At 31.9% G+C, this 288,358-nt stretch overlaps 4 protein-coding genes across 9 annotated transcripts; 3 read left to right on the top strand and 1 right to left on the bottom strand.

Annotated features, from left to right (window-relative positions):
• The first annotated feature begins 3,055 nt into the window (after window positions 1–3,055).
• LOC143063292 (low-density lipoprotein receptor-related protein 2-like) lies at window positions 3,056–72,610 on the top strand. 3 transcript variants are annotated; one of them, XM_076235351.1, is made up of 24 exons: window positions 3,057–3,195; window positions 39,487–39,958; window positions 48,382–48,652; window positions 49,050–49,197; window positions 49,494–49,607; window positions 52,123–52,383; window positions 52,865–53,015; window positions 53,550–53,690; window positions 54,056–54,161; window positions 54,836–54,983; window positions 55,774–55,893; window positions 56,237–56,467; window positions 57,427–57,604; window positions 57,940–58,079; window positions 58,462–58,618; window positions 59,111–59,223; window positions 60,065–60,190; window positions 61,581–61,751; window positions 62,067–62,249; window positions 63,834–64,016; window positions 64,747–64,932; window positions 65,842–66,018; window positions 68,364–68,499; window positions 69,811–72,610. In XM_076235351.1, the coding sequence occupies exons 1-24, from the start codon at window positions 3,141–3,143 to the stop codon at window positions 70,088–70,090; spliced, it is 4,248 nt and encodes a 1,415-aa protein (XP_076091466.1). In that variant the 5' UTR covers window positions 3,057–3,140; the 3' UTR covers window positions 70,091–72,610. The 3 variants fall into 3 exon arrangements, with proteins under 3 accessions (XP_076091468.1, XP_076091466.1, XP_076091467.1); XM_076235352.1 differs by lacking the exon at window positions 65,842–66,018; XM_076235353.1 differs by lacking the exons at window positions 63,834–64,016; window positions 64,747–64,932; window positions 65,842–66,018; window positions 68,364–68,499; window positions 69,811–72,610 and adding an exon at window positions 62,615–62,784 and having other exon boundaries at window positions 3,056–3,195.
• Window positions 72,611–85,857: 13,247 nt separating this feature from the next.
• On the top strand, window positions 85,858–143,833 carry LOC143063291 (uncharacterized). 3 transcript variants are annotated; one of them, XM_076235349.1, is made up of 26 exons: window positions 85,858–85,934; window positions 94,702–94,784; window positions 95,130–95,177; window positions 96,742–96,868; window positions 99,415–99,458; window positions 101,316–101,375; window positions 105,960–106,044; window positions 110,363–110,427; window positions 112,230–112,310; window positions 115,075–115,174; window positions 121,615–121,653; window positions 121,997–122,137; window positions 123,692–123,796; window positions 124,819–124,874; window positions 125,630–125,689; window positions 127,198–127,279; window positions 128,048–128,137; window positions 131,178–131,215; window positions 131,792–131,851; window positions 132,799–132,880; window positions 135,421–135,657; window positions 136,585–136,622; window positions 138,519–138,575; window positions 140,376–140,469; window positions 142,246–142,380; window positions 143,656–143,833. In XM_076235349.1, the coding sequence occupies exons 1-26, from the start codon at window positions 85,898–85,900 to the stop codon at window positions 143,790–143,792; spliced, it is 2,181 nt and encodes a 726-aa protein (XP_076091464.1). In that variant the 5' UTR covers window positions 85,858–85,897; the 3' UTR covers window positions 143,793–143,833. The 3 variants fall into 3 exon arrangements, with proteins under 3 accessions (XP_076091464.1, XP_076091463.1, XP_076091465.1); XM_076235348.1 differs by having other exon boundaries at window positions 123,656–123,796; XM_076235350.1 differs by lacking the exon at window positions 121,615–121,653 and having other exon boundaries at window positions 123,656–123,796.
• Window positions 143,834–150,415: 6,582 nt separating this feature from the next.
• Window positions 150,416–188,318, bottom strand: LOC143063288 (uncharacterized). 2 transcript variants are annotated; one of them, XM_076235344.1, is made up of 18 exons: window positions 188,206–188,318; window positions 185,508–185,605; window positions 178,750–178,836; window positions 177,528–177,603; window positions 172,101–172,165; window positions 171,255–171,314; window positions 168,774–168,864; window positions 164,411–164,461; window positions 163,150–163,199; window positions 161,986–162,045; window positions 161,281–161,365; window positions 160,836–160,877; window positions 159,636–159,676; window positions 158,214–158,273; window positions 156,483–156,564; window positions 153,642–153,668; window positions 153,084–153,266; window positions 150,416–150,592 (listed from the first exon to the last, which is right to left on the bottom strand). In XM_076235344.1, the coding sequence occupies exons 1-18, from the start codon at window positions 188,237–188,239 to the stop codon at window positions 150,456–150,458; spliced, it is 1,329 nt and encodes a 442-aa protein (XP_076091459.1). In that variant the 5' UTR covers window positions 188,240–188,318; the 3' UTR covers window positions 150,416–150,455. The 2 variants fall into 2 exon arrangements, with proteins under 2 accessions (XP_076091459.1, XP_076091460.1); XM_076235345.1 differs by lacking the exons at window positions 177,528–177,603; window positions 178,750–178,836; window positions 185,508–185,605; window positions 188,206–188,318 and adding an exon at window positions 174,041–174,059.
• Window positions 188,319–199,251: 10,933 nt separating this feature from the next.
• Window positions 199,252–255,670, top strand: LOC143063290 (uncharacterized). Its single transcript, XM_076235347.1, has 18 exons — window positions 199,252–199,357; window positions 209,065–209,166; window positions 216,825–216,923; window positions 217,988–218,063; window positions 218,791–218,834; window positions 225,284–225,346; window positions 226,055–226,142; window positions 229,435–229,472; window positions 237,971–238,021; window positions 240,125–240,233; window positions 241,162–241,212; window positions 242,582–242,631; window positions 243,517–243,576; window positions 246,389–246,473; window positions 248,683–248,724; window positions 249,583–249,609; window positions 250,671–250,830; window positions 255,451–255,670. The coding sequence occupies exons 5-18, from the start codon at window positions 218,796–218,798 to the stop codon at window positions 255,632–255,634; spliced, it is 1,047 nt and encodes a 348-aa protein (XP_076091462.1). The 5' UTR covers window positions 199,252–199,357; window positions 209,065–209,166; window positions 216,825–216,923; window positions 217,988–218,063; window positions 218,791–218,795; the 3' UTR covers window positions 255,635–255,670.
• Window positions 255,671–288,358: the final 32,688 nt, after the last annotated feature.

Raw genomic sequence — 288,358 nt, 5'->3', positions numbered from 1 at the left:
ATCACAAAATTGAAGTTTTCATAAAACAAGTCTGTATCACATAGTTTTGCAAGACAAAAATTGTTTTGTTATGACAGAAACCACAAGAGTCCCATTCTGAGGAGCCCAAAATTTCTAGAATTAAACTTTTTTTCTTAACCTGACTTTTGGGTTTATATGACTGTAAATGAACGAATGAATTTTATTTGTCATAAACTACAAATTACATAGTTATATTTAGAGAAATAATTGGTGAAGAAAAAAATCATATAGTAGTGCACTTCCTTTTTTGCTACGACCCTTTGAAAATGCGCAATTTTGATGATTTTTCCATTTTTCATCAATTTTTACCTATTTTGGGGCTAATAAAAATCACAGTTCCACAATTAAACTTTTTTTCATACTTTCAATAAAGATGTAGTGGACCAATCTGAATAAATCTAACTAAAAAAACTATAGGTAGGTGTTAATATAAGACAGTTTTATCATATGTTGATGCTTTTTTGTGTCAAATTTACCATGCTGTCAATTTTGTAAATTTGTGATTTTTCTCATTTTTTAGAAAAAAAGTGCATATTATTTCAGCTTTTTTGCTATAAATGATTAAAATTACATATTTAAGAAATTTGAAAAGACAAAAATGATATGGGATGTACATGATTCTTGTAAAACCATTTGTTGTACCCCTCACCCCTTTTCTCAAAATTTTGCCTAAAAAGACTGACTTGAATGGTCGAAAAATTTTAAAGCTGGATTACTCAAAAACTATACATTGTAAATACACAATTCTTTCACAGATCTATATTTGATTATAATATTTTAAAAATTCATTGATATTTTCCACTTTTATCACATGTTTTGGAAATGATTTCAGAACGTGATTTCAAAGAGACTAAAACGTCAGAAGAATACATCCTTAAGAGTTAGACATATGATTTTTATTATTACCCTGGAATTAAATATCTTACTTTGAGCTTACATGATAACTTATATAGACTATGTATGAATTTAACACCTTATTCGCCATTGTCATCAAAATGATAGTTTTTATCCTTAATAGCGTTAATCCCCGTTATCAATACCTGGTTACATAACAGTATTTAATATCAAATATATTTTAATTCTTCTATTCAATATTACATATTATTACATAATAATATCAATACCTGGTTGTAATTACATGATTGTATAACACAATGTATAACATTGAATGAGAAAACGGCTTATTTGACAATACAAAAGCTAGTTAACTAGGGACAAATACAAACAGTTATACTCAAGGGTGAACATTCCTGTACCGCTTCGCTGATTTCAGATACAACATTTTGATAACAAAGACAAAATTGAACAAAAGTCAAAATCAAAATTACACGAAAAGTACTAAAGATATATGTGTGTATAATTTAAGAAGATAAATTAAAGTTCTTGAAGTTTTTTAAAACTTTTTAAAATAAATAAATAAATCAGCAGCCAAGTATAATTCAAAAATTGTTCGAGACCACGGTCAATTTCGTATTTAGAGACTTCACTGCAACGCATACATGCTTCTGATAAGCCGTAATCTTCATTTATAGGTGTTGAACCTCCATTAATACTTTGAAAAGAAAATTCATCATGCGAAAACTAAAAAAAAAAAAAAACCCACCGCATTTCCATTTGCATTTCGTCTCGAAACATTCTTTAGTGTATCTTAAGGTGCACGTGAGTCAATATAAGTTCTCAGCACACCCTATTAGTTTGAATTATTCTCTGATTATGACCACATCGATGAGAAAAAGATATATCATTTCTCTGTATTTATTAAAAATGATGATGAGTTGGTGAACATAAAAGCAATGCTCTTTTTCTGTTGTTAACTCGTCAAGAATCAGTTTTGCTTATTTTGATTTATTTGTCCATTTATATAAAAAGCGCAACAGTGACCAATTACAAGGATTTGAAAATAAGAAATAAATAATTAAACCGTCTCCATTAACTTGTCATGGATTGAAACGTATCGATTAAAACTCAGGCTTTTTAACAGCATTGTCCTAGGAGTTCTTTACGTTTCATTTTGTCTGGTTTTATGCAGGGGATTTTTATTTCTTTCTTTCAAACAAACACAAACCTTCATTCCCTAATCATACAAGAGGCTTAAGAAAATACGTTTCTAACGTGTATTTTTTTTTTATATGTGATGGCAAACATATTTAAAGCAAATGATGTGGTATAATTGCCAATTTGATTATTTCCCGCCAAAGACCAAATGATGCCATATGGTGAAGAGCCGTGGTGCAGTGGTTAGTGTATCTAACTACTAACACAAAGGTACTTGGTCCGGGGAGAACATTTTAGCGACTGAATATTTGGCTCTCCCTTGACACCATTTGCGAGTATGGTCTTGAGAAACGATGAAAGTCTGTCGGAAGGGGACGATAAATGGCTGACCCGTGTTTTAAGATAGAGCCATATCTCTTGCACGTAAAAGACACCCTAAGGCTTGTAGATTTCGAAAAAGGGCAGAATAATGCCGCTACAAGGCAGCACTTGAACCCGCACCAGCAAAGTTGAAAGGGGTAAGTATAAGTTGCAATAACTTGTTTCCCAAACTACTATACATAAATATGTTTAAGCTAATAATGAGAAATACCCATATCGCATAGCTAGCAAACATCAAGGACGTATAACTAACATCTAATATACGTCCTTGCAAACATATAGCAATTCATTTAGTGAAAATAATCCAATTTTAAAGATTAATTTTGATTGGAAATTAAAGATAGTTATGGCAAGTCAGTGTGCCCGAGTAGGTGAGTTGAATTCTCTTGAAAGGTTTCACAGTTTACATCCGATCTGCTCTATAAATACTTATAAGGTCAATCGTCTAATATAGGCGAATTAGCAGTTTGCATGTTTTCTGATCATATATATCTTTTTAAGTATGCATCAATATGCTCCACTAAATTCTATCAACCGATCTCTACTCCTTCAAGCAGAATATTTGTCTTATAACACTGGTCAAGTGCATTATAGAACGCTAACTTCTGTTATACAGGTAAACTTGGGTCACGTGACACCAATGAATTGTGAAAAGCCTAAAGAACATATATACCCGGTATACACACTAGTTTAATTAGTATTGATATGAACATCAAAGTATAAGTTTCTTAAAAAGGAAAAAAATGGCAGGTGCACGCTGCTGGACCCTACTATATTGTCTTATTTACGTTTCTCAAGGTAAGTGCTGTTATGTTATATATACACCTGCTTATTGTTATTACAAATTATTGATCTTTTAATCCTGAGATCATAACAATGAAATAGTGATTTACTCATGTTTCATATGCATTTAAATTCACATTCAAAAGATTTTCCACTGCTGTATACAAGGATAAAAAAGAGGTCAAACAGTTAGCTATTTAAGGAGACTACTATTCTTCGACTTTATATTTTTTTTCTAAAATGGCACCTTTCGACAAAGACTTCTGATATCTTCGATCTTTATTATAACATTTCAACACAAGTTAATTTATAAAAAAAACCCATAACATTCATTGTCGAAGAGACTCTTTAAATTTTGCAACAATTAAAATAGTTTCAAGTGTGTAATCAAATCACATGCACCTTATAATTAATTGTATTGATCTGGTAATTATTATGTAAGCTAACTTATTGACGTTACACAATGTATGTATGTACTTTTGTAACGAATAAACAATAATATGATTTTCTGATTGTATGTTTGTCTACTTCTGCTTAATTTTGACTGAGACTACTCTCATTTGTTGACAAGTTAACGTTGGTCGATACGATGTTGATGCATGGATGTACTTTTTGTATTACTGTATGCATTGTTTTGATACCTTTTCTCCCCGAATGCGCTGAATATAAATATAATATATAATTTTTATTATATTCCTTAAAGATATTGGATGTGAGAAGTTCAACCTCTTTATAATATAAAATATTAAATATTAAAAGCTATGTGTCATCGCTTTCACAAATGACGTTAACAAAACATTTAAAACAATCTATGACAAATGGTTTCTGGCTATGAAGATTTTAAAAGATATACAGATAAAATACCAAATTTATTTTGATTACTTTGCGATTTCATGTAAAACATGTAAAACATGAAATTTATTTTGTCGTGAGGGACAGACCATTAGTAAGTTATTATGAAATGAACAGTGACTAAATAACCTTAGATAACAACCAATTGCAAAATTGTATATATATCTTTAAGTTCGACTGTTCTCGTAAAGCCATCGACCACACTTCAACTGCCGACGGCATTTCGTGTGTCTTTAAAGTAATACACAATTGTACTAGTTTTCGCTCTGTCTCACCATTTCAGATCAGATCGAAAGTAGTTTGGTTTTACGGACACTGCACCATGCATGATGCAGATTAAGTATAAATGTTCACGTCTTTTAATTTTTCATAAAAAAAAAATCAAGATGCTCTTATGCGTATTGTATGACATAAATCTTGATATTCCTTACGTACAAGTAATATAAATACCTGCACATCACGAAAAACAACTAAGAGAACGCCACTATATTGAAGCGCACAATATGCTACCACATCATGCCATGATTGAGGGGTTTGTTGCAAGTTGAAACCTTGCTACGAACCTCTCAATTATACCTTAAAGTGATAGCAGATTCGTGTCTTTTAAGATGTGCGCTTCGTTTTGTATAATCTGTGAATATGCAATCAAATTCCAGACAGACGAATCTATACAAAAAATGCTGTATAAATATTTTTTTTTGAAAAAGTCAACATTTAAAGAATACTGCTACGAAACAGTGATAAAAAAGTATACAAAACCGAACATCCACGAATGTATGACTTAACAGCTGATTTGAAGAACTTAAAATGTGTTAATTTTTTTGTTGGAAAGGGGGGGGAACTAATCTGATTCAACCAGTCAACTAATGGATAACTTTCGACAAAATATAAAACTCAAAACAGTCTCAATATTTGAAAAGCTTAACAATAGCATAAAAAATATCGTAATTTACCCCATACTAAACCTTTACGTAATCCTACCCTGGTCAGGGGGATTGTTATATACTTAAATACATTTTGTAGTTTGTTGATAAGTACATTGTTTGCCTCGGGAAACACAATGTACCCTTTAATACAAATGTGTTAATTCATTTGTGACATGAGGAAATTTTATTGAGTTCTGTAGAATTGGCGAAAACAATTTTTATAGTCCAGTTTATTAACATCACGAGTATGTGCTTGTAAAGACGTTATTGTGTTTTAAAATATTTTCCATTTATAAAGAACAATCGAATTGAATAGTAAGAATTAAAAGAAAAGTTATAAGTACTCTAAGATTTCTTTTAATAGTATTTATCAACAGATTGATTGCTTGTTGGTATCTTAACGTCGGGTGGCACATATTTCATGCATGTTCACTACGACATGTATCACCAAAATCATTCTACGAGTAGTAGAAAAAAAAACACATCTTAATTTGACAGTATTCATTTAATATGTTTTTTCGTTTTATTTGGGTTGCTGATTCTTTTCTTCATTTCGTTTATTAGTACTGAGTAATTGTTCGATAACAAGAGTTTACTGGCTCTTCGGTTAATGTATCTCTCCGTTTATATATATAACCATAAAATTCTCATTATTTAAAACAATTTAAGACTAGATATCAAAATAAGCCCCCTTTGGCTATTTTTAAATTTACAATGTGATACGGACGACTGGTAACTGTTGGAAACCATATACTGTGACCTTGACACGTTGAGTTTTTGAAGATTCCTACGTCGTTTATAACTAATGCACATAGTATATATCTGATTTAGACATTCAAATGAGAAATGAAAGACCGAGCTAAACATTATTTAACATAAATTCATGTACAATTATAGTGTTACATTCCAATAGTTTTGACAATAAACGCTGTATCCTTTGATCTTGTAAAAGGTACAGCAAGTTCCCTTAGATATAGACGAACTGAAAAAGAGATGTTCAATCTATATAAGAACCACCACATCTATTGTACGCTTTATAAAATAGAAATCAGAATATGTTATCTAGCTCAAAAACTTGACACGTATTTCAATATTTCTGAAAGTTTTTAATTTTGTATACTAGGTCAACACCACCACTAAGTATGTGGTCAAAGCCAAGATTTAAATTCATAAAGATATGTAGCTCTTAACCAATACAGAGCCAAACAAATATAATCCATCTTAACCAAATTCTAATAAAATGTCAAAAGCACGAGAAGGATGGACGCACACATTACGTAAAATAACTTTTCAGTAATACCAGTATTTAAAAAAAAAAAAACAAAAAAAAAAAAAAACACAAAAAAACAACAACAATTACATCTATAGAAAAACAAAACAAGACTGTTTCAAACAATACTTTCACTTATCGTTCGAAGGAACTTATTTCAAAGATATAATCTGCTAACTTCGGAAGTTTCCGTCCAAGCATTTAAACACACATATTCCCGTTCTACATAGATATAGGAAGATGTGGTATGAGTGTCAAAGAGACAACTCTCTATCCAAATAACACTTTATAAAAGTAAACCATTAAAGGTCAAGGTACGGCCTCCAACACGGAGCCTTGGCTCACACCGAACAACAAGCTATATAGGGCCCCAAAATTACTCGTGTAAAACCATTCAAACGGGAAAATTAACGGTCTAATCTATATAAAAAAACTGTCATATTTACGCATGATTTTTTAAAAATAGACCCTCCGCCTTAAACAAAAATTGTTTTTTTGTTGGTTCAACCGGTGCAGTTGGATAAGGTGCTCGATATATGAGCTGATTCTTGACAATTTTCTACATGAAGAGATGATTTGTATGCATGTTTTATTCTCACGTACGTATCACTGTTATTATTGTAATTTACCATGTGAGGTAAAAAACAAAAACCGGAAATAAAACGGCATGGGGCTACGTCAATCTCCTATACAGACAGAGTTATTATGGACGATAACTCTGTCTGTATGGGAGATCAGGAGGAAAGGACGATAACTCTGTCTGTATGGGAGATTGGGGCTACGTATCACTGTTATTATTGTAATTTACCATATGAGGTAAATAAAAAAAAACGGAAATAAAACGGCATGGGGCTTACATTATATAATACTCTGTTTTATAACCGTCGTACTATGTATTATGTCATCTTAAGAAACAAACAAAATAGAATTGCCCGTTTCGAAATATCGATCTTTTTAAATGTGTATAATGGATACCGCCAGATGTATGTCTATAGCATGCATGAATAAATTATGAAATACATTTCATATTGTGTGGTTATTACTATGATTTTGTAATGTAATTGAAAGGGATTAGTGTCTTATATGTCTGACACTTTATATAAGTGTTACTTTACTCACTCATTTTAAGTACACATTTTTAGTCCAGTCTTAAAATGATATCTGTAATGGCATATTTAGGTATTTCAATGTTTAATAGAGGGAAATTTGTCTTGATGGAAGTTATCCTTTTATAATAAAAATATACAGTGTTCTAAACGTTCAGTTGCATTAATTTAAAACAGAACTTTAATGTCTTGACTGGCCTTTACATAAGCAGAAATAAAAGATTATGACTATCTACTGGGACTATTATACTAGTCCCAGCTATCCACAACTTAAACTACAAGTGCATCCGTCATGAAACTATGATAAAAGAATCTTGAAGCTTATGCATTTGGATAATTTAATAAGTAAAGAATCAACAAATAAGACAGGTATAGTTGTTATTGAAACATTAACCTAGCTGCAACATACAATTAAAGGATCAAGATAACAGTGCCTTTATTAACCATAAGCTGGTATAGATTTTGTGTGATATAGGTTTGTTCATTGTTGAGCTTACTTTACGGTATGGGATTTGCTTATTGTTGTAGCTTACTGTACGGTATGGGTTTTGTATATTGTTGACGCTAACTATACGGTATGGGTTTTGTTCATTGTTGTAGCTTACTATAGAGTATTGGTTTTGTATAAAGTTGAAGCTTACTATACGGTATGAGTTTGCTCATCGTCGTAGCTTACTTTTCGGTATGGCTTTTTTCATTTTTGCAGCTTACTATTCGATATGGGTTTTGCTTATTGTTATAGCTTACTATTCGATATGGTTTTTGCTTATTGTTATAGCTTACTATTCGATATGGGTTTTGCTTATTGTTATAGCTTACTATACGGTAAGGGTTTTGTAAATTGTTGAAGCTTCCTTACTGTATGGGTTTTGTTCATTATTTAAGCTTACTATGCTGTATGGGCTTTGTTCATTGTTGCAGCTTACTATACGGTCATGGTTTTGTTCATTCTTATAGCTAACTATACAGTATGTGTTTCTGTATATTGATAAAGCTACTAGTTTTGCTTATTGCTGAAGATTTCTATACGGTATGGGGTTTACTCGTTGATTTAGCCTACTATAAGGTATGGGGTTTACTAATTGATTTAGCCTCTTATACCTACCTACCTAGTCCTTATTATGCCCGGGGGCACATAGGGCAAGGACTAGTTCTTTCCACTCATCTCTGTTCTGTGCTTTCTTTTCTATTACACCCCAGCTGATTCCATGTTCTTTCATTTCAGCTTCAACTGTTCTTCTCCAAGTTGTTTTGGGGCGTCCTTTCTTCCTTTTCCCCTCAGGTGTCCATCTTAGGGCTACTCTGGTCAAGTCCTCTGCTGGTCTTCTAAGAACATGGCCAATCCATCTCCATCTTTTCTGCTTCAATAAAGTCTCCATGTTGTTGGATCCTGTTGTTTCATGGAGGTCTTTGTTTGTGATTTTACGCGGCCAGAATATCCTTAATATCTTTCTAAGGCAACCGTTGTGAAAACTGGAGAGCTTGTTGATGTCTTTTTCTGTCATTCTCCAGCATTCCGCCCCATATAGTAGCACTGCTAGTACAAAAAAGCCTCTTATACGGTATGGTATTTACTAATTGATTTATCCTACTATACGGTATGGGGTTTACTAATTGATTTAGCCTACTATACGGTATGGGGTTTACTAATTGGTTTAGCCTACTATACGGTATGGGGTTTACTCGTTGATTTAGCCTACTATACGGTATGGGGTTTACTAATTGATTTAGCCTACTATACGGTATGGGGTTTACTAATTGATTTAGCCTACTATACGGTATGGGGTTTACTAATTAATTTAATTCTTTATTTATTTAAAGAGGATTGCCAACAGCCAGAGGCTACGCGTGGATCTCCTCAACATAGATATATACAGATTCATAATTATCAAAGTTTTGAATACAAACATGTTAAACACAAGACAAGACAATATGTACAGGACAAGACATACAAATACTACACACCCATCCAATCACTCGCTCATTTTTACTCACATGCACACGAATTAACAAACATGTATGATTCAGTAATATAAAATAGTGATTATGGAAAGACAATTTTGAGCACAATCAGGTCAAAAAAAGTTTTTAAGCTATCGAGAAAATCTGTTCGAAGATTTAATAAATCGAAACACACACTCAAACATCTCTAAATTAGTATCATCAGACAAATCATCACTACCTTCTATTAATATTTTGCTCAGATAGTTGGGACATAGATCCCGCAACATTGCTATATTTATATCTGGACAAAGCAGATTCTTAATTCCAAGTAGAAGAGTAATCCGATAGTTCGTGTAACGGGCGCAATGAATTAAATAGTGCTCAGTGTTTTCAATGCAGTTCCTTGGGCAGAAATCGCAAAACCTATTTAATGTTAGATTATAGTTATACAAGTGGTCATTAAAAGCACTAAGCGCTAAGCGTAATCTAGTATGAATCTTTTTCTCATAACCATGTCCTCGTGAATATATTTTTTTACTACACAAATTGAGATTCTTCTTTAACAACCTTTTGAAACTTGCCAAAGATGTTGCTGTAATTAGTTCAGCTGACAAACTATTCCAGTCTCTAATCGTAGCTAGAAGAAAAGAGTTATAGTATGCTACTGTTCTTGACCTGATGGGTATCAGGTTAGCATGTCGTCTTAAGTTATAGTTTTCAGTATTATGATGGAACAATGGATGAAAATTACAAAGATAATCTGGGACAAGATGATTTTTAATTTTGTACAAGTATGTAAGTCTATGAACTTGACGGCGTGTTTTGAGAAGCTCAAGACCAACCTCTTTCAATAAAGTGACATGTTTTGTGACCCTGATTGCCCCAGTAGATATAATGCAGGCACGTCTCTGTACATGATCAATGTTTGCAGAATCGGCGCTATTGCAGTCATCATAGATGACATCTGCATAATCTAGCAATGAACGAACAAATGTTTTATATAATTTTTCAATGCATAATCTAGGTAATATATGTCGCATCCTCAAGATAGTGTTCAGTTTATTATGACATTTCTTATAAATATCAGCAATATGATCGGTCCAAGAAAGTTTATCATTCAAGATAAGACCTAAATGTTTATGGCATGTAACTCTCTTTATATTTACATTATTTAAGATCAATGGAGGGTAGTGTGGTATTTGCTTCTTCTTAGAAATAATAAGATACTCCGTTTTTTCTGCATTGAATGTTACACACCATTGCTGGGCCCATGTGTTCAACGTGACGAGGTCACTGTTCAGAGTTTGGAAACAATCAGAGATGTCATCAATTTGTTTGACAAGGGACGTATCATAAGCAAACAGTTTGATATTGCTGACAATTCCATCTTTAATATCATTCACATATATAAGAAAAAGCAAAGGACCGAGTATAGAGCCCTTGGGTACACCAGCATAGGTGTTTTGACTCGATGATGTCTGACCATTAATAACGACTCTTTGAGTACGACCTGAGAGGTAATTCTCTACAAGAGACAAAAGTGAGCCACATATGCCAAATTGTTTAAGTTTGAAAATCAGGCCTTTGTGCCAAACCTTATCAAAGGCCTTTGAAACATCTAAAAAGATTGTACATACATCTTTACCGCTATCTAATGACTTGTAAATTTCATGAGTAATAGTAATTAGTTGATTCATTGTTGAATCGTTTTTCTTAAAGCCCGAATTTTCACTGATGAGTAAGTCATTAAATTCACAGAACTCATAGATAGCCTTGTAGATGTCTTTTTCAAGGATCTTGGACACAGATGATAGTAGAGCAATTGGTCGATAATTAGACATGATATTTTTACTAATTGATTTAGCCTACTATACGGTATGGGGTTTACTATTTGATTTAGCCTACTATACGGTATGGGGTTTTACTAATTGATTTAGCCTACTATACGGTATGGGGTTTACTCGTTGATTTAGCCTACTATACGGTATGGGGTTTACTAATTGATTTAGCCTACTATACGGTATGGGGTTTAGTAATTGATTTAGCCTACTATACGGTATGGGGTTTACTAATTGATTTAGCCTACTATACGGTATGGGGTTTACTAATTGATTTAGCCTACTATACGGTATGGGGTTTACTAATTGATTTAGCCTACTATACGGTATGGGGTTTTACTAATTGATTTAGCCTACTATACGGTATGGGGTTTACTCGTTGATTTAGCCTACTATACGTTATGGGGTTTACTAATTGATTTAGCCTACTATACGGTATGGGGTTTACTCGTTGATTTAGCCTACTATACGTTATGGGGTTTACTAATTGATTTAGTCTACTATACGGTATGGGGTTTACTCGTTGATTTAGCCTACTATATGGTATGGGGTTTACTCGTTGATTTAGCCTACTATACGGTATGGGATTTACTCGTTGATTTAGCCTACTATACGATATGAGGTTTACTCGTTGATTTAGCCTACTATACGGTATGAGGTTTACTCGTTGTTGTAACTTGTTATACGGTATGGGTTTACTCATACTTTGAGGGCGCATTTGACTTATGGTTGTTATCTCTGTGGCATTTTGGAGGAAATGATGAGGTGTAATGGAATCTTAAACTCTTAATGCTCAAATCTTAATATATATCTGGCCTTCAAACGTTTCAATGTCAAGAGAAAACGTAGGGAACATTTGAAATTGAGCAAAGGTACATTTGCGGTCTAGTTAGGCTTTTATAGTAAACATATATTAATATAAATGCTCAGTTTTTTAACCATCAATAATATTGTTTATATATATCTATCAATATACATACCCTACATTTAATGACCTTCTTATAGAAGCGTCAATAAACCTTCAAATACATTGACACTGAATACTCTCTTGTTTGAAACATCTATAACACAATATTTAAATGTTTATCTGGATACGGTTTGTTATTTAACTTAGGTCGAACGCAGACTCAAGTAAGAAATTCGTTTTATAATAAGCGAAATAAAACAATTTTTGTTTTGTTTCGTGATTACGTGTTTCTATTTAATGCTTATCAAAAATTAAGACGGAACTTGACGTTTGAAAAGAATAACAATAATTGATTTGTCGGTTCTTTCGATTTATTCAAACGTCTACAAAAATACACCAATTACTAAAGAATGAATGGTTCCATTGAATTTGTTCAGTCAGTTTGAAAAATCAAGAAGGTCAATAAATGGTACGTAACTAGTACAACAGAATCTGAACAACTGTTTATAGACGTTTAAATTAAAACCACAAAACTAGGCCTGGCCAGGAAACTGGTACACAATATTCGTTGTAGAATGAATTATATATTTCATATTCGTTAGAAATTCATACCACCAAGATCGTTTCCTCATGCGCAGAACACGTGACAGTTGACAACGTTTTAATAATAAGTACTGGTTGGTGACAGTTACTTAGGGTTATTGGCCTTGAATTCTTTTAAAATTAATAACCTGGTAGATTATTTTTAAATTTAGCAAAACAATCTCACTGAAAGGCTGTAATATGTTGGACAAAAGACAAGTTCATCTCTGATTTCATACATAGTTACTGAATGGGATGATGTATGTCTAGAGAAGTATTGTACAAAATGTACTTTTAATGTGTCTTGTTGGATCGAGAAGTTATATAAAGCTAGATACCATCATTTTTATAATTTGAAGATTGATAAATCAAATCATAACTGAGAAATTTATACAGTTTAAAAGGAATAATGTAATTATACAACATTTTGTTGTTTGAAACGGGCGAATAACCTTGAAATGTCAATGAATGTCACAAAATGTCTGAACGAAATTTAAAACAAAATGCATTTCAGTACTATACAATTGTTTATCACTAGTCTATATCAATTTCCTGATTTTAGCTCGCGATTTACTCGAAAAAAAATAAATAATCTGAGTTTCTTGTTGACGTTTTCCTCTTATTAGATGTCGTCTGTCTTTTTGTGTTGTTGATGTTGTCCTCTAGTTGTCGTCTGGTTATTTGTGTTGTTAATGTTGTCCTCGAGATTTCGTCTTGTTATTTGTGTTGTTGATGTTGCTCTCTAGAAGTCGTCTGGTTAATTTTGATGTTGATGTTGCTCTTTAGATGTCTCGTTATACATGTCCTCTAGATGTCGTCTGGTTATTTGTGTTTTTGGTATTGGCCTTAAGATATCGTCTGGTTATTTGTGTTGTTGGTATTGTCCTTCTAGATTTCGTAGAGTGATTTTTTTTGTTGGTTTTGCTCTGTAGATGTCGTATGGTTATTTGTGGTCTTGATTTTTCCCGCTAATTGTCGTCTGGTTATTTGTGAATTGTTTGGTATTGCCCTTTAGATTTGGTTGTTGGTATTGCCCTTTAGATGTCGTCTTGTTATTTGTGTTGTTGGTATTGCCCTTTAGATGTCGTTGTGTTATTTGTGTTATTTGTGTTGTTGGTATTGCCCTTTAGGTGTCGTTTTGTTATTTGTGTTGTTGGTATTGCCCTTTAGGTGTCGTTTTGTTATTTGTGTTGTTGGTATTGCCCTTTAGGTGTCATTTTGTTATTTGTGTTGTTGGTATTGCCCTTTAGATGTCGTCTTGTTATTTGTGTTGTTGGTATTGCCCTTTAGGTGTCGTTTTGTTATTTGTATTGTTGGTATTGTCCTTTAGATGTCGTTTTGTTATTTGTGTTGTTGGTATTGTCCTTTAGATGTCGTCTTGTTATTTGTGTTGTTGGTATTGCCCTTTAGGTGTCGTCTTGTTATTTGTGTTGTTGGTATTGCCCTTTAGATGTCGTCTTGTTATTTGTGTTGTTGGTATTGCCCTTTAGATGTCGTCTTGTTATTTGTGTTGTTGGTATTGCCCTTTAGATGTCGTCTTGTTATTTGTGTTGTTGGTATTGCCCTTTAGATGTCGTCTTGTTATTTGTGTTGTTGGTATTGCCTTTAGGTGTCGTCTTGTTATTTGTGTTGTTAGTATTGCCCTTTAGATGTCGTCTTGTTATTTGTGTTGTTGGTATTGTCCTTTAGATGTCGTCTTGTTATTTGTGTAGTTGGTATTTCCCTTTAGGTGTCGTTTTGTTATTTGGGTTGTTGGTATTGTCCTTTAGATGTCGTTTTATTATTTGTGTTGTTGGTATTTCCCTTTAGGTGTCGTTTTGTTATTTGGGTTGTTGGTATTGCCCTTTAGGTGTCGTTTTGTTATTTGTGTTATTTGTGTTGTTGGTATTGTCCTTTAGATGTCGTCTTGTTATTTGTGTTGTTAGTATTGCCCTTTAGATGTCGTCTTGTTATTTGTGTTGTTGGTATTGTCCTTTAGATGTCGTCTTGTTATTTGTGTTGTTGGTATTGTCCTTTAGGTGTCGTTTTGTTATTTGTGTTGTTGGTATTGCCCTTTAGGTGTCGTTTTGTTATTTGGGTTGTTGGTATTGCCCTTTAGGTGTCGTTTTGTTATTTGGGTTGTTGGTATTGTCCTTTAGATGTCGTCTTGTTATTTGTGTTGTTGGTATTGTCCTTTAGATGTCGTCTTGTTATTTGGGTGGTTGGTATTGCCCTTTAGCTGTCGTCTTGTTATTAGTGGTGTTGGTATTGCCCTTTAGCTGTCGTCTTGTTATTTGGGTTGTTGGTATTGTCCTTTAGATGTCGTCTTGTTATTTGTGTTGTTGGTATTGCCCTTAAGGTGTCGTTTTGTTATTTGTGTTCTTGATATTGTCCTTTAGACGTCGTCTTGTTATTTGTGTTGTTGGTATTGCCCTTTAGATGTCGTCTTGTTATTTGTGTTGTTGGTATTGCCCTTTAGATGTCGTCTTGTTATTTGTGTTGTTGGTATTGCCCTTTAGATGTCGTCTTGTTATTTGTGTTGTTGGTATTGCCCTTTAGGTGTCGTCTTGTTATTTGTGTTGTTAGTATTGCCCTTTAGATGTCGTCTTGTTATTTGTGTTGTTGGTATTGTCCTTTAGATGTCGTCTTGTTATTTGAGTTGTTGGTATTGCCCTTTAGATGTTGTCTTGTTATTTGTGTTGTTGGTATTGTCCTTTAGATGTCGTTTTGTTATTTGTGTTGTTAGTATTGCCCTTTAGATGTCGTCTTGTTATTTGTGTTGTTGGTATTGTTCTTTAGATGTCGTCTTGTTATTTGTGTTGTTGGTATTTTCCTTTAGGTGTCGTTTTGTTATTTGGGTTGTTGGTATTGTCCTTTAGATGTCATCTTGTTATTTGGGTTGTTGGTATTGTCCTTTAGATGTCGTCTTGTTATTTGTGTTGTTGGTATTGTCCTTTAGATGTCGTCTTGTTATTTGGGTTGTTGGTATTGTCCTTTAGATGTCGTCTTGTTATTTGTGTTGTTGGTATTTCCCTTTAGATGTTGTCTTGTTATTTGTGTTTTTTTGGTATTGTCCTTTAGATGTCGTCTTGTTATTTGGGTTGTTGGTATTGTCCTTTAGATGTCGTCTTGTTATTTGTGTTGTTGGTATTGCCCTTTAGCTGTCGTCTTGTTATTTGTGTTGTTGGTATTGCCCTTTAGCTGTCGTCTTGTTATTTGTGTTGTTGGTATTGCCCTTTAGCTGTCGTCTTGGTATTTGTGTTGAATGGACTACTCAGTAGTACTGTGTGTCAGGGAAGTATACCCAGCATATCTTATTATTGAAGTTCAATAAGTTTGTCTCGAAGGTCCGTCATACTTCAAAAGAGTCGAATATCTTCAGTAGTCAGTATATGTTTACACTTAAAATTTAGTAAACAACTGAAAATGGCATTTACGCAATATTGAGAAGTAACTTGAAACGCTTTCCATCATACTTGTTTGGATGGTGTTTATTGTGAATAGTGAAAAATATTTATGTTTACCTATCGTCTATGAATTTTATCATTAAATTGAAACCGGCTGGCCTGTTTTCCTTTAACTGATGGTATATTATAAGACCTCGTTTAACTATCCATGAAGCTGATCGAATCTAAAAAATATAATTTCATATACTTGAAAAACATTGCGACCTAGAAGTACTATTAAAACTAGAAATTACTTATGGGATAAACATAATAGATAAAATGATGAACGAGGGATACATTGGAAATGAAAACTTATTTTATGGATCAAGAAACCCAAAACATTCTAATTTTCTCAGCGGTTAATGGCAAAACATGAGTATATTGTGCACGATATTTCACGATATCGACATAGCTGTCAGTTAAAATAGTAAAATAACTCCCGCCATTTTCAAAGATATTATTTTGTGGCCCGAAAAGTTCTAGAAGATATAAACGTAAATTTTAGTATCAACCAGTTTCCGGATCATACTCCAAATATCTAACATTGCCTCTTAGCAAATTGAAAAGGGATTGATTGTTAGGACACACACGCTTTAAATAGACATACAATGGTTCTAAGAACATGCAATGGGAACATCATCTTTTTTTTTAATTTGATAGACTGTACTGGTTTGTGTGTGTCCATGGTCATTTGTGTGTGTCCATGCTCATTTGTGTGTGTCCACGCTCATGTGGGTGTTCTATTTCTTTGGTTTCAATGTTATTCCTGGAAAATATGCAATGCGTTAAAGAAATAGGTATCGTATGTTATTAGCAAGCCTGGGAAATAGGAGGATGACTAGGTACATCATATTACTTGCTTTAGTACAAGTTTATATTATTGAATAAAATTGAAAATGGAAATGGGGAATGTGTCAAAGAGACAACAACCCGACCAAATAAAAAACAACAGCAGAGGGTCACCAACAGGTCTTCAATGTAGCGAGAAATTCCCGCACCCGGAGGCGTCCTTCAGCTGGCCCCTAAACAAATTATACTAGTCCAGTGATAATGAACGCCATACTAATTTCCAAATTGTACACAAGAAATTGAAATACAGTTTTATTCAGCTTAAGGGTTTATATAATGTAAAAATGTGTATCACTTCATCTAGCCTTTTGCCTTTTTATGCAATTGATGCATACCTTTAGTTATAGTTTTCACCTATATAGGTATTCAACTTTTAAGTAAAACATTAGCATGTTCTAACTATTCACAATATGAGTGTCAAGTTTGTTTTGTAGAGATTTAGATTGCGACTATATATACCATTTACGTTTGGCAAATCGCTTAGGCTATATATTTTTTTCCGATTTTGTGTATAATTGTTAGTTGTAGAGTTGTTTATTTCACCAGGAACTCACTAAAGCTTCCAAAGAAGCGTTAAAAGTTACAATCTCTGTAAAAGTACACTATAACCGACGGAATTAGATTAAAACCCTGCAGTATTTATTTGTTCTGTGGTCAAATATTTGTGATGAACACCATGTACGATACATAAAAAGTAAAAACAAAGGTCGATAAGTAATGGCTTTCTTTATTTTTTAGTATAAAAACAAGTGCAATTTTCGATGATTTCCGAGGTTAGAAGTTACTCCGTACTAACAGCCTAAAGCAATAGTTAAAACTAACAAACAGGATGCTTTCGTTCAGATGCACACCGATTAAAACATTGTAACAGTCAGACAACAAATGTTGTGACTAACCTTGTATTAGTCAGTTTTGGAAGCGTACAAAACAATAAAAGCTGTTATTTTATAGTCTTAATATCAAGAAAAGGATCTAAACAAAACGGATAATTTCCTAGCAATCATTGTTGTATGTGTACGATTGGTGACAGAAGTAAACATGAAGAATTACATATTTGTTTTTGTTTGTTCTGAGCCCATTATATCTTGCTATGCAGTATGAGGTTGCATATTTTGGCGTGCAATGACCCTGCTGGAGAGTTGTCTCATTTAAAAATCTTATTTTATATTTAGTTTACATAATTCTTTTTTCTGATGTTACATATAAATGTCCGCCCATCGATCATTTTATTGCGCCAGCAAGCAGATTTCTCAAGTATAACAATTTACTGTTATATTCTTTATAATTGCTTAAAATCATATTTCGACTTGTGTCTTTACATGCATTAGAAAAGGTTCAAATAAGTGTTAAGATTTTCCCGCTAAAGTCAGAAATCACATACATTTGTAAAGATGCACAGTTTATCAACCAAAGTTACATCATGGCAAAAAGCTATATTTTGGATACGAATCACTCTTTTAACACACTCCAACATATATCATACACCATGCTTATTTAAGTTAACGAATTATTTAACATTTCTCGTTATAAAATGTTGCATTGAACTCTTCATATATAGTTTGAAATGGAACAAATGCAATTTCCTAAGTTTTTTTGTGCCTTTGAATGTAGTGCTGAAATGTGAATTTTGTTCTGAAAAGTTAATTTGATTTCATAGTAAAAATACTGTATGAGGTGTGAACTATGAAGTTGTTTCGGTTTTGTGACATTTGTTGTCCATTCGTTTGGTCTGTTTGAGCTTTTGATTTTGTCATTTGATTTGTGACTTTCCGTTTTGAGTTCAGTATTTATGTCACCCGATCGACAAAAATTTCAAAATGCTCCAAATTTTTTGAAACTTCATAGTAACGATGAGCAACATTGGTAGATGCGTAATTTGGCGTTGGAATTTCCAAAATGTCTGCCGTTACCATGGAAACAGTGCATAAGTGTCAAAATGCTCTAAAAACCTCAGGGTTTGGTGAATAATTTTGGTATGCTTGAACTTGAAATCATCAAATTTTTACACAATATAGTTGTCCACTATATACAGGTTTTGAATGATTTTGACAATCATTGGAACCACTCTGTTACCATGGATACAGGACCAAATATGTCAAAAATTTCAAAATGCTCCAAAATTGATCAAACTTAAAATGATTGTTGACTGGCAAGTCTGGATGAGACTTTTGACTTTGGAATTTCCAAAATGGCCACCGTTGCCATGGAAACATCAAAAAAGTCAAAAATTCTCTAAATGCTTTGAACTTGATGAAACTTGATATTATTGTTAACTGGCAAGTAAGACTCTTGAAATGTGAAATTTTTTAAAATGCTCTGAACATACTGAAAATTTACAGAAAAGGGGATGTATTGCCATGCATACATGTGCATTCACTGTTCAACAATTTTGAAATGGCTGCCGCTTAGTGGCAATTTGGGAAGGGTGACATTCGCTAATGCTTGCAATGGCAATTCTAGTTTTGTTTGCTTTTACTTTTTGAGAGACACTATAGACTGACATGTGGTCCTCAGTGTCATATATATATTTTTGAGAGACACTATAGACTGACATGTGGTCCTCAGTGTCATATATATATATATATATTTGAGAGACACTATAGACTGACATGTGGTCCTCAGTGTCATATATATATTTTTGAGAGACACTATAGACTGACATGTGGTCCTCAGTGTCATATATATATTTTTTTATATAAGAGATTTCATCATCAAAACTGACAGTTTTGTTTACACATAGGCGAACGTAACTTCCATATAATTTGCAAAGCACAGAAAAGAGTACGATCCTTTTCTTGCCAAGAAAGATATCAAGGTTTTTTGTTCATCATGTCTTGAGATAAAAACCGATCATAACCAAAGATGACTTTTCAGGAGACGAATCTTTTTTTCTTCAAACCACTCGTTTTGATGGATAGAACGTTAACTTACTCCTATGTTTTTCAAATGTAATTTCATTCGTATTCGGTACTCGGTATTAATGTATAATGTTTATGCATTACTTTCAGTGACCTGTAATAAGTGTCAACAGTTTTAAATTTAAAATTTGTATAGGCAATGCCAAAAATAACATATTCGGCCTAGCCAAGATCAGATGTGCATTTTGTGTTTCACATGAAGTCAAAAATGAGTATCACCTCAGGGAAAAACTCTTTTGATATTTTGGTTCAAAAATGGTTTAAATTATGAAAAATTGCTATCGTTAGGCTAACACTGGAAGCATTTATATAATTACATGCAGTTTTTGGAAGAAATTTTTAATATTTTTATTAAATAAATGGTGTTTAAAAACTGTATAATTTTCTTTAATGGTTGGCTTCAAGACATGGTCACCAGTGTCAGATTTTTGGTCAAGGACAAAGACAACAAAATATGTTTAGAATTATTGAATATCAAACATTTTAATTGAAAAAAAAAAATGACAAGAACATGTTTATCTCACAGTTATTTCAAACAACAGTAGCTTTCTTTGATCATTAATCTTATCTGATAAAACTGTATCTAAAATTATCTATAAATAACAAAACTTCCAAAAAAACCCTTTCTTTTGGTGTATAGAACATTAAAATAACTTGATGCCTATTCTTACAATAAACAATCAAACTTAGCAATACAATTTATATGTTTTGTCTACGGACAAGACATTGTATTCATATTTAATGAAATGCATTATTAAAACCTAATTTTGATACAGCTGAAAGTGTTCTCTTAAAAAAAAAAAAATACATTTTATCAGGTTTATCTATCAAATGATGCTTAACTTCGAGGAAAATGGAAACAAATACATGTTGATAATGTCTACGGACAAGACATTTTATTGATATTCAATTAAATGCTTTCAAAGATGATTGTTAAAGTTAAGATTAAAAGTTACTATTTAAATTTTAAGCTGTGTTTTTTAAATTTTGGAAAATACAAAAATGTACCCATAATTCATTACATATCTCAATAATTTATTGATTAAGCCAAACTGAAGACACATTCTTTTAACTGAAATACATATATCTGACTGTTTAAAACAATCAAACTATTATTAAAACTCAATTTTGACATAGTTGAATGTGTTCTCTTAAAAGAATAACATACATTTTACCTATCAAATTAGGCTGAAATCAAGGAAATTGGATACAAATATATTGTGGTAATGTCTACAGACAAGACAATTTCAGTTGAAAAAAAAATCTGTTAGAATTAATTGTGACTATATTCATGTTGAAAATACTGAGTTTTAATTTGAATAGATAACTTTCATCACCTATAAATAAGATTTAAGTTCCATAGCAGACAAATAATTGAATTTAATACTTGTTATGTACAAGTGTCTTGTCCGTAGACACTTCCTCATCTGCTGTTAATACTGAAATGCAAAAGATAAAGTTAGAGAGAGAGAAATACTTTTTCTTCATTTGATTTAGTTAATCTTTTAAGGTATGCATCAACTGGAATAAACAATATTGAAGTAAAATAAGGTATGCTTTTTATGACTGATAATCTGACACTTTTTAAAATCCACTCCCGTAAAGTCATTTTACAAAAATTGAGAACACTTAAATTACCATTCATTTATTAAAAATAAGATATTTCTAAGTTTAAACAACACATAGGACTAATTAAGACCCATAAAGCCAAGCAATATTGATAAAAAGACATGTCTACGGACAAGACATGTGTCTACGGACAAGACATTCTGACATATTTTTGAATTTTTTCCTCTATTAATAGATGGTAGAAAAAATGTTAGTAGTGTTTTCATATCTACAAAAGAACAGGAACTTAGCAATGCAACATAAATGTAATTATGCTTCCAGTTTACTAGGGAATGCATGTCTACGGACAAGACATTTTTTCACTTTATTTGTATATCCAACTTTGATGGCATATATCTCCAGCTAGGGTACTGCAATTTTGATAAATGAGGTAGTTTCTGATAATGTATATACTAGAAGAGAAAATAAAAGACGTAATAGCATAAATTTAATTTATTTTTCTCTTTTATCACTACACTGAGCAAGCTAAAAACAAAAGTACAAAATTGCATAACGAGCGCATAGTATTCAACTTTTTATCATAACTTTGTAACCACTGAAGATTTTTTGTTGCAACAACCAGTAAAAGAAAGAAGAATAAATTGTCTATAACAGTGAACCAATAATGTAGTTCAAATTAAGTTCAATTATTAACTATCAATTGATAAAAAAAGGTAAATTTTAAATGAAACAACATAACGTGTAATTTTGCCCATTTTCAGCGTGTATTTTAGTGTTTTTTTTCAAAACGGTAACACCTATACATGATATTTGATATTCATTGTGAAACCCTACATCCTCTTCTTCAGTTCAAAGATGTATTACTTATGTAAAGTTTATCTTCTTGTCTTTACAAGCCTATAACATAGACCCAATATGAAATGCACATCTGATCTTGGCTAGGCCGTTTGTTTGATATGTGTCTTATTAAATGTGTGACCTAAGGTTTCATTTCAAATAGTATGTGATATTTTTTTTACAGACTGTATCATATTTCTGTTTAAATCTCCGATCATTTACAAGGATATGTTTACCTCTTTTTAAACTATTTACAGTTTTCAAACTCAAGAGTGGTGACACAAGAATTAAACCTATAACAAACATACAGTTAAAGTTCATGTGGACTACTGATATTCTAAGTGCTACTGTTTCTTAATGTATTAGGTTCTCAAAGTAATCGACTGCTTCATTGGCAGAAAAATAGCCAAAAATTAAACGCGTTGGTATGCCATCAATTTTAATATCATATTTTGTATGCCCCAACCACGATAGTAGAGGGGCATTATTTTTTTGGTCTGTGCGTCCGTTCGTTCGTCCGTCCGTCATTTGTACCGTTCGTTCGTTCGTTCGTTTTGACCCCCCAATTTCACGTTTCACTGAACATGGAAAATGATAGTGCAAATTTCAAGTAAAAGTTTTTGGTCAAGTTAGTTTTTGATGAAGTTGAAATTCAATCAACTTGAAACTTAGTATACATGTTCCCTATGATATGATCTTTCTAATTTAAATGCCAAATTAGAGTTTTTACCCCAATTTCACAGTCCACTAAACATAGAAAATGATAGTTCAAGTGGGGCATCCGTGTACTATGGACAAATTCTTGTTTTCAATTGAGATTAAGTAAAAGTATGTATAAATTGACACAAAACAATTATGACACATTCATTTTTTTCTAACGCCATTCTCTCCATGAAAATTAATGCAACAAAAAAAAACCAACATTGCATTTATGCAACAAAACAGAACTTTAATTTGGAACCAGGTTTATTTTTATAACAAAGGTTTTAGGACGAAGACGTAGAATATTCTAGTAATTTGCTTCTGTTTATAGTTGTTGATAGATTGGTGGCTCTGAGTGTCATGCCCAGCCACAGAGAAGTTAAATTTACTTTTGTTAGCATGACTGTTCTCCTTTGTACAGCTTAAAACAAACCACAAAAAAGGGTTCGCTATACAAAAGATCTTCGTCAAACCTCAGACAGTCTCTTTGTAAAGGCACTATTTTGGGTATACATTCTGCTGTGATATTGTATACAGAATTTGAATACATGCATTTTCAAAGTGTGGATTTTTATTATATAATTTACATTTGTGATATCGTTGAAAATAACTATTTTAAAGTTATCAATCATTTCGTTTGTTAATAGAAACCAAGAATCTCCATATATTTGCTCATTTTATGTACCCCCCAAAAAACCTTGTCAGTAACTAATCAGATCAGAAAAAAGTATCAAAAGGTTGTAATCTATAAATATCTTATAGGTTATGTAATTTAGAAATAATCTTAAAACCTTTAGCCAAATATAACATAAAATTAGTTGTAATTGAATGAAAAAAACGTTTGATACATTGTTATATCATACTAAAGTCTTTCATATTAATTGATAAGATGCCAGCAAAAAAAAAAAACAAAAAAAAAAAAACGGAGCAGCTAACTATGTTTTTTAATTTAAAACCACTATTTGCAGAAATTGCATAGTTACTTAAAACTTATGACTGTTGAAAACCATTATAAAGAGTCAGTTTGAACTTTTATTCGAAATGAACATAAAGGTACAATATCTTTCAAGATAATGTACAATAATAAGGTAATATTATATAATAACTTTAAAATCAAATACAGTATTAACAATAGTAGGTTCGACATTTGTATTCTTATATCCATTATCAGAAATCAACATGTAATGTCATTTCTTCATATGGTCTCATATAACCTCCTTGGTATGGTTAAGAAATCGATAAATATACATAAAAGATAGAAAGAGTTACTGTCAGAAACCTTTTATTCAAAAGAATATTGTCATTTTTTGGTCCGAATATTTCACCCATACCAATAAATACAGTACTGAACATGAATTACACAAAAGAAGAAAGAAAAGAAAGCATTGATAAGATCGAACCTGTTGCTTTTATTATACATAATACTCTGTTAGTAATGATTTTTTTAATTTAGCAAATGACGTTCATTTCCATAGATATACGAAGATGTTGTGTGAGTGCCAATGAGACAACTCTCCATCCAAATAACAATTTATAAAAGTAAACCATTATAGGTCAATGTCCATGTCTTGTTAAGTATCTTATCGTCATAATTTAGAGATTTTTAAAATACAATTAAAATAAATAACTATCATAAATGTTAAGTAAAACCTTAAAACACCAAACTAGGGCAAACATTTTCGCGAGGTGAATTCTGTATCTCCCCCCAGGGAAGTCAATTAGACGTCATATATATTATTATACATTAGTAACTGAAATTTGCATAATGTGTATGTCGATGTTCAAAGTAGATACAAACTCATAAAATATTTATAAAATTTCAAGATTATTGTTCATGTATACCGTCACTGTATGTTTCACTCGTCAGCGTGTAAAACGTGTGTTCAATGAATTCGTCAACTAACAAGGGCATATACTTTATGTTTTAAAACATTTTATTTTTCATTGCATTGTTTTAAAATCTATATGTGAATACAAATGAACACTCAGTCGTAATGTCGCTCTAACTCACAAACAATACATGTATATCTGTTACAACTTCAGCGTCTAACTGAGCTTGTTTATTCAAATCATTCTAGCTTTGAAAAATATCAAATAATAAACCAAGCACGTTTTCTGTGAACTTTCCACGTTCAAAGACAGATATTTATTTTATTTTAAGATATATTTTTATAATGATAAAGTACGATTTGTTCTGCTCGATTTAAGTCAATTCATAATATACATATGCCATTTACATATAGACGATATTTTGACAGTGTGTTACTTTAATAAAAGTTTTACGTTTTCAGATTGCATACTGGGTCGCATTAACCATAATTTGTCTAAAAGATATTTCGTTTTCGTGTAAACCCATTAAAAATAAGATTAGTTGTTTTGTATTTTCAGCCGTTTTAACAAATTATGCAGTTAAATTCAATTGCTTCACTAGCATAAGTTCATATTTTATTACTGTATATATCAAAGTAATTTCAATTAAATGAGTATATTTTACGTAGGGCCAATTTTTTGGCTTCAATTTTGACAAACAAGTCATTGTTGATCTTGATTTGATTACTAACCTATCTATGAGTTCCTATCTTTATTCATAAATGATGATGCTTCAAAAGAAGCTCTGTAAAGATGAAAGGAAAAAGAGATATTTTGAAAGAATTTACAATTAAAAAAAATAAATGTTGTTTCATGAACTTGAAATAAATGTTGATGCCTTTTAATGTAAAGTTCAAGCACATGTATGTTACTTTTTACTTTAATCGGTTTATTTGTACATTTATAATTATTGCTTGGATGACTTGATTAGATTTAATGCTTGACCCTTATACACTTGATTCGTCGTTGCGTATACACATATATAAATATATCATTACACCAAACCAAAATAACTACAACTCTTCTTAGCTCAGAGACATACACGAAGAAATGGTTGAACGTTGAATACATATACTGCTTTTATGCTTCTTAGATCTGAACTGTTTTCATGAAGAAAGCAAACATGTATTTCTAAAGACTGAAAGAATAAGCCAACACATACTGGCGTATCATTTTTTGTTTGATAATAATTTCAGAGAGTTCGGATATCACTAAGTTATGACTGCCTCTTGTTGTCTCCATGATTGTAGTTTTTCATGCCGCGTTTACAGCATGATATTGTAACATTTTAGTTGATTTTTATTCACTATCTTAAATGTGCATTAACATCATATACTTGTTGTTTTCTTGACAAAACTCTTGTTATGTTTGAAATTTTATCTTCAATCTTTTACATAGCCTAAAATGTAACATTTTCACTATGTTAATGTCTTGAAAGTAACTTAATTAGACAATTAGAAAGACATTAGGTTGAAATACGACTTAAAGAGAGATTTTATTGGGGGCAGTCAACCATAGTTGTTATTCTTTTAAATTTTCCGATTTCCAAAACTTCACAAGGATACTGGTTGTTCATTTTGTATATTAATTACAATTTTAAGGATGCAGTTTTATGTATATGATATACCTGGACGTTGTGGACGTGACCTATTGCCAATGGTTATCTGATGTGAAATGTCACGTGTGTAGTACCGTCTCTGTAATGACTGAATGTCGTTATCAGATTACCTGCCGGTAACAGTGTCAATGTTGTACAAGTTGTTCACATCTATAGTTTTATGTATGTGTCTGTTCACATTGCAACAGTGCGTAGCTCGACGTACATTATATATATATATATATATATACAGTTAATGATCATTTTAGCAGCACTAATACAAAATTAGTCATTCCCCAAGCTTGTCATTTATCTAGGACGATGATAAGCAGCACATATCATTGTGTAAGTAATCGTTTATGATGGTGTAATGCAAAGGTTCGTCATAAACACGTTTTTTGCCTGGAATTTTACATTTTGATTTAGCTTTAACTGCCAGTGATTGTCCGTTAGTACAATTAAATCAGAACGTTGCCTCTTTCTTATCAGTTATCGGTTGTTGTGCTTACATTTGTAGTACAAATTTCATTAGCCAAGGTTAATATTGTTTTTGTAAATGTTTGCACCTGTCCTAAGTCAGGAATCTGATATACAGTAGTTGTCGTTTGTTTATGTAATTTATACGTGTTTCTCGTTTCTCGTTTTTTGTATAGATTAGACTGTTGGTTTTTCCGTTTAAATGATTTTACACTAGAAATTTTGGGGCCCTTTATAGCTTTGTGTTCGGTGTGAGCCAAGGTTCCGTGTTGAAGGTCGTACATTGACCTATAATGGTTTACTTTTATAAATTTTTACTTGGATGGAGAGTTGTCTCATTAGCACTCAGTCTCAGTTTAGACGGTCTCAGTTTAGATAACCAGGAAACATGTTAAACCGACACACATTTTGTATATGATATGTCCTATAGGTTGCATTTCTGTAAATATTGACAATGCAATTTCCCATATGAACTCCTTTTACGGCTAAAACTGTACCACTTTTACTATGAAGTTTTGAAAAAAATCTTATCCTAGAATTGAAAGTTCATATGCACCACAATTTTTTTCAAAGGTCAAAATATAGGGCTGTGCGGCATATTTTCAACGTTTATATGCCCTGAACTTCTCAGAGTTTAAACTTAAACTAATTTTCTTAACTACCCCTACCTCGAATGAAAAGTTACCACAGATTTCAATGTAAACAATATGCACGTGTTTATTTACTGGTAACATTCCCAAGTTCTGTCTCTGTGATATGGAACACAGAGAGTATAACTGGGAACCAGTATGTAAACAAAATCAATTTTCTATGAATATTCAATTACTCCCCAAAAGAGGCGTGTTTTGAGAAACAGCTGTATTTACAAAGTGCAACCTATAGCCAGGACACTGTACATTTAAGCCAGTGGTTGACGGTGTGTGTCATATCTATTTTTGATTATCCATTTTGAAAGTGATTTCACACTTTGTCACCTAAGGGCCCTTTTGCTTTCTATGTGTATACACTTATTAAAGTCCGTATAATGACCTGTAATTGTGTAAACATTCATCCTTTGGTCCTGTATGGATAATTGTCTCAATGGCCATGATACAACATCTTATTTTCAAATCAAAGATATGATCAAATACATAACATCTTACCAGTTTATTGACCTTTGTATTAAAATTTATATAAGGTGTCTTATGCAAGTGTCTTCGACCTTGTAATTTATTTGCCGTATCGACATTTATTTTTTCTCTCTTTATGAACTTAAGTTATTGTAGAAGTATGCAGCCTCTTGAGTTGCGGTTAAAACCACATGCAGAAATTGTCTGAATTTGTTCTGTTTTCATCTGCTGATCATTCGACTAAGAAAGAAGAAAAAAGCAAAATCTCCTACCCATACATACCGTTATAATAGTATTTAATTGTTGGCTATATTGTTTAATACCTCGAACTTATATGTTCTTGTATATGCGAACTTCATCAAAACACATTAAACTCAACACAAAAAGGGGCCAAGGCATGTAACAGAAATACAATAAAACCGTACACGTTGGAAACATTTATTTGATTTTCTTGAAGTTTTGTTTATGTTAATAGCGGTCCCAAAAAGTATAAGTACGTGATATATTTTGTGACATTAATACAAGAATAGGAAGATGTGGTATAAGTGAAAATTTAAAGTATATATATGTTATCAATTATATAATAAATCTGTCCGAATTCTATGTCCTTAAACATGGCAGATAACAGACTACTTATAGGCATAGTTACTTTTGTTCTGTGTCACAAGCTATGACAGAGTAAGCTAGGGAGAAACATATTTTAAAAGTACCCTTTTCATTATCAATAAGAAATATGTAGCAGGATTATTAGAAGAACCCAGTGTATTAATTATGCTATTTTAAGATACTAGTAACGAAAAGTTGCAATTATCCTCTAACATTGTTGACCATGAATGATTTGACGGCTCCACTTTTCAGTGTATTTCCATGTATTTCTGATTATAAAATGATCTGAACTTTTCGTTCATTCATCAAGTTGTCAATTATCTCATACTTTTCAATTTGAAAGTTTTTATTAGCCAATAGTATTTTTAATCAGACGTTTTTACATTAAGTACTTTAAAGTCCATTTGTCTTTTTCTTTTGTCGACATACTTAACTATATGTTCACTTTCATGTGTTGTTGTATAATGTTATATATATATAATATTAGGTAACCCAAAGCGAGGTCGCAGGTGAAATAGTTTGTAGTCCGACAAGATAAGATTCGATTGTCGAATTTATGTATACAGAAACCCATGTAATGGTCACATTTTTATGCTAGACCTATAGTTGTTCACTTATATGTCATTTCGGACTCGGGTTGCGAGATGATTGTCTCATTTTCAATCATTCTACATCAGATCTTCTTATTTTTATATTGTCCATGTGTCCACGCTCAGTTGCGTGTTCTATTTCTTTGGTTTTAATGTTATTCCTGGAAAATATGCAATGCATTAAAGAATTATATCGTATGTTGTTAGCAAGCCTGGGAAACACATTTCGCCTATCCTTATAACAATAGCAGGATGACTATAGGTACATTATATTACTTGCTTTAGTACAAGTTTATATTATTGAAATACAGTTTTATTCAGCTTAAGGGTTTATCTAATGTAAAAATGTGTATCACTTCACCTAGCCTTTTGTTTTTACTTATGCAATTGATGCTTACCTTTAGTTAGTTTTCATCTATATAGGTATTCAACTTTTAAGTAAAACATTAGCATGTTTTAACTCTTCACAATACGAGGGTCGAGTTTTTTTTGTAGAGATTTAGATTGCGACTTTATACCATTTACCAAACGCAAATCGCATAGGCTATATATTTTTTTCCGATTTTGTGTACAATTGTTAGGAGTTGTGGAGTTAAATTTGTTTATTTCACTAGGAACTCACTTAAGCTTCCAAAGAAGCGATAAAAGTTACAATCTCTGTAAAAGTTCACTATAACCGACCGAATTAAATTAAAACCCTGCAGTATTTGTTCTGTGGTCAAATATGTTTGATGAATACCATAAATGATACATAAAAAGTAAAAAGTAATGGCTTTCTTTTTTTAAGTTTAGAAAAACAAGTGCAATTTTTCGATGGTTTTCTCAGTACTAACAACCTAAAGCAATAGTTAAACTAATAAACAGGATGCCCTCGTTCAGATGCACACCGATAAAAAACATTGTAACAGTCAGACAACTAATGTTGTGACTATCCTTGTATTAGTCAGTTTTGGATGCGTACAAAATTATAAAAGCTTTTATTTTTATACAAGTAGTCTTAATATAAACAAAAACAGTCTAGATAAACAAGACAACTGTTGTTGTATGTGTATGTTTGGTAAAAAAAAGTAAGCATGCCGAATTACATATTTGTTTTTTTATTTGTTTATTGGCCGTAATTTCCCCTTTTGAATATTTTGCATTTGTGATTTGTCTGTCTATTATATCTGACTTTGCAGTATGTATAGATTTTGATATTTTGCGGTGCAATGACCTATAATTGCGTAACCCTCTATGTCATTTGTTCTCTGCTGGAGAGTTGTCTTATTAATATATTTAGTTTACATAATTCTTTTCCCGATGTTACATATAAATGTCCGCCCATCGATCAGTTTACTGCATCAGCAAGCAGATTTCTCAAGTATAACAAATTACTGTTATATATTCCTTATAATTGGTTAAAATCATATTTCGACTTGTGTCTTTACATGCATTAGAAAAGATTCAAATCAGTGTTAAGATTTTTCCGCTACAGTCAAAACAGAAATCCCATAAAGATGCACAGTTCATCAAACAGAGTTACATCATGGCAAAAAGCTATATTTTGGATGCGAAGCATTCTTTTAACACACTCCAACATATATCATACACCATGTTTATTAAAGTCTAAAAATTGTTAAACATTTCTCGTTATAAAATTTTGCATTAAACTCTTCATATAGTTTGAAATAGAACAAATGATTGCATATATATAGTACAAATACTGTCTGGGTGTGAACCTTAATATTGGTTTGGTTTTGTGACAGTTGCTGTCCATTCGAGATTAATGTGTTTGAGCTCTCCATCCAAATAACAATTTATAAAAGTAAACCATTATAGGTCAATGTCCATGTCTTGTTAAGTATCATATTGTCACTTGCTTTCATTTTGTATGAATTTCCTAAAAACACAAAATTTATTTCTAATATTTGGAGATTTTGAAAATACAATTAAAATAATTAAATATTATAAATGTTAAGTAAAACCTTAAAACAACAAACTAGAGCAAACATTTTCGCGAGGTGAATTCTGTATCTCCCCCAGGGAAGTCAAATAAACGTCATATATATTATTATACATAAGTAACTGAAATTTGCATAATATGTATGTCGATGTTCAAAGTAGATACAAACTCATAAAATATTTATAAAATTTCAATGATTATTGTTCATGTATACCGTCACCATATTTTTCACACATCAGCGTGTAACATTAAAACGTGTGTTCAATGAATTCATCTGCTTACAAAACTCCATATCGGCATAGATTTCATATTTTTAAACATTTTATTTTCCATTGCGTCGTTTAAAATTCAATGTGTAAATACGCTCAGTCGTAACATAGCTCTACCACACAAACACATCATGTAAATCTGGTACAACTTTCAGCGTCTGACTGATCTTGTTTATCCAAAACATTCCAGCATTGGAAAAAATATCAAATAATAAACCAGAACTTGGTGTATAAATAACTATGTTTTCTGTGATCTTTCCACGTTCCAAGACAGATAGTTATTTCAATTTGAGATATTTTCATTATTATAATGTTCGATTTGTTTTGCACGATTTAAGTCGATTCATAATATATGTTTGACATTTACATATAGACGATATTTTGACAGCGTGGTACTCTAATAAACGTATTTACGTTTTCCGATTGCATACTGGGTCGCATTAACCTTAATTTGTGAAAAAGATATTTCGTTTTCGTGTAAACCTATTAAAAATAAGATTAGTTGTTTTGTATATTCAAACGTTTTTACAAATTATGCAGTTAAATTTGACTACTTCACTAACATAAGTTTATATTTTATTACGGTATATATCAAAGTAATTACAATTTAATGAGTTTATGTTACGTAGGGCCATTTTTTTGCTTCAATTTTGACAAACAAGCCATTGTAGATCTTGATTTGATTACTTACCTATCTATGAGTTCTTATCTTTACTCATAAATGATGATGCTTCAAAAGAAGCTCTGTAAAGATGAAAGGAAGGAAAAAAAGATGTTTTTAAAGAGAATACCATTTAAAAAGATAAATGTTGTTTCATGAGTTTGAAATAAATGTTGATGCCTTCTAATGTAAAGTTCATGCACATGTATGTTACTTTTTACTTTATTCGGTTATTTATTGTATATTTATAACTCTTGCTAGGATGACTTGATTAGATTTAATGCTTGACCCTTCTAGACTTGATTCGTCTTTGCGTATACGCATATTTAAAAGTATCATTACACCAAAGTAAAAAAACTACAACTCTTCTTTGCTCAGAGACATAAATGAAGACATACAGGTTGAACGTTGAATACATAGTATACTGCTTTTATGCTTCTTAGATCCGAAATATTTTCACGAAGAAAGCAAACATGTATTTCTAAAGACTGAAAGAATAAGCCAACACATACTGGCGTATCATTTTTTTTTAATAATAATTTCAGAGAGTTCGGATATCACTAAGTTTTGAGTGCCTCTGGTTGTCTCCATGATTTGAGCTGTTCATGCCGCGTTTGCTGCATGATATTGAAACATTTTAGTTTATTTCTATTCACTATTTTAAATGTGCATTAACATCATATACTTGTTGTTTCTCTTGTCAAAACTCTTGTTATGTTTGAAATTTTATCTTCAATCTTTTACATAGCCTTAAATCTGTAGCTAATATAACATATTCACTATGTTAATGTCTTGAAAGTAACTTAATTAGACAATTAGACAGACATTAGGTTGAAATACGACTTAAAGAGAGATTTTATTGGGGGCAGTCAACCATAGTTGTTATTCTTTTAAATTTTCCGATTTCCAAAACTTCACAAGGATACTGGTTGTTCATTTTGTATATTAATTACAATTTTAAGGATGCAGTTTTATGTATATGATATACCTGAACCTTGTGGACGTGACCTATTGCCAATGGTTATCTGATGTGAAATGTCACGTGTGTAGTACCGTCTCTGTAATGACTGAATGCCGTTATCAGATTACCTGCCGGTAACAGTGTAAATGTTGTACAAGTTGTTCACATCTATAGTTTTATGTATGTGTCTGTTCACATTGCAACAGTGCGTAACTTGACGTACATAAATTGTTTATACATGTACAGTTACTCATCATTTTAGCAGCACTAATACAAAATTAGTCATTCCCCAAACTTGTCATAATGTGGAGAACTTTTACTTTCAATGATATTTTGCTGTTTACTGTTAGGTATAAACATATGGACTGATCTGTCAGTCATTTATCTAGGACGATGATGAGCAGCACATATAATTGTGTAAGTAATCGTTTATGATGGTGTAAGCAAAGGTTCGTCATAAACACGTTTTTTGCCTGGAATTTTACATTTTGATTTAGCTTTAACTGTAACAGTTAGTGATTGTCCGTTAGTACAATTAAATCAGAACGTTGCCTCTTTCTTATCAGTTATCGGTTGTTGTGCTTACATTTGTAGTACAAATTTCATTAGCCAAGGTTAATATCGTTTTTGTAACTGTTTGCACAGTCCTAAGTCAGGAATCTGATATTTAGTAGTTTATGTAATTTATACGTGTTTCTCGTTTCTCGTTTTTTGTATAGATTAGACCGTTGGTTTTCCCGTTTAAATGGTTTTACACTAGTCATTTTGGGGCCATTTATAGCTTTTTGTTCGGTGTGAGCCAAGGTTTCGTGTTGAAGGTCGTACATTGACCTATAATGGTTTACTTTTATAAATTGTTAGTTGGATGGAGAGTTGTCTCATTGGCACTCACACCACATCTTCCTATATCTATTTACACGACTGTCTCAGTTTAGATAACCAGGAAACATGTTAAACCGACACACATTTTGTATATGCGTTGTCCTTCAGGACACTGTACATTTAAGCTAGTGGTTGACGGTGTGTGTCATATTTATTTTTGATTATCCATTTTGAAATTGAGTTCACACCTAAGGGCCTTTTTGCTTTCTATGTGTATACAAAATGGGTTTTGTTCATTATTAAAGTCCGTATAATGACCTGTAATTGTGTAAACATTCATCCTTTCGTCCTGTATGGATAATTGTCTCAATGGCCATGATACAACATCTTATTTTCAAATCAAAGATATGATCAAATACATAACATCTTACCAGTTTATTGACCTTTGTATTCAAATTTATATAAGGTGTCTTATGCAAGTGTCTTCGACCTTGTAATTTATTTGCCGTATCGTCATTTATTTTTTCTCTCTTTATGAACTTTAGTTATTGTAGAAGTATGCAACGTTATGAGTGGCAGTTAAAACCACATGCAGAAATTGTCTGAATTTGTTCTGTTTTCATCTGCTGATCATTCGACTAAAAAAGAAGAAAAAAAAAGAAAAATCTCCTACCTATACATACCCTTATAATAGTATTTAATTGTTGGCTATTTTGTTTAATACCTCGAACTTAAAGTATGATATGTTCTTATATATTCGAACTTCATCAAAACACATTAAACTCAACACACAAAGGGGCCAAGGTATGTAACAGAAATACAATAAAACCGTACACGTTGGAAACATTTATTTGATTGTTTATGTTAATAGCGGTCCCAAAAAGTACAAGTACGTGATATATTTTGTGACATTTATACAAGAATAGGAAGATGTGGTATAATTGAAAATTTAAAGTATATATATTATCAATTCTATAATAAATCTGTCCAAATTCTTTGTCCTTAAACATGGCAGGTAATAGGCTTCTTATAATCATACTTTTGTTCTGTGCCACAAGCTAGGACCGAGCAAACTTGGGAGAAAAATATTAAAAGTACCGTGGCCACTCCTAATAAGAAACATATTGTACGGTAGTCAATGATATGGTAGTAGCAGGATTATAAGAAGAACCCAGTGTGTTAATTGTGCTATCTAAAGATAACAATAGTTGGAATAGCCTCTAACATTGTTGACCATGGATGATTTGACTGCTCCATTTTTCAGTGTAAAAAAAGCGATTGGAAAAAGATAAGATATCAGAAAATTAATTTCCATGTATTTCTGCTTTTAAAATGATCTGAACTGTTCGTTCCTCCATCAAATAGTCATTTATCTCATACTTTTCAATTTGAAAGTTTTTATTAGACAATAGTATTTTTAATCAGACGTATTTACATTAAGTACTTTCAAGTCCGTTTGTCTTTTGTCGACATACTTAAACTATCTATTCATTTTAATGTATTGTTCTATATACATGTATAATATTAGGTAATCCAAAGCTAGGTCGCAGGTGAAATAGTTTGTAATTCGACAAGATAAGATTCAGTTGTCGGATTTGTATGTATACGTTAACCCATGTAATGGTCACATTTTTATGCTAGACCTATAGTTGTTCACTTCTATGTCATTTTGGACTCGAGTTGCGAGATGATTGTCTCATATTCAATCATTCTACATCAGATCTTCTTATTTTTATATTGTCCATGTATTTTGATGGCTAGTAATGTTTGATTCTGTTTTTTTCACGTTACTGTGGATAATTGTAAACTGAATTAAAATGACACTTAGATTTATTATTGTATTGAATAAGACTTGGTTTTTTTTCCTGAAATATTCACTATAGCAGGACCGCCCCATGTCCAGTTTTAGGTATCACACATCATGAGCATACTGAAGGCAGTATCAGTTGTTCTTTATTTTATATAGTATTTCAGTCAATGTTTGCGACATTTTCTAATTTAGTTCTGATGGGTAAACTGCCCTATGTGAACATGACCGGACTAGAACAGGGCGTCCCCGTCTTCTAATCGTGTCATTTGTTAGCAATATTATTATTTATAATCTTAAGTCACGAGTTATAAATAGCCGTCATCTTCTTTGAAAATAAATAGTGCATACAATAACAACTATTAAAAATATATTTCCAAAGGAAACATGTAAGATGAACACGCAGTTTTTTAATATTGAAACCTGAGCTTTTCAAAATGATGTTATAGTAGACAAGTTCTTTGACATACTGCGGTGCTACGAACCATCATACCCGTACTTATTACCCATTTAGGATATCTTCTACCAAAAATATATAAAATGTTATTTTATGACTAAAAATAAGTAATGATATAACGCAATTATCAAACCCCAAGGTCACAACTGTTTCTAATGTAATTGTATTTAGAGCGGGAATTGTACGAAGAACAGAGATTTTAATTAATGTTCTGAGTTTAGTTGAAACATGTATCAAATTACTCAAGGAAAAGTGTATTCTATAAAGTATAACATATGAATTACGTATTCCTCCTCGTGTTACAATATATAACAAACTGACACTGTTAAAATGCGCATGCATAGCTACTTTGTGAAATTATTTCGTGCCAAGTGAAAAAGGCGAACAAATAAAAAATTGTAATGATGATGATGTAATTGGACTGAAGGTTGGCTAGTAATATTATGTCACTAAATATTTCAAACTTTTTAGTCAATTCAAGTACAGGTTTGAATTCTGCACGTTGTGTTTTTTCGAGTGAGTAACTCGATTCGCTTTAATGTTCTATAAATACTTCTGAATATGATCCAAGCAAATGTGTTTTCAGACTAAAAGAGATATACAAAACTACCATGTGCCTACAAATTTAAGAAATATAGAGTATATGTCAAATAATATTGACGATTTAATCCCAAAGATATCCAACTGTATTCATTCTTTTCATATTTAATTAGTACCATATAAACAAGTCAGAGTAAAAAAAAATGCAAAACCGACTTAGAACAAATGAAACTTAGGGTTAAGATAAATAAAAACACACAACAAAAACAAAAGCCCAACAACTTAAACACCTACAATGAATATCAATGATGTTGCCTGACTCATGTAAGACAATTGTTAACAACTCAAAGCTGTTTGTTTCGCTCATCAAAAGGCTTCACATATTGTGACTTGCAGCTGAAATATTACAATATCAATATATAAACTAGAGGCTCGAAAGAGCCTAAGTCGCTCACCTTGGTCTATGTGCATATTAAACAAAGGACACCGACGGATTCATGACAAAATTGTGTTTTGGTGTTGGTGATGTGTTTGTAGATCTTACTTTATTGAACAATCTTGCTGCTTACAATTACCTTTATCTATAATGAAATTGGCCCAGAAGTGACAGTGGAAAATATTTTGTAAAAATTTACAAAAATTTACTAAATTTATGAAAATTGATAAACATTTACTATAAAGGACAATAACTCATTAAGGGGTAAATTGAACACTTTGGTCAAGATGACTTGTTTGTAGCTCTTACTTTGCTGTAAATTATTGCAATTTATAGTTTATCTCTATCTATAATAATATTCAAGATAACAACCAAAACGCTAAATTTTCTTGAAATTACCAATTCAGGGACAGCAGCCCAATAACAAGTTGCCCGATTTGTCTGAAAATTTCAGGGCAGATACATCTTGACCTAATTAACAATTTTATCCACAGCAGATTTTCTCTAAATGCTTTGGTTTCAGAGATATGATCCAAAAACTGCATTTTACCCTATTAATATTTTTTAGCCATGTCGGCCATCTTGGTTCAGGGGCAGGGTCATCGGACATATTTTTTAAACTACATACCCTAATGATGATTGTGGATAAGTTTGGGTAAATTTGTCTTAGTAGCTTCAGAGGAGAAGATTTTTGTAAAAGATTACAAAATTTTACAAAAAATTGTTAAAAATTTACTATAAAGGGCAAACACTCCTTCAGGGGTCAGCTGACCATTTTGGTCATGTTAACTTATTTATAGATCTTACTTTGTTAAACATTATTGATGTTTACAGTTTATCTCTATCTATAATAATATTCAAGATAATAACCAACTAGAGGCTCTAAAGAGCCTGTGTCGCTCACATTGGTCTATGTGAATGTTAAACAATGGACACAGATGGATTCATGACAAAATTGTGTTTTTTGGTGATGGTGATGTGTTTGTAGATCTTACTTTACTAAACATTCTTGCTGCTTACAATTATCTCTATCTATAACAGTACTTTCTGTGGAAAATGTTATTGAAAATCTTCAAATTTTAAGAAAATTGTTAAAAATTGACTATGAAGGGCAATAACTCCTTAGGGGGTCAATTGACTATTTTGGTCACACTGAAATATTTTTAGTTCTTACTTTGCTGTACATTATTGCTGTTTACAGTTTATCTCTATCTATAATAATATTCAAGATAATAACAAAAAAACAGCAAAATTTCCTCAAAATTACCAATTCAGGGGCAGCAACCTAACAACCGATTATCCGCTTCATCTGAAAATTCCAGGGCATATAGATCGTGACCTGATAAACAATTTTACTTCCTGTCAGATTTGCTCTTAATGCTTTGGTTTTTGAGTTATAAGCCAAAAACTGCATTTTAGCCCCATGTTCAATTTTTAGCCATGGCGGCCATCTTGGTTTGTCGGCCGAGTTACCGGACACATTTTTTTAACTAGATACCCCAATGGTGATTATGGCTAAGTTTGGTTAAATTTGGCCAAGTCGTTTCAGAGGAGAAGATTTTTCTAAAAGATTAATAAGATTTACGAAAAATGGTTAAAAATTTACTATAAAGGGCAATAACTCCTAAAGTGGTCAACTGACCATTTTGTTTTTTGTAGATCTTACTTTGCTGAACATTAATGCTGTTTACAGTTTATCTCTATCTATAATAATATTCAAGATAATAACCAAAAACAGCAAAATTTCCTTAAAATTACCATTTCAGGGGCAGCAACCCAACAACGAAATGTCGGATTCATCTGAAAATTTCAGGGCAGATAGATCTTGACCTGATAAACAATATGTCAGATTTGCTCAATGCTTTGGTTTTTGAGTTATAAGCCAAAAACTGCATTTTACCCCTATGTTCTATTTTTAGCCATGGCGGCCATCTTGGTTGGTTGGGCGGGGCACGGGACACATTTTTAAACTAGATACCCCAATTATGATTGTGGAGAAGTTTGGTTAAATTTGGCCAAGTAGTTTCAGAGGAGAAGAATTTTGTAAAAGTTAACGCAGGACGACGACGACGGACGCCGGACGCCAGACGCCAAGTGATGGGAAAAACTCATTTGGCCTTTCGGCCAGGTGAGCTAAAAACGGCAAAATTTCCTTAAAATTACCAATTTAGGGGCAGCAACCCAACAACGGGTTCTCCGATTCATCTGAAAATTTCAGGGCAGATAGATCTTGACCTGATTAACATTTTAGCCAATGTCAGATTTGCTCTAAATGCTTTGGTTTCAGAGTTATAAGCCAAAATCTACATTTTTGGGCCAGGTGAGCTAAAAAGTGCACTTGAGCAGAGTCAGATATATTATGAAATCGAATCGAAAAAAACCTTCCCAATTATACTTTCCATTAATTTTAACATTAATCCTTTTATTTTTATTTTCAGTTTCATCAAACGAGAAAGGATTAATTGTATCAACGTTTCCAAATTGGATGCATTATGGACAACTAAATGTTTACCATGGCGACCCGTCGTCGTTTGTCACTGAACAAACTGTAGGCCTTTCAAGACATGATATCGACTATGATGCACAAGTGACGTCAATTGCGGCTAATACAGAACACGATTCCGTTCTTTTTGTAGATGCAAAAACAAATACACTTTATAATTTTGACAATTTTAATCTTTATATGAACCAAACTAGTCAACAGTTTACTGCTATGCATACCGGTATATCAGCAACAACCAGTCAGATTGCGTATGATTGGTTGAGTAAAAACGTATATTGGACTGATGGATTCTATAAATGGATTGCTACACATCCAGTCATGAAAAAAGAAGATATGAGCTTGTATAAAGTGTTAGTAACAAAGCATTTAACGAAACCTGAGGGTATAGCAGTGGATCCTTATAAAAGGTATGTTTATTATATAGCGTTTGTTTGACTGTCTATTAGATTGCGATTTTCTGACTGTCTATTAGATTGCGTTATTCTGACTGTCTATTAGATTGCGTTATTCTGATTGTTTATTAGATTGTGTTATTCTGACTGTCTATTAGATTGCGTTATTCTGACTGTCTTTTATCTTGCGTTTGTCTCACTGTGTATTAGATTGCGTTTGTCTAACTGTCTATTAGATTGCGTTTTTCTGACTGTCTATTACATTGCGTTTATTTGACTGTTTATTAGATGGCGTTTTCTGGCTGTCTATTAGATTGCGTTTGTCTGACTGTTTATTAAATTGCGTTAGTGTGACTGTCTATTAGATTGCGTTTGTCTGACTGTCTATCAGATTGCGTTAGTCTGACTGTCTATTAGATTGCGTTAGTCTGACTGTCTATTAGATTGCGTTAGTCTAACTGTCTATCAGATTGCGTTAGTCTGACTGTCTATTAGATTGCGATAGTCTGAAGTAAAGATTGCGTTTGTCAGACTGTCTATCAGATTGCATTTGTCTGACTGTCTATCAGATTGCGTTTGACTGACTGTCTATTAGATTGCGTTTGTCTGTCTATTAGATTACGTTAGTCTGATTGTCTACCAGATTGCGTTTGTCTGACTGTCTATTAGATTGTGTTTGTCTGACTGTCTATTAGATTACGTTTGTCTTACTGTCTATTAGATTGCGTTTGTCTGACTGTTTATTAGATTACGTTAGTCTGACTATCTTGAACATTTTGGATATAGTTTCTAAAACTGTTCGTAAAAAACGTTCTCACGGTCGTAGAACAAATCGCAATCAAAGAAAATTTCGGGCCAATCATACCAATATTTCGGACCTAATTTCTATTTCAAAAAACAACGGCAGACATTATCTGTTAACAAAACTCTGTTCGTTACCGGTTAATAAGTTAAATAAAATTTTGGAGGATTGCAACACAATTTCATATAGCAGTCCAAAATATGAAATTGTTCAAATTATTATGGCATATTGTTATTCTAAATTATTTCCCAAAATTGATCGCCCTGAAGATCATAAAAAACATTTTATTAAAATTAAGTATGTCAATAAAGGCTTTGATTTTGTAAATATTGCCGGTATATTTAACGACCATTCTGTTAAAGAACAAATTCCTGGATATTTTGACAATACTGAGCTACCTCTTATTTGTTATATTTACAAGAAATCTACCCGGAAATTTGTGTTTAATTATAGTCAATTGTGTAAAGATGTTAATATCAGTGAAAATATACCTACTTCATGTAATTGAAGTAATTCCGAATATATTTATGGACCCATTTCCCATGTTATAACAGGAGATCTTAACATCGTTCAAGACCGAGAGTTAAAATCATTCCTCAGTAAAGGACCTAAATATCGTCCCCCGTCAATTATTAATTGGAATGAGTGTCGTAATATCATCCACGACTCACTCCATACTTACTGTATGAAATGGATAAAACGGGAAAAAAGAACAAATTCCTGGATATTTTGACAATACTGAGCTACCTCTTATTTGTTATATTTACAAGAAATCTACCCGGAAATTTGTGTTTAATTATAGTCAATTGTGTAAAGATGTTAATATCAGTGAAAATATACCTACTTCATGTAATTGCAGTAATTCCAAATATATTTATGGACCCATTTCCCATGTTATAACAGGAGATCTTAACATCGTTCAAGACCGAGAGTTAAAATCATTCCTCAGTAAAGGACCTAAATATCGTCCCCCGTCAATTATAAGAATGAGTGTCGTAATATCATCCACGACTCACTCCATACTTACTGTATGAAATGGATAAAACGGGAAAAAAGAACAAATTCCTGGATATTTTGACAATACTGAGCTACCTCTTATTTGTTATATTTACAAGAAATCTACCCGGAAATTTGTGTTTAATTATAGTCAATTGTGTAAAGATGTTAATATCAGTGAAAATATACCTACTTCATGTAATTGCAGTAATTCCGAATATATTTATGGACCCATTTCCCATGTTATAACAGGAGATCTTAACATCGTTCAAGACCGAGAGTTAAAATCATTCCTCAGTAAAGGACCTAAATATCGTCCCCCGTCAATTATTAATTGGAATGAGTGTCGTAATATCATCCACGACTCACTCCATACTTACTGTATGAAATAGATAAAACGGGAAAAAGCTGACATAAATTCTTTGGACTCTTTTTTTAATTCAGTAATGAAGATAGTTGATATACGTATTCAACATTTTAAAGAACATTTTACTATTAACAATAACCACAATAAACCTATTTCTCGTATCAAACATTAACTAAAAGAACTAGCCAAGGAATTTGTGTTTGTCCCGGCCGATAAAGCTGCTAATAATATTATTATTGTTTGACGTAAATTTTACATTGAGGTTCTGAAAAAGGAAATCACCAATTCACCAACATTCCAACTGACTCCATTTTCAGAAAACGAAATCTGTAACAAACATTAACTTTTGGCCACCGCTTTACAAGCAGAGCCAAATACAATGAAAGTCCCAACTATGTATTGGCTTCCGAAGCTACACAAAACCCCTTACAAATATAGATTTATTTTGTCTTCAAGCCATTGTTCAACTACTAAATTGTCTATTCTTCTCACCAGCACACTTGGTACAATAAAAAGCCTGATAATGAATTGTTCAAATAAGGCCTTCGAAAATAGTGGAATAAATTACTTTTGGAGTGTCAAGAACTCGTTGGAAGTAATTGATAAATTGCATGCTTATATTGGTGATTTTGAATCTGTTCAAAGTTTTGATTTTTCTACCCTGTATACCACATTGCCTCACATTCTCATTAAGAAAAAATTCACACACCTAATTAAATGGGCATTCAAAAAATCAGAATGTGAATATATATGTTCAAACTCTTTTAGGTCATTTTTTAGTAGCAATAAACAAAAAAACTATGTTAATTGGACATGCTTTGATACTATATATGCCCTTGAATTTTTACTAGATAACATTTTTGTTCGCTTTGGGGATTCCGTATATCGTCAGATTATCGGAATTCCAATGGGGACTAACTGTGCACCACTTATTGCGGATCTGTTTTTGTATTGTTATGAGTTACAATTTATGACAAAAATAAGCAATAACCCACCGAAACAACATCTGATAAACAAATTTAATAATACTTTTAGATATTTGGATGATATTTTGGCTCTCAATAATGACGACTTCAGTATGTATATTAATGAAATTTATCCTGTTGAACTTACTTTAAATAAAGCTAATACTAACAATCACCACTGCCCTTTTCTCGATCTTGATATTTATATCACTAATGGAAAGCTGAATACTAAAATTTATGATAAAAGGGATGATTTTTCATTTCCTATCGTTAATTATCCGTTTTTAGATGGTGACGTTCCCTTGTCACCATCTTACGGTGTTTATATATCTCAACTTGTACGATTCGCTCGTGTATGTAACAATGTTTTAGATTTTAACGAAAGAAATTTATGTATTACTGAAAAATTATTACACCAGAGTTTTCGATATCACAAACTAGTCAAAACATTTACCAAATTTTAATATCGGTATAAAGACATCATTCGTAAATATAGCTCAACATCTAATACGTTCAGGTATTTCACATCCAATTTTTTATGGAAATATTCTTTATAAAGCACAAAGGTGTCAGTATTCACCTCAGAAACTTACAAAACCTTTGAATAGACTTATTAAGAAGGGATATAATTACGATACTGTTGTCAAGTCATTAAAGATTGCATATTTTGGCGTTAATATTGAGTCACTGATAAGGTCTTTGCATCGGAACTAAACACATTTATTCTAAAAACAGTTGTTGGCATGACACGGGTTATGTTCTTCTCATATATGTTATGATGGTATGATACTAAACCCCTAACGGGAAGGATTGTGCCTGATGTTCATATGATGAAATCATAATCTTTCAGTCAGTTTAATTGAAGTCTGGAGCTGGCATGTCAGTTAACTGCTAGTAGTCTGTTGTTATTTATGTATTATTGTCATTTTGTTTATTTTCTTTGGTTACATCTTCTGACATCAGACTCGGACTTCTCTTGAACTGAATTTTAATGTGCGTATTGTTATGCGTTTACTTTTCTACATTGGTTAGAGGTATAGGGGGAGGGTTGAGATCTCACAAACATGTTTACCCCCGCCGCATTTTTGCGCCTGTCCCAAGTCAGGAGCCTCTGGCCTTTGTTAGTCTTGTATTATTTTAATTTTAGTTTCTTGTGTACAATTTGGAAATTAGTATGGCGTTCATTATCACTGGACTAGTATATATTTGTTTAGGGGCCAGCTGAAGGACGCCTCCGGGTGCGAGAATTTCTCGCTACATTGAAGACCTGTTGGTGACCCTCTGCGGTTGTTTTTTATTTGGTCGGGTTGTTGTCTCTTTGACACATTCCCCATTTGCATTCTCAATTTTATCTATCAGATTGCGTTTGTCTGACTGTCTATTAGATTGCGTTAGTCTGAAGTAAAGATTGCGCTTGTCTGACTATCTTTTATATTGCGTTTGTCGTACTATCTTTCATATTACGTTTGTTTGACTGTCTTAATTACTTTTGTTTTGTTTTCCTGACTGTATATACACTTGTGTTTGTCCGTCTGTTTGTTTAATTTCGTTTCCCTAACTATTCATGACATTGTGTCTGCTGATAACCACCTATTTACTTGTGATTGTCTGACTGCCTGTTAGATTGGCTTGTCTGACTGTCGTTTATTTAGTTGCGTTTGTTTGACTACCTATCTACTTGTGATTGTCTGACTGCCTGTTAGATTGGCTTGTCTGACTGTCGTTTATTTAGTTGCGTTTGTTTGACTACCTATCTACTTGTGATTGTCTAATTCATTTTACATGCGTTCATTAGACTGATTGTGTATTTGCTTGCGTTTGAATGACTGTGTATCTACTGGCGTATCATATTTATCTTATTGCGTTTCTCTGACATCTATTTAATTTCATTTGTCTGGCTGTTTATTTACTTTCGATTGTTAGACTGTATTTTTCTTGCAGATGTCTAATTGTCTCTGCTATTGTCTATTTGTTTTACATATGTGTCTATTTTCCTGTATTTGCCTGTGTTTGTCTGACTTTCTATTTCATCTTTGTTATGATTATCGATAAAACCAGGTATACTTTGACATCTCATTCAGATCAATGGTTAACTCCAGAGAGGTAAGAGCTATTGAACTCTTACATGCTATAAGGCTATTATCTATTCGGATATGATATCATTGAATCCAAGGGCAATATCATATTTTCATCAATATTTTAAAGATGTTTCTATGGAAATACTAAGAGTGTCATGTTAAAGTATTAGAAAGATATACAAATAACCTTCACATTTAGTGATACATATTGTATATCAAATAAGTACGGATAGCAATACCTTATTAGTTAGAGAACCAAAACGTAATTGTAATTCTTAAATTACTCATTATACAATAAAATATTAAGGTTATAGTAAATGTATTATTAAAGAATTTGACATTTTCAGGAACGTACGAAACCATTCCATCTCCTTTCTTGAGTTTGTTTATTTTTCGAAATGCAACACGTTGACCGTTGAACATTTTGTCAGAACGACTTCTAACTCAAAATTGTACCGATTCAACTATTATGTAATTATATATAAAACTATATAAAAGAAGCATGACAAAGTTACCAACGATTGCACTTACTGTCATGCTATGATGTTACGTTTCATTGGGAAATTAAACATTACTTTAAAACACCACATAATTGCTTTCTGCAAATCTTAAAATGAAATCATTTTAAAACAAATAATGATGCGAACACCAAACTCACAATTTAATTTAAGTTACAGATATTAATGTTAAGTTTGACAATGCATTGCATCGGTGTTTCAACATCAGTACACTCCAACAACCGCATTCAAACCTTGTAGATTTGTTCATTAACTGTTCTGTTTCGTTAGCAAACACCGGTTATACATACTGTTACAGTATGTGTTATTTTAGCCCTCACTATCGCTGGGGCAAAAATAATCACGGATATAATGCTTACCCATGTTAAAACTACAATAAAGTATAGCTTGCATCAATTATTTCTTAATTCGTGAGTGTTATTGTCAGTTTATTAAATGGTGATTTAGGTCATGTATGAATATGGTATATGAAGCTTTGGTTTGAATATATATTAACATATTTAATTAAATTGCATCAAAAGACCCCGTTATCTTTAATGTTTACAAACATCTATTTTAATTAAGTTTAAAATTTGGGATAAACATATTTATATTACTTTAATTATATAGTAAAACATATGTACGAATAAATTGATGAGGTGATATACCGTACCATCTTCGTTTTATTGCCTAAGATAAGTATAAATCAATTCGGAGTAAGTCACAAGATTGTATGATGGGTATCTATATAGAAAATAGTTTTTAAAATCACATTAAAAAAAGTCTATTAGCGTAAACAGTCATTAGAGTGAATAGAGGCATGTACCACAGAATTTCACTTTTATAGGAGTTTCATCCGTTTAAACCGGTGTGTAGTCTATTGATGCTGTCTTAATTACAGCTGACAAGAAACATATCCTTAAGCGCTAAATGATGTTGACTGAAAGGTCTAGACATGTACCATTGTGGCCCCATGAGTTTGCAGTTATGCTGGGCGAGTACTCATTCTGCTCTTGTGGTGTGTGCTTGTTCTTATTACTCGTGTGTCTATTAACTAACGAATCGGCATCGTTGCATGAATTCAATTGTGATATATGCTAATTAAGGTGGTTATGGGTGTCTTCCTCCATCTTGGATTGTAAAAAACAGAGAATCAAAGGTCCAGATTTTCCATCAAGTTAGCAAAATTTGATGCAGGAATGCAGATGTTTAATGTACATTTTCATTTAAAAGTACCAATTTATAAGAATATAACTTCTAAATATTGATATTTTTGCAAATGTTAATTATTTTTGGTTGGTTGGTTTTTTTTTTTTAGAATTGGCATTTTAAGGGGAGGTTACTCTAAAAAAGTGCATTTTCTGAAGGATTCTGTATGGAATTTTTCTATTTTGTATTTTAGCCGGAAAAAACGTACGGTTACCCTATCTTTTCTTTTGATATTCTCAAAGCAGTGCCTGAAAGCTATCTTTTCCTGAAGTATTTAACAATTCTATCATTTTGTTTAGTTTCTAATCACAAAATGGTGTTTTTTCCTGTATAATCCATACAAAATGTGTCATTTTGTCCCGTCCTGTAGCTTGAGAAAATGCGCGATGACCTATCATTTTTATTATATTTTTCAACATGTATCAATAGATACAACGATTTGGCAAAGTATGAACAAATTCTATCATTTTTATTTTAGACTCCCATACCACCTTAAACTGAAACAATTTACACTACGTACTAGTTTTATAGTTTTTCTTGAAAAAATCGGTAGTTGTATGGATTTTTTTCAAGAGTTTAGTATTCCGTTTTAAAAAATGTAAAATCGTTTTTTCCCATGTTTATTTCTACTTGCTTTAAATCCTTTTTGAACCTAGTGTCTTTTAAAAAAGTTCAGTTAAAACTTGTTGACTAAAAGTGTTTTTAAATAAGTGTTTACCTATTTATCCAACAATATAGTTGATTTTGTTTTAATTCAAATATTATTAAGAAAGGTCTTTTCTATATGTGTTACATGTACCATAAAGACTGAATCATTATCTAGATCGTGTTTGTCATTCGATTTTCCTAGTTGCTGATTTCTACACAGGAATAAATTTATTATTATAAATGTCTGTAATCAGAAATAAATGGATACGTTTTATAAAGACTGTTTTGTCTATAGTGTGACTATTTATTGTTGATTCTTGTCTGTACAAATCTGTAAACAACCAACAACGGGGATAAGAGGTTGAATCGTTTGAAGATACGGATTCAATTGAAAATGCGACAACGATCTACAAATTTTCTAATAATCACATATTGTACGCATCACTGCCATCGTCTTCGAAGACTTCAGACAAATCACAAAGAGCAAGAAATCGCTTCTTCTTATATACCACAATGGTAGCCGTACTAATATTGCAGGAGGGGTGTTCTTTCAAAGTGCCTTATTACTTGAATTAAAGAGTTTCCACTGGACCACCCTTTGACATTTGACCAGACTCAAGGTGTACTCGCCAAATACATTGTATCTGATTTTTTTTATATGTTTATAGTTTACAGAAATTTATAAACATGATAAACTAAGGCTTCTACCGAAATGTAAATAAGGTGAACTATCTAACCTAAAACACAAAATCATCACACATACAAAACAAAACAAAACAAAAGCTAACCATAATGAGAATACTACTACTATTTATAATTATTTTGATCATCATAATCTACAAAGAGTGAATATTTATAGTTTCAATTGTTTTCCAGATACTTATTTTGGTCCGATGTCATAGGTGTTACATCAAAAATAGAAAGATCAAACTTAGCCGGGGATGAAGACAGTCGAGTAGTGATAGTACAGAGTGACAGTCCAATATGGATATCATCTCTAGCAGTAGACACTGCAACACAGACATTATACTGGGCAGACATTGGTCGGCAGACGATTGAAACTATTGACTATGATGGAACTAAGACCAGCAGGAAAGTTCTAGCAAAACTTTTAGGATCTGCATTCATAGCAATATCTTTAGCTAAGGTAAACATATTTAAAAGTACAAGAAGTTTTAGTATTAATGTAAATTGTAAATATGCTCTCCTTGAAAAAACTGAAATGTGATGCTTTACCAATTGATAACTTATATAAGTATATTTTTATCCCTCTTTTTATTTACCACCTGTAGATGAATGGGGAAACAATGTCAGTAATATTCTCAGTGAAATGTCATTTACAATGTGTACAATTTCCTGAGGTAATAAAACCATGTTTTTAATAACTCACATTAAACTGTATAGCATGCAAAGAAACCTTCACCTGCTTGATGTACGTAGTGTGAAGTAGCAAAATGGAGAAAACTTCATAAACTTGCTATACATAAAATGGAGAAAACTTTCTTAATTGTTATATATTGATATCTTATTTTTTCTGGTTTTAGGATGTTATATGTGGAAGTAACTATAAAGATCTCAGTGTTAGGTGCTATGATAAAATAACGGGAAATAACACGTGGTTCACTACTTATTACTACAAAGAACCATGGGCAGTGGCTGTATATGACAAAGATATGCAAACCAAAGCAACTCGTATGTATATTTACAACAGTAGCATCTTGCATTATTTAACATACTTTTTATATATATAATTATACTTAAATAAACTTTTAAATAAAGATTCTTAAGCAAATGCAAAAAAAAAATAAATTTTGACATAATTACACGATAATCAACTTTTTTAAAGCAATTTTAATCATGTTGTTTGAGTCAAAAATATATTTTAACGGTACTAAAGTTGATTTAAATGTTGATAATTTAACATGTTTAATTCAAGTGTCAAGCTGCTATTAAAATGATGTTTTAAGGGTTGACAAATAACATTGTAGATCCATGCCAGAACAAAAAATGTGCCCACATATGTATCAACATTGACCAATCAAATGCCAAATGTATGTGCAAGGAAGGATTCAAGTTGAAATCTGACGGATTGTCGTGTGAGAGTAAGTAATTACATTAGACTTTGTAAATTCCTAGCGTCACTGATGAGTCTTATGTAGACGAAACGCGCGTCTGGCGTACTAAAGTATAATCCTGGTACCTTTGATAACTATTTACACCACGGGGTCAATGCCACTGCTGGTGGACGTTTCTTCCCCGAGGATATCACCAGCCCAGTAGTCAGCACTTCGGTGTTGACATGAATATCAATTATGTGGTAATTTTTATAAATTTCCTGTTTACAAAACTTTGATTTTTTTTAAAAGCTAGGGATTTTTGTATCCCAGGCATAGATTATCTAAGCCGTTTTTGGCACAATTTTTGGGAATTTTGGATTCTCAAAGCTTTTCAACTTTTACTTATTTGGCTTTATAACCATTTGATTTGAGCGTCACTGATGAGTCTTATGTAGACGAAACGCGCGTCTGGCGTGTTAAATTATAATCCTGGTACTTTTGATAACCATTTAGGATTATTTGATATGTATTATATTACATAACCGGAGGTTTGACATATTGATACAAAAAACAGCAACACACCAACATCAATGTACATACACCAGTATGATTATCTCGACTTCATCGAATTGGTCGTTTTTCTGAAAACATAAATGTGCCTTGTATAAACTTTATGTACATATAGTTGTATTAAAACATAACAGGGCCGTAACTAGCCTCTTTTAATAGTGAGGCAAAATATATTTTGGGCAAGGGGTCTGGGAAAAATAACGCAAAATCGTGCATTCTGAGCGTTTCCCAGACTCTTTCTTGCATTGAAACGGCTTAATTAATTTTTAACAGATATTTTTTTCGACAATCAGGTCCCAAAGCAAAACAAAGATTCATTGTAATTTAAGACTTTTAGGTATTAGAGACAACATTAAAAGACCAATATGTAGGATAAAGCAAAAATCGTAATTCTCATAATTATTAATACCGTATCTGTCTGTCTGTCTGTCTGTTCTTGTCCCCATACTCTTTTATTATCTGTTAAAGAGTCTCCACACGACTTAATGCAAGTTTAATCTTTCAATGTAAAAGGTCATATACATGTATGTCAATACCTTGTTTTTTTTTCTTCATTTTTTTTGATACCGGGAAACATGTTACCTTACTTTAATTCAAACCATGTCAGCTATCTAGTTTTATTTACAATAAAACAAACTATTATGTATTCTTTGATATCAATTTCAATTATCCATGCAGAAAGGACATTTTTTGTGTGTCCACTGAGTAGCATCGCATGTTCTTAAAATATATTTCTGGCACAAATGTGGACATCGGTGGACATGCAACATTGCAAAACCACGTTTAAAAATGAAAATCAACGCTCAAACTATAGTCATAAAGTAGGACAATAAATGAACAAATGAAAAATCGGAACACAGAAGTACAAACAACTCTGAAAACTAAAAGGAAAATAGAAACATGGATAACGAAAAACAACCAGGGGATATACCAGAGAGTGAAAAGAACTTTCTTCTTGCAAGACACTTTCCGTGAAAACAATTTGATATGAAAACTTCTTTTGTTTCATTTTTTTAAAATTTTTTTTTACATGAGGCATTTGCCTCAATGTAGTTACGGCCCTGCATAACATACTTCCTATTAATTAAAGGAAACACAACTGCACACCACAAAGCTTTCAGACAAACAGGCAGTCATGGCATATAGGAACATAAAAACAATACAATAGGGAAAATAGTTATATCGAATTCTTATTAACAAAATTCCATCTGAAAACTCAATCATGTATTCAACATTTTTTTGTGAATTACAATATCTCCATTTATACATACTAGTATCATGTATATATATTTTCGATTTTACACCTGGATGGCTTAAGGCGCAATATAAACTCGTCTGCATCTTTACCTGTATCATAAATTTATTGAAATAATACATTTGATTTATTATTTCTTATTTTATTAAAAAAAAATCAATACATTTATCGTCTGATTATCTACCATTTTACATAAGATATACATGACAGTTACAGTAAAAATGATTTTTCATGATCCTCACTTTGTTTAAAATGGACCTGGGGTGTTTTGTTAAATGATTTGAATTAGCAAATTCACGAAAAACCTGTTAATTTATGCTAATGACAATGGTGTCAATGCATTAAAGTTTGTGAGCTTGTCGTCCAAACCTGCAGATTTGAAATAGGATATTTTATCTATAAATTATTTTACACCGAAAAATAAGCTTTAAGGATTCCTAGGCCTTATTTAACCACCATTGGATAATCTTTGAATGTAGGAACTTAAATAGATATGTTATTCGCAGTGGTTTTTTTTCACCTATGAATATGCCTCATTCATACCCCTGACATAGTTGTTGCATATGTTCTTTAACGGAGAGAGAGCGATCAACTTTTCCTACATGAAGCATGTGATAAAACGTCCATATTCCGACCGTCTTTTCACTCGCATAAACCCATTCTACATCGAGAATAGTAAAGTATATAGCATAATGTAAATTCGACTATGTTACAATGTTTTGATTTTTCTTTCAGGTGAACATGGATTTTTGTTTGGAAAAGCAATCATAATGGCTAATTCCACTGATGCTTGTATGTACGATGCTCACATCAGCACAAATGCTAAGCCTACCTCTGATTGCTTTCTAACAAATATGTCAGGCTTAATGTATTTTGCTGTTGACAGTCATGAGCGCCAGTTTTACTACATCGACGAGGTATCCATGTCGGTAAAACAAGTTGATATGATTAGTAATATCGAGAAGGTGATATATACAGGATCCACGGCATTCTCAGGTATCTTAAAAGTAAAATAACAAAAAATACCGAGTTCCGATGAAAATTCAAAACGTAATCCACAAGTATACCACACGTTTTATATAATTTAAAAATACTCGGTGGACATATAATATGCTTGCATACAATGTAACTTTTATTTACAAATGATAAATATTATATAACATTTTGAATAAAATCAAGTGAGCTTAGTTGCAATAAGTTAGCAAGAAAAACAAATTCACGAAACAAAACATTTTTTGTTAATATAATGAATAGAATACATGTAGTAGATATTTTTAAACGTTCTAGTGACACCTTTTTCCATATTTCTAATGAAAACAATAAAACAAAACAACGTTTGCATATGTAATGTAACGACCATGCAAATCCATAACAACATAACTTCTTTACGTTTTCAGTGGTATACTTTTCAACATTTTAAATCGTATTTTTGAAATTTTGAAATGAATAAGTACATTTTGTTTCGTTTTCGTTTTAGGATTTGCATTTGACTGGACAACGAAAAATTTATTCTGGACTGACTACCGAGGAGGCAAGATTATTGTTCATTCCGTGTTGACATCTGCAACGGCAGATTTAGTAACTTTGTTAGATAGTCCAAGTTACATCACCGTAGACCCTCACATGAAGTAAGTAAATTAAATGGTTTAGGGGATGTGTACTGTTTGTTTTCGTTTCTCCTTGTTTGTATCATCAACATTACCATGTGACCTTATTTCTGATTTTGTCTTGTATTGGGCATTTTGCTTTACAGTACATCATATCAAACCAGATAATGTGTTTTACCTACTATATAACGACAATAATCATAGCTGGGTTCATTTGTATTTCATGCAAATTTGTTATCGTATTATCCATACAATAAGGAATTTCGAAGTAATATCCATATCAGTAGTATTTCCTCTAATGTTACGGTTGTATCCAGACCAGTTGTATTTGTTTGCAATGTTTCGATAATACCCTTGTTGATGCTGTTTAGTTTAAGACCTGACTGTTTGTAACAATAATTATTTGGTTTATTGGTTTATAATTCATTACACTGCAGTTTCTGCATATATAACTTATCTATTGTTGTAAGAATAAGGATTTTTAGCTATCGGCGCCTTAGGAACAACGGCACATATGTTAATGTTTGTATTTTCATTTTTTAATTGCTTTTTCAGAAAAATGTATTGGATCACAGGCTATGGATATACAGCTACTCTCGAAGAAGGGAATTTAGATGGTTCTGGATTAAAAACAGTTTTGGCTAAAGGAGAAATAAGTTATCCAGAATCATTGTTTTGGGATGTAGCGGCACAAAAGTATGGACTTTTTCTATTCCCTAGAATATAATAAGTTTTAATTTTATCGATCAAACCAGCTTTCAAATATTTGATGAGCAATAGTATTCCGTTATTCATATATATGAAAAGTGTCTAACATCATGGGTCCTTTCAGAAAATTTAAAAGTTAAGGTCAAACTGCAGAAATGTCAAACGATAGCCTCATTTCGAGATCTTTGAAATTATATTTTTTACATAACCGACTGCTTTTTCGAAAAAATACTGTCTTATACAATATAACTGATATTTCTAGTGTCTTCAAAGAAAAGAAATGTGTAGTCTCATTCAACAGAGATCCTTAACCTCATAACCTATATTTTAATCTTCTTCCCATATTTCTATAGATTATATTGGATAAACAATGGTGACCTAGTCAGTATGAAACCCGATGGATCTGAGCCTAAATATCATGCATATGTAGGTTATGCAACTCATATAGCAATATATCAGGTAAATGTGGATATTTTATGTTAGACCTTATAGATTAAAAGAAGTTCTAAATATATTGTAAAGTAGGATAATTTTATTGATAGTAGATACATAATGTTTTATATTAAGTGAAAATCCAACCAAGTCACACTTGCATATTATTTACTATATTTCAAAGTTTGTAGAAATGTGATTTGAAAATGTTCGATTCTAAATAAATATACAGCGGCAGTACAGTCTATAGCATTGACATATCAAATGAAACTAGAAAATACATATTAGATCTACAGTTATCATTCAGTTTTGACATTGTGTGTACAAATGATATATCAAAGATTTGAATAGTTTTCAATACAGCATAAAAATTGAGTAAATGCATTATTTAGTTTGTTATAGACATGTGAAGCAGTTCATGATGATTATAAAATCGATTATTACCAAATAAAAAGTTTGATAATAATTACAGTTGTTATTGCGAATCCAATGATAGTTTTCAATAGTTTCATCTGCAACTTACCTGTCGATTTAAACTTTTGTAAGTTCAATTGTCCCATCTAACAAATACAATTGCTATTGTTTTCTGAGTAGTTTATTCACTGGGACCTTTAAATTTCTTCTGGGATTCGCAATAAATTTTAATGATAAATGAAAGACAAACCATATGTGGTGATATCTGTTATTTTAAATCTAAATAGGATTACACACTTTGGACCACTGGTGACGACACTCTGGAAATAGCCCATTTAGATTCGTATTATCCAGATACTACAGTCTATGCTGAAGATTTAAGTATGATCAAAGGATTAGGAGTCTACGATGTAGACATGCAGCCAATGGAAATCAGTAAGTTTAGGATATATGACTTTTGAACAGCAGTTTGCTTCTGTTGCCATTATTTACACAATAGTTAATTTTACGATGAAGACCTGTAGCCGGAGATCAATAAGTTTAAAGCTTAGATGTCCTGAATGTAATAACAATTTAGTTACAAGTATGAGGCGAGTGCAATGCTTTTAAAATCAGTTTTAGCAAGTGATGAACAAACTATCTGTTTATGGCTTCCAGGACGTGGAGTTTGCTCAAAATGTACTTTTTATGCCCTATTTATGGGCATTATGTTTTCTGGTCTGTGCGTCCGTCCGTCAGTTCGTCTGTTCGTCCGTCTGTCCCGTTTCATGTTAAAGTTTTGGATAAAGTTTTTGGTCGAGGTAGTTTTTGATGGAGTTGAAGTCCGATCAACTTTAAACTTAATAAACATGTTCCCTATGATATGATCTTTCTAATTTAATGCCAAATTAGAGATTTTATCCCATTTTCACGGTCCACTGAATATAGAAAATGATAGTGCGGATGGGCCATTCGTGTACTAGGGACACATTCGTGTTTATACAGTTTTGGAATGAGTTATGTTTTATATAGTGAGTAAAAGATAATTTTTTTAAAGCACAAGTCTATAGATTTTAAAGAAAATTTCCAATATCATTATTTATCTTTGAATCCGTCATGTAATTTTATCCCTTTATTAGTATTATCCAATTTAGCTTTTTTTTTATACTTACCACATCCAACCTCATCATTAAGTAAATTGTTTGAATCAGGCGTATGTCTATGTTTTATTATTTTTTATTATCAGATAACTGCTCAAACTACAACGGAGGATGTCAACATATTTGTCAGCCAACAGCAACTGGAATGCAATGCTATTGTAATTTTGGATATCAATTACAAGCTGATGGAAAGACCTGTTCCAGTAGTAAGCATGTCGATTATTTTTAGAAGATAAGATTTTACATGAAAAAGGGATAAAACCATGATTTATATTCTTTTAAATGTGTCCGACAATACGGATAAAATACAATACAGTATTAAAGCAGAAAAAGATCGAGAGAAAATATAATGCATATACTAAAGTTAATGCAATATATCAGAGTTGTGTTATTTTGTTTAATTTTGTTTAGAAAAGTTTGCATTCATTTTCCTGTATGTTTTTCAGTACATCTTTGACATGAAAAATGTTTATTTTTGAATATAATTGAATCATTTATCAAACCTTTATTATATTGATACTTATACCTACCTTATTTGTATACTTTTAGCTCCTTTTGAAGATTCATTTGCACTCTTACCCGATGTTACACATGACAAAATATACCAAGTATCCTTGTCCAATGGGGAGCTGCGAGCACTTGATATTCCAGACATCGACGTTCCAGTATCTATTATATATGATAAACCAACGAAGAAACTGTACTGGACAAATGCTATTAAGACAGAAATCCGAAGCTCTCCTCTGAAGGCAGCCGTATCAGAAATACTTTATGATACCTGTAAGTTCTAGAGTATACAGTTGTATCAAACATTTCAATAACAGCTAATGATGTCCGATTAAAGAATTTAGAATGACCTTTCGAATATCATATGACTTGAAACGCAAACTTTAATGTCATTTACACGAATGTGAAACTACCATAAACGTTTTCTAGATATTAAAATTACCGTTGCTTTATTTGGCAAGATCTTTCACAATGTTTGGGCCTCAGTGCTGTTCAACTTCGTTCTGTATTTGGGCTTTTTAACTTTTTTTATCGAGTTAACTTTTGGGACTTTGAAAGACGTAACGTGCGTCTGGTGTTCACCGTTTTAATTTTGTTATCCATGATGAGTTTATTTACAACCATTTGATTGATGCCACTGCTAGTTGAGGTTTACTCCCCAAGGTCATCCAGCAAAGTAGTCAGTGTTGACATTGATTATCATTGGTATAGTCATTATCATTAATATACTGTTAACATAACGATAACTACTAAGGACTTTCTACCTTTTAGAATGTTTGGTCCTCAATGCACTTCAACGTGGTATTGTATTTTGCCTATTTAACTTGGTACTTGTTTGATTCGAGCGTCACTGATGGGTCTTTTGTAGACGGAACGCATGTCTGACATGTCTGGCATACACAATTTTAATCCTGATATCTATGACGAGTTCATTATTTGTTCATTTCTTTTGTATTTAAAAATAGCTGCGGATACCCGGGATTTGATAGTTGACATATCTTTCCTTCCGCAACGCAACGTGTACAAAACTTTATTTTTGAGCATAATGGTGCAACTATAGGGTATTATTTTTCTATTTTTTTATGAAGAAAAGATGTTTGACCAGAGAGTTCTAGTTCAATCAATTTATGATAAAGTCCTCAACTTAAATTAAATGTATTGTTTTCGATTCTTTTGTAATGTTGAATAATGATTTTATTTTAATTAATAACCATAATGTATTTTCATTACAGGGTCGACATTACCAGTTGGTTTGGCATTTGATTATTCGTCGGGATTGTTATATTTCACTACAGAGTATTACTGGGATCCCAGTTTTATAGGATGTATTCATCCACATGTTGGAAAAGTGCACAAGATTATTTCAAATTTAGATTTACCAAAGAACATTGCCTTGTATCCATCGAAAGGGTAAGAATTCCAAATGAAATGTTGAAAAAATTTCGTGTATTCGAAGGCCTAGTGTTTAACATACATACTTGTAGTTTGAAAGACTCTTAATATTCGAAAAGCCTATTAAAAAAAAAGAGAGAACACTATTAGGGCAATCAATTTGCATAATGGTTGAGTTGATCAAAATTGCATTACTCAAAATACTCTTAATTCTAAACAGCAAATAAACATGTAATAGATTTAAATGCTAATGAAAAAGAACAAAACAACATACACACAACTACAAAAATGATAATTAGAATTCCAAATTGCCTTCCAATAATAATAGAAATAATATCTACTTTTCTCCATAGAATACTGTTCTGGACTGATATTTCAACAGACCCTACAAGAAATTCATATATTGGATCTGCATTTATGGATGGTACCGGGATGAAGAAAATTGTTGATACAAATGTCAACTCGCCTAATGGAATCGTTATTGATTATACAGGTAATTTTAGACACATACAGACAGATGAATATATCATAATTTGAATTCAGTTGAAATGCCTTGATACAGAATTAAACCTTAATTATAGTAATACTAGCATTGCCTGATACTAGTTATTCGTGTTTATTCAAAATTGTTCACATGAAGAACATGTTTCCTTTATTAGTTAAACAGATGCATAAAATTGTATAATTGTGAGAAACAGTCAACCTGCAGGTGCATTTTCATTTTCATTTTCATTTTTCACTTTCTGTTTTGCATAATTGTTAAGACAATCCTCTAGATGGTATTCCCCTTTTGACATGTACAATAAGTTCTTCCGTAGTATTAACATTTGACGAATTTGTTTGATATTACTAAGACAATAGTTTTGTTATTGCAGCTGATAGAGTGTATTGGGCAGATGCTGATCTTAGTACAATCTCAAGTTGTAGACTCGATGGTACAGATAGGAAATTAGTTATAGAGGAACGCGGAGCAATGCTGGTTGGAGTTGATATATCTCCACCATATCTTTATTATGTTGGACGAAACAAACAGTAAGTTATTGTTTGATGGTTAAATCATATAAATAATATTATCATGATTATGTTTCAAAAATTTACTAATAAACGATACTTGGTATAAGTCTTGTAATTCATTTTGTTCTTCTTCTCAAGCAATTTGTCTGGTTGAAATATAATAACAAAACAATGAAAATAAATTTGTAATGAAAATGTTACTTGTTCAGGATGTGAAGAGAAATCTATTTGATATATAGATACAAGTTTAAGGGTAAAAATGAGCCAATCAGAAATATCAAATTGGATAAACGAAGTACAGGCATATGATATAAATAATTGAGAACAATATTGACCTAACGGATGCATCTTTTATTATAGTGTAAGGTTATTCTATTTTAGGCCTTACTTTTCCTGGTTTTTGTTCCCGTATCCATTGGGGTTTTGTTAATTTGATATTTGAATTTGATATATGGAACTTCAAAATATATGGTGTCTAGCATCACTGGTGATTATATTGTTCATTCGCAGGTCAATCTCAAAATTTGATGTGAAGTTGAACACTAAGATCCAATTCATGAATGATATACATGCTCTTGGAAGAATAGAATCAGTCCGAGTATACCCAGAACAAGCACAACCAGGTCAGTACAAATAAAGAAAGCCAACAGTAGTATACCACTCAACATTGCTATATCAAAATTTGTTGGATGGTTAAAAATAATTTGAGCTATATCAATTTTCAGGACAAACATTTGGTTTATGTAGTAAGCTTAGGTTTTTAAATATATTATAAAAAAGAGTTTGTTAACGAGAGTTGATTTAACTTTTATTTTGAAATCATTCTTATTTTGGGTTCTCGATGCTCTTCATTTTTATATTTGTTTGGCTATCTAACTATATTGATCTGAGAGTCACTCATGAGTCTTATGTAGACGAAACGCGCCTCTGTGGTATCAAATTTTAAGCCTGGTACCTTTGATAAGTATATTCAAATGTAATAAATATAGATAATCATTTTACTCCAATAAGGCACATATCATTAACTTGTCAATATCAGATTATCTGTAAGGTTTGCAATCATAAAATTCTCGAATTATTATCAACACATTTGGGGTTGCTTTTCCTATGACATATGGTGACTCCTCTTAATCTGGACACAGGTTCGAATGTATAAATTCACGTTTTTTTAATGTTTTGTCACTGCTGTTTTGATTTGTTTATGAAATGGACTTGTTCGAATGCAAATGATAAGTTTTATTTAAACAATGGATGTTTTTGTTTTGAAATGACTTTATCTAATAACAACACATTTTAGACCATCAGAAAACTAGAGCATATAAATCAAATAAAAAGTAAAGATTATAGCAATCAAATCTATTTACACACAAAACAACGCCATGAACGGTTTGTTTTGAGTTCTTTATATATATAAATATTACAAAAGTACATAAAAACCTTTTCATTCCATCGTTTACCTTGCAGAAAATGCTCAGTGTAAGAATGAGAATGGTGAATGTGCTTTATTTTGCCTGCCAACAGCAACAGGAAGAACATGTGCTTGTGAAGACGGCCAAACACTCAATGCAGATGGCAAAACATGCACAGGACGTAAGTTAGAGATAACAAAAATCATTTATACGTTATTTATATTTCATTAGCGTTTTCGTCTTTATATAGCATAATAAACTTTCATTTGAACAATTACGTTTTGCAAACTTTGGTTCATTTCAGGTCAAGTAACAGTAAATGGGCTATGTCACAGATTTTTCCTAAATTTTGCTATAACTATATAGTTTAACGAGCAAAAGTTACATGCAAAATGTTAGAAAATGACATATTGCCATTTACTGTAGCTTGATCTTAAGAAAATGGTAGAAAGGAGATTGAAATCAAGATTTCAAGATTTATTTAAGGTAGCACAATACAAAGATTTTTCATCCCCAATCAGACATCTTTAAACTGATGTAATTCCACTCATCTTTCTTTAAATTTTATAAATGAGGTACAAAAAGAAAGAAGAAGTTTTAATCTTTCAAATTGTGATAATTTCATTATGACATAAGTATTACATAATTAATTGTTATGTAATTAGTTTCTATATTGTGATGTCCATACTTGAATGAATTTAGCTTCTTTGTCATTCATAGCATTCCAAAATATTTTATAGATTCTTGCACAACACAGTTTGACCTCCAAAACCGTGTCTCAGATTTTTCCTATTGTATTGCATTCTTTCATAAATCTTCAATGAAGTTTGCAACATCAATTCATAAGAGACCACTAAATTCAATTGGGTATAATATGTGTTCTATTGATGTTTTTGGAAATCTGAGACACGGTTTTGGAGGCTGTGTTGTACAAGAATCTATAAAATATTTTGGGATGCTATGAAGAACAAAGATGCTAAATTCATTCAAGTGTGGACATCACAATATAGCACCTAATTACATAATGATTAATTATGTCATAATGAAATTATCACGATTTGAAAGATTAATTTTTCTTCTTTCTTTTGGTACCTCATTTATAAAATATAAAGAAGGATGAAATGAATTACATCAGTTTAAAGTTGTCTGATTGGGAGTGAAAAAATCTTTGTATTGTGCTACCTTGAATTTGTTCTTTTTAAAAAAACCAGTGCTAATACATAGGATAATGGGCGGGTGGTTCCCACGATATCATGAAAATAAGTACTAATTCACAGAATAGCTAACCTAGGGTTAGAAATAGACACCTGATAGAGTGCTTTACCAATTAACAATGTCTTATCATAGGTAACACTAGTCATTTTGGGGCTCTTTATAGCTTTATGTTTGATATGAGCCAAGGCATCGAGTTGATGTTCTTACTTTGAACTATAATTGTTAACTTTTTTTTGTGATTTTGATGAAGAGTAGTCTCATTACCACTGATACAATATCTTCTTATTTATATTTAACCGAGTAACTTACATATTCAAATTTCCATCTGTGATACTTTAATTTTTGTATTATTACAGATATCACCTGTACTTTGAAAGTTCCAAATGCCATCCTTGAAGATAGATGTATAGGACATGCAACTGGTAGTTGTAATTTCACATGTGCAGCTGGATACGAAAAAACTGTAGAGACATTAGATTGCGATGAAAAAGGAAACTGGAATCATCACATCAATACTGCTTGTCAAAGTAAACCTTACATATTTTTTATAACTACAGTTGGGTGCTGTCATAACCTGTATTCTAAGATCTGACATTTTATCAGGTTAAAGTTATCGTGTGACCTATTTTCTACCCTGACTGGTTATAATCATTAAAAGCAAAATTGATCTTTCTTCTATTTTTATGACTGCCTAAAAAACTGTTGACAGGTCCGCTTCTGATGTTAAAATGGGTGCATGTTTTCTGTTCAAGTTGTTAAACTGCCTGTGCACATTCATTTCTGAATCGATCTAATTGATTGTATAAACGTATAGGTGTTTAATCATTTCGTGTATCTAATAGGTCTAACTGGTACATGCAGAGCTTTTATTCCTTATGGACATGTCACTCCATCTTGTAATAAGAAGATCGGAACAACATGCTCATATGTATGTAATGCAGGATATGTGCCGAAAGATAAAGATCTGACTATATTATGTACAGCAAGTGGAGCATGGGATAAACCTTTAGGGGACCTCTGTGTTGGTAAGTTATCCTTTTGATGAATTGATTGGTTGTTGCTTGCTTAGAAAATATTTATTTTGTATCTATTTGCTATATACCATACTTATCAATGCTTTTGTATAAAAGAAGTGAAATTTTATAATTCAAGTTTGCTGATTTCAACGTAATTAAGTAAAGAGTTTACTAACTGTACAAATATTATGAGAATATGGGATACTTTTACGTAGAAATATCAAAACATGTAAATAACAGATATATTATCATTGAAATGTGTTGTTTTTTATGTTTCACTATATGTGTCACTTTCTATTTTTTGTCGTTGCTTTCAATGTTTATCATTTATGAAGTATAATTTGAATTAAGCAAGTTTCTTTTTTTTTCTCCAGAACAAGGTAAGAAAGTTTTAACCCAATTCCCATTTGCCTTTTTGTTGTTAAAGATTTTATCAGTTTCATTTGTGTTGTTCGTATATATGTTGCTATTTGACAGTTTCATTTTATTTCAACTAAAAAAAATAATATGTCACAATGTGACAATATAGAATTTGATTTAAACAAGAATACATATCTAAATGGGTAAAGCAATTCATTTACTAGGTCTAGCTCAAATTTTGGCTAAATGATGTGAACATATTACATCATCTAAAATTGAAAGGGAAAACACAAGATGAACCAAGAGGTGCAATTTTGTTTCTATTTGTTTTGAATTTATTAAATAGACACAAACAAGCTGATTTATCAGATATGCTTTTTTGCTGTTACAGAGTGATAATATAAAACAAATAATCTTGAGATATCCATATGATTAAAAATAACCTTCAAGAAACACACATTCAGGAAACTGATTGAACTTTGATAACTTGGTTTAATATTTCCATTCTTAATGTTGTCTTTTAACCTGCATTTTCTTTCATTTCAATTTCTTCCTTAAACCTGACGAATTTAGATAAAAAGACACTAATATGAAGACCTACTATGTTTGAAAAGGTTCTATACAAACATAAACTGGTCATATTCCAAATTTAATTTAAGAACGGACACCGAACATGACCATTAGTAAATTTGTTTGTTTCTTTCTGTCAGTTTAAGCATGCATGAGGTGTATGGATGAGTAGATTTATTTTCAAACTTTGAATATTTTGAATTAGTTTAAACAAAATATATATTTCAGAACAGGTGATTAATTGTATTCATGTTCCCATTTGAATTCGATAAACTGTTTCAATTGGTGGTTTTATTTATCATTAGTAGTATTGTTAATCAAAACGAAACATAAACATCGTAACACCACCTTTTAAACCCAAGGTAAAGAAAAAATGACACAGTGTTTATGCTGTAATTTAAAATGGATTTCCTCTTTAATATTGGTTTAATTTTAATGAAAATCTGCAACGACATTCTGCAATTATTCGCAATCCAATGTGATGAGAGATTCCAACACTTCAATCTCAAGCTTGCAGCCAATTTGGAATCGTAATGTTTATTGACTCCTATCTTATATCAGAGTTAAAATTACGGAAAATAAATCAGTTTTTCATTCTGTTTTAGTATACTCAACTTATATTTGAAGGAACTTTTTTTGTAACATTGAAATTTTATTCTTTAGCTTCCGCCACTTATTGTCCGAATATTATTAGGAATGGTCTGCTTGATTCGGCGTGTCCACGCTCATCAGGAAGTCAATGTGATTTCACATGTAATCAGGGCTACACGAAAAATGCCGATATAACTGCTTTAGTTTGTCTTGGAAGTGGACAATGGAATATTCAGGGAGAGTTATGTAAGCCAGGTATGTATTTGATAAATATCTTCATTATGGTTGACGGGCAGATTGTACCTGAATAGCCAGTTTGACATCTATTTGGGTTGTCCTATAGAGTTGAATCTAGTTATTCCTACGTGATATTTTATCTTGGAGTTCGGTACTTTTGTTTTACTTTTTAACCATTTCTCAGCAGTAGCATACCTCTACGTTTTTGAAAATGGCATGCAATTGTGAGGGTAGTATTGCTTTCTTTCACAACAAATCCCTCAAAATATTTGTAAAGAAACTTCATACGCATCATCGAACCATGTATGCTCACGAATTGGTTTTATCAATACGACATGTGTGTGGCTCCATTCAAAAGCGACATGTTTCCGCCATTATTTGCAGTTTCAGATCTTCAAACTCTAAAATATAAGTAGTCGACGAATCTTTACATAAAGCGACTGTGTACCTATCCAGATTTACTGAGTATGGATACGCATACTGAATGATCAATTTATCATGTCATCGTACGGGGTCCTGCTCCTTTTGGGGACCATGAGATTCCTCCTTTGTTGTCTGTAACCTTGATTCGTCTTCTCCGTTGATTTACGAGATTTAAACTTGAAACAATATTTTGATGTTATGGAAATACTGTTAATAAAAACCCATTTCACAATATATCGGTCTGAAGATAACGGGAAGCCTATTATTTTGTAATATTGCTGCGCAAAAGTAACGTCAGTTTTCTATATCTTTTTTTATTTATTAGAATCAACAGTTCGATGTCCATCAACTATACAAAATGGTGCTTTTGCCAATCCATGTTCCTTCAGAGTAAAGACCTCATGTCCTTATGTTTGTGATACTGGATTTGACAAAAACCCACTAGTAGATCGAGTAATGTGTATGGATACTGGCAGTTGGAATTTCAATTTGATCTCTTTATGTAAAGCAGGTAAGAACTGTGTTATGATAATATAATATTCTGTTTTGGTAGTTTTACTCGCTTTGAATAAAATTAATGTGATTTTAAAGAGACAGACTGCATAACCGAAAATGACACAACCTGAACTATAATTATAAAAACAAACGCTAGTCACTTAAAGTAAATAAAGTACAAACGAAGAATCACTATGAATTACCAGTACTATATAAGTTAGAGAACAACCAAAGTCAATATTGATATACATAGGAATACCTAAAAAAGCATATCTGCCTTTTAATTTATAACATTATTGGAGATGTTCGTTATAGTTTGTGTATCAAACAAATAGAAGTTTTGTATTCTTCAAGATTCAATTTTAAGGTTGATTTCAATTGTGATGCTCTGTTCACTCATCTGAGGAATAAATTAAAAGATGATCTGGTCTTTGAAAACAATTGCAATATGTACGACATTCTTTGCAATGCTTAGTGTATAACTTGGTAGGCCATACCTGAGTTTTGTGTACATATGACCCATCACTGGCGCTTGAACAAAAACCAGTTAGAAGTCCAAATCAATACAAATTTAACAGCATTAAAAAACAACACATACCAGACAGTTTTGCAAAGATACGGCTAAATATTTCTTCACCTGAAGTAGAAAAGATGTGTGCCTTATATTTTTATAGGAATGCTTTTGGATAAATTTATAACTTAAGCAAAGACTACTAAGTGAACTGTTTGAAAGGATAAATAATATCCCACCTATATAACATAGGGTTTAACAAACCTTTATTACTTTCTTATATCCTTTAATTCCTTCTTTCCTTTATCTCTCACATTTCTTAATTCTACCCTGACAAACTCCTCACTGAATGCATCTAACATGTTATCTATTGTAATGAGTGTGAGTTATTACTTCATGCATGTTCCTTTTTAGCAATGGGTTCATGTGAGAAAACGTTCATGCACGGACACTTTCTGGAACCTTGTTCTGGAAAACATGATTCCAAATGTGGCTTTGTTTGTGATAATGGATACATCCAACAACCAATTGTCCAACATGTCATCTGTAATGATGGTAAATGGGCGGTAGATAGAAATTCGTTGTGCATTGGTAGGTATACTTACCTTCAATGAAATAAAGTTTGATAAGGGAAATAAGATATTTCTGGTAAAAATGCACACAAAGTTGAAATGCAGTGTTGCTATTTCAGTGTAAAATTCATACGAGATTGCTTTATTATAAAAATATAGAGAATCATTTAAACATAACTTTTATTTTATTAAGGGGCCTTTTTTTTTTCTTTCTGTTTAGACTTTTATATTGTACAGCTGTTTATTTGTATTGAAAGTTTTTTGTGCTTAGGTGATAACAATCTGCAGGATTGATAGAAGTCATGGATGCAACTCTTGCATAGGGATTGGCACATCTCATTGCTATGGCTATTATCAAACCCTGCCCCTCGAACATTAACAACTTTGTGGTTAAATCATTTTAAGGAAGACAACTTACAGTCAGCAAATGGTATGATGCATACAGCTGTATTAGAATATGAACATCTTGTATCGATAAAGATTACTTGACCCGGTACCTCAGTCATTTAGCAATGAATTTGAAAGTTGTGCATAGCTAACATTGTAAAGTGTTACAAAAAGAGCAAATATCGGGAATGGTTTGGTTGAATTGACATACACCACATGTATCGCTACAATTTTTTGTTATATCCGTGGATGGGTAAAAATGAAACACACTGTCTTTGAAAACATTTAAATGGCCGAATTTCGAGGTCTTTATTGCATTTAAATAGACAAGAGTTAAAAATAATACAGGAGTGTTGGTGATGTTGAACCAACACTTTATTATTGAAATGCATTGATATCAGCTTGCATAACAAATATAAACCAGGTATTCTTAATACAAGTTTGGAAAACAAAAATCATCAAAATAGTATGAACTAGAGAACTCCGATAGTTTTCGCTAGTAGACCAAAATCATACTCACCCGTTGAACACATTATTTTATCCCTCTTAATTATGAATTTCATGTAAAAGAGGGACGAAAGATACCAAAGGGACAGTCAAACTCATAAATCTTAAACAAACTGACAACTCCATGGCTAAAAATGAAAAAGACAAACAGAAAAACAATAGTACACATGACACAACATAGACAACTAAACAATAAACAACACGAACCCCACCAAAAACTAGGGGTGATCTCAGGTGCTCCGGAAGGGTAAGCAGATTCTGCTCCACATGTGGCACCCGTCGTGTTGCTTATGTGATTACAAATCCGGTAAATAGTCTAATTCGGTAGGTCACATTCATGACAGGGAAGGGGATTGTAGTTACGACGTAAGGAACATATCCGATATCATTTGTTAAACGATTATTCTATAACGGTCAACCAACTCGTGATGGCGTCCGTAAAATTTACGAAGGGATGATTTCAACTTCACCATTTGGAACTCTTGGTTTAATAGCTTCCTTATGAGCAGTAACCCTCTTTCAAGAAAATCAGGATAGGAAATGCAAGCACGGGAATATCGTATCAATTGGGAGATATATAACATAATCTGTTACAAGAGTGAGGTTTAGCTAGCTATAAAACAAGGTTCAATCTACCATTTTCTACATAAGAAAAAAGAAAAAAAATGCCTGCACCAAGTCAGGGATATGACAGTTGTTAACAATTCGTTTGACGTTTGAGCTTTTGATAATGCCATTTGATTAGGGACTCTCCGTTTTAAATTTTCCACGGAGTTCTGTTTTTTTTTTGGTGATTTTACTTTTTATTGTCATGATTATTTATGTATTTATAGTATTAAGCTTGCGGTTTTTTTTTTATTGGCTCCTTGATATCTCCGCCCTCTTTTTATGATTTTTTTTTAATCTATGTATATTGATATACATTTTTTTCTATTTTGATAGCGATAAAGAATGGGAAATGTATTTATCGTGTGTTTGCATTTAATTATCAGTAGCAAATTGAAACAAGGTACATCTATTTTGACAATAAATGTACCCCGTATCACTGATTGAATAAAATGGTTGCTAGCCGAAGGTAGACGGGGGACAAATTACCTTTATAAACATCTAGAGAACACAAATGTCTCGGTTCGATATTGGCTACTATTTGTAAGTTTCATGTTCCGCAATAAGGTTGTCAAGAATAAATGTAAAAAAAAACAGTCCAAGGTATAAGAAGACAAAAAAAAACGCGGTTTACTTTCGGGAATAAATACATAAAAGAATAAATTACGTTAATGTGAAAGAGTCAATTTAATTCTCTTCGTCTCTTTAACAGCATCAATGACAAGGTTGTCTTCAAATATCTTATCTATTTATCTAAAACAGCGTATCAACACCCAATTGATATCTGTAAGTATATACAACAACACATCTATGTAATGAAAATTGAAGAATATTTATAAACTGTTCGATAACATCTATTTTCAGAACAAACCGGAAATGTGATATCTCCACAGAAACAAGTTTCAGAAGGTGCCTCTTCGGGTGCTGTTGTTGGTGCAGTCATTGCTGCGGTTGTTGTAACTGTGATAGTAGTACTTGTCATCGTCTTTTTCATATTCAAGTGAGTATTGGCAGAAAAGATGAATATTTTAGTAAATATAATTCAAATAACAAAAAATATATATACAAAGCTATATAATAAGTTCATAAAATTCGGTAGAATTATATCTAATGTTCTACCTCGAATCGGTTGTTGCGTTTTATTTTAAAAAGTTATCAATGGTATTATTTGGAAAGTTACAAATGGGTGTAAAAAAATAATTATACTGGCCAAAAAGCCAAATATTAGCTAGGCGCCATCGCATTTATTCATCACTGGTTGTTTGTTGATCCATCAACCGTCCGTTACTTAGTTTACGCTGTAATCCTGTTCTTCGTAATGTCTGATTATTTTCCTTAACGTCAGATGTTAATACGATAATGTGGTATGAGTGCCAATGAGACCACTCTCCATCTAAGACACAACGTACAGGGAAAACGGTAGTATTTAATTTTCCCAGCATTAGGTTGGCCTTTTGTGTACCCAAGGCAGGTGAAGGAAGTCAAATTAGGAGCGCTGTGATTGGATGTAAGGGTACAATATATTTTTTTTATTTATCTATGAATAACTGCAGTGTGTATATTTACAATATAAATTTTAAAACCTATTGAAATATTTTCTAGAGAATTATTCGAAAAGACTTGCAAAATTTCATAAATTCGGTGCAAAATGACGGTGTGCATGGATAACATAAACAAGCTCCGTTGGAAGTTGGTCATGATACTATTTGGCTTTAATTTTTAAAACAGAGTAATAAAGTACTAACACAACATATAACTGTTTTATCCAGGTTTTTATCTTAAAAAGTGGTAAATTTAGAAAATGTTAACATTGTCGCCTATGGCAGAATAAATAGAACCGTTTTCCCTACAGAAAGTTAACAATAATAGATAATAAAAACAAATACGGCTTTCAACACGGAGCCTTGGCTCACAGCGCACAACAAGCTTTAAAGGGTCAAAAAAAGACGAGTGTCACTTTTGATTGGCTTTACTTGATCAAAAGACATTTAAACATACACTGAACGAAGAAGTTTCATGTATGACATATTATCGTTTAATGCCATGACATTGTCAGTTCGTTTCAACTTGTATGTCTGAATGTCCAGTATGTTTTGTCTCTTTTTTGTCCTTCCCTTAATACAGCAACACTTACAACATTATATAATTTGAAACTTTTTTTTGGTATTTTAAGGACGAAGCTTTTTTGTCAGCCAATCTTTTGACAAGACAGACTTATTATCAAATATGGACAATAGTTTCGTTCCATAAAAAATTGAGTTATTTTAAATTGGTTATTTAAGTCCAAAAAATATACTTTGTTTAATTTTAGGAAAAGGACACCTGCAGGACAATATGTTTCGAATAATACCAACTTAAAATTTAAACGATTCGATGACACTAATGTACCAGTCGAACAAGGAGGAATAACTGGGTTTTCAAACCCTATAGCAAACCAGCCGGACTATGGTAATTTTAGTCATCTCCGTGATGAAGGCTATGTTACCACAGAAATTAACCCAACATATGAAGGAGCAGATCCAAAAGATGTTAATTTAGACGTTGCAAAATCATCGTCAGCAAATGGTGTTCGTACGAACAGCGAAGCATAATATGATTATTGGTTTGTTGTTTAATAAAAAAAATCACAGTTTAAAATATATACATGGTGGTGCATTGTTTACATGCGACATTCATTACAAAGTACTACACAAACGTAGAATTTTTGCAAGAAATCATATGCTTGTCAGTCCTGTCGGTGAATACATGATATCTTTTAATACAAACCGAAGAGTTTTAATGGAAACAATGTGTAAAAATGTATTACAAAGAACATAGTTATTGATTCAATCGTGTGATTCATTTGATTAAGTGGCCTCATTCCTATTTATGCAGTGTTTTTTTTTTATAAACTTATGTACATTCAAAAATACTTACACTTTTTATGAAGATAAGAGAAACAATATGTTCAGAATTATTGTAAATCGCTCTGTTGTTACAAATACAGATTATATAGTATTTCTCCGTTGTTCTTAGGAGAGACATTCAAAGCGTTGATGTGAAATATTGTTTTGTATTATATTTTTTAGTGGACCAAGTTTAAAATTTCATAGCATATACCGTCCAAGCACATTTTTCAAATGTAACTATGTTTATGTTTTATTACTATAAGAAGATGTGGCATGATTGAAAAATTTGTCGAATATCCACCAATGACTAATGCGGATTACTAAACAACTGAGGGTCATAGTATGATAAGTTGTAAAAGGAAACCTCTCAACAGAGAAAACAAACAACATTCCTTAAAGTAAAATTAGTAAACGAACTAAAAACATGGCATATATTTGACAGATGTCGTTCAATCAACAGTTACCCGACCTTGATTATGTTTATTTATGAATTATTTTCGGACAGTTTCATTTGTCTAGGACTTTTACTTCACATCTTTATCAGTCTGAGGCTCTTTATGTTCTAAAATATCTGGCAAAGTGGGAAATGCAACATGACAATTTGTTTAATGATTTTGTTATAATGATCTTTTTGTAATATTTATTATTTCTAAAGAATTATGTCCTCTTGTTTACATAATATCAAAATACTCCAAGCTTTTTATCTTTTTCTATCTTGATTATTGTTGAAATATTCAATAAAAGCTGCATGCAATGAGCTACGCTATATTGATTAGTATTGCCTAGTTTTAGTTTTTTTTCTCTCGCGAAATGGCATGCTGGGATGTACAGAATATGCTCTCAATATAAGTGGATTCCGCTCTCTGATCAAGTTGTTGTCTCTTTGATACATTCCTAATTTCCAATCTAAATTTCACTGGCATTTCAGTAGGTATGACATTTCAGTGACGTAGAATTTTCTCTAACATTTATACAACAATTGAGCAATGTTGTATTTCAAAATAATTTGAGGAATGTTATCAAATTTGATTTCAAGGCTTTCACTTACTTTTAGTTTTGTTATATATTTTTACATTTGTTCATTTACTGTATATAATATCACGTGTGACATAAATATTTTTTTTTGTAAAATATTAAGTTTTAAATATTCCATATACTTATACAATATATACAAGAAATCCATTTGATTTAATGTAAATAGTGATCAACAAATGACTGTATTCTAATTATATATGTGTATTGAATCATACTTTTTTTTTCATTATTATCAGGGCATTTTATTTGCAAGTGTAAATTCTTAGATTTCATTTAATGCCAAAAAGACATTGGGCTGGTCCCATATTTTACAAATGTTACAATGTAATAAAGAAGAATGAATACAGATTATTTCCATTTTAAGATAAGCATATTGATATTAAAGTTTGACTTTTTGTATATTAATTCAGATGTTTTATTAAAGTAAACAATTTACTTTCAAGTGGGGTTTTGATATAATTGGACAGAATGTCCTCTTTCATATATCATGGTATCAAACATTACTCAGAATAGTCTTAATTTAGCAACAGCACCGAATATTTTCCTAAATATATTGGAATTTTTGTTTGGGGGAGGGGTTTTTGTGTGAGGGGAAATGATCTGAGATGTAAGCAAAACAAATGACATTGTTTGTAATAATACTTATGGATGTGCAATATAATGTTAAATAGTGAAGTTGTGCCTAACTAGATCATTTTTGTCTTTTTGTTGCTTTTTTATACAAAAAGTAAGTTAAATATTGAGGTTCTGAGTATGAAACATAACCTTTATCTCAACATCAATTAAATTTAAACATGACAATTTAAATATTAACAACTATTTCATAAACATATTTGAATAAAATAGTATGTACTACAGAAGACAACTTGATATGATGTTATCTCTAAAAGACAAATTTTGTTAACTGACTTTTTGTAAAACATTAAACTGTGTTAAACTGCAATGCCAACGCCAAAAGGCAACAACAACAAAGACATCAATGCATTAAATAACTATTTAGTATTTTAAATTCTTTTCCATAATCAGAAATATATTACATGCCTGAGTACATAAAGGTCAGTTGATATGTATGTGAATCTTGTATTATTAAGAGATATTAAGACGTGAAATCGAAAAATGGTGTGAAGAGAGATTATCATTATTTTATGTTATTGAATTGTATTTTTCTAAATAAAGAAAAAGACGAATAATCTAGTTTAATCCTTATTAAATAGAGTCTATATCAGTAGCGCTTACCAATTATAACATAAGTCAGATCCGAACTTGGTCAAACATAAAGATTCGTTTTTTGAACAATCCATGAAAAGAAAAACAATAATAACAAATAATATTAAAGAAACCACACCAAACGTTAGCAATCCTCTTTTAAGAAAAAATAATGAAGGTACCAAAAAACCCGATAAACTATGGTCCAGGTTGTCCAACTTGGTGCCGGCACAAGAAATGGTATGGTGAATAACAACTGTTAAAAGAAGTCATAAGAATAAGTAAACCAGTTTACATGCGCACAGACCTATATTTTAAGCTGTATACACCTTATGTCGTATAATAGCACAATAAATAAAATCACATTCCAGCCTTCGACAAAACGATTGCTCACTTTAAGAAAAGAAACTTATAGTCTGAACACGGTCCGTGTATATCTGCGTCCATTCGTTTTTCGTTTTGAAATATCAAAAACAAAAAACAAAAAACGAAAGTGTTTTCATTTTTCATTTTTGATTTCATAAAAATCATAAAAACCAAAATGAAAAACGAAAGTGTTTTCATTTTTCAATTTTGATTTCTCAAAAACTAAAATCGAAAAATGAAAGTGTTTTCATTTTTCATTTTTGATTTCACAAAAACAAAAAACGAAAAACGAAAGTGTATTTATATTACCTTTCCAACACAGTTTAATTGTCATTCAAAAAATGACAATGTTGTCATTTGTCATTCATTTAAAGGTCGTTAAAGCCTCGGTCACACCTTACCGGATAGCTCGAACGGACGCCTAACGGATAACTTTTTTTCAATCCGTTAGACGTCCGTCCATATCCGTTGCATGTCCGTTAAGCGTCCGTTTTATCCGTTGCATGTCCGTTAAGCGTCCGTTTTATCCGTCGACGTCCGTTCTGTCCGGTGGAAAATTTTGAGCATGTTCAAAACTTTGAACGGACGTCTAACGGATAAAATGTCCGTTGAACGTCCGTTAGACGTCCGTTAGGCGTCCGTTTTGTACGGTACTCGTCCGTTTCGTTTCCGTTTTGTATCCGTTACGTGTCCGTTATACATCCGTCGGAGGTCTGGCAGATAAATTCACCAACGGACTTCTAACGGACGTCTAACGGATAAAACGGATGAGAAACGGACTTCTAACGGACGTATAACGGACATAACGGATGATGAACGGATCTGAAACGGATAAAATTGATGCCAATTGAAAATTTCTCGTCAGAAATGCCAAAAATATTTCTTAAGGTTCATGAATTCTTATTATTCATAATCGATCTTAGAGTAAGGGCACATCTTCACAATCAATCAGCTGTTAAACTTATTCAGGTCAGACACTACCCTTTAGCGGCATTTTGAAGAACAAACAAAAACCAGTTACACAGAACTTTGACAAATAGATTTGCTTTCATTATATTGCATGTTTTTTCAGTTTTGTTTGGTAGGATTTGCATGATTTTTTATGTGATAGTCGGTTAAAAAGTTCATCAGAGCTCATGTTTTGTCTGTTATTATGTATATATATGCCGACTCGAAATAAAATCAACTTACTTAATTACTTAACTAGAACATTTTCAATATTAATGCGATTGACATGTATTATTATTGTCGCCTTTAATTTTTTCGTATATCTTGTTTATCCGTTTTATCCGGTACGCTTCCGTTAGGTGTCCGTTTTATGCGGTACTCGTCCGTTGGATGTACGTTCGACATCCGTTCTGTCCGTTACGTCTCCGTTTCTCGTCCGTTGCATATCCGTTGCATGTCCGTTATGCATTCGTTAGGCGTCCGTTTTAGTTGGTCAGTACATCAACGGACGCCCAACGGATAACAATTTTGTCAACGGACAACTTTTATTTTCATCCGTTAGGCGTCCGTTCGTCTTATCCGGTAAGGTGTGACCGAGGCTTAAAGTATACATGCACAGGGGTTGTCAGATCAATACTACTTTAATCGAAGATAATGTCGACGGATGCAAAAGTCTTTAGCAATCGGAACAATATGGATGCGTGAACTTTATTACTTTTAAGTTTAGAAAGGTCGATCCAAGATTATTAGAATTGATGACCAAGATCCATCTGCCAGTATTTTACGAACTACGAGGACGATAATGTATTTTGCTTGATTTAATTTTCAAAATTTCCGCACTTTCACAATTCAAACTGGGATATTAAATTGGTTTGTCATTAGAAGCCTATAAGGTATTAATTTTGCTTATTTGTGAAGACTATAAGGTGACATTAACTTAAGGTCGTTGATGGGGGGTTATGGAATTGAGAATAGTGGACAAAAAAATATAAATAATAGAGACAATGGACCAAGAAATAAATAAAATAGCTAGAATAATGGCGTTAAAATGTAATGATAAGAGAATAATTGTCAAAAAGTATAAAGAATAGAGAAATATGGCATAAAATATCAAAGAATACAGAAATTAAGAACCCCGAATCCAGACCATCATACTAGTTGCCTTAATTAACGTTAGTTTGTCTCTGGGAGATTGCTATTGGTTATCATATGGTTTCTCTTTATTTCTATGTCTATTAATTCAGAAGCATGGTTTCATTATTTACCAACATTTTACATATCACATTATAAAAAAAAGACTATTATTTTGTAAACTACCATAGATTTCCGGTAATTGTTCTGCATAGACCACACCACATTGGAGTTCCTGTAATTTTTTTTCAAGTGGACCGCAGTTACCAACCCTACCCCATCATTACATAAAAGTTAATAAACAAATGTCTACGGAAATACTTCTGTCCGAACAATGTGTAAAGGGGAGCTTGGTAGCTGATGTCTACTGGAGAAAAAAATCAAGGTTGCTGTTTAGCTTATTTTTTTTCAAAGATAGGTCTAAAGTTGGGGTCGAACACCGAACCCCATCCTTACCGAAAATGTAATAAAAATTGTCCTCACTAGGTGCAAAGGGAAGCTGGGTAGCTCGGGTCTACAGTAGAAAAATCCAGGGTGTTGTTCTGCTTAGTTTTTTTTTCTAAAGTAGGTCTAAAGTTGAGGTCGTACACCCTACAAAAACCCTTACCAAACAGTTAATAAAAAAATTCTGCGGCAATACTTTTATCTGCTCTAGGTGAGAACGTAAGCTAGAGATCTAGGGCCTACTTGATCAAAATTACAAGTTAATGTATAGCACGGATCAATCTTTTTTAAGCTAATAAATAATTTACTTGCCCACCATAATTTGAATAAAAAAAAAAAAAAACTTTTGTCCAGTCATATTTAAGCGAAATCCACTAGTTCAGAGGTAGAATGTTTTGTAAAAACAGTTTTGTGTGGCAAAAAAAAAGTTAAAGCACGAGTGCAACTTTCTTTTCTTTTAATGCAGAATTATTATTACTTTTCATGAACTATTTGACAGGATGCCGATAATAAGGAAAGCTATTACACCCAATAGTGCAATTTTGCCATCATTAAAAAAAATCATAATTATTTACGATTCTATAAACACTCAACAAGTGTTGACTATTTAAAATGTAAAGCGGGCAGTACGCTGTGTACTATATCGAAAGCGATTGATTTTGGCTTTATATAACTAATAAATGTTCATAATACTTTTTCTGAAATTCTCCAGTCATTAAATCTTTTACAAAATTCATTGATTACATAAAAAAAGAAGATGTGGTATGATTGCCATGTTAAGACAACTCTCCACAAGAGACCAAAATGACACAGATATTAACAACTATAGGTCAACGTACGTAAGCCCTACCGCATACTCAGCTTCAAAAGGCCCGAAATGACAATGTAAAACAATGCAAACGAGAAAACTAGCGGCCTTATTTATGTACAAAAAATGAACGAAAAACAAATATGTAACACATAAACAAACGACAACCACTGAATTAAAGGCTCCTACTTAAATAAATGTTCAACGACAACCACTGAATTACAGGCTCCTTACTTAAATAAATGTTCATAACATACTAAATGTATGTTCATATTGAAATTGATAGAAAACCAAAAATTGGGAACTTTGGAAATAAAGCTGGAGGGAAAAAAAAAACATTTTCCTGTCTCCAATAACCTATGACTTATGATACTTTTGCTGAAATTCTCCAGTCATTCTGTATTTTACAAAATTCTTCCAACAACACTTTACATACTTTAAACTACGCTCTGAATGCCCGCGATTTCGCGGGTGTGTTCTAGTATAACTAATAATAACATAAGATGTATGTTTCATTATAATTCGTTATTCTGATTGGCTAACTGCACATCTCATGTTACATTACACAACGAAAATCATTATTCATGATGACACGAGGTCCCACAATAAAGTGCAAAGGTGAATTTAATAAAAACTTGATAAAAATCGTGTTTTCATGATCCTAGCTAAAACATGTAATTATAAATATTGAATGCTTCTTTTTGTAACTTCATAGGGTTGTAAAAGCGTTGACCGTGCGTACATTTTCAGAATGAAGCGCTTCCGCTTTTCATACAAAATGCATTTCGGTCATCGCTTTACACCTCAATGAAGTAACAAAAAGCATTCAATTCTTAAATAAACCAGAAATGAAATTTTAAAATTCATTGAAAAGTGTCTTTGACCGCTTAATTATATTTTAAAAACTGATGATATAGTGGTTATATATTAATAAAAACATTTTAAGTACGTTTGAGTCTTATGCAATATTTGTTTTTATATATTTGAAAACTGACTGCTACCGACTGCTACAAACCTTTTGTCCAGTCATGTTTAAGCGAAATCCACTAGTTCAGAGGTAGAATGTTTTGTAAAAAAAAACAGTTTTGTGTGGCAAAAAAAAAGTTAAAGCACGAGTGCAACTTTCTTTTCTTTTAATGCAGAATTATTATTACTTTTCATGAACTATTTGACAGGATGCCGATAATAAGGAAAGCTATTTCACCCAATAGTGCAATTTTGTCATCATTAAAAAAAATCATAATTATTTACGATTCCATAAACACTCCAATTGTTGACTATTTAAAATGTAAAGCGGGCATGCTGTGTAATATATCAAAAGCGATTGATTTTGGCTTTATCTATACTATTAAACGAGAAGACCTCATTTTTGGTGTCGCTTCTCTTCTTTCCAGAATAAAGTAATCAACACGCCTCTATGTCCTATAGGTACAGTTCATAGTCGCATTTGTCATCCATTCATATGATTATTCAGATTGAGTTATTTTAGGAGAAAAACGAGAAAAAAGGCATCCGGATATTGTCCCGTCATTGTACGAAATTTTAAGTCAGACTAGACTTCCGGTTTGCGTTTTTCTGTATACTTTGAACATACATATACTACGAATAAAGTGTTTTTTCAGAATTTTATCTGCTATCATTTTCAATTTTACTATCCACGGCGGTCACAGAGTTTATTAAATAGAGAGGGTCTGTATACTATATCAATGATCACCATGGATCGATTAGTAAACTTAGAATTGAAAGTAAATACGCTTTATTTATATAGTAATGAATGTTCATAATATACAGATAAGCGCTAAAATTATTCATGTGAACTTTTGATACTTTTTCTGAAATTCTCCAGTCATTAAATCTTTTACAAAATTCATTGATTACATAAAAAAAGAAGATGTGGTATGATTGCCATGTTAAGACAACTCTCCACAAGAGACCAAAATGACACAGATATTAACAACTATAGGTCAACGTTCGTAAGCCCTACCGCATACTCAGCTTCAAAAGGCCCGAAATGACAATGTAAAACAATGCAAACGAGAAAACTAGCGGCCTTATTTATGTACAAAAAATGAACGAAAAACAAATATGTAACACATAAACAAACGACAACCACTGAATTGAAGGCTCCTACTTAAATAAATGTTCAACGACAACCACTGAATTACAGGCTCCTTACTTAAATAAATGTTCATAACATACTAAATGTATGTTCATATTGAAATTGATAGAAAACCAAAAATTGGGAACTTTGGAAATAAAGCTGGAGGGAAAAAAAACATTTTCCTGTCTCCAATAACCTATGACTTATGATACTTTTGCTGAAATTCTCCAGTCATTCTGTATTTTACAAAATTCTTCCAACAACACTTTACATACTTTAAACTACGCTCTGAATGCCCGCGATTTCGCGGGTGTGTTCTAGTATAACTAATAATAACATAAGATGTATGTTTCATTATAATTCGTTATTCTGATTGGCTAACTGCAAATCTCATGTTACATTACACAACGAAAATCATTATTCATGATGACACGAGGTCCCACAATAAAGTGCAAAGGTGAATTTAATAAAAACTTGATAAAAATCGTGTTTTCATGATCCTAGCTAAAACATGTAATTATAAATATTGAATGCTTCTTTTTGTAACTTCATAGGGTTGTAAAAGCGTTGACCGTGCGTACATTTTCAGAATGAAGCGCTTCCGCTTTTCATACAAACTGTATTTCGGTCATCGCTTTACACCTCAATGAAGTAACAAAAAAAAGCATTCAATTCTTAAATAAACCAGAAATGAAATTTTAAAATTCATTGAAAAGTGTCTTTGACCGCTTAATTATATTTTAAAAACTGATGATATAGTGGTTATATATCAATAAAAACATTTTAAGTACGTTTGAGTCTTATGCAATATTTGTTTTTATATATTTGAAAACTGACTGCTACCGACTGGTTGCTTGAGCCTGGTCTCACAAACTCCGCATTTTCATTACAGCCGATTACATTGAGTGTGTAGACAAAGGTAATATCTTTTGATCGCTTGTTTGTTAGCTGAACTATGAAGTAACTAGGTAAGGTATACCACCCTCATGTAGAAGGAGCCTAGTCCTACAGACAGATTGATTGGTTATTTGTCGAATTAGTCTACTCTTAAAGGAGGGTAGTTTACCTAACCTAATAATACAAGCAAGCTAACCAAGGAAAGGCTACCTTTGCCTACACACTCAGTGCAATCGGCTGTAACTTTTTTACATTACAGATTGCAACACCTTGCCAAATCATTAGGTTCCAATAAACGTTTGGAAAATTTAGTTAATGTGCTTTCCCATAGGGTTTTATGCAGAACAATTACCGGAAATCTATTATGGAAACTTGCAAAAACAATATCAAAATCGAAATCTAACCGTGAACAATGAAGTTACTCACATTAAAAAAGTTTGAGACATTGAAGGCCAAATATTTTTTTTTATTCTTGCGTGTCTTATTATAATCAGACGGTAATTTTAGAGTTTACAAAGAAATTTAATATTAAGACAAACATTAATGTCGAGTTTCATTGGTGAAATTAACACTACAATACAAATAAAGGATTTTCAAATGATCATGACTTTGGCTTGTAGTAAAATGATCAATGAATCAATGAATCAACCAATCAATCAATCAATCCATCAATCAATCAATCAATCAATTGATCAATCAATAAAATTGAGAATGGAAATAAAAAATGTGTCAACAGTCAGCCTAACCAAAGAGCACAGCCGAAGGCCACTAATGGGTCTTCAACACAACGAGAAAATCCGGGCTTCAGCTGGTCTCTAAATAAAAATATATACTAGTAATGTGAAAATGGACGTCACACTTAACTTAGACAAAAAAAAAACTAAAAAAACTAACAAAGATCAGAGTCTGCTGTCTTGGGACAGGCGCAAAAATACGGCGGGGCTAAACATGCTTTGTTAGATCTCAACCCTCCCGCTATACAATTACATCTAGCTCATGTAGAATAAACAAACACACAACAATATGCACAGAGAAACTCAGTTTAAAAGAAATTCGAGTCCGATGACAAAATAGTAAACAAAAGAAACTACACAAAAAGAATATGATTCATAAATTAACAAAGAACTACTAGCAGTAACTGACATGCCAGCTCCAGACCCCAATCAAAAATATCGAAAGAATATATATAGATATAAGAAGATGTGCATGGTATGAGTGCCAATGAGACAACTCTCCATCCAAGTCACAGTGTGTAGAAGGAAACTATCATAGGTTAAAGTACCCTCTTCAACACGAATCCTTGGCTCACACCGAATAGCAAGTTATACGGATCCTCCAAAATGACTAGTTTAAAACCATTCAAACGGGAAAACCAAACTCTATATATAACTAAAGGCTCTGAAGAGCCTGTGTCGCTCACCTTGGTCTATGTGTTTTTGGTGATGGTGATGTGTTCGTAGATCTTACTCTACAAAACATTGTTGATGCTTATAATTATCTCTATCTATAATGAACTTAGCCTAGTAGTTTCAGTGGAAAACATTTTGTAAAAATGTACAAATTTATGAAAATTGTTAAAAATTGACTATAAAGGGCAATTACTCCTTAAGGGGTCAATTGACCATTTTCGTCATGCTGACTTATTTGTAGGTCTTACTTTGCTGTACAATATTGATGTTTACAGTTTATCTCTATCTATAATAATATTCAAGAAAATAACGAAAAGCTGCAAAATTTTCTTAAAATTACCAATTCAGGGGCAGCAACATAACAACAGGTTGTCTGATTCAACTGAAAATTTCAGGGCAGATAGATAATGACCTAATAAACAATTTTATCCATGTCAGATTTGCTCTTAATGCTTTGATTTCTGAAATATAAGCCAAAATCTTCATTTTACTCCTATGTTCGATTTTTATCCATGGCGACCATCTTGGTTAGTCGATAAGGTCACCGGACACATTTGTTATACTAGATATCCCAATGATGATGGTGGCTAAGTTTGGTTGAATTTGGTTCAGTAGTTTCAGAGGAGAAGATTTTTGTAAAAGTTACGACGACAGACGACGGACGCCAAGATATAAGAAAAGCACACTTCTGGCCAGGTGAGCTAAAAAACGAGAAGCGAGAACGACATCAACAAACGACAACTACTTTTTTTGTGTGATTTTTTTATTACTAGACCAAATATTTCATGATTTTTTATTATCTAGGACTGTATTTTTTATTAACAATTGATAACTAAGTTTAATAAAAATCATATGTGTGTATAGCAAACATATTAACTTTGGCTTGAAAGACGTCTATTTAATTGTTTTCGACTCGCTCTGCTCGGTCGGAAAAATTGACAAGAATAAAATCCTAAGATTGAACGCGTTCGTTCAACAATCTTATTAAAATTAATATATATATTAATTTTCTCATACACATAAGTATTACGAAATAAGAGATATACAGTTTGATTAGATTAGTTCCTCTAATTTACAAATGTAGTGTTATCTGTAGTAAATTTACTGACTTCTTTAATAAAGAATTTGAATAAGAATGTGTCCATACCACATAAATGCCCCACTCGCACTATCATTTTCCATGTCTAGTGGACCGTGGAATTGAGGGTCAGAACTCTATATTTGGCATTGAAATTAAAAAGATCATATGATATAAAATATGTGTACTGAGTTTCAAAAAAAATATATCTGTACATTAACTTCAGATACAAGTATAGAGATGTGATTTTTTTTCTGAGACAAGTGCTTGTGACAATCCAAAAGAACTTGCAGTCATTCGATGTTCAGTACTTCAGTACTTTGATTGTTTGAAAACGAGGTAAAAATACCCTGCCACATTCGGTATGTGTTTTTGTTAGACCCTTTTTCCCTTCTGTTTTGTATCGATCTCATATGTTAAGCCCTTTTCCTCTGATTTGTATAGTTTGTTCTTATGCTGTGCTGTAACAAAACTGTCCCGGCTGTTTACAAGCCCGTTAAACGCCACAATATATTGTATGTGCCTGCTCCAACTCAGGAGCATGTAGTTCAATGGTTTTCGTTTGTTGATGTCTTTTATATGTGTTTTTCGTAATTCATGTTGTTTTAAAATAGGCTGTTATTTTTCTCAATTGAACTGTTTCATATTTTTCAATTCATGGACTATTGTAGCCGACAATACCGTATGTTTTTTCTCATTGTTGAAGATTATATGGTTGCCTATATATAATTGCTTACATTTGAACTTTGTTGGATAGTTGACTCATTTGCATTAATACCAACTCTCCTTATTAAAAGTTGAGGGGTGTGTGTGTTTCTTTGGAAAATTTCAATGTTTTTCTCCCAGGTCACCCAGTTTGAATAGAATATTTTGACATTTTGCTGTGCTCTTGGATTTGAGTTAAGAGCCAACCAAAGCTCACGGCCTGTTGGTGGGTAGTTGATGACTATATGGTAAGCTCTGGGTGTCTTTTTGAGTATTGCATACGGTGATTTGGTGATGTCTTCATGCCATGCATTGTCCCATTACTTTATATAGACAGCTTATCAGTCAACCTGATCTATCATGTAGCTCTCCTCGCCTTTTGTATAGTCAGACGAAAAACAAGATATAAACTGACTTAGCTTGGTATATACATGTTTATTTAATATACTCATATAAATATAAAAAAGAAGATGTGGTATGATTGTCAATGAGAAAACTCTCCACAAGAGACCAACATAACACAGAAATTATCAACTATAGGTCATCGTACGGCCTTCAACAATGAGCAAAGCCCATACCGCATAGTCAGATATAAAAGGCCCCGAAATGACAATGTAAAACAATTCAAACAAGAAAACTAACTTATATATAAAAATTGAACGAAAAACAAAAATGTAACACATAAACAAACGACAACCACTGAATTACAGGCTCCTGACTTGGGACAGGCACATACATTTTGAATGTGGCGGGGTTAAACATGTTAGCGGGATCCCAAATTCAAGTCAAATTGATATTTTAAAACAACATAAAAGTTAAAAAGTGTAAATAAAAAATTATTTTACTAAATGTTGAAAATATTATTGTGTTTGTGAGTGGAAAACTACTTAAAATTGTAGAAATATTCAAAAGTAGCTCTCGCGTTTTTGTTCTGCGGCTACGTTAACGGAACATCAATTAAGTAATCGATCTTCATGACTATGGCTTCAATATTTAATGGTATAAAATAGCATATTCTGCTTGTCGTAGACTCAAAAAGACTTCACGTTGGAATAGATCTACGAAGACTAAAGAACGTTCATGTGTGGTTTAGCATTTGTACATGCCCACGAAACCGACGTCCAGATATTGTTCGGAAGATGTTTTGAGAAGTTCCGATGCGACCGGACAAGTAAAATTAAACTGTTATAGTATATTACAGAACACAAAACTGGCTATCTTTGCTGTAAATAAAAGTTAAAAACCTGACATGGTTTACATTAAAGCTAAAAATCCCAATCCCACGGCATCAAATAATTTAAAAAAAAACATATGACCTTTAACATTGGAGGTCTAAACTAGCATTGAGCCGTGTCCAGGTCCGAAATAGAAAATAAAGAGATGTGGAGTAAATGTACACGGGACAAAATCGCACACAATATATAGAAAAAATACAAATTATTAATGAACAGGGCTTTTATGCCTGTTCTTTATCTTGAAAGGAGCTGGAGGGTCTTCAACGAGGAACTAGACCATTGATCCTCATTATACAAAAGTAACATAGGTTAGTGCATCGGACTATACAAAAACATAAGTTCCTGGTTCGATCACCGTTCCGGTGAGAAAATTTCCAATCCACTATTAATGAATATGTTTAAACTAACAATAGCCACACACTTGACTTTGTGGATTACATTATTTTTTTCATCATCCTACATATGTCTTTTGATATTGTTCATACATGTAAATACTAAAAGTCTTACACTGTATCTATATATTTTGCTCCGGGATCCGAGACCAAAACATAATAAAATAGATAAATTAAAACTTGCGCTTTAGATTAAGAAAGGGTGTGAAAGATTTTGTATCATTTTTTCCAGTTCTTCTGGAGTCCTTGAGCCCTTCCCTCGCCAACAATATATAGTTTGCTTTATTTGTAAAAGAGGCTAGTTACGCTACTGTAACAATATTATCATCTTAGATTAACCTCTCCAAACTTAAAAGTAAAGATCACGCACCCTTATTGTTTAGATTGATAAAGACTTTTGCATCCGTCGACATTATCTTCGATTAAAGTAGTATTGATCTGACAACCGCTGTGCATGTATACTTTAACGGCCTTTAAATGAATGACAAATGACAACATTGTCATTTTTTGAAATGACAATTAAACTGTGTTGGAAAGATAACATAAATACACTTTCGTTTTTCGTTTTTTGTTTTTGTGAAATCAAAAATGAAAAATGAAAACACTTTCATTTTTCGATTTTAGTTTTTGAGAAATCAAAATTGAAAAATGAAAATACTTTTGTTTTCCGTTTTTTGTTTGTGAAATCAAAAACGAAAAATGAAAACACTTTTGTTTTTCATTTTGGTTTTTAAGAAATCAAAAACGAAAAATGAAAACACTTTCGTTTTTCGATTTGGTTTTTAAGAAATTAAAAACGGAAAATGAAAACACTTTCGTTTTTCATTTTGGTGTTTATGAAATCAAAAATGAAATATGAAAACACTTTCGTTTTTTGTTTTTTGTTTTTGATATTTCAAAACGAAAAACGAATGGACGCAGATATACACCGACCGAACACAACTATTGTTGAGCTATATAAAAAGAAAGAGTTGTGGTATAATTGCAAATGAGACAACTGTTCAACAAAGTTTAAATGAAGTGGACGACCTCATGTCCCGTAACAACGAGAAAACCCAATACTGTATGATCGGCTATGAAAAGCTTCGAAATGAAACATAGGATTTGTTTTTTTTTACAAAATTTACTTCGGGATACTATTTTATGATCACAAACAAGCTTCTATCGTTTGGTAGAAATCCAAGTTAGTTTAAGAAAGTTATTAGAATTTCAAAATCTATAACCACAGAGTAAATTTTGTGGAAGCCGCCGACGACGACGACGACGGAACGTAGGATCGCTATGTCTCGCTTTTGAGAATAAAATTCGCAGACTCTTCAAAAATCATGTATCCACTACTAACATATCAATCAGTACACATCCAACAACCAATTGATTTAGATTAAAAACGTCATTAACAGTCAGAAAAAAACATGACCTTGTGCAATGCCAAACTATAGGTATCAAAAGATTATAGTATGGTGAAACTGCATATGTGTTATATAAAGTCTAACAGTCTAAATATTGACAAAGACAAGCTGTGCACACCAAAAACTTGTACTGAAGACTAAAACGAATGTCAGTGTACCGCATATTAACAAGACTGATAACAATATTCATATGTATCTTTTCTGGTGGCATTTGACATTCGGTGACAAACTTTGGACTTTCTTCGCGATATAAATGTTTATATATTTATATATTATATCATTCTATATATACTTAACCTTTACATGTACTAAAAGTAACCATCATTTGACAAGATAAGCTCAGACTATGGACACGATCATGGACATGGCTCTGTTAATTATAGGTATGTTATGACTTCTTCTGTGACTATTTGGTATATTATTACATGTATTACAAATAGGTTAATTATACATTTGGTTTACTGTTAATATATTGTATTCCAATTGACCCTAGTCTCCATACATGTTTTTTTTCTTCGGAACTTTTCCTCTCTGCTATGGTCTCAATATACAGGCAGCCAAATGTGTCATTTAAACATACAAGCAAACAAACATACATCCATTCAAATAGAAAAATATGACTATATCGATCTTGTTTCATAAGAGACTGACAAAAGTCAGTTTTACAACACATGCTACAAAAAAGAGAAAGCTATTCAAAATTGGAATAATAAAAACGATTACAAAGACAAGATACAGTGTAAAACATTGATGTGAATGCATGTTAGCAGAGTTATAGTTAAATGATTATTTAATTTTATATACACATTTATTGATTGAGAATAAACTGTCAAATAAACGTTAACAGATTCGACTTATATTCTCATATGTGAATTATAACATAAAAAAGGATATCAAATTGCAAAAGTTCCCGAAATAATTCATTAACGGCTTATAATGCATGATCCATTATAGTGTATTTTAGACAAGACGCCACCTAAAACCATCAAGATAACATCCTAAGACTTTTGGTACCTATATGACTCGATAAATAAATATATTTGATAAAATACACAGTCAAACATATAAACTTATAATGAACATTTGTTGTCGGTCTATTTCCTTTCATGTAAAAGATTTAAAACTATGCCAATCGTCTTTCATATCTGTAAAAGTGTTGTAGACAAATCAGCGAAAATAAATGCTTTTCCAGTTGATTCCTTGTTTCAATTTCAATATAGATATTCTTTTCTTGGAACATGCTTGACACATGTGCGATCAATCTCTAGCTAAAGATATAGAATTACATGAGGTTGAATGATTGACTTGCGAGCACATAATATATGAGCGATAATTTTATAATTGAACTAAAACTGATACTTCAAGATTCCGCCGTTAAACATTTTGAAAACAAAACAACACTATGAACATCCAATAATAGTTTTTCTCGATATCGTAGCTAAATTCTTACACTTAATCTATAAATTTCCAAAACGCATGTCCTGGTGGAAACTTAAGTGCACTATTTTTTTTAATTTGGCAAGTGATGTTTATAGCTATCAAGGATACCAGGATTATAATTTAATACGCCAGACGCGCGTTTCGTCTACCTAAGACGCATCGGTGACACTTAGATCAAAATAGTTATTAAACCAAACAAATACAAAGTTGAAGAGCAGTAAGGACACAAAGTTTACCTTTTTCAGATATGCCCAACACCGATTTGGTAAAATATACTCATCAATAATTGTCCTGTTGTGGTTCCAGAATTGAACAGGCTCTTTAATGTAATTGAAATTTAATTGCTTGTAATCGTTTGTATTGCAATATAAGCTGGTTAACCACAAATGGATTTTTAGAAAGATACTCAATGCAGATAATAGACAAATTCAACGGCCGAATAATTATTATGGACAAATTAATCAAAGGAAAAATATGAAATATGTTTGAACTGCAATTTGCAATTGAATGATACTAAATGTTGGTAATAATGTTATCGATATAGACCTAAAACAATTCACATACATTCAATTCAATTCTTTATTAACCAACTGTTTTACAACATATAGGTATAATTTATATATTCTCAATATAGATTACAAAAACAGAAGAAAATAACAAAGTAGACAAAAGTAGTAATACATAAGTCAATGCTTCTTTTTGTAAATATATTTGGGTGTAAAAGCGTTGACCGCACTCTATACAAAATCTACCTTGGTCAACTTTGTGAAAGGACATTCGTTTGCTAGAATCATGAAAACACGATTTATTTCAAGTTTTTCTTTTATTATTCCGTTCACTTTATTGTGGAATCTCTTGTCATCATGAATGTTACATTTCATTTTGTAATGAATGTTAAATTCAAAATGACGAGAGATTGTTGTAGGCCGATTAAAATAGATTTTTATAATGAAACATAAATGTAGTATAATTATATACACATGAAAATAAATAAAAAAAAAAACCATATAAATAAAATAGCAAATATCAAATAAGTGTAACACATTTTGTATAAATTTACAAAAAGAACCCAGTCATTTCTGAGTTTCAGTGCTCAAAATATATATTTTCCTAAGCATAACCATGATTAAAAATTATAAAAAAAAATAAACAGGTGACCTCCATGACAAATATGTTGTTGTCCCCGCAGATAAAGACCCAAATAACATCGTTTTTGTGTGTAAAAGTCACTACATCAACTGCTTGATAAACGAATTAGGTATTGACAATTCACTTGGAAACTCAACATATACCCTCACGACATTGCTGGGTCTTCCAAGTGCTCCACGAAACCTCTTTCTAAATTATTAACATCTATTTTATCAGCAATCAAAGACGGGCTTCAAAGTTATTGTGAAACTACCTATTCTAGAGGTGGCGTGAATCAGATGTGGATACTTAAAAATTCAAAAGATCTTTTAGAGTACATACAATCTAACTCTCTTTCATCTTGTAACAGTATTAAAACATTTGACTTTTCTACTCTGTACACAAGAATTCCACATTCCAAACTAAAAGACAAATTAAAAGAGTTGGTATTACTTTGCTTCATAAAAAAGAATGGCCAACGTAGATACAAGTATCTTGTCTTAGGGAGGGATAAATCCTACTTTGTAAAGAATCACTCTGATTCAAACAAAAAATTCTCTGAAACTGATATTATCAAGATGCTTGATTTCTTGATTGACAACATATTTGTTACGTTCGGAGGACGTGTTTTTCAACAGATTGTCGGCATTCCAATGGGAACAAACTGTGCCTCTCTACTCGCCGACTTGTTTTTTTATTATTATGAGGCTGACTTCATGCAGGAACTTCTTAGGAAGAAAGACAAGAAGTTAGCAATATCCTTTAACTCTACTTTCCGCTATATAGATGATGTTCTTTCACTAAACAATTCAAAATTTGGTGACTATGTGGAACGCATCTATCCAATCGAACTAGAGATAAAGGATACTACAGATACAATTAAGTCGGCTTCATATCTTGACTTACATCTAGAAATTGACAATGAGGGTCGGTTGAAAACAAAACTTTACGACAAAAGAGATGATTTCAGCTTTCCAATTGTGAACTTTCCATTTCTAAGTAGCAACATTCCAGCAGCACCTGCATACGGGGTATATATCTCCCAATTGATACGATATTCCCGTGCTTGCATTTCCTATCATGATTTTCTTGATAGAGGTTTGCTGCTCACAAGGAAGCTATTAAACCAAGAGTTCCAAATAGTGAAGTTGAAATCATCCCTTCGTAAATTTTACGGACGCCATCACGAGTTGGTTGATCGTTATGGAATAACCGTTTCACAAATGATATCGGATATGTTCCTTACGTCGTAACTACAATCCCCTTCCCTTTCATGAATATGACCTACCGAATCAGACTATTTACCGGATTTGTAATCACATAAGCAACACGACGGGTGCCACATGTGGAGCAGGATCTGCTTACCCTTCCGGAGCACCTGAGATCACCCCTAGTTTTTGGTGGGGTTCGTGTTGTTTATTCTTTAGTTTTCTATGTTGTGTCGTGTGTACTATTGTTTTTCTGTTTGTCTTTTTCATTTTTAGCCATGGAGTTGTCAGTTTGTTTTAGATTTATGAGTTTGACTGTCCCTTTGGTATCTTTCGTCCCTCTTTTATTACCACTGGGTCGATGTCTCTGCTGGTGGACATTTTGTCCCCGAGGACATCATCCGCCCAGTAGCAAAACTACATTGCATGAACTTACGAAGATCAAACAGGAAACTGGCTCGGACGTCGCCCAGTATAAAAAGGTCCGAAACAGACGTCACCATGGACACGGTGTCGTCTGATACGGCAGGTGTCCCCTCATCACCAGACATGACAAATATCTCAAACACGACTCATTCAGATCATCGTCCTAGTGACAATAACAATATTACACATATACAGCCATGTTCAGTTCTCCTTAAAGACATTTTGGTGTTTGATGACACAGTACAACACTGTCGCATTTCAAAATGTGAGACCAAAGGCTGCAAAACTTGTGCTATTTTAATTACAGATGCTGAATTCACTAGCAATTTGACCAAGAAGTCATATTTTACCAGAAGTTACGATGATCTGAATTGTAAATCGATAAATGTCGTCTACGGATTAGAGTGCAACCTTTGCGGATTGGTATACGTCGGTGAAACGAAAGGAAGGCTTAACAAACGTATGTGCGGTCATAGATCAGACATTAACCTTAATGCTAACGACATTCTATACCAGCATTTCAATCAGCCCGATCATTCCATCGTTTCTATGACAGTTCGCATCATCGAAAAGATAAACCATAGCTCTAACAATCCTAATCTTTCAACGACTCTCCGTAGACAAAAAGAAGACTACTGGATTAGACAATTGGGAACTGCAACACCTTATGGCTGCAATGACAAAATTGATGGTATAGGTATTATATCTAGTCCTTCGTGTAACTCGGTGAATGTGATGAATATTTTCAACTCGACTCCTCGACGTAGACGCAGTCATGGTAATCGTCATTATACATCACCTTCTCTGCATGATGTCTCTATTAATGACTTGCTGCCATTCATACAAAAGCCGTTAGGTATTCATCACATTCGCACGAAACTTTATTCATTACCCCTTTCAAAACTTCATTCTCTGTTCAATTTATGTTTGGAATCCACTGTTACAAACCCTCATTCAAACCAATACAAACTTGAAGCTATAATTTCGGATATTGCAAGTCACAGACTTTTCAAGCCAGTTCGCATTGGAAAAGATGAAAAAGAGAAAAGATTTTTTCTTAATCTTTCCTTTGCCAACAAAGGTCTCGATGGCGTCAACCTAGGCAATATCCTTCATCATAAATTAGTACAATCGAAAATACCTCCTTATTTCAAAGACCAGTCTGTACCAATAATTTCTTATACCTATACCAAACCTATTACAACTAAAATTTTCAATTACAAACGCGTTTTGCAGGATCTCGATATTGACGACTTCAAGTCTAAACCTCCTGATTGCACTTGTGCTAGTTCCAAATTCACATATAATCCTGCTGGCCACGTTATTACCGGTGACCTTAACATTGTTAATAACACTTCTCTACGAAATGTGTTATCGAAAGGTCCCAAATATCGTGAGCCTAAATCCATCAATTGGAAATACAACTTTAAAATTTTGATGGATTCAGTCGAGGATTATGCCAGGCAATGGGCTAAGCGCGAGAAGGAAGACGTAGACACTCTTTCCGAATGGATTAAGGCAGTGAGTTCGTTGATACAAATCAGAATTAAGAAACTGAATGGGTCCATCAATGCCCATGCTACGTCAATCTTTAAAGACCCAAATGTTGCAAAACACCTATCCGACCTCCATGACAAATATGTTGTTGTCCCCGCAGATAAAGCCCCAAATAACATCGTTTTTGTGTGTAAAAGTCACTACATCAACTGCTTGATAAACGAATTAGGTATTGACAATTCACTTGGCAACTCAACATATACCCTCACGACACTTACCAAAGAGGAAATCCTGGATAATCATAGGTCTGTTCTATGTTCTTTTGGAATTTCAACCAAAGATGAAGAACTGGATCTTCCATCACTGTATTGGATACCTAAACTACATAAGTGTCCTTACAAACAACGGTATATTGCTGGGTCTTCCAAGTGCTCCACGAAACCTCTTTCTAAATTATTAACATCTATTTTATCAGCAATCAAAGACGGGCTTCAAAGTTATTGTGAAACTGCCTATTCTAGAGGTGGCGTGAATCAGATATGGATACATTTGTACTTAAAAATTCAAAAGATCTTTTAGAGTACATACCATCTAACTCTCTTTCATCTTGTAACAGTATTAAAACATTTGACTTTTCTACTCTGTACACAAGAATTCCACATTCCAAACTAAAAGACAAATTGAAAGAGTTGGTATTACTTTGCTTCATAAAAAATAATGGCCAACGTAGATACAAGTATCTTGTCTTAGGGAGGGATAAATCCTACTTTGTAAAGAATCACTCTGATTCAAACAAAAAATTCTCTGAAACTGATATTATCAAGATGCTTGATTTCTTGATTGACAACATATTTGTTACGTTCGGAGGACGTGTTTTTCAACAGACTGTCGGCATTCCAATGGGAACAAACTGTGCCCCTCTACTCGCCGACTTGTTTCTTTATTATTATGAGGCTGACTTAATGCAGGAACTTCTTAGGAAGAAAGACAAGAAGTTAGCAATATCCTTTAACTCTACTTTCCGCTATATAGATGATGTTCTTTCACTAAACAATTCAAAATTTGGTGACTATGTGGAACGCATCTATCCAATCGAACTAGAGATAAAGGATACTACAGATACAATTAAGTCGGCTTCATATCTTGACTTACATCTAGAAATTGACAATGAGGGTCGGTTGAAAACAAAACTTTACGACAAAAGAGATGATTTCAGCTTTCCAATTGTGAACTTTCCATTTCTAAGTAGCAACATTCCAGCAGCACCTGCATACGGGGTATATATCTCCCAATTGATACGATATTCCCGTGCTTGCATTTCCTATCATGATTTTCTTGATAGAGGTTTGCTGCTCACAAGGAAGCTATTAAACCAAGAGTTCCAAATAGTGAAGTTGAAATCATCCCTTCGTAAATTTTACGGACGCCATCACGAGTTGGTTGACCGTTATGGAATAACCGTTTCACAAATGATATCGGATATGTTCCTTACGTCGTAACTACAATCCCCTTCCCTTTCATGAATATGACCTACCGAATCAGACTATTTACCGGATTTGTAATCACATAAGCAACACGACGGGTGCCACATGTGGAGCAGGATCTGCTTACCCTTCCGGAGCACCTGAGATCACCCCTAGTTTTTGGTGGGGTTCGTGTTGTTTATTCTTTAGTTTTCTATGTTGTGTCGTGTGTACTATTGTTTTTCTGTTTGTCTTTTTCATTTTTAGCCATGGAGTTGTCAGTTTGTTTTAGATTTATGAGTTTGACTGTCCCTTTGGTATCTTTCGTCCCTCTTTTAAAAGGTTAAATCTTGGTACTTTGTAATTATTTTCGATCGAAATGATCGGAAGTTTGAAAGTAAGCATGAACACAATAAACTATTTCAAGAATTGTTAATGCCGGCGTCACACATTGACATGTAGACCGACGTGCACCAAACGTACAGAGAAAATTGACAAAGTTGGTATACGTTAGTTGAAATCCAGAGGAACGCTTAGCAATCATTAAACGCGCGTTGCATAAGTTTGAAGTACGTCGAAATACAAAGGTATATGCTTGGTGAACGCTACAAGCAGCATAACAATTTTCATCCAGCTCAATGAATGTATACCTATACGCTACACGCACGGTATGCATATGCTACAAGCGCGTTTAGCGCGGTACAGATAAGTTTCAGACCCGTTTAGGGCACGTTGTATACGCTTCGAGATCGTTCGACTTGAACTTAAACGTATGCGGTATGTTTGTTACAAACACCCCATAATAGAACGTCCAAGATACGACCGGGACGCGTCTCAAATACGTTCAAGAAACTTTTTTCCTTCGTAGCGTGCATTCAATCTACGTAAGACAAACGCCAGGCATACGCAATCATACGTTTCTTGAACGCCCGACAAACACTTAGGTACGCTTCTCGTACATCCAATACACGCTCAAAGCTCGTTGTGCACACGTTACAGATATGATTTACAGGTTGAATGCATCCAAAATTACGAGCGTATTGATAGCGTACATGATTTTGTAACACGCACAACGTACGTCGGAGCTATATCCTGATGTGTGACGCCGGTATAATAATTGGTCTAAATTCAAATCGATCATTTTTTAAATAATATGCAAAAAGGAGTAAATATTAAAAAAAAAAAAAATTCAATGATAGAATTTTACGATAAAATACGAGAATATAACACTCATAATGTGCTTTCAGAAAATAGATAGAAACATTGGGATATTTTCTTTAAAAAAAAAGAGGCAAATTCAAAACACATTCCTTTTTCAAAGTAACATTATCTGAAATTTGGAAACTAAAATCAACCAACAAAACATATTTTGTTGTAGTAGGAAACAGTCGTAAACGTATGATGAAGCACTATCTTTTTATCAATTGAAAAGTTTTGCGATGAATTAGTCCTTTTCTAGAAATTTACCACTTTCATGAAAGATTTAGACTGATAGTGTTCTGCTGATGAAGAACTTAAGTGTTTCTGTTGTTCTGTTGTTTGCCGTTTATATTTGATGTGTATGTCTCGGTTTTAGTTTGTAAGTTAGAATTTGTTTCTCTCAATCGACTTTTGAACACCGGCTTAATACTGTAGCCTTTATTTAGACCCCAAAAGTAACGAAAGACACCAGATCTACCTTATTTATTGATAGCTATTTTCGGAGTGGTATTTAATAGAAAACAAATACAATGAAACGGAAGAGACAATGTCGTTACAGAAAACCGACAAATTGGGCATCATTTGGTATTCAATACTTAGTTCTTCAAAATAAAACAGGAGTTTTCGAGTACTCTTCAACATTCCTATTTGAACATTTGACTGTACACTGAAAGACGTTCCCAATTGAATATATGTTCATTTGCTTTGCACTTTCGACATATTATTTGACCTTGTCCGTATGTTAGAGGCATACACATCAAACTATATGTGAATGAAATGTTTTACAGGCATTGCTTGTTTCCTGCCAAATGTGATCTTTATTCAAGCAACAGTAACCACTTGTGGGACACGTCATTGTGCAGCTCACATGGTAAATTATTATTGATTAAAAGTTCATTGGACTTAATTAGTTGATTTCTTAACTTTGTTGTTGTTGGTATGCGGGATAACTGCAGCCTTGTAAGTACGAACCATGTTAAAGGCAAATGATATTAGTTTAACCATACGACAGTTGTCATGGTGAGGTGAACTATAGTTGTTATATACATTTCATCTTTAACATCGGAATTATTTTCTTTTCAAATTTATTTTTTCATCGTGGTATTTGTAAATGTTGAATAAATTATTTTTCACAATAATTTGTATTTTTTTGTTAGGATGTTTTTCATACTTAAACATGTACTTGCCTTATAATTTAAACACACGTTTATTTCAGTACTGTGAACTATTGGTAAACAGTGGTGGTTTACAAGGACAATGTCAGGTATACAATTAATCATACATGATAAAAAATCTTAATATATTACTTTGAGACTGTCATACGAGTGAAATGTTAAGCTACCTATTAAAATAACAGGTAACAAAAAATACAGGGCTTGTAATAACTATCATAATGAGACAACTATCCAAAAAAGACCAAAATGACACAGAACTTAACATCTATAGGTCACCGTACGGCCTTCAACAATGAGCAAAGCCCATACCACATCATGATATTCTTGTAAGAGAGTTGTAGTTTACAATGTGGTAAAGTTGATACCATCTCTTCGTAAAATTTATGAACGGACGCCATCAAGAGTTTAATGACGTTATGAAGTAATCATATTACAGATGACAACGAAGGCGTGCCAATTGTCGTTACTTTTCCCAAAATTTGAATTACCGATTCAGACTAATCACTAGGTTTTTTAACATCAAGCGGTTGTTTGCAAGTTCCTTGAACACAACACCTTTCACCAAGATGATATAAGAAGTGACATAAAGATTCAGTTTCAAGTATTAAACTATTTAAAAGACGCACAAAATATTATAAATTTCATTTGCTTATACTTTCTGAATACAACGGCTTGCAATCTGTTTGTTATCAAGAAAGCTCAGAGGTGAGTGCTTCGGTAAAGACAAATTTAACGACTGTTTTTCTTATTTTTTTCCAGTGAATCTTGCATTATCAAATTACTTCCAACCGTTCCAGAGATTGATAACGTTTAATATTGTCCGTTTTTTTAAACCCCCTTTTCTTATTTAACTTAGAATGCGATATTGTTTTTTTTTTAAAATTAGTCTCGTTTGTATTTGCTTCGCACCGATCTATTTATCTAAGTCATTTGCAACTATTTTTCCCGGTTTTTTCGTATGTTGTGCCACTACACTACTGTCCCAGGTTATGGTAAAGGTTTAGCGCCCAAAACATGTTTTCCGACCACCGCATGATGTCGCTTGTTCATGTCTGTCATACCTGTCATATTTGGTTTTCGTAAATTGTATGGTATGAATAAGGCAGTTAATTTTTTCTTTTGAATTGTTTCTCGTTTTTTCTTTCGAGGCCTCTTATAGCTGACTATACGGTATGTGTTTTTCTCATTGATGAAAGCAATACGGTGAACTATAACCACTTCTATTTTTGTCATTACAAATGTACAACGCAACAGTCAAATTTTAATTATTTAAAAAAGCTCGGCAGGGTCGCACTTTCAATATCAAAAATTACCCTTGTTGTATTGGTTGAACCTATATATGTCTTAAATTTCCTGATAATGAATAAATGAAATACGTAAAAAGTATATAGCTACTCCATCTGGCAAAATTAACCTCCTGTAAAATTGCCTTTTCTTTTTAAATCCTTTTTGTTTATATATCTCCTACCAAAATAGATATCATAGGTTTTGGGGTTTATTCTCTCTGTAAATGGTAATGATTTCAGGTCTTATTTACAGTTGACATTCAAACATTTGAGGTTTTCAGCATACCAGATTGAGTTAAATCAAGACACTGTTATGATATATGTGAAACAAAATCTTTTCTTATATATTCTATCTAAATAAACGCAGACTTCTACATGGTTAGTCGGACATATGCATACTACAACACTTCAGTCTTGTACAGCAACAGGAGCTGATAAAAATCATTGCTACTGCGTTTCTCAGGCCTGTGTGACAAGTGCCAAGGAATATTATGGTATGTATTGTTAATACAATAAACATGTTCTAATACAGTACAAACAAAGTAAAATCACAAAAATACTGAACTCTGAGGAAAAATTCAAAACGGAAAGTCCACAATCAAATGGCAAAATCAAAAGCATAAACACATCAAACGAATGGATAACAAATGTTATAATCCTGACTTAATATTTTTGTGTGTGTAGAAATTGTGCATTATGCCTGGTTTTTAAACTATTTAAACCTCACACTGGTATGACAGTCGCATTAAATTCCATGATATTGACAACAATGATTGAACAAAACAGACAGTCTAAATAGGTAAATTGTCAAAAATAGGGTACATCAGTAAAAATTGTGTTATAATCTTTATAACTATAAAACAATAAAATATGTAACAAAGAAACACAAAGAGACATATAGACAAAGCACATTAGCAAAACTGAAAGATAAGAATACACAAATGTATCATAACACAATAACAATTTAAACGAATGTAGAGGTACAAAGCTGTGTGAGGTCATTATTTTCCTTGATAAAAAATGCAATCTATAATCTACTTCAAAATCATATTCGTCTGATAGTTTTTCGTTGCCGATTTGAGAATTTACTTTTTAAAGTTCAATCAATGATAGGTGTAATAAAAATGTCATTGTCCAAATTTTAAAACAAAAAACGTGAAGTTTTGTTAATTTATCGCTCCAATATAGAGACATTCTCACATATTAGATATAGAACTTTAATGTAAACTATCAAAGAATAAAGCCAGATTTAACATAACAAAATCTTATTGAGTCACACTGCATAGGTTGATTGATTATTGGTTGCTTAACGTCCAGTGGCAAATATGTTATGCATGTTCAGGACGATACACACTGAATAAGAAATCATGATGTGACCTATATGTGTTTATATTTGTCTTCGTGTCAGTTCTTAACTTTTGTAATTCATGTACACCTTTTACTCTATCAAATTATCAACTAATATAAGGGGTGGGTGAGGAGGGTAAATAATTATATCCTGATTATCTGTTAAAACAATGTATTGCTTTGCTAAATACAATCTTTCTAAATATTTCATTCGATTCAATTAAAATTGTTGAAAAAATAACCACTTTTCCGCGATATAAATGTCATTACAAGAAGAAAAAAAACATAGCCCCCCCCCCTCTTTTCCATAAATTATTTTGGTACAATAAATTACTTACAATGTGTTTTGTATTTGTCATACATCGTTATCGAAAGGTAACAACTTATTTGTGTCTTTCTTCATGCAGTTACAGTAATACTTGTATTGTATATGGATGGTAATTTTAAAGGTTTATATCTAGACTAGATTAATAAGTCAGTTTTATTTCATATTTTAAATGAGATATAGGGCGAATTAAAACCTGAAAGAATTAGAAAGGAATATCCCACTTTATTGTGGTCGGTAAAATAGGATGCTAAATTTTGCAAATTTTTATAAAAAAATGATATTTTTTAACGTTATATAAGTCAGATAATGCATATTTTAAGGTTTTTCTTGTCGTAGAACACACCTCGGGGTGTCAGGTTTGCCCAAAAAAGACCTCCCTACGGTCGGTCTTTCATTTGAACAATCCTGACACCCCTCGGTGTGTTCTGCGACAAGAAAAATCTAAAAATATGCATTATCTATAACATATGTATCATAGAAATACAAAAAGAAAACCATATGGACAAAGGACATTACCAAAAACTAAAGACAATAATACAAAACACTCATAGAACAAGAAGAAAAAGACTGGATGCGTGAGTACAGAGTCACGCCAAATAGATAAAAACAGTGAAAGTGATATTTACAAAGAAAAAACAAAAGAATACTTGAACACGTTGCACTGATGAGTCTTTTGTAGTTGAAGCGAGCATCTTGCGTAAACATTTTAATATTGGTTTCAATGATATGTAAATAGTTGTCTGAATTGTAATTTAATCTTTGTCGATTTTGATAATTTGACTATTGTGGATATGTTTGTCACGTGATGTATGCCTATTATTAAAAGCCTAACCTGTTGACGTAATCGGACTTGCTCGGACTTACTCGGAGTTCATGCAATTCCAAGAGCTTTCGTTTGTTTTCTTGATTCCTCTCTTCTTGATCGCATACATTACGAGATTTGAATATTCGAAAACTGCTGTCGCTTTAATTCATAGGATCGACTGTTAATGATAAACGAAGAAAATGAAATATGTAACATTTGGTTTTATTGTTTTATTAGATCAGAGTAGGCCAATTAAAATGGTGACTTAGATCCCATATAGATTTTAGAACACGGACATGGGACATAGGCGGTACACTGAACATCGCTAGTAAACATGCACATTCTTTTTGTAATGGCGTACCGAGTCTCTTTCGATATACTTCGATTGATAAATTTATATTATCGTTTGGGATCCTCATAGGAGTAGCCGTTTAAAGATTTTTCATGTTTTGTTTCGTTGTATCACACGCGTTAATTTTCATTTTCATGCAATGACTATAAATAACATAGAAAACAATATACTTTATGAATTTTGAACAGATCGCTTTTACAATTTATAGCTCTTCATCATCAAAATCTCCACTGTGGAAGCCATTCATGTGACGTAAGCCATATTTATTTTCTTATTTTTTTTAATTTTTTTTTTGTTTTGATAATATTATGAAACATCATTATTCAGTGGTTTTGGGTTAACACAATAACAACGACTAAAACAGTATACAAAATTGTAGTTTGGATTCTTCTCCCACAAACTGATCAACATATATTTTCAAAAATAAAGACCTCTGTAATCCCTGTAATAGTAGTTGAGCTATGCTCCAAAACCTACCTTATTTAAAACGCTTAATATAACAATATGCGTCGTCACTGACACTAACTATCGCATCTTTTAACCAGCATTGTTAGCATAATAAAAAAAGAAATCTGGGTGGATTACACATGAGACATTTATCAACCAAACTGACGACCTTGCAGTTGCCATATGTATTTTATGGGGAGTAATGTTATCATCATTTTTCATGCAATGACATTTTATTGTATAGCAAAACTGTTTGAAACATAGTGTTGTCTCTTTTAACGATGGTTAGTATGTGTATATGATGTGACCAACAGTTCTTGTTTTGTCTTATTCTTTGTTTGGAATACTTATCTGCAGTAAAAGACAAAAGACATCCGATTTACAATGTTGCACATCTGATGTGCATTTTTATCAACGGAAAAGACACGTACAAATGTTATTGAATGTCAACACTGAATTACTGACTACTTGAATAGTCCTCTCGAGCTCAGGAAAAAAACTTCCACTAGCAGTATTATCGTCACTGTTGCTTTGAATCTGATCAAATATACTAGGCTTATAATTTCATGCATTTGTAAGCTTTTCGTCTACAAAAGACTTGGTAGCACTCGAATAAAATAGTTGGAAGGCAAACACCAAACACGAAGTAGAAGAGCATTTGAACCGAAAATTTGAAAAGCTGTGTGAAATATTTTTTAAGCAAAATATGCTTGAATGTAATGTTAGTGTAAAAAGGTGATGCTTACCATTCATGAGCACTAGGGATCACCCCAGTTTTTAATGGTGTGTGCACGGTTATTGATGGAGAATGTTTTCACTTGATTAGTTTGAATGTTTCTTTGGTATGTTACACCTGCCTTTAAAGGAAAACGAATATATCAAATACATCTTATGTATAACCGGTCTGAAGAAAGCATTGAGAACAAAATCTCCAGCTGCCTTGTAATCGACCAAGTGAGTTCAAAAAACCCATCATAGAACATTGTCTCACAATTTATTGTATGCGACTGTCATACAATTGAGAGGTTTAGCTAGCTATTTAACCAGGTTTTTTCCCCAATATTTTCTACATAGGAAAACTCCTGTACGAAGTCAGGAATATGAAGCCTGTTATCCATTCGATTGGTGTGTTTGAACTTTTTATTTTGCCATTTGCTTTTAGAATTTTATTCGGAGTTCCGTATTTCTGTTATTTTACTGATAAGTACGAAACCATCTTTCTTTTTGAAGAGGTTCAGTTCATAAAGACTACGTATGTCGTGTATAAAACTAGTCTGATAGGAGTAATAAATAAGACCATTCTTGACCAAGGATCAAAGAAAGAAGACGAAATCATCAACCCGTCACTATATATAATCCTTCACAATGACCCAAACCCATACCATTAAATAAGCAATACTTAAAGTTAGAACTATTGTCTTATTTCATCGTGACCATGTCGGATATATTATCAGTATGTAATATGTATTTTTTTGTCAATATACACACAGCCGAAGCCAGAAATATTGTACGTTAGGTTATCATAATCGAAGAAGCCCATTACATAATAATAGATAATCTTCACATGTATCATCCTTGAACGTCTTTTGTCGTGGGGATTAGGTTTGAAAAAAGCATTATTTTACCATTCTGTATAATAGTATGCTTATTTTTGATTTTCAGGATTATTGTTTGATATCCGATCATGGAAGAACGCTTCGCTGTGCAAATAATAACTTACATGTAAGTTAAAACAAATATAAAAAACAAATTTCTATTAGGCAAGTCAAAAACTCTGTAGAAGTGCAATTTAAGGTTGCCAACAATTATGAAATGTTCCAATAGGTGTTGATTAAGGGTCACACTTGGGTGCAATATTTTTAATCTGCAGATCAATCCGACTGTATTACAACTAAATGATCAATAATTACCAGTTTTACAATCCTAAAAATGGTATTATTTTCATCAATGTAGCAAACAGGTGGATGCAGTCATCATGAGTCCAAAATACGCTCAAATTTTCATATTATTCTAAAAAAAACTTACGAATGATATATATATGTTACAGTAAATAGGTGAAATTAGGAATTACATGTAATTACTAAAATTTAGGAATTACATGTAATTCCCGATGCACTTAGTAAATACAAGTAATTCCTAGAACTGCCCAGTAATTACTGATTTTAGAATGAATTTTTACACCTATTTACTAACTGTTAAAACAATGTTGTAATATGGTCAACTGACCAAAAGTTATGGTAATACTAATAAGAAAATCAGTGAGTATTCAGCTATCAAAATTTTAAGGGTTTTGCAGAACCCATTGTCTCACCTACTTTTGCTGTGAGTCGCTGGCCCAACAAAAATAGGAAAAAAAATATTTATAATTTTCCTCTAGATACTATCTTTTGACTAGTTCTGTCTATCAAAATTTGTTAAAATTCAGAATGGTTTATGAAATCTAAACTTTAACTGCAGAGTGTATGTTATGTTAACTGGAAAAAAATCGTCCGTTTAAATAAGTAATATACGAAAAAGCATAGTTATTTTTACAAACTTTATTTCTAGATATTATCTTATGATCATAAACAAGCTTCTGTCCAATTTTGGTAGAAATCCAGGATATTTTGAGAAAGTTATTAAAATTTGAAAAAAATTAACCACAGTGTGAATGTAATGTTAACTGGCATAAAAACTAAGTCCCCTTATAAGTAAAATACGGAAAAACTTGATTTTATTTTTACAAAATTTACTTCTTGAAATTTATCTTTGATCATAAACAACTGAAGCTTCTGTTCAAGTTTGGTAGAAATCCAGGATAATTTGAGAAACTTATCAAAATTTTAAAAATATAACCACAGAGCGAAGAATGGAGTATTTTTTAATCAACAGCATTGTCTATGGCAAGCCGTTCTCGTCAAAACTATGTTTAAACTATTTTTCGAAAAATTTACACACTGAGAATTACAACAAAGGACACTGAGATTTAAAAACTTCAAAACTCACACTGAGAATTGAAAATTACACACTGAGAATTGAAAATTACACACTGAGAATTAAAAATTACACACTGAGATTTCATAAAGACGCACTGAGATTACAAAAATGAAAAACGCACACTGAGAATTGAAAATTACACACTGAGAATTGAAAATTACACACTGAGATTTCAAAAAGACACACTGAGAATAAATAAACTGAAAACACACACTGAGAATTTGAAATTACACATTGAGAATTTAAAATTACACACTGAGAATTTAAAATTACACACTGAGATTTGTGCGCACTTTTTATGCGCACATATCTAATTAGCATACTTAATCTGAATCTATTACAAGCTTAAAACAACAAGGGGACAGAACTCGTTAGTCTTTCGATTTAGTTCCAAATTATTAATAAAAAAACTTTAGAAATACAAGAACAAGAAAAATACCCACTTACTCTTATTACAAAATATAACCAAATGGTGAAAAACTTTATTAAAATTATAAGAAAACATTGGAACAATCTGCAAAAAAATGCAGTGGAATTGTTACTCAAGTGTCTATTATAGCATATAAACGTAACAAAAATATAAAAGATTAACTAGCAAAATCAGGGAAACAGTTGGAAGACTTTTGAAAAGGGACACATGTTTAATTACTGGTAGTAATGATCTGAATTATAGGCAACAAACTTATGAATATGAGCTATGTTAAGTCTTGAAATTTATTACGAATGTTGGTTGAAGGAATCGCATTTCATTATAATGACAAGAGTTCTTGAGATCAAGATATTAATCTGTTGAATTATTCATCTCATGAATATTCATTAGTAATTTACATATTAATCTCAGTGTGTATTTTTGAAATCTCAGTGTGTAATTAACAATTCTCAGTGTGTGTTTTTCAATTTATTTCATCTCAGTGTGTAATTTTGAATTCTCAGTGTGTGTTTTTTATTTTTTTAAATCTCAGTGTGTAATTTCGATTTCTCAGTGTGTTATTTTAGGTTTTTAAATCTCATTGTGTATTTTTTTCGAAAAAAGGGTTTAAACATAGTTTTGACGAGAACGGCTTGCCATAATTGTCCTATATTAGTTATCTTAGAAAGTCTTGCTGATTGCTGAATAAAACTACAATAGGGAACAATTTGACAATGATTGAATTTAGTAGTGTCAGTCCTTTGATTATGACCCGTGTATATAGCAAAATCCTAAATACACCGTTTGGTGGTGTGCCTGTCAAATGCGGAACGTACAGATAAGGTAATAGCTGAATATACTATTTGTATCGGTATCGGATTCGACCCGGAACTTGTTAATGATTGGCAATATTAATTATGCTGAAAACAAAAGGGTCTGGAGTGGTGTAATTTTTAATCTACACCATTGTCCTATATTAGTTATATATAGAGTTGAATTCTTTGATTTGTCGTTTTTACCAGATGACGGCTGACAAATTGGACCTCGTAATTTTAGTATTATAGATTAACCATTTTCCAGTTTCAATTCACAAACACTGAAGAGTATGCACTTTTAATGTGCCTTATAATCCTTGATACTTAAGGATGTACTTAGGTGAGGTTAGGTGAAAATTAATAAATTAAGAAGTTAAAATTGATACCATAAGCTGGTAGAACATTAATTAAGGATAAAAATAAGCAAAAAAAAATTGATAGGTCATGGACCTCCTTTTTGAGATATTTGAGATTTAAAATATGGCGGGAAAAGGCTGACTCAGACTTTTACCTTATATTTGCATTGGTATTATAAGGTCTTAAAACAAAAGAACGAAAATTAAGAATCTTCTAAAATTGTGGTAATTGACCTTTCATGGGCTATTAAGTCTTATAGGAAAAAATAAATGGGTGTTATGGGGCAAAATATTTTACATTGTATTGTATGGAAAAACACCAAGGAGTCCGAACATTTGACACAAATTCCAAAACTTCACTTAAGTACATCCTTAAGTAAGCCCTAAAAATCCCTACCCCTTAAAATTTTGATATCTTGAATTATGTCTTTAATTTTTAAACAAATATATCAAGTTAGTAAATAGCTGTAAAAATGACAAAAAAAAATCAGTAAATACCTGTAATCACTGAAACAACTAGTAAATACATGTAATTACTAAATTGACTAGTGATTACAGGTATTTACTGAAATGTTTAGTAATTACGTGTAATTCCTAATTTCACCTATTTACTGTAACATATATATTCTATATCTAGTATCAACATTGTGTAATCCGTTATGGATAATTCGGATAAATGAGGCGTATTTTTGTCTCGGTGATAAAAAAAAAAGACTTATTCATAACGTATATGTGACGTAATCAACAAGAAAACTCGAAACTGATAAAGTCACACATAATGGATCTAGAATGCATTATCCACGTGGTTGCCTTAAAAAAAACCCACATGATCGATATGAATTTGGTTGCAGCAGTTTTGAATGTTTCGAGATAGGAAGAGATTTATGACTGAGAATATTAATGTTTTCCTTGACAAACGTAGCGAAAAATGTCTTGCAACTCAATCCTTATTTTTAGTAACCTTAAAACGACCTAGATTCAGATTGGTATAATAATTGTAATGTAGCAAAAAAAATCACTGACGATATACTAGAAGTGAAACAACAAGATTATTAATTATTTTTAAGCAGAATTCCTCAGTAGAATCAGGAAATGGGGAATATGTCAAAAAGACAACAAACCGACCAAAGTGCAACAGCGAAGACAACCAGTGGGTCTTCAATGAAAAAGAGAAAATCCTGCACCCGGAGGTCGGCCTCAGCTGAGTGAATCAATATTAATACCAAAACATACGTCATTCTTAATGACATGACAGCCGTATTATAACTAAATTCCGACTTTACTGAGAGGGATTGTTGCAAATGAAACCTGTTTAAACAAAAAACAAAAACAAAAAAAGGAATGAATTCATCTAAAACTGATTCAGGTCACTTTAGGAACGATTTCTGAAATTTAAAACTGCCATTCGAAGGAAGTGAACACTAATTCGTGATTAACCCACTACCAGACATGTATTTAGGACTTTACCAACGACCCGAATCTTCATCAGAAAGTCATAATAGATATTGTTCAGTATGGCAACAAATCGACCAGCCGTACCATTAATCAACTTGTTTTTACGCATACTTCGCACATGCTATAGTAAATGAAATTTCAAATTTCGAAAAAAATTCATACTACTATTAAAATGCCAATGTTTTGTTATGAAAAAAGCATTTCCTAGAACAATTGTTGTGATCTAGAACAAGTAAAACTTATTTTAAGCTTACCGTATTATGGTGACATTTAAACTTTATGTTTTTCATTATAGAAATCTGGCTGTTCTCCTTCGCATGATGCTAATACAGTCTGTTATTGCAGTACACAGAAATGTATTGATAGTTATCTTTCTATAGGTGAATTTATAGCTGATTATCAAGTCTTAGTATCCATACAATCACTTTAATATCTCACATCATAATTCGTCTGCTTATAGGAGGTCTTGCGCGCCTTTGAACGAGAACTAAAACCTGATATATTTGGTGATATTTTAAACTTTTATGTCGATATTAATGCTGGTTGACGTTTCCTCCTCGATGTTATTAGTAGTCAAGAAGTCATTAGTCATACATTCATTTTCTTATCAACTGTGTTCGGTGCGTTATTTTTTAGAATTTTTGGTTTGAGAATTTGGCATACGAAATTATTACCCTGGTATGTTGTTAGACTGTTAGTACTTTTTTGCAACATGACCGAAACTATAACAGATAGGGAAAATCGTATCTTAGTCAATAAAGGCAACAGTAGTATACCGCTTATCGAAAGTCATAAACCGATTGAGAGCAAACAATCCGCGTTACAAACTAAAACTGAGACAAACACATCAAATATAAGAGATAAAAACAACCAACACTTAAGAGCAACAAAAATCCAAACGACAATGCAACACACACAGAAACGAACTATAAGATAACAATTGACACTTTCTTGACTTAGTACAGGACGATAGGCAGAATAATCTACAAAAACATGTAAATAACCGAAATCTCAGTCTGATTGATTACAGGATAATTGTTCTTTTGACCTTTTGACTACCAAATTCATCTTAAATACATCAAACAAACTAGGTTTGTACATTGTATGATAGATATCATCATCAACTAGTAAACGTCCCATGCAGACGAGGTTTTATTTCTTTATTTTTATTGATTCATATGCCCGGCCACGTCCACTTAATTTTGTCCATCTGACGAGTTAAGCCTTTTTCAACTGATTTTATAATTCGTTCTTATGTTGTACTGTTATACCACTGTCCAAGATTAGGTGGAGGATTGGGATCCCGCTAACATGTTTGACCACGCCACATTCTGTATACATGTATGTGCCTGTCCCAAGTCAGGAGCCTGTAATTCAGTGGTTGTCGTTTGTTTATGTGCTACATATTTGTTTTTCGTTATTTTTTTTTTGTTATATAAATGAGGCCGTTAGTTTTCTCATTTGAATTCTTTGACATTTTCATATCGAGGCCTTTTATAGCTGACTATGCGGTATGGGTTTTGCTCATTGTTCATTGTTGAAGGCTGTACGGTGACCCATTGTTGTAAAAGTCTGTGTTATTTTGTCTCTTGTGGACAGTTGTCTCATTTGCAATCATACTACATCTTCTTTTTTTTTTTTATATCCTTAATAGACTTCTTTCCATTTATGTTCATTTTAAAAAAAGTAAGACGTGTACGATTTAGAAAAAAAAAGTCCATTTCTGTTCATTTTAAAAAAGTAAGACGTGTATGATTTAGAAAAAAAAATTATAACATCAATCTCGCATATATGCATGTTTTTAGATTCATTTGCCTTATCATACCTTTTGTATTCTGAAAATGTGACACAGTTTCGTATTAAAACTATTATAGGAAACATGATACAACTGTTTGTTAGTATTTTATTTCAAAATTTAATTATCTTGAGTATATGTACCATTAATCCGTAATTAGATATTAGCAGCATGTCAGATAACGTTATGCACATATGACATATATCTTACAGCACCAGTATATTTACTCTTAACAGAAACAAGCTATGTTCTGTAATATTGCTTTATAAGCATACCTAAAGTCGATAAGTTATTTTTTTTTAAATTAGTATACGCCAAGTAATCATATAACACTACAAGTATTTGTTCAATTATTAGGGCTTTCCTCTATTCTATGGAAAGACCTATTGTATTTGTTCTGATTGTTGTTTCTTTCGTCTTCCGCCAAATTGGTTGCGTACCCTGGTTTATGGTTTTGGAAGATGTCGCTTAGATTTTGTACATTTGATATCGAACACTTATTGTGTTATTGAGACTGACCCTGTTTAGTGGAAGACTTTTTGTTATAAGAGTTATCTCTCCAAACACTGTTTTCTATGTGGTGAGATCTCCTCCTTAACCATAAAAGAAAGCGATAAATTTATTTTAACAAATTGCTTGCTATATCCTCAGGATTTTTGTCCAATTTTGATGGAAGTGATACGAAGAGCCCATATAATAGTTACTTCCCCTAATGCATTTGATAAGATATATGCATATGTAACTGGTAAACCATAAATCTTAGATACATAGTGTCTGTTGATTTGAGGTCCTTAGTCTAAAGAATAGAAATCAATGTTAAAGTCAAAGGTCAAGTTCAAATTCTAAATTTTTAGTTTTCCTTGTTACTTTATCTCATCGGTCACTATTAAAGATATACATATAAGGAACAAGTGCAAAATGTTTGGCTTATTGTGATTAATTATAAGACATGAACATTTGGTCCGAAACAATCAAATGACATTTTATAAGAGTTATTGGACCTGAAATGATTCAATTTAAGGTTAAGGAAGATTCATGATATATCGCCATCTTTGATTGTACAATTGGAGTACAAAATGGGTCTAGCTATTTGCCCAAATCTGCAAATTTGGAGACAGATATGCAATTGAATGGTTAGACAGTTTATTTCTAGAAAAAAAACTTGGTGATTTATTGTAAATTCAAAGTATTTTAACTAATATAAAATTTTGTGTTTTTTAAATCATTTTTTTTTTTTAAATAAGCCATTCAAGGAGAGACCACTCTTTTAATTAAAAATATGTGCTGGACTGATAATGAATATCTTTATTATTACTTGTAGCAAGAAAACAAGTTCGGTGACACCATTTTTTTTCTTAAAACATATTATAAAACCTATCTTCTCACAATTTATTTCAAACTTCTATAGCATAGAAATTTTTGTATGCACACAAATGTGTTTTTTTTTATGAAAAATCTAACCAAGTTTAGGCATAGCTTGGAAAATAGCACGGTGACCCACAATTTTTACTATATTTTTGAAAAAAGCGTAGTAAAATCTTCAGTGTGACAAAGTAAACGAAAATTCTATCTCAAAAAGTGTTTACTTATGATCTACCTTAAGTGATTATTACTACAACTTGGAACATGATAAAGCCAAAGGGTCTCTTGCAAACTGTTGGTTAACATGTGACCTTGAAAAATTTCAACCGAAAGTGACCTTGAATAAACAGGAAGTAGCTATTTTAGCACTTTTTCATTGAAAAGTACATATAAACTAAATGCTTTTTTAAATATCCATACATAAACCTATCATTTGAGACCGTAAGTGAATTTCAGTCAATCGGATGTACCTAATATTTCCAATATTACAGGCAAAAGTATATAGAAACCATATATTTTTGGAATCAGTGTAAATAAAACGTGAGACCCGACGTGACATTTTTTTAAACTGTTGACAATTGTCTCCCTTATTTCAGGCAAAAATATATAGACACATTTATTTATTGAATTAGTATGAAGAAACCTATGCTTGAATGCCAAAAGTACCTTTGAGTAAACCGAATATAGCTTCTCGTAAATAATTCATAAAAATTGATGTGGAAAGACCTAGAATTGTTCTCGGTTTTTTTATGATCTCTATATTAGGTCAAATCAGGAATGTGTCTCCTTTCCAAGCGTCTGTATGTAAATGAAATGTGCGACTAGCTTGCACATTTATGGTCTGGCATCTCTTGACTTCGTAAAAAATATTGGAGCTTTAATTACTTTCATTTAGCAAAATCTATTCACATTGTGTTGTTGGACATAGCCAAATCAACTGAAACCAGATTGTTTTCTTTATTGTTCTAGTTTTATATCGATCAGTTAAATAATATTTTGATACAGTATGAAAGCCTGGTAGAAAGTAGAAAATTCTGTCCCTGGTCGACAAACAAATGGAAGCCAAATATGACAAAACAAGATTTCTCGCAGGAAAAAAAAAAAAACACGAGGTCGAGCTGCCAATATCCAATCTACATATACAGTAAAATATTTAACTCCGCCACATTCTGTATATATGTGCCTATCCCAAGTCAGGAGCATGTTATTCGGTGGTTGTCGTTTGTCGATGTGTTACATATTTGTTTTTAGTCAAAATTTTGTGCATAAATTAGCCGTTAGTTTTCATGTTTGAATTGTTTACATTTGTCATTTCGGGGCCTTTTATGACTGACTATGCGGTATCGGCTTTTCTCATTGTTGAAGACCGTACGTTGACCTATAGTTGTTAATTTCTGTGTCAATTTGTCTCTTGTGAGAGTTATCTCATTGGCAATCATACAACATCTTCTTTTTCTATTGACAGCTAAAAGAGGACTTAAGTATATAATATTATTCCATTTATTTCCATTACCTTCTTGAAAATAATGAATATCTTTTAGTAAAGGAACACACGGACAGGCATGTCACATGTGGAAATCATACTTGTCATGTTCATAGTGGTGACGTGAGTATATGTAACTTTTTATATTCAACAGCTAGATGTTGAAACATTCTTATATACACCAAGTACGCTTACGAAGCAGTGGATCCTCGAAAACCACAAATCGGTTCTAATCTCCTATTGCAGGTTCTTCCAAGTGTTCCACTAAACCCCTTTCTAAAGTTTTTACTGCCATACTAACTGCAGTTAAAGAAGGACTTCAGAAATATTCCGAAACGGCATATCCAAGAAGTGGTATTAATCAGATGTTGAAACTGAAAAATTCAAAAGAGTTATTGATGAATTTATAATCTCATTCATTAAAACATTGTACCAACATAAAAACCTTTGATTTTTCAACTCTTTACACCACTATTCCACATACTAAACTTAAAGCTCGACTGAAAGAACTCGTCAGTTTATAAAAAGGATACAGAGTCGAGCAAAAATTACACCGAAGAGGATATCACTGCCATGCTGGACTTTATAATTGACAACATATTTGTTGAATGTGGAGGTTTGGTCTTCCAACAGACTATTGGAATCCCAATATGTACCAAATACGCTCCTCTACTTCTAGATTTGTTTTTGTATACCTATGAAGCATAATATATCCAAGGGCTTGTACAGAAAGGAGAAACGAAATTAGCCCAGTCTTTTGATTTCACCTTTCGGTATATTGATGATGTACTTTCTCTTAATAATAATAGATTCAGTGATCACATGCATTTAATATATCCAAGTGAACTTGCAATTAAAGATAATGCCGACACAGATAAATCTGCTTCATATTTAGACCTTTTTCGAAATGACTACTGATGGTAGGTTAAATACCAAAATTTATGACAAACGCGATGATTTTAATTTTCCTATAGTCAACTTTCCATTTCTGTGTAGCAACATCCCAGCGACACCAGCATATGGAGTACATGTGCCTCAATGGATACATTACTCCAGAGCTAGCTCAAAGTATGTTGATTTTGTTGAACGAGGAATACTGCTTTCTCAAAAGTTGCTAAGACAGGGCTATGAATCAATCAAATTGAGGTCATCACTCAAGAAATATTACGGTCATGAGCTGATTGGCCATTTTGACAAAAGTGTGTCAGAAATCATATCTGATATTCTTTTTCAGTCACAATAACCTTCCATCATTACCGGAATGGACAAAGAAATAATACGACGAGTGCCGTATACGGTGCAGGAAATGCTTACCCTTCCGGAGCACCTGATTTCACTCCCGGTTTTTAGTGGAGTTCGTGTTGTTTCTAATTTATTATTTATAACTGTTGATGTAAATGTCTTTTGGTTTTACGAGTCTTTGTTTACTCCCTGGATTTGATTGTTATTGTCTCCTTAGTGTAACAAAGCCTTGCATTTGAGATAAGGAAATTTCCCATTTATGAATATGCAATATATGGTTAACACGAAAAAGATATTAGAGAACTTCAGACTTTAATAAGTTGTCGATTATCGTTATAATATCCATTCATATATGATAAGATGTTCTAGCGAATATGTAACACATTTTTATATCTTTCTGTCATTTCTATTTGTATAAATCATGTTGTGCAATTTACTAATTTAAAGGTAACCAAATGTCTTATAGTAACACACTGTCAGTTTACAATGTGACTGATTGCTTAAAATAGAGTGAAGAAAAGACCATTGATAGATTTATATGGAAAAGTAAACGCTATTCAACAGTCACTTTTAACATAATATTTGCTTACAACATTTTCAATAATAATTAAAACAAAATGTTTTAGGGCAAATGTTCAAGACAAAATAGTAAGACGATAAATCTAAATTTGCTTTGATTTCAGGTATGTGTATTGACGAATGATGGTCACCCACATAATTACCATGGACACGTGTCTAGTATTAACCTAAGCTGCCAAAAAGAGGTAAGATATGTGAGCGCTTCCTCTGAAACAAAGTCAATGGTATAAACTGTAAGGAAAACACCAGAATAACTTAAAGAGTAATTCACGTATCAGTTCAAACTAGTTTACTCTAAAATCATCTGATTTCTATGGAATTAAATAAAGAGAACGAATTAACATCCATGGTTTCTAATGATTATCACTAGAAAAAAAACTATTTCTCGAAACTCTCATTTCTAAAATTATTTTGCTACAACAGCAGTAAAAAAATTAAACAAATTATTTATAATTTGATGTAATGAATGTTCTGAACAAAATATACTACTGTGAAAATGATTGGTGTTTCATGTTAGAATGTCACAAGTCCTGTCAGGGAAATGATTTGTGTTTCACGTTAGGATGTACAAATCCTGTAAAGAAAATGATTTGTGTTTCATGCTAGGATGTACAAGTCCTTTCAGGGAAATGATTTGTGTTTCACGTTAGGATGTACAAATCCTGTAAGGGAAAATGATTTGTGTTTCACGTAAGGATGTACCAGTCCTTTCAGGGAAATGATTTGTGTTTCATGTTAGGATGTACAAGTCCTGTAATGCGGGGTTCACACATTGCCGATTATTGCTCCCGTTTGAGATAAGACAGCGATACGACACGAAAAGTGAAAAAGTCGGATTAGTATCCTCAATTATCTGGAATGTCCTATTATTGTCTGAACGCAGTCGTTTTAGTTCGTAACAGATTCCTACTGGTCGGGAAGGGTCCGAATAGTTCGGCAAAGCACCCCGACAGTTAGGTGCGTCCCGTAACATTCGGGGAAACCCAGCCGATTTTGTCTAGTCGGATTACAATTGTGCCTATGTCGTGACAGATTCTGCTGTATCGGATCGAATTCCTAACAATGTTCTGTGTATTCGGGACGGTGTCCTGTGGAACGGGAATGATCTGGAGAAGTCCCGACAATAACAGAATACAATACGACTGAGACCAGACAAAGCCGTTTGCAATGCGATAGAGCCGACCGTGATAGGATTACGTTCCGACAGTACCCGATCATCCCGATTATGCCGACAGTTTTCGAACGGATAACTTCCGTCAGCGTCGGTTCACTGTCTTGTCACTATCTGATCTCTGTCGGATTACATTCGGTAGAATCGGGACGCAGTCGTGACAGACTCGGTCGAATTTTACCTGGCGAAAGATACAAATCGAATTTCCATCCACGATTCACAGGATCTTGATCAGACTTTTGACAAATTTTAATCGGGAATGGTCCTGTCAAGGACGGCAGTACAAATCGTGAATGTGTGACCCCAGCTTAAGGTAAAATGATTTGTGTTTCATGCTACGATGTACAAATCCTTTCAAGGAAATGATTTGTGTTTCATGCTAGAATGTACAAGTCCTGTAAGGGAAAATGATTTGTGTTTCATGCTAGGATGTACAAGTCCTTTAATGGAAATAATTTGTGTTTCATGCTAGGATGTACAAGTCCTTTCATGGAAATGATTTGTGCTTCATGCTAGGATGTACAAGTCATTTCAGGGAAATGATTTGTGTTTCACGTTAGGATGTACAAATCCTAAAAGGAAAATGATTTGTGTTTCATGCTAGGATGTACAAGTCCTTTCAGGGAAATGATTTGTGTTTTTTACGTAAGAATGTAAAAGTCTTGTAAGGGAAAATGATTTGTGTTTCACGTAAGGATGTACCAGTCCTTTCAGGGAAATGATTTGTGTTTCATGTTAGGATGTACAAGTCCTGTAAGGGAAAATGATTTGTGTTTCATGCTACGATGTACAAATCCTTTCAGAGAAATGATTTGTGCTTCATGCTAGGATGTACAAGTCCTGTAAGGGAAAATGATTTGTGTTTTACGTTAGGATGTACAAGTCCTGTAAGGGAAAATGATTTGTGTTTTACTTTAGGATGTACAAGTCCTGTAAGGAAAATGATTTGTGTTTCATGCTAGGATGTACAAGTCCTTTAATGGAAATAATTTGTGTTTCATGCTAGGATGTAAGAGTCCTTTCAGGGAAATGATTTGTGTTTCACGTAAGGATGTACCAGTCCTTTCAGGGAAATGATTTGTGTTTCATGTTAGGATGTACAAGTCCTGTAAGGGAAAATGATTTGTGTTTCATGCTACGATGTACAAATCCTTTCAGAGAAATGATTTGTGTTTCATGCTAGGATGTACAAGTCCTGTAAGGGAAAATGATTTGTGTTTTACGTTAGGATGTACAAGTCCTGTAAGGGAAAATGATTTGTGTTTTACGTTAGGATGTACAAGTCCTGTAAGGAAAATGATTTGTGTTTCATGCTAGGATGTACAAGTCCTTTAATGGAAATAATTTGTGTTTCATGCTAGGATGTAAGAGTCCTTTCAGGGAAATGATTTGTGCTTCATGCTAGGATGTACAAGTCCTTTCGGGAAAATGATTTGTGTTTCATGTTAGGATGTACAAATCCTGTAAGGAAAATTATTTGTGATTCATGCTAGGATGTACCAGTCCTTTCAGGGAAATGATTTGTGTTTCACGTTAGGATGTACAAGTCATGTAAGGGAAAATTATTTGTGTTTTACGTTAGGATGTACAAGTCCTGTAAGGAAAATGATTTGTGTTTCACGTTAGGATGTACAAGTCCGGTAAGGGAAAATGATTTGTGTTTCATGCTAGGATATACAAGTCCTTTCAGGGAAAGAAACTCATAACTGTTGTCAATTTAAAAAGAATGAAAATGATCCATCTCGTAAAATAACAATTTATGAATTGATATTTTAAAGGGAACTCATCTACACAGCAGTCAAAGATGTGTAGCTCCTCCACACCATCGCCGGTCATGTTCCTGTGTCAATCAACCTTGTATTGAATCTTTCTCAGCAGGTATGGAGTACCTCTATGTGTTACATTGTACAATATTACAAGACTCAGATTTATGACCAATTGCTAGCACCCAATTAAAGCTAAAACCCCTTATTAATACCCCATTTGTTTTTCTAAGTACATTTGTTCATGTTAATAAAATTAAGAATGGAAATGGGATTACACTACGAAGAGACAGCAACCTGACCAAAGAGCAGACAACAATCGAAGGCCACCAATGGGTCTTCAACGCAGCGAGAAAATCCTGCACCCGGAGGTGGTGCTCATAAATAGTGTACTAGTTTAGTGAACATGGACGTAACACTAAACGCCAAAATATACGAATGAACTTAAATTAAAAAAACAAACCTTACATGACTAACAGAGGCTAGATGCTCCTGACTTTGGACAGGCGCAAAAATGCGACAGCATTTATAGTAATCACGTGTTATCCCTATACGTTATGCTGATTTGTGCTGGTAAAAAAATTGATAAAGCTGTAAAGCGCACTATTGTCCGGAAGTTTGACAATACACAACCACAATTAATTTCTCTCTTTGTTATTTATTACGTATAAATATAATGAAAAAATATGAACCTTGCCATTCAGTTCCATCTTTTGTATGTGTAATATACAATACAAGTCTAAAACATATTCAACATTCAGAAACATATAATTTCGAATATTCAATATCCTAATCAATTAAAATACAACATCACATATTTGTTTCAACTCTCTTCTTTCGTTTCCACCCTGTGAAACTAATACCCCAGTCCCACTAGGCCACGATCGCACTACGATCTGTGAAAAAAATGCAAATTTTGATGATCGTAGTGTGATCGTGTAGATCGCAGTAAGGTCGTATAACGGTCGTGGTGAGGTCTTCAAGATCGTGAAGAGCGTGGCCAACTTTGAAAATGTTCAAAACAATCGTGATGCGGTCGTGGCGAAATCAGGTCGTAGTAGAAGCGTAGTAAGAGCACACTAAGATCGTAGTAAGATCGCAAAGGTCGCTGTACAATCGTAGCGAGAGCGTAGCGAACGCGTGATTCTATTCGGAGAGACTGCACTACGATCGCACAGCGACGTTATCACGACCTAACTACGACCATCACGTTCTCATTGCGACCCAACTACGCTTCCACTACGACTATACCACGCTGTTCACGACCATAGTACGATTTAAGGCGAAGTGTACGTAATTAAACTACACAATGGATTCTTTTTAAATTTTACATGTAGATTCTGCTTGTAAAAATAAATCGGAAAATAAAATAAAAAAAGGGGGTAACCGTTTTCGTTTTTGAGATACGAGCTGTTGAAGTTACCAGCATCATACACCAAAATTACAAAGGATATATAGGGAAAATCGTGAAATTCGGCAGGAATTGTTACATTTCCAAGATTTTCTATCATATTAGACAATCGATTTTTTTTTAAATTTATGAGACGATTCTAAAATGTCTGAGGAATCGATTGGTGCAAAGAAAGTCCTTAGCAACCGTGCTACTTTTCAAGCTATACCCTGTTAAAGTTGAATCTTGAGTGTAAAAAAACAAAAAACAACGACAACGTTATTGACGTCGCCGCAACAGTTACGACGCTTCATATAGTTCTATACTTGTATGAAATATATATATACTGTTTTGTTGGAGTTCGTGTTGCTCGGTCTTTAGTTCTTTATGCTACGTTTTGTGTACTATTGTATTGTATTTGTCTATTATATTCGGGTGCGTGCGGAGATCGCCAAGCTAGAAAACGGTTGACATTTTCTTCATTATGAACTAGAACTAGTTTCGACTTTGGTGCCTTATTTTTTGTTAAAATCTAAACACTGCAACGTGTTTTCAAAATCTTTGTTCCCATAAAACTTCATTTCGTCAAGGTCTCTTCTCAGAATATCAGCCATCTGTCTGGCACAGGATAACAAATCAATATTTAAGTAAATTTAAGTTGTGTGGTAATTCTTAGTACATTTGGGTAAATTAATCTAATCTTTGTGCCGCACAAGCATTTCTATAATTCAACACATCCCTGAGCCACGACATTATATATTTTATGCATTGCATGCGCTTCTTTTTATCACAATCCAAACCGGCTAGTAACCGTTGTATAACTTTACACGTCTGAAGACAAATATTTGCGTGAAACATTTTTGTATGATTTTTATTTCTAGAAATCAACCTGAAATCTACAACAGTCCATTCCGAAAGTCGGACTGGACCTTTACTTTTATGTGCATTCGGGATCTACACAAATTGTAACCCGAATAATTCAGTCGTTTTATTCAGCTGATGTACGAATGCTACATTTCTCGTGTGGGAGAAAATCGGACATGGAAAGGGCTTGAATTATTCGAGTTACTCAAATTGAAACTCGGGAATATATTTCTAGCTGTTCGGAATTCGTGGAAACAAATGATTGTTTTTCGGCATTACGATATTGAATCAATAGAGATACCAATTATTTCTTTTAACAAATTGGAATACCAGTCAGTTTATAGGTCTTCAGTTAGAAATAGGGGCGGCAATCCATTCATTTTATCCAATCAATTGGAAGAGGGGATCAACATTGATAGTCAAAAAGCCTTGAAATATTCGATAAAAACGTTGAATGTAAATTATATGAACTCCAAAGTCTCATATTATAAGACTAGTAAACCACAGGCTTCTCAATTCTTGTATGATCATGAACTAGGTGAAAACCTAGAGATGACCGAGTGCGAGATCCTCATGGATAATCATCGAGGTCGTTAAACACCCCTTGCAGTAAACTTTGGTTTAATTTTTAAAAAAAAATCGAAATGTAATAGTCTGAACACATTTCACCTCTCATTCCACTAAATATTAAATTGCAGTTACAAGTATCACAAAACTTCCCTGACCTTTTTTCTTTAACCATAATAGAGGGAGGAGGGAAGGAAGGATCCAGATCCCGAAATCCCGGGCTTAAAAACACGAAATCCGACGAGGTCCCGAATTAAAAAAAAATTTAAATCCCAACTACCCGAAATTCGGAAATAGAATTCCCGGATCCCGAAAGGGTCAATCCCGAAATCCCGAGCTTAAAAACACCCGATCCCGGAGTTCCGATAAAGATCATACCCCCCCCCCCCCCCCCCCCACCGTAATTCTATATTTTATTCATTCATAATCTTGGATTGAGACTTGATACTTCAAAATTACATTCTCTAATTTTGAATGATGCACACAGGCACAATAAAAGAAAACAGATTTCGCTATATATCTCTTCGAAATTGGAATTTGTGAAAGAAGAAATGAACATGTTATATTTTATCTTACATGTGTACTTTCAATTTCAATATGGTTCTAAATTTAGATTTAGTTTTCCCATAAATTGCGGACGGAATAGAAGACACCTGTTTATTTTCTGCACATGTAGAAAAGTTGAAAACTGGGAGTTGAATGACATAATTTTTACTTATTTTAAGATAAATGTTAGAGTAAGAAAATTTTTAAGTTAATGAGTAATTTTTGGGGCATAATTTGTTTATTTTTTGTTTGTTTTCCGTCTTTGTTCTTCCGACTGGTAAGTTTTGCACAAGTGGTCAAATTATTCTCTTGGTATCGTCTGATTTCTTATATGAATATAAATCCTGTCCTTAAATTTTCAATTGCACAAAATACGAACATTTCAACGTCTTTTTAATTAAACAATTAAATTCACACGTCTTTCATTAATTATGTGTAACCTATTATAAAACTTTACGTTGAGTACTGTGTTTTTCGTTCAAGACTACGGCTTTTTAAAACGATATTGTTGGGTCAATTCAGGTTTCATTTCAATTAATTTGATATCAATAGAAGAAAAATTGTTACATGTTTATTTGTTTATTTGTTTATAATTTTGTTGTGAGGCGTTTTTTCTTTCTGTTGATATCATAAACACGAAATGCCTTCTCCTACGCGTCTAAAACTATGTTTTTAAGTCAGGCTGCACACAGAACAACGTACAGAATGCTGTGATTTCTAATTGGAGTTATTTAGATAATTTCTATGAGGTTAAAGACAGCACAGGCGTGCTTGTTGGATTCATTATAGACCGAAGAAAGTAGTTTCTCTTTCGTGTGTCCTTTCTTGGAGTAAGGGAGATAACTTGCGTAACTAACGACGAACGTTTTTAATCCCGTATTCCGCTAGAGGCGTGCAATTACGTACACTTCGCCTTAAGCACGCCCTTGCCGTCCTCATCACGCTCTTCTTACGACCTGACTACGTTCACACTACGACCATCATTCTTATTGTCATTTTCACATAAAATATATAAAAAAGCTCCCTAAATTTTGTTTGTTTGAATGTAATTATCCTTTTCCTCTAACGGCTCAACCATGCTTCTCGTTTTTATATAGATTAGACCGTTTGTTTTCCCGTTTAAATGGTTTAACACTAGTAATATTTTGGGTCCTTTGTAGTGTGCTGATTGAATTGAGCCAAGGCTCCGTGTTGAAGGCCGTACCTTGGCCTATAATGGTTTACTTTTATAAATTGTTACTTGGATGGAGAGTTGTCTCATTGGCACTCATACCACATCTTCCTATATATATTGATACATCTATGTCATCTCTGCTATCGTTCACTAAAATATCGTCATTGAGCTTTATGGACCAGCAATAGGTTGTAATTTAGGTTGGATTGGTCGGTCCGACATCTCTGCTTGATCAGGATTCGTTACTTTGCTCCCTCTGCCTCTATATAAACTCATACCACCATGTCCACGTGTTCTGGAAGATTTTGGTGGCATGACTGTATTGTTTCCGAGAAATCTACGATTTTAATCAGACATAGAAGGAATTGAACTGTATTGATACAGAATACGATATTGACGTTATTGCTGAGAACGTAGTAAGATCGCGCTATGAACGTAGTATAATCGTGGTAAGAACGTGTTATAATCGCAGTAAGATCGTGTTGCAATCGGATAACTCGTGGTATGGTCGTAGTGAGAACGTGAAGAGCGTAGAAAGATCTTAATAAGCGTAGTGAGGTCGCAGAATAAGCGCGGTGAGAACATGGTATAATCGCAGCGGGATCTTTGTAGAAGCGTAGAGAGAACGTAGTAGCATCGTGAAAGCAACGAACATTTACATTTTCATGCCTCTCATACCGCGACCTCACCACGATCTAAATTTATTTTAGATCGCGGTGAGCGTGGTGCGATCGTGGTCTAGTGAGAGTGGGGCTTAATAAAGATGAACGAGAAACAAACGAAAAGAAAAAAATAGAAAAATGATAAGCTGTTTATAAGGGATTTATATTAATAAAAGAGTCGTTAATTGTGGTCTTGGGTCTTCTGATTTGGTCAACAGGCGAAATAATCCCTCCTCATAAAATTTTATAATTTATCATTTTTTGTTTTATATATGTTACATGTAATTGCTTAAAGTTAGAATTTACGTGTAATTTCAAATGCACTTCTTATTACAAGTAATTCCTGAAACTTCCAAGCCATTGCCAGTAATTGTTTAGTTGTTACAGGTATTTTCGGAATTGTTTAGTAACTACATGTTATTCCTTATTTCACCTAATTACTGTAACATAGATAAATCAACAGACCATTTTCAACAAGGGATCCAAAGTGATCACACTCTTTAATTGTAAACCTTAACTACCCAAATATTCAAATTATTCATAAAATTAGAATACGTGCATAAGCATAGGAACTGTTTAATGAGAATTATGCACTACTTTCATTTATGTTTTTTTCTGAATTGTCCTGAATAAGCGGTTCTATAGATATTTTGAACTACAGAAGTTTTGAAGGGTATTCCAACAATAACAAATAACAAATAAACAAATAAACAAATGAAAAAACAAATAAACATTTATAAGTAACTACGCATGCCGTATAATTGAAGAAGATTTCGTTTAAAAAGTTTCTTCAAAGAATAAAAAAAAAAGATTCCTATCACATAAATGCTGCCGTCTAACACAAATGATCAGCAACTAATCAAATTGACGTTCTTTCTGAGATTGTCAGTTATGATGTACCCATTATGTTTAGGGAGTACCTCTTTGTTTCATCCACCTCTGTGATCTGGTTGCAGTGTGTTCGTCTTGATAGCGGTAGCTCGAGGGTTATGTATCCGACTCTGTCGAACAAAATAAAACTTAGCCAGCGACGTTTTGAAGAAAGAGCTAGTTGTCTTTGAGTCCAAAGGATTTGTAGGTGTAGGATGACGTGTCTTCTTGTGGTCTGCTCTTACCTTGAACTTACAGTTACAATTTTAGTTCACCACATCAATGTAGTACAAAAAGGGTTCTTAATCATGTCTCATTAATATGTTGTCGTTCCAACGTTGATGTTATATTTTACACTAGACGTTAATCTGCAGTATTATATTTGAATGGAGTTTGAGTGTAACGTTTTTACCAGCATAAGAATTGTCATTCAAAATTACACAATGCACCATTTATATTTTGATACTACTCACATTTTGTAGATTTGATACCAACAACTACCGTGTCAACTCGGAGCCCAGGTATATATATATATATATATATATATGATTGAAGATAATATTTTTTTTAATTGAATAAAGACATGTGTATAATATTACAAAGGAATCAAGGAAATGAAATAAAGTAACTTTTTTAATTTATTCTTTTGTCGTTAAATTGTTGGATGGATTTTTAAATACATTCATCCTCTTTTGATAAAAAGTTCTTGTATAAGTTATATAACATATATGGTTCTAATCCATATGCATGTTTTTATTTAAACAATTCATTAAATATATGAGCAACTTCAAAATTTAAATCAACATTGCATATCATAAATATATCTGTTTTGAAATGTCAACCATTTTTACTGCATTTTTGCAGATTCTTGCAGTGATATACCAGCAAAAACAATACATAGGTGTGCAGGTTACCAATCACAGTTGCACATGTGTGAAAGCACTAACGCAGTTGTACATAGTATTGCAGCTGGTGATTGTAAAACATTTTGCTTACTGTGCAGAGGTAAGTATTTTTTTTAAATTTTCACCATATGCACTTATTAGTATATAACTTTCGTATATATAAGAGCATCGGTGGCAACTGGTCTTAATAGTTCAACTACTGTTACCACTAGCCAGTCTACATTGAGGTTATTAGTTCTTAATTGACTAGGAGTGTCAGTTTTTCTATCGAAGGTCGGTGGTTTTCTCTTAGATTTCCGGCATCCTTAACCAGTAAAAACTGTCCGCTCCGAAATAGCTCAATGATTGCGTTAAAACACCAAGAATCAATCATTGGCTTATAATCAAATATCCGTTTAGACGATTTCTTAATCTTTATATATATAAACTTATTTATACTACCTCCGCTGGCTATTGACATTTGTTTGCGGTTCTAGCAAGACATTTTTCGTGCATCTGTATTTGTGTCGTTTATATTTTAGTACTTCACTTCAAAATTTAACTTTTCTACCAAATTCATTTTTAAGTCCCTTTTACACTTGTCTGTCTGTATCTCTATGTACCAGAACGTACGTACCAAAATAGGTTTATGTTCTGAAACTTTGTTTTGCTTCATACTCATTTTATGGAACATTATATACAAAATGCTAATAGACACAGCAATCAGATTAAAATTGAATTTGGGTTGTGTCACTTATACTGTTAAGTGATTATGTCTCTTTTTAACGTTATATGCAAACAGGGACATCATCTATGTTCCATTGATACACTGGCCCGAGACCACAATTAATTCCTCTATCATTTCTTTATAACGTTTTTTCGCATTAAAAAAGTTTTGCCTATTCTTTTTGTCTAATTTTTTGTGTGTGTAATGTACAGTACAAGTCCAAAAATATATGCAATTTTCAGAAAAATTGCATGTTTACATCATACAAATTTGGCCAATACACATCTATACCCCTATAGGCAAGTCAAGAGATGATCCGAAAAGTGTAAATATTACCTTTTTGCACCTGGCCTAATCACTCTTTCCTTATTAAAATCAGTTAAAATAAAACATCTAAAAGTTTATTTCAGCTCTCTTCTTTCATTTCCACCCCAGAAAAGCTAAGAAATGAATGAGAAAGGGAAAGAAAAAAAATGAAGAAAAAATACACTATAATTAAAGAAAACTATATTCGTGAACAACGAAAAGTGGGGTCTTGGGCCTATTACTCCTTGTTCATTTTGTAAGCTGTAATGATGAAATGACATTATTCGATAGAAATTAGGGAAAACTACTCATGTATAATGTACGACTTCTAAATTATTCTGCTGTAATAAAAATTATACTGAACCGGACGTAGAAATTATAATTATAAAAATGAGACATACGTGGACAGGTTAGTGTTTATAAAACTATATGAATCCACCAAACACCAAAGTCAACTGCAAAAGAATGTAACAATGTTCTGTATTTCTGTTATATTTGTCATATATGTATATACCTTGTTTTTTTGCTCAAGCAATGTTGTTGATAATGTATTAAAGGTTCATGCTTCCTTTCAAACAGTAACATAATCTGAACTCTTTTCTATAGCAACAACTACAACAGCACCAACAACAACAACAGCAGCAACAACTACAACAGCACCAACAACAACAACAGCAGCAACAACAGTACCAGTCACGACGATCAAGACGACTACTGTCACAACTCAACAAACCACAACATTACCTAGTAAATAATATTAACAAAACAACTAAATAAGTTCAATGAGGCCAGTAAGCTACAGATTTATCCTTACTCATAAAAGGCAGTAGATCATGTTAACAAAACAGCAGTATACAATTGAATGTACACAAAGGTGTTAGAAAATACCGTTCTTATAAATCAAAACAACAAAATTACCAAACATTATATTTAATCAAAAATAAGAATCTTTCAATACATGAATATCTTTCAATGGGAATATATATGTATTTATTAAACAGGTTTAAACAGATTGGTATATATATATTATTCAAAATGTGGTCATTGTTTTGTAATTATTGAGAAGAAATGGGTTTGAAACAGTTCCGATAGACTACAGCTATCTACTACGACTGAAAGACAGTCATCTAAATTTTGGGAGTCACATAAAAAATATGTATAGGTATAAAAGGTTTATGGTCGCTACCAACCAATCATTCAGGACAATATTGTTGTAATACATCATAAGAACAAACTTTAAATCCAGCAAAAAAACAAAAAACGGGACTGTCTAGAAGCATAAGATCATTTAATGATATTAAACCCAAAATTGAATAACCAATTGATTAAATTACAATTTTTGTAAGTATCTGATTAAATTAATGATTACATTTGCAAAGTAATCATGATTAAATCTGATTACAATGAATAAAAAAAAAACATTTTGAATGAGGTTAATGGATAAACATATTTGATATAAATAGAGTATTTTTTAAAGTATTTTATTTGATATATCATAAAATGATAACTTAAAATTTCATCTATTTAATAAATCTCAAAAGATTACTACATACCCTGACATATATAGTTACAATAATACAATTTATTGTAAATTATTCATAATCTGTCTAAGGAAAACACGACTAAGTGCGTTACAAAAACATAAGTATCATCAGGGAAAGTCGCATATGATTACATCCTCCAAAATATATTTCTATATTTTGCATTGTTATTTTAAATAGTGATTATAATTTATCAACTAATAAAGATTATTTTTGTTTATATTTTAGCAACAACGGTTGTGTATCCAGCATGTGTACAAACAAACTGCGCTCATTTATATCTGGTAAGTAGTTTCTTAAAATTCTTAAAAGAAAGTCCATAAGCCAATGTCAAAAGCTCAAACATATCAAACGAATAGATAACAGCTGTAATGTTCTTAACTTGGTACAGACATTTTCTTTGATAGAAATGATGTATAACACCTGGTTATATAGCTGGCTAAACCGCTTACTGTATGACAGTCGCATACAATTTTATTATATTGACAACGATTTGTTGAGACGTAAAAGGTAAAAATGTCATTCACTGGGGTACACCAGTCAGCATTGTGTTATAATCTAAATCCCTATAAAATTAAACAAATAACTAAACAAAGAATAACAAAGAGACATACTGACCGAGCACCTCATCAAAACCGAAAATCAAGAACACAAAATATACTTCAGAACAACAACTCAATGACGGGATGTACAAGTACCAAGTCATTGCTATCATTTAAGGTGCCTAGCATTTATCTTTTCTCGAAAGTGAATTATTGTTTTTGATAAATTGCATGAATCAAAATATCTTGTCCTAGGCTATGGCTGTAATATTGTTTTTGTTCGCTTATCAAATGCATTTGGTAGAACAACGGATAAAACAAGAACAATATGACATTATTAAAACTGTTATCATTATTATATTATCAGAATTTTTCAAATATAGAGTATGCATAGTCAACCTTTATATATGCATTTATCAATAGTAGTTGCGATGTGAGATTTAATTTATATTACAGTTCATGACCTTTTGTATATATCATATTTTTCTCCTCCGTAGCGTTATTGTCATCTTTACCAAACTAACAATGTAATCGAAGGCAGGTGCATGCCGTTCCAAGTAAGCAACAGTAATGTAAAGAAATGTTTCAAAAGAACTCTCGACATAAGTCTAAGTGTTCCTTTCATGTAAATTCATTATAAATAAAGTAAAAGGTCCAGGAGAATGTGGTGCGATAGTAAGCTGCAAATTTCATAGAACTAGCTTTTGCAGAAACTGCTAGATCTTTTACAATTGCCATTTTTTTGTTTTTTGTTATAACTTATCATGTAGATCAGTATCAGTTTAATTACAGTGGGAGAAATCTGTTTGAGTCGGTCTTTCTATAAACCAACAATTGATAAACTGCTGAAGAGCATCGCCAATACACATTGTCCTACAAACAAATAACAAGGAGTCTGTTTCTCGGTGGCTGTCATTGATTGCTGTTATTCATTTCTGTTGTTTTTTAATTGCTTTGTTTGATAGGTCTCAAATTTTTTCATGGTGCGACTTTTTATAACTTACTTTAAGCCTTTCCATGATATATAGTTGATTAAATCTTCAACATTGACAAACATTGAGAACGGAAATGGAGTTTATTTTCAAGAAAAAAACAATCTGACCAAAGAGCAGACAAACAGCAGAAGACAACCACAATGGGTCTTCAACGAGGGGGAGAAAGTCCTGCACCCAGGAGTGGTCCTCAGCAGGTCCCCAAATAAAAGTGTTGACTTATTCTTGAAAAGTGATGTCACAATAAACTCCAAAACATAAAAATGAACTAAAATTAAAATAAAAAAACAAGACTAACAAAGGTCAGAGACTCCTGACTTTAGACAGGCGCAAAATTGCCATGGGATCATTCATTAAAAGATTTAAAAAATGCAGCGGGGTTGATTGATCAGAATATTTGTCACATGCATTCATACTACATCTACTCATTCATATTAAACATATTCTACGATGTAAAATGTTGATATATTTTTTGGCAAGACCGATAACCAGAAGTCTTTCAATTAATTCGCGAGTGTTTGAATCTAAACGTCACGTGTCGTAGTCAATGGAATTACCACATCGTTATAGGTTGAATAGCAATAGACAGATTATCAATGTTCATCTTAACTTGATTGTTTTTCATACATTTGAAGTACCGGATCAGCAGGAAAAAAATCTCATTGAGATAACCAAATATAATCTCTAAGTATCTGCCGTTATCGATCCTGCAAGATCATTCTTCAAAAATTTAATAAAGAAAATATGAGAAACGAACTTTTAGATAAGATACAGCAATAGACACAAAAGAAACGCATCTAATAAATTTAAAAAAAACCCTCATTAACTAACAAGTACATTGTTTTTCCCTTTCAAGTCATTTGGTCTCAGATGGAGGGTTGGTTCAATTGAAAACTTTTTCACACACACTTTTTCCATAATCAATAACTTGCTTGTTTAAACGATGTACACAGTATAGCTACTTTCAAAGTTCATGCGAATCGTTATAGTTTGTGTAATGTGAAATATTTGGCTGTAATTTAACAATATTTTGAAAAGGGTGAACATGAATAATCAATATAAATTTAACATAGGTTGGAGCTGTATGTAGTAATTACACAGAAATACAAGACAATGGATGCACATGTGAAACAACAGAATGTGCTATAAACATACGTAAGTACAATTGTTATCAACATACCAGTTTACATCAATTATATCTTTACGTTTAGTGTGTAAGCAGGCATATACCCAGAAATTGAAGAAAATAAATAGAACTATTTGTTAGAGAAGGCAAAAATGGCAAATTGGTATATTTGAATTTATCACTTCTGTTTCCGTGGACTTTAAAAATTTAATAAAGGTGCATGATTTAGGAATTTGATTCAGTGTTTTGATTTAAATTAAAGTATGGAGCTTCGAGATATTTGTGAAAAAACGTTTTGAATTATAGATTTTCTTATAAAGCAGTCGATTGTGGTAAAATTGAAATAAACAAAAACAATATAAAAAACTACGTAAAACAACAACAAAATAAAACAAAACAAAACAAAACAAACAAAGCAAATAAAACAAACAAAGCAAACAAAGCAAAACAAAACAAAAAGATTCTACAATGATAAAAAAGATATTGTAGGTGCCATCAGATTAAGAATAAACACACTACAAATTATCAAGAGGGTAAACACAAAAAATGAAAACATAGAATGAACATGTTTTTGATAGACCGCATTCATATGATAATATTGCATATATTATATAGTCATTGCTTAATAAACCAATCTAAATGTTTGAGATCATAAAACTCAATATCAATTACATAAAACAATCAAACGTTGCAACTTGTAAGTCGTTTTGTATGTTTAAATATTTCTGATAAAGCAATTTCACGTGATATTTTGTTACAAATTATATTATTGACATTCCAATATTTCATGTATGAAGTGGCAGAGTATTCTCATCACATGGGTCCAATTTCAACAACAATGCTTCCTCCAGATACAACTATGAAGAGCATCTCAACGACTGTTGATGGTTTGTATATTACAGTTAAATGCAATACAGCGCAGTACTTGTTTCTATTCATTGCAACAATAATGATATAACATAATGGTAAACAAATCATAAAAAAAGAAATTGGAATAGGTTTGGAATTATTTCAAAACCGAAGATCGATAACAACTTATCGAAGTTGATTGTTCATAAAAATATAAGTCTAAGAGAGAGACAAAAAGGGAAGAACAAAAATACGACGAGGAGACAAAGAATACCCTACAAAACAATAATGTCTGTAAAACCTACATTGGAATCCCTCAAACACCACAAAGAACTGGGGTGATATCAAGTTCTCATGTCGAGTAAACAGATTCTGTTTTTTCTTGTGGTTCTTATCTTATTGTTCATGATAGAGTATAGTTCCGCGATTAGCCTATATCAATCACACGTTGGGAAATGAAGACAGAATCGTGTGTGTTGGACAATGCTTGCATACCAATGTTCATCCATGACACTGACATTTCACAATGTTCAACCAGATAATGATGGCGTCGGAAAACATTAAAAGTGTTCACTTCAAGGTTCCCACTATACAAGCATTGATTCAAAATTCTTCTTTGGAAAACACAACTCTTTATCGAGGAAATCATGACAGAAACAAAAGTACTAGAACATCGTATCAAGTAAGAAATATAAACAACCAAAGCATGCCCTACTTCCACACTGGCATGAAAATTGTATTATTAAAATCTGATGTTACAAAAATTTGATTTTTTTTTCAAAATAAGTCATTTATTTCCTCCATAAAAGCCCTGATTACTTTCTCTGCGTTGGTTAGACATTTTGTCAATTTTTGTTTATAAGCTCTTAACCCATTTCTCTGACGTCAGTCTATTCTTCTAACAGTGGATTATTTTTTAAGAGTCCACTGACCACCATGTTAACTTAATATAACTAATGTCGTAACTTTAAGCTTTTAACTTACGAAATGTAATCCTCTCAAAAACGAGTGACAGATGAAAGGTTCGAACCTGCGCGCATATTCGTCAGTGAAGTTTGTAGTCTATGCATGATACCACTAGACCATGAGCGCTTATATAAAAGAATGATTTAATATCACTCTTAAAGCGTATATTTGTCAATAAACTGTATTTCTGTCTTTTTTTTATATATAATAGAATAAATTACACCATACAATCAAGGAATTGTAAATATGACTTTTTAGTTCAGTTCCTTTATAAAAGAAACACCCATGTACACATTACACTTATCACTTCTAACGTACAAGGCCTTCCCCTTTTCATCATAACAAATTCTTTCTTTTGGAATTAGTATTGTTATGCTATCATACCATCAGTTTTTGTTTGTTTGATTATAAATGGTCCAAATATACATCAACATTTAACTGTCTCTAATATGAACCAGTTTACACAATATTTATATATTATTGTTCAATTAAGACCAATCATTGTTTTCATTTTGTCATCAACTAGAATCTTGTGAGTTCGTTTTATTGTGGCATTTATAAGTAAGCTTAGTCCGTTTGAATATAGGTTGTATATCCAATCTATCTAAAACAAAAGATTTTTTTTTATCTTTCTTACAAAAGAATTCAATCATATTTACACTATTGACATGCTCATTTGGTTGCTAAATACTTTATATGTAAATATTCAAGGTTTTCAAATGTTGGTAACTATTTTATTTTAACTTTCCAAAGAAGATTACAAAAACATCCGTATAATAATAATATATTTTTTTGAATAAATCATGAATACGAAAACCTAATCAAGATAAAAAATTTGTAATGATTAAACATTGAATGAAATAATTATTTACAAGTATACAATCTGGAATTAATAAGGGTAGATAACAACCAATTTAAGTTAAATTAAACTTATATTAAGTTAAATATAAATGTGAACCGTGTGGATCTAACCATTTCCAGATATTAGAGAATAAAAAAGACAAAATACGAAATTATTTTCATGAAATTTCGTTGATTCATTGTCAGATCATAAAACAGATAGTCGTTTTCCTAGAAATGGGTTAAGTTAGAGAAATGATAAGAAGTAGTGGATTCGAAAACGATAATCAACTCGCGACTAAAGTCGCTCGTTGATTATCGTTTACGAATCCACTACTTTTTATCAATTCTCCAATACTTCATTGTTTTTTAAATAGATTTTGGTTTTCTATCATTTTATTAGCTGACATAAATTGTCATTGATATGGTTATATTTATAAATTTACTGTTTATAAATTTTTGATTTTTTTTTAAATACTAAGGTTTTTCTATCTCAGGTATAGATTACCTTAGCTGTATTTGGCAAAACTTTTAGGAATGCTCTTCAACTTTGTACTTTATTTGGCCTTTTTAACTTTTTTGTATTCGAGCGTCACTGATGAGTCTTTTGTAGATGAAACGCGCGTCTGGTGTATATACTAAATTTAGTCCTGGTATCTGTGATGAGTTTATTTACAACCCCTGGGTCGAGGATACTGCTGGTGGAGATTTATTTCCCCAAGGGGGTATCACAAGCCCAGTAGTTAGCACTTTTTGTGCTGACATGAATTGTCATTTATATTGTTAAATTTATAAATTTACTGTTTAAAAATTTATGAATTTTTTCCAACACTAAGGTTTTTCTTTCCTCAGGCGAGATTTCCTTAGCTGTCATTGATGAGTCTTTTGTAGACGAAACGCAAATTTAGTCCTACTATCTATATATGATGAGTTTATTTGACCTCAATGCAAGCATCACTAAAGAATAGATATTCATTGTCGAAATGCCCTCCTTGTACATAAAAATTGATAACGTTAATGCTGTTTGAAGAAAAACTACAAAATTACTAATGTTGAAATCATGTCAATACCTGGACATTATTTTCAGTAATGGAACCGACCTAGTGTAAAATTGAACTCAAACGTTTTTAAGATACAATCGAATCTTTAATTTGACAATTTTGTCTTTTGTAAATTGATTATATATGTAACTGAAGAAGGTTGAATCATTTTAATTTAAATATGTCTCTAAGTAAGCACCTACACCTGAATTTTCGTTCGTTTCCATTATAGGATATGAATGTTTCGGTCGAATATGTTCTTCCACTAACGTAAGTATCATTAAAATGATCAATACAGTCTTACAGTTAAGCTTAGAAATGTGGTTGGAGAACCAAACATAATCTGCCAGTCAGTAGCTTAGTGTAATAATGGTGTTCATAAACAAACTATTAACTTGACATTTCTGAACGAACAACATATATTACTAATATCACATGACCAAAAAATAAAGAACATTATTTATATTAACCAAATAGGTGTTTTGTGAGAGTAACAATGAAAAATGAGTCCAATTAATGTACTTAACAACAGGATAGCCTTTCTTTGTCAACGCCACTGTTCTTTGTTTTTAGTTCAGACTAATTTCATCAGTTTTTGTGTTTCTTTTGATTCGAATAACGAGACATCTGCCAATTATTCCAATAACTTTTGTGAATCTTATTTATACCAAAAGTGCTATCTTTATCATCTGTAGTTATATAATGCCGTATGAAGCACTTTTATGTCTTTATTAGAAAATTTAAGTCTTGTTTTTTTTAAGAGTAGTAGAATGACGTCGAAAACTGAAAGGGAACCTTTTTGGAATCAGTTTTGTTATAGAATCGTATTTTCATTCTTATTTTCAGTCATATTGTCACGTGTATGAATATTTAGACCACTTGGATGCAAGATGTATGCCATTCAATGTAAGTATTAGATTGATTTATTAATAGAAATATATCCCTTTGTTAGTATAGTCTTAAAAGCTTAAAGAGCACCTGAGATCACTGCCAATATTTTGTGGTGCTCGTTTTGCAAAGTCTTTATTTTTTTGTGTCGTGATATATATACTGTCGTTTCTTTTCGTCCTCATCAGTTTTTGCCATGACGTTGTCAGTTTATTTTCGACTGGAATTTGAATGACCCCGATATATTTTGTCCCTCTATTAGAAGCAATCCAATATATATCTCTTTTAAGGCGTATTTTGCGCAATAATAGTTTTTTTTTTATTAAACAAAGAACAAGAAAATTTAACCTCCTTATATAAATTGTACTGCATATGTTGTTAACAACGATAGTCTCCGCTGTTTCATAATTAAGATAGTGTTCAAACACAACTTTAAAAATTACAATTGAATTATTTATATATTGCATTATTCCAAAAATGTCCAAATATCTTATGAACAAATCAAATAATTAACGAGTTCAATGATTGTAGAAATATTTCAAAATTTCACACTTGAATTGATTTTTAAAACTTATAAATTGTAAGGTTTGAAAATCAGCAGATGTCGTATATAAACTGCCCTGTTGTTTAATACTTTCAATGGCTTAGTTTTCGAGAACATTTTTATTCAATAAAACAATTGTAAGCATTTTGTGAAATGCATTTAGTGAATACATGAAATGCCCGAATCGTACCCTCATTTTAGAAGATGCCTCACGTTTTTGAGCATTTTACAAACTACTTAAAGTTAGAAAACACATATACAGTCAAGTGATTTTATATTTAACAACTCATCAGTTCAATGTAATATATATATATATATATATATATATGATATTTTTCTTGTCGGAATTCATATAATGGGAGGAATGTGTTAGACATGATATCGTCTCTTTTTTATAATAGTTTTAATATTTTAACTGTAGACATGGAGTGAATGTAAAGTATATACAGACCTTCATGGAAGTGGATGTTCTTGCACTTCCAAGACGTGTTCAGAATCTGTAGGTTAGTTTGAAAAGAATAAGCTAATTTGCAATAAAATAGTTAGTTGTTCTTGGAAAACACAAGTATTGTTCGTACTTGTCGTTTACAGAATTTCTTTCAAAAATGTGTAATTTTAACCAATGTATTTTCAATAATTATGAATTTAACATACCTTACTTAACATGGGTTTTCGTGTTGTATTTGTTTATTTTTGTTGTATGTTTCAAAAGAATTGGCTGTATGTGGTGAAATTATCCAGTTTGTACGATATTAGAAGTAAAATTTTAGAGGTGGACGCGCGATAGCGTTTGATCATGATTTATACATGTTTCTGTGCTGAGTGATAGGAGGTCATATTTTATGACCCTTATATAATTAGTAGATTTTAAACGAAATCACATGCTTTTGAAGCATTTTTGATATTTCAGCGTTGACCTAAAAGCATCATTGTATTTATAAATTTGATTAAATATGAAATATGTTATAAAATATGTGCTAAAAATTGCCAGGGTCCGTCTTTCTACATGCTATTTCAAAATGTGACATTATACAGTTTTGTAACATTAGCATACATCGTTCTTTTATGTATAATAATACTCATCGTAAATTGTAGCACTGACTCGAAGTACGATAAATAACTTAATGATATCACGTGTACAGTGAAAGTTTCATTGTTCATTAAAGGATTTCTAAAAAAATGCATCTAATGTGGTTTGCTGTCACTTTTTGTCCTTCAATTATCCTCAAACTATTTTAAGTTTACTGATCATACAAAAGTGACAAAAGATAGCGAATCCCTGTTTTAAATGCGAATGACCGTTAACAAAACACAACATTGAACGAACTTAACAATAATTTGTTTTTTAATATGCGTATCTTTAGTCATGCGATTTCATTTGCGACAGATGGGCGAATTCTGGTTAATCTTTGAAAAAGGAGAGGCGAAAGATATTCCAATGAACAGAAGAACGACATCGACTTAACGACAAAATTAAGTTTTAAATTGGAATAATATCCATATTCTGTCTTTACTATTATAAAACGTTTAAACATTTGCATTACACATTTGAAAATGAGGGTCATTTGAAAATAAACATTACGACAAAATATATCATTTCGGCTTCCCAATTTTGAACCATCCATTTCTATGTAGCAACATTTCAGCAGCGCCTGCATAAGGAGTGTATATCTCCCAGATCAAACAATATTCGAGCGGTTGTATTTGCAATCATATTTTTATTGATAGAGGGTTCCTGCTAACATTGGAAATATTTAACCAAGACTTTCAAGTGATGAAAAAGAAGTCACCCCTTCGTTAGTTTTACGGGCGGCAATTCGATTTTGTTGACAGTTATGGTTTTCAAGGCTGATAACAGATATGTTCCTAATGTCGTTATTACAATCTCGTACCATTTTTAGCTCACCTGGCCCGAAGGGCCAAGTGAGATTTTCCCATCACTTTGTATCCGTCGTCCGTCGTCCGTCGTCGTCCGTCGTCGTTGTTAACTTTTACAAAAATCTTCTCCTCTGAAACTACCGGGTAAAATTAAACCAAACTTGGCCATAGTAATCATTGGGGTATCTAGTTTCTAAAATGTGTCCGGTAACTCGGCCAACCAACAAAGATGACCACCATGGCTAAAAATAGAACATAGAGGTAAAATGCAGTTTTTAGCTCATAACTCAAAAACCAAATACTATAATAGATTGAGATAAACTGTAAACAGCAATAATGTTCAGCAAAGTAAGACCTAAAAATAAGTCAGCATGACCAAAATGGTCAATTGACCCCCTAAGGAGTTATTGCCCTTCATAGTCAATTTCTAACAATTTTCATAAAATTTGTAGATCTTCACAAACATTTTCCACTGAAACTACTGAGCCAAGCTCATTATCGATAGAGATAATTGTAAGCAGCAAGAATGTTAAGTAAAGTAAAATCTAAAAACACATCACCATTACCAAAACACAATTTTGTCATGAATCCATCTGTGTCCTTTGTTGACCAAGGTGAGCGACACAGGCTCTATAGAGCCTCTAGTTCCAAATGTGACCTATCGAATTATACGTCATACCGGATTTGTAATAACATGAACAACACAACAGGTGCCACATGTGTGCTTAACCTTTCAGAGCACTTACAATCACCCCTAGTTTTTGATAGGGTTCGTGTTGCTCAGTCTTCAGTTTTGTATGTTGTATTTTGTGTACAACTGTTTTATATTTTTCTTTTTCCTTTGAGCCATGGCGATGTCAGTTTATTTTCGACATATATGAGTGTGAATGTCATTTGATTTTGCCATGTGATTAGGGACTTTCCGATTGAATTTTCCTCGGAGTTCAGTATTTTTGTGATTTTACTTTTTCCCTCTGTTGTCTTTCTCCCCTCTTTTACTGACCAGACGATCATTTTGAGAACTGTATTTACAATGATGCACGAGTTTTAGATATTAAAAAATCCAAAACATAATACACACGTTGGAGAGACCGAAAACTAAAAAACTAACCCGCACAAGAATCAGTTATCGACTAGTTGATGAATTTCCTTTCTTTTTTTCTAGTGAAAGACTACGTTAACCATATTTCTATGACAACATCAGGACAAAGTAATACAGCAACTACAATCAGTTCTACAAGACTGTCGACAAAATCTTCAACAACTATATCTCCAACAACTATATCTCCAACAACTATATCTCCAACAACTATATCTCCAACAACTATATCTTCAACAACTATATCTCCAACAACTATATCTTCAACAACTATATCTCCAACAACTATATCTCCAAAAACAGGTTTATTTTTACTTATTATTTGCCACTGTTTTATAAATACTCAATTAATATACCAGGATAATATTTAAGTACATTAGACGTGTGGTTCGTCAAGATTAGGTCCATGAAATGATCTAGAACATATATAACCTTTCTACGGAATTAAAGATAAAACCTTCAATCTACAAATTTGACAGTGGTGATAATGACACCTTCTGTACCTGATTTCATGTTATCTATCTGGATTTTTTTTTTACATCGATTGATGTATGTAATGTTTTCCTTTTATTGTTACATAGATATATTTTGTTGGTTTCTATCCAAGTCTGTAATTTATTCCAAATCAGAGTAAAGAATTGTGTGACAGCATGGATACTGTTATCATAGTTAAGAGTCCCTTAAAAATACATGTAGTCACTAACCGAAATTATTTCTTACTGCGTCACTAAAACTAGAATTGAAGATAACAATATTTTGTTAATTACGGTCCTCGGTCAGTGCAAACACAGTTAATTTCAGTTCAAATAAATGGAGGACAAATATAGCAAAAGAGCATGCTTTTTATATGTATAATGTCTGTACCGAAATGATATCTAGTAGGTTAAACGAGAAAAAAAGAAGGGAATATTGTTATCACATATACATGCTATACTTGATTTTTTTTTATGCGTGCCTGATACGTATTGATGTCTAGTATTGTTATGTGGTTGAATATAGACAATAACACATCGTGCTTAAGCTTGGAAGAATGATACTAACATTTGGTGTGTTTTATCATTTGATATTACCATTCGATAAGGGACTTTCCGTTTTGATTTTTCCTTGGAGTTAAGTATTTTTGTAATTTTACATTTTATATATAAATATATATATTACAATATGTTGAAAATAAACATGTGTTCAACTTTTCGATGGAGTGTTATTGTTCGTTTGTCATTTGTTTTATAGGACTTCATTGTTTCAAGACCACATGTGCTGTAAATGAGGTATGCATCCTTGCATTGTAAGAACAGATGCACATGAGTTAAATCAGTTACTGCAGTGGATGTACACTATTTCCAAATCTAATTTTTAATACTGACAAGAGATGTGATATGAGTGCCGATGAGACATCTCTCAATTAAAGTCACAAAAGAGGGACGAAAGATACAAAAGGGACAGTCAAACTCATAAATCTAAAACAAACTGACAACGCCATGGCCAAAAACGAAAAAGACAAACAGAAAAACAATAGTACACATGACACAACACAGAAAACCAAAGAATAAGCAACACGAACCCCACCAAAAACTAGGGGTGATCTCAGGTGCTCCGGAAGGGTAAGCAGATCCTGCTCCACATGTGGCACCCGTCGTGTTGCTTATGTGATTACAAATCCGGTAAATAGTCTAATTCGGTAGGTCACATTCATGGAAGGGAAGGGGATTGTAGTTACGACGTAAGGAACATATCCGATATCATTTGTGAAACATGTATACAAAGTTAACAATTATAGGTCAAAGTACGGCCTTCATCACGGAGCCTTAGCTCACTTCAAATAGTCCGCTATGAAAAATGTTTCTTTTTTATATGCAACTTCTCGTTTCAAAACATAACTATGATGAAATAAATGTACCAAAAATGCTAAAAATTATTTATGATATTAAACGTTCTAAACAATTGAAATTCAACCAATGATGTAACATGTTTGTCATTTTGGTGTACGCACAATGAGATTACCGATGTTCCTTTAGATTCTGAAAAGACGAATTGAAAACGCTTTATATGTCTGCCAAAGGACATGAACATATGTATGATGTCGACTGATGTATACCCAATAAACAATAACTTCGACCACCAAGTTTATGCAAATAAAGGCAACAGTAGTATACCGCTGTACAAACATAATCGAATTTAATAATGGTCGATTTTCGCAAATGTAGTCTCTCGTATCAGAACGTTTACACGTAGCAGTAGTACAATATTGACAAGCGATTATTATAGGATTAAACACATTTTTATTAGAGGTTATTGATGTGAAAACCGGGGCGATTAACTCACAAACTTTTATGTTGAGTTTGTGAGTAAGAGCCCCGGTTTACACATCAATAACCTCTAGAAAAAATGTGTTTAATCCTTATAATTCTTTAGCCAAACATTTGTGATATTTAATAAAAAAAAATGTTGTTGATGGCTACCATATATATTTACCATCAAAAGCACAATGGCAAGTCGTAAAGGAGTACGCCGCCATCTTGAATTTTTTAAAAACATAAATGTCCGATAATTACAACGGAATCTTAAATTAAATAGCACCTACCTCAAAAATTTTATTTTAATTAAATGTTATCCGAATTTGAAGCGTACACGTAACGAAATAATCTTTCCCTTGAAAATTTCCATTCGTATGACGTCGTGTCTTGCCATGACGTAAATTCGCCAAATCCTTCATGTTTTTTCACGGAATTTTATTAAATTTTATTTTTCTATATATTTTCGAAGCTTTAGTGCATTAATTTTATTTCTTGTTTTTCTTATATATGCACTAGAATAGTCAAAACTGTTGTGCAATTGTTTTTAAATCTCAATTTGCTTAAAATCCAGGAATCACTGCAAGCTTTTGTATCGCGCATGAATAGATTACAAAAGTAGTTTCGGAAACATGGTTTATCGAAATGTAAACTTAGAGAAAAATTCTAATTGATCAATCCAATTCAAGTATATATAGATATGCAAATCATATAAGAATTATAAATAAATATGCCTAAATTTAAACATTAGCGACAAAAGACAGTAAGAAAGTCTAATTAATTCCGGTGGCTATTGGCGTACACAAAAATACTATTCAAAAAGTTACTTTAATATGAATGATGACTGTATGGTTATGTAAAAATGATTTGTAGGTATGCAGAGTATACTTAGATAATGAAAATTCATATGCAGGATATTGTATCTTGAAAGTGAGTATTTTACATTAACTCTGCTCGGTGCTGATTTACGAGTATTTCATACAGCAAAGAATAATAGAAAGAAAAATAGGCAATACTTTTTTGTCGAATTTAATTCTTGTTACCTGTAGAATTTCACATGGTCATTTAAAAGATAAAACTCGTATTTTTAGTGATTTTGATTGAATTTGGAAATTTAAATGTTTATTTGAATAACTTTTTTTTTTAACTTCACGTGAATTTCACTTAAAAAAATCATGTGATTTTCATGTGAAATTTCCATGAGTTTCACACTAGATTCACGTGAAACTCATATGAAATCTTTTAAGTATCTTGAACCGTCTCCGCGAGTGTGCATTTGTGAACATAAATAATGAGAAATATATATTAAATGTATATCACTTAAACATCCAATTAAATAAGCTTGAACAATATAATTAATCAAAAGAAAGATCGATTTGTCATTGTTCATTAGTTAAATTATTTAAAAGTTGCCATGTTCATATACTTAAGTTTAGAATTCAAGTGATCGCCATGAAAGAAGGTCACAATGAGGAGCTAAAAACGTACCATTAACATACTTTTTAACAGAAAAAAAATACACAATAAGAAGAAAACGAAAACATATAACACAATGAATGGCAACAATTTAAAAAAACAAGAAGACAAAAAAACAACTTGCATACAACACTGCAAGGAATTGTTAGATTGAATAGCACCGTCGTGGAAAGTTAGGTGCTTCAGAGGGATAAACAGCCAAGCCTGCACATGTGACACAGTTAATGTAAATAATGTCAATTACATAGCCAGTGAAAATTTCTGTTTGTTGACAAAATTAAATTCTAAGATTGAAAATTTCACATGACTTTATTTACATCAACTTTAAATCTGCTTGCATGTATATATTCAGTATAAAGTTTATCTTTTAGTGGTTTTACAGATCATTTATTGCAGGATCGGTTTGTCATCTGAACAGCTTTTTCGTAATTGCTGGAATTGTTTGAACCACAGTCGAAACAATTTACAAACACAAACTTTTAAAACGTTTATTTGCATCATTAGGATTTATGCATGTACTGATGTATTTTTCCGACGTAGTCGGTATAGTTACGGTTTGTGCCCTTTGAACTTAAGGACGCTTAACTATGGCAACAGAATACGCATGCTCGAAAATTCTTTCTGTGATTGGACAAAATGCTGTCATGGAGGGTGATTTGGTTGTGTTTGAAAAAACGTTTCGTTAATTATATCGTGATGGAAAGCAACTGAAAAACTATATATATTTGAACTAGATCTTACAAAGATTTATATTTTAATTAAAATAATTGTTTCTGCAATAGCTCTTTACAACCATGACAGCTGTTTATTCGGGACAATTATATAATTTTAAATGTAAACTTTGTTGTACGAACGTACATGACTTTTAGAACGCACATACGCATGTGAGATTTCCGCGGGGTTTTGGTTAAGTAAACAGAAAGATACGAGGACCGAGAATACTGAACACAAATAGAGAAAACATTAGTTTAATGTAAACATTAGTAAATGTATATTTGTTTCTTGTTATTTGCACTGGTTTTTTTTACAAATAAAATATTTAGGTATCATCACAATATTCTTATATATTATTTCCTTAATATAACCAGACTTAGTAAAGAATTTCTTGTAGTTACATTCAGATGTAGATTTAAGTCATTGTGCTTCTGAAGGTTAACGAAATGATAGTTTTAAACAAATACGTCGGATATCTTTTAAAGATAGTTCTTGTTTAGATGATTGTGTAACTAAAAGAATGAACTTTATTTATAATAGAATGTAGATGATTTGTTGATTTGTGAAAGTAGTACGTTGACGATTTCGACAGAATGTGATTGTGCTTTACAGAGTTGTATTGATAGTTTTACAGGTAAATATAAGAATTATGTAAATGTGTCACATTAATCGAAAATCTAAAATGTAAATTATTCATTGACATTCAAACAATTCACTTATGATCAATTCAGTATTGTTCAGTAGCGCTTCAACCAATTCAGACAATGAATATACTTTGATTACTGCATTGTGCCCATTGTTAAATCATTACAAAATATAGGGAAAGACAGCATATTGTTGAATCATAACAACGAAGTAATTTTTGTTTTAATCATTTATCGAAGACAATATTATAATAGGACAAATATGGCCAATAAAAAAAAAAAACGAGGGTTGGTTTGCCGTGTGTGTGGCTGTTCTTTTTTACTCCCTCTTAGATAGAGCTAAAAATTCAAATAAATCTGTAGCTTCCATGAATTATTTTGTAAATAACCGCTTGGAAAATTGTTTTTAATTCTTTTTATTCTCAAACCTAACATTTGTCATTTTTAATTTACATGTTTTCCCGTAAGCTACCGTCAAATCCAAAATTGACATTTCTTAAATGAGGAGCCGCCATGTTGATTTGCTGAAATCAGTAAATTTCCCAATAATGCTATAGAATAAAAAATTAAACAACACCTACCTCAAAAATTCATTTTAAGCTCACCTGGCCCGAAGGACCAAGTGATCTTTTCTCATCACTTGGCGTCCGTAGTCCGTCGTCCGTCGTCGTCGTCATCGTCCGTCGTTAGCTTTTACAAAAATCTTCTCCTTTGAAACCACTGGGCCAAATTGAACCAAACTTGGCCTTAATCATCATTGGGGTATCTTATTTAAAAAATGTGTGGCATTACCCGGCCAACCAACCAAGATGGTGGCCATGGCTATAAATAGAACGTAGGGATAATGTAGATTTTGGCTTATAACTCTGAAACCAAAGCATTTAGAGCAAATATGATTAGGTATTAAATTGTTTATCGAGTCAATGTTTATCTGCTCTGAAATTTTCAAATGAATTGGACAATGGGTTGTTGGGTTGCTGCCCCACAATTAGTAATTTTTAAAGAAATTTTGCTATTTTTGGTTGTTATCTTGAATATTTGTATAGATAGAGATACACTGTCAACAGCAATAATGTTCAGCAAAGTAAGATCTACAAATAGCCTATCATGACCTAAATGGTCAGTTGACCCCTCAAAGAGTTATTGCCCTTTATAGTCAATTTTTAACTATTTTCATTAATTTTATAAATTTTTGTTAATTTCTACAAAATATTTTCCTCTGTGTAACTATAGGGCCAAGTTTATTATAGATAAAGAAAATTGAAGGTAGCAAGAATGTTCAGTAAAGTAAGATCTACAAACACATCACCATCATCAAAACAGAATTTTGTCATGAATCCATCTGTGTCCTTTGTTTAATACATGTATGCACATAGACCAAGGTGAGCGACACAGGCTCTTAAGAGCCTCTAGTTTTCAAATGCAATTTTTAAAACAGTAGCACCGGCGTTTGCAAACAGGTTCCCATTCGTGTGGATATACGGTGGAGGCATATTGAATCAAACATTTTTATGTTCATCTCTGAGTCTGCACAATTAAGTATAGATATATCGAGAATTTTATCATGGTGATGTTTACAAAGCGAAAGAAGCACGTCATATTAGAATGGCAGATAAATGCAGTTTATGTAATGTCTTCTGCATCAGCATAGCTCTGCTTCTTACAACATCTTCTGGCCATTTGGTGTTTAAATATACAAAGTTTTACGGTATTTCATGTTCATATTATATCTTCTTTTTTTAAATGTCATCACTTTTGTTTTCTAGTATCAAAATCAACAAATACTCACCCTACAACTACCATACAGACACTTTCTCCACAAGAACCACTTATCATTTCACATGTACCTTCTTCTGAATCAACTACTACGACAATATCAGCCTCATCGCAAACGCAGCCACGTAAGTGTATCTTTTTATTTTATTACAATTCTGGACCACGTGGGATGCACTTCAAAGATTGAAGATTGAAACTTGAAAAAGACATCAGGAATTACCAAAAATATTGGACAATTCAACACACCATATCAACCATTTCAAAACTATACTGTTAACACAAACAATAAGGTTCAAGTAGCCTGATTTGTTACAAACAGAAAATGGGGTTGAGCGTCACAAATTTTACGTGATAAAGATAATCATAGATAATTACCTCCATTGCTTATTTGTCGTAAAATTCGTACACACAATAAAGACCTTCACAGTCTAGCTACACATAAATAATTTGGCAACAAGTACCAGCAGTTTTTATTTCAATATGATAAAAATAGTGCTAGTACTTTAAGAATTATGATAAGTCTATCACGATATTAGTTGAATACTGCTGGAGTACTTGTATTTGAGAGACATATGTCCTCTTAGCATCACTCGTCAGGTTAAAGACAAAAGCAGTATTATGAATACGAACTTTAAATTTTATATACCATGGTAGGCAAATGTGAACAGGATTTATCTTTCCGAAGAATCAGATAGTGTCCTCGAATCTGGTAAGATTCATGTTGTATAATCTTCCGTTTTAGGGAAGTGTTTTGTAGACTTATATTTATCTGAAACTCTTTTTTTGGTCACAATAGTCAGTCACTTTTGAACTTCTAAATTTCGATACTTATGGTTTCAAATTATTTGCTAATAAGCAATCGATTATCCCTCCCCCTTCATACCCCGCACCAAACACCAACTGTTGATTTGAGCGGCAAATATCAGTAGTGTGCTAACGAAACGCTCATCAGACGTTTTGCATCATTATTTTGACATCATTAATGATTGCTGGCAAATTTAACCATTCTGTAACAGTATATAGTGATTGCAATGCAAGTGTATACATGCAAATATGTTAATATTCAATTTAAAAAACAATTGTAATGATTTATTAATTTGTTGGATAACTTGTAAAATTTAGAATTCTGATTTCTTATCTGACATTTAAATCAATGCATCGTTAAAAAGAGACACAGAAAAACACAAATGCATTATAATTTTCTATTTGTATCCATTCATTTTTAGTGGTTCCCGATAACGATTTCTATATATAATTTTCTTTGAAGACCCACTACAAAAAAAGCTATCTGAAGAAAGTTAGAAACCTATAAAATCCTTGATATAATGGACTGTCAATAATGCCAGTGATTAAACATATATTTGTTATAACTTAAACTATATTATATCCTTCTCTTTCAGTCATTTGTCATGATAAACCAGGAGTGGATTGCTTATTGCTTAATACAACAAATATTTGTGCCAATCCGTTTTCACATCTATATTGTGCCAAATTTTGTGGTCACTGCACCCGAGTTATTGAGTCTGCATTTGGATAATTTCTGAAATTCAGCTATTAAAATTGCATGTTATGATTTGATTTATTTTTCTTGAAAATAAAACTTTTGCTTGAAGATAGTTTCAAATATTTTAAAGTAGCAGAACAAACTAAGGGAACAAAACTCGAAGGGAAACAGACAACGGCATGACGATTAATTGCAGACTACGATAGAACAATCAATTACACTAAACACTTATCAAAAACTATTGAATACAACCTCTTTACGTTTGGTTAACGTATATATAGAGCCCTTCAGTTGTTCTTAAAATTGCTTTAAATTGAGATTGTAAATGAGGATTGTGTCAAAGAGACATCTTCCCGACCAAAGAGCAGAAAACAGCTGCTCCCAGAGGCGGGCTTCAACATGTTCATCTGGTCCCTTAGCAAAAAATGTGTACTAGTTCAGTTTTGTAAACAGTTAATTTATAAATATGGCTATGACAATGATAATTCATGACGGCACAGCAGTGCTGACCACTAGGCTCGGGGAATTAAAACTCCACCAGCAGTGGTATCGACCCAGTGGTTGTAAATAAACCCATTAAAGATACCAGGATTACATTTTGTATTTACGCCAGACACGCGTTTCGTCTTCAAAAGACTCATCAGTGCAGTCATCGAAATATTAGATGCAGTGAAGGCGGGGGAAGTACAAGAAAATTTGCAAGAATGGTGTAGAACACTTACTAGAAGTCGAGATGAAATGATATTTTACTGTTTTTTTGTGTAGTTTAGGTAACCTATTCATAGTAGTGACCTTCAAATGTTCAGAATTGAAAACCCATTAAGCTGTGATGTGGTAATGCTATGTTTGTTTACTATATGGCTCTTTGTGGAGCGCATAAACTTGAATGCAGATGATTTAAAATGTCATTTCTAAGAACGTCCGTGTAGTATTTACGCAGTCGGTTCTGATATGGTTCGGAACAAACCTTTCTAAAATTTGAAATTATAAATTTTGAAATTGTGACAAAAAAGGAGGTTTGAACTGCCTCATGAAAAATTAATCGTAGATGGATTTTCTATGTGTCTATGTCCTTTCAGTCATATAGCTTATTAACTGTTGCGGTTCTTAATCACCATTAGTTTTTAAATATTTAACTTTCAGCGTACCTCAAATGCAGAGAAAGACCACACGTGTATTTAAATACATGCGAAGCATTAATAAATTACACATCTAAACATACCAAAGCTGAAGCATAACTGAAATTGAAGTACACATAAAAACAAAAATGAAAGAAGCATCAATATTTTGAAGCAATGATGTGTTGTAACTTAGATGCATATATTGGAGAAAATAGATTATTCATTGATTGGTAAGATTGTATAGGTGACAGTAAGGGCTGCATAAATACTGTGCATAAAATGTGCCTCTCGAAAATGCTCTACATTTTATACATTAAGCTGAAAAAATGTCCGACTGTCTGTTCAAAAGTTACGACGAGATAATTTTTAAAAGTATAGAAATGTGTGTATATATTTTTAAAAGTAACAGATATCAACCTACTATAAACTGTAAAAATGATCAGTAGTTTAAGACTTTCAATTTGAGGTCGACGTCAAGTCATAATGAAATTGGACCTTGACTTTTAAAGTGAAGTATGACCTTGATCTTCGAATATTTGAAAGGTTTAGTGGTACTGAGTTGTATAGTGGCAGTCCCATCTCTCTACGACTTCCGGTTCACAAGTTTGGTATTGCATCATATATTTGATGATTCATTGTGACCTTGATGAACTTTGAAATTGTCCCAATTTTTTTTACAATGTTGTCCTTCAACTGCAGATCATTTATTATTTAAATGAGTTGAAATATCTATTGTCGCATTAAAGATAATGCAATTTGAGTGAAGGCATGTTTTCTGAATCAACAACAGGTTACCACTTAAAATCATTTAGAAATTGAAGAAGTTAATATAGTTATATGCTTGACCACCTTTTCCTCCCAGTGGGCAGGGTGGGTCATTTAGTGCAAAAATTCAAACTTATCAGATGGTCAGGTTGTTGCATATCAAATGAAAGTCAACAAGGAGTACATTTCAAATATCAAGTTTACATGGGCTGGGTTGTGTCATTGAGTGCAGAAAATAAATTATCTTCTAAGGTAAGGTTGTTGTATATCAAATGAAAGGTCATCAAGTCTACATTACATATATCATACTTCCAATCTCGAAAATGTAGGCGGATGAGGTCATTAAGTGTATAAAGTGAAAATTTTCAGAAGGTATGCTTGTCGTATATCAATTGAAAGTACGTACATGTAAAGAGTATATTTGAGGTCAATGTCAGGTCATTACAAAAACATCACTTTTACAGGAGGACCCTTCTAATTTCTAATTTCGTTTTTTTTTCTTCCAACATTTTTTTGGCAAGGCCTCCCCACATTTCTTTTGAAGTTATTAAGACCAAATATGAACCATCGATAGACCTCATCATGAGGTATTACCAGATGACCCTGTTCAGGATTTCATCATCCCCTTTATAAGTTATCCCCCTTTTATTGTTTTTTTTTAACATGACCCCCTCTCGTTGTTTTTGAAGATATCATTACCTTATTTGGACGATAGATAGACTTTATCATGATGTATAGCCGTATTAGGCTGTGTTGGATTTTATCATCAATTTTGAGAGTTATATCCCCTTGATTCAATTCCATTTATTTGCAATTCTTAAAACAAAGGAGAAGGGTCACTAAGGGTTAAAATTGGCCCTGATTTTTTTTTGTTTTTTAGATTGGGGCAAAAAGTTCCAAATGTCACATAGAAATACTCGTGATAATACTACTAAGACAAAAATATTTTTTCTGGTACTTTCCTTTACTATTTATGGAGCAATGACCCCTTAAATTAGCCTAATTTGTATTAAAAGGTCAATTTTGGTACTTTTTGTCCATAATTTTAATTGTTTTTGGCATAATTAACCTTGGCCTCCTTCTACGATCCAAAAACTTTTTATATTGATGAAATCTATATCAAAATTGGAATCTTTTGGTTACAACACATTCTGGATCGCAAGTGGCGGCCAAGGTGTTTCAATAGCTTTTATGTCTGAAAAATGCACAAAATCATCATATTTTGACAAAATGTCTAAAATGGGCTTACTTTGGCGAAAATCTCGTAGTCTTATGAAAAGAACTTATATATTTAGCATTTATACTTTTGAAATAAACCCATTTACGAACCAAATTGAGACCTTTTGTGTGTTTTATGATAAAGTTGATATTTTAGGCCATTTTGTGCAATTAGTGAGCCTTGTCCTTTGAGATAGAATCGATTTCGAAATGGCAGTATGTACAAGAACAGTAGGCAATGTTAATTAACATAAACAACTATTTTGTTATCAACCCTTTTAAGGAGTTATTCGCCTTGAAAAATTATAAACATTTTTTTTTTAAATTTGTATTTTGAGAACTGGAAGTCGGAGAGACTTGAGGACCTTCACCAATAATCTTAAGTTCATGTGACCTTTAATTTGCACCCAAGGTCAAAGGTCACCGATAGCAAAAAAAAAATATGCGCTGCTATTATAAGCTTACATATTAAGAAAACGATAAGAGTTTACATACTGTGTATAAAATGTTCCTCTCGACGAACTCTACATTTTATACAATAAGTCCCAAAATGTCCAACCGTCTGTTCAAAAGTGACAACGTGATAATTCTTAAAATTATAGTATTGTGTGTATATCTTTGAAAAGGTAATAGATATCAACCTACTATAAATTGTAAAAATGATCAGGCTTTAAGACCTCCAATTTGAGGTCAATGTCAGGTCATGATGAAATTTGACCTTTTTAAAGTGAACTATGAACTTAAACCTGTAATACTTGAAAGGTCAAGTGGTCCTGAGTTGAATGGTGGTAGTCCCAGGTCTCTATGACTTTTGGTTGTCAAGTTTGGTATTGCATCATATATTTGATTATTCCTTGTGACCTTGATGAACCTTTTGTTATACAATGTTGTACTTCAATTGCAAATCATTTATCACTTAGCAGATTTGAGATATCTGCTGTAGTTTCAGAGATAATTCAGTTTGACGTTTTTCGAGCGGAAGCATGTATTTCTGAATCAACAACAGGTTACCACCTGAACGTTTAAGAAATTGAAGAGTTAATCATGGTTATATGTTTGACCAAATACCAAAAACATTCAATGAAAAATATACCCCAAAAAATAATTTGAAATTTTCATGTTTTGCATTGACTTTATAAGTTTCATAAGTTCTATTTATATAATTGATATTGCATCATTTTTGGCACTTTGTCGAATGAGGTCATTTGATATATCAAATTGAAGGTCTTAATGAGCTCTACAAAAATAAACCCCCTTTTTCTTCCCAGTGGGAAAAGTGAGGTCATTTAGTGCAAAAAAGAAATTTTCTGGTTGGGGTTGTCGCATATCAAATGAAAGTCCTGAAAGCGTACATTTCAAATATCAAATAGACGTGCCAAATAAATGGGTTGGGTAGGGTCATTGAGTGCAAAAAATTAATTTTCTTTTAAGATAAGGTTGTTGTATAACACATGAAAGGTCTTATCGTTTACATTTCAAATATCAAATTCCTGTACCCCCAAGGGCGATTAGGGAATAGAAATATGGTCACTTGGTCTTCTTCCGACCGGCAGTAAAACTCTTGCCGAAGTGGGGCGTCCGTTTGACTGTGGGGGATGTATCAAGTTCGCAGTCACGTCCTGTCAGATTGGGGACGTTAAATCCGATGCCTCGTGCAAGGAGAGTGCCACGCTGTTTGCACGTAAAGAACCCTTGCAACAACTCTTTTAAGGGTCCGTAGGTGGCCTGTTGCAAGGCAAAATTTCTGTCCTTATCCAATATACTCTCATTTTCCAGTGGCAGTCCAAATTTCCCCGACCATCATCCCGGATGGCCTCTATTATTTCAAGACTACCTATAGTATTTATTGTGAACTTGTTCTCGTCTTGAATATGCATGTAATATTTGCCGCTGGACGTTAAGCAACCAACAATCAATCAATCAATCAATCAAATTCCTGTACTCAAAACATGAGTTGGATGGGGTTATTAAGTGCAAAAATCAAACGTTCTAGAACATAGTGTTGTCGCATATAAAATGAAAGATCATGAAGTCTACATTACGTATATCATATTTCCAGTCTCAAAAAAGTAAAAGCGGATGGGGTCATAAAGTGTGTAAAAAACGAAAAGTTTCAGAAGGTATGCTTGTCGTATATGAATCGAAAGGTCGTGCAAAGTACATTACTTAAACATCATTTTTACAGGAAAGACCTTTCAATTGTTTAATAAACAATTGAGATACTAGTTTATCTCATGAGGCTTTACCTAAATATGACCTAAAATTTATTTTTGTAGACATTTTATCTTCCAAACTTACTATACAACGTACAAGAAAAATGTTGTTCATATAGCAATCCATATTGAAACAGCAATTAATTTAGAATTGGGTTTTGAACATGAATATCAAAACATGGTGATAAGTTATTACAAGTGTTTGTAAAAGATGTTTATTGACCTTGTAAATGTAATTTATAAGGACAACAGTAGTATACTGCTGTTAAAAAGTCATAATCCGTTTAAGTTACATTTAATCCGAGTTGCAAAACTATAATCGAGGGAAAAAATCTAACAGGAACATGTTTCTCCTTTTTCTCAAAAATTGGGAACATATAGATTAGACAAATTTTTTCACTGTCTTATGACTGTAAAGCTGTAAAAAATTCCAATAATACATAACATAAAATATTCACTTTGAAGTATCATCTTGAGACAAACAAAGTAACAGACAACAATGAATGTACCAGTTGTAAAGAGTTTCACACTACAGAACATAAGTTATATTTTGATGTTTTTTTAAAAAGGCGTTAGAAGATTTTAGAACATTTGTGTTTGTTGAAAGCGAAAGTTATTCAAAAATGGGAGATGATTTTATGAGATTAATTTATATTCATGAATCTACTATTTTTATTTAACTGTATCAGTGAAACATTTCTTGATCAATAAGGTGGGTAGGAAAGTTATACTACAATGCATAATGATGTGTGTTGTTCAACATTCATGACATTTACAAAATCATTGAAATACAATCTAAAACAGATAGACCCGTTGTGTCAACCCAGTGAGCGTAGTTATGCTAGCGCCAAATGACGGTTTAGAAGGCATTTTACTCTTGAGAAACGGGAAGTTGTCAATTGGAAAGTTGAAACTATTAGTCTTGTCATATAAACTGACACCACACTTAAATGTCACAGCTACAACCCCGTCCTCTGTTTCCCGACTTACTTTTCATCGGTGTTTGAACTCCAATGAGCAACATCACGGGTGTCACATGGGTACCCATCTGTAGAACCTGAGCTCATTCGAGGTTTTTGCTTGTATTCGTGTTGCTCAGTCTTAATCTTTTAATGCTGGTGTTTGGTGAACTGTTGTTTGTCTTCTGGTCTTTTTCTTTGTTTACAATGGCATTGTCAGTTTGTTTTCGACTTATAAATGTAAATATCTCTTTTGAATCATTAGTATTTCTTTTAGAGACACACTCAATTTTGAGTATACAGCGGTAAAAAAGGGTTAAAACTGTATTTCATTTCCTTTGATTCGGGTTTCGTAACAACATCTCTCAAAACAAATCAAATTATAACATGCAATAACATTTAATAGCAGAATTTCAGACCTTATCCAAAGGCTGCCTCAAGAACTCTGGTACAGTGACCACAAAACTTGGCACAATATTGATGCGAAAATGGATTGACACAAATATTTGTTGAGTTGAGCAATAAGCAATCCACTCCTGGTTTATCTTGACATATGGCTGAAATAGAATGAGATTGAATAGTCTTAGAAATTATTGCGATATTTTTATTATTGCGAAATATTCGACAGGGTTATAATCGCAAATAATTCAAGACATTTTAGACAAATTTTATAGGAATTCAACAGGATTTTTCTTAATATCGCAAAAATTAAAATCGCATTTTAGTCTAAAATGACGAAATCTCAATAATAAATGTACGCAGTATTATCTGAATTTACAGTATGTTAAGCTATTCCTTTTTTTACTCATGAAGAATATTTTAGTAATTGAATTTTTTAATATAACCTTTCCAGGGAATGTTATTTAGTTTCGCTTAGAAGTTGTAAAGCCAAACGTTCGTCTATTGTACTAACTGATAAGCAAGGTAACTCTATTTAGTTTTACAATTGATTATGAAACTCCTCAAATATAGCAGACTTATAACTTAAATGTTAATTTTGTTCATATAATCTCACAATAAAATGACTTATAAATCAAAATAGTTTCAAGGCCAAATTGATAAGTTATTGATAAATGATGGTAATGATGGTCATTTGAAAACTGATTTTAAAAGATTTGAACAAGCAGGACTAGTTAATTTGCAAGACATACTGTAAACCAACTTATTTTCGCGGGTACTTTACTTCGCGTTTAACCCTTTCTAGCCCACTTCGCGTCGGTTTAATTTTACGATTTTTTAATTTAGTCGATATATTTACATAAGATTAGATCCAAGATTTACAGATTCGCGACGTTTTATATTCGCGTTTTTTTCTACTCGCAAAAAATCGCGAAATTAAATCGCTCGCGAAAATAAGTGTACAGTAATTGAATGAATAATATCATATGACAGCTTTAGAGGTTTAATGTTTAAAGTACCTACTACATGTTTGGACAACAATTTTTCTCATTTTGTTTACCCCCCTGAATATTTCAAACAAAAATCCTGTTGAGTAAAGTTGAGAATGGAAATGGGGAATGTGTCAAAGTAGTCCATTGATCTGTTCATATTTAAATTTTTCATGGTTACATTCGAACCTTAGAAGAAATGTGAAAGATACCATAGTGATTGATTGAAATTAAACTGACAAAGCCATGGGCAAAAATGAAAAAGACAAACAGACAAATAAAAGTACACACGACACAATAGAAAATTAATGACTAAGCATCACAAATCCTACCAAAACATTGGGTGATATCAGGTGCTCCGGAAGGGTAAGCAGATCCTGCTTTATATGTTGCACTCGTCGTGTTGGTCATGTTATTACAAACCCAGTAATAATCTAATTTGGTAGGTCATGTGCGTGAAAATTTAACAGGATTATAGACATAAGTAACATATCCGATATCATCTTTGAAACGAATATTCCATAACGGTCAACCAACCTGTTAATGGCGTCCATAAAATTTGCGAAGGGATAATTTCAATTTCTCTAATTTTTGTGCTATTTTCACATTTCCTGACCGGTGTGAGAAAAATATTTCTCCTCACTAGTGAAAAATCTGTTCTCGGCAAATGATTAGTCAAAATTTGATTATGACGTCAAAATGTTTTGTTTTCTTCTCAATTTTCCTATTGTGACGTCATGAAAAAAGGCGACCTTGCCTGATGACGTCGCATATAAAGAGCACAATTTTCTGAAAATCTTTGAAAAAGAACGATAAAAAGCATTAGAGAAACAGATTCCGACACTATAACTCGTGTATTACGATATTTCTCCACTCTCGACAGTTAAATTTTATTATTTAAAGGGCTCGGCAAGCCTCGCGCTTTAAATAATAAAATTTAACTGTCTCGAGTGGAGAAATATCGTAATACACTTGTTGCAGTGTAAGAATCTATATTTCACTATTTGGAACTCTTGGTTTAATTGCTTCGTAGTGAGCAGCAACCCTCTGTCAAGGAAATTAGTAAATGCCCTGCATAGTTTTATAAACCTTATAAAAAAAGTTTCTTTGTCTCTGTTCATGGCTGCTTTTAGTTTGTCTGACATGAACCTGTTTGATTGAACGTTTCAGCTTATTATCAAAATATGATTGCATTGTTATACTTTAGTGTACATATTAAAAAGCACTTCATAAGTTGAGTTTGAATTTCTTTCATGTTGAATCATCATTTTAAACGCCAAAGCAAACTTTTTGACGTATAATTTATGGAATACTTTTAAAGATAAATGACCAACAATCATGCAAAAAGATACCAAGGACATTTCATTTCTTGGATATTTTATAAGCTTAATAGCCAAAAGGAGCCGTAAAGCAGACCAATATCAAACTGAGGTCAACAATGATTCATGTAATTTTTAAGTTAGTCAATTCATGAATAAATCAAAGTCTAATTCATGAAGGAATTTAGTATCTTTCTCTAGTGCTGAAGCAATTTGTATGGAGATAAAGATCTCATCGAGACTTGCAAATCATCGGTAACTTGATTAACCAAAAGGCTACAAAAATGAAAGTATTACTTGATAGACTCAAAGCACATTATAAGAATATCTGTTTAGTTTACCTGTAGTTGTTGTTGTTTTACTTGTAGTTGTCGGAGTTGATATTGCAAGGGTTGATGCTGTAACTTTAATGGTGGTAATCGTTGATGTGTCAATTGAAGTAGGCGGTATTGTTACCGGAGTTTTGGTTGTACTAGGAGTTGTTGTTGTGGCAGGTCTTATCGTTGTTTGGGACGTTGATGAAGCTAAAACAAATAGAGTACTGTTGAGCAATGGTTAAGCAAACACAATGAAATAATTTTTACCTGTGTTTTTCAGTCAGATCATCTTTGCACGGAGCAGTATAAAACTAGGTTTATCAACAGACGAATTGAGATGAAAGATTGTTATTCATCACGTTGGTACCGGATAATTGACTACACAGCTGATGAATTTCGAAAATCCAGTAGTTACACGAGGTTCTGTTTGAGTTTGGACAAATAATGACCGGACTAATTCTCACTAATTTTTGCAAATCAAGTGGATAATTGCGTTTTGTAATTGACTGAAAATTAATCTTCACAAAACAACTATATAGTTCAAGACATACAGCAAGTAAACACACATAATCGGATATTTACCTTGATGATTGAGTGCATATTCAGCCACTGAAAACAAAGTAATAATGTAGAATGCCCATTAATTTAAAGGATATTAAAATTATTTCAATTGTTTGTAAAGCAAGTGTAAAGTTTCACTCTAACAGGTCTGATATTCGTAATGTACCCTATTTGATATGCAACAACCTTATCATCGTAGAAGAGTAAATGTTTGTCAATGACCCCATCCCTCTTTCGGATGAATATCAAAATTCAGTCAATTTTTTTCTTGACAATTCCTGCCTAGTTTTTAAAATTTATTTGATAAATATCGAACACGCAAAATAAGCATTTTAAAATCACGATGCACATAACATTAGATAAGTAGAACACGTGGAACGAGTAATATGTCTTACACGACTGAACGCCAAATAAAAAAGTAAAAACTCGTTAAACGTGAAATAAATCTACAACAATTTAACAGATATACACACACAAAAGGAAACTTAAAAGAGTGACCTGGTCGGACAGTTTTGAATCTAAGGTTAATAACACCTCTTGAGGATTGAAAATTTTAAAAAATTATTTATGTTTATAAACATTGCCACCTGTTCCTGTACATTTTACCATTTTTCAGTTCGATTCTATCTGCAACAATTTGAAAATAAAATGCGCAAATAAAAGAGATATTATTTCGAAAAGATATAACTCTCAATCGGGATGACAAAATCGTGCGCAGCCCCGTCTGGTTATTCTTCTTGATGATATGTACCTTTTGTTAAATAAAGGTCTTGATACCTCTAAAAAAAACGAGAAGGTGCAATGTCTTCTACAATTAAAGGGAGAAAAATTCTAAGGGTGACGAAGAAATCCTACAAAGCCTCAATTGGTAATCATCCTATAGGTGATTCATGATTGGTCATTATAACTCCAATGAAAACATTATAGGCCACGCCAAAGAAATGTTAGCAGAAATCAATAAAGTCTTTCTTAATTGAGGAAAAAGACCATAATTCAAACAATACAATAACAAACAAAATGTCCAAAATACATGATATTCTAAGAAACATGATTGTTTTCTTATTTTTGTTTTGGCTTTGAACTAGTGTAAGTAACTGTGAGTTCATTTAGATCTGCACTTATGGCCTTTTTGGCTGTTTGGAATTAGGGATGGATAAATACCCTACCAAGTCTGACCTGTGGGTTAGATTAATGTTTTCTGATTGTGTTGAACTAAGTTGAGCTGTTGATTTTTATAGTTAATATAGCAAATTGTTAGTATTTATATTGGGCTGTTTCACAACTCTCTTAGGTTAAGATGGAGGTGGAGAGCTCACATGTTCATCCCAATTATATTTTTATGTGCCTCTACCATGTCAGGAATATTTAGTGCACCTGTTGTCGTTAGTTCATACCTATTAAAAATTCTTTTCGTAGATAGTTTTGTTATACACTAGGCCGTCAGTTTTCTTAATCTAACGGTTTCATCTTTTATTATGTACGGGCCTTTTATAATGTGTAGTTTATTCTCATTGTCGTACGATTGCTTATACTTACTTGTCCAATTCATTTGAATTTCGGTTGTCTCATTGGCAATCATACCACACATCCTTATTTTTAAAGAGAATAGTGATCCCCATATATTCTTTACTATTACAATATTTTTTCAATGTTATGAATACGTTTTATATAAACGAGAAAGAATTCACATACCGTTAAGACAAATATGTAATTTTACTGAGCCCAAACACTTTATATGTTAAAAGGTGTTATTTTATTTAATAGGAAGTATAGTTGGGACCTTGTAATTTGATTCTAACAAAATAATCTCTGAAACTGATATTATCAAGATGCTTAATTCTTGATTGACCACATATTTGTTACTTTTGAAGGAGTTGTTTTTCAAGAAAAAAATTACTTTCCAAAGGGAACTCTTCTTGACGACTTGTACCTTTATTTAAATGAAGCTGACTTTATACAGAAACTCATTAGGAAACAAGACAACAAGTAAACAGTATCCTATAACTCCATATAATGTACTCTCACTAAACAATTAATAAATTGGCAAATATGCTTAACCCATCTATTCCATAGAAATTATCCGTATACCTTGACTTATAGCTAAAAATTAACAATGAGGTTCGGCTGAAAATGAAACTGTCCTGCAAAAGGGATGATTTTATTTTCCAAATTGTGAAATTTTCATTTTGATGTAGAAGCATTCCAGAGTTGCCTGAATGAGGAGTAAATATCTCCAAAATGATTCAAATGTCCAGGGCTTGTTCTTCTTAATTTCCTTGAGAAACGATTGCTGCTCAAAAAGGAACTTACTGGTTCCAAGTAGTTACTAGTAGTTGAAATCCTTCTGCCTAAAAGTTTAGGAACGTTATCATAAGTTAGATAATAGGTATAAAATATCTGTTTCACAGATGAATTGTCGTCCCTGCAATTCCGTTCACTTTTCCATGAATGTGACCTATCGAAATATAATTATTAGCGGGTTGGTACTAGCACGAGCAACGCGACAAGTGCCACCCTTCCTGATAGCACCTCAGTTTTTGATAGGGTTCATGTTGCTTAGTCATTAATTTTCTATATCTACATGGCACTGTTGGTTCTTTGTTTGTTTCTTCCTTTTTTTGTAGTTTTAGTTGATGCGTTTCCCTCAGTTTTAGTTTGTAACCCGGATTTTTTTTCTCGTAATCGATTAATGGCTATTGAACAGCGGCATTATTACTGTTGTCTTTATTTAGCCTTGGCTTTGTGAATTTATTATCGTCTTATGGGTTTGAATGTCCCTTTGGTATCTTTTGCCTCTCTTAAACTTAATACTAAAACGTTCAAAATATACACAAAATTTAAAACACAAAACATGATACTCACAAGTATTTGTTGCACAATTATTGTTATTGCATATACATCCCCCTTCGTTGACATCTTTATACGACATACAATTTTTCCCTATCTTTAAAGAAAATGTAACATAATGGGAATACATGAAAGTGTGTGCACATTTTCACTACGAACAATAAAAACAAGATGGTTTAGATTCATATTTATATCAATAGGTAATATATTTGTCTATCGCGGAGAGTAATAAATGAATTCAAGGCAAGAGTTGTTGATTTTTAACAAATATTTAGCTTTATCAGAATTAATTTTATGTTTATTCTTATACAGGTATGAATTCGTGCAGTTTTTTCTTTGTTTGTGTGCAAGTTTTATTAAGAAACTAAGGTTTCAACTCCCTCAGGCAAAGTTGGCTTTAGATGAATTTGGCTATTTACTTTAGGTATTTTTGACATATAGCTCTTCAACGGTGTTGGTAATTATACATCTTCGGATTTCAAACGTTTGGCTTTGAGCGTTACTGATGAAGGTAGATCCAGAAAAGCGCTTTGGACGCAAAAAATTATTAAACGTGTTGTAATTTTGACGTTGAAAAGAAAGGTCTTATGTTCAACTTTGTACTCGTTTCGGCTTTCAAACTTTTGTATCTGTGCGTCACACATAGGTCTTGTGTGGACAAAATACACTTCTAGCGTATTAAAATTTTGAACTTGTTGCCTTTTGTTGACTGTTGTTCGTGTGATTCTTTGTCAATTGTGTTCTCCAATTTATTTATATTGTAGTCCTGTGTTGTCATTTTGATGTTATATTTCACATGGCCATAAAAGTGCGAGGTTTGGCATGCCACAAAACCAGGTTCAACCCACCATTTTTTCCTTTAAAAATGCCCTGTACCAAGTCAGGAATATGGTCATTGTTATATTATAGTTCGTTTCTGTGTGTATTACATTATAACGTTGTGTCGTTTGTTTTCTCTTATTTTTGAGTGTAAATTCACATTGCGATAAGACGTGTCACGGTACTTGTCTATCCCAAATTCATGTATTTGGTTTTGATGTTATATATATATGTTATATTTGTTATTCTCGTGGGATTTTGTCTATATGTGTTACATTTTAGTGTTATGTCGTTGTTCTCCTCTTATATTTAATGCGTTTCCCTCGGTTTTAGTTTGTTATCCCGATTTTGTTTTTTGTCCATGGATTTATGAGTTTTGAACAGCGGTATACTACTGTTGCCTTTATTTAAGGGGTCGATGTGAATTTATTAATAAAATATGAAATATGAAAAATAAGATCAGATATAGAAAATGAATGGTTTGACCTGTAATAGGGACACTTATTCATTTTACCTTTGGTTATATATCTCTTCATTCGGTTTGGGTTTATAGGACGTTGGCTGTCAATTGCTTTACTTCGGTCGTTCACATTGAAATTACTTCAAACACAGTGCATCGCACACATACAATATAAATAAAAGTAGCAATTTCATTGTTTTCTTCTAAAAACTGTACAAATTTCCTCAAGTTATCCGTCAGATATTGTTATGTTGATAAGTTACTTTTCATAAACTTGTACTCCGAATCGTCTTTAATTAATAACTTTGTCGACATTAGTTTTTCGTGATTTATTTTGACTTCTAATAAGCCAACTAATTCATGTTAAAGTATACTTGTGGTCATCATTTCAAACGACTCCACATGAATATGTATATAACTTCTTAATTGTGTGAACACAAATATATATTTATCCATATCATACTAACATGAAAGGCAAGACATCTACTTGTGGCAACTCCTTGGTATGTGAATAATTGACAGAACATCTGAAAGATATACATGTTTAAACAGTTTTACGCGGTATATGCACATTTAATTAATATATATTAAGTCAACGATCAATGATCATTATTGTAACTATGAAAATGACCAAAAACATTTAAAAAAAGAGAAATTCCCCAGCACATATCTGTGCTAAGAAAATTATCGTTCAATTAAACATTTTCTGTTCAACTGGAATGTGTTGAAAATCAATATCAAATTGGAAAAACTGCACCATTTTTTTAAAAATAAAGACCCAATGTAACTAGTCTTATAAAAATAGATTATATAGTTTAAATATATATCTTAACCGTGGTCTCTCTCTCAAATAGTACATCCCAAATCGGTGGTAGAATATGAATCAAACACTTAAACCAATTAAATATATCCAAAACCCGACAAAAAGTTATTATTTTTAAGGAAATCATTTATTAGATTTAAATAAATCTCTAGGACACAAAACTGTTTTTATACCATCCAATATATAATAATAGAATATATGTATATCTGACAAAAAGTAGAATTAAAAGGAATGTTATTATACACAATTCCTTTCATCTTAAAGTAAAACTGCAAACACTACATATAACTACATAAACATTCAAATCGCAAAGCACCTAACAAAATACTAAAATCAAAACCCCCCAAAGGAAGGGATACCTACTGTCATATTTATGACTTGAAATATGCATTACCTAATGAAAAAATGGTAAAATAAACCTTATTCAATAGCTAGCTAAACCTCTCACTGACAGGCGCATACAAGTCTATTATATTGAACAATGTGTGAACAAAGCATATATAAGGTATGAATATGAAAAATAATGTAACAAAAGTCAACATTGTTTTATAATCGTAATAACTAGAAAAACAATCAAATATATCAACAAAGAAACACAAAATGTCATATAGACAAAGCACATACGCATAAAATTGAAGCAAACAATAAAAATGAAAGAAATGAACATACCACGATATCAAAATGGCAGAACATATAAGTACCAAGCAACACCAAAAGGATAAAATAAAAATAAGACTAAACAGTAAAGAGTAATAATTGACAAGAAAAATAAAACCACTATAACACATACTTAAGATGATAATTAACGTCGATGTCAAAACTTATAATCTATACCTCAACATCATCATGCATTATTAATGTAGTTCATATATCTATATCAAAAAGGTAACACGTTCTTTGAAATAACCCTGGTTCAATAGATATGTGCAAAATAAATAAGATTTGTTTTCTAAAACACATGTTGTTCAACTAACAGTCGTTTTGGTCGATTTACAACCGCGAAGATATATCTATGATTAGTACATCGCAAAACATAATTCTTGCGCTAGAAATATATGGTACTTACATCACTACGACACGAGGCCTGGTTGCATAAATATTCTGAGGCTGAAAAGCATTTTATTATTAATTGAAGTATCGCTAAATATTTAACATAATTATAAATTAAATAGTGATTACCCTTTCTAATGTATATTTTAACATCACTGAAGATACATTTATTGTCGAAATACGGATCTTGTGTACAAATGATTGCACCTCATGCTTGTGGTATAACATCTTTGTCGCAAGTTTATTGTTTTATGTATAGTATCAAATTAATAGTTAGATCCATTTTCTGTTGTCTCGTAGTTCTCTTATATTTGATACGTTTCCCTCAGTTTTAGTTTGTAACCCGGATTTGTTTTTTTTCTATCGATTTATGAATTTCGAACAGCGGTATATACTACTGTAGCCTTTATTTGTTACATCCTGTGATCAATTTATTTTGCAATCGAAAATGGCAGTCAGCAGGGTTTAAGAACATCAGTTGATCGACCTGCTAGTCAAATGCGTTTTGTTAAAATATACTTTTTTTTCTCACTTTGTTTGTCTTTTGGTAAATTTTGTTTGTGCAGTGCTTAGATCCTTCTACAACGAACTTTGTTTTACATGCACACGTTTGAAAATTGCGGTTTTTATCCAACTCAATCATATGTTTGAACGTAGTTTTCAAATTCGACTCGTATTTTTTAAAAGTTATACATATTTAACTATTTTTTTCAAAAAACAGCATATTTTTAGACTTTATATAGTATGTGGTATGATTCTCAATGAGGCAAATCTCCACCAGAGACCACATGACATAGACATTAACAACTATTGGTGACATACGGCCTTCAACAATGAGCAAATTTTTTTCTAAATAATAAGATAAGTTTTGTCTTTTTACACAATGAATGTAACATCAATGCACGCAAAAGCTCCAGCACACATATATTTATATTGGTTTGCAGACATTTTTATTAGGTTCAGTAAGCTGTGCAAAAACACTTCACTCTTAAACGTTCGATAATCATTTAAATTTTACATGTGTAAAACACATGCTTTTTTCGTCAGTACTATAAGACCCGTAATCGATGTGGCTCACCCAATATAGCATTGCGGACTGTAATCTGAAATTTAGACAGTAACACCCACAATAATATAAAAACTTGAAATATCTGGTTACACTTTTAACTTTGAACGATTAAAATGTTTTTTAAAGCTTAACAGTACTTTCACTTACCATGTGTGGGTACAGCTATATGATTCTTGTTGTAGTCCATTACTGTAAAACAATTTCGAAGAATCAATGTTTTTCAAACTTTCAATAAAGTGATTTTCCTATGATTCTTAATGTCTAATAGCAAATGATTTCTTATTTAAAATGAATCATTCACTGCAAACGCACCTTCTCTATCATTTATATCTGAATCTATAGTTGTGTATACAATAACAATAACAGGTTGAACATTTTCATGCGTATGTATGATATTGAAATTATATTTATTATATTATCAATGTTCGACAGATCTTTTTTTCAATTAAATTAAAGCGTCCTATTAATGGTATAATTTTGATTACAATATGATCAGATGTCCTTGTGAAATCAATATTTGTCTTGAAGCATGTCTAGAACTTTAAGTTTCGATGGAAAATTATCATTTGAAAATATCAATTGATAAACATACTTGCTTTGGTAACACATTGTGAGTCTAAGCAATAACACCCGCCAATAAGAGATACATCATTAGAAGAAGTACACAACTGTCCAGCCTGAAAGTAAAATAAATATCCTAAGATTTGATATCATATTTGCACGGACATAAGAGGAAAATGATAAAGTATTCGCAGATGACAAGAAATATGAAAAAAAGACGCATACATGTTTAATTTCGTTAGGTAACTTCTAACTGTTTTATACTGGTTACAAGACGACATGAAGTTTTATATTTTACCTGTAAGAGGCTTAATCTTTCATTTTCAACAGCACAACAAGATAAACTAGTCCTTTACTGAGAACAACCGCTTTGCCCATTTGATTACGGAATTATTAGAACACTATCTCCCAAATAATCATTAATAAATTCAACTGACAGTTTTTTGGTTAATAGTCATTAAAGAAATTGAATTCACAACAATTCTAACAACGCAGCGATACAGCATCACTGTTGCCTCATTGCAAATTTGGTTAAAACTAATGCATTTTGCACGCAATATTTGTAATCCGTTGCAAAATGTCAGGAAATCTGCTACGCGGTGTTCAATTGTTATGAGAATCTATATTATTTTGAAGATGAGAATATATCTCATCGATAGCAAGACCATGTTTTGAATACAAAATTATGATATTTTTTTCCGGAAACGTCACAAGAACAAAAAGGCAATAACCCTACCTGAAATATCACACATCGGCCTAGTATAATGTTGTTACTCTCGTACAAATTACAATAATTCTGAAAATCAAATAAATTTATGATCATTAAACTGCTTTGTAGAAACAACCTTTTAAAGCATTACATTCGGAAACTTTATTAAGATGATAGGAACCTTAATGGTATATTAAAAAAGAATTCTCTTAAACTGAGTTTTACTGTGCGTATTGCTATGTGTTTCGATTTATGAGTTTACAATTTATGAATTTCGAACAGCGGTATACTACTGTTACCTTTATTTCTTTGTTCTACATTGACTCGAGATAAATGGGGACGGTTGAGATCACACAAAACATGTTTAACAATGCTTCATGTTTGCGCCTGTCCCAATTCAGGAGACTCTGGCCGTTGTTATATCATTTGGAGTTAAGCAACTAGTACACAATTTCATTTAGAGGCCAGATGGAACCACCTCCGAATGCGGCAGTTTCTCGTTTCGTGCAAGCCTATTGGTGGCCTTCGGCTGTTGTCTGCTCTTCAATCGGGTTATCGTCTCTTTGACATATTCCCCATTTCCATTCTCAATTTTTCCAATAATAAGCACTGTCCTTCTTTACAGCATCATTGTGATTTGAAAAAATTATAAATACCTAGGCAAAAGATATCAAACGAATAAACAAAATCGTTCATAAGCCGAAAACAAACTAGAAACAATCTGACACACCCTTACAGAAATTTTGAAAGAAAAGGAAAAAACTAAAAGGCAAGCAACAGTATACAAAACTTAACATAGAAAACTAAAGCCTTACCTACACGAACCACACCATCAACCGGGGAAAACTCAGCTGATAAAACAGTGTATGCAGATACTGCTCCATATATGGCACCCATCGTTTTGCTCATATAATCACAATCACAAGAGAATGTGTACCCTGTGGTATCGTTCATCTTCTTTTGTAGGGGGAGGGAGGGAAGTAAAATTAGTCTATATATACCCGAAAGACATCGACTTGGGCTCCATGTTTTTATTCATTGCATTGATGTGCAATATTTCAAGTTCTTTGAGATTGGCAAGATTTTTTTTAACTTTAAAATATGTTTCAGCATTCAACATTTGAATGGTAACAACATTACAAACATCAACATGGCAACTGGTAAGATACTTAATGTTAATTGATATATTACCTGATGTTTACCACAGGCTTCAGCTACACAGGTGTATGGACCTAATTGTTCTATAATATCAAAACAGATACATTTGTTGACATTTAAATGTTACAAAGTTTCCAGTTTAATTTCGTTTCGCTTTTCATTTTCACTCAGAAAGGCGTTTTCTGGGTTCTGGTAGCAGTGCTGTATAAACTATTTAGGGTCAATGAATAGGAAAAGTTAAGTAAAGCCTGGTACTCTATACCTCAAAACTATGAGGTAGTTTGATTTTGAGTATTCTAATGTATTTCGATACTGACAGCAGATATAAATGCGCGTTAAAACTTTATAATCATTTAACTTAGTAAATATAACTCGTTTTGTCAATGCATGAATCAGTAATTTGCAATCAAATAAAATCTAAACCATTAGACACGCCCTTTTCTGTTATAAATGAATTTTGTGGAATACTTGTTTTATTTTGATAATCATGACAATTAACATGATTAAATTGAACCAATTGTATGACCTTACTGTGTATGAAACAAATTCCTTCGTCCTTGATAAGGAAACAAAATCTATTATTCTTTAGAAAGAGGTATGATAAGGTTACGTTATAGAAAATCAAAGTATTCATTTTATTGTTTTTACTATTTTCTTGAGAGCAAAAGATTATATTGAGATATATTCAAATTAGGATTATTCAACTAGTGGCAAAAATCAAATGTTAAGTCATAACATTTGTAAATATCTACTCCAAATCAATTACAATCTTTTCAATTTGCTGTTATACCGGTATTGAAACTTTTGTATTTCTCATGATAAAAATATTATTGAAATCACATATACAAATTCCTGATTTTATTTATAAGAAATGTGTTGTTTTTTTTACTAATAAGTATTATCATTTCAATTTTTTCACATTTTTTTTTAATGTCAGTGACTTTAATAGCGAAATATAAGGTATGGGTTAAGCTAATTATAGTTTTTTACTCACATAAAGCAGAATTAATACAAAACCTTCTCAGAGACTATAAATCATTTTGAAAAGTTCCTCAATTTCATTTTTTTACATTTCATTTTTTTTACTCATAGACTTTGATATATGGAAGATGATATATCCCTCAACAATACACACTTTAGATAAGATACACTATCGACACAAGAAAGTATCTTTCATCACTTGATATTTTTTTAATAACCCATATAGTCCTTGTTCATTGGTAAAAATATAAAACAAAGCAAATATACAATATTGAAGTCCAAACAAAACAACTTAATAATGATATGTACATACGTAAATCAAGAACAGTTGTTGTAGGTGTGTTTGTTGTTTGTATGTATGCTTCTATTCAATAAAAGAAATTAGAATTAGAATGGTATAACAACATTTTATAATAGAATAAGATACATACTTCTATCAAGAAAAATTGATATCCATACATGCTAATAGTCCATGTTGAGCAAATAGTGATAGCTATTCATACACTTAAAGTTGTTTATCAACATCTGCTTGTAATCACAATAAGGGACAAAAAAGGAAGATTAGTAAAAACACGTTTTCATTTTAATCAAAAGGCCTTTTACAATGCTATATCATTTAATTTCTCAAACAAGTTTATTGATGTTTTTTTCATTAACAATCCAAACTTGTCAGATTGGGCTTCATTATTATAACCTAAACTATGGATTAAAGGAAACCACTGATACAGATTCCCCGCCTCATTTGCCTATAACCTGACAACAGCGGTCATCTCATTAATCTATGATATACGAAAACAATTTCAATTTTGAAAATATAAGTTTTCCTCACCTTACCAGCAATATACTAATTTATAATCGTGTATGCAGTCAGGTTTGCACTTCGTCAAAATTATCTCCCCATTACGCCAGTTCATTTTCACAATCGTAGAAAGGGAAGCCATTGTAGGGATGACGCGCTGCCGATTTTGCTCTTGAAAACCGTTAAATTTATTTACATAGCACCACTACGAGCCTTATACGTCAGTTGTATTTTAAAAGACAAATGTATCTTCTAGCTAATGAGCATCAGTTAATGATCTTGTCTGCATTGATTCAACTTAAAACTATTATCTGATCGGCTGTCATTTAACATTTAAACATTTAAAAAAAATCTAATTAAATATTTCGTGGAAGGGCAGACTAAAAATTTTCAGTGGTTGAAGATTATAAACCCTAGTTATCACACACACAACATTATATTGTTTCGAAGATATGCATTTTCATCATCCAACTTTAAAGACTGTCGTCAAGTACTTTTAGTAAAAAATAGCTATTCGAACACTGACTCTGTTTTTGTGATTCATTAGATAGGTATTTCAATTGACCCATATATTTCATCTTTTCGTACTGTTTTTTGTTATGTTATAAAGTCAACCTATAGCTTTCGTATATAGAAATAATAGAATCTGTAGCGATATGATGTATCACATACTCTTGCTTTGTACGTTTTAAAGACAAAATATACACCTCAAGCACGCCCTAACATAAAAAGGTGATCTCGATTTACTCTTTTCGATACAATTATTACCCATTTTTTGGATTTTTTTTCTTGAGTCACATAATGGAAGGGCAGAAACGAAAATTACTGAACTAATGGATTGATATGTTCTCCGTCCGTGGTTATTTTTTTTTTAAAATCGGAGCTTATGCATTTTCTACATCCAACTTGATAGATACCTATGTCGTCGACTTGCTATCTAATTGTTCTGCATTACTATGTAATAGATAAATTGAAAACTTATGCAAATGGTGTTTTTGAAATAAAACACTTCATAATTGAGAAGAAAATTGTCGTTTTATTTGTTTCTATTAACTTTTAACATATTTGTTACTATAGTAAACATTACAGTAAACATTTATCGCCTTCTCTAACAAAGAGCTTCGATTCTTTTGTTCTATTTCAACTGAGTTTCCGCCTGTATGGAATATCCATTTTCTGAACTTATACTATATTTAAGAGCTTGAAGCTGCTTCGCAGACTTCGTCAAATGCATTTTTTCTCTTAAAATTCACCAGAAATAGCAAAGACCTAAAGATAAATGTGTCTAATGACATCAACAGTAGTAATTAGTATGCACCAAATGAGTATTTCGACAAATAATGTATCTTGAGTGATGCTCCAGTCCGAAACATTTGAATCTTCAAAACCTTATACAAACATTGAAAGAACTTATCAAAACAAAAAGGACATAGTATATTGTCAAAGCCGGACAATGAATCAGAGCTTTGAATAAGGGAGATATATTCCGTATTTCAAAGGATTTTTTAAAAATCGATAATAAAATTGAGAATGGAAATGGGGAATGTGTCAAAGAGACAACAACCCGACCAAATAAAAAACAACAGCAGAGGGTCACCAACAGGTCTTCAATGTAGCGAGAAATTCCCGCACCCGAAGGCGTCCTTAAGCTGGCCCCTAAACAAATATATATTAGTCCAGTGATAATGAACGCCATACTAATTTCCAAATTGTACACAAGAAACTAAAATTAAAATAATACAAGACTTACAAAGGCCAGAGGCTCCTGACTTGGGACAGGCGCAAAAATGCGGCGGGGTTAAACATGTTTGTGAGATCTCAACCCTCCCCCTATACCTCAAACCAATGTAGAAAAGTAAACGCATAACAATACGCACATTAAAATTCAGTCCAAGAGAAGTCCGAGTCTGATGTCAGAAGATGTAACCAAAGAAAATAAACAAAATGACAATAATACATAAATAACAACAGACTACTAGCAGTTAACTGACATGCCAGCTCCAGACTTCAATTAAACTGACTGAAAGATTATGATTTCATCATATGAACATCAGGCACAATCCTTCCCGTTAGGGGTTTAGTATCATACCATCATAACATATATGAGAAGAACATAACCCGTGTCATGCCAAAAACTGTTTTTAGAATAAATGTGTTTAGTTCCGATGCAAAGACCTTATCAGTGAATCAATATTAACGCCAAAATATGCAATCTTTAATGACTTGACAACAGTATCGTAATTATATCCCTTCTTAATAAGTCTATTCAAAGGTTTTGTAAGTTTCTGAGGTGAATACTGACACCTTTGTGCTTTATAAAGAATATTTCCATAAAAAATTGGATGTGAAATACCTGAACGTATTAGAAGTCTGCATGTTGAGCTATATTTACGAATGATGTCTTTATACCGATGATAAAATTTAGTAAATGTTTTGACTAGTTTGTGATATCGAAAACCCTGGTGTAATAATTTTTCAGGAATACATAAATTTCTCTCGTTAAAATCTAAAACATTATTACATACACGAGCGAATCGTACAAGTTGAGATATATAAACACCGTAAGATGGTGACAAGGGAACGTCACCATCTAAAAACGGATAATTAACGATAGGAAATGAAAAATCATCCCTTTTATCATAAATTTTAGTATTCAGCTTTCCATTAGTGATATAGATATCAAGATCAAGAAAAGGGCAGTGGTCATTGTTAGTATTAGCTTTATTTAAAGTAAGTTCAACAGGATAAATTTCATTAATATACATACTGAAGTCGTCATTATTGAGAGCCAAAATATTATCCAAATATCTAAAAGTATTATTAAATTTGTTTATCAGATGTTGTTTCGATGGGTCTTTGCTTATTTTTGTCATAAATTGTAACTCATAACAATACAAAAACAGGTCCGCAATAAGTGGTGCACAGTTAGTCCCCATTGGCATTCCGATAATCTGACGATATACGGAATCCCCAAAGCGAACAAAAATGTTATCTAGTAAAAATTCAAGGGCATATATAGTATCAAAGCATGTCCAATTAACATAGTTATCACGGGTGTGTACTTCTATAACTAAAGAAAACTTGAATAGTAAACTAACATATATAATCGTTGAATCCAATGGATAATAATTATATTTTGACGACACACATCAAAACTATACCGATAACGCACATGTGAAAAACAACACATATTGTGCCCAATATTAATGGAAATACGGATCATACCGATAACGGAGTCGATTCCGGAAAAATTTAATACTAAGAAAAAGAGAAAAAAGAAACACAATATAATGTATGTGTAATCACAATATTTTATCAAATGTATTTTGTGAAATGACTTATGTTATGAATACTAATATTATGAAGAAATAATATCTTGCCAAATAGTGCTTCCCTTAACTATTAGGTAAGCTAACATGAGGGATACTAAGTTAAAGCTGTACAATTAGTAAATTGTAACAGCAAATATGCAATAAAGATATTGTAACGTTAAAAAAAATAAAAAAAATAAATGATTACTACTGAACACGTGCAATTGATTGGAACAGTGGGAGAAAAAATTAAAAAAAACAACACTTTCTAAATGCCAAATATTTGTAGGCCAAAAATGTATGAGAACATGAAGAAAACAGTTGCAGTGCTATATGACTAAAAAGGACCTTAGATATAGCTAATTCTTCTCAGGTTTTTGTCAGCTTTGAATTTATATTAGAATAGTTCTAAATAATATGTAGCACGATAGAAATAATCACCGTTGAAAATATCCCAAATGAATCTTGGAAATAAAAACATGAGAAAACCAATCATTTATAGTGTATAAAAGAGATTCCTCTTTCATTCCTTTTTGTTTTTGATTTCTGTAATAGTATTACCTTACCTGTTCTCTGCACACATTCAGCTGTACTACAATAACAACCTCTTGATGATGTCACAGAGTCATGATCCAAACACATTACGTGATCAGTGTGCTAAAATAAAGCATATTATTTAATTTAAGGTTAACATAAATGATAAGTGCCAAACATGAATGTAACACTTAGAAAATATCAAACAAACAAAACATACTAATGAACATGATGTTCAGTGGTTGTCGCTTGTTAATGTGTTTCATAAGTGTTTCTCGGTTTTTTTTAAAGATAGTACCGTTCGTTTTCCCGTTTGAATGTTTTTTACACTAGTCATTTTTGGGGCCTTTATTGATTTCTTTTCGGTGTGAGCCAAGGCTCTGTGTTGAAGACAGTACTTTGACTTTTGATGGTTTATCTTTAGAAATTGTGAACAGTTGTCTCATTGGTACTCATACCACATTTCCTCTTATCTACATACTATTTGTTTTAAACATCACGAAGACTTAACATTCTTTGATCGCACGTTTTTATCTAAAATAAATCTTTACACATTTAAACATCAGATTTCTTTATTAAAAAGGATTAAAGCTATATATTTGATAGACAAGAATAGATCAATACCAAAAGACGTGAAAAGCTTAATGACCAGAAGAGACTTAAACAGTAACAAAGAATTCCCAGGTAAATGAGAGCCTTCTGCGAAAAATGTATCTTTTGAGCATCAGACTGTGAAAAATGTTTATTCTCCTGCACCATTTTTTCAAGACAGTAACAGAATCTAATCCAAAATTTTCAGAAAGTTGTTGAGAATATTTATCCCTTTCACACATATTTAAAACTGTTAGATTATATACTTTTTCTGGGTTTTCTAGCCATGACTCCGATGATTAAATTATCCTTGACGCTGATTATTCATAGCATATGTTCGCTTTATTAGATCAAATATATATTAACATCTAGGATGCTTACAATAGTTATGAGTTATATAACATAAATAAAGGCAACAGTAGTACACCGCTGTTCGAAATTCATAAATCGATTGAGAAAAAAAAAATCCGGGTTACAAAAAAAAACTTAGGGAAACACATCAAATATAAGAGGAGCACTACGACACACCAGAACAAAATACTAAAACGTAACACACACAGAAAGGAACAATAATATAATAATGGCGATTTTTCTGACTTGGTACAGGACATTTAAAGAAATAAAGCGGTGGGTTAGCCAAACCTCCCGTTTTTATGGCAATTTTTAAGTATAACATGAAAATGACAACATTACATGACCGAACTACAATATAAATAAATGGGAGAATATATAGGACAGAGAAACACAAGAGTAATAGGTATCAAAAGGTACCATGTTTATAATTTAAGACGCCAGACGCGCGTTTCGTCCACACAGGACTAACCAGTGCCGATCAGATAAACGAAGTTCGAAAGCCAATACAAAGTACAAAGTTGAAGAGCACTGAGGACCAAAAGTTCCAAAAATTTGTGCCTAAAACGGCTAAGGTTTTCTGCATGGGATAAGAACATCCTTATTATTTAGAATAATTCATACCTTTGCAAACAGTAAATTTAATTTAAAAAAATGACTATATAATAGATATTCATGATAACACCGAAGTGTTGACTAACTTCAGAATAAAAACGAATACACAAAACAATCTAAATCAGCGCATAAAAAGTCACAGTCGAGTTAGATCGACGCACAAAAGTGACGTCACATTAAATTTTGAATTTCTAAAAATTTCCAACAAATGTGATAGAATTAAGATAAAATTCAAGAGTGGGTTTGTAATACTGATATAACATTTATTAATAACAATGAAAATTACTTTACTAATTAATATAAAATTGTGGTAGTAATTAGATAATTAATTGTTATATCTAGCTATGTCGGTGTTTCTTCTAAATCCAACTGTAAACCAAAAGTCATATGGTTCTACGTCAAGGTAATCTCGAGTCGTTATTATTTCTTTTGATCTCTTATTGGTTTTTACTTGTTATCTGTTGATATTAATCTAGTTTGTTTATTTATCGGATAAACAGGGTTGTAAACATGTCATGTCATCAATGTAATGTTTACATGCATAGATGAACAGTAAGTTTTAAGTTAAAAAGTTGGATTTAAATGCTCGTGTATTTATTTTCGCGATAATAAACCAACCGCGAAATTCGTGAAAATAAATACACCACGTAAATAAGTACAATTACAGTATATCGTCTAAAATCTTTTAAATGAACTGGGTGATTATTTATCTTAGCCATAACACACGAATACAACAGGAAAAACTAAGATTTACATCTACAAACGATAAGACATTTGAAAAAATCCGATGAGAATAACAAATATAACATCAAAACCAAATACATGAATTTTTGGTAGAAAAGTACAGTGACACGTCTTATAGCAATGCGAAATTACACTCAGTAAAACAGTCACAATCAGGAATAAGTCATGTGTTAATTATATGATATTTTATAAAACAAATGAAAATCACATACCATATGCTCATGGCAAGACGAAACAATTTCATTATATTCCTTGTGAATATGACAATAATCCTAAAACAGAGAATATGTTTTATTTACGCGTATCAAGATCACCGTTATGTTTCTTTACTGATATGGACCAAATACGAATTATTTTAAATTACAATGAAATTAGATGGTCAAGAAACGTATGTGCTTTATAAACCTTAAATTTACTGGTTTATTTTGGTGAGAGGATAAAGAAAAGTATGCGTCTCTTTCAACTTTTCAACTTATTTCAATTTTGGTTTTATTTCAAAGAAAATAGTAATTTAAGCGATAGAACAGCACTTGGTCGCAACAGTAGTTATCAAAGGTACCAAAATTATAATTTAATACGACTCGCGTGTTTTGTCTTTATAAGACTCATCAGTGACGAGAAAGGAAAAGTTACAAATGTACGGTATCCTTTTGTTTTTCAGTTTGTGTTAATTTTCGATTTAAGATCAGAAGAAACATATAAATAGAGATAAATAAAATGTAAATTAGAATGCAAGAGTTATGTCAGAAGTCAATTTATGTTATATAGCATATCCAAAACATATCCCAAATATATCGTACTAAAAATATTTTTTTCTAAGATTTTGTATGTTCGCTTATTTCCATTGCTACCAGTTTTTCCTGGATTTAAGACAATTATATATTCGCGATATTTGATTTCATGGTTATATTAAAGTCTGTAAACTGGGAAAAGAAAATATATGCTTCGTTGAACACTTAAATTGTAGAATTGATAAAAATATTTTTCTTTAAGAATTTAAGTATTCTATTCAGTAATACTTTATTTTCAAAATAATAATTCTTTTCAATATTACTCACATCTCCATGACAAGTTTCCTTGAGGCAAGTATACGTCATCCTATGAAGTTGTAATTGTTGTCTATCTACATGAAAATATAAACGCCTATGTAATTATCATACTTGAACACTTTTGCCTTTTGTATGCGTCAACAGATATAAGAACATGAGATCACCCCACATGGTATGAGTGCCAATGACAGAACTCTTCATCCAAGTCACACTTTTTAAAGTAAACCATAAAGGCCATAGTACGGTCTTACACGGAGCCTTGTCTCACACCCAACAGTAAGCTATAAAGGACCCATAAATTGCTAGGGTAGAACCTTTTAAACAGGAAAACCAACGAGAAACACTTATGAACCACATCAACAAACAATAACCCTTGAACATCAGGGTCCCGTCTTAGGAGTTGGTTAACCGTTATGGAATAACCATTTCACAGATGATATAAAAAATGTTCCTTATGTCATAACTAAACTCCCGTTCCCTTTTCACGAATGTGACCTACCGAATTAGACTATTCACCGGGTTTATAATAACATGAGCAACACGACAGGTGCCACATCTGGAACAGGATCTGCTTAGCCTTCCGGAGCACTTGATATTATCCCCAGTTTTTGATGGGGTTCGTGTTGCTTAGTCTTTAGTTGTCTATTTCGTGTCTTGTATACTATTATTTGTCTGTTTTTCTTTTCCTTCTAACCATGACGTTGTCAGTTTATTTTTGATCTATGAGTTTGACTGTTCTTTGGGTATCTTTCGCCCCACTATTATGACAGGTGAGAACTAACGTAGCGGATTTAAAAGTTTTAATGGGTACAAACCTTCATCCTTACCTGAAACAATAGTGTAACATCACAACATAGAAAGACGCACTATAAAAATATCTAACGAAATGGCTTAAGGGCATACGATACAGTTTTGTTCCCATAGTGTTTGGATGAAAATTTGCATATAGGCTGTTTTTACCTGAATTTATCAAATATAAAATAAAACATTTACCTTCATGTGCTACTGTTTGAGTAAATTGAGGTCGAACATTTAGATATTTGCTCAAAATTCGGATTTGTGGACGTATTTTCCTTTCGACAGATATACATAACGTTTTTGTTTAAAAAGATAAAAACAAGCTGTTTTTTTTAAATTATTTGTAAATTCTGTTTTCAAAAAATGTCGTAAAGATTTGTACATTTTATTTTTTACAAATAACTCATATTTATCATATGTTCATGAATGTAGAAAAACGTCATGTTTTGCTGTATATTGATTAAATTTAAAACAAATTGAAATATTGACTTTTTCATGACAATTGGTACACATAATCTTCAGACAGTATCCAACCAAATCCTCATTTTACAAAAGAGGGGTCCATGAACTTGTTTTCATAAAAAAAATCCGCTTGAATGATAAAAAACAGACGAAAACTGCATCTTTCCTTGGTATGTAACAGTTTGACGTCGCGAAAATAAAAATTCGCGGTGGCAACGTTATAACCTCCCCTGTAACTGTATCGTATGCCCTTAACTCAATCAAAAGACATATTAACAAAAACAGATGAACATACACTGAACGACTAAATTTTATCTATGACGCAATATAAATACAAAATTAATAAGATAAAGAATGAGATGTTAAACCATATCAGAAAGACAACCATAACCTTGGACAACATGCCCAAAATAATATAACGATAACGTTTACAGGTCAATTGAATTCATATTGTTGTAAGGTATACAGTCATGAAGTTCGGGAAAAAATTTACGCTATAAATTATTTTGTTGATTTTAGTACGAGAACAGAACTGAAAATTAAAAGTGATGAAAGAAGGTATATATTAAGAATAGAAAGACGATATTTAACACTAAATAAGTAAACATAAAATAACAAAAATGCATTATAAATTGTATCAACAAGATTGAAAGTGCAACTATGAAAAATATATTTACACTCCAACTTACCTTTTCGCAATATTATTCAAAGCTTTTAAAACCACAAAAAATAAAAAGAAATTAATAATCCAAATTCTCGAAACACTTCAAAAATCCAAACACGAGAAACAGAAAAGTCGTGTGAGGTCACTTGACCGCAATTCGTTTCTGATTAGCTAATAAAAGAACCCAAAAAGTCATTCCGGATGAATGATCAATTTCCGTAAAATAATTATTGTGTAGATATTTTTTATGAATATATCTAAAAATACTTTTTGTGAAGTAGCAAAGACTAATTGTAACAGCTATAATAATAGTTTAATATGTGAATTAAACCAATGTAATGTATTAGTTAATTTTACTGAATATTATCCCTGGGTATTCAGTGGTAATTTAACAGGGAAACTTGATGAAATGCTGTACACCAAGTTTAATTGTTAAACCGCAATATGTGCAATAAAGAATCAATTATAGTGTTAAAAAAAATTGTATCAACAGGTCAAATTAACCCGGCAGTCCGATTTGAGAGTGCTCGCAGTCACTTAGAGCTAATTAATAAAAAATTAAAAACAAATTAAAAACAAAGGATTCGTGTTTTCACGTATCTAAAGGTTCCCATCGGAGGCTTACATATTTAATCAAACTTATCATACTTGGCCGGAATATCATAAATAGGGTTTATATTATAGAGAGGCGGACGATACTATTAACGCATGCTGAAACTCATTAGTCGACAACGAACTGGCATTGTCATCGTATAAAAGCTCCGGAAACACGACATTATAAAAACAGCTGTACACAAATCAAAACAAAGAATTCTGAAAACAAATAAACTCACCCTAGATACAAGAACTAAAATTTTGTACAGTAAACGCATGTTTTATATATAAAATACTTATCAATGACGCGCGAATGAATAACTTAAAAGGCAAAGAAAAGTACGATGTTGAAGAACAATTCAGTGAGTGTAGAAAAACCTTAGTATTTCGACAAATTTAAAGTGTTGTAAACAGATAATTTATATCTTTGGCCATGTCAAGGATAATGCATGTTAACACAGAAGTGCTGTTAACTGGGCAGATATGTCATCGAACCATTCACAATAGATTCCATGATGGAAATTGTGAATACAACACAATTATGTCGGCTTCAAATACACATCAATGATGTTCAAAAAAGAAAATAAAAGTAAACACAAATAAAGTAAGAAGTTAACGAGTATTGAGGACAAGAAATACCGAAAGGTTTGCCCGATACAGCTACAATAATCTATATTTGTCCATGTCTTCACAGAATGTTTGGATAGTTATCCATGGTGTATTCTCTGTGTATGTTGGTCCTCCATTTTTATCAATGGCTTAATCATTTGTTTTCAACTGATGAGTTCAAACGCAAAAGTCTCAACAAAAGTTATCGTTATAAAACTGCCGAAATTGCTATAAAAAACTATCTTAAAGGAGCAATAGTTGTCCAATTGATTTTTACCAATTTGACTCAATTATCATATTTGATTTATACTAAAACGTTTATTAAAATTACAAAATATTAAAATTAATATTTAACCATGTTTGGAGTAGATAATATGTATCGGTATTTCACGTGTATTTTAGATAACCTCCCAAAACTACATACGGTTATATTATCCGATATTAACATAGATATTAATATTAATATAAATTTATCGCGCACACTTGCAGTTGAATTCTTCTAGGACTGTTTGATTTCAAATTATAGGTTAACAAACATATTTTGATCATCGATTTGCCTTATAAGAACAACATTGTGTTGATTGAATGGTACACACTCGTTTCATTTTCATTCTTGACATTTTTTTCATTTAAATAGCTGAACATGGCAAGTATATGCGTAATCCAAAGGGTTAAATTGAGGGTCACCGTATTATAAATTTTTGTCTAAATCGTAGCTAATGCCCCTTTAAATAAATTTGATATAAACAGCAATAAATGTTCTAACCTAGATTAATATTTTTCAGTTTTACACGATAATTTTTCATAAAAAATGCAACGAAAGGAACTATTTCTCGTTTTCTATTGCTTAATTTCCATTTTAGAACGGCGATGTTCCTCTAGATCCATCTTGCGGTGTTTGTAGATCCTTTATACATACCAACCCTTTAGCCATGCTCGTGTCTATGTTAATACTTTAGATTTCTATTTACATAATCTATAAATTAATGGTAAATTTTACTTTCAACAATTTCTTTAACATGATTAAATTCAAATTTTTACAAATTCTTTTATAATACAAACATTTGATTTGGAAGTTTGGCTGCACCTGCGAATAGCTAACTAGAAACGGGATAGTACATTTTAAAAGTTATACTAAGTCTGTCAATTTTGATACGATTTGGAAAAAAAATGTTTCATCTTTAAAACTGATTCTGAATGATTAAAGTTTCATTTATACTTTAGATGAAAGATAAATCGTTTTAATTTTTTTTTATAGCAAATGCCCCTTTGAAATGAAATCTGATAAAAACAGCAAAACTGTTCTTTAAAAAGTGACTGCTAATAATAAAATATGAGCCAAAGGGTTAAATTGAAGGTCATTACAATACGGATTCAACTGGTTAAATATTTCACTTGCAAGCATATATCAACGATGTTTTTGAGCATATGTGGACCAATTTATTGCATCTAACAATTAATGTTACAAATTCAACTATGTAATATGATCTTTAAATACTTTTTTTTCGGCAAAGATTTTTATTTTGTAATCAATAAATTAAATTATTAAATTATTAAATAATTTCTTTAAATCTGATTGATATTTAATCTTTTTTGTATTAAGTAGTTGTTATTGATTTCGATCAGGCTTTAAATAAACACATCATAGATACCAGAATAAAAAAAATGTATTTGCGTCAGACGCGCGTTTTGTCTACAACAGACTCATCAGCGACACTCGAATCAAAAAGGGTAAAAAGGCCGAATAAAGTACAAAGTTGAAGAGCATCGAGAACCAACATTTCCTGACTGTATTGCCAAAGACAGAAGAGGTAGTCTATTCCTAAGGTAGAAAAGCCTTAGTATTTAAAAAAATCAAAGTTTTGTAAACAGTTATTTAATAATTATGATCTTTAAGTAAATGCTTGTTAAAAAAAAAATTGAACTTTGTGTCCTTGATGGTTTTGTATTTATAAAGAAAAGATAGGTAAAGCCCTTCTCAAATTATTTTTTATAGTTTGCTCTTATTCTGTGCTGTTACAACACTGTCCAAGGTTAAACATATTCAATACAGACGGATTCTGTCCGTAAATGTTATCGTTTGAATTGTTTTAAATAGTCATTTGGGTGTCTTTCATCGTTTGCTATACGATCTGGAATTATCTTGAAAAAAAGAAGACATTCGAACGGTGATCTCAAGTTGTTATTTCTATGTCATTTGTATATGCTACCGAGTTGTTTAGGTGACGATCTTAAGATATTTAAAAAAAATATGTTTTGATGGAAGGTTTTCACAGTGGATAATCGATTAACAAATACATTACACTTACGTTTTTCTACAAAACCATCTATACATGACTGATCATAACATCTACACGACGAATCATCTTGTTGAGGGCACACATTCTGCAAAATTGTATTTCAAAATCGTATGTTGGAATTAGACCTGAAACGACTGAATGACATTGGTTAAAAAAGGAAGTTAGTATTTTAAACTAAAACAACAAAACTTAAACTTTAAAAGCCAGTTAAATATTTCATATGAATTTACCAATTGCCTAATTGAGCGAGAGGTCTGAGTAATTCATCAACACTAGCGTCATTAGCTAAAATTCCGCGCATGCCATTCTGTTATCGACCCCAATCCTCATTGACTAGCATATTCGGTTTTCTTGCCGATGGTCGATAAATCTCTCTGGCACGTCAAACAAATATAACAATATCACCTAATTTGTTGTTGGACAACACCAATCAATCCTATATTCCTTTGCAATGATGAAAGTGAACTAATGAGAACATTGAAAACGATGTGAACAAGTTACATAGCGATCAACAAATATTGCTAATCTAAGTTAATTATTAATGACCTTTACACCTGAAACGCTTTGATATTTTTAGTTTAATTTGTTTAATAACAAATCTTTGACCCTGTTCAAACTTTTTATCTTCTTTAAACTACAAAAGGTGTGATATGATGATACTGAGTAATCTCCGCACAGATATCAATAATTACATTGAAAAAAAAATAAGTCTTTGTCATATCTGGATCTGTAAAGCCGGATTATAAAAACAAATCTTGGATAACCAATTATAAATAGCTTCATCCGGGTTAGCATATCCATTTTAGTGTCAGATAATAGCTTAGTTAACGCTGATTTTAAAACTATATTTTTCTGTATACTTTCGCCAAATATAAGACAGATAATAAGTACTGTCGTCTTATAAACCCATTCAATTGTATTTTAACTCAACTAACAGACAAAACAGGTAAAATGTCAAACATAGAACTACAGCCGACGACATTTTTTATAATCCAAATCACCATAAAAACAAACAAACAAAGAAAAACAGAAGGGCAAATAGACAAAGCACATTAACAAAAAATAATTATATTTACCAAAGCACTCTCCGGATGTAGTGAGCTTTCCGACTAAGTTATAACCGATTATTCCTAAATTGTATAGAAAATAGTACTTTTAAAAAGAATTACATAAATACATAAGTGTTCTTTGGTCATAAATGACAAGTATGTAAATAAATGATTTGTCTTACATGAATGTTTGCACTTTCGTCACAATCTCCCCTGAGTCTATCACGCCTATATTCAATTTCACAGTAAGGATGCATAGCGGATTCTCCCTGAAAATGTATGTTGATACCAGTATACTGTTAATATATTTAAAATTAATACCCATAATAGAATAGGAAAAGTGTTATAATAGCAGGTGAAGAGTAAAATCACAAAAATACTGAACTCCGAGGAAAATTCAGAACCAAAATTCCCTAATCAAATGGCAAAATTAAGTGAAGTTATTGTTTTTAACAAATATCAACCGTCTATTAAATATCACATTAACGTGAAAGAAAGCTTTTCTTGTATATACATTTTTTTCCCTTAGATTACACGACCATTATTCGAAATAATGTTTCATTACTAAAGCTTTCATTGTCGCTCAATGGCACACCTTATAATAAGTCGTTTCCAGTACTTACTGTTCCAGCAGTTGTTCTTCCAATTGGAAATATTATGTATCTGAATTTTAGGCCACACCAATTTAATTTCTTGTTCTACGGATTTGTGGACTCCAACAATTGGGGCGAGCGAGCGATTTGAAAATTTTAATAAAAAAGTATTTAATTTGCAATTTTTTTAGGGCAAAGCTTGAAAAGTAAAGGCGAGCGATTATATCTTTTTTGTAAACATAGAATAGTAGGATTTGACAATATTAAAACTTGATTTATTTTGACATTTTTTTAATTTATGAAGTATTTTTTTCCCTGTTTACCAAGAAATAATTATGTGTGACTGACAATGAGACAATTCTCCATCCAAGTCATAATCAGGTTGGGAACAACCCCTTAATGTTATAAATATCCCTTTTAATGAGGGGTCAATATATCTTTATAATATATCTTTTTGTAAAAAAAACACTTTTTAATACAGAAGGGCTCATATTTTCCCAAAGAACTATATATCCATCTTGTATTAAATGATCCAAGAATTTTGTAATATTTCTGGACTTTAACCATGTTAACACATTTACTTTAACAGTTTAATATTATTCAAAATAAATGGACCCCTCTTTTAGAAAAATTGTTAAAAAAAAATGTTGTATTCAACCTCTTTTCGAGTAAAAAAATCAAAGGTTTTGTATAGTAGCACTTTACAAATCCTTGGTATTTCTATTTTCTTTTCTACAACAGTAAAATGACCCTTTGTCTGAAAAAGGGGGGGGTATTGTTCCCAACCTGATAATAACAAACACGGGTCAAAGTACGGCCTTTTACACAGGGCTTTGATCAATACCAAACAGCAAGCTATAAGGGACCCCTAAATCATTAGTGTACAAAATTCGAACAGGAAAACCAACGATCTAATTTATATATCCAAACGGGAAAATACCAATGCACCACATCAAGAAACGACAACTGCTGAACGACAGGTCCCTGAATCAATCAGGACAGGTGCATAAACATACAGCGGCTATGGATAGTTTTGTTTCGCCAGCATACAATATAATTGCAGTTGAAGGCAACTCTTTCAGAAGTTCCTTGTTTTTTATTCTAACAACGAACATTTTGTGATAGGGAATATAAGTAAGGGGGAAAGAAACCTGTGTTTTGTTCTGTATAGGTATTTCCGCTGTTATATTTCGGAGCACTCCAACTTGGGATTAATTGGTGTCACAGATATGTACAGTGTGGTGGGGTGATAATAGGTTTAAAATCGTTATATACAGGTTTAAAAGACTTTGATCTATAAAAGACAAATGTTTATATCTTTTTATAATATTAACAACAAAACGGTGCGGGAAATTGACATGATTACGTTTACGGATGCAGGAAGCGAAAATATATATAAAAAAAATGTGTTTTGAAAAAAATAGGTGCGGGCTGGTCTGTCGAACAAGGAATTAAATTGGTGTGGCCTTAGCAATTAAAGTGTCTTTGGTGAAGATGTGTATCGTTTTCTTAAAAATGGTTTGATAAAAGTGTTCACTGATTTGATTTAAGTTTAGAAACTATTGTAATAACCTTTACTTTTGACCAACACGCTTTTGAAGAGATAATATAAATACATTCTGGTCATTTTCATTTTACGGGGTCACAACATCCATTTGTATAATTTCAGCTAAAAAAATATGCTTAAACTACCTACACACATTTGCCATAATATTCAATGCAAGAATCTGTCTATGTATTAGATATTTCGATTATATGGCTCTCTGTTTGTTCTGGTCTAATGCATCATCTTTTTGAAGTTTTTAAATTAGAGCAATCTGGTGAAGGTAAATCCTGAAAATCTCTTTGGACGAACGGAATTGATACGTTTTTTTTTTCATTACCTACACTGGTTCGCTATTAAACTGATGGAATGTATGTCCTGAGTATTTAATCCACTCAGTTTGTCAGTGATTTATATCAAACCTTTTTTTTTAGGAATTAAGAATCCAAATACGTACGAGACGATAAAGATTGTTTGCTTTTGTTCTCGGAAACACGGTGAAACTTAAACTATGTTACGCATAAATTTACTTAGTTGTGAATTTACAGTACATATCAGGTCACGGCACCATAATATTGTGAATAAAACAAAAGTTGTAAGCTGTATATTTGAATTACAGTAGCCACATTCAGGTATACAGTAACAACAACAAAAGAATGAAGTTACAATAAAAGTTACTTTCCGACGTCCAAAGGACGTCACGCTAAAGTTCGTGGGTTTCTCAACAGATGTTTTGAACTAATCATGACATTATAAGTATAAATTGTTCTCCAAACCCTTTTGTGTTGGTTTTTCTCACGATATCATAATAAAACATTTCGTTATTTTGATGTGTCAAAATGAAACATAGACATTGGTAGGATATTTACTGTCATGGACACCGCCGTCTTGCTTTGAGAAACATATGTTTGTAACATTCAAATTTTCAAACACAATACTGTACTATAAACATGTCATTACCATTTATTTTGCCTTTTGTTTCTGGGACCCAAGATGCTATTAATATTTGCATGTTAATAAGACATGAGAGTTCGATGCAGTGATTTTCAAAAACATATAGCATTAAGACGAAGAAGATTAATAAAACATAATGTAATGAGCTAATACAAAAAAGAAGATGTGATATGATTTCCAATGAAACAACTGTCCACAAGAGACCAAAATGACACAGACATTAACAACTATAGGTCACCGTACGTCCTTCTACAATGAGCTAAGCCCATACCGCATAGTCATCTATAAAAGGCCCCGATATGACAATGTAAAACAATTCAAACGAGAAAACTAACGGCCTTACTTATATAAAGTTATTTTGTTCGAAAATTGGATGCACACTAAATGACAAGAATGATTCATATATATGTTAAAAACGTATCGTCATGAGTTTATGTATTTGTGATTGATTATTTATCTTTGTAAACTGGCTACGTTGGTTTTCCCGTTTGAATGGTTTTACACTAGATTTCTTTTTAGCCCTTTATAGCTTGCTGTTCGGTGTGGGCCAAAAATCCGTGTTGAAGGCCGTATCTTGACCTATAATGATTTACTTTTATAAATATTACTTGGATGTAGAGTTGTCTCATTGGTACTCATGACACATCTTCTTATATCTATATACAATTGATTGTTTTATCAATCTGCCAAATAGATCTTTACTTCTGTAATATCATTTATATAAGAATATTTGTTCATCAAAACTGCATGTGATAGATGTAAAACCAAATGAGAATTTTAGTCAGCAATCTATACAGTGGTATCATTATTGATATAACACTTGCTGGATGGTCAATTAAATGTAACAGATATTTTGAATAACTGTAAACTCTAAAATTATTGTATGCATTTATTATAGCAAATTTTGAAAATTGGCTAAGATTAATGATTAATGATTGCGATTTCAGGAACAGCTACATACCAATATCTGTATCATTTAGAAGAAATCGGGTTCTTGTTTCTTTGAAACACACGCAATCGCATGTTCGTATAAAATAAAACAAATTTAAAATTATTCTGTCTTTACAGTAAGGAAGTTATCATGCAGAGTTCGGATTCTTTTCCAGTATGGACTATTCCGTGTGTCCTTTTCCGTTAAAATAGCTTTTACAAGCTTATATCAGGTTTTGGAATTTTCAATATATTTGTCATATGAGTCACAGAATATTTATTGGCGTATCTAGTGAATTAAAGAAACTCATCATTAGATTCTAGGACTAAAACTGTTTACGACAGACAAGTGTTTTGTTCTTTAAAAGACTCGCCAGTAACTATATAATTAAAAACGTTGAAAATTCCAAATACAGTTAATTATTACATTGGTTGCAATGAATTACATTGATTTCCCAGTTAGATAAATCCGATAATTTCACATGTGAAATAAACGTGGTTATTTCACTCTCTGACGTCATACAACAATAGGCGTTGTCAAGTTATTAGTTATACTATAATTATTACATTGGTTGCAATGAATTACATTGATTTCCCAGTTAGATAAAAACCGATAATTTCACATGTGAAATAAACGTGGTTATTTCACTCTCTGACGTCATACAACAATAGGCGTTGTCAAGACGTCGGTAACGTCGGATCAAAACAAATTCTTAATGCGTAGGAAAAAGATATAGTTCCTTACATTTTCTATATTAATTTCATAAAAAAAAGCCATTTGCCAATGTAATAAAAAGAATAACTAATCGCCGTATTTGAATATCAAAAATAAGACAACTTGTGACCGAACGCCGCTATAGATTAAACTCGTGCTGCGCACTCGTTTAATCCATGCGTCGTTCGGTCACGCGTTGTCTTATTTTTGATATTCAAATACGGCGATTAGTTATACTATAATTATTACATTGGTTGCAATGAATTACATTGATTTCCCAGTTAGATAAAAACCGATAATTTCACATGTGAAATTATCGGTTTTTATCTAACTGGGAAATCAATGTAATTCATTGCAACCAATGTAATAAAAAGAATAACTAATCGCCGTATTTGAATATCAAAAATAAGACAACTTGTGACCGAACGCCGCTATTTTTAATCCATAGCGGCGTTCGGTCACAAGTTGTCTTATTTTTGATATTCAAATACGGCGATTAGTTATTCTTTTTATTACATTGGCAAATGGCTTTTTTTTATGAAATTAATATTTAATATAATTAATTTCACATTCACTCGTTTAATCCATGCGTCGTTCGGTCACGCGTTGTATTATTTTTGATATTCAAATACGGCGATTAGTTATACTATAATTACTATTGCTAATATTGTTAATATCCCTTGGTCGGTGCTATTGATCTTAAGTCCAAAGGAAAACCAACATTTACGAACCTCAATACTTCTGTGCTTGTATCAAAACACGGATATTTGTTTACAGAAATGTGTTGACATGAATCTAAGGCGTATAAACGAAGCAATAGATCAATAGATTAGTGATGTTATTAAACAAAATGTCCTGTATTGTGAATGATGTCGGGGGTAAAATCCTATGGGATTTCTAGATTTGCTGTTTTTCGAAGTGTTTTAGAAGGACCTTCCAAACAGTTTTTCGATCATTTGATAGCACCATTGTTTGTGTATTTGTCTGCTGGAAAAATAGAATGTTCGTCGTTATCATTGGATTAATTAGAAACCCTTGCTTATGGTTAATCAAAGTTTTCAAAGGCACCTCTGATTAAATGAGTGAACATCTTTTGTCGAAAAGATAAAATTTCAGTTCTCAAGCATAGTCCTGAAACGCATCAATCCTTTTTGAATAAAGAAAGGCAACAGTAGTATACCGCTGTTCAAATTCATAAATCAATGGACAAAAAACAAAATCGGGGTAACAAACTAAAACTGAGGGAAACGCATATATAAGAGGAGAACAACGACACAACACTACAATGTAACACACACAGAAACAGACCAAGCATCAGACAAAATCCCACGAGAATAACAAATATAACATCAAAACTAAATACAAGAATTTGGGATAGACGAGTACCGTGACACGTCTTCACGCAATGTCAATTTACACTCAAAAATAAGAGAAGCAAACGTCGCAACGTTAAATTGTAACACACACAGAAACGAACTATAAAATATCTCTCTTTGTTGCTTATTTTCACGTTGCCATATTCTCCAGGTATCAAACAGAAAGAATGTCTTCAAATGTTTCCAGAAGTATAAAATAGACATTGCAAGTATATCATTAGCATAGTTCTTGTTATTCAAAAAAGAAAAGTGCCAGTGCTTAGAAATAAATTAAAGTGCAGGTAACAGTTACAGCAGTCTGTAAATGTGATGTGTCTGCCTAAATAAGAATAATTTTATTGTTACTGGGGGACATACATGTTTTTCTTTATGTACGAGTATAGTCTATTTAGCATTTGTTGTTGACACCTTTGTCAATTTACTATCAACTACATATTTTTTTTTTAAATTGTTGGAATCTTTAATCTATTTATTTGTTTATTTGTTTAATTGTTTGAATTTGTTTTAGTTTGGTTGACAAAGCTTTGGCTGCTGGATCTCGATTATTGTTACATTATCCTTTCATGTCCGTTTGGGATGCTTAACACATGTTAACATAACTATAAAACTGACAGACAGGTTGGAGGTTTAACTAACTATTGAACTAGGGTTAACCAACTTTTTGCTTTTTCTCAATTGCCTATGCCAAGTCTTCAATATGGCAGTTGTTTTATGTTCGTTTTGTTAGTTGATTAATATCAAAATTGTGTTTTGTCAGTTATAACGAACTTCCCCTTTTTAATATACTTTTGAGTTCGGTATTTTTGTCATACATCTGTACTAAACTTACATTTTGTTCACATACTTCGCCTAAGCATTTCAGGGATGACACAATTCCATTTAATCCATTAACGACGAAAGGTGATGATAATCTAAAACTTATACAAACTGTAAAAAAAGTCAATGGTTAATCTGCTGATTGTATGATGAACGGAAAGCTATTTATGTTATGAAAAGATACCAGATATATCATACAGAACACCATACGCGTGTTGGGTCTGTGTGAGTACATCTGAACTCGTGTAGTCAGCTATTCTGTGTTGACATGAACTATGGTCATAATCATAGATAAACTGTGGACTTTTCGAAATAAGAAATAGACTTAACTGTATTTGGCAGAACCTTTCGGAATTATGTGCCATTAATGCCATCAAACTTAGTTTTTTTATTTGCCATTTTTAACTTTTTTATTCGAGCGTCACGGATAAGCCCTTTTATGTCAACTCAAACTCTGTCATAACATATCCACTAGAAGATAAATACTTCGTCAGCTGGAATATTGCTCTATACATTTACTTGTGTTAATATGTGTTTGTTTGTGTTGTTTTCTAATTAATAAACATTCATCTCGAATTTTCTATGTTTTTTTTAATTAGGAATGCAAATCTATGTTATGATTTTCTTCTTACACAACGTTATGTGAACAAACAGACAGAAATAATCGTTAAAATGTCAAAAATATGGGTACAGCGGTCAACATTATGTAATTATCTTCATCACTATGAAAGCAAACATATATGCAATAAACAACTACACAAATGTCTTTAGACAAAGCAAATTACCAAAAATGAAACACAAGAACAAACAAATGTACCATATATATGAAACACAATGACGGAATGTATAAGTATATAAACACGTCAAATAGATATCCGAAGTCGGGAGCCTGTAGTTCAGTGATTTTCGTTTGTTGTTGTGTTACATATTTGTTTTTATTTCATTACTGAATATAAATTAGGTCGTTAGTTTTATCGTTTGAATTGTTTTACATTTGTCATTTCGGGACCTCTTATAGCTGACCATGCGGTATGGGTTTTGCTCATTGTTGACTGTCGTACCGTGACCTATAGTTGTTAACGTCTGTGTGATTTTGTCTCTTGTTGAAAGTTGTCTCACTGGCAATCATACCAAATCTTCATTTTTATAATCACTAAAAATAGACTAAACAGTAAAAGTAATATTCATAAAGACAAATAATTATCTACTGTAACACGTTATTAAGATGATAATAAACGTCAGTATCCAGAATCTATTCTTCAAGACCAACGTGTATTATTTGTAAAGTTGATACAAGCTGTTGGTACCTTCAGGTGAACCATTTTTAGAAAAAGGACGAGACTTTCTTTGACATACACCTGGGTCATCTGATAGTCAAATTTCTGGTAACGTTTTTACAGAGCCTGAGAAGCAACTGCAAGGTATTGGATACCGAATCAGTTGAGAAATATATTCCCCATATACAGGTGAAGTCTGTATATTTCTAAGGTGTGGGAAATTTATAATTTCAAAATTAAAACGGTCTCGTTTGTCATATATTCTGGTAAAGAGATGATCGTTTATGTCATATTCAGGATATGAAATAAGTTTGAAAATGAGACAAGGCAAATCGCCTCTTTTTTTTAAATTTTAGTTATGGGGATCTATTAATGGAACCAAATCAGACAAGTTCGGATTTTATTGGGAACAAATGATAAGATATACATTTTCATACTCATTCGGTATTCAAGAGCTGCTACTCCGATTCAGACTATCGAACAATTATTATCGTTTATGTTATTATTACCACTGCGCCGACACCTTTGCTGGAGGACTGATGGTCCCGAGGGTATCACCAGCCCAGTAGCAAGTACTTCAGCACTGGCATGCAATTACGGATGTCTCAGTAAAATTTGTAATCACAGTTACAAAACTTTGGAAATTTATAAAAAAATAAGAAATATAACTTCCCCATGCAAAGCTCTGATTCCCTCTTAGGAACCTGTTTCATTGGTTATCGTGCGTTTATATAGTTCATCATTGGTTTTAGTTTTTCGTTCTCTTTATAAAGACTACACCGTTTGTTTCCATTTTTCATTGTTTAATAATACAAAACACGCGGCTGGCGTTTAAAATTATATTCCTGGTACCTTTGATAACTTTGAACAATAGAAATTATGAGGACAAATTTAGCTTGTTGTTCAGTATGAGCCAAGGCCGAACTTTAACGTATAATTGTTTACTTTTTACACATTTTGACTAGGATGAAGAGTGTTTTAATTGGCACTCATATCACATACACCTTCTTATGGTTACTGACATAAAAAAAATCCACATTAAACCCATTAAACCTTGCTTTTTCATTAAAGCCATCTGCATTAAGGTTTATCAACTGGCATTAAAACATATACCAATATTTACACAACAAAATTTTCTGTGAGCCTAGACAAACTGGCGCATAAACATAAACTAACAGACGAGTTTCAATTCATACGGTCCACTCAGTTACAGTTTAAATCATCTATTGTTTGCAGGTGTCTATTGTCAATCTACTGTCCATTCAAACCAATACAACTGACAAAATTCATTATATAAGGGGATATTCTGCAGGTCCTGCCATGCTCCAAAACTGTTTATCTCTACTCAGAGTAAATGTGTGGTGTAAATACGGTCATTATGAACCTTAATACATTATATAAACATCTATATATCTAAGTATAAATAAAACTTACCAATATATATTACAAGGATACTATTTACATCCATTTTCAACACTCCTGACAACAATGCACTAAACAACGCCTTTGTCAGGTTATAACAATATTCTTATCGTGATAGAAAAGTGGTAAAGGTTCAATAAGAGCTTCGAACTAAAATATCCAAAAGTGTTGACTTTAATCCTTTTTTTTTTCGGAAAGGTGTTAAACAAAACTGATACAATTTCAGAAAACTTTTGGTCTTCTTCAAGATAAATGAGGGAGTTTTTTTTAATTGATTTAAAATTAATGGAAGATTCAATACCACTATACAGGAGCATTTTCATCAGAACTGTTTTAAATTTAACTACAGTTTTACAGGTTATTTCATCTATTAGTCATCTACTAAAATTTAAGAAGTAATTCATGCAAGCCATAGATTTGTTGGAAATTTTTACATGACATGAGCTATAAAATTCGATGTTTATCTCGAGTATAAGCGAATATAACGACATGGCCTTGTAAAACATTTGAACTATTCTATGGCTAGCATAAATATTTTCAATAATAATAGGACAAATACGGTAATTAGAAAAACTGAAGCGAAGGTATGATTAATCTGTGAACGGAGGTTCAATTTTACACCCTGTAATATAAAAACTACATCATTCAAATAAATCCTAAGCTTGAACACACATTAATTATCTCTTAAAGTGGGATTGGCTGTCAAATGAATGTTTACCGAATTTACTCAAATTTTCATATCATTTGATTAATAACTTACTAAAAAGTGTATCAAAATTATAAAAAAGTAAAAAAAATAAAACAACACTTTAAAAGCCATTGGCTTCTTATTTTGTATCATCGTTTCATGTGTATTTCAGTCTAGAAGCCATCCAATTTACTATCAGTTGATATAAATAGATAGTGAACGCGTGCAATTTTATTTTTCAAGGTTTGTTTAAAATCATATGATAGATTACAAATTTATATTATTCTCGATTTTACCTGGAAAAGAAAGGTTTTTTGTTCATCGAATCAGTCAATCAAATTATTCATCTTTTTTCACTTTCAATGTTGCCATTACCATGATGCATAATATTTTTATTTGGGCGGGTTGTTGTCTCTTTGACACATTCCCCATTTCCATTCTCAATTTTATAATACATCTCTAATTAATGGTATAAATTGAATGTCGCATGAATGCGGATGCAATTGTTGTTTTATTTTATTAAGCCATATCGGATGCTAAAAGCTATTTCACCCTTTCCATGATTAAACAAAAAAAAATCAGATCTTTATTTTGTATTTATCTCGTAGCTAGTGCCCCTTTTAATAACAACTAGAAACATTAGTTCAATCCTTATCATTTATAACCAATAAAATTGCCGACAATTCACTGTAAAATCCACAGTTATCATGTTGTAACAAAGTTAGAGTAAAACGCCATGTTCACTTACTAAAATCCATGAATGTGCGTTTAATGCGGGGTTCACACATTGCCGATTATTGCTCCCGTTTGAGATCAGACAGCGATACGACACTAAAAGTAATAAAGTCGGATTACTATCCTCAAGTATCTGGAATGTCCTATCATTGTCTGAACGCAGTCGTTTAAGTTCGTAACAGATTCTTATGACTCGGGAAGGGTCCGAATAGTTCGGCGAGGCACCCCGACAGTTAGGTGCGTCCCGTAACATTCGGGGAAACTCAATCGATTTTGTCTAGTCGGATTACAATCGTGCCTATGTCGTGACATATTCTGCTATATCGGATCAAAATCCTAACAATGTTCTGTGTATTCTGGACGGTGTCCTGTGGAACGGGAATGAGCTGGAGAAATTTTTCATTGCTGTTTTTCTGCCGATTGAGTCCAGATTGCATCCAGATCTTGACGATTGCGAACCGTTTTTGCCGAAACCGTTCCGGAACAGTCCCGTTATTTATACGAAATTCGTCATTGATACCCATTTTAAAGTCCCGACAATTACAGAATACAATACGACTGAGACCAGACAAAGCCGTTTGCAATGCGATAGAGCAGAGCGTGATAGGATTACGTTCCGACAGTACCTGAAAGTCCCGAAGTTGCCTACAGTTTTCGAACGGATAACTTCCGTCAACGTCGGTTAACTGTCTGGTCACTGTCTGATATCTGTCGGATTACATTCGGTAGAATCGGGACGCAGTCGTGACAGACTCGGTCGGATTTTACCAGGCGAAATGTACAAATTGGATTAGAAACGGATTAAGAACGGGATTGTAGGGATAAATTCGCTTGGAAACGGTTGAATATTGACGCTTCCTGAACAATATCTGATTGTTGGCGTGATTATATTATTTGTTTTACAAATTTTAATTAAAGTTTGAATGTCCATCCACTATTCATGGGACCTTGATCAGACTTTTGACAAATTTTAATCGGGAATGGTCCTGTCAAGAACGGCGGTAAAAATCGTGAATGTGTGACCTCAGCTTAAGATAAACTAAAAATGAAACAAGACATACCTGAATAAAGGCAACAGTAGTATACCGTTGTTCAAAACTCATAAATCTACGGACAAAAAACAAAATTGGGGTAACTTACTAAAACTAAGGGAAACGCATTAAATATAAGAGGAGAACAACGACACAACATTAAAATGTAACATACACAGAAACGGACTAAGCATTAGACAAAATCCGAAGAGAATAACAAATATAACATCAAAACCAAATACATGAATTTGGGATAGAGAAGTAAACTTTTTAAAAACACATTATCCGAATTTAGAGAATACACGTAACGGTATAATTCTCAGCTTGAGAGTTTTCGTTCGTATGACATCCTTTTTTAAATGACGTAATGTGCCAAGATTAATCATGAAATATCGCCGAATTTTACTTTATCTTTATTGCATTATTTTTTTTACATAGGACTAGGAATAACGAGAATGTAGTTTCTTTTTCAATTCCAATGTGAATATAGCCAAATCCTCATAGTAGTTACACATAGGTTACGATGTGGAATTATGTTTGGGGTAAATAGTATTACCGTAGAGTAATTTCTCGCAATTTGATTGGCTGATATTGTCCTAACAAATTTTAGTACAATTTTTCATTACGACAAATATTCCAATCTTCCTTATACTATTGACCTAATAAGTTTTTAAGTTGCTTTAAATTTTTATTATTTACATTTTTCACAGTTTTAGATTAATTATCTAAATATATTTCCAGGATATTATCCTTATAATTGCATTTGAATATAATAATAACAAAATCATGATAAATTCGTTACACAGTGTGCAATTGTCCTAATACGGACTGTAAAGGGTCAATAAAATTCATATCGGGTTTGGCTTGGATATGAATTTTATTGACCCGATAAATTCTGGTATAAAGACAATTACACACTGTTATTCTAATAATATCCATTGACATCTATATCTCTGAGTATGTGCTATAAAAAAAGAAGAAAGATACCAGAGAGACACTTACCAATCGAAAATAAACTGACAACTTCATGGCAAAACAGATAAAAAAAATCAAACAGTATAACACAAAAGACAATAAAGAAAACTATAAAGACTTAGCAACACAAACCCCAAATATAGATATATGTGTGACTTGTATCACACTGTTGTTAACAAAGCAAAAGAATTAAGGTATATCAGAATAACATTTTCATGAAATCATTGTTACCTTCAATATTTTATGATTATTGTGTTACCAGGTTTCGGTTAAAAAGGTATGCGTTTAAAGGATTTTCTTCTTGATTTATAGTTTAAATATAAGCTATTCTTACTTCAACAAATTAAAGATGATGTTTTCGTACTTTAGTGTGACGTCCCTCGGTTGCCGAACTAATACACATTTTTGTTTAGGGGCCAACTAAAGCGCACCTTATGGGATTTTCTCGCTATTTTAAACACTCATTGGTGGCCTTTGGTTGATTTTTTTCTGCTCTTATGACGTATTGTTGTCTGTATGACACATTACCCGTTTCCGCGTTGCCTTTCTCGATTGATGAGTCATTTTTATCTCAACGGATAACAGATTCTGCTAAACAAATTTCATGGGTTCTTAAAATTATTTGATGCCTATGTAATAAAATCTCAATCTTTTATAGTGTAGACGTTGCTTTATACAATAAAACACTATTATAATTTATGTGCACATAATATTGTAAACATGTGGACGCGGATACTATAAATATTCAAATGACATCTTCATCTTTGCATATTGAACACAGCAACATGTTGATGATGGCATACATCTATTTATATATACATGTATATGTTACAGTGTACTTATATAATCAAGGATTATGTGGAATCCATGATTTTTCAGGGCTAATGAAGAATCACTAAAATTATTAGTGATTACATATAATCCCTGAAAATAACCAGTTATTTTACATAAACACTAAACATTAAAATAAGTATTCTATAACTTCCCTGAAATGATTATGAATAATACGAAGAGCCTTTGTTTGATAAAAAATAAATAAGTATAGCCAAATTGTATTTTATTTTCTTATTCCTTGAAAGTTTCAGTGAACAGTTTTCATTTATGATCTACTAAGAAAATCTTAGACAGTTTTTTCATTTATATTTTATTTAACTCTTATATCTCATTATGTCACTAACAAATAAGCATGGTACAGGCACAAATGTTGCTTTGGTTGAAGCAAAAGTATGCTCAAAATTTAATGCAAATTGCAGACTGAGGATACGAGGAAAGGGTGATTCAATAAGCATAATGACTATTATTCATGAAAAGACTAAAAAGGATAATTCCTGACCATAAATCATGGAATCCTGTTTAGATCTTATACAATGAATCAGTACGAGGTTACTGATTTCTCTTTATTGATACCTTCAGATGTTTGTGTTTCTTTTAGACGTTCCATTACATCTGATTCGATACATGATGGAGAAGGTCTTTTAAAATGTTCAAATTGTGGTCAAAACAGATGTGAATTAATATATGTGACTGTAAAAAGACAGGGTAAATGTTTGTAAAAATTGTTTTTAAAATATTGTGTTTAACATTTGGTTTCCTTCATACGGAAGGTTTTTCAACAATTATACGTGTAAAAATAGTTTTAATGGCAATTTCATTTTTTCATTCAATTTTATTTAACATTCTCATAAACAAATTGGTAAAAAAATCCAAATAAAAAGAATAATTTTTATGCCATTTTATCTTTTATTAATACTGACTGCACCATTTTGCCATTGCGAACTCGCTTGATATTTTTACTGATAAAGTCAATATTAAAAACACAAATTTCTATTATTCAGTATATAGATTATCATTGAATTATATTGTGTTTTAACATTAAAATATTTTTGTGCCTATCATATCAATGTTATCATTTTGATAAATTGTGCCTTACGTTTTAACATATTGAGGTTATTATTTTTTATATATATATATATATAGGCTATTATTTTTATATACTTAGGTTAAGATTTTAATATATTACAATATGTTATACATTTTAATATCATATCATTTATTCTGTATAATCCCTGACGTTTTTTTTGGAATTCTATGCAACCTTCATACAAGTAAGAGGTTTAGCTAGCTGTAAAACCAGGTTTACTCCGCCTTTTTCTACATGAGAAAATACCTGTAACAAGTCATGAATAAGACAGTTGTTATTCAATTATTTAACATGTTTAAGGTGTGTCAGCTTTGAATTTTGCAATTTGATTACGGATTTTCCGTGTTGAAATTTCCTTGGAGCTGTTTTTTTTCACTTTTTAGATGTGTTGGAGGTTTAATTTTGCGATTATTTAAGGAATATTTCTTTTTGAATTTCTCTTTGAGTCCGGTAATTTTGTTATTTTACTTTTTGTTATCTCCAAATGTAATACAGCTTAAATCAAAGACTCAAACATAAATTAACACATACTTTTAGAAATGTGTTTTATGCCAACTTGCTTGTGGTAGACTAGTGACAATCATACCATGGTGCCAAACTGTTACGAAATATTAATAAGGTCACCAATAAATATGTAAGGCATTGATACACTCATGAAGTGACCTCAAACGTGTGGAATAGATAACATTGCAATTATGCGCTTTGTAAATGACACGACATTTTAAGTTGCAATATGTGGTCACTAAGGAAATTTCATCGTAAAAATTTTACGACCGACACAAAGTCGTTTATGTTTTTGTATTTAAATCTGAAACCATTTATTTACCTGGATAAAAATAATGTATGAACACTTATTAACGTTCATGCAAATAAAGATAAGGCTTTGTGTATTTACCCCAAAGACGTGATGCACAATCAAAAGTTACGACGTCACTTGGTCTCTGGTAGGGTAGTAATACTGAACTCCGAGGAAAATTCAAAAAGGATAGTCAAATGCAAATAAAAAGCTCAAACACATCAAACGAATGAATAGCAAATGTCATATTCCTGACGTGGTACATGCATTTTCCTTTACAGACAACGGTGGGTTGAACCTTGTTTTATTGCTTGCTAAACCTCTCACTTGTACGACAGTCTTAAGATGAGAAACAACTTCAGTACCAAGAAGCTATACTTCAAGACTATAACGTATGTCAAATTCTAGGAACCATTACGTATCTCAAATTCGCGGTATCATTACTTATGTCAAAATCAGAAAATTTATTTTCTTATGAGATGGAGTTCCTTCAGACACTTGTCAAAAACAAAAAAAATCAATTCAAAGAAGCCAGATCATTTAACTTCATATTCAGATATATTGATGATGTTCTTTCCATTAAAATTCCAAACTTTTCTGATCAAATTTAATGAATAATATAAGATATAACTGGAAATTGGAGAAAAAAACAGGCTTCTTCCGTCTCCACCTCATTTGTAAAGTTATACCTCGAGTTTGACATACGTAAGTCTTGAAGTATAGCTTCTTGGTACTGAAGTTGTTTATCATCTTATTAACTTGTTATAGTACTCGTTTATTTTTCTTTATCTCTATTGTTTTTATTGATTACAAAATTAAAATTGAGAATATTAATAGGGAATATGTCTTCGATATAACAACCGGACAAAACAGTAAATAACAGCCAAAATCAACCAATGTGTCTTCAACGCAGGGTGAATTCACGCACCCTGAGTTCGGCTTCGGCCCTCCCCATAAAAACGGTGTACTATTTCAGTGATAATATACGTAATTGTCAACTACAAAATATATAAATGAACTAAAATTAAAAAGAAGAAACAAGACGAACATACGCGAGATGCTCTTGACCTGTGACAGGCGCAAAAATGTGGCTGTGTTGTATGTTTTGTGATATCTCAACTGTCTCTAGTTAATGTAGAATAAGGAAACACACAGTATACAAACTCAGTTTAAAAGAAGTCCGAGTTAAGAATAGGTAATAAAAGAAACTAAACAAAATGACAATGCTACGTTAATTAACTTGGGACTACTAGCAGTTATCGACATGCCAGCTCCAGGTCTAAATTAAACTGATTGAAAAAATTGTCTTCATCATATAAGAATCAAGCACAGTCCCTCCTGATAGGGTTGAGTATAATCATAGAATATACGAGAAGAACGTGGCTCGTAGCAATCCAATAATTGTTTATAATACATGTGTTTATTTCCGATGCAAAGACCATATGAATGAATCAATATTTAAACTAACATATGCAATCCTTAATGACCTAACAAGAGTATCGTACCTATATCCCTTCTGAATAAGAATTTAAAGGTTTGGTTAGCTTTTCTAATTAATATGTTTTAGTTATAAAATTGAGAATGGAAATGGGGAATGTGCCAAAGAGACAACAACCCGACCATAGCAAAAAAACAACAGCAGAAGGTCACCAACAGGTCTTCAATGTAGCGAGAAATTCCCGCACCCGGAGGTGTCCTTCAACTGGCCCCTAAACAAATATATACTAGTTCAGTGATAATGAACGCCATACTAATTTCCAAATTGTACACAAGAAACTAAAATTAAAATAATACAAGACTAACAAAGGCCAGAGGCTCCTGACTTGGGACAGGCGCAAAAATGCGGCGGGGTTAAACATGTTTGTGAGATCTCAACCCTCCCCCTATACCTCTAGCCAATGTAGAAAAGTAAACGCATAACAATATTCATTTGACGTGGCTCTGTACTTAGACATCCCGTCATTGTACTTTTGTTCAATTGTAAAAAAAAGTGTATTCTTGTTTTTATTTATTTATGATAATGTGCTATAAATGTATGCCTTTTTGTGTTTCTGTAGTGAAGAATTGATAAGAAGTAGTGAATTCGTAAACGATAATCAACGACAGAATAAAGTCGCAAGTTGATTATCTTTTCCGAATCCATTATTTTTTATCAATTCTCTAGTTTAACCCATTTCTCGTAAAACAATTGTCTGATATACGTTTTGACAATGAATCATAAAAATAATTTCGTATTTTGTCATTTTTATCCTATAAAAGCTGGTAAATGTTTATACACACATGGCTCGCATCTATATTTAGACAGTTGACAAGTTAACACTTAATTTTGCAAATTATGTCCGTTGTTTTGTTAACACATTGCTGACAATATAATGGAACTTTATATGCGACTGTCATACAAATGAAGGTTAAAGCTAGCTATAAAACCAGATTTAATCCACCATTTTCGACATAAGAATATGCTTGTTCCCAGTCAGAAATATGACATTTGTTAAACATTCTTACGATGTGTTTGGGCTTTGGTTTTGCTTTTAGATTACAGACGTTCGGTTTTGAATTTTCCTCGGAGTTCAGTATAACTGTTATTTTACTTTGTATACTTTAGTGCAATAAATAGTTATCAAATATACCAGGATTATTATTTTATACGCCAGACGCGCGCTTCGTCAACATAAGACTCATCAGTGACGCTCAGATCAAAATAGTTATAAAGCCAAACAAGTACAGTGTGGAAGAGCACTGAGGACCCAAAATGCCAAAAAGTGGTGCCAAATACGGCTAAGGTAATCTAGTAAATTGCACAAACGACCCCATACTCTCAAAAATTATGAATTTTAATTGTTGTCATGTTTAATTTTATAAGCAATTTCATTTCTGTCCTGTGCCGTTTAGTAGAAAGGATGAATAAAACGATTTCAATCGCAAAATATTTCCCAAATTGCTAAAACATTCCGGCAACCTGAATTCATAGAGAAGTGAAGTCCATATCATCTTATGTATAAGAAAGACACTTATTATTGATAAGTTATCTTAATAAATCTAGGTTATCGTGTCATTAACAAGTAGGATAACATGTTTGAGGCTATGTTCGTGACTGTCTCAATGTCATTCACATTTATCTATAATTATTAGCAATATTCGTGACAAAATATCTGTTGGTGTTTACTTGTTGCGTTTCTTTGTGTTTGTATCAGTATAGAACGTTTAAAAAAATTTTTTTTTTAGCTGCAGACTTTACTTCTATCATATTCATTAAACTAATTTACTTGATGTACTGTCTCTTAATAATAATAAATTTCAGTGATCACTAACATTTAATATATCCAAGTGAACTTGAAATTAAAGATACTACCGACACAGATAAATCTGCTTCATATTTAGACCTTTTTCTCGTAATGACTACTGATGGTTGGTTGAATACCAAAATTTATGACAAACGCGATGATTTTAATTTTTCTATAGTCAAGTTTCCATTTATGTGTAGCAACATCCCAGAGGCACCGGTATATGGAGTATATGTGTCTCAACTGATACGATACTCTAGAGCTAGCTTAAAGTACGTTGATTTTGTTAAACGAGGAATACTGCTTTCTCAAAAGTTGCTGAGACAGGGCTATGCATCAATCAAATAAAGGTCATTACTCAAGAAATTTTACGGTCGCCATCATGAGCTGATTGGCCATTATGACATACGTGTGTCAGAAATCATATCTGATGTTCTTCCTCAGTCATAATAACCTTCCATCATTACCGAACTGAACAAAGAAATAACACGACTGGTGTCATATACGGTGCAGGAAATGCTTATCCATCCAGACTACCTGATTTCACTCCCGGTTTTTAGTGAAGTTTGTGTTTTTTCTTATTTATTATTTATAACTGTTGATGTAAATGTCCTTTGGTTTTATGAGTCCTTGTTTACTCCTGTGTTTTGATTGTAATTGTCTTGATATTGTTCATAGCTTTTTTTGTCGCTTTCTGATCATTACCTTTAATTATCCTTAAACTTGAAATTAATAAATTGGACACGAAAGAGCAGATTTTACTTAAAAGTCTCAATCGACCTGTTTGTATCTGATAGAAATTGCTATGTTCGATCTAATGAATGCTTTGATAGTATACTGAAAACTCACATTTTCACAAACTTTGTTTTGCTTGTGTCAAATTCTAAATGCATTCTTAAGCGTGATGATACGGAGATAAAAGAGACGAAAGATACCAATAGATATCTAATAATCATGTTCATAGGGAAATCAAATAACTGGCAATGCGATTGCAAAATCCAAAGCACGACCAAACAATGCGCAGCAAAAAAGCAAAACACATCATAGAACACTAAAGACTTAGCAACACGATGCTTCTAAAACATAAGATTATACTCATACATTTGCATTAGGAAAAAAAATAACCTTCAGATCATACATAGCAAATAGACCATTCACATCATCATTGTATGGTCACTTGTTTATAGGAATTGGAAATTGCAGATGAGAAAAATGCTGACAAATTGAAAAGATTCATAATATTTTATTGTATCATATTGTATTATGATTTAAAAGGAATGAATCTACTGAAATATTTCGACTTTTTTTTTATAATTTGTTATCGTGAAATTGCACTTTTAATTTTTCATAGAACTAAACAAGTCTGCAAAATTATTAACACATTAAGAAAATAAAAATCAAGGTACCAAAACTCTGACTGATCACTTAAAAAGAGCGGGACAATATGTTTCAAAAGGGAAGGAGAAGTGTTTCATGCAATGCATGCATCATTAATCGTGTTTTAAAACGTGATATATGTCTGTAAATTATCGAATTGATATGTTCGATTTTATTTCAAATGTTAACATAGTCTACTTTTAGATATGTAAGCTACAACTTGATTTTACTATACTTACCTATACCGTGATAAGAATTGTTTTGCCAATTGACCCAAACCTTGATCAGAATTCTGGTCATTCATGTGCATATTGCGTACTAGAATGGATGTAAATAATCTCTTCGCACTTCTTCTTGGTAAGAATAAACATTACGATTTTGTATATTTAGTTGACCATCTGGCTAAATAAGCCTTTGAGTGCAAATAATATTAATGAATGGTACCTTTATACAAGGCCTGGAAACCACTGCATAAGCTAGACACAAATTATTTTTCAATACTCATGAATATGAAATATTTTTTATTAAAAAATAAGAAAATAATTAATCAACAAAAAATAACTAAACGTATCTGTTCTAGTCAAGTTATGAAAACAGCACTTGGTGATTGATACTTCAGTGTAACTGTATGTCAGTTTGCAAGAATCGGTAACGAGACAAGATAATAATGTAGTTTTTAAGACATCCAAACAACCAATTGTGTGATTGTAAAATTCATTTACAAAAGTCAATCGCTTTGTTATAATAAATACATGTAGCTTTAGTTTTAGGAAATTAAAAACAATTTTGTGATAACCATCTGCTCTGTTTTGGTAAAACATCGGTTTATAGTTTATTATTTTAACTATATTTGTCCTGCTATACGTAGATTATTACAACTAGAATGTTTGTCTTCATGTTAAAACTGTCTGCCCAACAACCAATATTCATTTTTACGTCTTAATTTTGTACTTTTATCTAGAAAAAACTGTTAGTTTTAATAGTTATTGTGTCGTTTAATTGAAGAAACATTTCGCGGTTCAACTGCTTGAATTTCAATATGTCAAGACACTTTAATTGGTCGCTAGACGTTGTTATCAAGAATAAACGAATAATCAACATCAAATATTTCATGTAATCAATAATTCAGGTAAAGATGTAAAGGAAGGATTGACAATTTTAATCAATGTTCAATGAACAGTAAAAATTTGATTTAAAAGTTTAAGCCATTTTAATTTAACAAACAAACAGAAAAAATATAATTGCTGGCCAATTAAACATTAAAATAGGAAACTTTCATCACCTCGTTATCTTTATCTATATCAATCATGACAACTACGATCGATTACCTCAGTCCATAATATCAAAACAATGTATTTTTCTTTTTTCATTCGTATTGATAAGAGGGTCTCTGTGGCCAGGTGTTCTATGTACATTAAGTTCTACTACCGTACTCACTGGCCAGTCAACACAAAGGTTGTGATTAGTTTTCAAAGGTATCAGGATTATAATTTAGTACGCCAGACGCGTTTCGTCTACATAAGACTCATCAGTGACGTTCGTGTCAAAATATTTATAAAACCCAAACAAGTACAAAGTTGAAGAGCATTGAGGATCCAAAATTCCAAATGTTGTGCCTAATACGGCTTAGGTTATCTACAAATTTATGCCTGGGATAAGAAAATCCTTAGTTTTTCGAAAATTCAGTTTTGTATACAGGAAATTTATAAAAATGACAACATTGTGAGTTCAAGCCCCGCTCGTGCGGGTGCACTCGACTCCGATCTTAATTGAATTAGATTGTCAGTTTTCCCATCAATTGTCGTTGGTTTTCTCCGAGCACACCGTCTTCCTCCCTTCATAAAAACTGTTCGCCGAGAAATAGCTCCACAATGGTGCTTAAAAGTGGCGTGAAAACAACGACAAACAAACAATCTTATTCATAAAAAGAACTATGGATTTCGTTTTACAAGTATTGAATTAGAAAATAGCTCTACTGAAACTAGATAAATGAGATTAAATCACTGTTTTGATCTGCTGCTTTAATTTTTATCAAATATCTTAGTTATTCCTTAAACTCTTATTAGAGCGACGACAGCATAGATGCTGTGAGCAAATATTGTCTGGTCAGGAGTTCCAATTTCAACACCCGTTTGTCAATTTTACATCTATAAAAGACTATTTAGTTCAGGTTTTAATATCAGATATAGGCTTTTCCATTCAAAGAAAATATTGAAAGGTTTAAAATAGAAGATTTATTGGAGATAGGAAATTGCTTTTGCATAAATTAATTAATGTCTTTTATATTCCATTTTGGTAAATTATGTCATAAAGAATAACAATTGTGTTCCGTAAAAGGCGAACATTTGTAAATTGATCTGTTAGAATACAAGGCAGTCATTATTTTAAAGTTTCGTTAGTTCTTTAGTAAAAAGACATTTATTTATAGCATTTAAAGAAAATTGTTCATACATCCCAAAACATAAAGCTTCTATTTCTGAAAAAAATAGACAATGCAAATACTTTGACGGTTAAAGTTGTGAAACTTTGATAATGAAGTTTTGTAAAAAAAATATATTCTTGAATCTAAAATTTATATGCACTTATTTGTTAAATGGTCAAAACTAAGGACTTTATGGAATATTTTTTTTCAACAGTCATATGTCTCGAACGTCTTACAGATTAAACTAATACTAAATTTCTCATCTTATCCTCCCTTCACTAAAAGTCTTCCTCAGAAATCAATATGGCTGCTATTCATGATATTTACACTGCTTTATTTTTCAAGTTGTTTCTCTGTGAGGAGAAACATAGAGATAATATATCTATCTAAAGACGCGCGTCGGGCGTAAATATAAAATATCAATCCTTGTATCTATGACGAGTTTATCTCTATTTACAAAGTGCAACCTATCAGACCTCCTTAAGTCTCCATCCGTTGCTACATAGTTAGATCAGTGGTAATAGTTATCAACAGTACCAGGATTATAATTTTATACGCCAGACGCGCGTTTCGTCTAAATAAGACTCATCAGTGACGCTCAGATCGAAATAGTTAAAAAGCCAAATAAATACAAAGTTAAAGAGTATTGAGGATCCAAAATTCCCAAAAGTTGTGCCAAATACGGCTAAGGTAATCTACTCCTGGGGTAAGAAAATCCCTAGTTTTTCGAAAAATTCAAAGTTTTGTAAACAGAAAATTTATAAAAAAATGACCATATAATTGATATTCATATCAACACCGAAGTGCTGACTACTGGGCTGGTGATACCCTCGGGGACGAAACGTCCACCAGCAGTGGCATCGACCCAGTGGTGTAAATAGTTATCAACAGTACCAGGATTATAATTTTATACGCCAGACGCGCGTTTCGTCTACATAAGACTCATGGTAAGACACTTAAAACTATATTTGTAAATGAAATGTTCAAATACAATTGGTAAATCTGTCTATAAATACGTAAACCTAAAATATAAAAATTAGTATTTAATGTATTTTAATCATATTCAAGACAAACTGAAAAATATCCACCCGAGAAACCTTGAAAAATAGCTTTGATGTGCTTTCTCTATTATAAGAGGTGTCAGGAATATGGAAGTTGTCATCTAATAGTTCGTTGTATGTTGCATTGTCGTTTTTTTTGTTGCACTTCAGTGTTCTGTTGTTTTGTTATTTTCTTCCTATTGTTGATGTGTCTCCCTAGAATTTAGTTTGTAATCCAGATTTGTACTCATAAATGAAGACCTTTTAATACTGATACATTTGAATTGAACAACATTTGTTCCGAATAAAATCCAAAAATCTATACCTTGAATACATTTAACAAGTAAACAATTAATATTCATCTCGTACAAAATAACCTCCGGTGAATTAGCAGTTTAATAAGATGATACATGTGTGAATGCCACGCAAATAATGACTCAATTACCAAATAAGTATATTATGTTTACACCTATGTACTATTAATTATCACTACCACTGTAGAATAATGATTATGCTAATTATTTCAATCAATAAGTTTCAAATATTCACAACACCAGAGGTTGTTCTAAATGATACATTATCACTATCATTATGATTTATTTTCTCTCGGTTTACATTTGTAACCCGGTTTTGTTTTCTCTCAATTGATTGATGACTTTTGAACAGCGGTATACTACTGTTGCCTTTATTCATGTATTCAAATTCACACAAAGCTTGGTTTTATACAAATTGCAAATTGACAAAAAGCTTTATGCGGTTTGTTCCTTTTTCGCCATATGTGAATGGGGGTCTTAATCAAAACTAAAAGAGTTATGTGATACTTAATTTTTTTTAATTCATTCCGTATGCAATTATGGACTTTATTTGAAAGCTATAGGTTATGCTAAGGTACCAGACTTTGAAAAAAGTAAAATATTGTATGAAGAAAAACAAAAAATATATACAAAAACAATATTAAACGAAATGTTTTTGTTTAATAAAATTTTAACACAAAAACTGAAATAAATTGTTGCCACGGAAATTGTTTTTATATCACAAGACAAAATAGAGTATTTTCAGTTTGTTCCTTAATAATGATATAATCAATTGGTTATTTCATCTAACATTCCTTATTTAAAAAAATCAAACCAAAGAATAAAACATAACAATCGTATCAATAAGATAGAACATATGATTTTTTTAATAAATAATGCTAATAGGTAAAAAGTCATACTAATTAAAACTACAAAAAGAACATGAATTGCAATATTAAAGGGAAATTTAAAGTAATGAACAGCTTAATTTAAAAGATACAAGTAAAGTTAAGTAAATGTATTAAGTTTTGTTTTTGTAGACTTATGAATTGAAATATGTTAACTGTTTTATCGTTTATAAAATGATCGAGATCTATTGATATATGTCGAATTTAAAACATCTTTAGAGCATTCTTATAATAGTTATAGACCCCGTCATTTATATGGTAAACACAGAAACAGGGATTAACTTACAAGCGGAAATCCGGTTGAAATAGAACAAAAGAACCGAAGCTCTTTGTTAGAGAAGGCGATAAATGCTTACTGTAATGTTTACTATAGTGACAAAAATTTTAAAGTTAATAGAAACAAATAAAATGACAATTTTCTTCTCAATTACGAAGTGTTTTATTTCAAAAACACCACTTGCATAAGTTTTCAATTTATCTAGTAAATAGTTAAGCTGAACAATCAGATATCAAGTCGACGACATGGGTATCTTTCAAGTTGGATGCAGAAAATTCATAACCTCCGATTTTTTTATTTTTTTTACCACGGACGGAAAACATATCAATCTGTTATTTCAGTAATTTTCGTGTCTGTCCTCCTATTATGTGAATCAAGCAAAAATTCCAAAAAATGGGTAACAATTGTATCGAAAAGAGAAAATCGAGTGCACCTTTTTATGTTAGGGCGTGTTTGAGTTGAACATTTTGTCTTGATATCGTACAAAGCAAGAATATTTCATACATCGTCTCGCTTCAGATTCTATCATTTTTATATATCAAAGCTACAGGTTGACTTTATAACACACAAAAAAAGATGATATATGGGTCAAGTGAAATACCTATCTAATGAATCACAAAAAACATAGTAGGTGTGTTCGAATATCTATTTTTTAACTAATAGTACTTGACAAAAGTCTTTCAGGTTGGATGATGAAAATGCATATCTTCTAAATATTATAATTTTTTGTGTGTGATAACTAGGGTTTATAGTCTTCAACCAATAAAAAAATCTAGTCTGCCCTTCCATGAAATATTTAATAAGAATTTTTTTAAATAATGATGTGAATTTTCGAAAATTCCACCTGACAACCGATCAGACAATATTTTTAAGTTGAATCAATGCAGACAACTGATGTGAAAATGAACTGGCGTAATGGGGATATAATTTTGACGAAGTAGAATCCTGACTGCTTACAAATAAACGTTCTAAGGTTTTACCTATTCCTATAAATAAAACATTATGGATTTTAAACCGTTAAATATTTTATCACAATGGTGCATTATTATCATTTTCAATAAATCTGAACATGATGATCATCGATAACATAGACAGATAACTGTGCTTATGATCAAATAGACGGTACAATTGAAACAACATTATTGAAATGATTCAAATGTGGTTCAGTGTACCGGTAATTTGAAAAACCCCAAAAGATAAATAAAAATAGATATATGTATTCAGATTCTATTGTAAACAGTGATCAAATATCTAGTTATTGTGCGTCGGTTTATTTTTACTCAGGCCTCATCTCTTGCAAACCCAGTTGTATGTCGAGCTTGCATTTCAATTATAAGATATTAAGAATTCAAACAATCAGCATGGTTGATTGATGGTTGCTTACTGTCCAGTGGCAAATATCTCATGCATGTTTAGGACAAATAAAGCATAAAATAACATATCAGAGGGGCAAAAGATACCAGAGGGACAGTCAAACTCATTGATCGAAATTAAACTGACAACGCCATGCCTGTAAAAAAAAAGACAAACTGACAAATAATAGTACACGAGACACAACATAGAAAAATAAAGACTAAGCAACATGAACCCCATTAAAACAGGAGGGGATATCAGGTGCTCCGGAAAGGTAAGCAGATCCTGATCCACATATGCCTTCCGTCGTGTTCCTTATGTTATTACAGTACTGTACAAACCCGGTAAATAGTCTAACTCGAGAGGTCACATTCGTGAAAAGGGAATGAGATTGAAGTTACGACATAAGGAACATATCCGATGGCATCTGTGAAACGGTTATTCCGTAACGGTCAGCCAATTCGTAATGGCGTCCATAAAATTCACGAAGGGATAATAAATTGTACCTTTTTTTTCGCAAGATACGCATTTCGATAATTAATGTCTCTTCAGTGATGATCAAGGCCAAAATATTGAAAATCCAAAGCTTATTAAGAAATGAAGCGCTACAAATCAAAAAGGACAAGTATATCCAAAACCGAGGAGTGCATGTTAATCTTTTAAAGCCGATTGAGAAAATAAATCAACGCAAAAGATTTTTCCAATCATACAAAAAACAACAGCACATGCTTGACTTTTAATTTAGTGTTTCAGCGTTCTTGGTGCAGATGAATAAAGAAAGGCGCATCGAGCTAGCCTAATCTTTCAGAGTACATTTTTATGTTCTAAATATTTGAACTCTGATAACTTTTTAAAGAGGTTTTTTCGCTTCAAATAACTTAATTCAGTTTTATAAGTATAAAGGCTGAACTACTAGTATAAGAGAAATATATTATTTTAATTTGTATGAAATTGGTGAACTCCAATCTTGTTATCGGTTCAAGGTAAAGATCAATAAGATCATCAACATTTTGACAATTGCTTTTTATCTCTGCTTCAAAAGATTCACAAACTATGAAATGGATAGAATTGTAACTTTACTGATAGGACACAATAGTAACAAATTCTTATTTAGGAAAAGTAAATGTAATTTAATTGGATCTGAAAATACTTTGAAATAAACAATTAAGGATGGTTAATCTTTCAGTAAATATCCAGATTCATACGTTGCGGTAATTCAGCTTTAAATTGAGTTTTTGTACAGACAGTAAGCTTCTTATCAATTAAAAGCTGTTGATTTTAGATTTAGACATACTGCCCACAGCTACAGTGCTAAATTGACTGAACGCATACTGCCTGAACGGTCCTGAATGTATAACAACTACAATAAAAGAAACAGTTTAAATTCCTAAAAGACTTTACGCTCTTAGGTTCAGGCGACTACGATATTTTTAATATTTTTATAAGAATTATACATTGAGTTGTTTATTTGATCAATAAGTTTACATAAGTTCTTGCTTAATGTCATTTTATCTGAAAATCAAAAATATAATTCACATGATGAATAGTTGATCAAAAACATTGACGGATTTAAATGGAAACAGAATCTGGACAAAGAATAGAAGTTTACATTAAGGAAATATAATCCTTAAATCAAATTAATTTCCAAATGTTTTAAACAGCAAATTGCAACAAAAACGGTATCAATATTTGCATACCAGTATTCAAGTTATGGCTACTGCACTGACAAAACCATCGTGTATTAACAATCTACCAGCAAAGGTATCGACCAAACGAAACTCGCACATAAACAGTTCCTCATTATCATATGTTAAATAGACAATACATTACTCATATAATGAAAGGATAAACAACAGAAGATCATTTTTGAGTCATTTGAAAAAAAACTGTAACCAACGAATGCCCGTTTTAGTAAAATTCAGATGGGCCACAAGACTAAGACAGTATTCAGCACTTCTGTGTTCACTTGAGTTATCATTGATATGATATACGTATACGAAATAATTTTTCAATATTTCTGAGTTTACATAAATTGTTAAGTCATCGTCTTCTTCAGAAATTGCTTTGTGAGAACACAATACGATCAAACACTTGAACAAAGCAAACTGTGTGTTGAATACACACTTTTTATTTCAAGATCTCTACCTTTGCAAGTCAAAATGGTCTTGAAGGAAATATGATGACATATGTCTTTTCAGTTCTTCAAACAAATATGTGATCTTTATGGACAGTAAAAAAAAAGTAGTATTTGCCTTTAGTGCTTTTGAATAAGAAAACAAAACATGATCTGCGACAGTCATGGAACGCCTTCAATATTTTTGTTGCTCCATTGATTAAAAATATACCAGCCGTTGTTCATTGAAAGATTTTTTTCTGGTTTTTACTTGGGTTTTTATCAGAAAGAATCAATTTTTTTTGGTTTACTATATACCGGTTGCAAGTGGCAAAAACTTCACTAAGCAACTGAAATAAATATTAAGATCAGGTACTGATTGGTACATCTAATCATATATTTTTCTGCTGTGAACATTGAGATTGTATAGGAAAGAGTTTCATAATGTGTTTTTTAAATGCAAAGTGCAAAACATTTTCAGAAAACTGTGTTTCTCATTGTTCTTTCCCAGGTTTTAAAATAAACATAGTCAAAGACGTTACCACCATCCATGAGTTCTGCTGTGATTTACGTATACGAAATAATTTTCCAATATGTCTATGTTTTGTCATATTTCTACGAGTTTTCCGAACATACTAACAGTCAAATGAAAAGGCATTGACATTTTTCTGGTCAGAACAAACTAGGATAAATAATTTAAAAAAAGCATGAGAAGATGTCACATCAAAGTCAGCATTAGTAGACTTCAATGCGAAGATATAGTCCCTGAATAGCACTTATCCGTTCCAATTTGACTTTTATTGTTATAAAATATTTAGTTTCAACTTTTAGAAAACCTGGATGAATTACCTTTTTGCCAAACAAATTATCAGTCAATTGTTTTTTAATAAACCTGCGATACACAAATATCAATAATAATCTATATTATTGGCAAAATTAGAAGGAGAAATAAATCCGAAAACTCAATGAGTTATAGTGTATATTAAAATATGTCGATAAACGTGAATTTATTAGAAAAACCGCACCAGAAAGGTTAAATAAATGTACAAAAATAAATGAAGTTTTATAACTTTCAGCGCCAAAAACATTGAAGATATCAATGCAATGTAAATTTACAAATGCTATAACCACTCGGTAGAAATAGAGTAGATTACATATTCTTAAAACTGAGTGAAAATAAACCAAAAAAAGAAAAATAGCAGAAATTTTAGTTTAACAATATAAATAAGAACTTGAACTCTACATAAAATGCCAAAATCAAGAGTTTGATGACTATGAAAAGACGCAAAAGTAAAAAAGGTTGTCGAGTTTAAAAAAAATCAACATGTCTTTTTTTTTCATCATTTTATGAAAAATTGCATTATAAAAAATGGCTATGACCGGGTAAAAAAGTAAGATTAATGTATTACCTTTGCAAAAAAATCATTTGCAGCCTGCAGATATGCCTGTCCATTGAAGTAAAATTATAAGCACATATACTCACGCCTAAAGTGACATTTTGAAACCGTTTTCGTATCTTCGATTGTAAATATAGATGAAATGACTTTGCATTATGTTCAATTATTGGGTTTTTATTGTAGATAATTATTCGTGTAATTTTCTGTATTTGTGCTAATCAATATAATCATACGATTTACTCTTTTTGTCATATTTTGTAGTAAATGCAATTTTGGAATTATCGACACCATTCTTATTTGATGCAACTTTAAATTGTTTTGGTCACATATGTCGTCATCATTTTGGCGGTGAAGGTAGAGTAAGTAATTTTATTTATGTTTTTCGTATAGTCGATTCTGTTAGTAAAAAAAAATGTTTTTTTATCCTGTTTTTTTGTTATTACGTTTTATAAAATAGTTTTATTATATTTTGAGCTTGTTAATTCCTACACATAGTAACATAACAAAAACAAATCTAGATTTCTAGAGAAGAATATTAATTTATAAATATATTTGACTGACCGTTTTAAATTCGGCAGTAATCAGGAAATAGATTCTTTAAGAGCAAAGTTTTAAAGCAGTTAGTCAATTAGCTTATTTAAAAGTTTGATATACACCTTCTTATGACACTGTGATTAGTGCATAAGGTTCTTCTTAAGATCAACGTAATGTTTATTTTTTGTTTTATTATGTGCAAAGACTTTCACACGTATTGAGAGCAACAATGACTTACAAAAATAGACAAATTAATCTAATATGTCTTGTCAATTTTGCATTAGATTTTGAACCAGTAGTTTTTAAATTTATAAAAAAAAGAATGAGTAAAAATTATGTTAGTACAAACAGTCCAGTATAGTTTGTCAGTGTTTGTACATTCTGTCGGATTACTTTCATTGGGAACATTCAAACCAAAAATTTGAAAGCTAAGTATGTATAAGATCTAAACACGTCTTTACAAATAGACAAATTTGTCGAAGTCAATTTTGTCTGAGGGAGTTTCTTGATATTTGATTATTTAACCCTATTGATGTCAGTTGTTTTCAAACAATGACGTCATTCGATATATGATTTCACACCAACATGACCGTTAAATTAGGGACCATTGAAGAAAAATATTCCACAGATTATTATTTGGTCTTTTATTTGAAAAAGACACCACAATGAGGAGAAGCTTTCATAAATTATAAAATGGACATTTGTGTTCTTCCGGCACAGTAGGTGTGGACACATCCGGCAGCAAGAGGGTTAATCAGCAGATATTTAAAAAGAAATTATCAAGAAATACTATAATCGTTCACTGTACGGAGTGTGAAAAGAAAGAGTTATACGAAATCTGCGTTAATTGTAATGGGTTATCCAGCATTACAAAACGATATTCAGGCATTGATATCGGTTATTCGTTAGGTCAATGATGATTTTGAAAGGTAAACAAGATGTACATTTCGTCCATGTTAGCAGTCATTGTGATGTGTGTCAATTATATACAAAACGCCCAAACATTTCACCTGACAATATTTTTTTTGTCAATTTTTTATACATTCTTAGGCGTACAAACAGTCTTATTATAGCAGTACTTTCTACTTTCTACTCTACACTTCCACACAATCTAATCAGGGAAAAGTTTTCATATTTAATAGAATGGTTTTTGAAAAAAAATCAATGCAAATTTATTTGTTGTAACTTGTTTATAGCTTTTTTCTGTAAGGAAAAAGGAAAGTATGCCAGATACACTAACTGGAAATGTGAAGATATTATTGAAGCTTTAAATTTTCTCCTAGATAGCATATATGTACGTTTCGGCGATAAAGTGTATCGACAGGTATTTGGTATTCCTATGGGCATTAACTGTGCCCCTTTGATAGCAGATTTATTCCTGTATTGCTATGACGCAGTTTGTGGGCAAACTCAGCAAAGACAAATCATTCACTGTTACATTTGGTTGATACATTAAACAATGTCCTACCGTTATCTGGATGACATTTTATCCTTAAAATAATCCAGAATCCAAATTTTACCCAAAAGAACTTACTTTAACTAAATCTAACATAAACAACAGTAGTTGTCCTTTTCTAGATTTTGACATTTCAGTTTCTAAAGAGTACTCCATACTAAAATTTACGACAAGAGAAACGATTTTTCATTCCCTATTGTTTATTTTCCACTTTGAGACGCCGATGTTCCTTTGGCTCTATCATACGTTGTTTATATATCCACACTCGTTCAATATGCCCGTGTGTGTAGTTGTGTCATAGATTTTAACGAACGTAACCAATGCATCACTTGTAAATTATTAAGTCAGGAATTTCGTCACCATAACTTACTTTAAACTTTTACCAAATTCTTCCATTGAAACAAAGATTTTATTAGAAAATTTGACTGTAAAAAAATGGTAATTCATATCCTACATTTTACGGTAATATTGTACTAACAGCACGGAAATCACTACGTGATCCGTGTAAACTCATCGAACCTTTTAACAAACTTATTAGTTAGGGTTATCTTACCAATGTTGTAATAAGATCTTTGGATATAGTTTACATTGGCATCAATATCGACTTTGTCATCATCATATTAGAACATGACTAAATTTGTATTTTCTTTTCCAACGGGATATAGAGACAAACCCACGTTCATTTTTATCTATAAAAAAGTAAACTCCTAACTATCATACTGCCTGTCGATACATTTATTTTTGGCCTTTCACAATTCATGTCTTCTTTGACTGTCAATGACGTAAAAAAAACTAAATCCCTGGGATGTGTTTTAGTTGATTTTAGTCACTGTTGCATGATTTTTTGTATTGTTAATTTTTAAGGGTTTAACAAATTATTAGTAACTGCGAGTACTCTCAAATCGAACTTTCTTGTTAATTGGACCTGTTGATACTATTTGTAATGTTTTTTTGTTATTTGATGTTAACATGGATCTTGTCTATTTGTGGGAATTTACTACAAATTTTCACTTCTTCGAACTGTGAATATCAAACTTATTTCATTTCTCTTAGAAATTGATCCGGCACATATACATGAAGAACACGAAGTTTTATTGAGCACACCAATTGTATAGTTTTATTGTTGATATTCACCCCAAATGTATCAAGTTTTAGATTCGTTTTATAGTTATACATAAAATGTCTTGGTATTTCTAAACGAAATATTATACACACAGTACATTCAGTAGCAGAAGTATACTTTACAACAAAATTATTCTCATTTACGTGTGTATAATATGGCGTAATTTTTTTTTTCAAAATTGATGTAATCTAAATATTGTGTAACATAATATTTCACAGCGTTTTTATACTTTTACCTTAATTTAAACTTATTTATTTAATTTTTACCTTAATTATTCATCCCTTATTTTATTTACTATGTATTTGCATTGTATAACAGATCACATTTATTCGTTCATTGTATGTAAACTAATTGATATTTAATTGCGTGTCTTTCTATATCTTGTAAAGTTATACCATTGTTTCAGAAAAAGGAGAAGGTTTGCTACCATTAAAACGTTTAATCCCGCTGCAATTGTTTGCACCTGTCCTAAGTCAGGAATCTGATATTCAGTAGTTGTCGTCTGTTTATGTAGTTCATAAGTGTTTCTTGTTGTTTGTTTTAATATAGATTAGACCGTTAGTTTTCCCGTTTGAATGGTTTTACACTAGTAATTATTGGGGATGTTATAGCTTGCTGTTCGGTGTGAGCCAAGGCCCCGTGTTGAAGGCCATACCTCGATCTTTTATGGTTTTCTTTTATAAATTTTTACTTGAATGGAAAGTTGTCTCATTGACACTCAATCTTCCTATATCTATTTGAAAGGTTTTATGTTGAGGTTTGACACTGGAAAAGGACATATGATGTCATACTGGAATGTGCAAAAGACTTGATCAACGATTGGCGGAATTTTGAATTTTAGAATTGAGAGTTTTTACAATTTAATTTAATTCAATTCAAAACTTTGTTTATAGTCGGCATGTCTCATAACATGAACATCAGCTTTTGTATTCACCAAATACATACATTTACACAGTAATCATACACAGCACAAATATTAAAACATAAAAGACATAGAACATACATTTCAAGTACATTTAGGATGAACTAATGTAAATACTATATGTTATATACATGCATGTGCACTATAAACTCTAAGCAACATGAAAACTAATGCAAAGCAATCATAAGTTATAAAAAGCTAATCAAATAAACACACAAAAGCAGCACTATTATGTTTTAAAGCTGTAACATAAAACATAAAGATAAATTATAAGCGCATGCATTGCAATGACATGAGTTACCATTCCATGAGTTTATAAGACTCTTGAATTGGGAAAAAGATGTTTCAGTTCTAAAGTGGTTTGGCAAATCATTCCATAGTTTTGAAGCATAATCTTGTAGTTCTTACAGCAGATATTTCAGCTTAGTTTTGATATCTGAAAGAATATTTTGTTTCTTTAATGTTTATAAGATTGTGGAGGTATACTAGATTTTTATTATTGACTGTTCTTTATTGCCATGTTTCCTTTGCGTCTTACTTTAAGTGGTGACAGTTTTTATTCTAAAAGTAAGTCTTCATATGTGCTGTTGTTATCTGAACGGAAAGTCCAACAGCAAATCGCAAAACTAAAACAATAAGACATCAAACGAATTGATAACAAATGTCATATTCCTGATTTGGTTCAGACATTTTCTTATGTAAAAGAAATGGTGGATTTAAGGGGGGTCCTGGGTATAAATCAATTTTTTTTTTCTAATATAGGATTTCGCTATATTTTTTTATAAATGAACTTTATCATATCCTTAAAGGAAAAATGAAATAAAAAAATGGGGTCACCGTTCATTTAAGCTCACAATCTGCCTCCAGAAAAGCATACATTTTTGTTAATGTCCTTTTTTCTGTTGAGCTAATAGGAGAAATAGAGGTAATATCGAAATAAAAAAAATAACCTAATTACAGAAATCGCTTGAATTTTACAATTATTTAGTTTATGTACAGCCTATTTGAAAACAAAAATAAAAAACATTGGTCACCGATGAGTTAAAAAAGATATTTCACATTTTTTTTGGGGTTGATTTTTGTACCATATCATAAAGTAATAACTAATAGTGTAATGAATAAAATTTGTAATGAAAAAATAAATGTTTAATTTTTTGCTGAAATTTTTGTACCCACGAGCCACCTTAACATCCGACCGGAAGTAAGCGTTTTTGTATCTACTTCTATTTCTAAATATGTATTGACTTGTTCACTACACTTTCCAATGTATGTTTTTTTTCTACAGAGCGGGGGCGATGGTTCACGTACTCATGATACTGTAAGTATAAAAATGAATGTGTATGCTTATATGGCGAGAAACCCTGCAAATTGTTAAAAAAAAAACTTGTGTTTGTTTGAAACGAAAATCATACGGCAATATATCTCTATGACAAATTAAAAACTCAAATCATGATTTTTTATTTACTTGTTTCATGTATTTGGAAGTGTACCGGTTCTTTTTATATTGAGATTAACTGTATTTGTTATTATTCAAAAATGTCCATGCTTATACGTTTTATAAAATAAGTATAACTTTCATATATATTAATTCTGAAAGTGTGTCATTTGTATCAGTTTTAAATCTTTAATCATAATTTGTTGGTAAAGGGATATTTTGGCTGTTTTAACCAAACCACTAGAGGTCAGGTTTTGTTATTTATCAATAGAAGTTATAATGCAGTTCAATGCTCAATTGTTTTTTTCACTATTTTAACTTCTAAATTTGGGTTGACACTTGAAGAATAACCAATTAGTGAAGCATAAGAGACAAACAGCGTTATGGTTCAATAAATCAAAGCTTTTAACATTTGCAATTATTTTTGTTATATAAACTAATGGTTTAATATTGTCACAAGTATACATTAATCCCTGTAGTCATGCATTTAACAAAATATAAATGTTTCTTTTGATGAAGTAATTCTGTTAATGACATAGTTAATGTTCCTATAGTGTTTTATCATTATTCTATATTAGACAGTCTTATAATCTGGTTGATGATATGATTGGATCCTTATCAATGTTAATTTTGTTCTATATTATTTGATGAACGATAATCTAGCATTTATTTATTTTTTTCATTTTAGTAAATGTGTTTTACCAAGAAATATTGGTTACCAAATATAAAGATTATCTTCTTTTTGTGTGATTTTTAAAAAAAATGGATAAAAGATAAAATTATTTACCGAAATCCCTTCTAATAGTGTATATATTTTGATATAAATCATAGATATATCGTTTTGGAATCTGTAAACATTTCAAGGTCTAAATGTCATGTCATGTGACTAAAGCGGCGTTGGAATGTGATATGGAGATAGTGAACAAATAAAACGTGTTTTGGTAAAAACGTCAATCAAACTGAAACATGCTATGACAAATTAAAAACTCAAATCATAACATTTTATCTACCAATTCATGTATTTGGAAATTATTGCATTTCATTTTTTACTCGGAATTGGTGGACAGCATTTAAATATTCGCATCTCAATAATTATAATATTTAATTATTTCACCTTTAAATCATTAGATATAAATTGTAATGACAAAATATTAAGAGTTAAATAATAAAAATACCGAACTCTGACGAAAATTCTCAACGGAAGTTCATTAGCAAATAGCAAAATTAAAAGACATAAAACGAATTGATAACAACTGTCATATTCCTGATTTTGTTGAGTCATTGTCTTAAAATAGTGGATTAAACATCTAACAGGAAGTAAGCGTTTTTGTATCTACTTATATTCTAAATATGTATTTACTTTTTCACTACACTTTCCAATGTATGTATTTTCTACAGAGCGGGGGTACTGTAAGTATAAAAATAATGTATATGTTTGCTTATATGGCGAGAAACCCTGCCTATTGTTAAAGAAAAACGTGTGTTTGTTTTAAAGGAAAATGATACGGCAATAATCTCTTTGACAAATTAAAAAACAAAATCATTATCTACTTATCTCATGTATTTTGAAATGTAAAGGTTTATTTACCCGATAATTAACTGTACTTGTTTTTATTCAAAGATGTCAATGCTTATATGTTTTATGAAATAAGTACAACTTTCTTATATATTTAATCTGATAGTGTGTCATTAATATCAATTTTAAATCGGAAATCAGAATTTGTTTGTAAAGGGGTATTTTAGCTGCTTTTTTTTTTAAATCACTAGAGGGTAGGTTTTGTTTTATATCAATTGAGGTTATAATGTAATTCAATCGTCAATTTGTTTATCCGCTATTTCAACTTCTAAAAATTGGGTTGACACTTGCAGAATAACCAATCAATGGAGTATAAGAGACAAACAGCATTATGGTTTTAAAAATCAAAACTTAACATTTGCAATTATTTTTGTAATATAAATAAAGGCAACAGTAGTATACTGCTGTTTAAAACTCATAAATCCATGGACAAAAAACAAAATCGGGGTAACAAACTAAAACTGAGGGAAACGCATTAAATATGAGAGGAGAACAACGACACAACATCAAAATGTAACACACACACACACACACACACACACACACACAAACGGACTAAACATTAGACAAAATCCTATGAAAATAACAAATATAACGTCAAAACCAAATACATGAATTTGGGATAGATAAGTACCGTGACACATCTTATAGTAAACAAACGACACAACGGAAACACAACGTTAAAATGTAACACACACAGAAACGAACTATAATATAACAATGACCATATTCCTGACTTGGTACAGGACATTTTTAAAGGAAAAAAAGGTGGGTTGAACCTGGTGATCATTATATTTGTTCCTTGTTTTCTATATTATTTGATTAACGATAATCTACAATTTATTATTTTGATTCATATGTATTTTTGTTGCGTTAAATTTTATTATTTTATTTTAGGTGCGAAATGAACAGAAAAAAACGGTATTATATTCTTTTTCCTGTATTACGCTGATTCTGCTTTTTCTTAATTTGTAGTTTGGCAAAAAACGGAATGAACCACATATACCTTACTGTATAATTGACACATCAGATGGTAAACCTCTTGGAAAATGTGGCGTAAATGATGATCATTTTGTAAGCAAAATCATACTTTTATTACTGTTATTAGAATATGTAACTGGTTTTTTTTGCAATTGTTAAAATCATTAGAGATTCATACTTTATGATATTCTGAGGAACCTGGCTTCAGGAAATAATAGGTTATAATGCTTTTTCCTTTCTCAAATGCTTACGAAAACTTCAATGCAATTTCTAACCGTAATCGAAAACGAAACGAGTGTTTGACGTTGAAAGATATACGCCTGGTATCAGTTTAAATTGGCAGAGAAACCGTAATATGTGGAAACAACTACGGTATTTCGGAATGGAAATCGGCAATAGTTGTCAAAGATTACGATGCGAGTCAAACGCACATTCTTCAAGCGGGATTTCAACTCGAATATATGCAATTAACACTGATGTCACTCAATTTATTGTTAACGATAAAGATAATTCAACTGTTTAACAAGATTCAAAAGTCGACAAAATTGGACTTTTCGGTGTTTTATGGCAGTGTGTAAAGAAGAGGCAAAAGATACCGAATAGACATTCAAACTCATAAGTCGAAAACATACTGACAACGCCATGACAAATACGGAAAGATATTAAAATTGAAGACATTAAAGAGCTCACATAACCAACATATAAGTTAAAGGTTTTCTAGAATGGTACCTACATATGTCGTCTGAAATCGGAATATGACAAAAACAATACAATAATCTGCCTATATTTTGAAAAAAAATGGCACTCACATCACTATCGAATTTTTACTTTACTTTATTGTCTTTAAAATGAAGCTTAAATCTCACATGTTTTGTGTAAAACGATGAACAGTATATATTCACCAAATGTGTGATGGAAGCACATATGAATAATAAGCAAATAATAAACTCATGATAGAAACATGGCGTACTCACGGATCATCAGATAGACAGAAATAAACATCACTTAAAGGAGCAACTCATTGGGGTTCAAGTGAAGTCATGAATTACTATTTTAATAATTAATATATTGCTTATGACAATGTATACTATTGAACTTGATAATTCCTGCTCTTTATTTTTATTTCATAATGGGATGTTATTTTATTATACTTGTAGAATACGTGTACAAATATTGTTCACTCTAAATGTAGATGTTATGACCAGTCATGTATAGATGGTGTCTCAGAACGATGTAAGTTTCAGTTATTTATATATGTGCTTGTACCTTAATGGTTCAGTTTTAAAGAATTTAACACTTAACATTATTCCGCTCGATTATCAATATTTCTTTTTATTGAAGTTTTTATCAGCAGTTTCGTATCTTTAAAACGCAATACTAAATATGTTGGTAAAGAGCATTCTAATTTAATCAAGTGTAATGGACTTTAAGTTGGCAACAGTTGTTTAACAATGTTCAAATATTTACAAATATTCAAAATACAAAACAGAATGATAATCAGAATCTTAGGGAATCGTAACAACTATAAAAGTGGAGAGACTGGGATGTTTATCATGCTATGCATACATCATCTTTATTTATCTATTAAACACATGTCAATCAGTCAATCATTTAGTGAACATAACCGTATAGAATTTAGTTTCGATTTTTTTAGATGTATGAATGTTTAAAAAAGGTAGAATTGATTCCAAATATTTTTGGAATTTATCTGAGAAACTTTTTATTATTGTTAAGGCTACAGATTGGTTGAAATTGGAAACTTTTCGGAATGTTTAAATTAAAGCTGTTCCTAAAAATACCCTCTGTTTGGGGATATATCCAAGGGAGTAAACCAGCTGTCATAGTTTCTTTGGTGATTTCATATTTTCCTCAATGTTCAATCTGAAAAAAATGGGGTGCTGTATACTTTTCATACACTTTCTTTTATAGTTATTATTTAAAATCATATTATTTTTTGCAGATAAGATGACGTATCCTTGCCTCAATAAATTTTGCCATGGAACTGTAAGTAAGCAAAATTACTACTTTGATGTTAGAAAAAAATGACTGCAAATTAACTAATATCAAACTAAGGAGATATGGGTAGATTGCAAATGAAACAGCTATCCATCACTGTGCAAATGACGAGGACGAAGCAATAATAAGTCAACGTATGGACTTCAACAATGAGAACACCCACACCGTATGGTACAGCCATTGGATGGTGTAAACTTCCAAAAAAAAACGTGTATGACATATAGTCAATGGCAGAAGCTGTACGGTGCTATGTCATTTATAAAAAGAAAAAAATGGAACGCAACAGCTGCCTTGTGATAACAATAACCATATCATTACGGGTAAAGATATTTCATGAAACAAATGTTCTATACTATAACGACATTTGACTTAATACTCTGTCAATTTGTTATATCACTTAGATAAATTTATATACTATAAAGACACTTTGATACAACATGGAGCTACCTTTTCATACTATTCTGTCATTTCACTTTGTTATGAAGATAATATGATATACTATGAAGACATCTTGATATAACATGAAGCTACATTTTCATAGATTTGTCTTTAATATATATAATCTAAATTATTATGTGATATTGTTGTGTCATAAATATACATTTATGCTATTCAGACATATAAATATAGCATTAAGCAACCTTTAATACTATTATGTCGCCACAGTATATTATTACGATAAATTTGTACATTCTACAATCATCTCGATACAACATGGAACAATTTTGTTATACTATTATGTTATATAACTGTCTTATAAAGACATATTTTAACATCAAGCTAACACTTCTCATATCAAGAATTGTCATCTATATACCAGTGGACTATTTGAAATCTCTGTAAGACCATTTCACCATACCGTAATACCAGTTCACCATATCATAAGACCATTTCATCATACCATAAGACAATGTCACCATACAATAAGACCATTTCACCATACCATAAGACCATTTTACCATATCATAAGACCATTTCATTATACCATAAGACAAATCTTTAAATAGCGGCGAAACATCGATTTTAATGTGTAAAGAAGTCCATGAATGAAATCTTTTTTGCGGTCCTTCGGTGATTGAATTTATCGACAGAAGGGGGTGCCGCTGGGGTTCTTGTGCGCTATCCTTTTCATATATGAACGAATGAATATTTTAATATTAAATTGCAACCTGAATTATAACAAGCAATGACATTCATATATAATACAAGTAATTTTCAGCCAGCCATATAGGCTTATGATGCACTGCATTGTGTACCATTATTAAAAAATAATAAAAGAAATTATGAATAAATAAATATATATAGTTCGTATAATTAAGATTTTTGAAATGTATAACATATAAAAATTTGCGTATGTGAAAGTGTAACTTTTTCCCTTTTTGGTTTGGTTTCATCTGGTGTGTTAAAAAATATTGACTACAAAAGTGTCGAAGAGGAAATATTTGTTGCTAGAAAAACCCCTATGAACAACCAGACTTTCGGCTGTGAAAACAAATACCGGGCTCTTTATTTAACAAGCAATGCCTTATGGGAACAATTTTGTATCTTATCATGTATTTCTGATATAATCTACTACCTATTCACATATTCAGCATGTATTTCTTGTATAAAATATGCTAATATTCACATTACGATAACTTAATCCTTTTACGATATGAATATTATGTGATGTATTGTATTGTTATATTTTAGTTCGTTTCTGTGTGTATTACATTATAACGTTTTGTCGTTTGTTTCTCTTATTTTTGAGTGTAAATTCACATTGCGATAAGACGTGTCACGGTTCTTGTCTATCCCAAATTCATGTATTTGGTTTTGATGTTATATATATATGTTATATTTGTTATTCTCGTGGGATTTTGTCTATGTTTGTTACATTTTAGTGTTATGTCGTTGTTCTCCTCTTATATTTAATGCGTTTCCCTCGGTTTTAGTTTGTTACCCCGATTTTGTTTTTTGTCCATGGATTTATGAGTTTTGAACAGCGGTATACTACTGTTGCCTTTATTTACTGGAAGATAAACACTTGTTCTTGACTTTTATCCATTTTTTTATACGTCCGCCAAAATTTTGACGGGACGTATTATTGTATACAAATGTCCGGCGTCCACAATTCGCACCGTAACTTGAGAAACGCTCATTCAAATTGCATGACACTTAACATAGTTGTTTCTTATGATGGTCAAACAATCTGTATACGTTTTGGTGAAAAAAGGGTTTAAACTTTTTGAGTTACGGGACTTTATAACTAAAACAGGGGAGGGGGGTACACATGTCGCGCTGTATCTCAAAAACGATTTATGAGTATTGATTAAAACTTTACATATTTCTTAGTTATATTCATCCAAAGATCTTAATACTTTTTGGTGATGATTCAAAATTTTATTTTAGAGTAATTGAGTTTTTTGTAAAAAAAAAAACTGGTTTTATTTTCATTTGTCGGGCCGTATTTCAAAAATCGATTTATGAGTTTTGCTGAAAACTTAACACACTTCTTAGTTATAATAATCTAAAAATCTGTGTAATATTTTGGTGATGATCCAACATTTTATTTTAGAGTTATTAAGTTTTCGGAAAAAAGGGAGGAGCACATTTCGCATCGTATCTGAAAAATCATTATTGATTATTTCTTTAAACTTTACAACTTTACACACTTCTTAGTTTTATTAATCTAAAGATCTGTATTGTTTTTGGTGATGATTTAAAATTTTATTTTAAAAAAGAGGGTTTTTCACATGTCGCGCCGTATCTCAAACATTATTTTATGATGATTGCATAAACTGTCACACACAAAACGAAGGGCGTATCATGCGCTCATGGCGCACCTGTTTATTTTCAATACTGAAAAATCCTGCTACTTTAAATTCAACGGGATATTGTATATATATTTTGTATCGATGTTATTATATTTTTGATTAATTTTCATTTTGTTTCGTTTATTTCTGTTTATTCATTCGTTTTTATGTCGAATCGCACTTTATAGTCACCCAATAGTGTCGTACCTGTCTGATTATGGTACGGGGATTACCGTTCGGTTTGAGTTCGGAAATCAGAGATGAACACTTCTTTTTGAACACCTTCAAAAAACAATATATCAAAATATTAATGTTTTCAGCATATTGTCATCAATATATGATAAGTTTTAAAAAGTCCCATTACTTATTAAATAAAAAGCTCGGTATTTTTTTCAAAGCCACAAGTTTATTGCTATGTTTCTGTGCACAAATTTTCCCTCTTCGTCTCTTTGGTAGTAAATTTTTCAACACAACTCATGAAACCAAATCAAAATGGAAAAAAGTCACACCTTTACATACGCAAATGTTGTTACATGCATGTGTAGAATCTTAATTATACGAAAAGGGTAGGGTACTGGAACCCCAGCATCACCCTCATCAATTGAGTATTGAAAGGCAACCCTCCCTCTTTGACCCGAAAGTGTCAATGTATAACGCTAGATAAAATCGTTAAATTTATATAGAAAATTAAAGATTTATCAATTCTCAGCATTGATTAGTAAACTTCGTTTAGAAGATCATTATGATTTTAACAACACTGTCATTTTAAACATGAATATGCCGATCTGGCTCTCAGATTAGTTAAAAATAATATTCAAGAATACGGCTAAATTGTAATGAATACGTTATACGGGTTACACATTTTGCATCGTACCTGTCAACATGAGTTGCAAAGATGTGCTTTAGGTAAACCATCTAGAACAAACAGGTTGTTGTCATGCTAGTTAAGATTTGGCAAAAAGAATATAGACCATATTTTTGTTTTTGTCTTGTATGTTATTTAGCATGTTTAGTTTGTGTTTATTATTTTAAGGAGGTACCAATCTGTATGTGTCACCTATCTTGTCGACACCAAGTCTTGCAACTCCGTATCGCTGAGGGCAAATACGATATATGAGTCAATAAATTCATCTTAAAAATGATTCCCTAAGGCCCGCAAAAAAGATTTCCTTCACGGCCCTTTTTCTCTCATTACAATCGATGTTGCGGGTGAATTTCGCGCCGCTATTTATAGATTTGTCTTACGGTATGATGAAATGGTCTTGTGATATGGTGAACTGGTATTATGATATGATAAAATGGCCTTATGATATGCATGGTGAAATGGTATTATGGTATGATGAAATAGTCTTATGATATGGTGAACAGGTATTATGATATGATAAAATGGCCTTATAATATGCATGGTGAAATGGTATTATGGTATGATGAAACGGTCTTATGATATGGTGAAATGGTCTTCTAATATAGTATTATGGTATGACAAAATGGTCTTATAGTGTAATACTACTGGTAAATAGATGACACCTCGTGATATAAGAACTGTTGGCTTGATATTAAAATATCTCTTTATAAGATAGTTATATGACATAATAGTATGACAAAATTGTTCCATGTTGTATCGAGATGATTGTATAGTATACAAATTTATCGTTATAATATACTGTGGTGACTAAGTAGTATGAAAAAGTTGTTTCATGTTACATTAAGATATCTTTATAGTATAAAATGTGTCCTTATGACAAAGCCATATTACATATCAGTTTAGTTAAATGACAAATCAGTATGACAATATAGCTCCATGTCATATCAAGATGTCTTCATAGTATGAAATATTATCTTCATAACAAAGTGAAATGACAGAATAGTATGAAAAGGTAGCTCCATGTTATATCAAAGTGTCTTTATAATATATAAACGTATCTTGGTGATATAGCAAATTGAAAGAGTATTATAGTCAAATGTCGTTATAGTATAGAATATTTGCTTCATGATATACCCGTAATGATTTGGCTATTGCTGTGGCGTTCCATAAAAAAATCTTTACCATCAATTTACGAAAAACAAATGTCACAGACATAAACCAAACACAAACAGCAAAATACAGGCTACTGACTTGGAAAAGGTAGAATTATCTTAAACAGTGGTGTAACAACACTTCTTAAGAAGTGTAAAACCAGTGCAAATAGATTATCTCAATAGAACTGTACTTGTCAATAATTTTACTTTCGTATATGTTTTGCTTGATATCGATGAGTTCTTATTCAAATAAATCTTCGTTCGATTTTTTTTTAAAGTGATACACACTATTTTATTCATTCACAATTTAATTGAAAATACTCTATATTCTATTCAGTAAGATAACTCCTACATTAATTACAACTCATATAAAAATAATATTAAGAACGAAAATCCCAGTAATCATGGTAATATGCAAACATTTTTTAGATTGAAAAAGCACTATTTGCAATAAGATGATTTATGAAATGCAAACTCTTTGACAAAATCTATAATACTGGTAAGTCAAGTCTACAGCATAGTTTTCTACAGAGAGAAATTCATTTTCATAACAACCCAACGAAATAAACAATAAAATGTATAATAACGATTCTCCAGCACACAATTTTAAAAGAAATTTCATTTTAAAAGTACTTAATTTTGATTATTTGTCTATTTAATTTCCTGAATTAACGTGAATTAAAACTCGTACCATCGCTTTGACGTCTTCATTCACATACTACTACAAACCAGGAACTCTAAAATGACCTTTACCTGTCCTCGACTGATCTGAATTTTACTCGAACAGTCAGAACTATTGTAAAAATTTACTGTATTAATCGACTGTTATCTGAACTGTACTTAACTGTTTGCACTAATACTCGACCAGTACTTAACCATTGAATATGTGCCTTCACGATACTCGACCAAGTCTTAACCACGCTCTATCTAGGTTAAATATTACTCCATCTATATATTTAACCTAGTATGAATCATACTCAATCTAGTATAAATACTAGATTGAGTATGAACCATACTAGATAGAGTCTGAACCATATTTGATTAAGTCGTTACCAAATTAGGCCTATTTCTGTATCTATAAACCATATTGTATTCAAGGAACTATTTTGAACAACATATGTTTCTCTTGGCAGGACATTTAAGTTTAAAAGGAATTCAAATATGATATGATATGATACAAATATTTAAAATAAATGTATTTCAATAGTTAAAGAAACACTATTGCTTTGTATTTCTGCTTCTTATAGTTATGTTTTCAAATTTACAGTCCAGTAATTTTAAAAGAATATTAGTAATTAGTGGACACCTTTTTTTTTTATTATTTGGCAAGTATAGTTCAGAACGAGTGAGCATTGTTCAGACTTAGGTCGAGTTTGGTTCAAAACTTTACCAGGACGAGATTACAATTTCAATCATACAAATGTATGTCTTTCGTTATTTTCTAAAAAAAATGCAATTCAATATATTTTTCTTAATTTTCTACTAAATTTTACTCAATCAAAACAAAGTTTGCGTTTCGCTATAAACATTAACATTTAAATGCATCATGCTTATGTTGTTTTCGCTTATAGCAAGACAATCGTTTTTGCATAATTTTATCATGCTTTTTAAAATTTTATTTAGGAGCACTGTCATCTCACAAGACATGAGCATAACATTGTCTCTTCTTGCAGTACTCTTCATGTGGTATGCATTTTTCTTCAATTTTTCTTCAAATATCAAATAGTACAAGCTTATCTGAATATGATATGCAAACGAAAGAAATAAAGCTTAGTTTTTGGAATCATTAACATACGATAATGTGCTATAATCATTCAATGAAATATCTCGAATATATTGAGAACCTTAGCATTTCTGATAACCATTCAATTATAGTCTTATTAACAAGAAAGGTTACTAATTTTAATGTATGATTAAGAATGCAAATCGAATATGTGTATCAGTATGTTGAGCCTAAACTATATTTTTGGCTACACATCGAGGTTAATTTCTGCTTATTATTCTTTGATTGGATTTTAAAAGAAACTCGTGCTCGCGCGATCACCTATATTTTCTTTTTTCATTCTAGATTTTATCCAGGTGTGTTGACATGTGAATAGTATATTTTGGAATTAACGAGCACTTCAGATAGGGATAAAAAAACAATCAAAAAAATTCTGAACACTGTAATAGTTTTTCTTTGTAAATTCTAACTCTTATTTATAGTAAAAACAGATATCTCTAAATAATCGTGACGTAACGTTGATGATAGTTGGTATCAATGAATTTAGAAATAATTGATGATATTGATGTGTGTCTCGTAGTAGATATATTTCTTTTCACGCATGTGTTGTCGATTTCGAATATTTGCCTACTTACAGCTTTCATTCTTATCTTCGATAATGTATATTTCAGCCAAACAGTAATGAATATTGTGTCAATCATGATTCTATTAACTCACATGGCTGTTATTGTGATACAGCAGATTGTGTACAAAATACAGGTAAGTCTATCATTGTTTCTGCATCATCATCTAATGCATTTTTTCAGTATATGTGTATAAATACGATATTCGTCAATTATTTAGATTTGGCACTTGTTTTGAATGGTTTTTTTTTTACGCTTGGACAGTTTGTCTAACAACCGAGAGGTTTTTGCTGGGATCAGTTCAATGTATAAATACAAGACAATTATTTCGTATATCTTAAGCTGCCGATCAGACCAACTCGATGATCACGGTTGTCAAAATTTCCACGACCAAGCGTTACAAAATTCTTGATCGGGCCTGTTTACGACTACTACCCGACTGCTATCCGACTATACACGAACTTAACCCGACCAATCACGACTCATTGATGACTCCATCACAACTCCAACCCGACCACTTATTGAATACGTATTCGATAATTCCGACCAATTCACGATCTATACACGATCTTAACTCGACTAGCCAGACCAAATCAACTATACTCCAACTCAGCCTAATCTCGGCCAGACCAGATCGACTTGATCGAGTACGTACAATTTCAATATGAAAACATCTAAAAATTGTATCACCCGCTGTGTCAGAGGAGGCATTAACAGCTTTCCGTGTCCGTCCGTAAATACGTATGCGTACGTGCCAACAATTAGTTTTTGTATGTTCCCCAATTTTATTTTACCTAAACAAAATTTTATGAAACATAAAACCATAAAACACAGATCAAGTGCAAATTTGGGTGGTGTCACTTATACCGTTCTTATGTTATGACTCTTAATAACGTTATATGCAAATAGGGACATTATCTGTGTCCAATGTACACGTTACCCGTTTATTCGGTTACATTCAGTAGTTCACAGAAGGTCTGAGTAAAATTATAAATTTAAAATATTTACATGGAAATAAAGCAGTTATAAATCTAAAATATTTACATGGAAATAAAGCAGTTGGATTGTTTGGCAGGGTGGTTATAGCTCAGATAGACAGGTAAATAGCTGTGACGGAGCTTGCAGATAGCGTAGAAGGCGACCACTGTGTGGGCGGTATTAATTTAAAAATCCTGAACTCCGAGGAACATTCAAAACGAAAAGTCTTTAATCAAATGGCAAAATCAAAAGTATGAGAGACTAGCAGGAGCTGAACAAAGAGGACCCTAATGGTTATAAAAACTTCCTAAAGTAAAGTAGGACGCTAATTTGTTATATGAGTTTTACTGTACTGTTATTCAAAGTGAGATTAGTCACTGGATTAGTACTGATGTTAGATAACGATATACATAAATTTTACCATCTCCTTTTCCTTGATTTCTTTCAAATTAAGCGTACTGTTTGTGTTATATATGTGCATACGTAAGTAATCAATATTTTCAATATATCTGATACCCAGTAGTTGAACAGTTCAAGATATTCTTTTTGTTGTATCTATGGCAACAACCTGCTTTTTTTTACTAATAATATTGCAAATATGTCAAAGATTTTCCCAAAATTTGGCAAAAAATAGAAATTCAATCCCCTGAAGGATACATTTTCTGAAACTGTTTATATCTATCACGAATTCAAATAAAAATTATTTGTCTTTCGTCTCATTTTTTTTTTGAAATTGTATCAAAAAGCGTATGAGAAGGTGTTTGTAAACATTCGACCGTACGGTGACATATAGGTGTTAATTTCTGTGTCATTTGGTGTCCTATGGAGAGTTGTCTCATTGGCAATTATACCGAATCTTCTGATTTTTATACTACAAAATTTCTGGACATACTGCAAATACGGACAGTGTTTGCACCTGTCCTAAGTCAGGAATCTTATGTACAGTAGTTGTCGTTTGTTTATGTAATTTATACGTGTTTCTCGTTTCTCGTTTTTTATATAGATTAGACCGTTGGTTTTCCCGTTTGAATGGTTTTGAACTAATAATGTTTTGTAAAGGCCCTTTATAGCTTTTTGTTAGGTTTGAGCCAAGGCTCCGTGTTCAAGGCCGTACATTGACCTATAATAGTTTACTTTTATAAATTGTTATTTGGATGGAGAGTTGTCTCATTGGCACTCATACCACATCATCCTATATCTAGTCAAACAAAAACAACCCATTAAACAGGTAAAATATAATTTTGATGTTCTTAAAACTAACCTTGAAGGCTAAATAAGTCATCAGCTGTCTGATAATGAATTTTAATGGACAATTACTTTTCATATTTGAAAAATCCTCTGGGACCAAAATGCAGGATCTACTTCCATTCCAAAACACCAGTAGTGAGATCATCCAAGGTTTTATTGGGTTTCGTGATGCTAACTTTTTAGTTTTCTATGTTGAATTATGCAGACTATTATTTGTCTTCTCGTCGGCACATATTCTACACGGTTTCGTTGATCGGGAAATGATCGGATAATAGTCGAGCAAAGATCGAAATGATCGAGTACTGACCGGTAAACTAATTGAATTCCGACCAAACACGATCTCTACACGATCCTTTCCCGATCAATTCGACCAGTACTCGACGAATTATCTATCTCTTCTCGAGTGACTGGCTTCTCGATCCTTACTCGAATGTTTTTAACATGTCAAAAACTCTCGGGCAGAAAGTCAGATCGATAACGACCAAGGTAGACCACCCCGAACATTCTTGTCAGCTGAGTCAGACCAGTCCCCCGATCGCTTATTTTGTTTTGATCGAGATTGATCAAGTTGGTCTGATCGGCAGTGTGAACCTAGCTTTAATAACACTGATTTGTGTGGTTTCCAATGACAGGAACATAATGCATACGCTCTGTTCTCAATTTTAATTAGAAATACTTTGATATTCTCATAATTGAAAGTCGAGGTTTTGATTCCATTAAAGTATCAACATAATATAAAAAAAAGTGTGGTCCTTCTATTATTTTCAATCGGACGTGAGCCATTATAACAGTGTTATAAACGGGTAAATACCCGTTCATCATGTTGGCGGTAGAACTTTTAAATTTTAACAAAAATGTGATTTCGATGCATACAACGATAAATGATGCAATATATTCAGTTTCATGGTGACCATCATGAAATGGTTGACCAATGCTCGATGTCCGTGTGTCCCTTCTCACAAAACAACGTTTATACAGTCTTTGTTCGTCATAGTATCTTTTGACGTATTCGGAATAGTAGTCTGTTCTGTAAATTTACCGTTGACATTTTTAGTTAATGTTAATTTGCATGCGAAGCAAGTTACATTTATATTTTCGGAAGGCATGACATCGTTCTGTTTTAAGTTCGGACAAACATTTTGTGTTTTTGATATAACAGTGCGTAACAATTAGACTTATTTCCAAGGATTTTGTATTCACAGCTCTCCATTGCCTCGGTGTTATGTGTAATCCATCACAGGTGAGATTTGTGTTAAAACATGAAAAAAGAAAAACGCACTTTCATTTATTCGAAACACTCATCATACACAAAAAAAACAAAGCACAAGAGTCATGAGTGTAAATAAAGGCAACAGTAGTATACCGATGTCTTTATATCTGTAATTTTATAATTAAAGAAAACATATAATAAACAACTCAACAACTTAAATATAATATTAGAAACAGGAACATGTTTTATAAAAGGTACATCTCTCTCAACAAAGAAACCACGCCCACCGGTTATTAACTGAGAAATCACGCCCCAACGGTCATCATGAGACGAAAACCACGCCCCAACGGTCATTATCAGACGGAAACCACGCCCCACCGGTCACTATCATGTAAAAGTTCGTTAACGAACGGTTTTCTGGTCTGTTTTGTTCTGTTAATGACCGATGGAATTTATTACTGAAGAATAATTAATGTCATGTGACCCATTTTAATCCAATAAGAGAATCTTATTCTCGACCAATATGAAATAAACAATATTAACATATAACACACACAGACACGAACTAAGCATTAGACATAGTCTGATGAGAATGACAAATATAACATCAAACCAAAATACATGAATTTGGGACAGAAAAGTACCGTGACACGTCTTATAATAATTTGAATTCACATTCAAATATAAGAGAAAACAAACGACACTAACGAAACACAACGTTAAAATGTAACGCACACAGAAACGAACTATAATATAACAATGACCATGTTCCTGACTTAGTACAAGACATTTTTAAAGAAAAAATGGTAGATTGAACCTGATTTTATGGCACGCCAAACCTCCCGCTTTAATGGCCATGTTTAATATAACATTAAAATGACAACACAACATTACAGGACTACAATACAAATAAATAGGAGAACATATTAGACAAAGAAACACACGAATAATAGCTAACAAAAGGCACCAGGTTTTAAATTTAATACGCCAGAAGTGCGTTTCGTCCACACAAGACTTACTAGTTACGCCCAGATACAAAAGATCGAAAGCCAAAACAAGTACAAAGTTGAACAGCACTGAGGAGCAGAAGTTGTGCCAAAAGCGGCTAGGGTTTTACATGTAAAACGTACACATGACGCAAGTCGTTTCATTTTAAGTAAAATACATATCTTCGCAGAGACAACAATAATTAAAAGAAATTATAATAAGTTTTTTGTTCATGACACAAATGCATTGTCTGATTGAAGTAAGGTGTGTACTTTTAACAAAATTTAGGATTAACTTAATGTTACTGTCAGTTTCAGATCGTTTAATTGCAAATAGTACTGTATTTTGAAATGATTTATGTTAATGAGGAAACAACCTTTATTAAAGAATGTTTGGGAAATCAAAAAATCATTAAAAGATTTACAGGTGTACGGTTTTTTTTTTCTGTTTGACTTTTCCTTTGTTAGCCATTGCGATGTCAATATTAAAAAGATGATTTGGTATAATTGCGAATAAAACAACTCTCCACAAGAGACCAAAATGACACAGAAATTAACAACTATAGGTCACCGTATGGCCTACATGTAGTTGTACAACAATGAGCAAATTCCATACAGCACAGTCAGCTATAACAAGTCCCGTAATGTCATTGTAAAACAATTCAAACGAGAAAACTTACCCTCATGAAAACTATATTTTCGATTAGTTTTGGGTGCAAAGTTGTAACGTCACAACGACATCATAAGCATTCTAATGCGTAACAGATGGGCTTTTTTTTCTTGTGTTTCTCAGATATCTTTTGTCATTTTTCGTTTCCAAATGTTTTGTATTACTAAAGTTATATTTCACAGATGCAACCAGCCGTAACATACTTCTTTTCGTTGTATCGTATTTTCTCATTTAAGAGCCAGTCTGCCATAAAACCATGCAAAATCTCAAATGTCGTCCAAATTGGTAGTTATAACTGGGCAACATTATATATATTTCCAAAATCTTTGGGTATTTAGGAGTTGAAATAAAAAATTTTTTTTTGTAAATTCACACTATTTTTCATTTAACAGCCTTATTTGCATATTTGTGAATTATTAAAAAAAAAATGCCAAAAAAAAAATCAACATATTGAGGTACTTTTTAAAGGTCTGGATAATTGATATATCATTTAAATATAGCATTATCTTGTTATATTTTGCAAAGAACATTATAAAAAAAAAGAAAAAATGCATTTTGACATTTTTTTTACCTTTTGGCAGGTTGCCAGAGAGGTTCGTGCAACAGATGTATTAGATAACTTGCATGTAGTATATGTACTCAGTAGGTGTTTTCCCTCAAGATCATATTTTTTTTTTCAACTTTTATGATTTTTTAAAAGGTGCATATCAGTTCTAAGACAAGTAAAAAAAATTAGCCTGGCAAATATTGGGAAATTGGTAAAAAAATGCTCCCAAATATCTATAAAATGCACTAATTGTAATAGTTTTTGCCCCTTAATATTTTAACTAAAACTGATCAAAGTAGACTTAGATTCCGGACAATAACTTTAGTTTAAGTGTATAGATCTTTATGATGTTTTTTTCAGAAGGTTCAATACCACAAAAGAAAGGTTTGGATCGATTTTGGGGATGATGGTCCCAACCGTTTAGGAATTAAGGGCCCAAAAGGGGCACAAAACAAGCATTTTATAGTTTAATGATAATAACTTGTGTATAAGTATTTCAATTGCTCTGATATTGTATCACAATGTTTAAAACCACACGTATAAGGTTTGGATTCATTTAAATGGGTCATGGGTTCAAAGTTAGGAATTAAGGGCCAAATTAAAGGCAACAGTAGTATACCGCTGTTCAAACTCATAAATCCATGGACAAAAAACAAAATCGGGGTAACAAACTAAAACTGAGGGAAACGCATAAATATAAGAGAACAACGACACAACACTACCCAAAAAGGGGCCAAAAAAACAAACATTTTTCTAGTTTCAAGACAATAACTTGTGTGTAATTGTATGGATCTCTCTCAAATTGTACCACAATGCTCCGTATAACAAAGTGGAGGCTGGGATTTAGTTTTGGATTAATTGTCCAAAATATGTAGGAATAAGGCCAACAAAGGGCCAAAAAGAAGCATGTTTCTAGTTTCCAAACAATAACTTGGGTTTAAGTATATGGATCTCTCTGTAATTGTACTACAAGGTTCTATACTTAAAAGGAAAGGATGGGATTGTGTTTAAGGGTTATTCCTTAAAGGGGGTTTCAATAAATGGGGGGGGGGGGGAATTTGTAAACAATTTTTTAAGGGATTTCTTTTTTTTCAAATTTTTTCAAATTTTGAAAATTTTCAAGAAGAAATCTTCAATTGCACAGTATTGTGCAATAGATTTGTTGATCTTTGACCACATTTATTTTGTAACAAAAACCTTTATTTTGTCAAAAATGCAATCACAATCCAAATTCAGAGAGCATCAAGCTTGAACATTGTGACCAACTTTAATGTACCCCAACTGTTCAGGGTCCAACCACTGCGGTAGTATAAAGCTGCGCCTTGTGGAGCACCTGATTTTCACATACTTTCAATTGATGACAGTCTTTTAAAAAGCTTGTTATATGAAACAGAGTTGTGAACATACTTGTACTTCAAAAAATCTTCCTCTTTGAAACTTTTGATTGGAATGCAACTAATTATAGGGGCAATCACTCATTGAGTGTCTAGATTCGAAATCTGTGTCTATTAGAGCGTATTCAAAAAATGTGGTCATTTTTTTCATCTATGAAAAAAGTTTATATGTACATATATAATGTGCCATATAAAAGTTTTTGATTTATATCTCAGATTAAATCAAGATAAAAGAAAGACATTTGAGGTGACCCTACTTCTTCAAAAATCGAAAGCTTTTCCAAAATTATCTTGAATGTTCCCTCTCCAAAGAACATCTCTTTCCTGTTTGTTGATACTTTGAGATTTTGATTTTAAGTCCCCTAACGTTTGTTCAGTTGAAGCCCTTTCTCTAGAATTAAATTTTTGATGAAATACTTATTCATTAGAAAATTTCTGTTCAAACGGAAATAACTTATATTTTTTAAGACAAAATAACATTTTGAATGTTTTTCCTTTTCTTTGGTATTTAGTGATTCAGTTTTGTTCCAGTCTGATATTTGTGTGCAGAGTTGTGGTCTTTGGACATAGGAAATTCACTTAGATAGTCAGAATTCAACAAGTTTTTTTTGTTTTGCTTGAAGATTTTGTCTCGATATTTTTATGTAGTTTACACCATGACAAATTATAGATCAAGTTAAAATTGTGTTCCATGACAATGAATTTGTAACGGGTTGAGGACTATGTATTGCCATGTATTACTCACAGAATGCTTGTTTTTATCCAAAAATATTCTGATGCTGCAAAATTGTTTAATATTTAGTTAAAATAGATATTGAAGACTTTATTATGTTAAAAATTTTCATATTTTTCAAACTTTTACTTTTTTTGCTAATACCTTCGTCATGTTCATTATAGGATTAAACACATTTTTTTCTATAGGTTATTGATGTGTAAACCGGGGCGATTAACTCACAAACTGAATAAAAGTCCGAAGGACTTCGGACTTTTATGTTGAGTTTGTGAGTAAGAGCCCCGGTTTACACATCAATAACCTCTAGAAAAAATGTGTTTAATCCTTATAATTCTTCAGCCAAACATTTGTGATATTTAACAAACATTTTTTTGTTGATGGCAACTATATACATTTACCATCAAAAGCACATTGGCAAGTCGTAACTAAGGAGTACGCCGCCATCATAACTGTCCGATGAATACAACGGAATCTTAAATGAAATAGCACCTACCTCAAAAACTTTATTTTAATTAAATGTTATCGAATTTAAAGCGTACACGTAACGAAATAATCTTTCCCTCATAATTTCCATTCGTATGACGTCGTTGTTTTGCAATGACATAAATTCGCCAAATCCTTCATGAAATTTCGCGGAATTTTATTAAATTTTATTTTTATACATTTTCGAAGCTTTAGTGCATTAAATTTATTTCTGTTTTTGTTATATATGCACTTAAATAGTCACAACTGTTATGCAATTGTTTTTAAATCTCTATTTGCTGCAAGCTTAATTGTGTATCGCGCATGAATAGATTACAAAAGTAGTTTCGGAAACATGATTTATCGAAGTGTAAACTTAGAGAAAATTCTAATTGACCAATCCAATTCAAGTATTTATAGATATGCAAATCATATAAGAATTATTCATGACTAAAAACTTGTATTTAGACCATTTTGCACGTTTTTCTTTACGGTAGACCACAATAATATTACATGTATATAAACAGTAAAATCTTACCATTTTAATGACAATAGAAAAAAGAAGATGTGGTATGATTGCCAATGAGACAACTGTCCACAAGAGACCAAAATGACAGACATTAACAACTAAAGGTCACCGTACGGCCTTAAATAATGAGCAAAGCCCATACCGCATAGTCAGCTATAAAAGGCTCCACTAAGACAATGTAAAACAATTCAAATGAGAAAACTAAAGGCCTTATGTATATTAAAAATGAATGAAAAACAAATATGTTACACATAAACAAACGACTACCACTGAATTACAGGCTCCTGACTTGGGACAGGCACATACATAAATAATGTAGCGGGATTAAACATGTTAGCGGGGGATCCCAACCCTCCCCCTAACCTAGGACAGTGGTATAACAGTAAAACATAAGAACGAATTATAAAAATCAGTTGAAAAAGGCTTAACTCATCAGATGGACAAAAATACAAGTGGGCGTGGCCGGGTAATTGTATGTCTGCTTAACAGTTTAACCATTTATCTGTGTATATTTGTTTTTATACAACCGCAAAAAATGAAAATTTGTGGTCGTATATTAGTATGACGTTGCCGTTGTCATCGTCGTCGTCATCTAAAGATATTTGGTTTTCGCACTATAACTTTAGTATAAGTAAATAGAAATCTATGAAATTTAAACCCAAGGTTTATGACTATAAAAGAAAGGTTGGGATTGATTTTGGGAGTTTTGGTTCTAACAGTTTAGGAATTAGGGGCCTAGAAGGGTCCAAAATTAAACTGTTTGATTTCATCAAAAAATGAATTATTTGGGTTCTTTGATATGCCAAATTTAATAGTGAATTTAGATTCTTAATTTTTGGTCCTGTTTTCAAATTGGTTCGCTACATTGAGGACCTGTTGGTGACCTTCTGTTGTTGTTTTTTTCTATGGTCGGCACATTCCCCATTTCCATTCTCAATTTTATTTAAATTAATGTTCAAAGTGTCCAAAATTAAACTTATTTTGATTTTAACAAAAATTTAATTCTTGGGGTTCTTTGATATGCTGAATCTAAAAATGTACTAAGATTTTTGATTATGGGCCCAGTTTTCAAGTTGGTCCAAATCGGGGTCCAAAATTAAACTTTGTTTGATTTCAACAAAATTGAATAAATGGGGTTCTTCAATATGCTGAACCTAACCATGTATTTAGATTTTTAATATTTGGGCCCGGTTATCAAATTGGTCCACATTGAAGTCTAATGGGGTCTAAAATTGAACATTATTTGATTGCATCATTGTATCATTCGGGTTCTATGATATGCTGAATCTAACCATGTATTTAGATTTTGGATACTGGACCATAATAGGTAAATGTCAAATTAAATTTTTTTAAGTTTTTAAGTTTAAGTTCTTAGACCACACTCATTCTGTTGTGTCAACTATTTAATCACAATCCAAATTCAGAGCTATATCAAGCTTAAATGTTGTGTCCATACTTGCCCCAACTGTTCAGGGTTCGACCTCTGCGGTCGTATAAAGCTGCACCCTGCGGAGTATCTGGTTATTACATGTGGTTATGAAATAAATTGTATTGCAATTTGAAATATTTGTGTTTGTCTCAGCTGGTAGTAATAGGCCATCTGTATTTTACATGTCTTATTCCCAAGCCTCAAATTGCTAGAGATTACATTCTAGGAGGAAACTTAACATTACTGTTATGTCCACTGTTCTCCCAGAATTGACAAAGGGATAACTAACTAGTTCATGTCAGCGTCACAAAATTTCAGTTCCAGTTTTATCAGGAACTACTAGGAGTAGTCTCTTTATATTTGAAATAAAGCTTTATCACAATATACAAAAAAAAGCACTTTTCTAGGTAAGAGGCACAACTCTATGAAATTCACAAAACTATTAAATCTTCCTCTTTTCTGGAAATATATAACATGGATGTACAAGGCTGCGCAGTTTGTACAATTGTGTCTACATTTTCATACTATTTTAGAAAAGAAAATGCCCCGATTTCATCTGAAGGAGACGTGCTTAGAATTTTAAGTACTTTTATGATAGTATTTTTGTCTAAATTGCAAGGGGTTGCATTCATGTTGAGTCTCTATCTCTTATCTGTTAAACAGTTTTATGAATCATTATCAAATACAACATGTTTTTAAAAATTTAAGACTGAACTCAATTGTGGCCACTTTAAATTTAGACAAACAAGCGTCTAAAAACTAGACTATTATAAAATGCTAAAATTGTGAAGAACTCATGATGATATTACCTGATGAGTGTGCATAGTATTGTAAATAAAACAGCCCATTTTAAGATACTAAAGTAATTTACTTTTGAATAAGTTAAGATTTCAAACATATGGTAAAAATGCTCAGTTTAGGGGCAAAAAATGCAAAAAAGCGGTTTTCCCGGGTTTACTCCTTTAGTATATTTTATAATTTAAACTAAGTTAAACTTGGTTTAATCAATTAATATAACCAGTAAACATTAGTTCAGTCATTATTTTTCTTATATTTTGACTATTACATACTTTTAAAAAGTTTCCAATGAAACAGATAAAAAAATCAAAAAATCGGCAAAATGGCCATCACGTCTATCTTTAATTATTATTTTCTCGTAAGAAGGTATCATTTTCCGAGCACCATTTTTTTGCATTTTGTAGATAAATATATAAGCTTCATGAAATATTACATTTTATTGAAAATAAAACATGATCTTACAAGATTCAAGCCTTTAAAAATATACTAATTTTGCTGAATCGGCACTTTTTCAAAACCATGCAATTTCAACCTGTTAGTAGGGGTATTGAGAAATCTCACAACTTTTTGAATTATCATAATTTCCTTTCATTTTAAGTTGTTAGTTAAGATATTTGTTATCATTAAGCTGTATTTTTTCTATAAAACAAAAAAAATCAGGTCAAAATACCCTAAAATAGGCTTGAAATGGCCATTTGTCAGACAATTATCGAATGTTCGGCATACACAAATAATGGCTGAATATTTTTTCAAAATATTTTGCACAAATAGTTATTACATATAAGGTATCTAACATACAAAATATCAGTCTGATTGGAATATTTTGGATTTGGACCATTTTGCATGGTTTTATCACAGACTGGCTCTTAATATATAAAACTTTGAACTGTTTGTCAGGAGTAACACTGTTTCTTCAAAAGTATGGTAATATTGATAACGGTTGGTTAAGAGCAGGAAAGCTTTATCATATATAATTACAGGGTTGTGAGATTTATCGACAGAATGGTGAGATAATTGCTCAATGTTACTCGGTAAGGTAGTTTATTTCTTCTAATTTTTTAGATTGTAACAGTAACATTTTGCTAATTGTCCTATTGGTATTATAGAACTAGTCGTCGACAACGTGCTGTTGTCTTACAGATACTTATCAATAGTAAATACGATGCATTGTTGAAGTGCACATTTCTATTTTATAACACAGAACACGTTAATGTTTTTATGCGCAAATAGACTCCTGACATTAACCATACAGATATGGTAAGAGCCTAGGTGGTCGAGTTGTCTAGCAAGTCGGTAACAGTGCAATACGATTTGGTGCCACTATCTCTCAGTAGCATGCGTTCGAATCCCGGCTAGGGAAGAACAAAAAATGTGCTAACTCAAATGTATAGTTCTAAAATTGTTGGGCTAATGTTGAAACGAATTATATATACATATATATCTATATATTGTATTTTCTGTTTAAAATATTTCATTTCTACAAAAAATAAAAAGGCTTACCTCTTGTCAATAAAAGTAGTGATTCTAGCTAATAAAATGACATAAGCGTGGTAGAAAAAAAATACATGGATTGTGTGGATTTCTTATCATAGTTAGATTGTTTCAGACGTTAATTCTATGAAAAAGAAGGTACATAGTTAAAATGATTTTGTTCATCGTCAATTGTGCTCAAAACAAAACGAAACATTGAAAGTCTATAAAGCGATGAAAAGTAAAATAAATCCAAATGAGACTGTAGCAAATGCAGGACAGATAAGATTGTCTGTGCATTTAGATGGTAAAAACGGTGTCTTCCTGATTGTCCAACATTTAAAAGCTAAAGATGAAAAAGTAATGAAATTTTGTGGGACAATTGGGAAGCTTAAATGTGGGACAACCGGGAAATGTTTTGATATAGGAATTTATTTGTTTGTATATAGCGTAGAAGGAATACTAACAGAAAAAGATTCAGTGTAAATTGTAAAATATGAAATAAAGATACACAAATAATCATAAACATTTACATATTTTGCATAAAATAGGTACAATTGAAGTATCATCAAACATGGAAAATTATATTATGTAAAATAAATAATATCCTAAATCAAGCACTACTAAATTTTTCATCCTGACTTATGCAAACATTTGCTTTTATGTCATACCAGGCCAAGTTATTCATTTTCAAAATACTTCTTCGTTTTGAAGTCAATGGTTGTCCCCTTATTGAAAGCTTATTAAAGTATGTAATCAATAGCCTCAAAAATAGTATGACCATAAACATCTTTATCGTTAGGATTCTACTGGTATATCATGTTTTACTAACTCACTGTAAAAAAGTGAAAGTCTATGAGAAAAATATTATACGGGTGCCTCATTTGTAGCAGTATCTGATTCCCCTTCCGTAGCACCTGAAATCATCTCGAGTTTTTGGTAAAGTCCGTGTTGTTGTTGTACCCCTATTTGTGACATTTTGTTTGTCAATTTAATTGCAATGGGTACGACTCTCGTACTAGTGAGAGGTTTAGCGATACGAAACCAGGTTCAATCCAACATTTTCTACATCTGAAAATGCCTGTACCAAGTCAGAAATATGATTTTGCCATTGGATTACGGTCTTTCCGTTTTAAAGTCCTCGGAGTTCGTTGTTTTTGTAATTTTACTTTTTATACATGCTGTATAATTATGCCTCTCCCAAGGTCAATATCGAGTCGGTTTTGAGTGGTTGTTTTTGGTTCATATTTGTAATAATTTCTTTGGTAAATAAACTCATCAAAGATACCAGGATTATTATTTTTTTATTTCCGCCAGACGTGCACGTGGTTTTGTCTACAGAAGACTTATCAGAGACGCTCGAATACAAAAAAAGTTAAAAAGGCCGAACAAGTACAAAGTTGAAGAGCATTGAGGACCAAAATTTCTAAAGGTTTTGTAGGACAATCAGGAATAAATCATTTAAACGATAGCCTTATGTAAATGAAAATGTCACTCTTTTCACTAAAAATATCCAACTAAAACATATTCATGAAATTACAGATTTAAGAATCGACCAAGCCGTCTTCAACTTACAAAATCATGAAACTAATATCTTTAGGAGGTACGCACTGTTTTCATTTTACTCACATATCTGTTTTCCGTTATTTATGTAAATATTACAGTGGGACAAATGTGGAGATAACTGTATACATCGCTGTCACGAGCCTCTTATATTAGATTATGCTCGCTTACCCTGCTACTGCGATTCCCAAGTCTGTGCAGATAGAATTGGTAAGAAACTAATTCATTTTTGTAATGAGAACTACCAAAAATATGCAAACAAAAGCGTATAGGTAACTGCTTTCAGCTTTCAATAATCAATTTTTCTAACTTCTATTATTCTTTCTATCAGCGATCGTGAGTCGAGTTTCAATGAAATATTCTTCAAGGCATAAAATAATGACCAGTACAAGGTCAATATTTTCCTTTATAGAATGTAAACTATAATTTGTTATCACAGTCAATTTATTCTTTTAATAGTTTGTTTTGATAATGTCGCCTCGGAATATATTGTTTAATGTTCTATCTATGATGCTCTAGGTTTTCTACAGCAACTATCCTTTCCTATGTATTTAAGAATGTAATCTTTCGAAATTAATAATGGGAAATTTTGTTTGTTAATTATCGTTACGTAACGATAGAGACATTTGCATATTTGAATGTTAGATGCGTTTTAAAACTAAAAACTGTTCTTAACATTGGTACAATTAAAATATTAATCATAAACCACTGCAAAATTCATAATGATTAGCATAGGGGTATTATCATTAAGAGCGTTGCAAAGAATCGTTGTTTAGCAAACATATAAATATCTCACAAAATGTTCTAACACTCTTTAGAACAGAATATGACAGCCCTACTGTAGAACATTTCTACTCTAAAAAGTTATTCTGAAAGTTTTTAAGAAATGCAAGAAATAATCCGCACTGTACTTCGTATTCTTTACTCCCCAAATAAGGTGATATAATTGAAATACAATGAACTAGATATAAAGCTTATAGTCCGATTTGTTTTGTTAATTAAGAAATGTATCCTGTTTGACAAAGTTTTATTGATCAAGTATGTAAATATACATTGTTTTTATATTTTGAGGCTGAGCCCATTTGTAAATTGTCGTTATAAATGTGCACACTTATTTTTTATTGATTTCTTTGAACAGAAATACCCACTGTTACATCACCTGTGCCTACAAAAGCTGTTCCTGTTTTACGTATGTATATGTTATCACATAAGCAACACGATGGGTGCCGCATGTGGAGCAGGATCTGCTTACCCTTTCGGAGCACCTGAGATCACCCCTAGTTTTTTGGTGGGGTTCGTGTTGTTTATTCTTTAGTTTTCTATGTTGTGTCGTGTGTGCTGTTGTTTGTTTGTCTTTTTCATTTTTAGCCATGGCGTTGTCAGTTTGTTTAGATTTATGAGTTTGACTGTCCCTTTGGTATCTTTCGTCCCTCTTGTATATCTGGTTGAGTCAGTGTGATAATTTTTGTAGATTTCACAACTCTTTTTAATTTTTTAATGGATATATCATTTATTTGATTGAAAATATATACGTTAATGAAACAGTTTCAATACGATGATAACTACAACTAACTGTACACTTTATCGTCTTTCATAATAAAATAATAAGAATAAGATGTAGTTTGTAAAATTGTATTGGTTTATAAAAAGTAAAATAACAAAAATACCGAACTCCGTATAAAATTCTAAACTGTAATCAATAAGCAAAATGAAGTACTTAATTGCCTTACATAATGATTAACTGGATGTTTTGTTTATTTCATCAAGGTTGAATCGTAAAAGCAGTTACTCCAAAATATAATTATTTCAGTTTAGTTACTTATCATTCTAATGCAATATCGTTTGTAACGTTCATTTTGATTGGATAACGTCACTAATTTTCATGACATCAATTGACAAACGATAATTTAAAAACGTACGCGTATATATGACAAATTTTAAATACATGTCTAACGTTGTAGTTTGTCACTTTCATTAGAAAAGAGTCACCAATATTGTATTTTAAGTTTCGGCGGTATAAATTGGTGATTTGTGATTTGTAACGCGTAGCCAGTAAACTTAATTTGCGACTATCAAATCACCAATGGACGCCGTCGGAGCTTAGAATACAATACAGTTATCTCCTAATTCTTTGTATATATTCATTATATGTTTGAAAAAAAAAGAAAGAAAAAGCGGTATGGTCAGTACACATCATAGATCAAAGAAAATGCATAAATTATAACTTTAAACACGTCTTATTTATTAAATTTTACATATTTTACAGATACGTATTATAAAGAAAGTATTTTAAAATTTACCGTTATGCTTTTTTTCAATATTAGTATGTTTACTTTATTTACTTGCCTTGTGGTTTTCCTAACTGGTTGTTTAAAGGTTATATATATGCTTGTTAATGACATCAAATTTACTCAGCGATTTGATTATAGTTTATTAAATCAATTTCAGATTTGATTAATATTTTAACCATCAAGATATTTAAACTATACAAAAAAAAATGAAAACAACACGTTTAATAATTTATTTTTTAACAAATATGTTAACTTTTAAAATTTTAGAACAATTCTATCCGTACGCCTGTCTTGCATCAAACTGCGATAAATATGAGGTAACAAATTATTACAAATTTGATATGTTGATTGAGGTAAGGTTGACGTGAGAAATGGGGCATACACTTTTGAATACTAACAAACCTTTGGGCTTAAAACAGGTTAAAGTCATTAATTGACGCTTCAAATGGTTAAAACTAAATTTAACGAATCAGAACTCAAGTATATTTAACGAATCAGAATTCAATTATATTTAACTAATCAGAATTTATGTATTTTTTTACGCATCATGATTTTAATTTTTCAAATTAGTTTAATAAGATTTTGGTAGAGTTTTCCAAGCACCATTTTGACGTTATACCATTAATTGATGTCGTCATAGAACATTTAATCAACTGTTTCAAAAAACATTTTGCTTTTACCTTATTTTTGTTCTTATCAAGCATACACCACTTACTGTGACGATTTTTGATGAATATCATTATCGAAAATTTTGTTACCTCAATTGACAAAAATACTTTACAAAATTAAATATTGACAATGCAAAGGGAGGATTATATGATAAATAATGAATTGAAAATCAAGAAGTTATATCATGCATTGTACATGTTAATAAATCTTTTAATCTAATTCTTTCTACGAAAATAATTAGCTAATATGAGTTTTGATCTCTAAGCCTTCAGTGATAAATATTTTAAGCTTTGCATACATAATATTATTGCAAAATAAAATGTTCATTAAGTATTTAATTTGAAATTAGACAAGTGCAATTGATCAATATAGTTCATCTTTTTCGTACCATTCGAACAGTTTTATATGGTTTTCAAGAATAAGTTGGTTCAGAGAGCATTTCGCATCCTTTATTTCATTATTACGAATATGTTTAGAATTAAAGCCCAAAACTTTAAGTTTCTACGTGTTTTAAGATCATAATTTGGTTTCAGCCATTCTGTCAGTTATTCGAGGCAAACAAAAATGTAGAAGGACGATGCATGGTAATAAAGGTAGGTCTTTCCAATAGTTTTATCTTTAGACATTTCCAGATGTTCATTCATATACTAGTCAACAAAAGAAACGATACACGATTTTTTTTCATATCAAAGATGAAGTTTTCCTTTTGTAGGACCAATATCGAAGGTAGTAATGTATAATGACCATTTAAAAACAAATCTGTTTTAAAAAAAAAATTGCTTTCATGACGTGATTTGGCGAAATTTTGTTTTGTTTACACAATTTTCATAAAACGACAATTTTACAAACAGAAGTTCCAACTAATGATGTTATCCTCTCATTTAAAGGTAAAGACAATGTTTGCCATCAAATCTTTTTTGAAAATCATACAGTTTCTTCGTTTATTTGTAAGGCAAAGTTCGGCCCCACGTGAAATCGTTAAAATGAATACATTATAAATTGATTTATCATAGACAATATGTGTAAAGTGAAATTTATAAAAAACCGGTAACAATCTTAAAACTTATCCAAAAGGTTCCAAATTTTCAGTGCGTTGTTTACATATCTAAAGCATTGATTTGAGACGATTTCTTTTGCATTTTTTGAGATTTAAAAAACACACTTTTTTTACTAACAATTAAAAAAAAAACATTATTTTAACCCATATGTTACAAAATGAACATAACATGAATAGCATATTGAATATTTTTTAAACAAATTTGAAAATTAATTTAGAACTTAAAAGTTGTGTGTTTATCTAACTTTCTACAAAAATAATTTGCACCCTATGATCGGTTACACGGAATTTAGTTACTTTCCGACAGGTTTCATTATCGTATGTGCATACATTGCAAATGAAGGCTTTTTAAAATAGTCTATCTCATTTTGTTTCATATTTAATACTTTTTGAGAAATTTGATTCCAAAGTTGAGTATCGTTTCTTTTGTATATATAAAAAACATGTACATGTAGGTAACTCAATTTGTATATTTCCCTCTCATTAAATCGTTCAACTGTCAGATGGTCAAATAAAGCACTGTCGATTCATGCAGTATCTCACTTAAGTTTGAATAAATTATGGAGCTTCATGTAAGCTGTTGTGATTAGTGATGATCATTTAACGGAGGCCCTCCTATTGAAAATAGCTAATGAAATTTATCAAAATTTAGGAATTATTCTATTAAAATGTAACCTAAAATTGGACATCTTTTTTTTATAATTAGAAAATAAGTCTCACAATTGAATCGGGTTTTCATTTGAAAGAACAAAACAAAACATAACTAGGATCATTCAATTTTAAATCAGTATGAGCAAAGCCAAACAAATACATAGAAAACGACAAAAACATTGTTCATCGCATTTAAAATAATGTAACGATTTGGAAACACAATTAAAACTATATAACAAGGTTGAAAAACAACGGTGGTCCAGACATAAGCAATTATTTGGACCTGTTGTTTTTCTAGTATCAAAATAAGCAATAAGTCTCATTTGATGATAATCTGATTTGGTTATAAATTACCTCTAAATTGTTGCCAAAACAAGACGCAAATAAATTTTAGAATTTAACAAGATTTATTATACACAAGTTAACAAGAAATATTAAACAAATTGGAATGTCAACTAAACTCATGTAAGTCAGATCTTTTGTCTTTTGTTCATCCGGAATTCTTCTATCAACTGTAATCAGAAATTCAATAACTCTACCATTTTGTTTGCTGTAGATAACTTAAATCCAGAGACTCAATGAAATTTCTGTAAATCAAAGTATAACCATAAAATTGAGAATGGAAATGGGGAATGTGTCAACGAGACAACAACCCGACCATAGAACAGACAACAGCAGAAGGTCACAAACAGGTATTCAATGCAGCGAGAAATTCCCGCACCCGGAAGCGTCCTTTAGCTGGCCCTCAACAAATATATATACTAGTTCATACTAAACTCCAAATTGTACACAAGAAACTAAATTTAAAAATAATGCAAGACTAACAAAGGCCAGAGACTCCTGACTTGGGACAGGCGCAAACCATGTCTGGTTTATCAAATTTTTGTTTTGGTATACATAGCTGTCAGGGAAATCTAAATATTACTTTAGAAGGAAAACTCCTAAAAAACTGTAGAACGGAAACTTGTAGAAAACAGTGAAAGTTGAGATAAAATATGGAATATTACGATCATTCTGGAATCATTATGTAGGTCAACTAAAAAGTAATAATTATTCCATCAGTATCTATGATTAGATCAGTGTTAACTAAACTGCACAGTTATAAAACAAAATTTGGTAGACAATAAACGAATAAGGCCAAGATGAATAAACATGATATTTACATTATCAAAACAAGTTATCAAAACATTTGGAGGAATGGAGTGTTGGTACGACAGATAAAACATACTATATAGATTGCATGTCAACATCGACAACGGTTTATTCACGGTGTTTCTTAAACTTATCAACATTGAAGTTTACAATCCAAAACACCTTTGCTCCAAATCTGTTTTGTAAGTATCTTCTAAACATCAAGGGAAACGGTATAAAAAAACAAATTAAATATCGTGTTAACTTGGATAAAAACTCCTTATGTTTTGATACTAACTCAGACAGTTCTCCAACATTTTGATAATAACAAGCTATTATGTCGGTCGGAAAGATTATACTCATCCGACCCACATTGTAAACTGTAAACAAGTCAAGATATACATAAATTGGAAATTGTGAATGCTTTATTTCAAGTTCGTAAGGATAGCTGGAATAAAAAACACAAACGTAAGTTAAAGTTAAAGTTAAAGTTTTCATAAATGATCCCCGATATTTATTGTATTATCTCTGCTCATTTAATCATACATTTGAAACGTTTAATTCAGATTGGGCAATTGTGTAGTCCAGCCAATGATTTATCAGTACATGGTGGGTGTTACTGTTCCGACTCAAAATGTGTATCAAATGCATGTACGTATTATATGAATAAGGATAAACGTAAATTTAACTTGAAATATTGTTATATATCAGTATACAAGTATCCTTTGTATATTTAATTTATATCAGTACTGAGCTACGTGCACTGATCTTTCAATGTCGTTTGTCTTTCATTCATTCATCATTGTCCATTAAGAACAGAAATGCATACTCACTGCACAAGTTTTTCCAAAAGCTAAAACAAAATGAAAGAAAATAAGATATAGAACTATTGCTGATCCGATCGTTTATATTTTTTCAAAAAAACGCATGGCGAGTTTTCTGTTTATTTTTGCTTGTTCCGTTGATCAAGTGGTTTAAAAATATATTTTCCCAATTTTTAAATTGCGCGATAATGAAATTTCTTATAATTCCCTTGAATTTCAGATTTTGATGATTTATATAAGTGGGTAATGCTACTCTTTCCGATCGCTTTGCGGGAGACATTTATTTTAATTGCATCGTTTTATGAAGACAAAATTCAAATTACTAATTTAAGGGGGCTCGCGGGTATAAATAAAAAAAAATATAAAATAGGATTTTGCGTTATTTTTTTTATAAATGATCTTTATCATATACTTAATAGAAAAATGAAATAAGAACATGAGGTCACCGTTCATCTAAGCTCACAATCTGCCTCCGAAAGAAGCATACATTTTTGTTAATGTCCCTTTTTTCTGTTGAACTAATAGGAGAAATGGAGGTATTATCGAAATAAAAAAAGAACTAAATTACAGAAATCGATTAAATTTTACATATTTAGTTTATGTACAGCTTATTTGAAAACAACAATAAAAAATATAGGTTACTGATGAGTTAAAAAAAATATTTCAATTTTAATGCCAAAAAATAGCATTTTTGCACCAAAAGGAGATAATTTGGAGCTTTTTTAATGATATAAACATTTAAAAAGTCACCTTAGACCAAACCAAATTGATTTTTTTCGGTTGATTTTTGTACCATATCATAAAGTAATAATTATTATTAGTGTAATAAATAACATTTGTAATGAAATTCAGATGTTTAATTTTTTGCTGAAATTTGTGTACCCGCGAGCCTCCTTAAAAGACAAAAAATTACATAGGGTCTTTTTCATAGTTTTTCAAAATATACTTTTCTAATAATGTAATTTTGTAATGAACATGAAGTCATAGTTTTTACCATTTTCAATTTCAAAAAAATCAAAATTCTATAACATAATGAAGAATGGTATCAATGGTTTTAAATCAAGTTTATCCAGTTATCAATAACAGCAATGTATAAGGATTAAATATATGTTATAAGAACTTTGAACGGAATTATATTACTTTATGTTATATTTCTAATCTGTTTCTTTTTTTAAATTATTCCATTTTGTCATGGTGTTACGTTAATAACAATTCTATGATGATCCCAATATAAATTCTTCGAAAATACAGAAGACAATAGTTCATCAATATTTTATTTTTATTGGAAATCGGTACTTTGATTAGTTTAAAAGTGCTGGTTCATGCTATTGAGGCCATTTTTTATGATTTTAATTGTTCAAACTTTGTAAAGTTTTGATTTCAAGCTGATCTATTGACGTGTAATGCAGCGATCTATTTCCATGTAAACGTGATTTTGATACAAAACTACATACATATTTGTGCATTTTATTTCATAAAGATACAAAAATATCGTTTGTTAAGTAAGAAAACAAAAATGATATACAAAACTTGTCCACAATAAGCAGACAAAAGATGTTTGATAACAATTTATACTCCAAAAGTATTTTTTTAACAATTCCCTTTTATAAATATATTAAGGTGTTATATGAGTGCCAATGAGACAACTCTCTATTCAAGTCACAATTTACAAAAGTAAACCATTATAGGTCAAAGTACGGTCTTCAACACCGAGTCTTGGCTCACACCGAACAACAAGCTATAAAGAACCACAAAATTGACATGTGTACAACCATTCAAACGGGAAAAACAACGGTCAGATCTATGTATATTGAGCAACGAGAAACACATTTGAACCACATCAACATACGACAACTACTAAACATTAGATTCCTGACATAAGACAGGTGCATAGTATTCAGTGTATATATAATATGTCATTCATATTGCAATTGGCGTAACTACAAAATCACAAAAGTAAATATTTTTACATTAAATAAATCTAATTATTGTTTGTTGAATTCGACTTTTGTAATTCGTAAATGATTGTTTTACAGTAACCGACTACAACCAGAAGCATACGACTGCTGCCACATTAGGTATGTAGAAACTTTTAACACAAGAGGAAATAATAAAAACGTTCATATAAGTTAATTGTTTGTCTTGTATGATTTCAAATTTTAATTTATCTAAATATTAGAGTTTAGTATGACATTATCACTGAACTAGTACATATTTTTTTATGGGGCTAACTGAAGCACGCCTCCGGGTGTGGGATTTTCTCGAAGTGTTGAAGACCCATTGGGGGCCTTCGGCTGTTTTCTGCACTTTGTTAGGGTTGTTTTCTCTTTTAAAACATTTCCCATTTCCACATGTTCCATTCTCAAATAAATTTCACATCATGTCATCTGTACTTTATTGTATCATTATTGGTTGCTATTATTAGATTGAAATCAAGGAACCAAGCCATTCCATTCCTGAATCCTAAATATGCGCACTTAGTTTTGTTCTATCAAAATACAGGTTCCAAAGACATATTTTTTTCCAATAGCAAAACAAAGATATTTTTATATTGTCTCTATATATGGTCATGTTAACCTTTTACAAATTGTGACTTAGATGGAGATAAAAAAAAATGAATTGAAACGGGGAATATGTCAAAGGCAAATAACAGCCGAAGGCCACCAATGAAAAATCCCGCACCTGGACGTGGTCCGAAGCTGTCTACAAAATAAAATGTATACTAGTTCAGTAAAATTGGACGGCATACAAGACTCAAAAACATATAAATGAACTAAAATTATAAAACATACAAGACTTACAAAGACCAGACGCTCCTGACTTGGAACAGGTTCAAAGATACAGCGGGGTTAAACATTTTTCTTTAGATCTCATGAGAGATTTTATATCAAAGTTAATAATAAAACAGATATTTTGAAGTATTGTTTTTGTTTCAGTGACTGAATTTCCCCTAAATAATCAAGGTAAATATCGTTACCTGCATACCTTATTCGATGATAGTCGCAAAATTTAACACTCGCGAAAATAACCCGCTATACGGTATAAACTGTCATTAGCGGATCACCCGCCATGCGAATCTAACTCAAATAAAATGTCACAATCGGGAACATGACACAACTGTTTTAAGAGGAGCGAAAGATATCGGAGGTACGTTCAAACAGACAACGGCATGGCTAGAAAAGAAGAAGAACGACAGACAAAAAAATAGTACACAAGACAAAACATAGAATACTAACACCTAAATAACACAAACCACACCTAAAACTTGCACGTTTTGCTGTTTCGATATTCAAACAAAGACTGACTGGCCCGGGGTGAAATAAGTACAATCATGGTTCATTTTCATATCACATTTTTATGGTATCGTCCTAATATCCGTATACTAATTTTCACTTTAAGTTAGCCACTGCGCAATCAGAACCAGTTTTTCGTTTAATTGTTAAGTAAGTTGTACAACACATTGTCAGCATGATGTACAACATGGTCCGATGACTCTTCAAGTTTTTAAGATAGAATATTTTCCATATGCATAACGTTTCTATACAAGAGTATATTTATTTGAAACTATTGTATCATTTATGAGGTTTGATTCCTTTTATTATAAAATCTGGTTTAAATCTGCATTTTCTATGTTTATTCTAAGAAACGCCTATACCAATTCAGCAATGTGACAGTTATTTTCCATTCATTTGATGTATTTAAGCTTTTTATTTTGCCATTTCATTGAACTTTCTTTGGAGTTCGATATTTTGTTATTTTACTATTTACTGATACATACTAGAATTTATCCCGAATCAACTATTTTGAATATGTATAACACGAAACATTTGGGTCATGTATCTGTCTAGAAGACAAATACAACTTGTTATTCAAATCACACAAAATAATGTTCATTCTGACATTCAGTACCCAATTAATTTCTGGCGAAACTGTTAGTTTAAGTTCATATTGTACATTTGTCAATGACATTTTGTTTATTTGAAAGCGGTACTCAAATTCATTTCACAATATTTCTTTAATTTAGGTACAAGGACTTGTCATATATGTGGAGAAATGACTATCCAAGTACCATGCAGCAGTGGGCAAATTGGAAAAGATTTACCACACACCTGTAAAACTGGAGTAGATTACTGCATGACAGACATCGTACAAGATGCCCTGGGCAATGTGGATGTTTTCAAAAGGTTTATTATTTACCTATAAATGATTATTTTGTAAGGTTTCGAAAATTACTTGTTCGCACCAGGTACGTTTGGTACGTAACTCCATCGTTGGTGTTTGGGTGCATTATCTAAAAAATGAAAACAATCAGTTTTAAATTGCATGATTCCAAGGCGCTTTACTGGTTTTGTATTTATTTGGAACACACAAAGCTGAATATTTGAAAGCCAAGGATGTATAAAAACAGTTAAAGAGATATATGACCAAAAAGTACCTAGAAATAAACAAATTCATCTAAGGTTCATGTATGAAATTATTTCATTTATGATAAAAAAAAAAAATTAAAATAAAAAAAGAGCGAATTGTATTACAACTGAAAATTTATTTAATTATGGTTCACCTTTCCATCAATCCTTTGTCTTTTCGTGTTTCTTTGATACATATTAACGTTGCTGTTTTAAAGAATAAATTCACATTAAGCATATTGACGAGATGCAAGAGGGACAAGGAAAACTTCTAATTTAGATTCTGTTGAGGATATGACCTATATAACTACAGACTATATTTTGTTCATACTTTGAACGAAAAAAATGATTCCTATCTACTTGTGTGACGTCAAACGCGCGATTTTATGTTAATCTAACCCTGTGTCTGTCAGTGTAAGGATTCGGTCCCAGAACATAAAATTTTTCAATACTTAATGGGTGAATTTTACATACAATCGTATAATAAAAAAATCAATGAGTGAGTTTGTTAAATTTAATTTATGCTTTGTGTGCTTCTTTGTTACATTTGTTTGCTTAGAATGTGATTGAGATGATAACACAAAGGTGACTGCTGTACCACTATTTTTGACATTTTAACCTATTGCGTCTTGGTTTTTTTGGTTCTCGCGTGGGATTTGATAAGAATGTCGTTTAGTGCGAGGTTTTGCTTGCTAGAATACCAGATTCAATCCACCAATTTCTACATAAGAAAATGCCTGTATAAAGTTAAGAATATGACAGTTGTTATCCATTCGTTAGATGTGTTTGAGCTTTTTATATTGCCATTTGATTATAGACTTTCTTTTTTGAGTTTTTCCTCGGAGTTCCGTATTTTTGTGATTCCACTTTTTGTTTATGATTCGATATGATTTTATTCAGCTCCTGCACAAGTAAATGAATCAAGCAGTCTTCCATGAATTGAGATAACTGCATATATCTTCTCAATAAAGATTTGCGTTTCTATTTTTTTTATTGATGTTTCTTTTTGTTTTGTTTATATATATTCATAAAAAGGATAAAAGAATATGTTTTTTTTTTCATAATTAAAATATGGAATAATCCAAGTTATAATCTCTGAACGCCTTTGTGAATTACACACATTTTACTGATTTTGTTTCTATATGGTAACATATCAAACTCGGTAGTTCCTGTATGATTAACGTCACTCAGTATGTACCGATCAAAAAACAGGTTCTGGAAGCAAATTCTTAGGCAATTGTAACTAACTAATAATTCGACGAATCAATCAACACACCTCCAATAGGCCAAGTGTAAAGACCTCATAAACAGTCTTTAAAAGAAGTTTTCATGCATATAGACGGCAAATTTATTACTATTATTTTATTTTAATAAATAACAAGAAGAACATTTTAAGCCTTGTTGTTTTAAAATGGTTCGCTACTCAATCTTAAAATAGCTTTTCATACCACTAGTTATATATTGATAGGGGAGTATTAAGGGAACCAAACGAGCAAAACAAATATATAGTTAAATGTGTTTGTTTTCGAGATATTAGCCATTGAAATTTTGGCGGGAAAGTGTTCTCTCTTGATTTTCATATCTTTATCATTGACGTGCTCAAAAACTATTAAAAATAACAAGGATGTTATACGACTTTTACAGATGATTTATAATTATACATGTAAAAGATTTATAAGAAGAGAAATTGGTGTCAATGGACCAAATTTTTTAAGGCATTCAAAGGATAAAACCAGAGGATTCCGAAAATCTGACAAAAATCCAAAACATGACATCAAACAACCTTTATCTGTTATCAATTTATATATTATTACTTTAACGTTGCTTAAGGTAGATGGGTGTCTTCCTCCATGTTGGATTTGGAAATATCAGAAAACAAGGTCTAGATGTTTAATAGATTGTGCAAATTTTGAGAGTAGTAGGAAATTCATGTGTTAGAACTTTCATTTCAATATAGAAAATGACATGTTTTATCATATTTATGGTTGTATTTTACAAAAAACAGAAAACTTTTGTTTGATTGAATTTTTTCAAACTTTGCCACATAAAGGGAGTCAACTCAAATGCAAGGGCAGATAATTCAGAAAAGGTACTTTTACAATAGAATGTGTTTGGAATTTACCTATTATTTTATGTAGCAAGAAAACGGATCCGGTGACCCCATTTTTTTCTTTTTCTTAACTGAAAGCATACTATAAAAGTTATCTTCTCAAATGTTATTTCAATATTCTATGGTGTAGTTTTTGCTTGATTGCAGAAACTTTGTTTTTCCATGCATAATCTATACAAATTCTGTCGTCAATTTTGAGCACTGTGTAGCGTGAAAATAAGCCCCATGACCCATTCTTTTTTATTATTTTTTCTTAAAAAGCATAATATAAACTACATTTTGGCAAATTATTAAAAAAAATGCTATGGATTTTAATTTAGACACCCCATCTACCTTAATCAATATAAATTGATGCAATTGGCTTTGTTGATGGAAGTACACCACTAATTAATGGTCCCATTGCTTTCTATTTTAAATTCCTTCGTTTCAAGCAGGCACACCTCGTTTATTTTAAGTTAAAAAAAAGTGGCAATCATTGCATTTCAAAGCAATACTTTATGGTGTCTTGTACTGAAAAAATTAACATACCTTTAATGGCATATAAGAAAGAACTGGTTCCCGGAACTTCGGATGTACCAAAACAGGTACTTTAGATTTGACAAACAGACAAAATGTACCCTCTTTTTAAAATTTGATGCAGTTTTTTTAATATTCAAATTTAAAAGTCCAAAAGTGTTCTACAGTGATCACCAGTCCTTCAGCTTTCATTTGATACCAAAAATACCTAAACATTCTACATATTTCTTAAGTTACACTCATGCGTAGGAACTATTTTGTGTTAAATTATGTACTACTTTCTGGTATGTGCTTTCTGGCCGGGCCCGAATTAGTGATGTTACACCTATAACAGAACCAAACTTGCTATATTGACTTGAGCATTACTTTATTTCATTCCGTGATCTATTTCTAGCAATAAAAAACATATAAAGCTTTAGTCCAAATACTTTTTTTACTAATTTTAATCTCAAATTGGACTGGTAGTAACATAATGGTTATTGAAAGAAAACTGCATATGTATATTACCAATGGCCAATATACTTTTTTTATTCTCAATATCATTGTTTTATTTATTAATTTCTATTAGGAAAGCTATGTGCTTACCAATAGTCATATTTTTATCAGAGGTTCTTCATCAAATAAAAATACATTAGTCCAAACTTAAGACATAAATGAGAAAATTGTCCCCCCCTTTTTTCTTTTAATTGGAAAAAGGCTTATTCTTGGAATAAACTATAATTCTGTGCTAAAACATAGGTTATTAAGAGCAATTTATATGTCCCTTAGCTAGATAACTTGCTAAACTGGTTCAAAATTGCATGTACAGTGAGATTTTAGAATTCTTATATGAGTGTATACTTTTGCCTAGATTGTAAAAGACTACCATAAGAAACACAATAAAACTTGAAAAATCATAGAATTATTTTGTTCAAGAGCTATTTTGTACCATATAAAAGTCATAAAATACCTGTTTTGTCGATTTCAATCACAAAAAATTCAAAAATAAGAACTTGGAGTGAAGTCTTAACTGCATGCATGTTGTATGACCATAAAAGGCTAAAATACTTGAGTATGCCAATTTAAGAGCTTAAATTTCCCATAAATAGGATAGTTCACCAAACAAAGATGATTAAACATGATTACTAAAATTAAATTTGACTTATTTTCATTGGAATAGGTACAACTTCTAAAAATTGGATTTCTGATGATTTTCTGTAATAGGAAGTACACCACTAATTAATGGTCCCATTGCTTTCTATGTTAAATTCCTCCCTTTCAAGCAGGCACATCTCGTTTGTTTTAAGTTAAAAAAAAAGTGGCAATCATTGCATTTCAAAGCATCACTTTATGGTGTCTTGTACTGAAAAAATTAACAAAATTTAATGGCATATAAGAAAGAACTGGTTTCCGGAACCTCGGATGTACCAAAACAGGTACTTCAGATTTAACAAATAGACAAAATGTACCCTCTTTTTAAAATTTAGTGCAGTTTTTTTTAATATTCAAAATTAAAAGTCCAAAAGTGTTCTACAGTGATCACCAGTCCTTCAGCTTTCATTTGATACCAAAAATACCTTAATATTCTACATATTTCTTAAGTTACAGTCATGCGTAGGAACGATTTTGTGTTAAATATGTACTACTTTCTGGTATGTGCTTTCTGGCCGGGACCGAATTAGTGGTATTTACACCTGTTTGATTTAGTTACGTTAATATATCGGACATGCGGCCGAAATTAATTAAATATATTGTAGAGTTAAATGCATTGTATATGATAGATTTTGTTTCAGATGCGTTGATTTAGCTACATGTGAAAACAAATGGATAACAGAGTCAGCTGGTCTTGATTATTGTAAACATTATGGTGTTGTTAAAAATCTGGATGCCCATTCTTGTCACTTCTGTTGTACCCAAGATAAATGCAACTCTATGTTAGTTCCGAATGCAACCACATGGTATACTAAGACTAATTGAAATGCTATATTATAGACAATAAAAGTTTAAACGCAGTGTTCTTTGTTTACTTTCATCTGATTTCAATGATTATTGTATATGTTTATAAATTTTCTCCTTTTTTAAGTACATTACAGAATATATAGATATTTATATACACATTTTTTAATGATAAATGTGATTTAAGTAACGCGTTCGTTTTAATAAGATAAAGGGTCATTCAATCAAATACCATTTGAAAATAAGCAAAATCTTTGATATTAAATCCTGTTTTATTTATCAAAAGATGTTATATGCATTCGAGCTGGAATCAAAAACATTTCCAAATATGATATCCGTAATTTCTCCGAAAATAATTTCCAAGTAACCAATTCCAACAGCCATTTTGTAACATTAGCCTCAAAAGCAAATTTATACCATGGCAACACATTTCGTTAAATACACATTAATAGGGTTTGATATTTTCAAGATCATCATTCTACACATAATTGCAAAATATTGAAGTCATAAGCAACATGTATATGTTCAAATTAAAATAGGTAATAACTTTAAAGATATTATGATGAACAGCCAGTTGAAACTGCAAAACTCCGAATAAAGTCGATCACATTGTTTAATATGAAATTATCACAGATCAGGCAACAGTAGTAAAAGCTGATTTCTGCTCTTTAGTCGGGTTGTTGTCTCTTTGACACGTTCCCCATTTCAATTCTCAATTTTATAAGATATTGCAGTGGTTAGACTTAGGATACTTTATTTGAAATGCACATTTTTGTCTTAAGTCTATCAAAAAAAAAAAACTTTTAAGTTGGAACCATAAAACAATCGGTTGTCATCTTTTTGTTTTATAAATGTCCTTTCAACCTGTGGTTAAGGTTGCGTTTTAAATTTTTGATTACATTATCCTCACATGCGTTCTCGTGTTGAAAAAAAATCTAATCTTAGACATTTTGTTTTTTTCCTGAAGAATCAAATATCAACAGAGTTTTACACGCTTCATCGAAGTAGAAATGATTGAGATATAATTCCTTCATGTCATGCTATACTAGTATGTTGATTTAAACATGGGTAGGCATTATATGTGTCGATATTTTACACTGAGCGTACGATATTTATGAACTTGGTGTTTTGTTTGTACGTGTAGTATGAAAAGAGCACTTTTATTTATTCTTTTGTGGACAATATGTGCTTTACTTGATTTACCAAGAATTTGTATAATTTTTGATACTTAAAGAGCTATATCTCTAAACTAGAACAGTTAAATGAGCGGTCAACTTTGCAAGACACACAGAGTTAAAACCGTTAAATACTTCCGTTATAATATCTAAATGTATCGAAGTAGATTTTAAGAAATTAATTTGATAAATGATATCACGACAGAACCAAAGTACAGACTAATGAACTGATTTTATTCCCGGACGACTTGCAATATCAACATTCCCAACTAATCTTATGTAAAAAAAAATGTCTTATTTGTTGGCGTTGTTGTAACCGGGGCTATTATAGGGAATGTACAAAAAATGTAGGAAATGGGTCCACTACGACGTTTGGATTGAACCCATAGTCATAATAGTAATAATCTGTAAGCGGCTTGTTTCCTGGCCACCAATAATCCCAGTATTGAGGTGGGATAGTTACTTGTGCTGTAGTGGCATCCGTTATGACATCAGTGGTGGTTGTTACAAGTACAGATTTATACCCAATCAGAAATCCAGCTCTTCTATTCTTTGAATCAGTTTTAAAGGTAATGCTTATAGATTCACCAACAATCTGTTTCCTGTCCCATTCTCTACGATCACATAATACTGTACTGGAATCTAAAAACAAAATTAATAACATAAGCTTTAAAATTAAGCAATTTTACACCGTTTACTTCATTACCTTTGACAAACATTGGATTTCTCCAATCATTTTCAAAATCTAAATATATATTTGTCATTTGACATGCATGTACCGTTTTATTATACCGCTTCAGATATTCTTTTTGTGGAGTATACGAATTTAGTATAGAACCCACTCGACACTTTTACAAATACCAATTACTTTCTTGAAAAAGTAAAGACACAGCCATTTCGAGTAATGGCGATCCAAAAAAGTTGTTTTCTGATATTCTCAAAGGGTAAGAGGCTGTTTCCAGACAGACGTTAGAATGTTCAGTGGTCGCCAATACTACTTACAATCAAATATTCAAACAACGGCACGTATGTACTATACTGGACTTTTATGTCAAGACATTGCGTATAACCGTTTATGATTTAGTTTTGAATCATATGAAATGTACAATATATATTTGTCAAAATATTCAAGTAAACATACAATAACGTTACGGTCATACTCAGTAACAACTAACCATTTGTAGTTATATGTAACCGGTAATAAGAACAATTATCATTTTGGTCAACATCCAGCAAATACACAACTAACTGTACAGAATTTGTTCCGTTTACTGTTATATTCCAGCTAAAATTATTATTCCTGTAGGAAATATAACATTTATACAGATTATAGATTAGAAATTCGTGAATTGATATCTGGTATTTGAAATTTTAATTTCTTGGTCGCTAGTAAACTAATGTTCTTCATGTTCTTATGGCATATGTTATTTATTTACATATCCATGTGAGTGGTGATGGTGATTTTAAACAACAAGTTATCGACTTACCATTAGTAGCGTCACTGTTTGTGATATTCTGTGGTGTCTGTCGTTGATGAGATATGTGTGTTATTGTTCTGCGGTTACCATCATGTTGTGCTGATCATGATGTTTACATTATTTGTTTGTTTATTTATCTGTGATTAAAGTTTTTGCGTATATGTGTAGTGTATTCTGTGACAAAGTGTTGTTATTTGAGACATATTTTTAACATTGTCAGAACGAGATTTGATTAGCCATTTAATCAGGTTCAACCCAACATTTTGTCATCAAATGTTCTGTCAGGAATATGGTAGATAGTATCAAATAGTTCGTTTCTATGTGTGTTAGTGTTTGTTTTTGTTGCACTTTAGTGGTCCTGTTTATTCCCTTGTTTTCCTCTTATAATTGATGTGTTTCCCTCGGTTTTAGCTTGTAATCCGAAATTGTTTTGTTTTTTCTCAATCGATTTATGACTTTTGAACACCGGTATTCTACTGTTGCCTTTAGTAAATTAAACTTATACCCGTACAATGGACCAAATTCACAACATTACGTTGCTTGATGAAAATGGCACTTTTGTTATCCCGTTTAAAAGTCAGAGGGATACAAATAGTCTTCAAACACTAATCTACAATATAAAGGCACTCAGCAAATTTTAAAACAAATATTAAAAAAAAAAGAATTGAAAGCATTTGCTCCAAAAGGGTAGTTATAAATTCCACGACCAACATTGATCCGGTGATAAATCGTCAATTTCTGTCCAATATAAGTGTAGTTATATATTTCCTCTATCTTATGCCGGATTTGTTTTCTCTCAATCGAATGTACTACTGTTGTCTTTATTTATGCTCAATTACTATCCGACGTAAGTGTACATACACTATATGTATGTTGCTGAAAATATAAAATTCATGTGTACGGGATTTAAAAACAGCACAAAAAGCGAGGCTCGCCGAGCTGTGTTCCTGTTTTGTAGCGTTTACAAATAAATTTAAAAAAACAGACATATGATGTTTTATTCAATAAGAAATAGTCATATAACCGTTTGTTCAACATGATATTTGAGAAATCGTAGACTTTTTTTGTACAAGTAAAGAAAAACTGTATGTGTTTACATGTTACATACATTTATAGTGACTGATTGAAGGATAAAGTAAAGAGTTAAATTACAAAAATAAGGAAAATAGTCAGCTCAATCTTTGGCCCAATAACTGTCCACTAAATACAAGTTGTTTCCTCACAGCTATTTAAAGACCAAATCATTCAGCACTTTTTGTGCTGACATGAATTATCATTGATATGGTTATATTTCTAAATTAACTGTTTACAAAATTTAGAATTTTTGAAATACTAAGGCTTTTCTACCTCAGGCATAGATTACCTTAGCTGGATTTGGCAAAACTTTTATGAATTTTGGTCCTCAATGCTCTTCAACTTCGTACTTTATTTGGCCTTTTTAACTTTTTTGGATTCGAGCGTCACTGATGAGTCTTTTGTAGACGAAACGCGTGTCCGGCGTATATACAAAATTTAGTCCAGGTATCTATGATGAGTTTATTTACAATCACTGTGTCGATGCCACTGCTGGTGGAGATTTATTTTACCGACGGTATCACCAGCCCAGTAGTCAGCACTTTTTGTGCTGACATGAATTATCATTGATATGGTTATATTTATAAATAAACTGTTTACAAAATTTTGAATTTTTGAAATACTAAGGCTTTTCTACCTCAGGAATAGATTACCTTAGCTGGATTTGGCAAAACTTTTAGGAATTTTGGTCCTCAATGCACTTCAACTTCGTACTTCATTGGCCTTTTTAACTTTTTTGGATTCGAGCTTCACTGATGAGTCTTTTGTAGACGAAACGCACGTCTAGCGTATATACAAATTTAGTCCTGGTTTCTATGGTGAGTTTATTTACAACCACTGGGTCGATGCCACTGCTGGTATAATACTAAGGCTTTTCTACCTCAGGCATAGATTATCTTAGCTGGATTTGACAAAACTTTTAGGAATTTTGGTCCTCAAAGCTCTTCAACTTCGTTCTTTATTTGGCCTTTTTATCATTCAATTATAAATAATCAGGTTATCTATTGAGAAAATGGTGACACTTATATATCTAAAAGTTTATTAATTGGTATATGATATCACATTATATAAGCCATAAGGACTCGTAACTCATTTGCCTACCATGTTAATAAAAACATTGGTATATATTTGAGTATCTGATTCTCGTACAGGAATGTTCAAATTCATCTGGTAATACCTTTACAAATCACTAAAGTCAATTCGAAAATTACAATATTCACCAGTGCAATAAATCTTCAAAATTCATGATGTCATCAACGACAAAATCTTAGTTTAAACCAATTTTTACTTTCAAATATTATATTGCTATACAATAAAAGGGTTAGTGCCTGAATATTGGTGAATATTGTCCCTCGTAGAACATATATTGCACTCGCAAACTCGTGCAATAAAAATTTTACTCGGGACAATATTCCCCAATATTCATGCAATATCCCTATATTGTTTCGACGATGAAAATGTAGAGTTTCGATTGTTTCCACGATAAGAATGTACAATACATCATAGAGTTTAGATCGTTTCTATAATTGATTGATTGATTGATGTTTGCTTTACGCCACCTTAGCGCAAAAAAAAATATCGCGGCGATGATTCCCACGATAAGAATGTAAGAGTTTCGATTGTATGCGGGATAAGTATGGGATAGCATCTATTGTTTCAAATGTTCACAAGATTAGAATGTACGCTTCCGGCTGAGGGATTTTATCGCTGCATTGAAGAGACTCATTAGTGACGCTCGAATCCCAAAAGTGTTAAAAAGATCGAATAAAGTACTAAGTTGCAGGGCATTGAGGACCAAAGTTTCGTGAAAGTTTTGCCAAATACAGCAGAGATAGTCTATTCCTGAGGTAGAAAAGCCTGAGTATTTCAAAAGTTAAAAGTTTTGTAAACTGTTAAGTACTAAGTATGACCTTTAAGGAACTGTTTTTTCAGTAATATTTGCACTTTGTGTCTTTGGTGATTTTGTATTCATAAAGATAAGGTAAGTCACGCCCTTTGCAAATGGTGTTTATTGTTTGCCATTATTTTGTGCTGTTACACCATTGTCCAAGGTTGAAAATGTTCAATCCAGACGGATTCTGTCCGTAAATGTAATTATTTGAATTGTTTAAATCCTTGAATTTTCTGAAAAAAAAGAAGACCGACCGGTGATCTAAAATTGCTATTTCTACGTCATTTGTATTTGCTAGTGATGAGTAGTTTTATTAACGATCTTAAGATATTAAAAAAAAACAGTTTTAAAGGAAGTGTTTCACAGGAATAATCGATCTAAAAAATACATCACACTTACATTTTTCTACAACACCGTCTATACAGGACTAATCATAACATCTACACGTCGAATCATCTTGAGGGCACACATTCTGCAAAAATTGTATTTGAAAATCGTATGATGGATTAAGACCTAAAACGACTAAACCTTAAACGAAAACAATAGAGAAACTTTAACATAAAAATCCAGCTAAATATTGTATTTAAAATGACCAATTGGCTCATTGGGCGAGAGGTCTGAGTAGTTTATCAATACTAGGGTCATGAGCTCGAATGCCGTTCATGTCAATCTGCTATCGACCCGGATCATAATTGACTAGAATATCCGGTTTTCCAGTTCTCTCTGGCACTTCTAACAAATATCACAATATCACTTAATTTGTCAAAAGTGGCATAAGACAACATCAATCAATCATATGTTCGTATAAGTTACATAACGATAAACAAGTGTTCCTAAGCTAAGATAATTTTTGACGGTCTTTTAACCTGACACGCTATGATACTTTTAGTCTATGTTTAACAATAAATCTTTGACCCTGTTCAAACGTTTGATCTCCTTTAAACCACATAAAATGTGATATGATGAGACTGGTTAATACCTCACATCTTCGCACCGATATCAATGATTATATTGAAACACCTTGAGTTATTATCGTATTTGAATCTGTATAGCCTAGCCGGATTACAATAGAAAACACAACATTTTCAACAACAACAATCTCGGATGACCTTTTATAAAACGTTTCTACAGAAATTGCATATAAAAACAAAATTAATAGAAAAGTCTTGTCTTCTTTGTTCCCTGTAAAGTATATTGAGTAGCAACCTATATTCTCAAATAAACGATAGGTTTTTTTCACAGCTTAACAGGTTAGTCTAGTATGTAACAAAAATTTACGTTTCTGGATTGTTTTTTTTTCTTTCTGGGAACTGTTGCGCATTCCTTCAGAATTAAGAAAAATTGTTATGCTTACATTCAAATATCATTTTAATATTAACGATAATAGTAATAAGGGAAATCAAATATTCAAAGAAAAATCGAACAATTCTCCACCAAAATTCACTTAAAAGTAAGAGCTTTTGCATAAAAAAAATTTTGGATGGGTCTTTTTATAGCGAGTTTTCTTTTCTCGGTGTTTTGTACCCATTTTTTATGTTATTTGTTGATTATCAACGTACTTATCATTTGTTGTAAATCAATTATTACTGATTTTACAGTTTGTTCTTATGTTGTATCGTTTCGTCTTAAGTTATAAAAAAAAGTTGATACTTATAACAAGTCAATTTTGCCACATCATGTGTCTGGCTGTATCATTTTGTGGGAATGGCGGTCGTTGGTTCCTTTCAGTTGTGTTTTGTTTTCATCAATTGCTTCGGTATATAATATACCGTAAGTGTTTTCATTTCGCTTTTCCATTTTTCCATATTATTTTTCAGATCCAAATATAAAGGCAATAACAATCAAAACCAAGGAGTAAAACTATTTTTGAAGGTCATTACAATACGGAATCAACTGGTTAATTTTTTCACTTGCACGCATATATCAACGATGTTTTTGAGCAAATTTGGACCAATTCATTTTATATAACAAATAATGTTACAAATTCAACAATGTAATTTGATCTTTAAATACTTTTTTTTCTGTAAAAAATAGTCACATCCGGGTTAGAATTTACATTTTAGTGTCAGGTCAAAGTTGATATTTGAACTCTATTTTTTATATATACTTTCGCCAAAAATAAGACAGATAATAAGTATTACTTCCTTCTTATAAAATGACCCTTTCAATTGTATTTAAACTTAACCAACAGACAAATTAGTTAAAACTGTCAAACATACCGCCGACGACATTTTTTTTATAATATAAATCACCCTTAAAACAAACAAACGAAGAAAAACAAAAGAGCATATAGACAAAGCACATCAGCAAAAAACAATAATACTTACCAAAGTACTCTCCGGAAGGGTTTTCCGACTCAGTTATAAACGAGTTTTCCTTAATTGTATAGAAAATAGTACTTAAAGAATTACATAAATACATAAGTGTTCTTTGGTCATAAATGACAAGTATGTAGATAAATGATTTGTCTTACATGAATGTATGCACTTTCGTCACAATCTCCCCTGAGTCTATCACGCCTATATTCAATTTCACAGTAAGGATGCATAGCGGATTCTCCCTAAAAATGTATGTTGATACCAGTATACTGTTAATATATTTAAAATTAATACCCATAATAGAATAGGAAAAGTATTATAATAGCAGGTGAAAAGTAAAATCACAAAAATACTGAACTCTGAGAAAAATTCAGAACGAAAATTCCCTAATCAAATGGCAAAATTAAGTGAAGTTATTGTTTTTAACAAATATTAACCGTCTATTAAATATCACATTGACGTGAAAGAAAGCTTTTCTTGTATATACATGTTTTCCCCTTAGATTAAACGACCATTAATATTATTCGAAATAATGTTTCATTACTAAAGCTTACATTGTCGCTCAATGGCACACTTTGTAATAAGTCATTCCCAGTACTTACTGTTCCAGCAGTTGTTCTTCCAATTGGAAATATTATGTATCTGAATTTTAGGCCACACCAATTTAATTTCTTGTTCTACGGATTTTTGGACTCCAAAAATTGGGGCGAACGAGCGATTTGAAAATTTGAATAAAAAAATATCTAATTTGCAAATTTTTGAGGGCAAAGCTTGAAAAGTAAAGGCGAGCGATTATATTTTTTTTGTAAACATAAAATAGTAGGATTTGACAATATTAAAACTTGATTTATCACTTGTATTTTGACATTTCTTTAATTTATGAAGTATTTTTTTCCCCTGTTTACCAAGAAATAATTGAATAACTAAATCTGGTCTTTGTATGTGTGACTGACAATGAGACAATTCTCCATCCAAGTCTTAATCAGGTTGGGAACAACCCCTTAATGTTATAAATATCCCTTTTAATGAGGGGTCAATATAACTTTATAATATATTTTTTTGTAAAAAACACAGAAGTACAAAAGGGCTCATATTTTCCCAAAGAACTATATATCCATCTGGTATTAAATGGTCCAAGAATTTTGTAATATTTCTGGACTTTAACCATGTTAACACATTTAATTTAACAGTTTAATATTATTCAAAATAAGTGGACCCCTCTTTTAGAAAAGTTGTTAAAAAAATATTGTATTCAACCCCTTTTCGAGTAAAAAATTCTAAGTTATCAGGTTTTAGGTTTAGGTTTAGTAGAGTAGCACGTTACAAATCCTTGGTATTTCTATTTTCTTTTCTACAACAGTAAAATGACCCCTTGTCTGAAAAGGGGGGGGGGGTATTGTTCCCAACCTGATAATAACAAACACGGGTCAAAGTACGGCCTTTTACACAGGGCTTTGATCAATACCAAACAGCAAGCTATAAGGAACCCCTAAATCATTAGTGTACAAAATTCGAACAGGGAAACCAACGATCTAATTTATATATCCAAACGGGAAAATACCAATGCACCACATCAAGAAACGACAACTGCTGAACGACACGTCCCTGAATCAATCAGGACAGGTGCATAAACATACAGCGGCTATGGATAGTTTTGTTTCGCCAGCATACAATATAATTGCAGTTGAAGGCAACTCTTTCAGAAGTTCCTTGTATTTTATTCTAACAACGAACATTTTGTGATAGGGAATATAAGTAAGGGGAAAAGAAATCTATGTTTTGTTCTGTATAGGTATTTCCGCTGTTATATTTCGGAGCACTCCAACTTGGATTAATTGGTTTCACAGATATGTACAGTGTGGTGAGGTGCTAATAGGTTTAAAATCGTTATATACAGGTTTAAAAGACTTTGATCTATAAAAGACAAATGTCTTTGGTGAAGATGTGTATCGGTTTCTTAAAAATGGTTTGATAAAAGTGTTCACTGATTTAATTTAAGTTTAGAAATTATTGTAATAAGCTTTAACTTTTGACCAACACGCTTTTGAAGAGATAAGATAAATACATTCTGGTCATTTTCATTTTACGGGGTCACAACATCAATTTGTATAATTTCAGCTCAATAAAATATGCTTAAACTAACTACACACATTTGCCATAATATTCAATGCAAGAATCTGTCTATGTATTAGATATTTCGATTATATGGCTCTCTGTTTGTTCTGGTCTAATGCATCATCACTTTTAAGTTTTTTAATTAGAGCGATCTGGTGAAGGTGAATCCTGAAAATCTCTTTGGACGAACGGAATTGATACGGTTTTTTTTTCATTACTTACACTGGTTCGCTATTAAACTGATGGAATGTTTAATCCACTCAGTTTGTCAGTGATTTATATCAATTCTTTTTTTTAGGAATTAAGAATCCAAATCCGTACGTACGAGACGATAAAGATTGTTTTCTTTGATTTTTATTGTTCTCGGAAACACGGTGAAACTTAAACCTTGTTACGCATAACTTTACTTAGGCCGTGTTCACATTGACCTAAAATCGGTGTTGTGTTAGTGTAACTCACACGTAAACTAAACACAATTGCGTTCCCATTGATAAAACTCAATGTTTACATGTAGTTTAAATGATGTTTTATCTACACACAGTCGATAGTCAATGTAGGCCTTGTGTAGGTTAAGTGTACACAAAACTAGGCATTTAGGACATTAGTTTTACCGTGTATATATCTAAGGAGGAAACTATTTTTGAGTAAAATTGATATTTTTGATAATTATTAGTATAGTTCTTTACAGAAATTGTTGTCTAAATTTTACAGTTTTTTTTGTTTTTTTTTAAATAACGTACTTCATTAACCCCTGATCAAGACTCAAAGCAGCATCATTGCCGAACCCATAAGGCAGCTACCAATTGATTTTCGGGGGGGGGGGGGCTATTATTATTGTTAAGTATAAAACATAAAGGCAAGGGGGTGGGGTGGTGAGCTATGGATTTCCTTTTGGAAACAAAAAATGTTTCCAGTTTTTGGCCCTGAAAAAAAAATTGTTTGTTTCACCCTCAGCTACCACTATTTATAATGCTAAAATTGATTTTGACTTGTCACCAAAATTTGTCCTGAAAAAAATCAATAGCTCACGTCCCCCGTCCTCCGCTCCCCCTCCCCTCCACAAAAAATGAAGTAAATAGTTGCTGCCTAATTCATTTGAAAAGGTCTTCCCGATAACAACTTGACGTACACAGAAACATTCGCCACTGGTCTTTACTCAAACAACGATTCACGCATAAATGCATGACTAAAAAAAGTATGAGGTAAATGATATGTTTGTCTAGTATATCAGATCCGTTAAATAACACTTAAAATAAATAAAAAAACGTTACCCTATTCCTTTACTAAATACTCCTTGGAGAAGAAATACCATTTGAAACGAACAGAAAAGATAAAAATGTAGTGATCCCTAATATCTCAATCCTTTTTTTCGGCTGTAAGCACGCTGCTGCAGCTAACGTTATCTAATGCGTAATCGAGACATCTCTAGTATATTCAAACTACTACAAATTATAAAAATGGCTTTTATAAAGTAGCAACCACTTAACTTAAAAAAGGGGAGGGTTATTTTTTTTTATCTGAGTCAGATTTTTTTCGCGCGTACGTTTTTATTCCTTTTTTTCGATGCTGGTGATCAAATTCTTTTTTTTTCAATATTTAACACTATAATGTATGGGGGAACTCTTGATTCATAATATTTTTTTTATCATCTGTATGACCATTTTTATTTTATCAAATTGGGGATCGGAATATTTCCATTCCAAAACCACCACCCCCACCCCCCCCCCCCCCATCCCCACCCCCATTTTGAAGTCAAATGGTTGTTCCCTTATCGCTAGAAAAATTGTCCAAATATTTTGAATTTAGGCAGCAACCATTTGATTTTCTGGGGGGGGGGGGGGGGGGCTATGGTTTTTTTTGGAAAAAAAAGTTTGATTCCAGTTTTTGGAGAAAAAAAATAATTTGTTTTTGATTCTGAGAAAGAAAAAAATGTTTGTTTCACCCTCAGCTGCCACTATATGTAATGCTAAAATTTAAAGAAAAAAATTGTTTTCGACTTGTCGCGAAAAAAATAGATTCCACAGGGAAAAAAAACATAGTCCCCTCCCCCCCCCCCCCCCCCCCGAAAATCAAATGGTTGCTGCCTTAGTTCTACGTAATGAACATTTAAATGACATACAGTTTACAAGTGGGAACATATCTTATGTACAGGTAGCTAAACACGGTGTATAGATGTGAACAAATGTAATGTGAAACCAGTGTACACTACACTAGACTAATTGTAAACATGTTTACTCTACACGGCGTTTGGTGTGAACACGGCCTTAGTTGTGAATTTACAGTACATATCAGGTCACGACACCATAATATTGTGAATAAAACAAACGTTGTAAGCTGTATATTTGAATTACAGTAGCCACATTCAGGTATACAGTAACAACAATAAAAGAATGAAGTTACAATAAAAGTTACTTACCGACGTCCGCAGGACGTCACGCTAAAGTTCGTGGGTTTCTCAACAGATGTTTTGAAGCTAATCATGACATTATGAGTATAAATTGTTCTCCAAACCCTTTTATGTCGGTTTTGTTCACGATATCATAATAAAACATTTCGTTATTTTGATGTGTCAAAAATGAAACATAGACATTGGTAGGATATTTACTGTCATGGACACCGCCGTCTTCCTTTGAGAAACATATGTTTGTAACATTAAAATTTTCAAACACAATACTGTACTATAAACATGTCATTACCATTTATTTTTGCCTATTGTTTCTGGGACACAAGATGCTATAAATATTTGCATGTTAATAGGACATAAGAGTTCGATGCAGTGATTTTCAAAAACATATAGCATTAAGACGAAGAAGATTAATAAAACATAATGTAATGAGCTATTACAAAAAAGAAGATGTGATATGATTTCCAATGAGACAACTGTCCACAAGAGACCAAAATGACACAGACATTAACAACTATAGTTCACCGTACGTCCTTCTACAATGAGCAAAGCCCATACCGCATAGCCATCTATAAAAGGCCCCGATATGACAATGTAAAACAATTCAAATGAGAAAACTAACGGCCTTACTTATATAAAGTTATTTTCTTCGAAAATTGGATGCACACTAAATGACAAGAATGATTCATATATATGTTAAAAACGTATCGTCATGAGTTTATGTATTTGTGATTGATTATTTATCTTTGTAAACTGGCTACGTTGGTTTTCCCGTTTGAATGGTTTTACACTAGAATTTTGATTGCGATTTCAGGAACAGCTATATACCAATATCTGTATCATTTCGAAGAAATCGGGCTCTTGTTTTTTGAAACACGCAATCGCATGTTCGTATAAAATAAAACAAATTTCAAATTAGTCTGTCTTTACAGTAAGGAAGTTATCATGCAGAGTTCGGATTCTTTTCCAGTATGGACTATTCCGTGTGTCCTTTTCCGTTAAAATAGCTTTTACAAGCTAATATAAGGTTTTGGAATTTTCAATATATATGTCATATGAGTCACAGAAGATTTTTATTGTCGAAATGCGTATCTAGTGAATTAAAGAAACTCATCATTAGATTCCAGGACTAAAACTGTTTACGACAGACAAGTGTTTTGTTCTTTAAAAGAATCGTCAGTAACTATCACTACAAACCATTAAAAGTCTGAAATGGCCTATATCTGTACTCGACTGTACTGATTTTTACTCGACCAGTCTGAATTCGTCTGAGATTTACTTGATAATACTCGACTGTAGTCTGAACCATACTTAACAGTCTGAATGTGTACTTGACCAGTACTTAACCATTTTATACGAGTCTGAACCATACTCGACCTAGCCTGAACCGTACTCGACCTAGTCTGAACCATACTCGACCTAGTCTGAACCATACTGGACCAAGTCTTAACCAACCTAGACCTATTCTTTGTATCTATCAACTAAATTTTATCAATTTAGGAATTTATTTTATTAAAAATGAAATTTGAACAACAACTTGAAATTAAAAATGTATTCAATACAGTATTGAAATTAAAATTTCACAATAACCAATCATAATATAACTTCAACTCAATATTAATCAACACTAACATAATAATATATATCAACTTTTAAAAGATAAATAAAACAAGCTGCTCAAATAATCTAAAAAAATATGAATTGTGACTAACATTTTCAATATTATTCAAAATGTTATGACTATTTCGGAAGTATTTATGGTAACTGGACTATTTTCACCATTAACTAAGCCTAGTATAGATTTATGGTGTCAGTTGAGTTCAGGTAATAATGCAGTGAATGTTTTTTTATTAAGATATATATAAAATATTATTTAAAACAACTTAATAAATTTTTGAAAAATGAGAGCTTAGTTGTTTTGTTTTTTTAAACCAAGAATTTAATATAATCATGATAATAGAATTTCCATAGCAATCCTTGATAACAATTTTAAAAAAGGAAATGTTTTCCAAAGTAACAGTAAAAAAAAATTCAATTAATTTAAGTATTTTTTGTCAAATTAACATGGCATACATAAAGCACTTTAATATGTTCTAATTACCTCAGTACATGTGTGTTGTACAGGTAAAAAGAAAGCCCAATTTTCTTAAATTCGTGTATTACTTATCTAGTACATACATGTATATTCAAAGGCCTTGTTATTTAATTTAAACAGGATGTTGCAATTTTGAATCAATGATATTTAGAATTTAATACCTCTGATCAGATGTGATCTTATTTATGAGTTTGTTCCCTAGCAGAGGTTATACTTTATATTTCACCACTAATCAGAAAAACAATTTTATTTATTTATTTAATTTTATCCCTTTTTGATATAAGTTATATATAATATATTTTTTTATCCTAAATATAATCAGTGATACAATTCTTTTAAAAAGTTAAATTTTTTTATGAATTTTGTTTGCTGTTGTTATATATGTTAGTTAAAAAGAAATTTATTTTAACAGTTAAAAAAGTAGAGTTTTTTTGGTCTAGTATGGTTCAGACTGGTCGAGTATTGTTCAGACCTTTGGTTAAGTATGGTTTAGACTGGAAAAATAGGTCGAGTACATGTCGAGAATGGGTTAAGACTGTTTCCGACTGGTCGAGTAATAGTTTAGACTATTTTCAACGGCAAATATAAGGGTCAGGTACGATTCAGTACAGTCAAGTATAGTTCAGACTGGGGTCGAGTAATGACAAGTAAAAGTCAGACCAATTCAGACTGGTCGAGTAAAAATCAGTACAGTCAAGTACAGATATAGGCCATTTCAGACTTTAATGGTTTGTAGTGTATATAATTGAAAACGTTGAAAAGTCCAAATACAGTTAATTACTATTGCTAATATTGTTAATATCCCTTGGTCGGTGCCATTGAAGTCCAAAGGAAAACCAACATTTACGAACCTCAATACTTCTGTGCTTGTATCAAAACACGGATATTTGTTTACAGAAATGTGTTGGCATGAATTTAAGAAGTATAAACGAAGCAATAGATCAATAGATTAGTGATGTTATTAAACAATATGTCCTGTATTGTGAATGATGTCGGGGTAAAATCCCATGGGATTTCTAGATTTGCTGTTTTTCGAAGTGTTTTAGAAGGACCTTCCAAATAGGTTCTTCGATCATTTGATAGCACCCTTGCTTATGGTTAATCAAAGTTTTCAAAGGAACCTCTGATTATAGGACAGAACACCTTTTGTCGAAAAGATAAAATTTCAGTTCTCAAGCATAGTCCTGAAACGCATCAATCCTTATCATTTCAAGGGTATTGGCTTAGAAATGATATATTACAAGCATTTCTGAAATATCTCTCTTTGTTGCTTATTTTCACGTTGCCATATTCTCCAGGTAGCAAACAGAAAGAATGTCTTCAAATGTTTCCAGAAGTATAAAATAGACATTGCAAGTATATCATTAGCAGAGGTCTTGTTATTCAAAAAAGAAAAGTGCCAGTGTTTAGAAATAAATTAAAGTGCAGGTAACAGTTACAGCAGTCTGTAAATGTGATTTGTCTGCCTAAGTAAGAATAATTTTATTGTTACTGGGGAACATACATGTTTTTCTTTATGTACGAGTATAGTCTATTTATCATTTGTTGTTGACACCTTTGTCAATTTACTATCAACTACACATTTTTTTTTTAATTTTTGGAATCTTTGATCTATTTATTTGTTTATTTGTTTAATTGTTTAAATTTGTTTTAGTTTGGTTGACAAAGCTTTGGCTGCTGGATCTTGATTATTGTTACATTATCCTGTCATGTCCATTTGGGTTGCTTAACATATGTTGTCAATATAACATCACTATAAAACTGACAAACAGGTTGGAGGTTTAACTAACTATTGAACTAGGGTTAACCAACTTTTTGCTTTTTCTCAATTGCCTATGCCAAGTCTTCAATATGGCAGTTGTTTTATGTTCGTTTTGTTAGTTGATTAAATTCAAAATGTTGTTTTGTCAGTTATAATGAACTTCCCCTTTTTAATATACTTTTGAGTTCGGTATTTTTGTCATACATCTGTACTAAACTTACACTACCATCTCTTGGTACATTTTGTTCACATACTTCGCCTAAGCATTGCAGGGATGAAACAATTCCATTTAATCCATTAACGACGAAAGGTGATGATAATCTAAAACTTAAACAAACTGTAAAAAAAGTCAATGGTTAATCTGCTGATTGTACGATTAACGGAAAGCTATTTATGTTATGAAAAGATACCAGATATATCATACAGAACACCAAACGTGTGTTGGGTCTGTGTGAGTACATCTAAACTCGTGTAGTCAGCTATTCTGTGTTGACATGAACTATGGTCATAATCATAGATAAACTGTGTACTTTTCGAAATAAGAAATAGACTTAACTGTATTTGGCAGAACCTTTCGGAATTATGTGCCATTAATGCCACCAAACTTGTTTTTTATTTGCCCTTTTTAACTTTTTTATTCGAGCGTCACGGATAAGCCTTTTTATGTCAACTCAAACTCTGTCATAACATATCCACTATAAGATACATACTTCCTCAGCTGGAATATTGCTCTATACATTCACTTGTGTAATTGTGTGTTTGTTTGTGTTGTTTTCTAATTAATAATCATTCATCTCGAATTTTCTATGGTTTTTTTTTATTAGGAATGCAAATCTATGTTATGATTTTCTTCTTACACAACGTTGTGTGAACAAACAGACAGAAATAATCGTTAAAATGTCAAAAATATGGGTACAGCGGTCAACATTATGTGATAATCTTCATCACTATGAAAGCAAACATATATGCAATAAACAACTACACAAATGTCTTTAGACAAAACAAATTACCAAAAATTAAAACACAAGAACAAACAAATGTACCATATATATGAAACACAATGACGGAATGTATAAGTATATAAACACGTCAAATAGATATCCGAAGTCGGGAGCCTGTAGTTCAGTGATTTTCGTTTGTTGATGTGTTACATATTTGTTTTTATTTCATTGTTTGAATATAAATTAGGTCGTTAGTTTTCAAGTTTGAATTGTTTTACATTTGTCATTTCGGGACCTCTTATAGCTGACTATGCGGTATGGGTTTTGCTCATTGTTGACTGCCGTACCGGGACCTATAGTTGTTAACGTCTGTGTCATTAGAAACAGTAAAAGTAATATTCATAAAGACAAATAATTATCTACTATAACACGTTATTAAGATGATAATAAACGTCAGTATCCAGAATATATTCTTCAAGACCAACGTGTATTATTTGTAAAGTTGATACAAACTGTTGGTACCTTCAGATGAACCATTTTTAGAAAAAAGACGAGACATTCTTTGACATACACCTGGGTCATCTGATAGTAAAATTTCTGGTAACGTTTTTACAGAGCCTGAGTAGCAACTGTAAGCTATTGGATACCGAATCAGTTGGGAAATATGTTCTCCATATACAGGTGAAGTTTGTATATTTCTACTAAGGTGTGGGAAATTTATAATTTCAAAATTAAAATGGTCTCGTTTGTCATATATTCTGGTAAAGAGATGATCGCTTATGTCATATTCAGGATATGAAATAAGTTTGAAAATGAGACAGGGGAAATCGCCTCTTTTTTTAATTTTAGTTATGGAGATCTATTAATGGAACCAAATCAGACAAGTTCGGATTTTATTGGGAACAAATGATAAGATATACATTTTCATACTCATTCGGTATTCAAGAGCTGCTACTCCGATTCAGACTGTCGAACAATTATTATCGTTTATGTTATTATTACCACTGCGCCGATATCTTTGCTGGCGGACTGATGGTCCCAAGGGTATCACCAGCCCAGTAACAAGTACTTCAGCACTGGCATGTAATTACAGATGTCTCAGTAAAATTTGTAATCACAGTTACAAAACTTTGGAAATTTATGAAAAATAAGAATATCTTCCCCATGCAAAGCTCTGATTCCCTCCTAGGAACCTGTTTCAGTGGTTATCGTGCGTTTATATAGTTCATCAGTGTTTTTAGTTTTTCGTTCTCTTTATAAAGACTACACCGTTTGTTTCCATTTTTCATTGTTCAACAATACAAAACACGCGGCTGGCGTTTAAAATTATATTCCTTGTACCTTTAATAACTTTGAACAATAGAAATTATGATTTCAAATTTAGCTTCCTGTTCGGTATGAGCCAAGGCCGAACTTTAACGAATAATTGTTTACTTTTTACACATTTTGACTAGGATGCATCTTCTTATTGCTACTGACATAAAAACAAAATCCACATTAAACCCATTAAACCTTGCTTTTTCATTAAAGCCATCTGTATTAAGGTTTATCAACTGGCATTAAAACATATACCCGTATTTACTCAACAAAATTTTCTGTGAGCTTAGACAAACTGACGCATAAACATAAACTAACACACGAGTTTCAATTGATACGGTCCACTCAGTTACAGTTTAAATCATCTATTGTTTGCAGGTGTATATTGTCAATCTACTGTCCATTCAAATCAATACAACTGACAAAATTCATTATATAAGGGGATATTTTGCAGGTCCTGCCATGCTCCAAAACTGTTTATCACTACTCAGAGTAAATGTGTGGTGTAAATACGGTCATATTTGATAAAAGGTCATTATGAACCTCAATACATTATATAAACATCTATATATCTAAGTATAAATAAAACCTACCAATATACATTACAAGGATACTATTTACATCCATTTTCAACACTCCTGACAACAATGCACTAAACAACGCCTTTGTCAGGTTATAACAATATTCTTATCGTGATAGAAAAGTGATAACAGTTCAATAAAAGCTTCGAACTAAAATATCCAAAAGTGTTGACTTTAATCCTTTTTTTTTGGGAAAGGTGTTAAACAAAACTGATACAATTTCAGAAAACTTTTGGTCTTCTTCAAGATAAATGAGGGAGTTTTTTTTCAATTGATTTAAAATTAATGGAAGATTCAATACCACTATACATGAGCATTTTCATCAGAAATGTTTTAAATTTAACTACAGTTTTACAGGTTATTTCATCTATTAGTCCTCCACTAAAATTCAAGAAGTAATTCATGCAAGCCATAGATTTGTTGGAAATTTTACATGACATTGGCTATTATATTCTATGTTTATCCCGAACATATACGAATATGACGACACGGCTATGTAAAACATTATAACTATTCTATGGCTAGCATTAATAATTTTAATTTTTAATAGGACACATACGGTAATTTGAAAAACTGAAGCGAAGGTATGATTAATCTGTGTACAGATATTAAATTTTACACCCTGTACTATAAAAACTACATAATTCAAATAAATTTTAAGCTCGAATAGATGAATTATTTCAAAATGGCATTGGCTGTCAAATTCTCATATTATTAGATTAATAACATACTAAAAAGTGTATCAAAATTATAAAAAGTGTAAAAAAAAACAATTTAAAAGCCATGGGCTTAATATTTTGTATCACCGTTTCATGTGTATTTCAGTCTAAAACGCTATCTAATTTTCTATCAATTGACCTACAAAGACTTCCGACGGTCATATAAGATATATAAACTTAATCACAGATAGAAATTAATAGATAGGGAACGTGTGCAATTGTATTTTTCTAGTTTTGTTTAAAATCATATGCTAGATTAAAAATTTATTCTAATTCTCGATTTTACCTGGAAAAGAAAGGTTTTTTGTTGATCGAATCAGTAAATCAAATCATTTACCTTTTTTCACTTTCAATGCTGCCATTCTTTCCTTTAAATAACCATAATGTATGCGTAATACATCTCTAACTAATGGTATACATTGAAAGTCGCATGAATACGGATGCAATTATGTTTTTATAGCTTATTGTGACAAAATTGAACCATATTGGATGTTAAAAGCTATTTCAATATTTTATTTCGCAAACTTAAGTAAGGTTTAATAATGTATTCTTCCTGAATTCCAAATATAGAGCCCTTCAAAGCTATGCCTCATGGGAAAATTCCCATGATGCATCCTTCTTCCTCTCGGCTTTCATTAATGGAAGACGACTATTTGAATTCAATTTTTTTAATCTATCAACATCAACGGTTACGAACAATTTCTAACGCAAATAATTAATTCTTATTGGCACAAAGTGCAAAGAGAAGATCATCTATGGATGATTTGCATGATTTAGGGACAGAAGTCCACAAAGATGCATCGTCTGCTACGGCAGACCATGCTACCGGCCAAGATGGCAAAAAATGTCTAAGAGAATATAAGATTCCCAAAAAGACTCGCACAAGCAAATACGATTAGAGAGAATCCTCAGATGACGATTCCGAGACCCACCCATATGAGGAGCATAGCTCCGAAGAAGACTGTATTTCGGGCTCAGAAGCTGAAGAAATTATGAAATCGAAAAGTCGCAGAAGCGATTGTGCCAAATCAGGAGTATCTGATGACGAATCGGACTGTGAGAGATTCGATCCGTTGGACAAGGAGTCCGAACTATTTATGACTGGCAGTATGGCAAGGTATGTGCAGAAGTATTTTAGTACTTACGTGAGTGAAAGTTGCTTGAAAGAAAAGGTCCATGGTGATTCACCCGTCCCTTCAAACACCATACGTTCGCCTCCTTCCATCGACGAGTTCATTGAAGACTTGATAGGAAATCACAAGGCTTGGCGATTTATGAAACTGCATGATAACAGTTTGAAATTCATTCAAAAGAAAGTAGCTCTAATAATGGGCCCTCTTTTCAAAATGTGGCAAGAAATCGATGGAACGAATCACGGGAAAGAAACATCCGAGATGTCCATTACAGATGTACTGAATCTAATTGAACGAACAGTGCTCTTGGTGGGACAAGTAAATGTGGCATGCCTTTACAAAAGGAGAATAAATTTCATGGCTAAAATTCTGAAAGGCATGAAGCAAGCTAAGCAAACTTTGTCGCATAATCAAAGCATGTTAACTGAGTCCGGAGAGGCCCTTTTCGGGGACAACTTTTATAATGTCCTTGACCAGAAAAGCAAGAACAGGAAAAGAGCCAGGGAAATGGCAAAAGAAATGGGTCTTGGGACGAAGAGTAGGCGAGTAGACAAGACGCCCTTTCAGACCGGCCCTTCCGGTTACCAAAAAAGTCAGACGGGTGGATCTGGTAGGGGCCGTATATTCAACTCGTCAAATGAACAGTTTAAATGGTTCCCAAAGTCTGGATTTAAATAAGAGAAAAGAAAACCAGCTGGTCTCAAAAAGAGAAGGTACGTATCTTGTAAACAATTGTCAAAATTTTGATAATTAAAACATTAATTGTGCCCATTTTTACTTTTGTGGGATCTGCTTGCAGAGTTCCAGAGAAATTTTTAAAAGAAATAGAAACAAGTTGTTTTAAATTTGTTTGGGATAATAAACCAGATAAAGTAAAAAGAAATTCAATTATTGGTCCATATGAAAAGGGGGGATTGAATATGATAGATATCAGAAGTTATTTCACTGCTTTAAAAGCTATGTGGGTAAAAAGACTAGTAAATGATTGTGAAGGAGGGTGGACTGTTATACCTCAATACTATTTTTATAATTTTGGATCAAACTGGTTAGTGTTTCAAACAAACAGTGGGGATAAGACAGACGAAAACATTGAAAATATCCCAGATTTTTATAAGGATATTATTAAATGTTGGAAATTAACTGGTGGAGGTCTAACAAAAAAACCAGAAACATTTACTGATATAAGAAAACAAATATTATGGAACAATAAATTTATTAAATTTGAAAATAAAGCTATATTTTTAAAAATTGGATTAAAAGCGATATTATTTATGTAAATGATATCATAGATGAAAGAGGCTGTATTTCTCAAGACAATATTTTAAATAAACTAAAAAATAAATCAAACTGGATAGCTGAAATTAATTTAGTAAAGAAATCTTTACCAAAAGACTGGGCAGCAATTTTAAAATCGGAAAATTCTATAAAAAGTAATGTTAATATAAAAAGAAACCAATTTATATTGGATGGTTTACCTATAAAATTAGAAGCCTTAACAAATAAACTTTTATATAAGTCTCTTATAAATAAAAAATTTGAACCAGCTATTGGACCCAAAAAATGGCTGCGTATATTTGATATAGATAATGTGTTATATCAAAACTATCTATATAAATTTTTATTTAGGTATTAAAAGAAAATAAACTTAGAATTTTTAGATGGAAATTACTACAACATATTCTACCTACAAAGAAACTTTTATGCAGGTGGAAAATTGTAAACAATAGTTCTTGTAATTTTTGTACACAAGAAGAAGATTATGATCATTTCTTTATAATGTGTCCATATTTAAAAACATTTTGGAATAAAATAAATGAAGTTTTAAAGAATAGGAAAATAACTTTTAAGATAAAACTAAGACACTTAGTATTTGGATATAAAACTTCTCAGGAAGAATATTTTGACTTAAACTATTTTTTAACAATTGTGGGTTTTTCAATTTACAAAGCCTACTACATATCTAATCAAAAGACAAAAAACGTCAACGTTTTTTCAATTTTTCTAAATGAATTCAATAGAAGAGTATGTTTGAAAATCAAAAGTAATGTTCTAGCAACTATTAGAAACATATTAAGTGATATTATTTAATATATACATGATGTAAAAAAGTAATATGTATTTTACAACTAATCACTACCCTGAGTGATTAGTGGATTGTAACAGGGAACATCAGGAGGAGCTTGGACTCCTGAATGATATTGTAGCTAGCCAATATTTGAAATAAATATTTATGTTGTTAAAAAAAAAAGAAAAAAAAAATTGTCAAACTTTTTCATTGGTAGACGATCAGGTGTCAAAAGTCCAAACATAGCATTGAATGTCCACCAAATAGTAAAAAAAATGAATTTTGTAATGGTGAATCAATCAAATATACCCCTGGGGGGTCGACTTCAATTTTTCGGGGAAAATTGGAGGAAAATAACCTCAGATCAGAAAATTCTAGAGAACATAACACAGTATACAATAGAATTTCTAGAAATGCCCGTACAAGAAACGGTTTATACCCCACTCTTTGCGAATACAGAACGCACATGCATAGAGGGGAAATGATAGACATGTTGAGAAAAGGGACTATAGAAGAAGTGAAAACGTCCGATCCCGGTCAATTTCTCAGCCATATTTTCATCAGGCCGAAGAAAGACGGGAGTGTCAGGCCAATTCTCAACTTAAAGGCTTTAAACAAAAGTGTGAAATATCAACATTTCAAAATGGAAGGGTTCCAAACGGTAGAAAATCTCCTAAAAAGGGGGGACTGGATGGTCAAGCTGGACTTAAAAGAAGCGTGTACATGTCTACCGGTGTTAAAATCGCACCGAAAATATCTGCGCTTTCAACATGGTCAAAAGATGTACCAATATCGAACACTTCCTGGGGTCCGGCCCAAGAATTTTCACAAACGTAATGAAACCCATTGTTGCACTAATGAGGCGCATAGGCATGCGGATAGTAATTTATTTGAACGACATTCTAGTCCTAAACCAGTCAAAACATGGTTTAGTGAAGGACCAAAACACATTAGTGTGGACACTTAACTGTCTGGGTTGGATAATAAATTGGTCAAAATCTGTAACAGAGCCGTCGCAAACTATAGATTTTTTAGGGATGATAATAGACTCCATGGAGATGATTTATCTCCCGGAGGCGAAATGCAAAGCAATAGTTCAAAAATGCAAACATATGCTAGAATCCCTCCAAGTCTCTATTCACGATCTAGCAAGTCTGATAGGGACTCTGAACGCGACTGCAGAAGCAGTAATCCCGGCGTCCCTTTATGTCAGGGAACTACAAATGTTCAAAACAAAGAGTTTATTGAAAACGACACAATACCGGTCGCTTATAACACTAACGCCCGAATGCAAGAACGAGATGAAATGGTGGGCCCTACACTTAGAAAAATGGAACGGGAAATGCATAATATCCCCAAACCCAGATTTAATTATAGAAAGCGATGCTTCATCAAAACAGGGTTGGGGAGCAGTAGATGTGGCTCAAAACATCAGAATGGGAGCTCCTTGGGACGAAACATAAAAGGCTTTGCATATAAATGCTCTAGAATTAAAAGCCGCAGAATTCGGTTTAAAGTCCTTAACAAAAGACAAAACCGACATTCATGTTCATTTAAAAATGGACAATGTGTCCGCTGTAGCGCATATAAACAGAATGGGAGGGACACGATCCCCAATTTTACTAAAAATAAGTCGCGAGATATGGGAATATTGCCAAAAAGGGGAATAACTCTAACAGCCGAATACATTCCGGTGGTTCTAAACGAAATTGCGGATTGGGAAAGTCGTCACACAGAAAGTTCAAACAATTAGACTCTGAACAGGGCAATATTTCAACAGATCAACAAAATAATGGGACCGTTGAAATTAGATCTGTTCGCAGATCGCCTGAACGCACAATTGGACAATTATGTCAGCTGGAGACCAGATCCATTTGCGATCCAAACAGATGGATGAACAAGAACCCATATGTTCCCCCCCCCCCCCCCCCCCCGTTCTGCTTGATAGCTCGTTGCCTAGCGAAAGTGAACAAGGAACGTTCGAATCTAGTTATCATAACTCCAGCTTGGCATTCACAAGCGTTTTACCCAATGCTATTGGAAATGTAAATATCAGCACCAATACTGCTCTCTCCAATGAGGGATTTATTGACAAACCCACAGGGCGGGACCCACCCACTAATAGAAAACAAAACCTTAAAACTAGTGGCGTGGAAAGTTCCCGGACTGAGCGAAAAGCAATGGGACTTTCGGAAGACGCTTCCAAACTCTTGGTTAGGGGATGGAGGAAAGGCACCCAATCCTCTTACAACAGCTGCTGGCGACACTTGGATCGGTAGTGTTGTGAACGGGTCCTGGATCCCTTTCAGGCCCCTGTGGAATCTATAGCAAACTTTATTGCATATTTGTTTAAGTCTGACTACGAGTATAGCACGTTAAATCTTTACAGGTCAGCTATTTCGGCATTTCACGAAAATGGGTCTTCCGAAAGAATAGGCAAACATCAGTTGATTAAGCAGGTCATGGCGGGGGTTTTCAACGAACGCGCCCCTCTTCCAAGATACATAAAAACTTGGCACGTAGATATAGTCTTAAAATTTATAAGTTCTATGGGGTCGAATCAAAATTTGAGTTTGAAAGAATTGACATTGAAATTGACCATGCTTTTAGCTCTTACTTCAGCGAGTAGGTCGTCGGACATTCAGAAACTGGATATGAATTATATGAATGTTCGTACAAATGAAATTATTTTTACAATGGTAAAACTTACAAAGACTAGAAAGACTGGTTCACAACCATACCAAATAACATTTAGCTCCTTCCTGGAGAATGACAATCTTAATGTCGTTCAATGTATCTTAGACTACATTGATAAAACCGTGAGTCTTCGTTCTAATGAGTGTAATCAATTGATCATTAGTTTTATTAAACCTCACAAACCTGTCAAATCATGCACAATTGCGCATTGGTTAAAACATATGCTAGAATCTGCAGGCATAGATACTGACATTTTCAAACCACATTCAACTCGGGGTGCGAGTACATCAAAAGCAAACAAGTTCGGAGTTTCAATAAAACAAATTATGAATATAGCAAACTGGCGATCATGGGGAACGTTTGAAAAATTCTACCACAAACCAACAGAAACAGAAATTGAAGCAGGTAGCTTCCAATCAACTGTCCTTAGACTGTGATTATACAGAAACCCAAAAAGGAAAACTTAAAGCAGTGTAAAAATGTTTATAAAAGAAAAAGAAAAAAATCATAACAAAACAAAACAAACAAAACCATTTGATAAATCTATTTGTATATAGTGTAATATAGTGTATATACATAAATAATTAAACAACTTTGAACATACAAAATTAAACCTTTCTTAAGTTTGAGAAATAAAATTGAAAATTTCATAAGTGCACGAAGTGCACGATTCGTGCACGCAATGAAATTAAGATTTTATGATCAAACTTATTTAAGGTATGGGTCCCCACCCACCCGACCGCTTTTTTTGTGCGTATGTATTTACATATATTCATTAAGATTTATAATCTTATTTCCTTTGTTTTGCAGTACATCTTTCAAAAAGGATTAACGGATGAAGACAAGAGAGATTGTTGTCAGCTAATATAAAAAAAGAAGACGAAAAAGACGGTTTATAGAACTTTTATTTCGTGGGGACAGTTAGCATGCAGAGACAATTTTTGATTTCGTTATTATAATTTTGTGGAAAAAACCACATTTGTTATATACAACTGAAAGTAATAAAAATGATTGATTAAGACGTTCTTTTTGAAATGGCATTTTAATTGATGGAAAAGGGTACTTTTGTCAATGAGATAACTCCATCGTTACTTTTGCATACTGAGGAAATTAGGTAATGTTTTAAAGCAACTCAAACACACAAAAAGAAAAATGATGAATTCAAATCTTTCCATATTCAGCCTCGTTAAGAAGGATGCATCATGGGAATTTCCCCATGAGGCATAGCTTTGAAGGGCTCTATATGGGGAATTCAGGAAGAATACATTATTAAACCTTACTTAAGTTTCATCATAAAATCTTAATTTCATTGCGTGCACTTCGTGCACTTATAATTTTTTTTTCTAGTACCCCTTTTAATAACAACTAGAAACATTAGTTCTATCCTTATTATTTGTAACCAATAAAGTTTGTTTTCGTTGCCGACAATTTACTGTATAATCCACAGTTATCATGTTGTAACAAAGTCAGAGTAAGACGCCATTTTTACTTACTAAAATCTATGATAGTGCACTTAATGCAATAATTTAAAAAATGAATAAACACCTACCTCAAAACTTCTTTTTAAAAACACATTATTCGAATGTAGAGCATACACGTAACGGTATAATTCACAGCTTGAGAGTTTTCGTTCGTATGACGTCATTTGTTTACATGACGTTAATGTGCCAAGATTTTTTCGGAAATATTGCCAATTTTTACCGTCTTTTTATTGCATTATCGTTTTTTATATAAGAATAGGAAAAACGATTATGTAGTTATTTTTTTCAATTCCAATTTGAATACAACCAAATCCTCATAGTACTTACACATAGTTAATGATATAGATTTATGTTGGGGGTAAATAGTATTAATAAAAAATAAATTAATAATAAATTTGTTTATTAAAGTGTCACATATTGATTGCCATAAAACATATACAATGTTACCTTAGAGTACATTCTGGCAATTTGATTGGCTGGTTTTAGTACAAATTTTCATTAGGTCAAATATTCAAATCTCCCTTATACTATTGACCTAATAATATTTTGTATAGTTTTAAATTTCTATTATTTACATTTTTCAGATTAAATATCTAAATATATATCGTGTATATTGTCCTTATAACTGAATTTGAATATAATAATATGTAATAAAACAAAATCAGGATAAATTCGTTACACAGTGTGCAAATGTTCTAATGCGGAATTTGTCGGGTCAATCAAATTCATATCGGGTTTGGATTCGATATGAATTTTATTGACTCGATAAATTCTCGTATTAAGACAATTGTTAAACTTATAATATCCATTGATATGTATATATCTGAGTCTGTGCTATAAAAAAAAGAGGAGAAAGATACCAGAGGGAATTTCGAACTCATACACTGATCAATCGAAAATAAACTGAAAACTTCATCGTTAAAAAAGATAAAAACAAAACAGACAAACAATAGTACACAAAAACCATTAAGAAAACTATAAAGACTTAGCCTTTGGTTGTTATGTGGTTTTTTTCTGTTATAAGGACGAGTTGTTGTCACTTTGACACATTCTCCGTTTTCTTCCTCGTTTGATGATTCATTTTTATCTCAATGGATAACAGATTCTGCTTAACAAATTGTATGGGTTCTTAAAAGTATTTGATACCTGGATGTAATTTAAACTTTTATGGTTGAGAAAGTGTTTTATTGTATAAAACACTATTATGATTTATCTTTACATAATATATTAATCTTTATTAGTATTGTTTTGTTTCACTGTTATTAATAAATGTTAGATCAGTCATACAAATCTATTCTTGAGATCCATCCAAATTCTTTCTTAATTTTGGGAACTCGTTTTAAAAATTCAAATGTGACGTCACTTTGTTCGTTGCGCTGAATTTGGCTTACACGGCTGTGTATTTTGAAATGTATCCGTTTTTTATTCTGTAGCTAGTCACCACTTCAGATTAATCATTTATATCTATTATATAGTCAATTTATAAAATTTACTGTTTGCAAAAGTATGAATTATTATAAATAATAAGGATGTTCTTGTCCCAGGTGGATAACCCTGGTCGTATTGGTCACAACTTTTTAAAACTTTTGGTCCTCAGAGCTCTTCAACTTTGTACTTGTTTTGGCTTTCAAACTTTTTTCAACTGAACGTCACTGGTTAGTCTTGTTTTTTTAAACCTAGTACCTTTTGTTGGCTATTATTCGTTTGTTTCTCTGTCCTATATTTTCATCCATTCATTTTTATTGTAGTCCTGTCATGTAATGTTGTCATTTTAATGTTTTCATTGACATTGCCATTAAAGCGGAAGGTTTGGCATGCCACAAACCAGGTTCAACCCACCATATTTTTTCTTAAAATGCCCTGTACCAAGTCAGGGAAATGGCCATTGTTATATTATAGTTAGTTTCTGTGTGTGTTACATTTTAATGTTGCGTTTCCCTCAGTTTTAGTTTGTAACCCGTATTTGTTTTTTCTCTATCGATTTATGAATTTCGAACAGCGGTATACTACTGTTGCCTTTATTCACTAAACATGCATTGGCGGATACTATAAATATTGAAATGGCATCTTCATCTTTGCATATTGAACACTTCAACATGTGGATGATGGCATCTATCTGTTTATATATACATGTATATGTTACAGTAAATTGATATAATCAGCGATTATGTGTAATCCCTGATGTTACAGGGCTAATGTAGAATCACTAAAACCATTAGTGATTATATATAATCCCCGAAAATAACCAGTTATTTTACATAATCACTGAACATTTAAATAATTATTCTACAAATTCCCTGAAATGATTATCAATAATACAAAGATCCTTTGTTTGATGAAAAATAAATAAGTATAGGCATATTTTGTTTTCTTATTCCTTAAAAGTTTGAGTGATCAGTTTTCATTCATGATTTACTAAGTAAATCTTATGTAATCAGTGTTTTTCATTTATATTTTATTCAAATTTTATATCTCATTATGTCACCAACAAATAAGCATAGTACAGGCACATATATATGTTGCTTGGGTTGAAGAAAACGTGTGTTAAAAATGTTATGCAAATTGCAGGAAAAACAAAAAGCAAGATATGCATATCTCATACCAATTCCACAAGTGGTCCGAGAAAAGGGAGATTCAATAAACATAATGGCAATTATGAAGACTACAAAGGATAATGTCTGACCATAAAGCATAGAATCCTGCACATATCTTATACAAGAAATTAGTTCGAGGTTGCTGAATTCCCTTTATTGATACCTTTAGAAGTTTGTGTTCCTCTTAGATGTGCCATAGAATCTTTTTCGATTTTTCGGACACGGTTTTTTAAAATGTTCAAATTGGGGTTAAAACAGGTGTGAATTAATATATATAGGCAGGGCAAATGTTTAATAGTCGATGCCATCTAATTTAGTTTGTAAAAATAAATAATTGATTTTGGAATAGTGTGCTTAACATTTGGTTTCCTTTATACGGAACAACTTTTACAATGATTGAACGATCGCGAAAAAATAGTTTGAATGACAATATCATTTTTTCATTTTATTTCATATTCTCAGCAAAAACAAATTGGTAAAAAAATCCAAAGAAAAAGAATAATCTGTATGCCATTTTATATTTTTGTTAATACTGACTACATCAACTTGCCCTTGCGGGCTCGCTTGATATTCTTGCTGATAGAGTCAGTATCAAAAACACAAATTTCTATTATTCTGTATATATTTTATCATTGAATTACATTGTGTTTATCATTTTAATATTTTTGTGCCTATCATATCAATATTATCATTTTGATATAGTGTGCCTTACGTTTTACCATATTAAGGTTATTATTTTGTTTTATATATATAGGCTATTAATTTTATATACTAAGTTTAAGATTTTAATATATTACAATATGTTATACATTTTAATATCATATCATTTATTCTGTATAATCCATGACGTTTTTGGAATTCTATGCAACCCTTCATACAAGTTAGAGATTTAGATAGCTGTAAAACCAGGTGCAATCCCCCTTTTTCTACATGAGAAAATGCCTGTACCAAGTCATCAATACAACCGTTTTTTTTTTATTAATATTGCTTTTATTGATTATTTAATTAAAATTGAGAAATATAATAGGGAATATGTGAAAGATACAAAATCCCGACAAAACTGCAGATGGCCCCTAAAAAAATGTTTACTAGTCCAGTGAAAAACACGTTATTCTAAACTCCAAAAATTATATGTACCAAAATTTAAATACATATAAGACTAACATACGCGAGCGGTGTTAAACATGTTTTGTGATAACTCAACCGTTCCTGATACATTTAGCCAATATAGAATAACAAAACACACAGTATAAAAAAATCAGTTTAAAAGAAGTCAAAGTTCGATGTTCGAATAAGTAACAAAAGAAACTACGCATAATGACAATGATACGTAAATTAACCTAGGACTACAAGCAGTTATTGACAGTCCAGCTCCAGACCTAAATAAAACTGATTGAAAAATTATGTCTTCATCATACAAAAATCAAGCAGAATCCCTCCCGTCAGGGTTTAGTATGATTCTATCAGAAAATATACGAGAAGAACATAATCCGTAGTATGCCAACAATTGTTTTATAATACATGTGTTTATTTCCGATCCAAAGACCCTATAAGAGAATCAATATTTAAACCAACATATGTCATCCTTAATGACATGACAAGAGCATCGTACCTATATACCTTCTGAAAAAGTGTTTAAAGGTTTGGTTAGCTTTTTGGATTAAATCTGTTTAAGTGATGTTCATTTGATGTTCATTTGAAGTGGAACAGTACTTATATGTTTCGTCATTGTTCTATTGTAAAAATAACAGTGTATTTTTGTTTTTTTATTTTTGATAATATGCTATGAGTGTATGCCTTTTGGTGTGTTTCTGTAGTAGAGAATTGAAATGAAGTAGTGGATTCGTAAACGATAATCAACGACCGAATTCAGTCGCAAGTTGATTGTCATTTCCGAATTGATTACTCCTTATGAATTTTCTAGTTTAACCCATTTCTAGTCAAACGATTGTCTGTTATACGTTTTGACAATGAATCATAAAAATAATTTCGTATTTGTCTTTCTTATTCTTTGATTGTTGGTAAATGTCTATACACACATGGTTCGCATCTATATTTGACATTTGACAAGTTAACATATAGTTTTACTAATTATGTCCGTTTGTTTTGTTAACACATTGTTGATAATATATCAGAATTTTATGCAACTGTCATACAAGTGAAAGTTTAACTAGCTATGAAACCAGGTTTAATCCACCATTTTCGACATAAGAATATGCTTGTACCAAGTCAGGAATGTGGCATTTGTTATACATTCGTACGATGTGTTTGAGCTTTTGTTTTTGCTTTTAGATTACGAACGTTCCGTTTTGAATTTTCCTCGGAGTTCAGTATAATTGTTATTTTACTTTATATACTTTAGTGCAGTAAAAGCACAAACGAGCCATTCCTCGGAAAGTTCTGAATTTTAATTGTTGTCATGTTTAATTTTATGAGCAATTTCATTCCTCTCTTTTACTTTTTGATAGAAAGGGTAAATAAAACGGTTTCAATCGCAAAAATATTTCCCAAATTGCTTAAACTCTCCGGCATCCTGAATACATAGACAAATGAGGTCTATATTATTATATGTATAGGAAAGACAATTTCGGATACTATTGATAATTTATCTAAATAAATGTAGGTTATCGTGTCATTGACAAGTATAATAATTATAGTGTTATGTGAACAAACATGTTTGAGGCTATGTTCATGACTGTCTCAATGTCATACACATTTATCTATAACTTTATGCAGTATTCGTGATAAAGTCTATATTGGTGCTTTAATTAGTTGCTTGTTGCGTTTCTTTGTGTTTGTATCAGTAGATAGATAGAACGTTTAGAAAAACATGGTTTTTGAACATGAAACAGCAGATTTTAGTAAAAAGTCTTAATCTACCTGTTTGTATCTGACAAAAATTATC

The sequence above is a fragment of the Mytilus galloprovincialis genome, chromosome 2 (assembly GCF_965363235.1).
Source record: "Mytilus galloprovincialis chromosome 2, xbMytGall1.hap1.1, whole genome shotgun sequence".
Taxonomy (NCBI): domain Eukaryota; kingdom Metazoa; phylum Mollusca; class Bivalvia; order Mytilida; family Mytilidae; genus Mytilus; species Mytilus galloprovincialis.
Note: the sequence above shows the minus strand (reverse complement) of the source record. Positions and strands in the feature narration are given on the sequence as shown.

Excerpts from the sequence above, each read along its gene's own strand:
- LOC143063292 (XM_076235351.1), top strand. The coding sequence starts at position 3,141 with ATGGCAGGTGCACGCTGCTGGACCCTACTATATTGTCTTATTTACGTT. Across the intron at positions 49,198-49,493 it reads TATGCAAACCAAAGCAACTC|ATCCATGCCAGAACAAAAAA; the intron begins GTATGTATATTT and ends ATAACATTGTAG. Across the intron at positions 59,224-60,064 it reads CCCAGAACAAGCACAACCAG|AAAATGCTCAGTGTAAGAAT; the intron begins GTCAGTACAAAT and ends TTTACCTTGCAG.
- LOC143063291 (XM_076235348.1), top strand. The coding sequence starts at position 85,898 with ATGGACACGATCATGGACATGGCTCTGTTAATTATAG. Across the intron at positions 95,178-96,741 it reads GTTTACAAGGACAATGTCAG|ACTTCTACATGGTTAGTCGG; the intron begins GTATACAATTAA and ends AAATAAACGCAG. Across the intron at positions 132,881-135,420 it reads GACGTGTTCAGAATCTGTAG|TGAAAGACTACGTTAACCAT; the intron begins GTTAGTTTGAAA and ends CTTTTTTTCTAG.
- LOC143063288 (XM_076235344.1), bottom strand. The coding sequence starts at position 188,239 with ATGGATGTAAATAGTATCCTTGTAATATATATTG. Across the intron at positions 178,837-185,507 it reads GCGAAGTATGTGAACAAAAT|GGAGAATCCGCTATGCATCC; the intron begins GTAAGTTTAGTA and ends ATACATTTTCAG. Across the intron at positions 160,878-161,280 it reads ACAATGTGTTACCAAAGCAA|TAATGGACTACAACAAGAAT; the intron begins GTATGTTTATCA and ends ATTGTTTTACAG.
- LOC143063290 (XM_076235347.1), top strand. The coding sequence starts at position 218,796 with ATGACGTATCCTTGCCTCAATAAATTTTGCCATGGAACT. Across the intron at positions 241,213-242,581 it reads AAAAGCTGTTCCTGTTTTAC|AACAATTCTATCCGTACGCC; the intron begins GTATGTATATGT and ends TTAAAATTTTAG. Across the intron at positions 243,577-246,388 it reads GACGATGCATGGTAATAAAG|ATTGGGCAATTGTGTAGTCC; the intron begins GTAGGTCTTTCC and ends CGTTTAATTCAG.